At 42.7% G+C, this 288,358-nt stretch overlaps 4 protein-coding genes and 1 long non-coding RNA gene across 5 annotated transcripts; 3 read left to right on the top strand and 2 right to left on the bottom strand.

Moving 5' to 3' along the window:
- The first annotated feature begins 84,508 nt into the window (after positions 1-84,508).
- Positions 84,509-113,446, top strand: lamb4 (laminin, beta 4). The gene is made up of 35 exons (XM_056739712.1): positions 84,509-84,600; positions 87,737-87,784; positions 88,543-88,700; positions 91,577-91,712; positions 91,876-91,949; positions 92,040-92,228; positions 92,321-92,384; positions 93,202-93,416; positions 98,471-98,591; positions 98,944-99,132; positions 99,302-99,457; positions 100,512-100,624; positions 100,709-100,788; positions 100,877-101,009; positions 101,274-101,540; positions 103,469-103,654; positions 103,742-103,851; positions 103,954-104,074; positions 104,224-104,401; positions 104,513-104,656; positions 104,834-105,065; positions 105,274-105,431; positions 106,102-106,326; positions 106,436-106,653; positions 106,752-106,848; positions 107,272-107,626; positions 108,928-109,088; positions 109,241-109,440; positions 109,516-109,701; positions 109,911-110,055; positions 110,519-110,726; positions 110,833-110,968; positions 111,088-111,258; positions 111,327-111,480; positions 111,931-113,446. Exons 2-35 carry the CDS (start codon positions 87,745-87,747, stop codon positions 112,068-112,070), a joined length of 5,460 nt encoding a protein of 1,819 aa, XP_056595690.1. The 5' UTR covers positions 84,509-84,600; positions 87,737-87,744; the 3' UTR covers positions 112,071-113,446.
- LOC130414063 (uncharacterized) lies at positions 89,326-114,805 on the bottom strand. Its single transcript, XR_008905570.1, has 3 exons — positions 114,691-114,805; positions 110,511-110,692; positions 89,326-89,726 (listed from the first exon to the last, which is right to left on the bottom strand). It is a non-coding gene; the product is annotated as an uncharacterized LOC130414063 (long non-coding RNA).
- Positions 114,775-147,090, top strand: lamb1a (laminin, beta 1a). The gene is made up of 33 exons (XM_056739711.1): positions 114,775-114,908; positions 115,507-115,679; positions 116,761-116,899; positions 118,890-118,963; positions 120,342-120,530; positions 120,638-120,701; positions 120,803-121,005; positions 122,077-122,197; positions 124,385-124,573; positions 125,159-125,335; positions 125,436-125,548; positions 125,766-125,845; positions 127,060-127,195; positions 127,274-127,432; positions 128,128-128,255; positions 128,430-128,550; positions 128,643-128,850; positions 135,119-135,262; positions 135,410-135,641; positions 136,427-136,590; positions 136,793-137,017; positions 137,111-137,328; positions 139,078-139,174; positions 143,385-143,754; positions 143,833-144,017; positions 144,101-144,342; positions 144,423-144,629; positions 144,786-144,930; positions 145,024-145,231; positions 145,666-145,807; positions 146,013-146,189; positions 146,287-146,446; positions 146,637-147,090. Exons 1-33 carry the CDS (start codon positions 114,866-114,868, stop codon positions 146,774-146,776), a joined length of 5,373 nt encoding a protein of 1,790 aa, XP_056595689.1. The 5' UTR covers positions 114,775-114,865; the 3' UTR covers positions 146,777-147,090.
- Positions 147,091-154,068: 6,978 nt separating this feature from the next.
- islr2 (immunoglobulin superfamily containing leucine-rich repeat 2) lies at positions 154,069-158,246 on the top strand. Its single transcript, XM_056739262.1, has 2 exons — positions 154,069-154,290; positions 154,855-158,246. Exon 2 carries the CDS (start codon positions 154,864-154,866, stop codon positions 156,988-156,990), a length of 2,127 nt encoding a protein of 708 aa, XP_056595240.1. The 5' UTR covers positions 154,069-154,290; positions 154,855-154,863; the 3' UTR covers positions 156,991-158,246.
- Positions 158,247-158,567: 321 nt separating this feature from the next.
- Positions 158,568-178,345, bottom strand: stra6 (signaling receptor and transporter of retinol STRA6). The gene is made up of 17 exons (XM_056740426.1): positions 177,880-178,345; positions 176,710-176,776; positions 176,211-176,293; positions 175,740-175,873; positions 174,365-174,531; positions 173,791-173,916; positions 169,592-169,662; positions 168,903-168,979; positions 167,606-167,667; positions 167,311-167,473; positions 166,761-166,836; positions 165,548-165,681; positions 165,259-165,376; positions 164,961-165,062; positions 160,930-161,093; positions 160,186-160,323; positions 158,568-159,399 (listed from the first exon to the last, which is right to left on the bottom strand). Exons 1-17 carry the CDS (start codon positions 177,951-177,953, stop codon positions 159,161-159,163), a joined length of 1,995 nt encoding a protein of 664 aa, XP_056596404.1. The 5' UTR covers positions 177,954-178,345; the 3' UTR covers positions 158,568-159,160.
- Positions 178,346-288,358: the final 110,013 nt, after the last annotated feature.

Below are 288,358 nucleotides of genomic sequence, written 5' to 3'. Positions count from 1 at the left end.
GTTCCTAAAGGCACTTTTTCATTTGCACACAGCCTGTTTTACACAAAATGAAGTTTTCATTGCAAAGCCCATGTTTCTCATTCTCCCAGCACTCAGAATGAGCATTTATGAAAACTTAACTCTGATCTGTTCCTAAAGCACTTTTTCATCATTCACAGCCAGTTTTACACAAAATGAAGTTTTCATTGCAAAGCCCATGTTTCTCATCTCCCAGCACTCAGAATGAGCTTTATGAAAATTAACTCTGATCTGTCCTAAAGGCACTTTTTCATTCATGCACACAGCCTGTTTTACACAAATGAAGTTTTCATGCAAAGCCCATGTTTCTCACTCCCAGCACTCAGAATCTATTAAGAAAACTAACTCTGATCTGTTCCTAAAGGCACTTTTTCATTCTGACACAGCCTGTTTTACACAAAATGAAGTTTTCATTGCAAAGCCCATGTTTCTCACTCTCCCAGCACTCAATGAGCATTAAGAAAACTAACTCTGATCTGTTCCTAAACACTTCATCATTATGCACCAGCCTGTTTTACACAAAATGAAGTTTTCATTGCAAAGCCCATGTTCTCACTCTCCCAGCACTCAAATGAGCTTTATGAAAATAACTCTGATCTGTTCCTAAAGGCACTTTTTCATTGCACACAGCCTGTTTTACACAAAATGAAGTTTTCAGTGCAAAGCCCATGTTTCTCATCTCCTCCCAGCACTCAGAATGAGCTATTAAAAAATTAACTCTGATCTGTTCCTAAAGGCACTTTTTCATTCTGCACACAGCCAGTTTTACACAAAATGAAGTTTTCAGCAAAGCCCATGTTTCTCACTCTCCCAGCACTCAGAATGAGCATTAAGAAAACTAACTCTGATCTGTTCCTAAAGGCACTTTTTCATTATGCACACAGCCTGTTTTACACAAAATGAAGTTTTCATTGCAAAGCCCATGTTTCTCACTCTCCCAGCACTCAGAATGAGCTATTAAGAAAACTAACTCTGATCTGTTCCTAAAGGCACTTTTTCATTATGCACACAGCCTGTTTACACAAATGAAGTTTTCATTGCAAAGCCCATGTTTCTCACTCTCCCAGCACTCAGTGAGCATTATGAAAATAACTCTGATCTGTTCCTAAAGGCACTTTTTCATCATGCACACAGCCTGTTTTACACAAAATGAAGTTTTCAGTGCAAAGCCCATGTTTCTCACTCTCCCAGCACTCAGAATGAGCTATTAAGAAAACTAACTCTGATCTGTTCCTAAAGGCACTTTTTCATTATGCACACAGCCTGTTTTACACAAAATGAAGTTTTCATTGCAAAGCCCATGTTTCTCACTCTCCCAGCACTCAGAATGAGCTATTAAGAAAACTAACTCTGATCTGTTCCTAAAGGCACTTTTTCATCATGCACACAGCCTGTTTTACACAAAATGAAGTTTTCATTGCAAAGCCCATGTTTCTCACTCTCCCAGCACTCAGAATGAGCATTAAGAAAACTAACTCTGATCTGTTCCTAAAGGCACTTTTTCATTCATGCACACAGCCTGTTTACACAAAATGAAGTTTTCATGCAAAGCCCATGTTTCTCACTCTCCCAGCACTCAGTGAGCTATTAAGAAAACTAACTCTGATCTGTTCCTAAAGGCACTTTTTCATTCTGCACACAGCCTGTTTTACACAAAATGAAGTTTTCATTGCAAAGCCCATGTTTCTCACTCTCTCCCAGCACTCAGAATGAGCTTTAAGAAAACTAACTCTGATCTGTTCCTAAAGGCACTTTTTCATCATGCACACAGCCTGTTTTACACAAAATGAAGTTTTCATGCAAAGCCCATGTTTCTCACTCTCCCAGCACTCAGAATGAGCTATTAAGAAAACTAACTCTGATCTGTTCCTAAAGGCACTTTTCATTCTGCACACAGCCTGTTTTACACAAAATGAAGTTTCATGCAAAGCCCATGTTTCTCACTCTCCCAGCACTCAGAATGAGCTTTATGAAAATAACTCTGATCTGTTCCTAAAGGCACTTTTTCATCATGCACACAGCCTGTTTTACACAAAATGAAGTTTTCATTGCAAAGCCCATGTTTCTCATCTCCCAGCACTCAGAATGAGCATTAAGAAAACTAACTCTGATCTGTTCCTAAAGGCACTTTTTCATTATGCACACAGCCTGTTTTACACAAAATGAAGTTTTCATTGCAAAGCCCATGTTTCTCACTCTCCCAGCACTCGAATGAGCTATTAAGAAAACTAACTCTGATCTGTTCCTAAAGGCACTTTTTCATCATGCACACAGCCTGTTTTACACAAAATGAAGTTTTCATTGCAAAGCCCATGTTTCTCACTCTCCCAGCACTCAGAATGAGCATTAAGAAAACTAACTCTGATCTGTTCCTAAAGGCACTTTTTCATTCTGCACACAGCCTGTTTTACACAAAATGAAGTTTTCATTGCAAAGCCCATGTTTCTCATCTCCCAGCACTCAAATGAGCTTTATGAAAATTAACTCTGATCTGTTCCTAAAGGCACTTTTTCATTATGCACACAGCCTGTTTTACACAAAATGAAGTTTTCAGTGCAAAGCCCATGTTTCACTCTCCCAGCACTCAGAATGAGCTTTAAGAAAACTAACTCTGATCTGTTCCTAAAGGCACTTTTTCATTCTGCACACAGCCAGTTTTACACAAAATGAAGTTTTCATTGCAAAGCCCATGTTTCTCACTCTCCCAGCACTCAGAATGAGCTTAAGAAAACTAACTCTGATCTGTTCCTAAAGGCACTTTTTCATTCTGCACACAGCCTGTTTTACACAAAATGAAGTTTTCATTGCAAAGCCCATGTTTCTCACTCTCCCAGCACTCAGAATGAGCATTAAGAAAACTAACTCTGATCTGTTCCTAAAGGCACTTTTTCATTCTGCACACAGCCTGTTTTACACAAAATGAAGTTTTCATTGCAAAGCCCATGTTTCTCACTCTCCCAGCACTCAGAATGAGCTATTTAAGAAAACTAACTCTGATCTGTTCCTAAAGGCACTTTTTCATTCTGCACACAGCCTGTTTTACACAAAATGAAGTTTTCATGCAAAGCCCATGTTTCTCATCTCCCAGCACTCAGAATGAGCATTAAGAAAACTAACTCTGATCTGTTCCTAAAGGCACTTTTTCATCTGCACACAGCCTGTTTTACACAAAATGAAGTTTTCATTGCAAAGCCCATGTTTCTCACTTCCCCAGCACTCAGAATGAGCATTAAGAAAATAACTCTGATCTGTTCCTAAAGGCACTTTTTCATTCTGCACACAGCCTGTTTTACACAAAATGAAGTTTTCATTGCAAAGCCCATGTTTCTCACTCTCCCAGCACTCAGAATGAGCATTAAGAAAACTAACTCTGATCTGTTCCTAAAGGCACTTTTTCATTATGCACACGCACCTGTTTTACACAAAATGAAGTTTTCATTGCAAAGCCCATGTTTCTCATCTCCCAGCACTCAGAATGAGCATTAAGAAAACTAACTCTGATCCGTTCCTAAAGGCACTTTTTCATTCTGCACACAGCCTGTTTTACACAAAATGAAGTTTTCAGCAAAGCCCATGTTTCTCATCTCCCAGCACTCAGAATGAGCATTAAGAAAACTAACTCTGATCTGTTCCTAAAGGCACTTTTTCATTCTGCACACAGCCTGTTTTACACAAAATGAAGTTTTCAGTTGCAAAGCCCATGTTTCTCATCTCCCAGCACTCAGAATGAGCTTTAAGAAAATAACTCTGATCTGTTCCTAAAGGCACTTTTTCATCTGCACACAGCCTGTTTTACACAAAATGAAGTTTTCATTGCAAAGCCCATGTTTCTCACTTCTCCCAGCACTCAGAATGAGCATTAAGAAAATAACTCTGATCTGTTCCTAAAGGCACTTTTTCATTATGCACACAGCCTGTTTACACAAAATGAAGTTTTCATTGCAAAGCCCATGTTTCTCATCTCCCAGCACTCAGAATGAGCTTTAAGAAAATAACTCTGATCTGTTCCTAAAGGCACTTTTTCATTCTGCACACAGCCTGTTTTACACAAAATGAAGTTTTCATTGCAAAGCCCATGTTTCTCATTCCCAGCACTCAGAATGAGCTTTATGAAAACTAACTCTGATCTGTTCCTAAAGGCACTTTTTCATTATGCACACCCTGTTTTACACAAAATGAAGTTTTCATTGCAAAGCCCATGTTTCTCACTCTCCCAGCACTCAGAATGAGCTTTAAGAAAATAACTCTGATCTGTTCCTAAAGGCACTTTTTCATCATGCACAGCCTGTTTTACACAAAATGAAGTTTTCATGCAAAGCCCATGTTTCTCATCTCTCCCAGCACTCAGAATGAGCATTAAGAAAACTAACTCTGATCTGTTCCTAAAGGCACTTTTTCATTGCACACAGCCTGTTTTACACAAAATGAAGTTTTCATGCAAAGCCCATGTTTCTCATCTCCCAGCACTCAGAATGAGCTTTATGAAAATTAACTCTGATCTGTTCCTAAAGGCACTTTTTCATTATGCACACGCAGCCTGTTTTACACAAAATGAAGTTTTCATTGCAAAGCCCATGTTTCTCATTCCCAGCACTCAGAATGAGCTTTATGAAAATAACTCTGATCTGTTCCTAAAGGCACTTTTTCATTCAGCACACAGCCTGTTTTACACAAAATGAAGTTTTCATTGCAAAGCCCATGTTTCTCATCTCCCAGCACTCAGAATGAGCTATTAAGAAAATTAACTCTGATCTGTTCCTAAAGGCACTTTTTCATTCTGCACACAGCCTGTTTTACACAAAATGAAGTTTTCAGCAAAGCCCATGTTTCTCACTCCCAGCACTCAGAATGAGCATTAAGAAAACTAACTCTGATCTGTTCCTAAAGGCACTTTTTCATTCTGCACACAGCCTGTTTTACACAAAATGAAGTTTTCATTGCAAAGCCCATGTTTCTCATCTCCCAGCACTCAGAATGAGCATTATGAAAATAACTCTGATCTGTTCCTAAAGGCACTTTTTCATTATGCACCAGCCTGTTTTACACAAAATGAAGTTTTCATGCAAAGCCCATGTTTCTCATCTCCCAGCACTCAGAATGAGCATTATGAAAACTAACTCTGATCTGTTCCTAAAGGCACTTTTCATCATTCACACAGCCTTTTTACACAAAATGAAGTTTTCATTGCAAAGCCCATGTTTCTCATTCTCCCAGCACTCAGAATGAGCTTTAAGAAAACTAACTCTGATCTGTTCCTAAAGGCACTTTTTCATTCATGCACACAGCCTGTTTTACACAAAATGAAGTTTTCATTGCAAAGCCCATGTTTCTCACTCTCCCAGCACTCAGAGCATTAAGAAAACTAACTCTGATCTGTTCCTAAAGGCACTTTTTCATTCTGCACACAGCCAGTTTTACACAAAATGAAGTTTTCATTGCAAAGCCCATGTTTCTCATCTCCCAGCACTCAGAATGAGCTATTAAGAAAACTAACTCTGATCTGTTCCTAAAGGCACTTTTTCATATGCACACAGCCTTTTTACACAAAATGAAGTTTTCATTGCAAAGCCCATGTTTCTCACTCTCCCAGCACTCAAATGAGCTTTGAAAATAACTCTGATCTGTTCCTAAAGGCACTTTTTCATTCTGCACACAGCCTGTTTTACACAAAATGAAGTTTTCATTGCAAAGCCCATGTTTCTCATCTCCCAGCACTCAGAATGAGCTATTAAGAAAATAACTCTGATCTGTTCCTAAAGGCACTTTTTCATTCTGCACACAGCCTGTTTTACACAAAATGAAGTTTTCATTGCAAAGCCCATGTTTCTCATCTCTCCCAGCACTCAGAATGAGCATTATGAAAACTAACTCTGATCTGTTCCTAAAGGCACTTTTTCATTATGCACACAGCCTGTTTTACACAAAATGAAGTTTTCATTGCAAAGCCCATGTTTCTCACTCCCAGCACTCAGAATGAGCTATTAAAAATAACTCTGATCTGTTCCTAAAGGCACTTTTTCATTATGCACAGCCTGTTTTACACAAAATGAAGTTTTCATGCAAAGCCCATGTTTCTCACTCTCCCAGCACTCAGAATGAGCTTTATGAAAATTAACTCTGATCTGTTCCTAAAGGCACTTTTTCATCATGCACACAGCCTGTTTTACACAAAATGAAGTTTTCATTGCAAAGCCCATGTTTCTCATCTCCCAGCACTCAGAATGAGCTATTAAGAAAAACTCTGATCTGTTCCTAAAGGCACTTTTTCATTCTGCACACAGCCTGTTTTACACAAAATGAAGTTTTCATTGCAAAGCCCATGTTTCTCACTCTCCCAGCACTCAGAATGAGCTATTAAGAAAACTAACTCTGATCTGTTCCTAAAGGCACTTTTTCATTATGCACACAGCCTTTTTACACAAAATGAAGTTTTCATTGCAAAGCCCATGTTTCTCACTCCCCAGCACTCAGAATGAGCTTTATGAAAACTAACTCTGATCTGTTCCTAAAGGCACTTTTTCATTATGCACACAGCCTTTTACACAAAATGAAGTTTTCATTGCAAAGCCCATGTTTCTCACTCCCAGCACTCAGAATGAGCATTAGAAAAAACTCTGATCTGTTCCTAAAGGCACTTTTTCATTCTGCACACAGCCTGTTTTACACAAAATGAAGTTTTCATTGCAAAGCCCATGTTTCTCATCTCCCAGCACTCAGAATGAGCTTTAAGAAAACTAACTCTGATCTGTTCCTAAAGGCACTTTTTCATCATGCACACAGCCTGTTTTACACAAAATGAAGTTTTCAGCAAAGCCCATGTTTCTCATTCTCCCAGCACTCAGAATGAGCATTAAGAAAACTAACTCTGATCTGTTCCTAAAGGCACTTTTTCATTCTGCACACAGCCTGTTTTACACAAAATGAAGTTTTCATTGCAAAGCCCATGTTTCTCACTCCCAGCACTCAGAATGAGCATTAAGAAAACTAACTCTGATCTGTTCCTAAAGGCACTTTTTCATCATGCACACAGCCTGTTTTACACAAAATGAAGTTTTCATGCAAAGCCCATGTTTCTCATCTCCCAGCACTCAGAATGAGCTTTATGAAAATAACTCTGATCTTCCTAAAGGCACTTTTTCATTATGCACGCAGCCTGTTTTACACAAAATGAAGTTTTCAGCAAAGCCCATGTTTCTCACTCTCCCAGCACTCAGAATGAGCTTTAAGAAAATAACTCTGATCTGTTCCTAAAGGCACTTTTTCATCATGCACACAGCCTGTTTTACACAAAATGAAGTTTTCATTGCAAAGCCCATGTTTCTCATCTCCCAGCACTCAGAGCATTAAGAAAACTACTCTGATCGTTCCTAAAGGCACTTTTTCATTCTGCACACAGCCTTTTACACATAACTCTGATCGTTCCTAAAGGCACTTTTTCATCATGCACACAGCCTGTTTTACACAAAATGAAGTTTTCATTGCAAAGCCCATGTTTCTCATTCTCCCAGCACTCAGAATGAGCTTTATGAAAATAACTCTGATCTGTTCCTAAAGGCACTTTTTCATTATGCACGCAGCCTGTTTTACACAAAATGAAGTTTTCATGCAAAGCCCATGTTTCTCACTCTCCAGCACTCAGAATGAGCTTTAAGAAAATAACTCTGATCTGTTCCTAAAGGCACTTTTTCATTCTGCACACAGCCATTTTACACAAAAAAGTTTTCATTGCAAAGCCCATGTTTCTCATCTCCCAGCACTCAGAATGATTAAGAAAACTAACTCTGATCTGTTCCTAAAGGCACTTTTTCATTCTGCACACAGCCTGTTTTACACAAAATGAAGTTTTCATTGCAAAGCCCATGTTTCTCATCTCCCAGCACTCAGAATGAGCTATTAAGAAAACTAACTCTGATCCGTTCCTAAACGCACTTTTTCATCATGCACGCAAGCCTGTTTTACACAAAATGAAGTTTTCAGTGCAAAGCCCATGTTTCTCACTCTCCAGCACCTCAGAATGAGCCTTTATGAAAACTACTCTGATCTGTTCCTAAAGGCACTTTTTCATCATGCACACAGCCTGTTTTACACAAATGAAGTTTGTGCAGTTGCAAAGCCCATGTTCTCACTCTCCCAGCACTCAGTGAGCGATTAAGAAAACTAACTCTGATCTGTTCCTAAAGGCACTTTTTCATTCTGCACACAGCCTGTTTTACACAAAAATGAAGTTTTTCATTGCAAAGCACATGTTTCTCACTCTCCCAGCACTCAGCATGAGCTATTAAGAAACAACTCTGATCCTTCCTAATGCACTTCTTCATTATGCACAAGCCTGTTTTACACAAAATGAAGTTTCAGTGCAAAGCCCATGTTTCTCACTCTCCCTGCACTCAGAATGAGCATTTATGAAAACTAGCTCTGATCTGTTCCTAAAGGCACTTTTTCATTATGCACACAGCCTGTTTACACAACATGAATTTTTCATTGCAAAGCCCATGTTTCTCACGCTCCCAGCACTCACAGTGAGCTATTAAGAAAACTAACTCTGATCTGTTCCTAAAGGGCACTTTTCATTCTGCACACAGCCTGTTTTACACAAAATGAAGTTTTCATTGCAAAGCCCATGTTTCTCACTCCTCCCAGCACTCTGAATGAGCTGTTATGAAAACTACCTCTGATCTGTTCCTATAGGCACTTTTTCATCATGAACACAGCCTGTTTTACACAAAATGCAGTTTTATTGCAAAACCCATGTTTCTCATTCTCCCCGCTCAAAATGAGCGTTTAAGAAACTAACTCTGATCTCGTTCCTAAAGCACTTTTTCATTCTGCACAGCAGCCTGTTTTACACAAAATGAAGTTTTCATGCAAAGCCCATGTTTCTCATTCTCCCAGCACTCAGAATGAGCGATTATGAAAACTAACTCTGATCTGCTCCTAAAGGCACTTTTTCATCATGCACACAGCCTGTTTTACACAAAATGAAGTTTTCAGTTCAAAGCCCATGTTTCTCACTCTCCCAGCACTCAGTATCCTATTAAGAAAACTACCTCTGATCTGCTTCCTAAACGGCACTTTTTTCATTATGCACACAAGCCTGTTTTACACAAAATGAAGTTTTCAGTGCAAAGCCCATGGTTCTCACTTCTCACAGCACTAGCATGAGCGCTTATGAAAACTAACTCTGATCTGCTCCTAAAGGCACTTTTCATTCTGCACACAGCCTGTTTACACAAATGAAGTTTCATTGCAAAGCCATGTTTCTCACTCTCCCAGCACTCAGCATGAGCTATTAAGAAAACTAACTCTGATCTGTTCCTAAATGCACTTCTTCATTATGCACGCAGCCTGTTTTACACAAAATGAAGTTTTCAGTTGCAAAGCCCATGTTTCTCATTCTCCCAGCACTCAGAATGAGCATTTATGAAAACTAGCTCTGATCGTTCTAAAGGCACTTTTCATTCTGCACACAGCCAGTTTTACACAAAATGAAGTTTTCATTGCAAAGCCCATGTTTCTCACTCTCCCAGCACTCACAGTGAGCTATTAAGAAAACTAACTCTGATCTGTTCCTAAAGCACTTTTTCATTCTGCACTCAGCCTGTTTTTACACAAAATGAGTTTTCATTGCAAAGCCCATGTTTCTCACTCTCCCAGCACTCTGAATGAGCTTTTATGAAAACTACTCTGATCTGTTCCTATAGGCACTTTTTCATTATGCACACAGCCTGTTTTACACAACATGAATTTTTCATTGCAAGCCCATGTTTCTCACTCTCCCAGCACTCACAGTGAGCTATTAAGAAAACTAACTCTGATCTGTTCCTAAAGGCACTTTTTCATCTGCACACAGCCGGTTTTACACAAAATGAAGTTTTCATTGCAAAGCCATGTTTCTCACTCTCCCAGCACTCTGAATGAGCTATTAAGAAAACTAACTCTGATCTGTTCCTATAGGCACTTTTTCATCATGACACAGCCTGTTTTACCACAAAATGCAGTTTTATTGCAAAGCCCATGTTTCTCATTCTCCCAGCAGCTCAGAATGAGCGATTAAGAAAACTAACTCTGATCCGTTCCTAAAGGCACTTTTTCATTCTGCACACAGCCAGTTTTACACAAAATGAAGTTTTCATTGCAAAGCCCATGTTTCTCATTCTCCCAGCACTCTGAATGAGCGATTAAGAAAACTAACTGATCCGTTCCTAAACGGCACTTTTTCATCATGCACACAGCCTGTTTTACACAAAATGAAGTTTTCATTGCAAAGCCATGTTTCTCATTCTCCCAGCACTCAAAAGTCTTTTATGAAAACTAACTCTGATCTGTTCCTAAACGCACTTTTTCATTATGCACAGCAGCCTGTTTTACACAAAATGAAGTTTTCAGTGCAAAGCCCATGTTTCTCACTCTCACAGCACTCAGCATGAGCCTTTATGAAAATTAACTCTGATCTGCTCCTAAAGGCACTTTTTCTTCATGCACACAGCCTTTTTTACACAAAATGAAGTTTTCAGTGCAAAGCCCATGTTTCTCACTCTCCCAGCACTCAGATGAGCTATTAAGAAAACTAACTCTGATCCGTTCCTAAAGCACTTTTTCATTCTGCACACAGCCTGTTTTACACAAAATGAAGTTTTCATTGCAAAGCCAATGTTTCTCATTCTCCCAGCACTCAGGAATGAGCGATTAAGAAAACTAACTCTGATCCGTTCCTAAAGGCACTTTTTCATTCTGCACACAGCCTGTTTTACACAAAATGAAGTTTTCATTGCAAAGCCCATGTTTCTCATTCTCCCAGCACTCAGAATGAGCTATTTATTGAAAATTAACTCTGATCCGTTCCTAAACGCACTTTTCATTATGCACGCAAGCCTGTTTTACACAAAATTAAGTTTTCAGTGCAAAGCCCATGTTTCTCATTCTCCCAGCACTCAGAATGAGCGATTAAGAAAACTAACTCTGATCCGTTCCTAAAGGCACTTTTTCATTCTGCACACAGCCTGTTTTACACAAAATGAAGTTTCATTGCAAAGCCCATGTTTCTCATTCTCCCAGCACTCAGAATGAGCATTTATGAAAATTAACTCTGATCTGTTCCTAAAGGCACTTTTTCATTATGCACGCAGCCTGTTTTACACAAAATTAAGTTTTCAGTGCAAAGCCCATGTTTCTCACTCTCCCAGCACTCAGAATGAGCGATTAAGAAAACTAACTCTGATCGTTCCTAAAGGCACTTTTTCATTCTGCACACAGCCTGTTTTACACAAAATGAAGTTTTCATTGCAAAGCCCATGTTTCTCATTCTCCCAGCACTCAGAATGAGCATTTATGAAAATTAACTCTGATCTGTTCCTAAAGGCACTTTTTCATTATGCAACGCAGCCTGTTTTACACAAAATGAAGTTTTCAGCGCAAAGCCCATGTTTCTCACTCTCCCAGCACTCAGAATGAGCTTTAATGAAAATTAACTCTGATCTGTTCTAAAGGCACTTTTTCATTATGCACGCTGCTGTTTTACACAAAATGAAGTTTTCCATTGCAAAGCCCATGTTTCTCATTCTCCCCAGCACTCAGAATGAGCTTTTAAGGAAACTTAACTTTGATCTGTTCTAAAGGCACTTTTTCATTATGCACACAGCCATTTTTCCCCAAATGAAGTTTTCATTGCAAAGCCCTTGTTTCTCACTCTCCCAGCACTCAGCATGAGCCTTTATGAAAATTAACTCTGATCTGTTCCTAAAGGCACTTTTTCATCATGACACCAGCCTGTATTACACAAAGTTAAGTTTTCAATGCAAAGCCCATGTTTCTCACTCTCCCAGCACTCAGAATGAGCGATTAAGAAAACTAACTCTGATCCGTTCCTAAGCACTTTTTATTATGCACGCAAGCCTGTTTTACACAAAATGAAGTTTTCAGTGCAAAGCCCTTGTTTCTCACTCTCCCAGCAACTCAGAATGAGCTATTATGAAAATTAACTCTGATCGGTTCCTAAAGGCACTTTTTCATTATGCACGAAGCCTGTTTTACACAAAATGAAGTTTTCAGTGCAAAGCCCATGTTTCTCATTATCCCAGCACTCAGAATGAGCTTTTATGAAAATTAACTCTGATCTGTTCCTAAAGGCACTTTTTCATTATGCACGCAGCCTGTTTTACACAAAAGGAAGTTTTCAGTGAAAAGCCATGTTTCTCATACTCCCAGCATTCAGAAATGAGCTATTAAGAAAATTAACTCTGATCTGTTCCTAAAGGCACTTTTTCATTCTGCACACAGCCAGTTTTAGACAAAATGAAGTTTTCAGCGCAAAGCCCATGTTTCTCACTCTCCCAGCACTCAGAATGAGCATTTATGAAAACTAGCTCTAATCTGTTCCTAAAGGCACTTTTTCATTCTGCACACAGCCTGTTTTACACAAAATGAAGTTTTCATTGCAAAGCCCATGTTTCTAATTCTCCCAGCACTCAGAATGAGCATTTATGAAAATTACTCTGATCTGTTCCTAAAGGCACTTTTTCATTATGCACGCAGCCTTTTTTACACAAAATGAAGTTTTCAGCGCAAAGCCCATTTTTCTCAATCTCCCAGCACTCAAAATGAGCGATTAAGAAAACTAACTCTGATCCGTTCCTAAACGCACTTTTTCATTCTGCACGCAAGCCTGTTTTACACAAAATTAAGTTTCAGTGCAAAGCCCATGTTTCTCATTCTCCCCAGCACTCAGAATGAGCATTTATGAAAACTAGCTCTAATCTGTTCCTAAACTCACTTTTCATCATTCACACAGCCAGTTTTACACAAAATGAAGTTTTCATTGCAAAGCCCATGTTTCTCATTCTCCCAGCACTCAGAATGAGCCTTTATAAAAATTAACTCTGATCTGCTCCTAAAGGCACTTTTTCATCATGCACACAGCCTATTTTTACACAAAATGAAGTTTTCAGTTCAAAGCCCATGTTTCTCACTCTCCCAGCACTCAGCATGAGCTATTAAGAAAACTAACTCTGATCCGTTCCTAAACGCACTTCTTCATTATGCACGCAAGCCTGTTTTACACAAAATGAAGTTTCATTGCAAAGCCCATGTTTCTCATTCTCCCAGCACTCAAAATGAGCTTTTATGAAAATTAACTCTGATCTGTTCCTAAAGGCACTTTTTCATTATGCACGCAGCCTGTTTTACACAAAATGAAGTTTTCAGTGCAAAGCCCATGTTTCTCATACTCCCAGCATTCAGAATGAGCTATTAAGAAAATTAACTCTGATCTGTTCCTAAAGGCACTTTTTCATTCTGCACACAGCCAGTTTTAGACAAAATGAAGTTTTCAGCGCAAAGCCCATGTTTCTCACTCTCCCAGCACTCAGATGAGCATTTATGAATACTAGCTCTGATCCGTTCTAAAGGCACTTTTTCATTATGCACACAGCCTGTTTTACACAAAATGAATTTTTCATTGCAAAGCCCATGTTTCTCACTCTCCCAGCACTCACAGTGAGCTATTAAGAAAACTAACTCTGATCCGTTCCTAAACGCACTTTTTCATTATGCACGCAAGCCTGTTTTACACAAAATGAAGTTTTCAGTGCAAAGCCCATGTTTCTCACTCTCCCAGCACTCAGCATGAGCCTTTATGAAAACTTAACTCTGATCTGCTCCTAAAGGCACTTTTTCATCATGCACACAGCCTATTTTACACAAAATGAAGTTTTCAGTTCAAAGCCCATGTTTCTCACTCTCCCAGCACTCAGTATCTATTAAGAAAACTACCTCTGATCTGTTCCTAAAGGCACTTTTTCATTCTGCACACAGCCTGTTTTACACAAAATGAAGTTTTCATTGCAAAGCACATGTTTCTCACTCTCCCAGCACTCAGCATGAGCTATTAAGAAAACTAACTCTGATCCGTTTCTAAATGCACTTCTTCATTATGCACGCAAGCCTGTTTTACACAAAATGAAGTTTTCAGTGCAAAGCCCATGTTTCTCACTCTCCCAGCACTCAGAATGAGCATTTATGAAAACTAGCTCTGATCTGTTCCTAAAGGCACTTTTTCATTATGCACACAGCCTGTTTTACACAACATGAATTTTTCATTGCAAAGCCATGTTTCTCACTCTCCCAGCACTCACAGTGAGCTATTAAGAAAACTAACTCTGATCTGTTCCTAAAGGCACTTTTTCATTCTGCACACAGCCTGTTTTACACAAAATGAAGTTTTCATTGCAAAGCCCATGTTTCTCACTCTCCCAGCACTCTGAATGAGCTATTAAGAAAACTAACTCTGATCTGTTCCTATAGGCACTTTTTCATCATGACACAGCCTGTTTTACACAAAATGCAGTTTTTATTGCAAAGCCCATGTTTCTCATTCTCCCAGCGCTCAGAATGAGCGATTAAGAAAACTAACTCTGATCCGTTCCTAAAGGCACTTTTTCATTCTGCACACAGCCAGTTTTACACAAAATGCAGTTTTTATTGCAAAGCCCATGTTTCTCATTCTCCCAGCGCTCAGAATGAGCGATTAAGAAAACTAACTCTGATCCGTTCCTAAAGGCACTTTTTCATTCTGCACACAGCCAGTTTTAGACAAAATGAAGTTTTCAGCGCAAAGCCCATGTTTCTCTCTCTCCCAGCACTCAGAATGAGCATTTATGAAAACTAGCTCTAATCTGTTCCTAAAGGCACTTTTTCATTCTGCACACAGCCTGTTTTACACAAAATGAAATTTTCATTGCAAAGCCCATGTTTCTCATTCTCCCAGCACTCAGAATGAGCATTTATGAAAATTAACTCTGATCTGTTCCTAAAGGCACTTTTTCATTATGCACGCCTGTTTTACACAAAATGAAGTTTTCATTGCAAAGCCCATGTTTCTCATTCTCCCAGCACTCAGAATGAGCTTTTATGAAAATTAACTCTGATCTGTTCCTAAAGGCACTTTTTCATTATGCACACAGCCATTTTTCCCCAAATGAAGTTTTCATTGCAAAGCCCATGTTTCTTACTCTACCAGCACTCAGCATGAGCGATTAAGAAAACTAACTCTGATCCGTTCCTAAACACACTTTTTCATTCTGCACGCAAGCCTGTTTTACACAAAATTAAGTTTTCAGTGCAAAGCCCATGTTTCTCATTCTCCCAGCACTCAGAATGAGCGATTAAGAAAACTAACTCTGATCCGTTCCTAAACGCACTTTTTCATTATGCACGCAAGCCTGTTTTACACTAAATGAAGTTTTCAGTGCAAAGCCCATGTTTCTCACTCTCCCAGCACTCAGCATGAGCCTTTATGAAAATTAACTCTGATCTGCTCCTAAAGGCACTTTTTCATCATGCACACAGCCTATTTTACACAAAATGAAGTTTTCAGTTCAAAGCCCATGTTTCTCACTCTCCCAGCACTCAGTATCTATTAAGAAAACTACCTCTGATCTGTTCCTAAAGGCACTTTTTCATTCTGCACACAGCCAGTTTTACACAAAATGAAGATTTCATTGCAAAGCCCATGTTTCTCATTCTCCCAGCACTCGGAATGAGCGATTAAGAAAACTAACTCTGATCCGTTCCTAAAGGCACTTTTTCATTCTGCACACAGCCTGTTTTACACAAAATAAAGTTTTCAGTGCAAAGCCCATGTTTCTCACTCTCCCAGCACTCAGAATGAGCATTTATGAAAACTAGCTCTGATCTGTTCCTAAAGGCACTTTTTCATTATGCACACAGCCTGTTTTACACAACATGAATTTTTCATTGCAAAGCCCATGTTTCTCACTCTCCCAGCACTCACAGTGAGCTATTAAGAAAACTAACTCTGATCTGTTCCTAAAGGCACTTTTTCATTCTACACAGCCTGTTTTACACAAAATGAAGTTTTCATTGCAAAGCCCATGTTTCTCACTCTCCCAGCACTCTGAATGAGCTATTAAGAAAACTAACTCTGATCTGTTCCTATAGGCACTTTTTCATCATGACACAGCCTGTTTTACACAAAGTTAAGTTTTCAATGCAAAGCCCATGTTTCTCACTCTCCCAGCACTCAGAATGAGCGATTAAGAAAACTAACTCTGATCCGTTCCTAAACTCACTTTTTCATCATTCACACAGCCAGTTTTACACAAAATGAAGTTTTCATTGCAAAGCCCATGTTTCTCACTCTCCCAGCACTCTGAATGAGCATTTATGAAAACTAGCTCTAATCTGTTCCTAAACTCACTTTTTCATCATTCACACAGCCAGTTTTACACAAAATGAAGTTTTCATTGCAAAGCCCATGTTTCTCATTCTCCCAGCACTCAGAATGAGCTATTAAGAAAACTGACTCTGATCCGTTCCTAAAGGCACTTTTTCATTCTGCTCACAGCCAGTTTTACACGGAATGAATTTTTCAGCGCAAAGCCCATGTTTCTCACTTTCCCAGCACTCAGCATGAGCCTTTATGAAAATTAACTCTGATCTGCTCCTAAAGGCACTTTTTCATCATGCACACAGCCTATTTTACACAAAATGAAGTTTTCAGTTCAAAGCCCATGTTTCTCACTCTCCCAGCACTCAGTATCTATTAAGAAAACTACCTCTGATCTGGTCCTAAAGGCACTTTTTCATTTTGCACACAGCCTGTTTTACACAAAATGAAGTTTTCATTGCAAAGCACATGTTTCTCACTCTCCCAGCACTCAGCACGAGCTATTAAGAAAACTAACTCTGATCCGTTCCTAAACACACATCTTCATTATGCACGCAAGCCTGTTTTACACAAAATGAAGTTTTCATTGCAAAGCCCATGTTTCTCATTCTCCCAGCACTCAAAATGAGCTTTTATGAAAATTAACTCTGATCTGTTCCTAAAGGCACTTTTTCATTATGCACGCAGCCTGTTTTACACAAAATGAAGTTTTCAGTGCAAAGCCCATGTTTCTCATACTCCCAGCATTCAGAATGAGCTATTAAGAAAATTAACTCTGATCTGTTCCTAATGGCACTTTTTCATTCTGCACACAGCCAGTTTTAGACAAAATGAAGTTTTCAGCGCAAAGCCCATGTTTCTCACTCTCCCAGTACTCAGAATGAGCATTTATGAATACTAGCTCTGATCCGTTCCTAAAGGCACTTTTTCATTATGCACACAGCCTGTTTTACACAAAATGAATTTTTCATTGCAAAGCCCATGTTTCTCACTCTCCCAGCACTCACAGTGAGCTATTAAGAAAACTAACTCTGATCTGTTCCTAAAGGCACTTTTTCATTATGCACGCAGCCTGTCTTACACAAAATGAAGTTTTCAGTGCAAAGCCATGTTTCTCATACTCCCAGCATTCAGAATGAGCTATTAAGAAAATTAACTCTGATCTGTTCCTAAAGGCACTTTTTCATTCTGCACACAGCCAGTTTTACACAAAATGCAGTTTTTATTGCAAAGCCCATGTTTCTCATTCTCCCAGCGCTCAGAATGAGCGATTAAGAAAACTAACTCTGATCCGTTCCTAAAGGCACTTTTTCATTCTGCACACAGCCTGTTTTACACAAAGTTAAGTTTTCAATGAAAAGCCCATGTTTCTCACTCTCCCAGCACTCAGAATGAGCGATTAAGAAAACTAACTCTGATCCGTTCCTAAACGCACTTTTTCATTATGCACGCAAGCCTGTTTAACACAAAATGAAGTTTTCAGTGCAAAGCCCTTGTTTCTCACTCTCCCAGCACTCAGAATGAGCATTTATGAAAACTAGCTCTAATCTGTTCCTAAACTCACTTTTTCATCATTCACACAGCCAGTTTTACACAAAATGAAGTTTTCATTGCAAAGCCCATGTTTCTCATTCTCCCAGCACTCAGAATGAGCTATTAAGAAAACTGACTCTGATCCGTTCCTAAAGGCACTTTTTCATTCTGCACACAGCCAGTTTTACACGGAATGAATTTTTCAGCGCAAAGCCCATGTTTCTCACTTTCCCAGCACTCAGCATGAGCCTTTATGAAAATTAACTCTGATCTGCTCCTAAAGGCACTTTTTCATCATGCACACAGCCTATTTTACACAAAATGAAGTTTTCAGTTCAAAGCCCATGTTTCTCACTCTCCCAGCACTCAGTATCTATTAAGAAAACTACCTCTGATCTGGTCCTAAAGGCACTTTTTCATTCTGCACACAGCCTGTTTTACACAAAATGAAGTTTTCATTGCAAAGCCCATGTTTCTCACTCTCCCAGCACTCTGAATGAGCTATTAAGAAAACTAACTCTGATCTGTTCCTAAAGGCACTTTTTCATCATGCACACAGCCTGTTTTACACAAAGTTAAGTTTTCAATGCAAAGCCCATGTTTCTCACTCTCCCAGCACTCAGAATGAGTGATTAAGAAAACTAACTCTGATCCGTTCCTAAAGGCACTTTTTCATTATGCACGCAGCCTGTTTTACACAAAATGAAGTTTTCATTGCAAAGCCCATGTTTCTCACTCTCCCAGCACTCAGAATGAGCGATTAAGAAAACTTACTCTGATCCGTTCCTAAACGCACTTTTTCATTATGCACGCAAGCCTGTTTTACACAAAATGAAGTTTTCAGTGCAAAGCCCATGTTTCTCACTCTCCCAGCACTCAGAATGAGCTATTAAGAAAACTAACTCTGATCCGTTCCTAAACGCACTTCTTCATTATGCACGCAAGCCTGTTTTACACAAAATGAAGTTTTCAGTGCAAAGCCCATGTTTCTCACTCTCCCAGCACTCAGAATGAGCATTTATGAAAACTAGCTCTGATCTGTTCCTAAAGGCACTTTTTCATCATGACACAGCCTGTTTTACACAAAGTTAAGTTTTCAATGCAAAGCCCATGTTTCTCACTGTCCCAGCACTCAGAATGAGCGATTAAGAAAACTAACTCTGATCCGTTCCTAAACGCACTTTTTCATTATGCACGCAAGCCTGTTTTACACAAAATGAAGTTTTCAGTGCAAAGCCCTTGTTTCTCACTCTCCCAGTACTCAGAATGAGCATTTATGAAAACTAGCTCTAATCTGTTCCTAAACTCACTTTTTCATCATTCACACAGCCAGTTTTACACAAAATGAAGTTTTCATTGCAAAGCCCTTGTTTCTCACTCTCCCAGCACTCAGAATGAGCATTTATGAAAACTAGCTCTAATCTGTTCCTAAACGCACTTTTTCATTATGCACGCAAGCCTGTTTTACACAAAATGAAGTTTTCAGTGCAAAGCCCATGTTTCTCACTCTCCCAGCACTCTGAATGAGCTATTGAGAAAACTAACTCTGATCTGTTCCTAAAGGCACTTTTTCATCATGACACAGCCTGTTTTACACAAAGTTAAGTTTTCAATGCAAAGCCCATGTTTCTCATACTCCCAGCATTCAGAATGAGCTATTAAGAAAATTAACTCTGATCTGTTCCTAAAGGCACTTTTTTATTCTGCACACAGCCAGTTTTAGACAAAATGAAGTTTTCAGCGCAAAGCCCATGTTTCTCACTCTCCCAGCACTCAGAATGAGCATTTATGAATACTAGCTCTGATCCGTTCCTAAAGGCACTTTTTCATTATGCACACAGCCTGTTTTACACAAAATGAATTTTTCATTGCAAAGCCCATGTTTCTCACTCTCCCAGCACTCACAGTGAGCTATTAAGAAAACTAACTCTGATCCGTTCCTAAACGCACTTTTTCATTATGCACGCAAGCCTGTTTTACACAAAATGAAGTTTTCAGTGCAAAGCCCATGTTTCTCACTCTCCCAGCACTCAGCATGAGCCTTTATGAAAATGAACTCTGATCTGCTCCTAAAGGCACTTTTTCACCATGCACACAGCCTATTTTACACAAAATGAAGTTTTCAGTTCAAAGCCCATGTTTCTCACTCTCCCAGCACTCAGTATCTATTAAGAAAACTACCTCTGATCTGTTCCTAAAGGCACTTTTTCATTATGCACACATCCTGTTTTACACAACATGAATTTCTCATTGCAAAGCCCATGTTTCTCACTCTCCCAGCACTCACAGTGAGCTATTAAGAAAACTAACTCTGATCTGTTCCTAAAGGCACTTTTTCATTCTGCACACAGCCTGTTTTACACAAAATGAAGTTTTCATTGCAAAGCCCATGTTTCTCACTCTCCCAGCACTCTGAATGAGCTATTAAGAAAACTAACTCTGATCTGTTCCTATAGGCACTTTTTCATCATGACACAGCCTGTTTTACACAAAGTTAAGCTTTCAATGCAAAGCCCATGTTTCTCACTCTCCCAGCACTCAGAATGAGCGATTAAGAAAACTAACTCTGATCCGTTCCTAAACGCACTTTTTCATTATGCACGCAAGCCTGTTTTACACACAATGAAGTTTTTAGTGCAAAGCCCTTGTTTCTCACTCTCCCAGCACTCAGAATGAGCTTTTATGAAAATTAACTCTGATCGGTTCCTAAAGGCACTTTTTCATTATGCACGCAGCCTGTTTTAAACAAAATGAAGTTTTCAGTGCAAAGCCCATGTTTCTCATTCTCCCAGCACTCAGAATGAGCTTTTATGAAAATTAACTCTGATCTGTTCCTAAAGGCACTTTTTCATTCTGCACACAGCCAGTTTTACACAAAATGCAGTTTTTATTGCAAAGCCCATGTTTCTCATTCTCCCAGCGCTCAGAATGAGCGATTAAGAAAACTAACTCTGATCCGTTCCTAAAGGCACTTTTTCATTCTGCACACAGCCTGTTTTACACAAAGTTAAGTTTTCAATGCAAAGCCCATGTTTCTCACTCTCCCAGCACTCAGAATGAGCGATTAAGAAAACTAACTCTGATCCGTTCCTAAACGCACTTTTTCATTATGCACACAGCCAGTTTTACACGGAATGAATTTTTCAGCGCAAAGCCCATGTTTCTCACTTTCCCAGCACTCAGCATGAGCCTTTATGAAAATTAACTCTGATCTGCTCCTAAAGGCACTTTTTCATCATGCACACAGCCTATTTTACACAAAATGAAGTTTTCAGTTCAAAGCCCATGTTTCTCACTCTCCCAGCACTCAGTATCTATTAAGAAAACTACCTCTGATCTGGTCCTAAAGGCACTTTTTCATTCTGCACACAGCCTGTTTTACACAAAATGAAGTTTTCATTGCAAAGCACATGTTTCTCACTCTCCCAGCACTCAGCATGAGCTATTAAGAAAACTAACTCTTATCCGTTCCTAAACACACTTCTTCATTATGCACACAAGCCTGTTTTACACAAAATGAAGTTTTCATTGCAAAGCCCATGTTTCTCATTCTCCCAGCACTCAAAATGAGCTTTTATGAAAATTAACTCTGATCTGTTCCTAAAGGCACTTTTTCATTATGCACGCAGCCTGTTTTACACAAAATGAAGTTTTCAGTGCAAAGCCCATGTTTCTCATACTCCCAGCATTCAGAATGAGCTATTAAGAAAATTAACTCTGATCTGTTCCTAATGGCACTTTTTCATTCTGCACACAGCCAGTTTTAGACAAAATGAAGTTTTCAGCGCAAAGCCCATGTTTCTCACTCTCCCAGCACTCAGAATGAGCATTTATGAATACTAGCTCTGATCCGTTCCTAAAGGCACTTTTTCATTATGCACACAGCCTGTTTTACACAAAATGAATTTTTCATTGCAAAGCCCATGTTTCTCACTCTCCCTGCACTCACAGTGAGCTATTAAGAAAACTAACTCTGATCTGTTCCTAAAGGCACTTTTTCATTCTGCACACAGCCTGTTTTACACAAAATGAAGTTTTCATTGCAAAGCCCATGTTTCTCACTCTCCCAGCACTCTGAATGAGCTATTAAGAAAACTAACTCTGATCTGTTCCTAAAGGCACTTTTTCATCATGCACACAGCCTGTTTTAGACAAAATGAAGTTTTCATTGCAAAGCCCATGTTTCTCACTCTCCCAGCACTCAGAATGAGCGATTAAGAAAACTTACTCTGATCCGTTCCTAAACGCACTTTTTCATTATGCACGCAAGCCTGTTTTACACAAAATGAAGTTTTCAGTGCAAAGCCCATGTTTCTCACTCTCCCAGCACTCAGAATGAGCTATTAAGAAAACTAACTCTGATCCGTTCCTAAACGCACTTCTTCATTATGCACGCAAGCCTGTTTTACACAAAATGAAGTTTTCAGTGCAAAGCCCATGTTTCTCACTCTCCCAGCACTCAGAATGAGCATTTATGAAAACTAGCTCTGATCTGTTCCTAAAGGCACTTTTTCATTATGCACACAGCCTGTTTTACACAAAATGAATTTTTCATTGCAAAGCCCATGTTTCTCACTCTCCCAGCACTCACAGTGAGCTATTAAGAAAAATAACTCTGATCTGTTCCTAAAGGCACTTTTTCATCATGACACAGCCTGTTTTACACAAAGTTAAGTTTTCAATGCAAAGCCCATGTTTCTCACTCTCCCAGCACTCAGAATGAGCATTTATGAAAACTAGCTCTAATCTGTTCCTAAAGGCACTTTTTCATTATGCACGCAAGCCTGTTTTACACAAAATGAAGTTTTCAGTGCAAAGCCCATGTTTCTCACTCTCCCAGCACTCTGAATGAGCTATTGAGAAAACTAACTCTGATCTGTTCCTAAAGGCACTTTTTCATCATGACACAGCCTGTTTTACACAAAGTTAAGTTTTCAATGCAAAGCCCATGTTTCTCATACTCCCAGCATTCAGAATGAGCTATTAAGAAAATTAACTCTGATCTGTTCCTAAAGGCACTTTTTCATTCTGCACACAGCCAGTTTTAGACAAAATGAAGTTTTCAGCGCAAAGCCCATGTTTCTCACTCTCCCAGCACTCAGAATGAGCATTTATGAATACTAGCTCTGATCCGTTCCTAAAGGCACTTTTTCATTATGCACACAGCCTGTTTTACACAAAATGAATTTTTCATTGCAAAGCCCATGTTTCTCACTCTCCCAGCACTCACAGTGAGCTATTAAGAAAACTAACTCTGATCCGTTCCTAAACGCACTTTTTCATTATGCACGCAAGCCTGTTTTACACAAAATGAAGTTTTCAGTGCAAAGCCCATGTTTCTCACTCTCCCAGCACTCAGCATGAGCCTTTATGAAAATTAACTCTGATCTGCTCCTAAAGGCACTTTTTCATCATGCACACAGCCTATTTTACACAAAATGAAGTTTTCAGTTCAAAGCCCATGTTTTTCACTCTCCCAGCACTCAGTATCTATTAAGAAAACTACCTCTGATCTGTTCCTAAAGGCACTTTTTCATTCTGCACACAGCCTGTTTTACACAAAATGAAGTTTTCATTGCAAAGCACATGTTTCTCACTCTCCCAGCACTCAGCATGAGCTATTAAGAAAACTAACTCTGATCCGTTCCTAAATGCACTTCTTCATTATGCACGCAAGCCTGTTTTACACAAAATGAAGTTTTCAGTGCAAAGCCCATGTTTCTCACTCTCCCAGCACTCAGAATGAGCATTTATGAAAACTAGCTCTGATCTGTTCCTAAAGGCACTTTTTCATTATGCACACAGCCTGTTTTACACAACATGAATTTTTCATTGCTAAGCCCATGTTTCTCACTCTCCCAGCACTCACAGTGAGCTATTAAGAAAACTAACTCTGATCTGTTCCTAAAGGCACTTTTTCATTCTGCACACAGCCTGTTTTACACAAAATGAAGGTTTCATTGCAAAGCCCATGTTTCTCACTCTCCCAGCACTCTGAATGAGCTATTAAGAAAACTAACTCTGATCTGTTCCTAAAGGCACTTTTTCATCATGCACACAGCCTGTTTTACACAAAGTTAAGTTTTCAATGCAAAGCCCATGTTTCTCACTCTCCCAGCACTCAGAATGAGCGATTAAGAAAACTAACTCTGATCCGTTCCTAAACGCACTTTTTCATTATGCACGCAAGCCTGTTTTACACAAAATGAAGTTTTTAGTGCAAAGCCCTTGTTTCTCACTCTCCCAGCACTCAGAATGAGCATTTATGAAAACTAGCTCTAATCTGGTCCGTGTACGTTTTATTCATTTGATATCCTATATTAAATAAATTAATGGAAACTGAAAGATGACTCGTTTTTTCATTTTTCGTTTGGTTCAACAAACGAAAAATTAGATTTCGCCCCGATTTTTCATTTTTCGTTTGTCGTTTAAAAAACGGATTTCGGCCTCAATATGGGATTCGTACATGTGGGCGGTGCTGTAACGCCCCTTTCACCCAATTGGTCAAATCGCTCACCATCCTGTACGGCCTTATTTCTGCCAGGCAGAATAAGAGTCACCTCTAGTCCTTCATTTTTAAGTTATTGCAAGTATGTCGGCGCGAACCACTGCTTATTGTTAACAGTGCGTGATATTTAAGCAGACATATCTGTTGCAATGTACGACATTTAAGAGATGCAGTATGCTGAAAAGCAGGGGTCTCCAACCCTGCTCCTGGTGAGCTACTCTCCTTAAGATTTCAGCTCTAACCCCAATCAAACACACATGGGTTGCTTGATAATTACAGAAAGGTGTGCTGAAGCAGGGTTGGAGCTGCAATTTGCAGGACGGAAGTTCACCAGGTCCAGGGTTGAAGATCCCTCTGTATACAGTAATTTATGATGATTTATGATGATATAGTATCTTTCCAACAAAAGTCACCCATTACAATAAACACTTAAAAGACACAGACAGTCAAGAATAAGAAATGTGACCTCTTCAAAGTACTACAGAAGGTCTCTGCTGACACGCAGACATAGAAAACATACATGTGTAATAGCATAAGTAAAAACGTTAACAAAGATCCTTTTTCACGGGGCATTGCGGGTGTTTGACAGAGTTGCATCAGTCCAGCTACTCACTGCCTGCTGCATGCATTTCGTCAATTCAGCAATTTATGTTCCTCAATTATAAAAAAAAATAGCAGAATAACTCTGATCCCCATCATCTGGACACTATTCCCATCACTTGTCTACCCCTTGTTTACTGTCTTATTCCTTTGGTCTTGTTATTTGTCCGCTGTTGAATGTGTTTATGGTGTTGTGCTTTTTCCTGTGTCTCTGTGGATTAAATTATACCAGTTTGGAGTATCTGCTTGTCTTGAGTGTTTGCTTCACAAACCGTGACATCTGTATGTAAGTGTCTCTGTCGACACCTAGGGTACTTTACAGACTCGACTTTCACCTGAAAATTTAGATGTGCTGGTTTTTCTCAACAAAAACTAATCTGCTTTATAAATGGGTTTTTCATTCGGTCTGCATGAGTTTATTCAGAAATTGTTACAAAATCTAAACGATAAAACTAATATTGTATTGATGGGAGAGTCTACCCGCTACGCAAAGTCTTTTTCAGCACATCCCAAAGATTCTCAATAGGGTCAAGGTGTGGGCTCTGTGGTGGCCAATGAGTGAAAATGATGTATATGTTTCCTTAACCACTCTTTCACAATTTGAGCCTGATGAATCCTGCCATTGTCATGTTGAAATCTGCCCGTGCCATCAGGAAGGAAAGAACCCATTGATGGCATAACTTGATCATTCAGTCAACTGACCTCATTCTCTGGGCACATAACGTTGTTGAACCTAGACCTCAAATCCAATGGGAGGCTCCTACCTATTTGCTTAGTTGAATTCATGCTGTTGTTGACTGTTTTTGAACGGGCAGTGTATATAACTCTGCTTTATAATTGGGTTTCTCATTCGGTCTGCATGAGCTGGTTCAGAAATTGTTACAAAACCAAAATGATAGAACTATGTATTTACATTAACATTTAGTCATTTAGTAGACGCTTTTATCCAAAGAGTATTACAGAGAGGTCAGGGAGCAATAAGCGACATGTCAAACAGGAGCAATCACACAATAGGTACTGATACAAATAAGCCAAAGATAATTTAGATAATATCTACAGTACACATGGATGTCCAGTTCACAGCATATCTTCAATACTGTAAGACAACAGAAGCCCTAGTTTAGGCACAACACGGTTAGCATATCTATAAATCTGGTCACCTACAGATAGTCATTCCACCACCAAACACACACACAAACACACACACACACACACACACACACACACACACAGACACACACACACACACACTTCTCCCTCAAACATTTGCAAAACATAGTGATATGTAGATTCTCACAATTAGATAAAGCTGTTATTTTAAACTGGAAACAAAGAGTCAATGCCTAAACTAAAAACTAAAACAAAAGACAAATGCTAAAACTATTGTTAATCATACATACAGTGAGGGAAATAATTATTTGATCCCCTGCTGATTTAAGTTTGCCTGCTTACAAAGAAATGAAGGGTCCATCATTTTCATGGTAGGTTTATTTAAACTGATAGAGACAGAATATCAACAACAAAAAATCAGGGGGAAATGTTATATAAAGGTTATAAATTGATTTTCATTTCAGTCAGTGAAATAAGAATTTGATCCCCAAGCAAAACATAACTTTGTACTTGGTGGAGAAACCCTTGTTGGCCAGCACAGAGGTCAGACATTTCTGATAGTTGGTCACCAGGTTTGAACATGTGTCAGGATATATTTGAGTCCACTCCTCTGTCAATCTAGATAAGATAAGATTCAACCGATTCGTCAGGTATGGTGACCCATACCCGAAATGTGACCTGTGCTTTTAACCCATCCAGTGATTAGTGAGCACACACACAGCAAGTGGTGAACACACGTACACCCGAAGCAGTGGGCAGCTATCACTGCAGCGCCCGGGGAGCATGTAGGGTTAGGTGCCTTGTTCAAGGGCACCACAATCGTTACCCGCCGGTCGTGAGGATCGAACCGGCAACCTTCTGGTAACGAGTCCAACTCTCTAACCATTAGGCCACTATTTATATCTTTAAGGTTTCTTGGCTGTCGCTCAGTAAATTGTAGTTTTAACCTCCTTCACAGATTTTCTATAGGACTAGGGTCTAGAGACTGGCTAGGACATTTAATGTGCGTCTCCTTAAGCCACTCTTTGGTTGACCATAGTGGTGGAGAGGTTGAAATGGGAGATACAGATTCTGTTGGCAGGCCTCTCTTATAAACATAAGATGATTTAGGAGTACTGTCTTAAAGTGACAGGACTAATCTGTGGGCCATGTAGGCACATAACCAATCTTTGGGGCCAGAATTCTTGCTTGTTGGTAGGGGATCAAATATTTATTTCACTGACTGAAATGCAAATCAATTTATAACCTTTATTTCCACTGATTTTTTGGTTGATTTTCAGGTTCTATCAGTTAAAATAAACCTAAACATTATAGGTCCTGCATTTATTTGTAAGCAGGCAAACTTACAAAATCAGTGTTGGGATCAAATAATTATTTCCCTCACTGTACATACATACATGCATACTGTACATATAATTTACTCGGATCACAATAATTATTGGGGAGAAGAATATTGATTGAATTTTTTATTTTTGGAATATAACTGATGGGGCAATTACGGTTAGTAGTAGTCATAATGGCATAATGGTTAGAGAGTTGGACTTACATTTAGCAGACGCTTTTATCCAAAGCGACTTACAGTGCACTTATTACAGGGACAATCCCCCTGGAGCAACATGGAGTAAAGTGTCTTGCTCAAGGACACACTGGTGGCTGCTGGGATCGAACCAGCAACCTTTTGATTACCAGTTCAGTGGTTTAACCAACTAGACCACCATCTCCTTGTGACTTGTGACCAGAAGGTTGCCGGTTCGATCCTCAGGCCCGGCGGGTAACGATTGCGGTGCCCTTGAACAAGGCACCTAACCCTACATGCTCCCCGGGCGCTGCAGTGATATCTGCCCACTGCTCCGGGTGTACGTGTGTTCATCACTTGCTGTGTGTGTGCTCACTAATCACAGGATGGGTAAAAAGCAGAGGTCACATTTCGGGTATGGGTCACCATACCTGACGAATCGGTCACTTTCACTTTCATGGCGTGAACTATTTCTCCTTAAACATGAATCGATGAATGTTCCCAATCATCATTACAGAATGCTGTTTTAAGTTCAGCAATGTTCATAAACTTGTACTATAAAATTGTCGCTGTTGAAAGAAAATTATTTGTGATAAATTGTCTTAAATTTCTAAAACATTTCAGGTCACATTTAGTTTGGTTACATGTGATGTTGTGAGAATAAAATAATTTTTTGCAGAATTAAATTTTGTGTTTTACAAACTAACATACACATCTGCATGCAGGCTCCCAACTGTGCAGATTCATGATGTTCCTTATGTGTGATGTTTGTTCTCAGAAATACAGCTACAACATATTCATACTTTATCTGTATGGAGAGTGGATAAATTAGATTGAAAGAGGCTGACACCCCCTCTTGTGGACAGCATTAAGAATTATGGTCATCATGGAATTTTTGGAGTTTGATCTAAATGATCTGTATCAAAGTTCGTGATATAGAGCCTATTCATCCACTTTTTTATAACAATAAACATTAAAATAAGTGAAAATTGGCCCAACTTGCATCAGGAATAGACTTTGAACTTGAGCTAGCGCATAAAGAGAGAGCGCATTTAGGCCACGCCCACACCGGGGAAACAATCCAACCCACTTTCTATTGCGGGAAAATGCATCCTTGTCATTTCTGATTTATAACAAAAAACATAACAATGCCTAAACTGCTGTGAGACAAGGTGCACAGAAAACAAGAGAAAGTCCAGTGAGCACGTCCCTCTTAACCTAGCGGATCTAAGATATGCGAGGCTGTCTGGTGGTTCAAGTAAACATATTTTAAAGTGCAAACACTTGTCAGTATCGCACTCGTACAGACTCTTAATCTGCTGGGTAGAATTAAGTCCGTACAGAATGGTGAGCGATTTGACCAATCGGGTGAAAGGGGCGTTACAGCACCGCCCACATGTACGAATCCCATATTGAGTCCGAAATCCGTTTTTTAAACGACAAACGAAAAATGAAAAATCGGGGCGAAATCTAATTTTTCGTTTGTTGAACTAAACGAAAAATGAAAAAACGAGTCATCTTTCAGTTTCCATTAATTTATTTAATATAGGATATCAAATGAATAAAACGTACACGGACCTAATCTGTTCCTAAACTCACTTTTTCATCATTCACACAGCCAGTTTTACACAAAATGAAGTTTTCATTGCAAAGCCCATGTTTCTCACTCTCCCAGCACTCAGAATGAGCTTTTATGAAAATTAACTCTGATCGGTTCCTAAAGGCACTTTTTCATTATGCACGCAGCCTGTTTTAAACAAAATGAAGTTTTCAGTGCAAAGCCCATGTTTCTCATTCTCCCAGCACTCAGAATGAGCTTTTATGAAAATTAACTCTGATCTGTTCCTAAAGGCACTTTTTCATTATGCACGCAGCCTGTTTTACACAAAATGAAGTTTTCAGTGCAAAGCCCATGTTTCTCATACTCCCAGCATTCAGAATGAGCTATTAAGAAAATTAACTCTGATCTGTTCCTAAAGGCACTTTTTCATTCTGCACACAGCCAGTTTTACACAAAATGCAGTTTTTATTGCAAAGCCCATGTTTCTCATTCTCCCAGCGCTCAGAATGAGCGATTAAGAAAACTGACTCTGATCCGTTCCTAAAGGCACTTTTTCATTCTGCACACAGCCTGTTTTACACAAAGTTAAGTTTTCAATGCAAAGCCCATGTTTCTCACTCTCCCAGCACTCAGAATGAGCGATTAAGAAAACTAACTCTGATCCGTTCCTAAACGCACTTTTTCATTATGCCACAAGCCTGTTTAACACAAAATGAAGTTTTCAGTGCAAAGCCCTTGTTTCTCACTCTCCCAGCACTCAGAATGAGCATTTATGAAAACTAGCTCTAATCTGTTCCTAAACTCACTTTTTCATCATTCACACAGCCAGTTTTACACAAAATGAAGTTTTCATTGCAAAGCCCATGTTTCTCATTCTCCCAGCACTCAGAATGAGCTATTAAGAAAACTGACTCTGATCCGTTCCTAAAGGCACTTTTTCATTCTGCACACAGCCAGTTTTACACGGAATGAATTTTTCAGCGCAAAGCCCATGTTTCTCACTTTCCCAGCACTCAGCATGAGCCTTTATGAAAATTAACTCTGATCTGCTCCTAAAGGCACTTTTTCATCATGCACACAGCCTATTTTACACAAAATGAAGTTTTCAGTTCAAAGCCCATGTTTCTCACTCTCCCAGCACTCAGTATCTATTAAGAAAACTACCTCTGATCTGGTCCTAAAGGCACTTTTTCATTCTGCACACAGCCTGTTTTACACAAAATGAAGTTTTCATTGCAAAGCACATGTTTCTCACTCTCCCAGCACTCAGCATGAGCTATTAAGAAAACTAACTCTGATCCGTTCCTAAACACACTTCTTCATTATGCACGCAAGCCTGTTTTACACAAAATGAAGTTTTCATTGCAAAGCCCATGTTTCTCATTCTCCCAGCACTCAAAATGAGCTTTTATGAAAATTAACTCTGATCTGTCCCTAAAGGCACTTTTTCATTATGCACGCAGCCTGTTTTACACAAAATGAAGTTTTCAGTGCAAAGCCCATGTTTCTCATACTCCCAGCATTCAGAATGAGCTATTAAGAAAATTAACTCTGATCTGTTCCTAATGGCAACTTTTTCATTCTGCACACAGCCAGTTTTAGACAAAATGAAGTTTTCAGCGCAAAGCCCATGTTTCTCACTCTCCCAGCACTCAGAATGAGCATTTATGAATACTAGCTCTGATCCGTTCCTAAAGGCACTTTTTCATTATGCACACAGCCTGTTTTACACAAAATGAATTTTTCATTGCAAAGCCCATGTTTCTCACTCTCCCTGCACTCACAGTGAGCTATTAAGAAAACTAACTCTGATCTGTTCCTAAAGGCACTTTTTCATTCTGCACACAACCTGTTTTACACAAAATGAAGTTTTCATTGCAAAGCCCATGTTTCTCACTCTCCCAGCACTCTGAATGAGCTATTAAGAAAACTAACTCTGATCTGTTCCTAAAGGCACTTTTTCATCATGCACACAGCCTGTTTTACACAAAGTTAAGTTTTCAATGCAAAGCCCATGTTTCTCACTCTCCCAGCACTCAGAATGAGCGATTAAGAAAACTAACTCTGATCCGTTCCTAAAGGCACTTTTTCATTATGCACGCAGCCTGTTTTACACAAAATGAAGTTTTCATTGCAAAGCCCATGTTTCTCACTCTCCCAGCACTCAGAATGAGCGATTAAGAAAACTTACTCTGATCCGTTCCTAAACGCACTTTTTCATTATGCACGCAAGCCTGTTTTACACAAAATGAAGTTTTCAGTGCAAAGCCCATGTTTCTCACTCTCCCAGCACTCAGAATGAGCTATTAAGAAAACTAACTCTGATCCGTTCCTAAACGCACTTCTTCATTATGCACGCAAGCCTGTTTTACACTAAATGAATTTTTCATTGCAAAGCCCATGTTTCTCACTCTCCCAGCACTCACAGTGAGCTATTAAGAAAAATAACTCTGATCTGTTCCTAAAGGCACTTTTTCATCATGACACAGCCTGTTTTACACAAAGTTAAGTTTTCAATGCAAAGCCCATGTTTCTCACTGTCCCAGCACTCAGAATGAGCGATTAAGAAAACTAACTCTGATCCGTTCCTAAACGCACTTTTTCATTATGCACGCAAGCCTGTTTTACACAAAATGAAGTTTTCAGTGCAAAGCCCTTGTTTCTCACTCTCCCAGCACTCAGAATGAGCATTTATGAAAACTAGCTCTAATCTGTTCCTAAACTCACTTTTTCATCATTCACACAGCCAGTTTTACACAAAATGAAGTTTTCATTGCAAAGCCCATGTTTCTCACTCTCCCAGCACTCAGTATCTATTAAGAAAACCACCTCTGATCTGTTCCTAAAGGCACTTTTTCATTCTGCACACAGCCTGTTTTACACAAAATGAAGTTTTCATTGCAAAGCCCATGTTTCTCATTCTCCCAGCACTCAGAATGAGCTATTAAGAAAACTGACTCTGATCCGTTCCTAAAGGCACTTTTTCATTCTGCACACAGCCAGTTTTACACGGAATGAATTTTTCAGCGCAAAGCCCATGTTTCTCACTTTCCCAGCGCTCAGCATGAGCCTTTATGAAAATTAACTCTGATCTGCTCCTAAAGGCACTTTTTCATCATGCACACAGCCTATTTTACACAAAATGAAGTTTTCAGTTCAAAGCCCATGTTTCTCACTCTCCCAGCACTCAGTATCTATTAAGAAAACTACCTCTGATCTGTTCCTAAAGGCACTTTTTCATTCTGCACACAGCCTGTTTTACACAAAATGAAGTTTTCATTGCAAAGCACATGTTTCTCACTCTCCCAGCACTCAGCATGAGCTATTAAGAAAACTAACTCTGATCCGTTCCTAAACGCACTTCTTCATTATGCACGCAAGCCTGTTTTACACAAAATGAAGTTTTCAGTGCAAAGCCCATGTTTCTCACTCTCCCAGCACTCAGAATGAGCATTTATGAATACTAGCTCTGATCCGTTCCTAAAGGCACTTTTTCATTATGCACACAGCCTGTTTTACACAAAATGAAGTTTTCATTGCAAAGCCCATGTTTCTCACTCTCCCAGCACTCAGAATGAGCGATTAAGAAAACTTACTCTGATCCGTTCCTAAACGCATTTTTTCATTATGCACGCAAGCCTGTTTTACACAAAATGAAGTTTTCAGTGCAAAGCCCATGTTTCTCACTCTCCCAGCACTCAGAATGAGCTATTAAGAAAACTAACTCTGATCCGTTCCTAAACGCACTTCTTCATTATGCACGCAAGCCTGTTTTACACAAAATGAAGTTTTCAGTGCAAAGCTCATGTTTCTCACTCTCCCAGCACTCAGAATGAGCATTTATGAAAACTAGCTCTGATCTGTTCCTAAAGGCACTTTTTCATTATGCACACAGCCTGTTTTACACAAAATGAATTTTTCATTGAAAAGCCCATGTTTCTCACTCTCCCAGCACTCACAGTGAGCTATTAAGAAAACTAACTCTGATCTGTTCCTAAAGGCACTTTTTCATTCTGCACACAGCCTGTTTTACACAAAATGAAGTTTTCATTGCAAAGCCCATGTTTCTCACTCTCCCAGCACTCTGAATGAGCTATTAAGAAAACTAACTCTGATCTGTTCCTATAGGCACTTTTTCATCATGACACAGCCTGTTTTACACAAAGTTAATTTTTCAATGCAAAGCCCATGTTTCTCACTCTCCCAGCACTCAGAATGAGCGATTAAGAAAACTAACTCTGATCCGTTCCTAAACGCACTTTTTCATTATGCACGCAAGCCTGTTTTACACAAAATGAAGTTTTTAGTGCAAAGCCCTTGTTCCCTTTCTGTCGGTCTCTCGACGTTGTGTCGAGAACGACAGATGGGGTTCGCCCTTGAGAACCAATCAACTCTGACTACTATAGAAAAGGCCAATGAAATTTGGCGAATGCAATTTGCATGCGGGACTCCGCCCCCGGAAATCCGGTATAAAAGGAGGCCGGCGTGCAGCATTCACTTACCTTTTGTTCTTCAGAGCCATCGCTCATGATTACATCTCAGGATTCTCAAATCCTCTTCAAACTTCACTACCGGATCTTCGACGTGTTGCAGCGGATCGTCCCTTCCTGCAGCGACCTTCCCCTGGGCGTCTCGGTGGTTCCAGTGGTGTCAGAGCTATTTCCAAAAAGTCCTTTTCAGGACTCGGCACTCTACAGCGCGGCATGTCCCGCTGTTCTCTTGGGTGCGGTACCCTCATCGAGGAGGGGGATGGACACGATCGCTGTGTTAGGTGTCTGGGCGTCCAGCACGCTGAAGCAGCGTTCGTTGACACATCTTGCCCGCACTGCGGGCAGATTGTCATGCAGAAGTTGCGGTCACGGTTGGCTGTCTTCCTCCGGGAACCAGCCAACATTTCGTCTGCTACCAGGGTTGTGGCATCTGTGGCTACGGCCCCGATGTCCTCTCGTGTTAGCAGCGTTAGTGATTCGGGGGCTACTGTGAGCGTCAACCCGCCAGCCAAGCGCTCACGGGCCGTTCACACCCCAGCACGCTCTTCTGACCGTTCCCCAACCGGCGGTGGCATACCGTCCGGATCCTCATCCACGCACTCGGAAACGGGGCGTGGCGAAGATGAGATGTCTATCGCAGCATCGGAGGGAGATCTGCTGGCATCCGACAATGACGAATCCGAGCTTCCCCCTACGGGGGGCCAAGCTCTGGAGGAAGCAGACGTTGAGATGTCGGCCATGCTAACCCGGGCTGCCGCGAGCATTGGGTTGCAGTGTACGGCACTGCCTCTACCCCAACGCTCGCGGTTGGACACATGGTTTCTGGGGTCGGATCGTGGTGTCAAGCCACGCCCACCCCCGGTTCCATTCTTCCCGGAGGTGCATGAGGAGCTGTGTCGGACATGGAGCGCCCCACTCACGGCTCGCTCCTCTCAGTCCAGCTCCGCCTCCCTCACCTCCCTCGATGGTGGGGCGGCCAAGGGCTACGTCGACGTCCCCCAGGTGGAACGGGCGATTGCGGTGCACCTGTGCCCGCAGATGGCCGCCACCTGGAGGACCCGGCCTCGCCTTCCGTCCAAAGCCTGTAAGACTTCGGCATCCCTGGTGGCGAAGGCTTACAGTGCTGCGGGCCAGGCCGCCTCCTCTCTCCACGCCATGGCCATCCTGCAGGTCCACCAGGCTAAGGCGTTGAGAGAGCTCCACGAGGGCAGGGCCGACCCAGGTGTTATGCAGGAACTCCGTGCCGCCACTGACCTCGCTCTACGGGCGACTAAGGTGACGGCGCGGGCCCTGGGTCGGACGATGTCCACTCTGGTGGTCCAGGAGAGACACCTCTGGCTCAACCTTGCGAGAATGAGTGACGCCGAGAAAGTCCGCTTTCTCGACGCACCCATCTCGCAGGGTGGGCTGTTTGGTGACACCGTCGAGAGCTTCGCACAGCAGTTCTCGGCGGTGAAGGAGCAGACGGAGGCTATAAGCCATATCTTACCGCGTCGCGACTCGGCCGCCCCCAGGCCTCCGAGTTCCCGCGCACCACCTGCTCCCCGACAGCCCCGGACCCCTTCGAGCTCTGCACCGGCTCAAGTGCACCCCCGTGCTGCACCCCGGAAAAAGAGCCCGAAGGGAAGACCTCCTCCTCGTCAACACCCTTTTAGGAAGAAGCGGCCCTGACGAGAAGACACCAGAGGAAGCAACATCTGGCCCGACCCTCACAGTACCATCTCTGACCGGTCGGTATGGGACGATCCCTTTTCAGGGCCTGGCGCCCACTTACTCACAAAGAGAGTTGCTTTCCCCGGGCGTTCATTCCAGCCGATCGCACACTCCACCGGACTGTGCTCGGCGAACCGACCTCACACCCTGGCGAGGTGTGAGGCCGTACACATGCGACAACTGTCACCACTCTCAAACCGACAGTGCGTGCCGTTGTCCCGCCAGGCAGGCAAAAAGGCGGAGTCAACCATCCCTCCGGGGAAACCTCCGCGACATGCGGTTGGCTCTGCCTGCCAACGAACCACCCTCGGTCGGAATGATGAAGCAGGCCGTCCCCTTGGTCCCCCTGTCACAGTCCATGGGAGCTTGGCAAAAGTTGCCCACACTGTCTCGGTGGCTAATGCGGACGGTCCGTCTCGGCTACTCGATCCAGTTCGCCAGGGCCCCTCCCAAGTTCCGGGGCATCATCTCCCCCTCTCTCAGAGGCAGAGACGCCTCCGTGCTTCGGGCAGAGGTCTCCACCCTCCTGGCGAAATAGGCGATCGAGTCCGTCCCACAAGCCGAGATGTACAGCGGGTTTTACAGCCCGTACTTCATCGTTCCAAAGAAAGACGGAGGGTTGCGTCCCATTCTGGACTTACGTACCCTGAACAGGCACCTTCACAAGCTGCCTTTCAGGATGCTAACCCAGAGGCGCATCCTGAAATCTATCAGGTGTCAGGATTGGTTTGTGGCAATCGACCTGAAGGACGCTTACTTTCATGTCTCGATTCTTCCTCGACACCGACCGTTCCTACGGTTCGCTTTCGAGGGTCGGGCATATCAGTACAGAGTCCTCCCCTTCGGTCTGTCCCTGTCTCCACGAGTCTTTACGAAGATCGTGGAGGCCGCCCTTTCTCCTCTCCGGGAGAAGGGCGTGCGAATACTCAACTATCTCGACGACTGGCTTATCTTGGCGCACTCGCGAGATCTGTTGTGTACGCAGAGGGACATGGTGCTCCGGCACCTAGATCGATTGGGCTTTCAGGTCAACCGAGAAAAGTGCAAACTCTCCCCAGTGCAGAGCATCCTCTTTCTCGGTATGGAACTCAACTCTGTCACCATGACGGCGCAGCTGTCCGCAGCACGCGCCCAGTCAATGTTGAACTGCCTGGAACACTTCAGGCAGTCGGCGGTCCCCCTGAAACAATTTCAGAGGCTCCTGGGACACATGGCGTCTTCCGCGGGGGTAATACCCCTCGGATTGATGCACATGCGACCGCTTCAGCATTGGCTACAGAGTCGAGTTCCGAGGACGGCGTGGCACACCGGCAACAGGCGTATGGTGGTAACTCCTGTCTGCCGACGCACTCTAAACCCATGGTCTTCCATGACCTTTCTCCGAGCGGGAGTTCCCCTCGGGCAGATTACGAGGCACGTTGTGGTGACAACAGATGCCTCGCTGCAGGGTTGGGGTGCAGTGTGCAACGGGCACGCAATAGCGGGGCGCTGGATGGGCCCCCGGCTGCGCTGGCATATCAATTGCCTAGAGTTGTGGGCGGTGCTGCTTGCACTGAGAAGGCTCCGGCCTCTGGTGCAGGGCCAGCACGTACTGGTCCGCCTGGACAGTACGGCAGCCGTAGTGTATATCAATCGCCAGGGTGGCGTACGCTCTCGGCAGCTAACACAACTTGCCCGACGCCTCCTCCTCTGGAGTCAGCAGGTGATCCGCTCCCTGCGGGCCACACACATCCCAGGCGTACTAAACGAGACAGCCGACGCGCTCTCTCGCCAGTACACGCCCTGCGGAGAGTGGCGACTCCACCCCCGCGCAGTTCAGCTCATTTGGGTACAGTTCGGCCAGGCACAGATAGACCTCTTTGCCTCCCGGGACAACACCCATTGTCCGCTTTGGTACGCCCTGACCGAGGCTCCCCTCGGCACGGATGCCCTTGCGCACAGCTGGCCGCGGGACAAGCGGAAGTACGCCTTTCCCCCAGTCAGCCTCCTTGCACACACACTGTGCAAGGTCAGGGAAGAGGAGCAACAAGTGTTAATGGTTGCGCCGTACTGGCCCAACCGCACTTGGTTCTCGGAGCTGATGCTCTTGACAACAGCTCCCCCCTGGCCCATTCCCCTGACAGAGGACCTGCTCTCTCAGGGGATGGGCACGTTATGGCATCCCAGATCAGACCTCTGGAACCTCCATGTCTGGTCTCTGGACGGGACGAGGAGATCCTGAGCAGGTTACACCCCGCTGTGGCTGAAACCATTGCACAGGCCAGAGCGCCATCCACTAGGCGGTTATACGCTTACAAATGGCGCCTCTTCTCATCCTGGTGTCTCTCCCAAGGAGCAGACCCACAGAGATGCTCGATCGGTATCGTGTTGTCCTTCCTACAAGAGAAATTGGAGACTAACATCTCCCCTTCCACGCTGAAAGTGTATGTAGCCGCAATTGCCTCTCATCACGACTCAGTAGATGGAAGGTCTCTAGGACAACACGACCTGATCACCAGGTTCCTAAGGGGCGCGAGAAGGCGGAACCCGCCTCGTCTCCGCTCCGTACCCTCTTGGGACCTTAACGTGGTCCTGGGGGGCCTATCCAGGCCTCCCTTCGAGCCCCTTGAAGCTTCCGATCTTCCTCACCTGACGAGTAAGATGGCCCTTCTGTTGGCGCTCGCCTCCTTCAAGAGGGTAGGGGACCTCCAAGCATTCTCTGTGTCCCCGGATTGCCTTGAATTCGGGCCTGGTAACTCTCACGTTGTCCTGAGACCCAGGCTCGGATACGTGCCCAAAGTTCCCACTACTCCCTTTCGGGACCAAGTGGTGAACTTGCAGGCGCTCCCCATCGGGGAGGAAGACCCAACCCGGTCCGTGTTGTGTCCAGTACGCGCACTGCGCCTCTACTTAGACCGCACACAGAGCTTCCGCAGCTCTGACCAGCTCTTTGTTTGTTTTGGAGGACAGCAGAAGGGGAAGGCTGTCTCCAAGCAGAGATTAGCGCACTGGATCGTAGATGCCGTTACGACGGCATACCGATCACAGAATCTCCCATGCCCACTGTCGGTTACGGCTCACTCCACACGGGGTCTGGCCTCCTCATGGGCATTGGCCAGAGGCGCGTCTCTAGCAGACATTTGTAGAGCTGCGGGTTGGGCTACGCCCACCACCTTCGCAAGGTTTTACAATCTTCGCGTAAACCCGGTGTCAGCCCACGTCCTACGTGGCGACATGTAGGACTGGCATCCGGGAGGGCGTATGCCTGCGAAAGCACCATCCCACCCTCTAGCAGGTTGGGTCAGTGTGCTATATATACCTTTTCTTCTTACCCTATCACATGGCTAAGGAAATCGGTACTTCACCAGCCTCCCTTCTTACCCAGACTCTGGTTAAGAACAGGCATTCCATCCATCACTAAGCAAAGCACCCCCTGCGGATTGGTTGGGCAGAGCAACCTTTCCCTTAGGCCGGGATACCATATGACCTATCACAGATAGTTCTAACCGGCCTGGTGCTGTCAGACGCATCAACACCCCCACCGTGGGTTGTTCCGTCTGCTATACTCTCATGACTATGGTTCCCACACATGGTAACCCATGAACTTCCCCAGGTGGACCTCCACCTCGCGGTTAACTACCCAGTCCGCACATTCCATGCGTTCTCCTCCAAGGACGAGACCATACTTTTATCCACCATATTCCTCCCCACGGGTAGGAGGTGGCCTCTGTAGCGCTTCTCTGATTAAGAGTCGCGCTTACCCGGTGTAAACTGATCCGGACGGCCTCTCGCCTATAGAGAGCTAAGGCCCCGTCCGTGAAAGTTACCGGTCAGGGCTGTACCCATCTTTCTCCAAGAAAGCTCTGGAACCCCCCGACCACCACACTGGAAGGTTACAGTCTCACGAAAGCTTCGAGATGACACGCCCAGGCTTGTTACCGTCGCTTCGCTAGAGATTGTGACGCGATACAGCGTTGTGGCGTTTTCCATAGGCAACCCCATCTGTCGTTCTCGACACAACGTCGAGAGACCGACAGAAAGGGAACGTCTTGGTTACGTATGTAACCTCAGTTCCATGATGGAGGGAACGAGACGTTGTGTCCCTTATGCCACGAACACGTATCGGATTCTGCTGCAGTTTGAGAGGTCTCAGGCTCTTCAGAACAAAAGGTAAGTGAATGCTGCACGCCGGCCTCCTTTTATACCGGATTTCCGGGGGCGGAGTCCCGCATGCAAATTGCATTCGCCAAATTTCATTGGCCTTTTCTATAGTAGTCAGAGTTGATTGGTTCTCAAGGGCGAACCCCATCTGTCGTTCTCGACACAACGTCTCGTTCCCTCCATCAGGGAACTGAAGTTACATACGTAACCAAGACGTTTCTCACTCTCCCAGCACTCAGAATGAGCATTTATGAAAACTAGCTCTAATCTGTTCCTAAACTCACTTTTTCATCATTCACACAGCCAGTTTTACACAAAATGAAGTTTTCATTGCAAAGCCCATGTTTCTCATTCTCCCAGCACTCAGAATGAGCTATTAAGAAAACTAACTCTGATCCGTTCCTAAAGGCACTTTTTCATTATGCACGCAGCCTGTTTTACACAAAATGAAGTTTTCAGTGCAAAGCCCATGTTTCTCATTCTCCCAGCACTCAGAATGAGCTTTTATGAAAATTAACTCTGATCGGTTCCTAAAGGCACTTTTTCATTATGCACGCAGCCTGTTTTACACAAAATGAAGTTTTCAGTGCAAAGCCCATGTTTCTCATTCTCCCAGCACTCAGAATGAGCTTTTATGAAAATTAACTCTGATCTGTTCCTATAGGCACTTTTTCATTATGCACGCAGCCTGTTTTACACAAAATGAAGTTTTCAGTGCAAAGCCCATGTTTCTCATACTCCCAGCATTCAGAATGAGCTATTAAGAAAATTAACTCTGATCTGTTCCTAAAGGCACTTTTTCATTCTGCACACAGCCAGTTTTACACAAAATGCAGTTTTTATTGCAAAGCCCATGTTTCTCATTCTCCCAGCGCTCAGAATGAGCGCTTAAGAAAACTAACTCTGATCCGTTCCTAAAGGCACTTTTTCATTCTGCACACAGCCAGTTTTAGACAAAATTAAGTTTTCAGCGCAAAGCCCATGTTTCTCACTCTCCCAGCACTCAGAATGAGCATTTATGAAAACTAGCTCTAATCTGTTCCTAAAGGCACTTTTTCATTCTGCACACAGCCTGTTTTACACAAAATGAAGTTTTCATTGCAAAGCCCATGTTTCTCATTCTCCCAGCACTCAGAATGAGCATTTATGAAAATTAACTCTGATCTGTTCCTAAAGGCACTTTTTCATTATGCACGCCTGTTTTACACAAAATGAAGTTTTCATTGCAAAGCCCATGTTTCTCACTCTCCCAGCACTCTGAATGAGCTATTAAGAAAACTAACTCTGATCTGTTCCTATAGGCACTTTTTCATCATGACACAGCCTGTTTTACACAAAGTTAAGTTTTCAATGCAAAGCCCATGTTTCTCACTCTCCCAGCACTCAGAATGAGCGATTAAGAAAACTAACTCTGATCCGTTCCTAAACGCACTTTTTCATTATGCACGCAAGCCTGTTTTACACAAAATGAAGTTTTCAGTGCAAAGCCCTTGTTTCTCACTCTCCCAGCACTCAGAATGAGCATTTATGAAAACTAGCTCTAATCTGTTCCTAAACTCACTTTTTCATCATTCACACAGCCAGTTTTACACAAAATGAAGTTTTCATTGCAAAGCCCATGTTTCTCATTCTCCCAGCACTCAGAATGAGCTATTAAGAAAACTAACTCTGATCCGTTCCTAAAGGCACTTTTTCATTATGCACGCAGCCTGTTTTACACAAAATGAAGTTTTCAGCGCAAAGCCCATGTTTCTCACTCTCCCAGCACTCAGAATGAGCTTTTATGAAAATTAACTCTGATCGGTTCCTAAAGGCACTTTTTCATTATGCACGCAGCCTGTTTTACACAAAATGAAGTTTTCAGTGCAAAGCCCATGTTTCTCATTCTCCCAGCACTCAGAATGAGCTTTTATGAAAATTAACTCTGATCGGTTCCTAAAGGCACTTTTTCATTATGCACGCAGCCTGTTTTACACAAAATGAAGTTTTCAGTGCAAAGCCCATGTTTCTCATTCTCCCAGCATTCAGAATGAGCTATTAAGAAAATTAACTCTGATCTGTTCCTAAAGGCACTTTTTCATTCTGCACACAGCCAGTTTTACACAAAATGCAGTTTTTATTGCAAAGCCCATGTTTCTCATTCTCCCAGCACTCACAGTGAGCTATTAAGAAAACTAACTCTGATCTGTTCCTAAAGGCACTTTTTCATTCTGCACACAGCCAGTTTTAGACAAAATTAAGTTTTCAGCGCAAAGCCCATGTTTCTCACTCTCCCAGCACTCAGAATGAGCATTTATGAAAACTAGCTCTAATCTGTTGCTAAAGGCACTTTTTCATTCTGCACACAGCCTGTTTTACACAAAATGAAGTTTTCATTGCAAAGCCCATGTTTCTCATTCTCCCAGCACTCAGAATGAGCTATTAAGAAAACTAACTCTGATCCGTTCCTAAAGGCACTTTTTCATTATGCACGCAGCCTGTTTTACACAAAATGAAGTTTTCAGCGCAAAGCCCATGTTTCTCACTCTCCCAGCACTCAGAATGAGCTTTTATGAAAATTAACTCTGATCGGTTCCTAAAGGCACTTTTTCATTATGCACGCAGCCTGTTTTACACAAAATGAAGTTTTCAGTGCAAAGCCCATGTTTCTCATTCTCCCAGCACTCAGAATGAGCTTTTATGAAAATTAACTCTGATCTGTTGCTATAGGCACTTTTTCATTATGCACGCAGCCTGTTTTACACAAAATGAAGTTTTCAGTGCAAAGCCCATGTTTCTCATACTCCCAGCATTCAGAATGAGCTATTAAGAAAATTAACTCTGATCTGTTCCTAAAGGCACTTTTTCATTCTGCACACAGCCAGTTTTACACAAAATGCAGTTTTTATTGCAAAGCCCATGTTTCTCACTCTCCCAGCACTCTGAATGAGCTATTAAGAAAACTAACTCTGATCTGTTCCTAAAGGCACTTTTTCATTATGCACGCCTGTTTTACACAAAATGAAGTTTTCATTGCAAAGCCCATGTTTCTCACTCTCCCAGCACTCTGAATGAGCTATTAAGAAAACTAACTCTGATCTGTTCCTATAGGCACTTTTTCATCATGACACAGCCTGTTTTACACAAAATGAAGTTTTCAGCGCAAAGCCCATGTTTCTCACTCTCCCAGCACTCAGAATGAGCTTTTATGAAAATTAACTCTGATCTGTTCCTATAGGCACTTTTTCATTATGCACGCAGCCTGTTTTACACAAAATGAAGTTTTCAGTGCAAAGCCCATGTTTCTCATACTCCCAGCATTCAGAATGAGCTATTAAGAAAATTAACTCTGATCTGTTCCTAAAGGCACTTTTTCATTCTGCACACAGCCAGTTTTACACAAAATGCAGTTTTTATTGCAAAGCCCATGTTTCTCATTCTCCCAGCACTCAGAATGAGCGATTAAGAAAACTAACTCTGATCCGTTCCTAAAGGCACTTTTTCATTCTGCACACAGCCAGTTTTAGACAAAATTAAGTTTTCAGCGCAAAGCCCATGTTTCTCACTCTCCCAGCACTCAGAATGAGCATTTATGAAAACTAGCTCTAATCTGTTCCTAAAGGCACTTTTTCATTCTGCACACAGCCTGTTTTACACAAAATGAAGTTTTCATTGCAAAGCCCATGTTTCTCATTCTCCCAGCACTCAGAATGAGCATTTATGAAAATTAAATCTGATCTGTTCCTAAAGGCACTTTTTCATTATGCACGCCTGTTTTACACAAAATGAAGTTTTCATTGCAAAGCCCATGTTTCTCATTCTCCCAGCACTCAGAATGAGCTTTTATGAAAATTAACTCTGATCTGTTCCTATAGGCACTTTTTCATTATGCACGCAGCCTGTTTTACACAAAATGAAGTTTTCAGTGCAAAGCCCATGTTTCTCATACTCCCAGCATTCAGAATGAGCTATTAAGAAAATTAACTCTGATCTGTTCCTAAAGGCACTTTTTCATTCTGCACACAGCCAGTTTTACACAAAATGCAGTTTTTATTGCAAAGCCCATGTTTCTCATTCTCCCAGCGCTCAGAATGAGCGATTAAGAAAACTAACTCTGATCCGTTCCTAAAGGCACTTTTTCATTCTGCACACAGCCAGTTTTAGACAAAATTAAGTTTTCAGCGCAAAGCCCATGTTTCTCACTCTCCCAGCACTCAGAATGAGCATTTATGAAAACTAGCTCTAATCTGTTCCTAAAGGCACTTTTTCATTCTGCACACAGCCTGTTTTACACAAAATGAAGTTTTCATTGCAAAGCCCTTGTTTCTCACTCTCCCAGCACTCAGAATGAGCATTTATGAAAACTAGCTCTAATCTGTTCCTAAACTCACTTTTTCATCATTCACACAGCCAGTTTTACACAAAATGAAGTTTTCATTGCAAAGCCCATGTTTCTCATTCTCCCAGCACTCAGAATGAGCTATTAAGAAAACTAACTCTGATCCGTTCCTAAAGGCACTTTTTCATTATGCACGCAGCCTGTTTTACACAAAATGAAGTTTTCAGCGCAAAGCCCATGTTTCTCACTCTCCCAGCACTCAGAATGAGCTTTTATGAAAATTAACTCTGATCGGTTCCTAAAGGCACTTTTTCATTATGCACGCAGCCTGTTTTACACAAAATGAAGTTTTCAGTGCAAAGCCCATGTTTCTCATTCTCCCAGCACTCAGAATGAGCTTTTATGAAAATTAACTCTGATCGGTTCCTAAAGGCACTTTTTCATTATGCACGCAGCCTGTTTTACACAAAATGAAGTTTTCAGTGCAAAGCCCATGTTTCTCATTCTCCCAGCATTCAGAATGAGCTATTAAGAAAATTAACTCTGATCTGTTCCTAAAGGCACTTTTTCATTCTGCACACAGCCAGTTTTACACAAAATGCAGTTTTTATTGCAAAGCCCATGTTTCTCATTCTCCCAGCACTCACAGTGAGCTATTAAGAAAACTAACTCTGATCTGTTCCTAAAGGCACTTTTTCATTCTGCACACAGCCAGTTTTAGACAAAATTAAGTTTTCAGCGCAAAGCCCATGTTTCTCACTCTCCCAGCACTCAGAATGAGCATTTATGAAAACTAGCTCTAATCTGTTGCTAAAGGCACTTTTTCATTCTGCACACAGCCTGTTTTACACAAAATGAAGTTTTCATTGCAAAGCCCATGTTTCTCATTCTCCCAGCACTCAGAATGAGCTATTAAGAAAACTAACTCTGATCCGTTCCTAAAGGCACTTTTTCATTATGCACGCAGCCTGTTTTACACAAAATGAAGTTTTCAGCGCAAAGCCCATGTTTCTCACTCTCCCAGCACTCAGAATGAGCTTTTATGAAAATTAACTCTGATCGGTTCCTAAAGGCACTTTTTCATTATGCACGCAGCCTGTTTTACACAAAATGAAGTTTTCAGTGCAAAGCCCATGTTTCTCATTCTCCCAGCACTCAGAATGAGCTTTTATGAAAATTAACTCTGATCTGTTCCTATAGGCACTTTTTCATTATGCACGCAGCCTGTTTTACACAAAATGAAGTTTTCAGTGCAAAGCCCATGTTTCTCATACTCCCAGCATTCAGAATGAGCTATTAAGAAAATTAACTCTGATCTGTTCCTAAAGGCACTTTTTCATTCTGCACACAGCCAGTTTTACACAAAATGCAGTTTTTATTGCAAAGCCCATGTTTCTCACTCTCCCAGCACTCTGAATGAGCTATTAAGAAAACTAACTCTGATCTGTTCCTAAAGGCACTTTTTCATTATGCACGCCTGTTTTACACAAAATGAAGTTTTCATTGCAAAGCCCATGTTTCTCACTCTCCCAGCACTCTGAATGAGCTATTAAGAAAACTAACTCTGATCTGTTCCTATAGGCACTTTTTCATCATGACACAGCCTGTTTTACACAAAATGAAGTTTTCAGCGCAAAGCCCATGTTTCTCACTCTCCCAGCACTCAGAATGAGCTTTTATGAAAATTAACTCTGATCGGTTCCTAAAGGCACTTTTTCATTATGCACGCAGCCTGTTTTACACAAAATGAAGTTTTCAGTGCAAAGCCCATGTTTCTCATTCTCCCAGCACTCAGAATGAGCTTTTATGAAAATTAACTCTGATCTGTTCCTATAGGCACTTTTTCATTATGCACGCAGCCTGTTTTACACAAAATGAAGTTTTCAGTGCAAAGCCCATGTTTCTCATACTCCCAGCATTCAGAATGAGCTATTAAGAAAATTAACTCTGATCTGTTCCTAAAGGCACTTTTTCATTCTGCACACAGCCAGTTTTACACAAAATGCAGTTTTTATTGCAAAGCCCATGTTTCTCATTCTCCCAGCGCTCAGAATGAGCGATTAAGAAAACTAACTCTGATCCGTTCCTAAAGGCACTTTTTCATTCTGCACACAGCCAGTTTTAGACAAAATTAAGTTTTCAGCGCAAAGCCCATGTTTCTCACTCTCCCAGCACTCAGAATGAGCATTTATGAAAACTAGCTCTAATCTGTTCCTAAAGGCACTTTTTCATTCTGCACACAGCCTGTTTTACACAAAATGAAGTTTTCATTGCAAAGCCCATGTTTCTCATTCTCCCAGCACTCAGAATGAGCATTTATGAAAATTAAATCTGATCTGTTCCTAAAGGCACTTTTTCATTATGCACGCCTGTTTTACACAAAATGAAGTTTTCATTGCAAAGCCCATGTTTCTCATTCTCCCAGCACTCAGAATGAGCTTTTATGAAAATTAACTCTGATCTGTTCCTATAGGCACTTTTTCATTATGCACGCAGCCTGTTTTACACAAAATGAAGTTTTCAGTGCAAAGCCCATGTTTCTCATACTCCCAGCATTCAGAATGAGCTATTAAGAAAATTAACTCTGATCTGTTCCTAAAGGCACTTTTTCATTCTGCACACAGCCAGTTTTACACAAAATGCAGTTTTTATTGCAAAGCCCATGTTTCTCATTCTCCCAGCGCTCAGAATGAGCGATTAAGAAAACTAACTCTGATCCGTTCCTAAAGGCACTTTTTCATTCTGCACACAGCCAGTTTTAGACAAAATTAAGTTTTCAGCGCAAAGCCCATGTTTCTCACTCTCCCAGCACTCAGAATGAGCATTTATGAAAACTAGCTCTAATCTGTTCCTAAAGGCACTTTTTCATTCTGCACACAGCCTGTTTTACACAAAATGAAGTTTTCATTGCAAAGCCCTTGTTTCTCACTCTCCCAGCACTCAGAATGAGCATTTATGAAAACTAGCTCTAATCTGTTCCTAAACTCACTTTTTCATCATTCACACAGCCAGTTTTACACAAAATGAAGTTTTCATTGCAAAGCCCATGTTTCTCATTCTCCCAGCACTCAGAATGAGCTATTAAGAAAACTAACTCTGATCCGTTCCTAAAGGCACTTTTTCATTATGCACGCAGCCTGTTTTACACAAAATGAAGTTTTCAGCGCAAAGCCCATGTTTCTCACTCTCCCAGCACTCAGAATGAGCTTTTATGAAAATTAACTCTGATCGGTTCCTAAAGGCACTTTTTCATTATGCACGCAGCCTGTTTTACACAAAATGAAGTTTTCAGTGCAAAGCCCATGTTTCTCATTCTCCCAGCACTCAGAATGAGCTTTTATGAAAATTAACTCTGATCGGTTCCTAAAGGCACTTTTTCATTATGCACGCAGCCTGTTTTACACAAAATGAAGTTTTCAGTGCAAAGCCCATGTTTCTCATTCTCCCAGCATTCAGAATGAGCTATTAAGAAAATTAACTCTGATCTGTTCCTAAAGGCACTTTTTCATTCTGCACACAGCCAGTTTTACACAAAATGCAGTTTTTATTGCAAAGCCCATGTTTCTCATTCTCCCAGCACTCACAGTGAGCTATTAAGAAAACTAACTCTGATCTGTTCCTAAAGGCACTTTTTCATTCTGCACACAGCCAGTTTTAGACAAAATTAAGTTTTCAGCGCAAAGCCCATGTTTCTCACTCTCCCAGCACTCAGAATGAGCATTTATGAAAACTAGCTCTAATCTGTTGCTAAAGGCACTTTTTCATTCTGCACACAGCCTGTTTTACACAAAATGAAGTTTTCATTGCAAAGCCCATGTTTCTCATTCTCCCAGCACTCAGAATGAGCTATTAAGAAAACTAACTCTGATCCGTTCCTAAAGGCACTTTTTCATTATGCACGCAGCCTGTTTTACACAAAATGAAGTTTTCAGCGCAAAGCCCATGTTTCTCACTCTCCCAGCACTCAGAATGAGCTTTTATGAAAATTAACTCTGATCGGTTCCTAAAGGCACTTTTTCATTATGCACGCAGCCTGTTTTACACAAAATGAAGTTTTCAGTGCAAAGCCCATGTTTCTCATTCTCCCAGCACTCAGAATGAGCTTTTATGAAAATTAACTCTGATCTGTTCCTATAGGCACTTTTTCATTATGCACGCAGCCTGTTTTACACAAAATGAAGTTTTCAGTGCAAAGCCCATGTTTCTCATACTCCCAGCATTCAGAATGAGCTATTAAGAAAATTAACTCTGATCTGTTCCTAAAGGCACTTTTTCATTCTGCACACAGCCAGTTTTACACAAAATGCAGTTTTTATTGCAAAGCCCATGTTTCTCACTCTCCCAGCACTCTGAATGAGCTATTAAGAAAACTAACTCTGATCTGTTCCTAAAGGCACTTTTTCATTATGCACGCCTGTTTTACACAAAATGAAGTTTTCATTGCAAAGCCCATGTTTCTCACTCTCCCAGCACTCTGAATGAGCTATTAAGAAAACTAACTCTGATCTGTTCCTATAGGCACTTTTTCATCATGACACAGCCTGTTTTACACAAAATGAAGTTTTCAGCGCAAAGCCCATGTTTCTCACTCTCCCAGCACTCAGAATGAGCTTTTATGAAAATTAACTCTGATCGGTTCCTAAAGGCACTTTTTCATTATGCACGCAGCCTGTTTTACACAAAATGAAGTTTTCAGTGCAAAGCCCATGTTTCTCATTCTCCCAGCACTCAGAATGAGCTTTTATGAAAATTAACTCTGATCTGTTCCTATAGGCACTTTTTCATTATGCACGCAGCCTGTTTTACACAAAATGAAGTTTTCAGTGCAAAGCCCATGTTTCTCATACTCCCAGCATTCAGAATGAGCTATTAAGAAAATTAACTCTGATCTGTTCCTAAAGGCACTTTTTCATTCTGCACACAGCCAGTTTTACACAAAATGCAGTTTTTATTGCAAAGCCCATGTTTCTCATTCTCCCAGCGCTCAGAATGAGCGATTAAGAAAACTAACTCTGATCCGTTCCTAAAGGCACTTTTTCATTCTGCACACAGCCAGTTTTAGACAAAATTAAGTTTTCAGCGCAAAGCCCATGTTTCTCACTCTCCCAGCACTCAGAATGAGCATTTATGAAAACTAGCTCTAATCTGTTCCTAAAGGCACTTTTTCATTCTGCACACAGCCTGTTTTACACAAAATGAAGTTTTCATTGCAAAGCCCATGTTTCTCATTCTCCCAGCACTCAGAATGAGCATTTATGAAAATTAAATCTGATCTGTTCCTAAAGGCACTTTTTCATTATGCACGCCTGTTTTACACAAAATGAAGTTTTCATTGCAAAGCCCATGTTTCTCATTCTCCCAGCACTCAGAATGAGCTTTTATGAAAATTAACTCTGATCTGTTCCTATAGGCACTTTTTCATTATGCACGCAGCCTGTTTTACACAAAATGAAGTTTTCAGTGCAAAGCCCATGTTTCTCATACTCCCAGCATTCAGAATGAGCTATTAAGAAAATTAACTCTGATCTGTTCCTAAAGGCACTTTTTCATTCTGCACACAGCCAGTTTTACACAAAATGCAGTTTTTATTGCAAAGCCCATGTTTCTCATTCTCCCAGCGCTCAGAATGAGCGATTAAGAAAACTAACTCTGATCCGTTCCTAAAGGCACTTTTTCATTCTGCACACAGCCAGTTTTAGACAAAATTAAGTTTTCAGCGCAAAGCCCATGTTTCTCACTCTCCCAGCACTCAGAATGAGCATTTATGAAAACTAGCTCTAATCTGTTCCTAAAGGCACTTTTTCATTCTGCACACAGCCTGTTTTACACAAAATGAAGTTTTCATTGCAAAGCCCATGTTTCTCATTCTCCCAGCACTCAGAATGAGCATTTATGAAAATTAACTCTGATCTGTTCCTAAAGGCACTTTTTCATTATGCACGCCTGTTTTACACAAAATGAAGTTTTCATTGCAAAGCCCATGTTTCTCATTCTCCCAGCACTCAGAATGAGCTTTTATGAAAATTAACTCTGATCTGTTCCTATAGGCACTTTTTCATTATGCACGCAGCCTGTTTTACACAAAATGAAGTTTTCAGTGCAAAGCCCATGTTTCTCATACTCCCAGCATTCAGAATGAGCTATTAAGAAAATTAACTCTGATCTGTTCCTAAAGGCACTTTTTCATTCTGCACACAGCCAGTTTTACACAAAATGCAGTTTTTATTGCAAAGCCCATGTTTCTCATTCTCCCAGCGCTCAGAATGAGCGATTAAGAAAACTAACTCTGATCCGTTCCTAAAGGCACTTTTTCATTCTGCACACAGCCAGTTTTAGACAAAATTAAGTTTTCAGCGCAAAGCCCATGTTTCTCACTCTCCCAGCACTCAGAATGAGCATTTATGAAAACTAGCTCTAATCTGTTCCTAAAGGCACTTTTTCATTCTGCACACAGCCTGTTTTACACAAAATGAAGTTTTCATTGCAAAGCCCATGTTTCTCATTCTCCCAGCACTCAGAATGAGCATTTATGAAAATTAACTCTGATCTGTTCCTAAAGGCACTTTTTCATTATGCACGCCTGTTTTACACAAAATGAAGTTTTCATTGCAAAAACCGTGTTTCTCATTCTCCCAGCACTCAGAATGAGCTTTTATGAAATTTAACTCTGATCTGTTCCTAAAGGCACTTTTTCATTATGCACACAGCCATTTTTCCCCAAATGAAGTTATCATTGCAAAGCCCATGTTTCTCACTCTACCAGCACTCAGCATGAGCGATTAAGAAAACTAACTCTGATCCGTTCCTAAACACACTTTTTCATTCTGCACGCAAGCCTGTTTTACACAAAATTAAGTTTTCAGTGCAAAGCCCATGTTTCTCATTCTCCCAGCACTCAGAATGAGCGATTAAGAAAACTAACTCTGATCCGTTCCTAAACGCACTTTTTCATTATGCACGCAAGCCTGTTTTACACAAAATGAAGTTTTCAGTGCAAAGCCCATGTTTCTCACTCTCCCAGCACTCAGAATGAGCATTTATGAAAACTAGCTCTAATCTGTTCCTAAACTCACTTTTTCATCATTCACACAGCCAGTTGTACACAAAATGAAGTTTTCATTGCAAAGCCCATGTTTCTCATTCTCCCAGCACTCAGAATGAGCCATTAAGAAAACTAACTCTGATCCGTTCCTAAAGGCACTTTTTCATTCTGCACACAGCCAGTTTTACACAAAATGAAGATTTCATTGCAAAGCCCATGGTTCTCATTCTCCCAGCTCTCAGAATGAGCGATTAAGAAAACTAACTCTGATCCGTTCCTAAAGGCAGTTTTTCATTCTGCACACAGCCTGTTTTACACAAAATGAAGTTTTCATTGCAAAGCCCATGTTTCTCATTCTCCCAGCACTCAGAATGAGCATTTATGAAAATTAACTCTGATCTGTTCCTAAAGGCACTTTTTCATTATGCACGCAGCCTGTCTTACACAAAATGAAGTTTTCAGTGAAAAGCCCATGTTTCTCATACTCCCAGCATTCAGAATGAGCTATTAAGAAAATTAACTCTGATCTGTTCCTAAAGGCACTTTTTCATTCTGCACACAGCCAGTTTTACACAAAATGCAGTTTTTATTGAAAAGCCCATGTTTCTTATTCTCCCAGCGCTCAGAATGAGCGATTAAGAAAACTAACTCTGATCTGTTCCTAAAGGCACTTTTTCATTCTGCACACAGCCAGTTTTACACAAAATGAAGTTTTCAGCTCAAAGCCCATGTTTCTCACTCTCCCAGCACTCAGAATGAGCGATTAAGAAAACTAACTCTGATCCGTTCCTAAACGCACTTTTTCATTATGCACGCAAGCCTGTTTTACACAAAATGAAGTTTTCAGTGCAAAGCCCATGTTTCTCACTCTCCCAGCACTCAGAATGAGCTATTAAGAACAGCGTACGCTCCGTTCCCGTTCAGCACTATTTGATAAGCACGGCCAGGTGCGAGCTCCGCGTGGTGATGGTCCCGCTTTTGCCGAGGCAGAGCGGAATCTTCGCTCGTGGGGCTCGCAGATGGACGTCAGGGAGGCTTAAGAGACATGCTCCGGCTTCTCTTTACCCTCCGTAGCTTCCACCTCTCTCTCTGCTGAGTCGGGAGCACGCACTGCGGTTTCTCCCGCTCAGAGTCCGGTTCGGCAATGTTCTGCATCTGAGGATGTAGACATAACTGGTATCGAAGCAGGAGAGTTAGATTGTGTTCCCCCTCTTGCTGCTTCGGTTCACGCCGATCTGGTGGAAGTCATGACAGCTGCGGTAGCCCAACTAACAATAGACTGGCCGCAAGATAAACCTAACGCTCGTCCTGAGAATAAGATGGACGAGCGATGTCTCAAGCATAGCATACAACCCTCACGACGCAAACTCCCTTTCTTTTCTGACCTACATCAGGAAGTGTATAAGTCGTGGCAGCATCCATATACCGCACGAGTATTCACGCCACAGACTTGCATTTATTCTAATGTTCAGGGCTATAAAGAAAGAGGTTACGGGGCGATGCCGAGAATAGAACAGACGCTTGCGAGCTATCTGTCTCCATCCACGGCTTCGTCCCTAAAAGCCCCTACCTTGCCATCAAAGCCATGCAGGGTGACATCGACTTTGATTGGCAAGGCATATGCGGCAGCAGGGCAGTCCGGGCTTACACTCTGTGGCACTACTTCAGGCGTATCAAGCAGATGCGCTACGTGAATTGGTCGACACGGGACTGGTGGCGGCGGATGTTTTACAACCCGTCCGTCATGCTTTGGATGTTTCTCTCCGTGCTACTCGTGAGACTGCTCGTTCTTTGGGCCGTTCCATGGGCGCTATGGTAGCCACTGAGAGGCATTTATGGTTGAACCTCTCAGACATGAAACCATCTGACAAAGCATTTCTTCTGGATGCCCCATTGTCCCCTACGGGCCTTTTCGGCAACGCTGTAGACACCGTTGTTGAAAGGTTCGAGGAGGCTAAGAAACAGGCTGCGGCATTTAAACTTTATCTCCCCCGCCGCGGACAAACTCCCCAGGCGGCGGGGCGAGAACAGCCACAGGCGTCCACTAGCTATCGTGAGCGTCAGAAGCAGAGTGTTGCTTCCCGAGCCCCACCCCAGAAGGATGGGGGTTCAGGAAGAAAATATAACCCGCAGCCTTACAAACCTAGGACTGACCTGAGGGCAGTCATTCAGGCGAGAAAAGGGGAAAATAAGAAATAGTCCTGACAGACTTCCCCCCGAGGAGCGTGCGCTCGCACCTCATTATACGGTGCCCGTTCCTTTGCGGTGTCTCCGGAGGGTTCAGCCGGCTCTGCAAATCGAGGTTTGCCGAGCCGTTGCGGTTCCCGTAATAATATCACCAGAGGCTGGACCCGAGAGGCTAGTTCCCTTAGTCGACCATTTAGCAGCTTGGAAAAGTCTACCAAATGTGTCAAAATGGGTCCTGCGCACGGTAGAGCAGGGTTACCGGATTCAATTTCAAGTCCGTCCGCCCCGCTTCAACGGAGTTTTGTACACCGAGGTGTGCCCCGAGCAGACTCTGGTGATGGAACAAGAAGTAAAAACTCTCTTGTGCAAGGAGGCAATCGAGTTTGTACACCCTCACGAGAGAAACTCAGGCTTTTACAGCCGGTATTTTACTGTTCCAAAAAAAGACGGGGGATTACGTCCGATTTTAGATCTGCGACATCTAAATCGGGCAGTGCAACGTCTCAAATTCAAGATGTTGACGTTGAGACAGATCGTAGGACAAATCAGATCCGAGGACTGGTTTGTCACGATCGATCTGAAGGACGCGTATTTTCACGTCTCCATTTTTCCTCCCCACAGAAAGTTCCTAAGATTTACGTTGGAGGGAAAGACTTATCAATATCGTGTTCTCCCGTTCGGCCTGGCTCTGTCTCCACGCACGTTCACGAAGTGTGTGGATGCAGCCCTAGCTCCGCTACGCATGAAGAGCATTCGCGTGTTAAATTACATAGACGATTGGCTGATTCTAGCAAAGTCGGAACATCTGGCGGTTCAACATCGAGATGTTGTTCTCGCACATATGAAAGAACTAGGGTTGAGACTGAATACCAAGAAAAGTGTGCTTTCTCCAGTACAGAGAACCACTTTTTTAGGAGTGATATGGGATTCCATCACAATGCAGGCGCGGCTCGCACCTGCTCGTATTGTTGCAATCCTGTCAGCCGTTTGCAGAATAAAGCTAGGCCAATCACTGACTGTAAAGCTTTTTCAGAGATTGTTGGGACTCATGGCAGCTGCGTCCAACATTATTCCCGTCGGCCTGCTGTATATGAGACCTCTACAGTGGTGGCTCAAAACCAAGGGGTTTTCCCCGAGGGGCAACCCGTTGCGCATTATCAAGGTGACACGCAGATGCCTGCACACACTGAGAATGTGGAAAGAACCTTGGTTTGTTTCCCAAGGACCAGTGTTGGGAAGCACTTGTCGGCGCGTTGCACTGACAACCGATGCTACACTCACAGGTTGGGGAGCTGTTATGGAAGGCCAATGGGGCCAAAACCGATGGGAGAGCCAGTTTCGATCTTGGCACATAAATTGCCTAGAGATGATGGCAGTGTCTCTGGCGTTGACACACTTTCTCCCACAACCCTCTAGGGCTGGATGCCATGACACAGGTGTGGCCGAGGCTTCACCTGTACGCTTTTCCCCCGATCGCTCTACTCCCGGGAGTTCTGGAAAGGGTGCGCAGGGACGGAGTTCGCCTACTGTTGGTAGCCCCATTCTGGCCGGCCCGAGTATGGTTCTCAGACATCATAGACCTGTTGGAGAACTCTCCATGGGAGATTCCTTTGAGGAGGGACCTCCTCTCTCAAGCGGAGGGTCAAATACATCACCCACGCCCGGAGTTATGGAAACTATGGGTTTGGCCTCTGAGAGGGCTAGCCTCTTAAACACTGGTCTCTCAGCCGAGGCTGTGGAGACCATACTTAATTCCAGAGCTCCTTCTACAAGGAAGCTTTATGCCTTAAAGTGGAGAGTCTTCACTACTTGGTGTTCAGCTCACCGCATGGACCCTGTAAACTGCCCGGTTTCAACAGTGCTTGAGTTCCTGCAAGATCGTTTTGCTGCAGACTTATCCCCATCTACCTTAAAGGTGTATATGGCAGCCATTTCTGCCTTTCATGTTCGGCTAGGGGGCATACCTGTTGGTAGAGACCCCTTGGTTCTACAGTTTCTTCGTGGTGCTCGCAGGTTGAGGCCTGTGAGCCACACTAGGGTACCTACCTGGGACTTGGCTACAGTTCTCGAGGGACTGTCAGCTCCTCCCTTTGAACCGATTGATTCGGTTGCTCTAAAGTTTCTCACTCTTAAGACTGTCTTCCTGTTGGCTATTACTTCTCTCAAAAGAGTGGGAGATCTTCAGGCCTTGTCGGTTTCACCTACGTGCCTTGAATTTGCTCCTGGTTTGGTTAAGGCGTTCCTTTTCCCCTGGGCAGGATACGTGCCTAAGGTTATGGATAATGTACCGAGACCCATTACCTTGCAAGCATTCTGTCCTCCACCTTTCAGGAGCCAGGACCAGGAAAGGTTAAATTTGTCGTGTCCAGTGCGAGCACTGGACTCGTATGTACACAGAACTGCGGCTTGGAGGAAAGCGCAGCAGCTCTTCGTATGTTTTGGTTCACCGAAGAAAGGTCTGTCGGCAACCAAGCAAACCATCAGCAGATGGATAGTTGAGACTATCTCTCTGGCCTATGAGGCCTCTGGCAGACCATCGCCTTTGGATGTCAGAGCTCATTCTACTAGGGGTATGGCGGCCTCCGTAGCCTTAAGGTCGGGGGCGTCTATGCGGGACGTGTGTGATGCGGCAGGCTGGTCCTCTCCGCTCACATTCGTGAGATTTTATAGTTTGGACATGAATCTCACCCCGGGAGCCCAGGTGCTTGTGTCTTCCACGTGACATTTTTGTACACACATACAGGCATTTGGGCGTATGGCGGTTTGGGTATTTCGTTCCCCAAAGCGTTGCCATGGCGACGCAGTGCGAGTTCCCTCGAAAGGGAAAGTTTCGGGTTACGTCTGTAACCCTTGTTCCCTGAGAAGGGAACGAGACACTGCGTCACCTTGCCATACTCCCTACATCCCTGTAAGCCTTTTGCTTCGAAGTTTTTCGAGCTGAAGTTCACTATTTCGGATGTCGTTTTATACCTCCTGGTCCATACGTCATCTATGACGTAGCGTTCCACTACTGGACGATGTTGACACACGTGCTTAGAGCTGGTCACGCTGAGGCGTTCCCCAAAGCGTTGCCATGGCGACGCAGTGTCTCGTTCCCTTCTCAGGGAACAAGGGTTACAGACGTAACCCGAGACGTTTTTCATTATGCACGCAGCCTGTTTTACACAAAATGAAGTTTTCATTGCAAAGCCCATGTTTCTCATTCTCCCAGCACTCAGAATGAGCTTTTATGAAAATTAACTCTGATCTGTTCCTAAAGGCACTTTTTCATTATGCACGCAGCCTGTTTTACACAAAATGAAGTTTTCAGTGCAAAGCCCATGTTTCTCATACTCCCAGCATTCAGAATGAGCTATTAAGAAAATTAACTCTGATCTGTTCCTAAAGGCACTTTTTCATTCTGCACACAGCCAGTTTTACACAAAATGCAGTTTTTATTGCAAAGCCCATGTTTCTCATTCTCCCAGCGCTCAAAATTAGCGATTAAGAAAACTAACACTGATCCGTTCCTAAAGGCACTTTTTCATTCTGCACACAGCCAGTTTTAGACAAAATGAAGTTTTCAGTGCAAAGCCCATGTTTCTCACTCTCCCAGCACTCAGAATGAGCGATTAAGAAAACTAACTCTGATCCGTTCCTAAAGGCACTTTTTCATCATGCACACAGCCTGTTTTACACAAAGTTAAGTTTTCAATGCAAAGCCCATGTTTCTCACTCTCCCAGCACTCAGAATGAGCGATTAAGAAAACTAACTCTGATCCGTTCCTAAACGCACTTTTTCATTATGCACGCAAGCCTGTTTTACACAAAATGAAGTTTTCAGTGCAAAGCCCTTGTTTCTCACTCTCCCAGCACTCAGAATGAGCATTTATGAAAATTAGCTCTAATCTGTTCCTAAACTCATTTTATCATCATTCACACAGCCAGTTTTACACAAAATGAAGTTTTCATTGCAAAGCCCATGTTTCTCACTCTCCCAGCACTCAGCATGAGCCTTTATGAAAATTAACTCTGATCTGCTCCTAAAGGCACTTTTTCATCATGCACACAGCCTATTTTACACAAAATGAAGTTTTCAGTTCAAAGCCCATGTTTCTCACTCTCCCAGCACTCAGTATCTATTAAGATAACTACCTCTGATCTGTTCCTAAAGGCACTTTTTCATTCTGCACTCAGCCAGTTTTACACAAAATGAAGTTTTCATTGCAAAGCACATGTTTCTCACTCTCCCAGCACTCAGCATGAGCTATTAAGAAAACTAACTCTGATCCGTTCCTAAACGCACTTCTTCATTCTGCACACAGCCTGTTTTACACAAAATGAAGTTTTCATTGCAAAGCACATGTTTCTCACTCTCCCAGCACTCAGCATGAGCTATTAAGAAAACTAACTCTGATCCGTTCCTAAACGCACTTCTTCATTATGCACGCAAGCCTGTTTTACACAAAATGAATTTGTCAGTGCAAAGCCCATGTTTCTCACTCTCCCAGCACTCAGAATGAGCATTTATGAAAACTAGCTCTGATCTGTTCCTAAAGGCACTTTTTCATTATGCACACAGCCTGTTTTACACAAAATGAATTTTTCATTGCAAAGCCCATGTTTCTCACTCTCCCAGCACTCACAGTGAGCTATTAAGAAAACTAACTCTGATCTGTTCCTAAAGGCACTTTTTCATTCTGCACACAGCCTGTTTTACACAAAATGAAGTTTTCATTGCAAAGCCCATGTTTCTCACTCTCCCAGCACTCTGAATGAGCTATTAAGAAAACTAACTCTGATCTGTTCCTAAAGGCACTTTTTCATCATGACACAGCCTGTTTTACACAAAGTTAAGTTTTCAATGCAAAGCCCATGTTTCTCACTCTCCCAGCACTCAGTATCTATTAAGAAAACTACCTCTGATCTGTTCCTAAAGGCACTTTTTCATTCTGCACACAGCCAGTTTTACACAAAATGAAGATTTCATTGCAAAGCCCATGTTTCTCATTCTCCCAGCACTCAGCATGAGCTATTAAGAAAACTAACTCTGATCCGTTCCTAAACGCACTTCTTCATTATGCACGCAAGCCTGTTTTACACAAAATGAATTTGTCAGTGCAAAGCCCATGTTTCTCACTCTCCCAGCACTCAGAATGAGCATTTATGAAAACTAGCTCTGATCTGTTCCTAAAGGCACTTTTTCATTATGCACACAGCCTGTTTTACACAAAATGAATTTTTCATTGCAAAGCCCATGTTTCTCACTCTCCCAGCACTCACAGTGAGCTATTAAGAAAACTAACTCTGATCTGTTCCTAAAGGCACTTTTTCATTCTGCACACAGCCTGTTTTACACAAAATGAAGTTTTCATTGCAAAGCCCATGTTTCTCACTCTCCCAGCACTCTGAATGAGCTATTAAGAAAACTAACTCTGATCTGTTCCTAAAGGCACTTTTTCATCATGACACAGCCTGTTTTACACAAAGTTAAGTTTTCAATGCAAAGCCCATGTTTCTCACTCTCCCAGCACTCAGAACGAGCGATTAAGAAAACTAACTCTGATCCGTTCCTAAACGCACTTTTTCATTATGCACGCAAGCCTGTTTTACACAAAATGAAGTTTTCAGTTCAATGCCCATGTTTCTCACTCTCCCAGCACTCAGTATCTATTAAGAAAACTACCTCTGATCTGTTCCTAAAGGCACTTTTTCATTCTGCACACAGCCAGTTTTACACAAAATGAAGATTTCATTGCAAAGCCCATGTTTCTCATTCTCCCAGCACTCAGAATGAGCGATTAAGAAAACTTACTCTGATCCGTTCCTAAAGGCACTTTTTCATTCTGCACACAGCCTGTTTTACACAAAATGAAGTTTTCATTGCAAAGCCCATGTTTCTCATTCTCCCAGCACTCAGAATGAGCCTTTATGAAAATTAACTCTGATCTGTTCCTAAAGGCACTTTTTCATCATGCACACAGCCTGTTTTACACAAAGTTAAGTTTTCAATGCAAAGCCCATGTTTCTCACTCTCCCAGCACTCAGAATGAGCGATTAAGAAAACTAACTCTGATCCGTTCCTAAACGCACTTTTTCATTCTGCACGCAAGCCTGTTTTACACAAAATTAAGTTCCCTTTCGAGGGAACTCGCACTGCGTCGCCATGGCAACGCTTTGGGGAACGCCTCAGCGTGACCAGCTCTGAGCACGTGTGTCAACATCGTCCAGTAGTGGAACGCTACGTCATAGATGACGTATGGACCAGGAGGTATAAAACGACATCCGAAATAGTGAACCTCAGCTCTTTTCTTCTCAGCAACGGCTCTGTGTGTAGTGTGTGTTTGTCTAGTTAAAAGAAGCGTGAGTGTGTTCTGTAAAAGAAGTATGTTTGGTTAGCCAGTTTGCAAACATGTCAGAGAAAAGTTTCAGACATTGTGTTCCTCCTTGTTCGCGTTTTATCACGAGCAATGATACGCATGATCTCTGTGTAGTCTGTCTGGGAGCGGAGCATGCACAGTCAGCGCTCGAGGGAGCTGACTGTGAAGCCTGTGGACTTTTACCACAGCGTACCCGTTCCCGTTCAGCACTATTTGATAAGCACGGCCAGGTGTGAGCTCCGCGTGGTGATGGTCCCGCTTTTGCCGAGGCAGAGCGAAATCTTCGCTCGTGGGGCTCGCAGATGGACGTCAGGGAGGCTGAAGAGACATGCTCCGGCTTCTCTTTACCCTCCGTAGCTTCCACCTCTCTCTCTGCTGAGTCGGGAGCACGCACTGCGGTTTCTCCCGCTCAGAGAGGGAGTCCGGTTCGGCAATGTTCTGCATCTGAGGATGTAGACATAACTGATATCGAAGCAGGAGAGTTAGATTGTGTTCCCCCTCTTGCTGCTTCGGTTCACGCCGATCTGGTGGAAGTCATGACAGCTGCGGTAGCCCAACTAACAATAGACTGGCCGCAAGATAAACCTAACACTCGTCCTGAGAATAAGATGGACGAGCGATGTCTCAAGCATAGCACACAACCCTCACGATGCAAACTCCCTTTCTTTTCTGACCTACATCAGGAGGTGTGTAAGTCCTGGCAGCATCCATATACCGCACGAGTATTCACGCCACAGACTTGCATTTATTCTAATGTTCAGGGCTATAAAGAAAGAGGTTACGGGGCGATGCCGAGAATAGAAAAGACGCTTGCGAGCTATCTGTCTCCATCCACGGCTTCGTCCCTAAAAGCCCCTACCTTGCCATCAAAGCCATGCAGGGTGACATCGACTTTGATTGGCAAGGCATATGCGGCAGCAGGGCAGTCCCGGGCTTGCTTACACTCCGTGGCACTACTTCAGGCGTATCAAGCAGATGCGCTACGTGAATTGGTCGACACGGGACTGGTGGCGGCGGATGTTTTACAACCCGTCCGTCATGCTTTGGATGTTTCTCTCCGTGCTACTCGTGAGACTGCTCGTTCTTTGGGCCGTTCCATGGGCGCTATGGTAGCCACTGAGAGGCATTTATGGTTGAACCTCTCAGACATGAAACCATCTGACAAAGCATTTCTTCTGGATGCCCCATTGTCCCCTACGGGCCTTTTCGGCAACGCTGTAGACACCGTTGTTGAAAGGTTCGAGGAGGCTAAGAAACAGGCTGCGGCATTTAAACTTTATCTCCCCCGCCGCGGACAAACTCCCCAGGCGGCGGGGTGAGAACAGCCACAGGCGTCCACTAGCTATCGTGAGCGTCAGAAGCAGAGTGTTGCTTCCCGAGCCCCACCCCAGAAGGATGGGGGTTCAGGAAGAAAATATAACCCGCAGCCTTACAAACCTAGGACTGACCTGAGGGCAGTCATTCAGGCGAGAAAAGGGGAAAATAAGAAAAAGTCCTGACAGAATTCCCCCCGAGGAGCGTGCGCTCGCACCTCATTATACGGTGCCCGTTCCTCTTCGGTGTCTCCAGAGGGTTCAGCCGGCTCTGCAAATCGAGGTTTGCCAAGCCGTTGCGGTTCCCGTAATAATATCACCAGAGGCTGGCCCCGAGAGGCTAGTTCCCTTAGTCGACCATTTAGCAGCTTGGAAAAGTCTACCAAATGTGTCAAAATGGGTCCTGCGCACGGTAGAGCAGGGTTACCGGATTCAATTTCAAGTCCGTCCGCCCCGCTTCAACGGAGTTTTGTACACCAAGGTGTGCCCCGAGCAGACTCTGGTGATGGAACAAGAAGTAAAAACTCTCTTGTCCAAGGAGGCAATCGAGTTTGTACACCCTCACAAGAGAAACTCAGGCTTTTACAGCCGGTATTTTATTGTTCCAAAAAAAGACGGGGGATTACGTCCGACAAGATCTGCGACATCTAAATCGGGCAGTGCAACGTCTCAAATTCAAGATGTTGACGTTGAGACAGATCGTAGGACAAATCAGATCCGAGGACTGGTTTGTCACGATCGATCTGAAGGACGCGTATTTTCACGTCTCCATTTTTCCTCCCCACAGAAAGTTCCTAAGATTTACGTTGGAGGGAAAGACTTATCAATATCGTGTTCTCCCGTTCGGCCTGGCTCTGTCTCCACGCACGTTCACGAAGTGTGTGGATGCAGCCCTAGCTCCGCTACGCATGAAGAGCATTCGCGTGTTAAATTACATAGACGATTGGCTGATTCTAGCAAAGTCGGAACATCTGGCGGTTCAACATCGAGATGTTGTTCTCGCACATATGAAAGAACTAGGGTTGAGACTGAATACCAAGAAAAGTGTGCTTTCTCCAGTACAGAGAACCACTTTTTTAGGAGTGATATGGGATTCCATCACAATGCAGGCGCGGCTCGCACCTGCTCGTATTGTTGTAATCCTGTCAGCCGTTTGCAGAATAAAGCTAGGCCAATCACTGACTGTAAAGCTTTTTCAGAGGTTGTTGGGACTCATGGCAGCTGCGTCCAACATTATTCCCGTCGGCCTGCTGTATATGAGACCTCTAAAGTGGTGGCTCAAAACCAAGGGGTTTTCCCCGAGGGGCAACCCGTTGCGCATTATCAAGGTGACACGCAGATGCCTGCACACACTGAGAATGTGGAAAGAACCTTGGTTTGTTTCCCAAGGACCAGTGTTGGGAAGCACTTGTCGGCGCGTTGCACTGACAACCGATGCTTCACTCACAGGTTGGGGAGCTGTTATGGAAGGCCAATGGGGCCAAAACCGATGGGAGAGCCAGTTTCGATCTTGGCACATAAATTGCCTAGAGATGATGGCAGTGTCTCTGGCGTTGACACACTTTCTCCCACAACTCAGAGGCCAACATGTGCTTGTCAGGACAGACAACACAGCTGTGGTCTCATACATAAATCACCAGGGGGGTCTGCGGTCACGGCAACTATACAAGTTGGCACGTCAGATCCTCCTGTGGTCTCAGGGGAAGCTGCTCTCCCTGAGGGCAGTATATATCCCCGGTCACCTGAACCGAGGAGCAGACTTCCTGTCGAGACAGGGGCTGAAGCCCGGGGAATGGAGACTCCACCCAGAGGTGGTGGAGCAGATCTGGATGAGGTTCGGCCAGGCAGAGTTAGACCTCTTTGCAACTCAGGAAAACACGCACTGTCGGCTCTGGTTTTCCCTGACACATCCAGCCCCTCTAGGGCTGGATGCCATGACACAGGTGTGGCCGAGGCTTCACCTGTACGCTTTTCCCCCGATCGCTCTACTCCCGGGAGTTCTGGAAAGGGTGCGCAGGGACGGAGTTCGCCTACTGTTGGTAGCCCCATTCTGGCCGGCCCGAGTATGGTTCTCAGACATCATAGACCTGTTGGAGAACTCTCCATGGGAGATTCCTTTGAGGAGGGACCTCCTCTCTCAAGCGGAGGGTCAAATACATCACCCACGCCCGGAATTATGGAAACTATGGGTTTGGCCTCTGAGAGGGCTAGCCTCTTAAACACTGGTCTCTCAGCCGAGGCTGTGGAGACCATACCTAATTCCAGAGCTCCTTCTACAAGGAAGCTTTATGCCTTAAAGTGGAGAGTCTTCACTACTTGGTGTTCAGCTCACCGCATGGACCCTGTAAACTGCCCGGTTTCAACAGTGCTTGAGTTCCTGCAAGATCGTTTTGCTGCAGACTTATCCCCATCTACCTTAAAGGTTTATATGGCAGCCATTTCTGCCTTTCATTTTCGGCTAGGGGGCATACCTGTTGGTAGAGACCCCTTGGTTCTACAGTTTCTTCGTGGTGCTCGCAGGTTGAGGCCTGTGAGCCACACTAGGGTACCTACCTGGGACTTGGCTACAGTTCTCGAGGGACTGTCAGCTCCTCCCTTTGAACCGATTGATTCGGTCGCTCTAAAGTTTCTCACTCTTAAGACTGTCTTCCTGTTGGCTATTACTTCTCTCAAGAGAGTGGGAGATCTTCAGGCCTTGTCGGTTTCCCCTGCGTGCCTTGAATTTGCTCCTGGTTTGGTTAAGGCGTTCCTTTTCCCCTGGGCAGGATACGTGCCTAAGGTTATGGATAATGTACCGAGACCCATTACCTTGCAAGCATTCTGTCCTCCACCTTTCAGGAGCCAGGACCAGGAAAGGTTAAATTTGTCGTGTCCAGTGCGAGCACTGGACTCGTATGTACACAGAACTGCGGCTTGGAGGAAAGCGCAGCAGCTCTTCGTATGTTTTGGTTCACCGAAGAAAGGTCTGTCGGCAACCAAGCAAACCATCAGCAGATGGATAGTTGAGACTATCTCTCTGGCCTATGAGGCCTCTGGCAGACCATCGCCTTTGGATGTCAGAGCTCATTCTACTAGGGGTATGGCGGCCTCCGTAGCCTTAAGGTCGGGGCGTCTATGCGGGACGTGTGTGATGCGGAAGGCTGGTCCTCTCCGCTCACATTCGTGAGATTTTATAGTTTGGACATGAATCTCACCCCGGGAGCCCAGGTGCTTGTGTCTTCCACTTGACATTTTTGTACACACATACAGGCATTTGGGCGTATGGCGGTTTGGGTATTTCGTTCCCCAAAGCGTTGCCATGGCGACGCAGTGCGAGTTCCCTCGAAAGGGAGCGTCTCGGGTTACGTCTGTAACCCTTGTTCCCTGAGAAGGGAACGAGACACTGCGTCACCTTGCCATACTCCCTACATCCCTGTAAGCCTTTTGCATCGAAGTTTTTCGAGCTGAAGTTCACTATTTCGGATGTCGTTTTATACCTCCTGGTCCATACGTCATCTATGACGTAGCGTTCCACTACTGGACGATGTTGACACACATGCTCAGAGCTGGTCACGCTGAGGCGTTCCCCAAAGCGTTGTCATGGCGACGCAGTGTCTCGTTCCCTTCTCAGGGAACAAGGGTTACAGACGTAACCCGAGACGTTTTCAGCCCATGAAAACTGTGCCCATGTTTCTGACTCTGCCAGCACTCAGAATGAGCGTTTATGAAAACTAACTGTAAACCTTTGATGAACTCACTTTTTCATTGCATCCTCAGCCAGTTTTACACAGAGTAAAGTTTTCAATCAAAAGTTCATTTTTCTGACTCTCCCAGCACTCAGAATGAGCATTTAAGAAAACTGAATCTGATCCTTTGCTAAACTCACCTTTTCATTATGTCCTCAGACAGTTTTACACAAAATGCAGTTTTCAGTCAAAATTCCATTTTTCTGACTTTCCCAGCACTCAGAATGAGCATTTAAGAAAACTGAATCTGATCCTTTGCTAAACTCACCTTTTCATTATGTCCTCAGGCAGTTTTACACAGAATGCAGTTTTCAGTGCAAAGCCCATGTTTCTGACTCTCCAAGCACTCACAATGAACGTTCAAGAAAACTGTCTGTGATCCTTTATTTAACGTCCTTTTTCATAATGCACTCAGCCAGTTTTACATAAATTGCAGTTTTCAGTGCAAAGCCCATGTTTCTCAGTCTCCCAGCACCCAGACTGATCGTTTAAGAAAACTGAAAAAAATAACTCTGATCCGTTCCTAAAGGCACTTTTTCATCATGCACACAGCCAGTTTTACACTAAACGAAGTTTTCAGCGCAAAGCCCATGTTTCTCATACTCCCAGCACTCAGAATGAGAGTTTATGAAAACTGAATCTGATCCTTTGCTAAACTCACTTTATCATTATGTCCCCAGTCGGTTTTACACAGAATGCAGTTTTCAGTGCAAAGCCCATGTTTCTCACTCTCCCAGCACTCAGAATGAGCTATTAAGAAAACTAACTCTGATCTGTTCCTAAAGGCACTTTTTCATCATGCACACAGCCTGTTTTACACAAAGTGAAGTTTTCAATACAAAGCCCATGTTTCTCACTCTCCCAGCACTCAGAATGAGCGTTTATGAAAACTGACTCTGATCCTTCGCTAAACTTACTTTTTCATTATGTCCCCAGTAAGTTTTACACAGTATGAAGTTTTCAGTGCAAAGCCCATGTTTCTCACTCTCCCAGCACTCAGTATGAGCGTTTATGAAAACTAACTGTGAACCTTTGCTAAACTTACTTTTTCATTATGTCCCCAGTCAGTTTTACACAGAATGCAGTTTTCAGTCAAAAGCCCATTTTCTGACTCTCCCAGCACTCAGAATGAGCGTTTATGAAAACTATCTCTGATCCTTTGCTAAACTCAATTTTTCATTATGTCCTCAGCCAGTTTTACACAGAATGCAGTTTTCAGTGCAAAGCCCATGTTTCTCACTCTCTCAGCACTCAGAATGAGCATTTAAGAAAACTGAATCTGATCCTTTGATAAACTCACTTTTTCATTATATCCTCAGCCAGTTTTACACGGAGTAAAGTTTTCAGCCCATGAAAACTGTGCCCATGTTTCTGACTCTGCCAGCACTCAGAATGAATGTTTATGAAAAGTGAATCTGATCCTTTGCTAAACTCACTTTTTCATTATATCCTCAGCCAGTTTTACACAGAGTAAAGTTTTCAGCCCATGAAAACTGTGCCCATGTTTCTGACTCTGCCAGCACTCAGAATGAATGTTTATGAAAAGTGAATCTGATCCTTTGCTAAACTCCTATGTCCTAAGACAGTTTTACACAAAATGCAGTTCCCTATCGATACTTCACTCATACTGCGTAGCAGGACGCTATGGGGAAAACTCCTTTTCTCCGATGACTGAAGCTTTATAATAACGCAGCGAAAATGCTGCACGGCCATTGGTGCGTGTAAAGTAAAACTTTACGCCAATGGCAGCGAAGCTGCATGGGCCTATGGCGATGGCGCCCGCCAAAAGGGGCGGGGCTTATGGCTATATAAGCAGACACATCGCCGTAGGAACCTGAGATTTCTTCTCCTTCAGCGACGACTTCTCTTCGCTACCCGGACTGACAGCTTCGCCGTCGAGAAAGCCTTGCAGCGGACTGGACCTCTCTGCTCAGCGATTCCGCTGATTCCTGCAGCGTCGTATCCTTTTCCGCGCCGCTATCCGGCAAAGAGCTAAAAGACTCATTTTCCGAGCAAATTTCCTGCGGCGTTGTTTCAAATGCCGCGCCGTCCCTGTCACTCGTGCGGGGTCCGCCTCCACGCCGCTGATGGGCACGGCGAGTGCGTCTCGTGCTTGGGGGTTTCCCACGCTCAGGACGCACTCGGAGAGACAGAATGCCCTCATTGTGAGAGCATGAGTCTCTCCTCTCTGCGCTCGCGGATAGCTTTCTTTTCAGAGAGCGATTCCGCTCCTCCTTCCCTCCCGCTTCACCCTGCCGGGACGGAGCGGCGGGGAAGAGGAACTAAGCGCTCGGGAAAAGGCGAGCTCACGTCCCCTCGGCGTGCCTCGCCTTCTCCACAGAGAGAAACTTCTCCGGTTCGTTTCTCTCGGGCGGGACTGCGCCCGCCGGCATCCGCCGGTGACGTAGTCTCGTTTGGTGGAAGCGAACTCGAGGAAGACGACAGCATGTCGTTAGCGGCTTCAGACGGGGAGGAGCTATCGGGCTCAGTTTTTGACCCCGCCCCCTCTCCGTCTGTAGAGCACAGCAGACACGCGCCTAGCGCGGATACCGAGCTTTTTCGGGTTCTCGCTAAGGCCGTGGAAGAGCTGGGCTTAAAGTGGTCCTCTCCGGAGGAACTCACTCGCAGCCGTCTGGATGAATGGTTTCTGCCGGGGCGTTGCGCGGCCCCTCGGCAGCGAAATTCACCATTCTTCCCGGAAGTTCACGACGAACTCACCAGGTCATGGCGCGCCCCCTATTCGGCCCGTCTACGACCTTCTTCCTCCGCCCTCTCCTCCATTGATGGCGCAGAGGAAAAAGGCTATGAGAAGCTGCCTCCCCTCGAAGAGTCTGTGGCCGCACATCTGTGTCCGCCCTCAGCTATCGGGTGGAAGGCAAAAGCGTCTCACCCCTCAAAGCCATGTAAGACCACATCGGCCCTTGCTGGACGCGCATTCTCGTCCGCCGGCCAAGTGGCTTCCGCTCTGCACTCCATGGCAGTACTGCAGGTGTACCAGGCCAAACTTCTCCAAGGGATGGACGAGTCCGGCACTGACAGTGCGCCCTTCAAGGAGCTGAGGAGTGCGACGGATCTGGCTCTACGCGCCACCAAGGCCACAGCCCAGGCAACAGGCAGATCGATGGCCAGTCTCGTGGTTCTCGAACGCCATCTGTGGCTGACGCTCACGGAGATCAAGGAGGCAGACAAGGTCCCCTTCCTCGACGCTCCCATCTCAGCCAACGGTCTCTTTGGACCGGCAGTCGAGGGTTTTGCGGAACGCTTCACGGCAGCGCAGAAGTCCTCGCAGGCCATGAAGCACTTCCTGCCCAAGAGACCCGGATCCAGACCAGTGTCTGCCCACCCCAAGCCACAGCCGACTCAGCAGCCGGCCAGGATCACGCCCCCCGCTGCTCAGAAGGCATCAGGTGCCGAGACGCGTCAACGCTCTCGCTCAGGGAGATGCTTCCCTCAGCGCCAGGGACCCCGGCCCAAGATCACGCTGGACCCGGCGCCTCAGGCATCCTCCTGAGACCGAAGAACTGGTTCCCCCAGATCAAACCGAGTCAGGCTTCTACAGCCGTTACTTCCTCGTACCCAAGAAGGATGGCGGTCTCCGCCCCATCCTCGATCTCAGACATCTGAACCGTGCCCTTATGAAACGGATTTTCGGATTGAATTTGGGCCTGATGACTCTAGGGTAGTCCTCAAACCAAGACACGGTTATGTACCTAAGGTGCTTTCTACTCCGTTTAGAGCACAGGTGGTGACATTATCTGCGCTCCCCCCCTCTGAGCAGGACCCGGAGCTTTATCTGCTCTGCCCACTCAGAGCGTTAAAAATTTACATTGAGCGTTCCGCCGCCTTCAGGAAGTCGGAACAGCTTTTTGTCTGCTTCGGTGACCGCACCAAAGGGTCCCCGGTCACCAAGCAGAGACTATCTAAATGGCTAGTTGAGGCTATCGCGCTGGCATATTCTTCCTTGGGCCTTCAATGCCCCACGGGAGTAAGGGCCCATTCTACTAGAGGCGTTGCCTCTTCATGGGCATGGTCTAGCAGAGTCTCCATAGCAGATATTTGTGCGGCGGCTTGCTGGGCCTCGCCTTCCACATTTACCAGATTTTACAGTCTGGACATTCCGGCCTTACAGGCCCGGGTCCTTTCTGCTTAAGACTAGACTGCTGGACCGTGGTTGCTCTCAACCACACTGGCATCTGGCACATTCTTAGGACGATTAACTGGATTAAGCCACCTATTAGCCTGGCTTTTCCGTCTTCTACAGGGCTTCCCTGCATTATACAAATACTCGAGCTACTGCTCCGGTATTATATGAAGTTTTTCGTTCTACTTGTGGCACGGCGGGATTATACTGGTTCCCCATAGCGTCCTGCTACGCAGTACGAGTGAAGTATCGATAGGGAACGTACTCGGTTACTAACGTAACCTCGGTTCCCTGAGATACGGGAACGAGTACTGCGTTCCTGGCCGTGCTCACAAGCTGCATATGGTCGTCGCTTCAGTCGAAATAACCTGAGGTTCCTACGGCGATGTGTCTGCTTATATAGCCATAAGCCCCGCCCCTTTTGGCGGGCGCCATCGCCATAGGCCCGTGCAGCTTCGCTGCCATTGGCGTAAAGTTTTAGTTTACACGCACCAATGGCCGTGCAGCATTTTCGCTGCGTTATTATAAAGCTTCAGTCATCGGAGAAAAGGAGTTTTCCCCATAGCGTCCTGCTACGCAGTACTCGTTCCCGTATCTCAGGGAACCGAGGTTACGTTAGTAACCGAGTACGTTTTCAGTCTAAATTCAATTTTTCTGACTTTCCCAGAACTCAGAATGAGCATTTAAGAAAACTGAATCTGATCCTTTGCTAAATTCACTTTTTCATTATGTCCTCATACAGTTTTACACAGAATGCAGTTTTCAGTGCAAAGCCCATGTTTCTCACTCTCCCAGCACTCAGAATGAGCGTTTATGAAAACTAACTGTGATCCTTTGATGAACTCACTTTTTCATTAAATCCTCAGCCAGTTTTACACAGAGTAAAGTTTTCAATCAAAAGTTCATTTTTCTGACTCTCCCAGCACTCAGAATGAGCATTTAAGAAAACTGAATCTGATCCTCTGCTAAACTCACCTTTTCATTATGTCCTCAGACAGTTTTACACAAAATGCAGTTTTCAGTCAAAATTCCATTTTTCTGACTTTCCCAGCACTCAGAATGAGCATTTAAGAAAACAAAATTTGAACCTTTACTAAACGCACTTTGTCATTATGCACACAGCCAGTTTTACACAAAATGCAGTTTTCAATGTAAAGCCCATGTTTCTCACTCTCCCAGCACTCAGAATGAGCGTTTATGAAAACTAACTGTGATCCCTTGATGAACTCACTTTTTCATTACATCCTCAGCCAGTTTTACACAGAGTAAAGTTTTCAATCAAAAGTTCATTTTTCTGACTCTCCCAGCACTCAGAATGAGCATTTAAGAAAACTGAATCTGATCCTTTGCTAAACTCACCTTTTCATTATGTCCTCAGACAGTTTTACACAAAATGCAGTTTTCAGTCAAAATTCCATTTTTCTGACTTTCCCAGCACTCAAAATGAGCATTTAAGAAAACTGAATCTGATCCTTTGCTAAACTCACCTTTTCATTATGTCCTCAGGCAGTTTTACACAGAATGCAGTTTTCAGTGCAAAGCCCATGTTTCTCACTCTCCCAGCACTCAGAATGTGCTATTAAGAAAACTAACTCTGATCTGTTCCTAAAGGCACTTTTTCATCATGCACACAGCCTGTTTTACACAAAGTGAAGTTTTCAATGCAAAGCCCATGTTTCTCACTCTCCCAGCACTCAGAATGAGCGTTTATGAAAACTGAATCTGATCCTTTGCTAAACTCACCTTTTCATTATGTCCTCAGGCAGTTTTACACAGAATGCAGTTTTCAGTGCAAAGCCCATGTTTCTCACTCTCCCAGCACTCAGAATGAGCGTTTATGAAACCTGAATCTGATCCTTTGCTAAACTCACTTTTTCATTATGTCCCCAGTCGGTTTTACACAGAATGCAGTTTTCAGTCAAAAGCCCATTTTTCTGACTCTCAGAGCACTCAGAATGATCAGTTATGAAAACTGAATCTGATCCTTTGCTAAACTCACTTTTTCATTATGTCCCCAGTCGGTTTTACACAGAATGCAGTTTTCAGTCAAAAGCCCATTTTTCTGACTCTGCTAGCACTCAGAATGAGCGTTTAAAATAAATTCCTGATCCTTTGCTAAACGCACTTTTTCATTATGTCCCCAGACAGTTTTACACAGTATAAAGATTTCAGTGCAAAGCCCATATTTCTCACTTTCCCAGCACCCAGAATGAGCATTTAATTAAACTAACTCTGATCCGTTCCTAAATGCACTTTTTCATAATGCAAACAGCAAGTTTTACACAGAATGCAGTTTTCAGTGAAAAGCCCATTTCCTAATCTCCCAGCACTCAGAATGAGCATTTAAGAAAACTGACAATGATCCTTTGCTAAATGCACTTTTTCATTATGTCCTCAGCCAGTATTATACAGAATGCAGTTTTCAGTGAAAAGCCTTTATTTCTGACTCTCCCAGCACTCGAAATGAGAGTTTAGGAAAACTGACTCTGATCCTTCGCTAAACTTACTTTTTCATTATGTCCCCAGACAGTTTTACACAGTATGAAGTTTTCAGTGCAAAGCCCATGTTTCTCACTCTCCCAGCACTCAGAATGAGCGTTTATGAAAACTAACTGTGAACCTTTGCTAAACTTACTTTTTCATTATGTCCCCAGTCAGTTTTACACAGAATGCAGTTTTCAGTCAAAAGCCCATTTTTCTGACTCTCCCTGCACTCAGAATGAGCATTTAAGAAAACTGACTCTGATCCTTTGCTAAACAAACTTTTTCATAATGCACACAGCCAGTTTTACGCAAAATGCTGTTTTCAGTGCAACTCCCATGTTTGTCACTCTCCGAGCACCCAGACTGATCGTTTAAGAAAATTGTCTGTGATCCTTTATTTAACGTCCTTTTTCATTATGCACACAGCCAGTTTTACACAAATTGCAGTTTTCAGTGCAACGCCCATGTTTCTCACTCTCCCAGCACTCAGAATGAGCGTTTATGAAAAGTGACTCTGATCCTTTGGTAAACGCACTTTTTCATTATGTCCCCAGACAGTTTTACACAGTATGCAGTTTTCAGTGCAAAGCCCATGTTTCTCACTCTCCCAGCACTCAGAATGAGCGTTTATGAAACCTGAATCTGATCCTTTGCTAAACACACTTTTTCATTATGTCCCCAGTCGGTTTTACACAGAATGCAGTTTTCAGTCAAAAGCCCATTTTTCTGACTCTCAGAGCACTCAGAATGATCAGTTATGAAAACTGAATCTGATCCTTTGCTAAACTCACTTTTTCATTATGTCCCCAGTCGGTTTTACACAGAATGCAGTTTTCAGTCAAAAGCCCATTTTTCTGACTCTGCTAGCACTCAGAATGAGCGTTTAAAATAAATTCCTGATCCTTTGCTAAACGCACTTTTTCATTATGTCCCCAGACAGTTTTACACAGTATAAAGATTTCAGTGCAAAGCCCATATTTCTCACTTTCCCAGCACCCAGAATGAGCATTTAATTAAACTAACTCTGATCCGTTCCTAAATGCACTTTTTCATAATGCAAACAGCAAGTTTTACACAGAATGCAGTTTTCAGTGAAAAGCCCATTTCCTAATCTCCCAGCACTCAGAATGAGCATTTAAGAAAACTGACAATGATCCTTTGCTAAATGCACTTTTTCATTATGTCCTCAGCCAGTATTATACAGAATGCAGTTTTCAGTGAAAAGCCTTTATTTCTGACTCTCCCAGCACTCGAAATGAGAGTTTAGGAAAACTGACTCTGATCCTTCGCTAAACTTACTTTTTCATTATGTCCCCAGACAGTTTTACACAGTATGAAGTTTTCAGTGCAAAGCCCATGTTTCTCACTCTCCCAGCACTCAGAATGAGCGTTTATGAAAACTAACTGTGAACCTTTGCTAAACTTACTTTTTCATTATGTCCCCAGTCAGTTTTACACAGAATGCAGTTTTCAGTCAAAAGCCCATTTTTCTGACTCTCCCTGCACTCAGAATGAGCATTTAAGAAAACTGACTCTGATCCTTTGCTAAACAAACTTTTTCATAATGCACACAGCCAGTTTTACGCAAAATGCTGTTTTCAGTGCAACTCCCATGTTTGTCACTCTCCGAGCACCCAGACTGATCGTTTAAGAAAATTGTCTGTGATCCTTTATTTAACGTCCTTTTTCATTATGCACACAGCCAGTTTTACACAAATTGCAGTTTTCAGTGCAACGCCCATGTTTCTCACTCTCCCAGCACTCAGAATGAGCGTTTATGAAAAGTGACTGTGAACCTTTGCTAAACTTACTTTTTCATTATGTCCCCAGACAGTTTTACACAGTATGCAGTTTTCAGTGCAAAGCCCATAAGTTTGACTCTCCCAGCACTCAGAATGAGCGTTTATGTAAACTGTCTGTGATCCTTTGGTAAACACACTTTTTCATTATGTCCCCAGCCAGTTTTACACAGAATGCAGTTGAAGTACGGTTTGTGTATTCGGAAGGAAGGAGACAGGATCGGCGTGGCTGGTAAGAATCTCTTTTATTTCCTAACACAAAGCAAAAGGAAATAATATTTAAGTATGGCCCTCTGGCACATAAGGTTTCTTTCTCCGTTTCTTTTCCCAGCGTCCGTTCAGTATTTGCTTCCGTGTCCTCAGCCCAACTCTCTCTCACGAACCTCCCCTCGTGTTGGCTTTTATCCTCTTCCCGCCAATCACTGTATTTACAGACAGGTGTTTACAATCGGCCTTTGACCTACTTATTTCCCGTCGATTTCCTGTCTCTCTCTCTCTCCAGACTCTGCCAGACCACGCCCCCCTTGCCACATACCCCTACCGCCCGACTCAGGCCGGGGCCCCATCCAGCCTGCAGCTTCCCCCACCTCCTGGAGAGGAAGGCGGCTACTACCATATGACCATAATACCATACGACCACCTTGAACTGAAAGGCTTGTAACCCCAGATACCAACGGGCGATCCGCGCGTTGGTATCCTTCATGCGGTGGAGCCATTGGAGGGGTGCATGGTCCGAACAGAGGGTGAACTCCCGCCCCAGGAGGTAATAGCGGAGGGTGAGAATGGCCCACCGGATCGCCAGAAATTCCTTCTCAATGGTGCTGTACCATTGCGTCCGTGTGTAAAAGAAAGGGGATAGAGAAATTAGGAGCGTGCAATAGCTGGCCACCACACAGAGCAGCCTTAACTATGGTGAAAGCCTGCTGGCACGGCTCCGACCATTGGACAGGATCTGGAGCCTCCCTTTTAGTGAGGTCCGTCAGGGGTCTGGTGAGGGTCGCATAGTCCGGCACAAACCTTCTGTAATAACCTGCCAACCCCAGGAATTGCCTCACCTCCTTTTTGGTCTTGGGTCTCGGGGAGGTTGCAATTGCTGCTGTCTTGTCAATTTGGGGACGCACCAGCCCGTGACCCAAGTGGAAGCCCAGAGACCTGACCTCCACTCGCCCAATTGCACACTTCTTCGGGTAAGCTGTGTGTCCCGCTCCTCTCAGCGAACTCAAGACCGCATGTAGGTGCGGCATATGCCGCATGTGGACGTAGGATACGGTCCATGAGACGAGTCGCTGGGGCTCCGAATAAGCCGAATGGAAGTGTGACAAATTGGTGAAATCAAAACGGCATAGTGAAAGCTGTTTTTTTCCTTGGATAAAAGGAGATAAGGGGATCTGCCAGTATCCTTTTGTCAGATCCAACGTCAAATAAAAGCGAGCCGCACCTAGTCGATCATGCAGTTCGTCAATCCACGGCATTTGATATGCGTCGAATTTCGACACAGCATTCACCTTGCGATAGTCCACAAAGAACCGGACTGAGCCGTCGGTTTTGGGAACCAATACTATCGGGCTGGCCCAGTCACTGTTGGACTCCTCTATTACTCCCATATCCAGCATAGCACCTAATTCTTCCTGAACCACTTTTTTCTTGTGTTCAGGTAAACGATACGGCCGGCCACTTACAACCACTCCCGGTGTGGTCTCAATATGGTGCTCAATGAGTGTAGTACGCCTAGGCAGAGGCGAGAACACATTGGCAAAACGAGCCTGCAACCTGGCAACGTCAGTGATCTGGGATGGCGAGAGGTGATCCCCAGGGGCCAGAGTGTTCGGTTGAGTTCTTCTTCCCACTTCCTGCCCGAGATCATCCTCCTTCCCACCACCGTCGACAGCATCACTCTGTCCGCCTCACTCCATATTTTTAAGGAGGTTGAGGTGGTATAATTGATGTGCCCCGTTTCTGTTTGGTCTTACCACCTCATAATTGAGGTCCCCGACTCGTAATGACCGAGTAATTTTGAGCTGGATGTTGGGGAAATACGAGGACTTTCTTTCCCGGTTTTAATTGACGTAATCTGGCGCCCCTATTATATTGCCGGCTTTGTCTGTCCTGGGCCTGTAACAAATTCTCCATAGATAGCCGCCCCAAGGTGTGTAGTCTTGTTTTTAGGTCCATTACATACTGAACTTCGTTCTTGCTAGCGCTAGGTCCGTCCTCCAAAGTTAGGACATCTAACACCCCACGAGGCTGACGTCCATAGAGTAACTCGAAGGGGGAAACCCTGTTGAGATTTGGGGAACCTCGCGTACGGGAAATAACAAGGGCTCCAGCCATTTATCCCAATTTTTCGCTTCCTCGTGAACGAACTTTCGGATCATGGTTTTTAAAGTACGGTTAAAACGTTCAACCAGTCCATCCGTTTGTGGGTGGTAGACGCTGGTCCGAATCGTTTTCACCCCCAACAACCTGTATAGTTCGCGGATTGTCTGTGAACATCGTGCCTTGATCTGTGAGAATCTCTTTTGGGATTCCCTGGCGGGAGATCAACAAGAACAATGCGTCCGCCATGCTTTAAGCTAAAATATTGCGGAGCACCACTGCCTCGGGGTATCGGGTTGCATAGTCCAAAATGACTAATGCAAAGAGGTACCCTCGTGTGGAACGCTCTAACGGCCCAACCAGGTCCATATCAATTCATTCGAAGGGGACCTGGATTACAGGAAGTGGGCACAATGGTGCTTTTGGGGTGGCCGGTGGGTTTACCAGCATTAGCGACAAGCTGCACATCATCTGCGCACATTCTCGTGGATGCCCGGCAAAAAAAACGAGCCGTTAAGTGATTCAGTGTTGCGGTATGCCCTAAGTGTCTTGCCATCGGATTAGCATGAGCCGCCTGAAAAATCATTCTCCAGCGGCTCTTTGGAATGATCAATTGTTCTGTATCCTTCTTTGACTGAGTGTCTTGGGTCACTCGATACAACCTGTCCTTTATCATGGCAAAATATGGATAGGTGAGCAGGGGAAAATCATCGCACGGTGATCCATCTCTCAATCCCGCTCCGTTCCCCTGAATCCTTTGTCGAGGGTCCCGGCTCCGCCTCTCCAGATTGCGACACAGCCCCTCTCGGCTCATGTTTATCCCTAGAGACATCCGCACATAAATACCCTAATAACACACTAAAGTCCGGCCAATTCATCCCCAAAATTTGCGAATGTCGGAGGTGTGAGTTAACAGCTACCTCAACTGTATGCTTTTTTCCCCTAAATTTGTTCGGCAGGGCGATTAAGGGATAGCTCACCACCTCCCCGTGTACAAACCTTACCTTAACCTCGCGGCCTATATCCAATGATGTAGCTTGAATCACGCCTGGGTGGATTGAGGTTTGGTTGAAGCCTCAATACTCACAGGTATTTGGTACAACCCCGCCTGATCGAGGGCGGTCCGCGGGGCGTCGGGAATCCGGATCACCGCACCAACCTCCATAACAGGACACGACCTGCTGAAGTGGTCCAGGTCTCCGCAACGCCAGCAGACCGGCCCAGGCCTACCCGCTCCCCCGGTGGGCGGAAGAGTCAGAAACATGGCCTTTGCACTGAAAACTGCATTCTGTGTAAAACTGGCTGGGGACATAATGAAAAAGTGCGTTTAGTAAAGGATCAGAGTCAGTTTTCTTAAAAGCTCATTCTGAGTGCTGGTAGAGTAAGAAACATAAGGTTTGCACTGAAAACAGCATTTTGTGTAAAACTGGCTGGGTGTATAATGAAAAAAAGTGCGTTTAGCAAAGGATCAGAGTCAGGTTTCATAAACGCTCATTCTGAGTGCTAAGCGAGTGAGAAACATGGCCTTTTCACTGAAAACTGCATTTTGTGTAAAACTGAGTGGGTGCACAATGAAAAAGTGCGGTTAGCCAAGGATCTAAGTCAGTTTTCTTAAACGCACATCCTGAGTCCTGGGAGAGTCAAAAACATGGCCTTGGCACTGAAAACGTCTAGGTTACATCTGTAACCTCAGTTCCCTGATGGAGGGAATGGGGCACAGATGGGGTTCACCCTTGAGAACCAATCAACTCTGACTACTTTAGAAAAGGCCAATGAAATTTGGCGAATGAAATTTGCATGCCGGTCTCCGCCCCCGGATATCCATTCATTTACCTATAGTTCTGAAAAGTCTGAGAGCCTCTCACGACTGCAGCAGAGGACGATACGTGTTGTGGCATAAGGGACACAAGGTTGAGAGACCAACAGAAAGGGAACATCTAGGTTACGTCTGTAACCTCAGTCCCCTGATGGAGGGAACGAGACGTTGTTCCCTTTCTGTTGGTCTCTCAACGTTGTGTCGAGACGACAGATGGGGTTCCAATGGAAAACGCCACAACGCTGTATCGTGTCACAATCTCTACCGAAGCGACGGTAACAGGCCTGGGCGTGTCAGCACGAGGCTTTCGCGAAACTGTAACCTTCCAGTGTGGTGGTCAGGGGGTCTCAGTGCTTTCTTGGAGAAAGATGAGTACAGCCCTGACCGGTAACCTTTCACGGACGGAGGTCTTAGCTCTCTACTGGCGAGAGGCCGTCCGGATAGGGTTTACACCAGGTGAGCGCGATTTCCTTAATCAGGGATACAATGGAAATAGATATGGTCTCGCCCTTGGGGGAGATCGCATGGAAAGTGCGGACTGAGTAGTTAACCGCGAGATGGAGGTCCACCTAGGGGAATTCATGGGTTACCAGGCGTAACCAGGTTCACTTGGTCCCGGAAGGGAGTCGTGGGAACTTTGGGCACGTATCCAGGCCTGGGTCTAAAGATAACATGTGAGTTGCCAGGGCCGAATTCGAGGCAATCCGGGGACACAGAGAATGCTTGAAGGTTCCATACCCTCTTGAAGGAAGCGAGCGCTATCAGGAGAGCCGTCTTACTCGAAAGGGGGGCCCAGAGAGGCCCACCAGGACCACGTTAGGGTCCCAAGAGGGTATGGAGCGGAGACGAGGCGGATTCCGCCCTCTCGCGCCCCTTAGGAACCTGGTGCCCAGGTCGTGCTGCCCTAGAAACTTTCCATCAACTGAGTCATGATGAGTGGCGATATCGACTACATAAAAATTCAGTGTGGAGGGGAGATGATAGTCTCTAGTCTCTTAAGAAGGACAACATGATCCCGATCGAGCACCTCAGTGGGTCTTCTCGGTGAGAGAGACACCAGGATAAGAAGCGCGGCCATTTAGAGACTTATAACCGCCTAGTAGATGGGGCCCAAGCCTGGGTGATGGTCTTCGCCACAGAGGGGACGTAGCCTACTCAGGATCTTCTAGTCCCGTCTAGAGACCAGACATGGAGGTTTCAGAGGTCTGGTCCGGGATGCCAGAACGTGCCCTTCCCCTGAGAGAGTAGCTCCTCTGTCAAGGGAATAGGCCAGGGGGAGTCGCTGTCCAGAGCATCAGAGCATCAGAGCCAAGTGCGGTTGGGCCAGTGTGGTGCAACCAATTACACTTGGTGCTCCTCTTCTCTGACCTTGCACAGTGTCTGTGCAAGGAGGCTCATTGGGGGGGAAGGCTGTGTCCCAGGAGCCTCTGAAAACTGTTTCAGGCGGACCGCTGACTGGCAGTTCAACACCGACTAGGCACACCGACTAGGCACACACTAGACAGTCGCGAGTTGAGTTCCATGCAGAGAAAGAGGATGCTCTGCACTGGGGAGAATTTGCTCTTTTCTCGGTTGACCTGTACTCCCAATCGATCTAGGAGCCTTTGCGTACACAACAGATCTCGCGAGTGTGCCAGTCCAGTACCCGCACTCCTTTTTCCCCGAGGGGAGAAAGGGCGCCTTCCACGATCTTCGTGAAGACCCGTGGGGACAGGGACAGACCGAAAGGGAGGACTCTGTACTGATATGCCCTGTACTGAACGGCAGCTTGTGAAGGTGCTTGTTCAGAGTCACAGATCTAGAATGGGGCGCAACCCGCCGTGGGAACGATAAGTACGGGCTGTTAAACCCGCTGAACATCTTGGCTTGAGGGACGAACTCGATGCCTGTTTCTCCAGAAGGGTGGTTACCTCTACCCGAAGTACGGAGCGGCCCTGCCTCTCACAGGGGGAGAGAGGTTAAGCCGAAACTTGGGAGGGTTTGTGGCGAACTGGATCGAGTAGCCAAGACGGACCGTCCTCATTAGCCACCGAGACAGTGTGGGCAGCTTTCAAGCTCCCAGGGACTGCATGGGGGGTCCTAGGGGCAGGTCTGCTTCACCATTCCCACGGGTGGTGGTACGTCAGCTGGCGTAGCCAACCACATCTCGGGGGGGGCCCTGGAGGGCAGGTTGGCTCCACCTACTTACCTGCCTGGCGTAACAGCCTCACGCACTGTCGGTTTGAGAGTGGTGGCTACTGTCGTGTGTGTTTGTGGAGATGGTGGTCTAGTGGGTTAAACCACTGAACTGTCACTTGTACACTGCCACCCAATACTTGTGCACTTTTTCATTATGTCCCCAGCCAGGTTTACACAGAATGCAGTTTTCAGTGAAAAGCCCATTTTTCTGACTCTCCCAGCACTCAGAATGAGCGTTTAAGAAAACTGACTCTGATCCTTTTCTAAACGCACTTTTTCAATGTGCACCCATCCAGTTTTGCACAATGCAGTTTTCAGTTCAAATCCCATGTTTTTGACTCTCCCAGCACTCGGAATGAGCGTTTAAGAAAAATGACTCTGATCCTTTGCTTTACCCACTTTTTCATTATGCCACCAGCCAGTTTTACACAAAATGCAGTTTTCAGTGAAAAGGCCATGTTTCTGACTCTCCCTGCACTCAGAATGAGCTTTTATGAAACCTGACTCTGATCCGGTCACAAAATGTCTGTGACTGAAAGACAGAACCCAAATGCAGGCAGATGAAGGTAACAGGGAGACTTTATTAAATAAACCAAAACAAAACAAAACCCACGATGGGGCAAAACAGAGACTAGTACTCACAAACAGAAAACTTTCCACGAGGGGAACAAAACAAAACAAGAATGCTAATAAACAATAACTCCAAATCACGAAATCCACAGACAGAACTCACAGGGAGGAAACACACTCAGGGTAATCCAAAAACCATCAGGAAGAGTAACGCAGGGCAAGACAAGAAACAACAATGAACCGAAGAGCTGTGAGGAAAACAGAGGTACTAAATAGGGACATGATAATGAGGGGAGCACAGGGACGGAGACGGGCAGAGGTAACAAGACTAAACACTAATGGGAAAACTGGCGGGAAGAAGATGGAACAGGTGAGGATGATAAAACACTAATGGGACACTAACGGAGAAACAAAGGGGCGGAGCTAAACAAAAAACAGGAGGACACGCGGCAAACTATCAAAACATACCGCCACGAGTCTCCACATAAAACAAAACATACACACAAAACATTGTACTCTCACGGTCCCGTCCACAAAGCACGAAATCTCGGAATAGGAAGAACGGAACCCTGACAGAACCCCCGCTCCAAGGGCCGAACACCCAGCAGCCCAAGGGGGAAAAAAATCAGCAGGACAAGCTAGACAAGAACGAAGACAAACACCACACAGACAGAACAGAACATACTAGGGGCAGGGCTGACAAAACTATGAAAGGGTTGGGGTTAGACAATAAGATAAACATCAACGGGAAGGGAGGGGGGAATGGGCAGACCAAACTTGGGAACGCTAGGCATGGGTGGACATGATGAGGGAAATTAGGAGGACCGGACGAGACCGGTGGGGACTTACAAAACCCGGTCGATGCCGGTGGGGACTTAGGAGAGCTGTGGTGAGGGGAGTGTCCTAACAAATAAGGCAAAGTTCAATGTACCGGCTGGATCGGACTAGGGACCTGCTGGAATGCCAGCTGCGTCACCGGCTGAGTCACCGACAGGGAGGCCGGCTGATTCTCTGACGAAAGGGCCGGCAGAGTCCTCAGCAGGAAGGCCGGAGGAACTAGGCTTGTCTCCAGCTGGAATGCCGGCTGCTGGGCCGGCCTGGTTGCCGGCTGCTGGGAGGGGCTGGAGGCCAGCTGGGACACCGGCTGCACCGGACTGAATGCCGGCTGCTGCTGCACCGGGCTGGGTGCCAGGTTGATTGCCGTCTGGATCTCCGGAAACGGGAACACCGGATGCTGGGCAGTACTGGACTGCGCTCCCCTCCTCGGCTTCTTCTTCGACCGACCCACTGAGCGTGGGGTCGGCTGTGGATAAGAGATGGGGAGGCTGAACAGTTCTGATCTGGAGGAGTCGGACAGGGAGTCCCACGACTGACTCCGTGGGCGTCTCTTACGGATGCTGATGGGTTGGATGGACTGGCAGAACTAGAGCAAGGTGGCGCTGAGGTTCCCAAGGTGATCACGCCCAGGGAACACCACTTCGGGATCGCCGCCAGCGGAGATGGGTGGGTTGGACTGAATCCTTGAACCTTGTTCGGCTCGAGGCATACTGCCACACGATATCGATGTCCAGTGGTTTCAGCCTTCTCATCTCCCCCGTCGACAGAGGATCCCTGAGGCCGCGTTTAAATAGAACCACCAGCTCCTCTCCAAAAAGCCCCTCCTCTGCAGCACTGAGGAATTCCTCCAGGTAGTCCTCAATGTGGGAATTCCCCTGTCGAATGCCACAGAGGCGGTGAGCCTGGCGGGACCGACCAGCTTGCATGCTGCCTGTTAGGTTCATCTATGGTCGGTTCATTCGGTCACAAAAAGGCTGTGAGTGAAAGGCAGAACCCAAATGCAGGCAGGTGAAGGTAACAGGGAGACTTTATTAAATAAACCAAAACCCACGATGGGTCAAACGAGAGACTAGTACTCACACAGAAAACTTTCCACGAGGGGAACAAAACAAAACAAGACAGCTAACAAATAATAAGTCCAAAACACGAAATCCACAGACAGAAGGAGGAAACACACTCAGGGTAATCCAAAAACCGTCAGGAAGAGTAACGTAGGCCAAGGCAAGAAACAACAATGAACCGACGAGGTGTGAGGGAAACAGAGGTACTAAATAGGGACATGATAACGAGGAGAGATTGCACAGTGACGGAGACGGACAGGTGACAAGACTAAACACTAATGAGAAAACTGGCGGGAAGAAGATGGAACAGGTGTGGGAGATAAAACACTAATGGGACACTTACTGAGAAACAAGGGGGCGGAGCTAAATGAAAAACAAGAGGACACGCGGCGAACTATCAAAATATACCGCCACGTGTCGCCACATAAAACAAAACATACACACAAGACATGGTACTGTCATGGTCCCGTCCACAAGGCACGCAATCTCGAAGTAGGAAGGACGGAACCCTGACACTTATCGGTTTTGGTTCGAATTAAGTTATTTTGTTCATTGTGACCTAATATATTGATATGATGCTATTTGATAAACCATCGTTACAGTAACAATATTGTCTTGACAGTACCAATATTCTTTTTTATATATATAAAAAATAATATTGGTACTGTTAATGCTTGTGTTTAAAAAATATAAGAAATAATAATGATATTCAAAATATTATATAATTTAACTTATTTCAATCGATTGACTAACTACAAGCTGTTGCTGCTGCTGTAACAACAAACAACATAGCGGTCTTTAATAGATTGAATGTTGACAAATACATCTCTGCTTCTTCTGAGATTAATGACATTGGACAGATGTCCTTGAACAATCTAATCTTAGCCGACATTTTTGTTCATCAATTGATTACATTTCTGTTAAGTACCTCTGTTAACTCTAAGGGCCAGGTTTACTAACAGTTTGCGGCAGCATAAAAAACGACTATCGGTATTTACTTAATACACGCAAGTGAAAATTGGACTGAAAAGGCTTGGACATTACCTTTTGCATATGTGACTTACCTTTTTGCATATGCATTTGTAAAAGTTTCTTCTTCAGATGCAAACTTCAAAATCAAAACTTTCTTTTTTATTGTGCTCTTGTGCTATTTTTCCCTGAATTGCTTTTGTTTGTTGTGATATAAAAAATAGACAAGTAGTATGTATTTGTTAAGGAATGTCACAAGCTTACACCTTGCAGAGTTTCCATGGTGAAGACTTGATTGAGAAGTTTTGATTCATGCTTTTGCATTTGGTCTATAAATGTCTACAGATGCCAAAAACAGCCTCAAGGAGATGTAATATGTGTTGGCTTGGTTGGTATGCAGTTGCTAATCATAAAATCTGTCTTTGAAAAGTCAAAAAGTGCATTTCTGTGATTTGTAGCCCAGCTGCTGAATGTTTATCAGTCTGATCTGAACTCCAGAGCCACTCAAATATGCAAAATGTATTCAGTATGACAATTAGGATAAAGGCTACACAATTTTGAGCAATGAAACATTTTTGAAAGCTTCACTTTTAAATGTTTGCAGTGTGTAGTTTTGTGGAGGATCCATTGACAGAAATCCAATATAATATACATAACTATGTCTTCAGAGGTGTATAAAGACCTTACATAATGAAGCGTTGGGTTTTTATTACCTTAGAATGAGCTATGTCTGTGTACATACACCACGGGTTCCCTTACATGGAATTCACTACGTTGTTTCTACAGTAGCCCTAAACGGACAACTGTTTGGCAACTGTTCCACAGAGCGTGTTTCATAAATGCGTTATCTCCTTCGGCAAAGAAGCAAAATGGTGATGAAATCTTATTCTTGTTTCAGGTACAATAGTGCTTCGAAAGGGAGGGCTGGAGTGAGCTGCTAGATGCCGCAAAATTTCATACACTGTAACTTTAAATGATGCATTGCTGGCATCTGTGACGAAAAACGCTCACAAATAAATGTCAGCATAAACCGATTTTGTCATCCATTGTTTAACAGTCAGACCCACATGTGTGGAGTTACGAAGACCAAATGAATACTTCCATGTTTATATTTTTAAGTTACAGATTAATACTTATTATTGTTGTATGTTTGGCCAAGTCAGATCAATTGAAAGTGTGCATTTCAGAAGACCGTATGGTTATTATGACTGGGTTCTCTCAGAGTAGGGAGAACGTTTGAAAGAAAACTGCTCACGCTGTAACTTTCACCTACCCTTAGGATGATCATTACACCTTTAACCCTCATGAAAACACAAAATCCATCACTTCGTTTGTCAGGAATGATTTGTTAAAGGGATAGCTCACCTGAAAGGGGAAATTCTTCCTTCATTTTACTCATGTCATTTCAAACCTGTAAGACTTATCCGCATTTGATTCAAGACAAAAAATATATTTTGAAGAATATTGGTAACCGAACAGCGCTGGCACCTATTCACTTCTATTGTATGGACACAAAACCAATGCAAGTGAATGGGTACCGAATACCAACTTTCTTCATAATATCTTCTGTTGTATTCTACGGAAGAAATAAAGTCATACAGGTTTAAAATGTTAACAGGGTGAGTAAATGATGACAGAATTTTCATTTTTGGTTGAACCATTTCTTTAATAGACACGCCCCTCTAAACCATAAGTAGCATTCAATCCAATTCCTCATTACTTCAAATATGCCTATTAGTCCAACACATATATCTTTCATGAACTGCTGAATAAAAATCTGATGTTCTGTATGAATCAAGCGCTCATTCCATATCCCAGTGTGCTGTATTCTGTATATGACAAGTGTAAATCAACTTTCAGTGTAACATAATCCTTATTTTCCCACACAGCCCTGGGGCTTTTCTCTCTTGTTTTTGACGCACACACACAAACACCGAACATAAAGCTCAGGTGTGTCCTTACAAGCTTCAACTTTCATAGTTATTACTGCTCGATACATGGCTGGCAGCTACAGGTAAGAACACACAAGCCCGGGTCTACAACTCTGAGATTACCGGCAAAGTACCCCGCGTCACTTTTTTCGGAAACTTCCCATCTGATGCTGCAAAGAGTCGTAAGTCACAAATTGTTTGCATAACTATCTGTGCTGCACTGTTGATAATAATACAGTAACATGCATATGATAACTCAGAGCTATTCATTCATCTCTGGAGGATATTGTGTCATTTGCCACTTGAAGCTTTTTATTCTGGTTTGTCTATTTGCCTTTGCAAATGTATTTATGAAAAGTAATGTGTTATAGCTGATGTGATAAACTCTAGTTCAAACCTGCTTGTATTTTAGCAGAATCTTGTTCAGTTTGATGTAGAGGTACACTAAGCTTATTTTCTCACAAGGTATTTAAAAGGTTCGCTTGTTTTAAAATTTCTTTTTACTTACACCACATTCTGGAATATCTTGAATCTTATTGGATTAGTTCATTGTGGTAAATGATCTGTGATGTATGTGCATGAGGTTCTTTAAACTCAGGGGGCTTTTCTGTATCTTTTTGTGTACTATGGATATGTAATACTAATGGGCTCTGCAGAAAAATATTACATTACAGGCTCATCTTATATGTGTGGGGGGGGTAGTTAATGTCAAGCAGTAAACTACACTTCTTTACATGCTATAGATACGAAAACTATTTTACATTTATTTAGAAAAATCATAATATACATTATGTTTTATTACGGCATATTGAGAGATTAAATGGCATATCCATAATTATGAAAAAAAATTGCCACACTACAGGACATCTAAAGTAAACTACATGAAAATTACAAATGTATGAAAAACTTAAAATACAATGTACATACAGTATACAGTACAGCTATATACATTTTAAATACATTTATTGATAAATGACATTGACTTAATGAATGAATTCGACCGTATAGGTCTTCTGTTACTGACTAACGTGTTAAATGTTGAGATACAAGTACTACATAAAGCAACACACTCCTGTGATTAAAGATGTCTGGACCTTTTCACCCTTGTCATTTCGAATCAAATCATTGATGCAAATAATTTCTGATAAAAAAGTCAAGATGTTCTCAGTCTGCAGTATTCCAAGACCAAAATATTATGATTCACTGTTTTTATTCAACTGAAAGATATGTTGTCAGAACCTTTACATAATGTTCTCTAAAAGTTCTGTCAACGTTATCGAAACGTTCTTGGAATAACAAAAACTGTAATCAAAATATATAGACATTTTCGTCAAGTAATAAAAACAAGACAAAAAATTATTGTCCAACCCGGCATGTACATCGGCTGCGTGCATGTGCTGTTTATGTCATTGTTTGATTTAATTGTGAGGTAAATTATGTCAAAACACTCCTTGCGTCCATACGCTGTAGCCTTCCATGAAAACCTATGTCTATAAACGGTCGAAAAAATGCAACCAAAATCAATGTGAAAGTTGTGTGCTCAAAGCAAAATAATCTTCTTGGAAAGGTTTTGCTCATTTATCTACTATTAGTAATGACGGAATGCAAACTGACACGCGCAACAGCTCCCCATCAGCTATGATGGAGAGATGGGTGATTTATTTTTAAAAGCGGATTCGAGTCACGTTATAGTTCATCCACGCATCCCTATTAAAGACATGCTTTTTTTCAGGTGTTACTGCAAATACTATACATCTGCAAATACCAATACCATGAATACAATACAAAGCGCAAGCCCTAAATCGTATTGTGTGGCCCTAAATCGTGTGTGATTCATTTTAAAACTCTCCTCCTATAAAGTTTGCGTTTGAAGAGGAAACTCCTACAAATGGATTTGCATAAAGGTCAGTCGCTAAAACATATGTGTCCTCGCCCTTTCAGCGCTAATTTTTACTGCGTGTCTTTAGTTAATAGTTTAACAAAAAAAGGCATTTGCGCTGCTGCAAGCTGTTAGTAAATCTGGCCCTTAATATATGGTATAACTAGTTAACTAAAATGTTATCTGGTCATTAAAAAATCTGACAAAGACGAGTTATTACGGTAATCTCTGTTTGTACTGTTGTACAGCAGGTGGCGCTGTTACACACACACCTTTAGAAAAGGACAGATTCTCTGAACCTATAATTTATAGGCTGTATTTTATATGTTTTTCGGGTAAATATTTGATCCCTTTTTTAATCATTGTGCTGAGTCTAATCTGGGTGGTGTATATGCAAAAATATGCTAATTATCTCAGCTGTTTAATCAAAGTGATACATTTTGAAGAAACCTACCCCAAATTTAAGAGGTGATAAAAAAAACAAATGAAGATAGAAGAATATGGTTTATTTAGTTTAAAAGCAGAGACTCTGCTCTTTCATTTGATATATTCATTGCAGAATATATATTGTGAGCCATCAAAGTTTATCGGCAATCTTTAAAAAAAACGCTGGCGCTGGCTGGCATCTTAAAAAAAAGTCTGACGGGGAAAGAGTTACAAAATATGTCATAACAGAATTAATAATAATAATGCAAATCAACTTAAGCAATAATTTGTGTCATATGATTTATTCTTGTTTTAAACTTGTGTATCAAAGAAAGTAATGACATATTTCAATGCATAAAAAAATGATGAAAGGATTGTTAAAATGGCTGTGTTCTCACAATGCCAGGGTATTCGCTCTATTTTACTTGTTACTCTATTTTTACCATATTTATTTTTGCATCCAGACTTGTCAAACCGTAGTCACTAAGCTCTTTGAGCGAATATGTCGCCCAAATTTTTTTACTTTAAAAGAGGAGATTGACCAGTTCTTGAACAGCCTTATATGTGTCTTTGCATTTACCTCGTATGTAATTTACATTTATGCATTTGGCAGACGCTTTTATCCAAAACGACTTAGATTGCAGTAACCTATACATTTATACTTGGGTATAATTGTAATCCCCTGGGTTCGAACCCGATAAATGACATTGACATTAATGAATTCGACTGTGTAGGTCGAATTTACACACACAAATAGTTCACTCTTGGTGTGAACACAGTATGGAGAAAATAAAATGAAAATAAAAGCGAATTCTTTTGGTCGGAATCATTTCAGAATGATTTTTATTTCCAGCTAAATAGCAAATGTGTTTTTATAAATGTGTCTTTATAGTTCTTATAACCAACCCTGGGTCTGATTCTCAATCTGTTATAATGTATGTCTCGCATTGATGTTATCATGTTTCATTCATTCTTACGACTTTCTTTTACCCATTCACCCATTGATCCTATAGGTCCTGCTATGCTGACTGGATTGGAGGCAACAGTGTTCCTGATTCTTTGTGAGTCTGGTTGCGTTTGCTTTGACATTGCTGTAAACTGACAGTGAAATTGCCTTATGAGTCTAGAGTCTAATCACTAGAAACATGTGATCACTTGCCATACTTGGATCAAATTTTTCCCACTTGTTGACACTTGAATCATCCGACATTCGTCTGATGCACATCTTTTGCATATTTTACAGCATAGAGCATACTACTGTGGTTTTCTGAACCCAGCCAGTTATAACAAAAACAATGTCACTCAAAGTTGATTTGCTCTTCTGTAAATTGCTACCATAGACTGGTTTTCATTAAACAAGGCTTGGTTATTGACTCGGCCAATATTCCGGGGTCTCAGATCAAACAACCCTTTAGGCTTTGTGTCACAGGACGGCACCAAGTCTTTTGTGCAAGCAGACAGATTGGGCCCCAACTTATTTTTTCATCTAATGGTTAAATGACTAGCCCTGTATTTATACGCTTAGCAAATACATCCTTTCTCATACATTAGGTGTTCAAAACCTTTATATGACTCTTTGTTCTGTGGAACATAAAAATAGGACATTTTGAGAAATGGTTTTGTGTTCATACAATGCAGGTCAATGAAATCCAGCATTGTTTAGTTACCAAAATTCTTCAAAATATCAGATTTTGTGTTCTGCAGAAGAATAGCTCATACAGGTTTGGAATGACTTGAGGGTGAAAACATAAGAGAATTTCAATTTTGTGTGAACTATCACTCCCCTTGGGTGAACTTACTGGATGTTTGTGGTTTGTAGTGATTGCAGCTCCCATTCACCTCCAGGATGAATGTGAGGGGAATTCGTGTTATCCTCACCTCGGTGACCTCATGGTGGGCCGTGCCGCCCAACTCACTGCGTCCTCTACCTGTGGCCTCTACAGACCACAAAACTATTGCATCCTGGGATACCTGGAGGTCAGTTGTCAAAACAACAGTGCCGTAGGGGTTTAAATGACATTGAGGAGCATACGTTACGAAAATGAATGCTTTGAGTGTTACTATGTGGAATGTAAAGTGTACAATGATCGCAATTATCCCAAAACAATTACAACGATTACAACGAATGCAAAAAACATCCAAACATCCGATTCAAAATACCCACAATTCAGTTTTATCCCAAAATTGCCCCCTTCAGCACACCCACCGTGCCTTTTCAACCTTTTCTGTTTGAATTCATAGGCAAACCATTTGGGTAATACATACTGCAGACAAGTTCAGATGTGCCTTTTTTTTGGCTGTCGCAAAGGTCATTAACTCTTCTCGGTCACAAGACAAATTTATGCCTCCCTCATACACCGTTCCCCCCCTGCCCTGTCTTAACAGATGATAGCCGTGCTGTGACTTATGGCACTCATGTTGTATATTTATACAAATTTTTGTTAGGAATAAGCACCGGAGTCAGATGCGGAATGCAGAAATCTTTATTGCAACAATCCAGGGTGCGATAATCACATAGTCAAGACAAACCAGAGTGATGGTAATTCACAACAGTCATACACAGCAGTAACCCATGAGAATCGTAGCTAGAGGCTCGAGCGCTCGGCCGAAAAAACTGGGGGAAAATAGTATCAGAAATGTCCTCTCACAATGTGACAGATGAACAAAGAGTAACCACAGTTCGTACGATGATGAACCCACTGGGCTAAAGATTGTTCTGCCTCTCAAATGTCCGCGATGGAAAGATTCCGAAGACAAAACGCGAGTAATCCACGAGTGCAAAGCGCCGCTGGGCAAATGGGTGTCCTGCCACTCTAATGTCCATGATGGCGAGATTCCGAAGACAAACGTGACTAATCCACAACGTCGAATGAAGATGGCAGATAGTTCGTGGAGCATGGGTGCAAGAGGCTAAGCAGACCGCAATGTAGCCAAAACCGGAAGCAAAGATCCAGCGAGACACCCCACGGGAAACAAGCTGAGGAGGCGAGGTCGTCCAGGCAGCTGTGGAGACATGGGAACACCGTGAAGGATACTAACAGCACTGGAGCCTGGACAGGGTAAAGGTGCACACTCAAGGGGTAGCCCCAAAAGACAGACTAGGCAAGAAGCCTTCCAAGGCAAAGGTTTTAAATCCTAGACGAAAGTATAGAATCCAAGACAAGAGTTACATTCCAAGACAAGAGGTCACGAACCTAGACAATCTAACAATCTGACAATGTGTGGTGGGGTCGAAGGTGTTTAAGGAATGGGTGAATCAACCGGAGAGTGAAAGCAGCTGTGCAGTATGAAGAAAATGAGAATCAGGTGTGCAAGGGAAAAGAGGAAAACAAGGGGGCAGGGCAACCGCAGACTCCGAGTGCATGTTGAGTTAACAGCTCTCCCATGTGCTCGACATAAACAAATCAAACGAACGCACAAAACAAGAGGGGTTCAGAACGAGTGCTGACAAATTTTCCCCACTGCAATGTTGATTTAATAGCCAGGGGATATTGCCGCTTTGTCTTGGTTGGTTTACTAGGTGTTTAGATGAGATTATTTGTGTAATAGACAAGACTTGTTCATACATGCCTACAACTGAAATAGACAAATGAATCTACAATTATTGTCCTCATGCTTTACGACCTTTTGCTTTTAATTTTGGAAACAGTTGGAGCCTATAATAATGATATTATGTAAGGGATAATATACAGTACAGCTCACAAAATCCTTCAGGGGATTAATATGTATCTTCCGCTTTCTAAAAAGAAAAAGGCCCTATTAACATAGAAAGCAATTAGAACATCAATATTACACTGTTACTTTAAATATATAAAAATATAATATCGGTAATATGTGTGTGTAAGGATATATTGTGGCACAATACATTATGCTACTAAAAAAATACTGTTGAAAGTATTGTTGAAGTATTTTTGAAGTATGACAATATTTTTGATGTCTATTTGGGTCAATATGTTTTCATTTGTGCTTCTATCCATTCAAAAAGTTCTCTCTCAGGGTTTAGCTTTCCTAACGGGTTGGTTCACCCAAAAATTTAATTCCGTCATCTATGATCCACCCTCTTGTCATTCAAACCTTTATGACTTCCGCGAACACACAGAAAAATATATTTTGAAGAAAGTTGGTAATCGAACAGCACTGGCCCCCATTCACTTCTATTGTATAGACACAATACGGATACAAGTGAATGGGGTCCAGTTGACTTTTTTGACTATTTTGACTTCAAAATATCTTCTTTTGTGTTCTGCGGGAGAAAGGAAGTCACACAGGTTTGAAATGACAAAAGGGTGAGTAAATGATGACAGATTTTGTTTTCTGTGAACTATCACTATAATTCCATGCTTAATTGTTAATTGTGAGTTACAATTCATTTTTACTTTCAGTAACACATTAAATATTTTTTTTTTGTAACACACAGACGATTTAAATTAGCCCTGAATGTTATCCAAACAATAACAAGTTTTATACAACCACTTTACTGTTTGAAAATTGGTCTTGTTTCAGAAATGAAACTGTTATTTGAAGTTTCATGTTTTAAACTTAATAAAACAAAAATACACATATTGTGATACTGTCATTCTGTGAACCACATATTACATACATTGTAAAAAAATTCAAAGAATTTTCACGTATTTTTGAAATGCTGTAAAAAAAGCAAAATACAGAAACATACTGCAAATTTACAAGTCAGGTTTAAAGAGTTATTTTACTTTTCTGCGCCCCTCCAGCTGCTGGAGTATTAAAGTGTACTGTATGAATCGTACACTTGTAATCCATAATGTTGATTTTTATGGACTTGTTAAATCTATATGTTTCTCTTCATAATTAGACAATAACTTTTTCTCAAATTTCAGAATGAGCAGAAATGCTTCATCTGTGACTCTAGAAGCCCCTTCAACCCCTACCAGAATCCTAACAGTCATCGCATTGAGAACGTCATCACCACCTTTGAACCCGAGCGCAAGCTGAGGTGGTGGCAAGCTGAGAATAGTATGAAGGGGATTCATCTTACATTTGTTATTGATTTGGTGATTTATTTGCCATAGAGATCATAAAGGCTTATTTAGATTGTGTCTAGGCACGTGAGCATATTTTGTACAATGTAAATTAATTTAAAATGTAATTCTAAACTGGCTTGATATATAAATCTTAGATGTGCATGAAGTCAGCATTCAGCTGGACCTGGAAGCAATGTTCCAATTTAGTCATATGATACTGACGTTCAAGGTAAATTTGGCACTTTTATTTGTTATTTCTTCTATACCTGAAAAATCGATCTTTTGGTATCTTTATGAAACATATGTCCTTGGCAAACAGAGTTTCCGCCCTGCTGCCATGTTGGTTGAGAGGTCGAAGGACTTCGGTCAAACGTGGAAGGTCTTCCGGTACTTCGCAGAAGACTGTGCCAGCTCGTTCCCCGGCATCCCTGAAGGGCCAGCGGATAACGTTGATGATGTCATATGTGATAGTCGCTATTCCGGGACAGAACCTTCCACCGATGGGGAGGTAATTTCACAAAGCCGTCCTTAAATAATGGGTTCTTCTGAAATATGAATATTTTGAACTCTTAATTCTTCTCAAAAATGCATTACATCCAGGTGGTGTTAAAAGCTTTGGATCCCAGCTTTGAAATCCATGATCCATATAAACCCTCTATACAAGGTTTGTGGTTTGTTAAAACCTTTCCCTTTGAGTGTTTCAAAAACACACAGAGTAATAAAGATGTCAAAGCAGCTTTAAAGAATAAATGCTGCCTAAAGGCATGTTCAGCAAGTGAAGGCCGTGAAGTCTAGTGATGTGCTTCTAAACTTTGCTCACATAAAAAAATATACACGGTTAAACGCAACATGCCATAACATATAAGTTCCTGTTGCAGTTCTTCTCAACTGGTTGGTGACAGTCCTACATTTTAAATCAAACAAAAACGTCTTGAAAATGTACTGTAGCTTTTAAAATGAGATTGAAATGTATTTAAATGATGGACATTAATTAATTTACCCAATAATTAACAAAATAATTTCTCTTGAATATTTTGTTTAAAGTGAACCCGTATTTAAAGTGATAGTTACCAAAAAATATAGATTCTGTCATCATTAACTCAACCTCAGGTATTTCCAAAGCGGTATTTATGTCATTGTTTTGTTGAACAGAAAGAAAGATATTTGGAGTATCAATTTTCTGTTCTGGGACATTCTTCCAAATATCTTTCTCTGAGTTCATCTGAACAATGACATTTATACAGGTTTGGAAAAACCTGAGGGTGAGTAAATGATGACAGAATCTTCATGTTTGAGTGAACTGTCTCGTTAATTCTGTCTATGTTGTATTTTTTATCTTGTGTAGTTTAAGGTTTTAAGAATCGATGAACGTCAAACAACTTGTCCATGTCTATTATTATCAAGATGTACCTTTACCAAGACAATGTACTACATTATTTCAACCAACACAAGTGTCATCAGTTACGTCTTTTTGTCCTCAGAGGTGATCACCATGACAAACCTGCGCTTAAACTTCACACGTCTCCTAACTCTTGGCGACACATTGCTCTCACGGCAGAGAAGGAACCCAGAAGACAAGTATTATTACGCCCTCTATGAGATGGTGGTTCGGGGGACCTGCTTCTGCAATGGTCATGCCAGTAAGTGTGTCCCTCTGGACAGCGTACATGGAGACACTTTCAGTAAGCCTGGCATGGTGAGTGTCCTGAGATCTATGATAATGAGTTTTGTTAATATTTGAACCTTCCAAATTTGGATACTTTGTGAAAAGCTTCCTATTCTGATTTTCTTCTTAGAAAAAGACTCCAGTGTCTTTCAGACTTTGGGATTGTGTTGAGATATACAGCCGCAAAAATATCGTTCTGACATTTTTATGCAAATTATTGGTCATCGAACAGATGAAAAGAGGAACACTGAAACCCTGTTTTTAACTTCTTATGTGCATTAAAGCGGCAGTCCGTAGGATTGGCCTCTTTGTGGCCATCTCAGTTTGTAATTGCTACTGCAAGTGATGTGCGGAGGTATTTCTTTACGCGAGTTGTGATTCGGCACTGCTCAACTGCCCGGATGAGTTTGATATCCGGTATAGAAGGAAGACTGCGTGCAGCATTCACTTACCGTTTGTTCTTCAGAGCCTTCGCGCATGACTACCATCAAGAAAAAATTCAACGAATTCTTCTCCTACATTGCCGGATCTACGACCTAGAGCAGCAGATCGTCCCAACCTGCAGCGACCTTCCCCTGGGCGTCTCGGCGGTTCCAGAGGTGTTAGAGATATTTTCCAAAAGGTCTTTTTCAGGACTGTGCATTCTCCAGCGTGGCATGTCCCGCTGTTCTCTGTACCCTTATCGAGGAGGTGGATGGACACGATAGTTGTGTACACAAAGGGACCTTGTGCTCCGGCATCTAGATCGATTGGGACTACAGGTCAACCGAGAGAAGAGCAAGCTCTCCCCAGTGCAGGACATTCTCTTTCTCGGTATGGAACTCAACTCTGTCACCATGACGGCGCGACTGTCCGCAGCATGCACCCAGTCGGTGTTGAACTGCCTGGAACACTTCAGGAAGCCAGTGGTCCCCCTGAAAGAATTTCAGAGGCTCCTGGGACACATGACGTCCTCGGCGGGGGTAATACACATGAGACCGCTTCAACACTGGCTACAGAGTCGAGTTCCGAGGAGAGCGTGGCAGACCGGCAGCAGGTGCATGGTGATGACTCCCCTCTGCCGATGCACCCTAATCCCTTGGTCTTCCATGACCTTTCTCCGGACTGGGGTCCCCCTTGGGCAGGTCACGAGGCACGTCGTGGTGACGATGGATACCTCCCTGCAGGGAGTGTAGTGTGCAATGGGCACGCAGTAGCGTGGTGCTAGACGGGCCCCCGCCTGCACTGGCATATCAATTGCCTAGAGTTGTGGGCTGTGCTGCTTGCACTGAAGAGACTACGGCCTCTCGTGCAGGACCGGCACGTGCTGGTCCGCCTGGACAGCATGACAGCCGTGGCGTACATCAATCGCCAGGGTGGCGTACACTCACGCCAGCTAACACGACTTGCCTGACGCCTCCTCCTGTGGAGTCAACAGGTGATCCGCTCCCTGCGGGCCACACACATCCCAGGCGAACTGAACCAGACAGCCGATGCGCATTCTCGTCAGTATACTCAACTCAACTCTCAACTCAACTTTATTTATATAGCGCTTTTTACAATTTTCATTGTTACAAAGCAGCTGTACATGAGACACATTTAATACAAGTATGAATTCTAAAGCAGCCCCCCCGGCCAGGCAGATAGTGCAAAACAATATGCAAACGGTGGTGAGGAACCCAAAACTCCCATCGAGAAAAAAAACCTCAGGGGAACCCAGGCCCAACCAGGGGATTCCAGTTCCCCTCTGGCAAAAGCTGCTGCCTCTGCACAAGCTCATCAGTGCTTGCACAACAAGGCTTAATAAAAATATAAAAATTAAAGATTATCATTAACAATCTAATAGCATTTGAAATGTTGTAGAAAAAAACAAAGTTGTCGCGTCCTTTATCCAGCTCTATCCTCTTAGCACTTGTCAGGTCACCGCTTCCCATTCTCAGCTCTGCCATCAGGTCTGGGCATGAACTGCATCCTGCGGTAACCTTGGAACAAAGAGACAAGACTGGCTGAGAGTAGAGTACTGTTCTGCACTCTTTGATGCAACAAGTACATCATTTGTTGTTGGATGTGTTCCTGGTTCCGGTTGATCTAAATAATGCAGCCTAAATCCTCTGAGGATTAATATTATGGAGGTGTAGTGTATGCAAGATTAAAAAGATGAGTCTTTAGTCTAGATTTAAACTGACAGAGTGTGTCTGCCTCCCGGACCGTGCAGGGAAGAATATTCCAAAGTTTAGGCGCTAGATAAGAAAAGGATCTACCACCTGCACTTGATTTTGAAATTCTAGGTATTACCAACTGACAGGACCCCTTAGAGCGTAATGTACGTGGTGGTCTGTAATACAATAGAAGTTCATTCAAATACTGCGGCGCTAGACCATGTAGGGCTTTATAGGTAATAAGCAAGATCTTAAAGTTAATGCGATGCTTTATAGGTAACCAGTGCAAGGTTGACAGAACCGGGGTTATATGCTCATACTTTTTTGTACGTGTAAGAACTCGAGCTGCCGCGTTTTGAACCAGTTGCAGTTTTTGTAATAGGCCCGCAGGGCAACCACCTAGAAGTGCATTACAGTAATCTAGTCTTGATGTCATGAATGCATGAATTAATTTCTCTGCATCTGACAGTGACAGCATATGACGTAATTTAGATATATTCTTAAGATGGAAAAATGCAATTTTACAGGTGTTTGCGACATGGCTTTCAAATGAGAGAGTACTGTCAAATACAACGCCAAGATTCTTAGCTGATGACGAGGATTTTATGGAGCAACCGTCAATCGTTAAGCAGTATTCTTGGTTGTTACGCATAGCAGTTTTCGGTCCAGTAAGTAACACTTCTGTTTTGTCCGAGTTTAGTAGTAAAAAATTGTTACTCATCCACATTTTTAAGTCAACTATGCAATCCGTATACGCCTCGCGGAGAGTGGCAACTCCACCCCCGCGCAGTCCAGCTCATTGGGGTGCTGTTCGGGCAGGCACAGGTAGACCTGTTCACCTCCCATGACACCACCCCTTGCCCGCTTTGGTACTCCCTGTCCGAGGCCCCCTCGGCACGTATGCCCTGGCGCACAGCTGGCCGCGGGACAAGCGGAAGTACGCCTTCACAGACACTGTGCAAGGTCAGGAAGAGGAGCATCAGGTGTTACTGGTTGCGCCACACTGGCCCAACCGCACTTGATTCTCGGAGCTGATGCTCCTGATAACGACTCCCCCCTGGCCCATTCCCCTGACAGAGGACCTGTTCTCTCAGGAAAAGGGCACGTTCTGGCATCCCAGACCAGACCTCAGAAACCTCCATGTCTGGTCTCTAGACGGGACGAGAAGATCCTGAGTAGGCTACTCCCCCTCTGTTGCGGAGACCATCACCCAGGCTAGGGCCCCATCCACTAGGTGGTTATACGTCTCTAGATGGCCCATCTTCTCATCTTGGTGTCTCTCTCACCAAGAAGACCCACTGTGGTGCACGATCGGGATCGTGTTGTCCTTCTTAAGCGACTGAAGACTAACTTTTCCCATACACACTGAATGTGTATGTTGTCGCTATCGTCACTCATCACGACTCAGTTGATGGAAAGTTTCTAGGGCAGCACGACCTGGTCACCAGGTTCCTAAGGGGCGCGAGAGGGTGGAATCCAAAGTTCCAACAACTCCCTTACGGGACCAAGTGGTGAGCATGCAGGCGCTTCTCATCGGGAAGGAAGACCCAACCCCATCTGTGTTGTGTCCAGTACGCGCACCGCGCCTCTACTTGGACCACACGCAGAGCCTCAGGAGCTCTGAGCTCTTTGTCTGTTTTGGAGGACAGCAGAAGGGGAAGGCTGTCCCCAAGCAGAGACTGGTGCACTGGATCAAGGATGCCGTCACGGCGGCATACCGATCACAGGATCTCCCATGCCCATTGGCAGTGCTGGCTCACTCCACACGGGGTATAGCCACCTCCTGGGCACTGGCTAGAGGCGCCTCTATGACAGACATATGGCAGAAATTGTAGAGCTGGGGGTTGGACTACGCCCAACACCTTCGCATGGTTTCACAACCTTCAGTCAGCTCACGTCCTGCGTGGCGACATGTAGGACTTGCATCCGGCGGGGCGTATGCATGCGAAAGCACCTCCCCACCCTCCAGCAGGTTGGGTCAGTGTGCTATCTACCTCTCTTCTTACCCAAACACATGGCTAAGAACAGGTACCCCATCCACCTTCCTTCTTACCCAACCACTGGTTAAGAACAGGCATTCCATCCATCACTAAGCAAGCATCCCCTGGGGGTCGGCTGGGCAGAGCATCTGTACGTCTGTTGGCTGTTCCGTCTGATGTATCCTCATGAGATGGTTCCCACTCCTGGTAACCCGTGAATTCCCCCAGGTGGACCTCCACCTCGCGGTTAACTACTCAGTCCGCACGTTTCATGCGATCTCCTCAAAGGGCGAGACCACACCTATATCCACTGCATTCCTCCCCCCGAGTAGGAAGTGGCCTCTGCAGCTCATCCCTAGTTAAGGAAGGCGCGCTCACCCGGTGTAAACCCGATCCGGATTGCCCCCTCGCCAGTAGAGAGCTAAGGCCTCCGTCCGTGAAAGGTTATCCATCTTTCTCCAAGATAGCACTGGGACCATCACACTGGAAGGTTACAGTTTTGCGAAAGCCTCGTGCTGCACACCCAGGCCTGCTACCGTTGCTACACAACGTCTAGAGACCGACAGAAGAGGAACGTCTTGGTTACATTTGTAACCTAATTTCCCTGATGGAGGGAACGAGACGTGTTTCCCTTATGCCACAACAGGTATCGTCCTCTGCTGTAGTCGTGAGAGGCTCTCAGGCTCTTCAGAACAAAAGGTAAGTGAATGCTGCACGCAGTCTTCCTTTTATACCGGATATCCGGGCTCGGAGACCGGCATGCAAATTTCATTCGCCAAATTTCATTGGCCTTTTCTATAGTAGTCAGAGTTGATTGGTTCTCAAGGGCGAACCCCATCTGTCGGCTCGACACAACGTCTCATTCCCTCCATCAGGGAACTGAGGTTACAGCCGTAACCAAAAAGTTGTCATCCTTTTTTCTCTCTGATCTCTTCATTTCTACCTCCCTCTGTGTCTTTGCTCCAAGGTGCATGGTAGATGTATTTGCAAACACAAAACCGCTGGGTACAACTGTGAGCATTGTCAAGACTTTTACCATGATGCCCCCTGGAGCCCAGGTGGAGAAACATACTCTGGTGTTTGCAGAAGTAAGTAAAGTGTTTGCGGAAGTAAACAAACTTTGTCTGTATGGGCATGCGGTTTAAAGGCAATGCAGTACGTCACGTTGCGTATCCGCACTTTTACATGCATGACGTCGAATTGCATGACATCACCGCGCTACAGTCTGGAGCGGGGAGTACTTGGAAGTAAGACCGATCACAGCAATTTGCTGACTCTGTAATGCCTGATCACCTTTTGCCTTTACAACATAATGGAAAAAGATATAATGGAAATATGTTCAAGTATATGAAATAATAAAACACTGTAAACTGTAATTTATCTTCATTAAAAAAGTGTATATCGACAAACTTTATGCGAGTAACTGTTTTTTGTTTTAAGGGTGTAACTGTAACGGTCACTCAGAGAGGTGTCACTTTGAGCTGGCACGCTACCTGGCCACCGGGGAGGGTAGTGGTGGCGTGTGTGAAAACTGCAGGAACAACCGTGTTGGACCTCAGTGTGAGCTGTGTGGCCCTTATTACTACCAGGACCCTCAGCGCTTTGTGGAGGACCCTGATGCATGTATACGTAAGTTTATTTGGAATCCATTGGGTTGTTTTTAGATAGGGGTTTTCAACAGTGCATGTGTGTCCTCCAGGGGTTCCTTGACATTACTGCAAGGGGTTCAATTAATTTTTGCGGATTTTTTTAAATAAAATACAATATCTAGTTCCAAAGTTTTGTATTCCACTTGCAGCTTGTGAATGTAATCCAGATGGTTCAGTGGACGGGGGGCTCTGTGATCCAGTTACTGGCCAGTGTGTGTGTAAACAGAATGTGGAAGGGGTGCGCTGTGACCGGTGCAAGTTTGGCTTCTACGGATTCAGCCGGGATGACCCAAGTGGCTGTCAGTGTATGTATTCATCAAGCAGGACATAAATACTATTAAAGAACTACTATCTAAAGTTGACAACAGTTAGCAGTTATTAAAAAATTAAACAGTTTCCCTTTCATTCATTTCTCTTTATCCATGACATTAGGTATGTTAAGCAAAAATAAATTCTGTCATCATTTACTGACCCTCATGTCATCTCAAACCTCCTTGGCTAACTTTCTTGGTGATTAACGGTTGGATCCACAAGAGGTCACTCAAAGACCTTTAACATTGACTGTGGACTACATACCACATAATCCATAGCTGGTCTCATTCACTGGTTTATCAGTTTCCCATGTGCCCCATTAGACTTAATTTGTCTGTCTATTTATAGTCTGGTGTTGTTAGGTCATATGACTATACACAATGCGTGTATCCTAATAACGTGATCTTCTGCAATACCTTAGCATACAAACACACACTCCCAGCGCTGTAATAACATAAAAGATGTAAAAACACAGATAATGGGCCTCATTCATGAAACATTCGTAAACATATGAGTAAATTCAGAGTCATTTGCTCGTAAAACGGACCTTCCCGAAAACTGTCCTCCGCATTAACAAATAATTGTACATGTCAGATTTGATAAAAATGTGTATGTTACAGAATTTCTATCAATCGTAAACAGGGCGCGCATGTACACTTATTCACAATAAACCTAATCCCTGCCTATGAATTACTGCAAGCAAATTACATATCTATGGATCCTGTGAAACTTGTGAAATATCATTATGATACACCAAAACACAGTGTCATCGGTGTGTCCAAAAGAAATACAGAACGTTTGAATGTTTTACGCATTATTTACAAGTGATAGTACACAAGTGAGAATTTCTTTCATCCCAAATAACATTTTGAAAGTACGAACATTTTTTATGAATCTGAAAATTTACATCAGAACGACTTTATGAACGATTTACACAAATAATTATTCTGCAGTCAATACTGAAAACACCACACACACTTGCTACACATTATGACTAACACTCCCAAGTGTTATACTTTTCTCTAACCTTTACTAATTCATATCCAGTGTGTGGGTGTAATTTCATGGGGACCATTCACACAGGCAACCCTTGTGATCAGACCACAGGAATGTGTATTTGTGAGCACTTTGCTCTGGGCCCACAGTGTGATGAGTGTCTGGTGAGTTGAATCCAATCCACAAACACTTATTATCAATTCAGTTTGTCAATATCAATGTTACACTATGAATTATATGTTTTTCAGCCAGGTTACTGGGGCCTAGGGAATACAGTTTATGGCTGTACACCTTGTGACTGTGACATTGGTGCCACCCGAAGAAATGCGTATATTACCACTTTTCCATTCCACAGTAAAACTTGTATTTCAGATAAACTTCGTTGATACACACACACAGTTTTGTTTTCTACACAGATGTTCCTCAGAAGATGGCCAGTGTGAATGCAGGCCTAACATGGTGGGTCTCAGATGTAGCGACCCCGCTGCTGGATATTTCTTGGCTCCTCTTGATTTCTATATCTATGAGGCTGAGAACGCAGTGCCTCTGGTGAGTGACTAAGATCAACTGTCTGCTAATAATTGTATACTAATTTAGATCCTTATTCATTAATATGAAGAGATGTTAAGCTTACAAATAGTTTTACAGATTGGGTCAAACCTGTTGTGATTTTGTATAACATTTACCAAAATAATGTAATGTAGGATCTTTCTGACTCCTTAAAGGAATAATTCACGACCCAAAAAAGGGGTTCATCATTCAGTTACATTCATGTCGATTGAAACCAGCCTGACACTTTCTGCCATCATTTAGGTGTCTCTACCATTGGTGATACCTGAAACACCAATCAAACTTCCTCTTTGCCCGGTTGCCCCAAAACCCCCTCCAACACCTAAACCAGAGGTGCCCTACCCCACAATACCCCCGGCAGTCCCTCCTGCCACATCAAATTATCCTGCCACCCTACCTACCTGTGAGCACTACTTCAGACAGAGGGGTTATGACTTCAAGATCACCAACGGGAGGATTGTAGTGATCAAGCGTGAGAAACGACATGCCAAAAGGCGAAGACAAGACCAGGTGAATGAAGGCTAACAAAGGCAAATGAATAATACATGTTTGTCACTGTGGTTTAGTCCAACAAAAAGGTACAAACCCAACCGTTTAATTAAATTAACCCAGATAATGTTTATATTTGATCCAACAATGGGAAATAACAACCCATCATTTTGGGTTGAAACCAATCATAGGTTAATTTAGCTACAACACAGCAGCGGGGTTTGTCCCTTTTAGACCCAATTCTAGATTGAAAGTAACCCATGATTTTTAGAATGTTGGTTACACTATTGCCTTTTTATAAATGCTTGTTTTTCTTTATGTTTGGGTTCAGGTGAATTCGTCTTGGTTACGTATGTAACCTCAGTTCCCTGATGGAGGGAACAAGACGTTGTGTCGAGAACGACAGATGGGGTTCGCCCTTGAGAACCAATCAACTCTGAGTACTATAGAATAGGCCAATGAAATTTGGCGAATGAAATTTGAATGCCGGTCTCCGCCCCTGGATGTGCGGTATAAAACGAAGCTGACGTGCAGCATTCATTTACCTCTTTTTCTGAAGAGCCTGAGAGCCTCTCACGACTGCAGCAGAATACAATACTTGTTTGTGGCATAAGGGACACATACGTAACCAAGACGTTCCCTTTCTGTCGGTCTCTCGACGTTGTGTCGAGAACGACAGATGGGGTTACCTATGGAAAACGCCACAACGCTTTATCGCGTCCCAATCTCTAGCGAAGCGACGGTAACAGGCCTGGCCGTATCAGCTCGATGCTTTCGAGAAACTGTAACCTTCCAGTCTGGTGGTCGGGGGGTTCCAGAGCTTTCTTGGAGAAAGTTGGGTACAGCCCTGACCGGTAACCTTTCACGGACGGTGGCCTTAGCTCTCTACTGGCGAGAGGCCGGTGCGTGCCTGAGGATCCGGACGGTATGCCACGGCTGGTTTGGGAACGTTCAGAAGAGCCAATCGGGGTGCAATCAGCCCGTGAGCACTTGGCTGGTGGGTTAACATTCGCAGAGGTCCCCACATCATTAACGCTGCTAATACAGGCGGACTTCGGGGCCATAGCCACCGATGTCACGGCCCGAGTAGCAGACGAAATGGTGGCTGGTTCCCGTAGGAAGACAGCCACCGGTGACCGCAACTTCTGAATGACAATCTGCCCGCAGTGCGGGCAAGATGTGTCAACGAACACTGCTTCAGCGTGCTGGACGCCCAGACACCTAATGCAGTGATCGTGTCCATCCCCCTCCTCGATGAGGGTGCCGCACCCAAGAGAACAGTGGGACATGCCGCCCTGGAGAATGTTCAGTCCTGAAAAATACCTTTTTTAGAAAAAATCTCTAACACCTCCGGAACCGGCGAGACGCCCAGGGGAAGGTCGCTGCAGGTAGGGACGATCCGCTGCTCTACGTCGTAGAACCGGCAATGTAGAAGAAGAAGAATTCATTGAATTTGTTTTGTTCGTAGTCATGAGCGAAGGCTCTGAAGAACAAAAGGTAAATTAATGCTGCACACCGGCTTCGTTTTATACCGGGCATCCAGGGAGACGGAGACCGGCATGCAAATTTAATTCGCCAAATTTCATTGCCCTTTTCTATAGTAGTCAGAGTTGACTGGTTCTCAAGGGCGAACCCCATCTGTCGTTCGCGACACAACTACGAGAGACCGACAGAAAGGGAACTTATGGTCATGTGATCTCTGCAGCTTGTTCCTCACTATATCCAGTCAAAAAAAAATGTTGGATTGTTTTTAACCTAGCATAGGGTTAAAAGGGACCAGTTTTGGGTTGAAACAACCCAGTATAGGTTAATTTAAAAATATATATAATGTGCACGAGGCATTTCTAATTGGTTAGCATACTAGAAAAGACCTTTGGGTTTCAACCAACCATTTGAGAACCACCGTGCTAACATAACGCTACATTATTGTCATACTTGGTCCTATGCAGAGAACCATCAACTTTGAACCAGGCTCATCTTTTCAAATAATCCCAAGACAGCGCACCCCAGACACGCCTGTCACTTGGACTGGACTTGGTTTAGTGCGAGTTCAGGATGGAGTGGGACTCAGATTTACCATAACAGATATACCATCAACTCTTGACTACAATTTAGTTGTCCGCTATGAACCAGAGGTTTGTAAGATTTTTATTACAATATTTGGATGAATGTTTGGGTCTGCTTTCCATTGATGGTTTCTTCATGCTGTTATATCATTGCAGTCCACTGATGACTGGACAGCAACTGTGCATATTGTATCTTTTGGATCAGGAGATGGAAGTTGTACAAATGACCCATCGGATAAAGTCGTTACTCTTCCAGGGTCTGTAAGGTGAGGTTACACTTCTGTATGGCTCTTTTGCAAGGTAACAAATGATTGACTTATTATTGGGTGTATTTATGTATTTATGGATCTATGTTTGTTCTTGTATAGGGCAGCCACTCTGGATAATCAATTGTGTCTCCGCTCGGGTGATCAATACCACATAGAGGTTATATTTAGAAAACAGCCTAATCCCAACCACCTGTCGAGCTCATACATCCTAATAGACTCGGTAAAATTTTCCCAGTCAAACTTGAGAACATCTAAACTGTGCCAGATCAACAAAACAATGAATCCCACAAAAACAACATTTGTTTAGCATGTACTAGGTCATTCACCTCTATTCATCGTCCCTATATCCTATATATGTTGTGATTATAGCTGGGACTCATTCCTAAATTGGATTACCTTCCGAATTTCTGCTCGAAGTCACACCTAGCTGAGTTTCAACAGTACCGTTGTATTGAGTTGGGAGCGCAGGTGGGAGAGCACACACTTCCCGAAGTATGTGAGAGGCTTATTGGAAGTTTATCCACCTTTATTCACAATGGTGCAGTCAGTAAGTATCCTCTGAAAGTAAACCGCTTATATGTTGTCACAATACTATTATAAACACTCTCAATGTTGACACCATGATGCATTCTTGTCTAATATTTATGTTTGCTACCAGCTTGCAACTGTCATCAAGTTGGAGCGTATGACTCATCCTGCAGTAAATTTGGCGGACAGTGCAAATGCAAACCAAATGTTATAGGCCGTTGCTGTGATTCATGTGCTCCTCTGACGTATGGGGTCGGACTCAATGGTTGCACACGTAGGCCATATTCTATTTTCATCTATAATGTACACATCTATGTTCTATTTTCATATATTATCTACATGGCTATGTTATAAATTTAAGTTATCAGAAAGTTACTACTGGCAAGTCAAGCACTGGAAAGTATCCAAAATCCGGATGCACACATTTGTGATGTTTTTTTCTGGTCTCTAGTATGCGACTGTGATCCGTCTGGCTCTACCGCTGAGTTGTGTGACCAGAGAACCGGTCAGTGTCCGTGTCGAGATGAGGTGACTGGCCGTCGATGTGATAAATGTTACCCTGGTTACTATGGGTTCCCCCTGTGCAGACCTTGCCAGTGCAACAAGCTTGCGGACATATGCGACCCCGTCACTGGAGTCTGTCTCAACTGCAGAGATCACTCTACTGGATCCCACTGTGAAAGGCATGGCTGGATATTGAGATGATGAATTGTTTGCTCACTTATTATATTATTTAGTTACCAAAATGAGACCTGGGCTCTTTTGACTTGGATCAGTGACCAACCATCTATTTGTAACTGCAGCTACATTTATTCATTATTTTTTATGGTTTACCAAAATGGATCCTAATTGGATCTGTATTTAGTGTCATTATCTTATTTCCTTTCCCAGGTGTAAAGATGGTTTTGTTGGTGACCCTCTCTCTGAGGAACCTTGTGAGCCATGCCTTTGCCCAGAGCTGAAAGGAAATGGACCTTTCTTTGCTGTTTCCTGTAACAAAGATCCCCACTCTGGAGTCCCATACTGTGAATGCCTACCAGGACATACAGGTTATTGTCTCTTTTTAAAGGGATAGTTCACCCAAAAATGAATATTCTGTCATAATTTACTCACACACAAGTTGTTCCAAACCTGTATACATTTCTTTGTTCTGCTAAACACAGAGAAAGTTATTTGAAAGAATGTTGCGAACCAAACAAATATCATCTCACATTTACTGCCATGGTAGGGAAAATAAATGCTATGCGCGTCAATGGGGGATGAGAACTGTTTGGTTACTGACATTTTTTTGAATATCTTCCTTTGTGTTTAGCGGAACAAAGACATTGATACAGGTTTTGAACAACTTGTGGGTGAGTAAATGATGACAGAATTTTCTTTTTTGGGTGAACTATCCCTTTAAGTCACTATAGACCGTTTCATCGGACGTGCGCACATGGACTGCAGTTAACTTCCGGTCTGTGTTTGGCACAGTTTGACAAGTTGAGCCAGGTAACGGTTCTTCTCGGTTTCTTTTGCTTCTTATCAGAAATAACCTACAGGCACTCTTGTTTGTAAATGTGTACCGGAAGTTAAGTGCAATCCACAAACACGCACGTGAACAGTAACGTTTGTTTACGTTGTCACTTTGAAACCATCTATACACAGAATTTTCAAGACAGAAAAAAAAAATACAACATTGTTTAAACAATCAATTCACTTTATCAATTCTTTTCATAGGCCCACGCTGTGACACATGCGCTACCGGTTACTTCGGTGACCTGAGATTGCCAGGTGCCCGATGCAATCAGTGTTGTTGTAACAATAACATCGACCAAGGTGACCGCGATGCATGCGATGCTTTAAATGGCGAGTGTTTGCGCTGCTTACACAACACCGAGGGGCCAGGCTGTCAGAATTGCAAACATGGATACTATGGCAATGCACTCGCTCAAGACTGCAAAGGTTCAAAATGTCATGTGTCAAACAGAAATGCAAAAGTTTTAAATGAGTTGAATTGTATAACGTGTTTTTTATTCCTGATTAATTAAATTATTCTCATGGTACACTTTAGAGTGTTCTTGTGACCCGAGGGGCACAGAGGTATCAAAGTGTGCCGCTGGCAGCCCCTGTTTCTGTGACCAGGAGACCGGCCAGTGTCCGTGCCGGCCAGGTGTCGAGGGAGGCCTCTGTAATGAGTGCGTCCATGGTTACTGGAACCTAGGTGGAATGTCTGGGTGCCAACCATGTAACTGTGACCCAGAAAACGCCCTCAGCAATGTCTGCGACAAGGTTTATGCTCTTCATTTTTACAATTAAGTCACTGATACCGACAGTGATTATATGTTTCAGCTTCTCATATCACATCTGCGTTATTCCACGTCTTTCAGATCACAGGGCAGTGCCTCTGTCCGCCAAAGTATGGAGGCAGACAATGTGATGAGTGTGGACCAAACCACTTTGGAGACCCGGACATCCAGTGCATGTGTAAGTATCATATGTACGGTTGTCTTCACTTCTGTCACTAAATCGTTTAATTAAAACGTTCTAAAACGTGTAACGAGCAAGGCGGGACGAGAGCTATGAGGGAATGAAGCGGGGCGGGTGACGCGAGTGATAATGAGTGTCAGCTGTGCGTTGCACCGGTCTCGTACCTCTCGCAGCAGAGATCGGAAGCATAAAAGGATGAGCGACAGGAGGGTATGACGATAGAGGACCAGGCCGTGATTTTATGTTATGTTGTATGTTTGTTTGGCCGGCAGTCGATTTTACTTCCGTTTTGTGTTTTGTTTGTTTTATTAAAAGTTATTAAATGTTCGCCGGTCACTCCTTCTTCCCATTCCTTGGAATCTTATTACATGGAGCTCTAGCATTGCTGACTAAAACAAAATATTTGGCCTCTTCCTTCAGCTTGTGACTGTAATATGGAGGGCACGATTTATCCAGCCTGTGAACCTAACACGGGCGAGTGCTTGTGTAAACCGGGAGTGACAGGTCTTTTCTGTGACGAATGTGGCCCTGGTCACAACACCAACTTTCCCACCTGTGAACCGTGCCATAACTGCAACCAGCTCTGGAAGAAGATTGTCTCAGATGTAAAACTAGATACTGAGAGGATGGAAACTTTACTGCCTTGTCCAGAGAACTCTAGGCCTATACCTGATCTTGAATGGTTACAAGCGCTGATGGAGAAGCTGCAAAGTCAGCTTAATGTGACGGATGTGGATGAAGTAGAAAAACTGGAGAAGCTTTTGGCTCAAATTAGGTATTCAAATAATACATTTAACTAATACAGCAAGTGAAATATCCATTATATAATTCACATATACTAGATATTAATAAACATATTTAAATTAATTAAAATGTATATATATTTGTGTGTATGTAACCTTGGGTATTTATCATATCGTTAACAAGTGGTCATGTGGTTAAAAGAGTGGTTCACCCATGAATGAAATCCTATAGGGGTGGGAATCTTTTGGTACCTCACGATTCGATTCATATCAATTCTTGGGGTTACGATTCGATTAAAAATCGATTCACGTTTTTTTGATTTTTAATAACGAAAGCTCCCTCATTAAAATTCGATGTGATATATGTTTAGATTTTATCCCATTTTCCAGGAATGATGACGTTCGAGTCTTTACCATAGAGTTGATAAAATACGAAGTATTTCCTAAAACCTCCCCTGCTAAAAATGGGACGGGGTATTTCTTTTACCCCCCCATCACTGTTGCTGAGCTGAAGCTGTGTGGTCTCTTGACTGTCTGGCTGCCAGACTGCTCTTCGCAAAAACATGCCGGCTTTTTTTCCCGATAATATCCACTTATATTAACTAGAAAATATATTTTTTTAAATCTGTGAATCGATAAGAATCACTAGAGAACTGAATTGCGATGCATATATGAATCGATTTTTTTACCCACCCCTAAAATCCTTTTTTTTAGTACAGATTTTTTGTACAAATTACTTTTTTTAGTACAGAACACAAAGGAAGATATTTTGAAGAATGTCGGTAACCAAACATCATTGTTCTCCATTGACTTGCATAGTATGGACACAAAACCATAAAGACATTTCCTAAAATATACACAAAGGAAAGTGTCACATACAGATTTTATACATCATGAGGGTAAATAAATGATGACAGATTGTTTAGTTTTGTTAATTTAAATGATTATATCCTGCACGCATTTATGTTTCACTTGTAAAGTCTATTAAAGGTATAGTTCACCCAAAAAAAAGAATCTGACATAATTTACTCACCCCCTGTCATTTCAAATCTGTGTGTCTTTCTGCAGACCATAAAAGAAGATATTTTGAAGAAAGCTGTTAACCGAACAGCCCTGGCACCCTATTGTATGGACACAAAACCAATGCAAGTGAATGGGTTCCGTTTAACAACATCCTTCAAAATATCTCCTTTTGTATTCCTGAGAAGATTGAAAGGCGTACAGGTTTGAAATGACAAGAGGGGGAGAAATGATGACAGAATATTAATTTTTGGCTAAACTGTAGCAGTAAAGTTTTGGAGAATAACATGCATTGTATTTTCTCCATCTTAAGGAATGAGACGGAGACCATAGACCCAAACCTAATAATTATAGATCCAAGCACACTGCTCAACACTGACATCGACAACATTCGCCTTGAGTTCAATAGGCTCTTGAAGAATCTACGAGAGAAGATCAAAGATATTCCAGTGACGGACGTAAAAGCTCTAAATGGTTTGTGTGCAAGAGAAAGTAAAACTTCACATTACTGTACCAACCCAAATTACACCGCTATATAATTTCTTCTATGGATGACAAGGTGGTACATTAATCAAATGTGAGTTTGTAGATACTGTAGAACATATTATGTTATGTTATGTTAACAGACAATTTGAACCAGATCAGGAAGCTCTATGACGAGTTCACTGAGAATGACAAGAAAGTGGAAGCAGCTAAGAAGGCCCCAGAAGCCTCCAAGAAAACGAGAGAGAACGTCACATTGGAGCTCAGAAAATGTCGTATAGGAGAAATAAATAGACTGGAGAAGAATGTGAACACTCTGAGTGTATCCAAACTGAAAGAGGAGGTGGTTAAAGACAGAAACTTAAAAACAATGATTAATACTAAAAAAGTGCAATAACATGAAATCTTTCTGCGGTAGATATGTGGAGCTCCAAGTGATGTGAAGTGTGAACAGGCAAAATGTGGTGGAACTTCATGCGGGAAGTGCGGAGGTCCTGGCTGTGTGGGGAGTTTACCTATCAGCCTCGATGCCTCCAGACTGTCAGAGTTGACTATGAAGAACATTACAGTCCTCCACAGTAAACACAAGCAAGACGCTGCTAAGGCATGTCAAGAACATGTTTGTAAAGTTCAAAAAATGCTTTAAAAACTTTGAGACTTCACTTGAGTGTGTAAACCACCAAATATTGACATCTGACCTATCAGTATGTGAAAACCTTTAGTATAAAACTGGAATCTTTCATCTTAAGGTTGACTATGACATTTGCATGGAATTACCATATTTTTTAAATAATTTTTTATATATATTTTCAGCTCATAAACAAGACAAAATTGACCGATGACATCAAAGATCAGGCAGAGGACATGATGCATCAAATGAATCAGTCTAAAGACAGATTTGAGAAGGAAAAGACTAACACCAAGAAACTTCTAGAGAAGATTAAGAACTACCTGACAGGTAATAAATGTCACTGTATTTTTTTTTAAGAACAGTTAACCGGTTTTACAAGTCATTTAAACTTTTTTTTATTACGTCAAAACATCAAATAAGTAATAAATGTGCACTGTAATATTTTTAAGAAAAGTTAACCGGTTTTACAAGTCATTTAAACTTTTTTTATTACGTCAACACATCAAAATAAGTTAAGCAATTTCAACTTATTGTTCAAGTTATATCAGCTCAATTTCATGTTAAATTAACTGGCAGCAACTGAAAAAAGATTAAACGACTTGTAAAGCCAAGCTACTTAAAAATTTAAGGCAGCAAATACTTTTTGTAGCCTAACTGATCATTTGGTGAAGTATATCTTGGTCAAGAGATTTCTTAAGTCTCGTTTGTTTTAATTAAAATGTGCATAAAGGGTTTGTGTAAAAAAAATTAAAAGACAGAATGGAGGACTGATTGCACTGTACCTTAACAGATGAGCTGGTGAAGCCGGAGGACATTGAGAAACTGGCAAATGCTGTGTTGTCAATTCAGCTGCCCAAGTCCCCTGATGACATCAAGAAGATGATCGAGGACATCAAAAACATCCTGGCAAACGTCACAGGCTTCAATGAAGATCTTGAACACTTGGAGAAAGAAGCCAAAATAGCTGAAGACATGAAAGAGAGGGCCAAAGAAATTTTGTGAGACTGTAGTAATCTGTTTTTCAGTAGCAGACAATATTTTTATTAAATTAAGCTTGTGATCACCAGCTTTACGAAACTTTTTATCTGTTGTTGTACAAAACAGAGACAGAACCAAGCCAATTGACGTGAGCGATATTGAGAAAGTGTTGAATGATACAGCAGAGATTCACGAAAAGATTGTCAAGGATCTAGCCAAGGCGGAAGACAACTATGACATCATCAATGAAAAACTTAATGAGGTAATAAGTTCTTTTTGCTCAAAACCGTGTGCATAATGAGGCTAAATCGCTTTCTTTTGCATGTCAAAGTTTTCTCTATTAATGGATTATAATGGCGTTTTGTCATTGATTTTAACCAGACTACTCCTAAACTGGAAAGAATTGAGGATAATTTAAATCCAACCCGAACAAAAGAATTACTAGAAGAAATGGAGGCCTTGAAGGACAAAACAGAAATGAGCAGAGTTCAGATGAAAGAGGCCAAGGATGCAGACGATGTTGCCCTCAACAGCGCTGAAGAAGCAAATAAGGTTAGCCTCATAAGAACCGGTAAATATAAGTAATGTAAATGTACATATTCAGTTTACTGTTCTGGCAGGATCTTGAGGAGCTGAAGGAGCAGTTTGAGAAATTAAAATCAAACAACAAGAACCAGAGGTTTAATGATGAAGCCAATGAACGTCTGAAGAACATAACAATGGAGACAGAAAAGCTGGCTAAAGAAGTTGAAGATAAAATGAAGCAAATTGAAGGTACAATATCAGAAATTCACATCGGCAACACAGTTCAACCAAAAATTAAAATTATTTCATCATTTACTCTGGCTCATGTTATTGCAAACATGTATGACTTCCTTTCTTCCGCAGAACACAAAAGAAGATATTCTGAAGAATGTTGGTAACCGAACAATAGCGGTACACATTCACTTGCATTGTGTCACCGCCATCGTTCAATAATTATCATTCTTCCAAATGTCTTCTTTTGCGTTCTGCAGAAGAAAGTCATGGAGGTTTGAAATGACAAGACAGTGTATAAATGATGACAGGTTTTTTTTTTTGCCGCTTACAGTTCAACACCGGAAGAATTTAAGAAACAATATGTTGCATGTTAGTATTATTGCACTTATAGGATATCGGTAAGCATTGAACTGTAGTGATGTGTTTATCAAATATAAAAAATATTTTTTGTCATTTTCATGTCAGAATTAGAGAAGAGGATTCTAGATACAGCCCAAAGAAAAGAAGAGAAGATGAAAGATTTTGAGGACCTCCAGAAGGAGGCAAACGATTTGAAAAACTTTGTTGTTGACAAAGTGGAAAAATACGGGCTGTGCTCCACATAGAGGCTTCCCATTTTAGGAAGATTTACCATTGGACAGTGCTGAAGGCAATGCTGTGCAAAGGATAAGGGGATCAGTTCCTTTACGGGTTGGCTTGCTGACTTTTAGATTATAAATTTGTGCAACAAACGGGTGCTTATGAACTACAATAAATGTTTCTGTTTTATTGACTACAGATGTTTAATATTTCATATTTAATATACACTCACCTAAAGGATTATTAGGAACACCTGTTCAATTTCTTATTAATGCAATTATGGTGGTGGTGTTATGGTGTGGGGGGTGTTTTCTTGGCACACTTAAGGCCCCTTATTGCCAATTGGGCATCGTTTAAATGCCACGGCCTACCTGAGCATTGTTTCTGACCATGTCCATCCCTTTATGACCACCATGTACCCATCCTCTGATGGCTACTTCCAGCAGGATAATGCACCATGTCACAAAGCTCGAATCATTTCAAATTGGTTTCTTGAACATGACAATGAGTTCACTGTACTAAAATGGCCCCCACAGTCACCAGATCTCAACCCAATAGAGCATCTTTGGGATAAGGTGGAACGGGAGCTTCATGCATCTGACAAATCTCCATCAACTGCAAGATGCGATCCTATCAATATGGGCCAACATTTCTAAAGAATGCTTTCAGCAACTTGTTGAATCAATGCCACGTAGAATTAAGGCAGTTCTGAAGGCGAAAGGGGGTCAAACACAGTATTAGTATGGTGTTCCTAATAATCCTTTAGGTGAGTGTACACATGTATATAACATATTTAATGGTGCTATCTGATATATTTCATTATCCGTTTTTTATTTTGTTTAGTAACATCACAAACTAGAGGCAAGTTCTATATTGAAATTTATGATCTTGAATGTCCACAAGGAGGCTCAAGAGATAAACCAAAAAAGCCCAACCCACAAAGCATACATGTTTTGTCTATGTTTTAGAAAGGTTCAGCTCCTTTATAAAGCATTCAACTAGACTGAAAAATTGAATCTCCAAGGGCAAAGATGTTACATAAGTTTTTCCAAATTGTGTGTGCTCTATTTTCCTTAATTTAGCATGCAAGAATAAGAACCGCAGATGTTTAACATTTTGCTTGTTTTTGTTTGCTGCCTAATGAATAAGTTATGAAAACATAAGGTTTCAGAGTGAAGTTTTACATCTGGCTCAGTGAGTCAAGTTTACATAAGATTGCCTGCTGCCTTTGGAATGTGTGCATTTGTCTCTCGCAGGATGGCGTCTCTTTTGTGATGCGGTGTTAACAGCCTCTCCATTTACTTTTGACTTGCAAACCCAAAGGTATTTTACAGTGTTCTGTTGATCGTTATTTCATTGATCTCCCTGAGTGGATCTCTCACCCCCTTCAGCTGCTTCAGTGTTGGGACACTTTTCGCCAGAGATGATTATAAAGTAACCAAAATCTAAGACAAAGGGAAACATCTAAAGCAGATAAAGCTCTATAATGTGTAGAATACAACAATAAAACATATTTTTAGCCTTTTAGCATGTCTTCTGTTGTTTTGAGAGGATTCATTTTACAGGGTAGCCGACTGATCAGTTGACTGATTGTGTATTAGTTATGGTAAACAGATGATTTATGTCACCTCAGTCTGTCCCGGCTGACTTTACATACAAAACTATAGACCAAGGAATGTAAAGATGCTTTAAAGGATACTAACCTTTATTTAAAAAAACCATAAAAGCTCACCACTGAAAAATATGTAATAGTTTTAAAAAGCAAATCTAAATCATTCAATTGTTTTAATGTATACCAAAACTCATTTGATGTACTTTCGTCTGAGCTCACAGGTTTGCTCTGCTTGCCAATTTGGATTATCACACTCATTTAGCTCAGTCGGGCCAAATACAACGTTCAGTTCCACACGAACCTCCTGGCATTTGACTCACCCTCAACAGTCTCATTACTGAGGAATTCCACAGTAATTGAAGGCTGTTTAACTGATCATAGGCAAGTTCATTTCAGGTTCTAATTTTTGGAAGTAAGAATAACTGTTCACAAAACTGTTGTTGTAATTGTTTTGCGTGGTAAACTACACTCGAATATGTAAAAAAAAATGTTTAAACATCAGAAACATAAAAACTAAGAGCAAAAATGTGAATGCATGAAAATGTATTTCATTTAAGTCCCATCTTTTTATCTAATACATAATTTGACTACTGCCATAGAACTTCATCCTTATGGAAATTAACCATGGTTTTGCTAATGTAAGGATAGTTTAACTATGGCATTTGTAGTAAAAACATTTAGGCCTACATTTAGAATGGTCTGAAAGCACCACAACCATACCATGACATTTTGGCTAAATAATGGTAGTACAAATGGGAACCAATCCTGATTTATATGTAGCCTAATTTACTGTCTTAACTGTAAAAATTAACATTTTGCTATCTGAAGAATACATGGCAAAAAACGCCTACATTGTTTAAATTAAAGTTAAGTTTAAATGTTGGTCTTTTCACATTTTTTTTGTCATTTGCGTTGAGGGGGTGGGGAAGAGTACCTACCCTCCCTTTAATTCCATTAAATTGAATGATGTCTCCACTGTATTCTAAACGTTGCAGTTTTCTTGCCATTTGTGAACATATGTAATTTAAAATTACCTCAAGAAGAGCACCTTGATGAAAAGGGGCGAGTCGACCGTTTGTTGTGCGCATGCGCGGAAAATGTACCACTGACAAGAAAAAGTTACGCGGATCTCGAGCAGCTTCATTTACAGAGGTTAACTCCGCTATTGCTGACATTAGATTCACATCTGCAGTTTCGAGGAATACTGCAATGAATCTGGAAAATATGCTGGTACATCTCACATCTATTTTATGTAAGTTATTATTTTATTCTGTTGAGGCAGTTTGCTGTGGTAGAGATTTCATGTGATGCAGTAAGCTGTTATTTCGTTTTGAATGACAACTAAAGTATACTTTCAATCTGACTAAGAAAACGTTAAAGAGCACGAAAAAGGGCACGGGTTGCCAAACTTTTGGTAAGCTAAACCCAATGAGAAATTTGAATTATTAATTATGCCCAATGTTTGTTAACTTCTCAGCATATAATGCATATAATTTGGTCGTTTGATGTTTGCTAGTAAAGTAATGGTTTCTTTCTAGGGTCAGGGTTAATTTTATTTTATTTTACAATTTACATCCAAATACATTTTCATGACATTGATGTTGATTTCTTATTTAACTTATATCAAAACATCTTATACTATTTTGTTTACTTCATTCTGTCACATTGCAAATACCTAACTTTACTCACAAACCGAGTCATTTGTATTTCATTTATGCACTCAGACTAATACAACCATGTATTTAACATTTCAAATTAAGGTAGATTTTGAGCTGATCAAAAACTTTAAAGGCCTTTGAATGCAAAGGCTATAATAATATAATGAATTTGGATATTCTTATTCCACACAGGTCTATGGTCATGGGCTCTTGCCGATGTACCTGGGTTTGGAGATGTTTGCACGGAAGGAAGCTGTTATCCAGCAACAGGAGATCTTCTCATCGGAAGAGCTCACCAACTATCCGCCAGCTCAACGTGTGGTCTTCTGAGGCCTGAACCGTTCTGTATCGTCAGTCATTTGCAGGTAATCTAAAATCATAGACATTCCTTTATTTTGCTTAAAACATTGGTTAATTACTTTCTTTCGTAATAAATGTTTTGCAGCGGGATAACTCAATTTTTGGGGGTTAACTCCTCCCCTTCAACTGTCAGACTGCTAACAGTTCCATTTCAAAATGCAACAGCTGTTTTTATACATCAAATTGCAGAAAATGACAATAGCCACGCCCACTATTTTTCTCATTAGAAATTCCATTTCAATCGGGATTGCGTAACAATATGGAAGTAGAAAAACTATCGCAACTTCCGGTTCACGGGGACTTTAACATAAATTACATGTCAATATTGTTTGTTCTAGTAATTATATTATAATCGCACTATTGACGTTTTATGTGTTAAAGTGTTGTTTCCGTTTTATGGGATTTTTCCCAACACCCCCTGGCCTTTTATCTCAAACTTGCTGAAAGAGCTTTAATGCAGCCCTTTTATTGCATGTGGGTGTTTTGAGAAGAAGAAAACTATGTTTATCCATGTTTGCCTACGCCCTTTGGATGTCTAGACTACATCCTTGTAGACAAAACCCTTTTAAATGTTGTACATAGTATGACTGGAAATGTTATAGGGGCCCTCTGAATCTCCAAAGATCTGCCTGGATGTTTGGATATGGCTATTTGATGATCACTCACACCAGACCATAAAGGAGTGATAGCTGCTTTTTAGTTTTGACGTAGTTCGCCAAAGAAAAGTATTTTACATTCTTGTATCAGTTTCGTTGATCAAGTCTCATCCCTTTTAACAATCGAACGATGACATCAAGATAACATTTTTTTATGTTTGAAGCTGCACACTACCCCTCTAATCTCCTTGCCCTGCTAAATGACTACATTGTTAATGTTAAATAACCAAATTGCTAAATCGCTAAAATGCCGAAACATTTAATTTCTCATCTGGACAGCACATGAGACTTAACGCAGAGTCTTTGAAACAGCTGCTTCATTTCAATCAGAGCACCATCTCAGCCTCAGCCATTCATTTTATGTGGCGAAATGTGTAATCGCAAGAATGCAATTGACCTTTTCTGCTTTTCCCACCCTCCTCCACCTCAGGAACAGAAGAAGTGCTTTGTGTGCGATTCCAGGAAGTCCTACAATGAGAGCGCACGCCCAATCACTGGCCACAGAATTGAGAATGTCGTGACCACGTTCGCCCCTAACCGCCTCAAGACCTGGTGGCAGTCGGAAAATGGTGAGTTTAGTTTTTGTTTCAAACAAGACAACACTTTTCTTATATTCCCTCCTTTTCTATTGTTCAGTCACAGATATAAAAAACTAAAGCCACCTTAAAGTTCTCATGGGAAAATAGGAAGGCCCTGAAAGGTCTTATTAGAGGGAACTCTTTCGCCCTAGTTTGTCTGTAAATTCCTCTATAATCAGACCAGTGGTTGGGCTTACAACTTCAAAGCAGTTGCCTAATCACTGACCAGTCAAAATAATGACCCGTCTTTAATGTGTGGAATGGTCATGTTTTTTCTCTTCAGAAAGGGTTTTCTACACGCCTTCAGGCTACCTGTTGAATAGTCTATTATGTTGTGGAAAACAAAAACAGCTTTTATTTCGTTTGACCTGATCTAAAGCAATTCGATGTGATCTAAAGCCACAACATTTTGTGGTGAAACATCCTTTATTAATAGTTGGTTGATGGATTTCCAGTGTCTACCCAAAAAGGTGGCTGTATCCTGTCATCAACTCCGTTATCAGTGAGAGTTAACTATGGTTGGGTTATAGACCCATGACATTTTGACCAAGTCTTTCAGAATCGTACACAAAATAACTGAAATTAAACTTGACTTAATACATTTTGTACATGTGTTGTGTCATTTTTTACCAAGCCTCCTTAAATTCTTCTCAAAGCTGAGCTTCAGTTGACACTCCAAGATCAGCTATACAACACAAATACAAACATTGTTAATAATAAAGGGAGGACATTAAGTTTCCAAGGCTTGAAATCACCTTTGGCCATAAATGTATGTATTTAATATTCAAAAAGAAAAAATGACAGAAAGTGAGATGAGAAAAATCTACATGAATTAAGAGGAAGAAATTAAATTTTTAGGTAGAAGTTAACATTTTTCCACCCCACTGGCAGATATTTTTTCTTGCTTTTAGTATAAACTTGATTTCTTTCTGAAAACTTCTTGCTTCTCAAATAAATATAACTAAGAATTTTTGAGGATTTGTGCTGGAAAATAGGAAAATATATATATATGTGTGTATATATATATACACAGTATATATAGCTGTGTCGAATCTTTTAGCAACCAGTCCAGCTGTAACATGACATATGTTCCTCAATAAAACAAGCAGAACGAGCAAAGGGAAATGAAGAGAATATTGCGTCAGGGGAGTGTGAATGTACAGGGACAGGAAATGAGGGCCATGAATGCAACCAGAGGATCCTGTGAATGTAAAGTTGAGAGAGAGAAAGTTTTGTGAGGGAGGACATAGAAACAGTAAGTCATCAGCCAACTGGACCAGCAAGCCAGGGAATGACGACAGCTTTCTGCTTAAAAGATATGGTCTGTTTATTGTCAGTTTAAGTTCATGGATCCAGAAAGAATATTTTTACTAAATAGCAGATGTTGATTCTAACTGTATAGCATATACGATCCACAGTACAACTAGAGCATGTGATGTACACGCTGCAGATGTTCATGTGAAAATGATTTCTTTACAGTTTAACACAATTCTCATAGATCAGAAAAAACATGAATCGATCGGAATTGTTTCATTTAATTGAATTGAGTAGATCTTAAATGTTTTTCAAGTCTGCTACTAAAAGTCAACATTTTAATGTGAATTCTAAAATCAAATTCTTTAAAAACAGAATTATCTGAGCTATTCTAGCCATATGTTTATAGTCCTGTCTTACTCAGTTGCTTTTTATTTCCTCCCACTTTTCTGTTTTAAAAATATATTCAGATTTTCGATGTTTTACTTTTTCTTTGTCTCATACCTTTACCTTATATTTTTAATTAAGATTAAACACTTACAGTATCATATCTTTATCTAACATATCTTTGAAAGAGATCGAAGGACTTATTTAGAAGAACATAGGATAGTTTGTCAATTAAAATAATGTCTAGATGTTAATGATAAAGAATATGGTATGAACAGAATCTCAGCATTGGCATACAGAAACGCATGCTTCATGTGTTTAATCCATGTCTTTCTGTCAGGTGTGGAGAATGTCACAGTCCAGCTGAACCTTGAGGCCGAGTTCCACTTCACCCACCTCATCATGACCTTTAAGGTAAGTGTTGACTGGACACTGGTCCACTGGTCATTTGGTCGTGTTGTGGTTATGGGGAAGGTGTCGGCACAGCCTCAGACTGAGGTGAGATTTGAGGCCGTTAAGAGAGAATGTGTGTGACGGGGGAGTGGATTTGCTGGGGGAAGGGGAAGTGTTGTTTATTGTGTTGAAGCCGTGGGAGGTCTGGGATAAACCCAGCTGTGCAGCCGACTGAGATGGCTGAAATGCTTTGGATAAAAATTTGATTTCAGACGGATCTCAATGTAGCAGTGCGGTTACAAGAAATTACAAAGCATGTAATAAATGTACATCATCAAGAAAACTGTATGACCCTTGTGATTACATTCATGACATTTTGTATTATGGTTTAGTTTAAAACTATATTGCAATTTCACTCTAAAAAGAATGTAACCCTGGGTTATTTTTAATCTTGGGTTAACGTAATCCTGGATTACCTTTTTCCATGTTTTACACGGATGGTATTATGATATAGGGTTAGGAATAAATCTTAATTTTGTATTAAAAGTGATCTAGACCTGGGTTTAAAAAATGTTAAAGGTGTCATGAACTGGCCATTTTTTGCCATTGTTTTATAGGCTACTGTTGTATGAGGTCTACTTATGACATTTGCGTGATTTTTCCATAAAAAAACATAAAAAACACCTTCACTGCTATGATTGGATTGCAGTTTGTGTAGTAAAACTTAGTTGGAGGCTTCTTTGAATTTGGTTAGACACGTAACTTTAGGTTACACATTATCAGGACATATCAAGCGATCTCTAAAAATGCAATAGTGACGCAAAGTACAAATATGTTTTAATCGCATAAGATTGCTGAGCCATTCCTGTCGGATTCATTATTGATGGAACAGTCTACCAGCAAATCCAGCTTCGACCTGGGCCTTATTCACAAAGGAATCAGCGGTGAATCTTTAACGGCATGTTTATTGCTTGCAGTTTTTATTATCTGGTTCCGTGCAAGTTTGTTTCTTCAGTAGGGGGTGGGTGATATTCTTCTGTGGAGGCGGTGTTCAACCTATCTATAATAGGTGGATTCCAGGACCTCGAGTTCGCTGGGCCTGGTGTCAATAAAAGTTGAATTAACACGTTTTCAGTTCTGACACTTACAGGATGTTCCCTTGAATAGGATTCCCTCTTATAAAGCAAAAGCACGGGTTAAATGTATGACTTACTTCATGAAACCTTTAACCCAGGGTTAGGTGTGAAAGCCTTAAAGGTTTTGAAGTATATCTTTTGTTCATTTCTTTTAAGGTATGTTTTATTTGTGTTTTATTTACGTTGGAACATTGCTTTAAACTTCTATATGTAGAAAATTCAATTTCTTTATGCTCACAACATCTTGTCTGCTTATTGCTTAGACCTTCCGGCCGGCTGCCATGGTGATCGAGCGTTCATCAGATTTTGGGAAGACGTGGCAGGTGTACCGATACTATGCCTATGACTGTGAGGCCAGCTTCCCTCGCGTCTCTCCAGGCCCAATGAAAAAAGTTGATGACGTTATCTGCGATTCGCGCTACTCTGACATTGAACCTTCGACTGAGGGCGAGGTGAGCATCTGAGAAATAAACCCTGTGTATTTTTCAATGTAATGTAATTTGGTATATTTAATAAATACTGGAATTTTCATTGACACCTATTTCTTCTTGTTCTGCAGGTCATCTTTAGGGTTTTGGATCCAGTTTTCAGAATTGATGATCCGTACAGTCCCAGAATCCAAAGTATGCATAAAGATAAACAAACTACAAGGCTAAAGTACATATTTTCAAAATCAAGTGACACAGATGGCCTAATAATCCAATTTATTTGTGTTATATTATAGACATGTTAAAGATTACCAATCTGAGGGTGAAGTTTACTAAACTCCACACTCTTGGGGACAACCTTCTGGACTCACGTATTGAGATCAAGGAGAAATACTACTACTCCATTTACGACATGGTGGTCAGGGGTAACTGTTTTTGCTATGGACACGCGTCTGAATGTGCCCCTGTCGATGGAGCTGGAGAGGTCATGGATGGCATGGTGAGCCTTCTTTCACCTGTAGCATCCCTTGCATTCTTGGTGATATTTCTGTGCAATGTGTCTTATATTAGACTTCGACAAAACATTTGATACTATATGTTTTCATTTATAGAGACTATAAATGTTTTATGGGTACTAGCATTTTGATTTACGTCACAATTAAATGATTTTTATGTGGACTTCTTTTGTGGCTTTTGTCTCACACACATTTGTCTTGGAAATAAGTAGTTTGAACTCACTTAGCAGTATACTGCTAACTCAGTCTGGATCTGTTTCACATTAGTATTAAAGAATGCGGATTGCTCCATGGTTTCCTTTTGAGAAGTTTATAGTGTAAATATTCATGCGGTAGAGAAAATGCACACAAAAATACTTGATTCTTGTGTGTTTTGGTCGCGCATCATGTTCACATGGCCTTTCATTGTGTTTCTTTTATCGTTGGTTTGTGCTTTTCGTTTTTGGACGATAGAAACTGTTTAGTCTGTGTTCACTTCTGTTTATAATGCGTCATGACGAGATCACGAGTTATGATGAGAAATCTAGATCTCAAGCTAATGTTTATGCATACAATCTTATTCAAAGGAACTGAATGGCCCAGGATCATCTCTAGGTGCAGTTCATGTGAATGCTCAGGCAGTGTCTATGTATTTTCCAGGACTGAAGAATGTTTAATGTAGACCAGATGTGTTCAGTATAAACACTTCCTGTTGCCATCTGTTTTGGAGGCCGGATGTGTAGATGGTTCTGAGCAACTGTATCATTTGTCTGTGTTTCTACTCTATGAGGCGGCTAGTTTTCGCTTAATCTTTCAATGGTCAGGTTTATGAATCATGAGTTTATTTTTTGTTTAGTTTTGAGGGACTTAAAATTTATCCAGTTCGTAAATGTTGGTGTATTCAACCATCCTGTTTCAAATATTTTTCATTGAAGCATTTGGCAGTACATGGTGTGTTTCCATGACATCAAACCCATGACCTTGATGCCTTGGAGCCTACTACCATAAACATGAGTTGATTGTTTTGTATCATTTTAAAATCTTGGTTATCATTATATTGTCTTCTTTTTTTGTAGGTACACGGTCATTGTATGTGTAATCATAACACAATGGGTCTGAATTGTGAGGACTGTCAGGACTTTTATCATGACCTGCCCTGGAGGCCAGCAGAGGGACGCAATACCAACGCCTGTAAAAGTACGACTGACATTACAAAATGCTGCATTACTGCAACACAAATCTGTTGCACGTGTTGTATTTAGCATCTTTGAAACAGAACAAGCTCTGGTCACCATTTTCTTTGGAAAGATTTCACTTATGACCTGCTTTATGGAGGTTAATATCTTTTACTCTGTCCTACATGAGAAACGTGGACAAATATGCTGGCTAGCTGCCGGATATGCTAGTTACACATATTCAACACAAAATTTGCCCCCATTCAATTTCCATAGTTATTTTAATTCTAATATGGAAAGTCAATGGGAGCAGCGAACCTAAACTGCTCTAAGTAGAGGTATGGTCGTCAGGTACAAAAGATGCAATATGATGACATCATAAATGTAATATTTTTAGAACCGCAGTACATTTTTGTGCATCAGGGCCTGCATTCACAAAACATTTTATCTTACCACTAAGAGCTCACCTAAACAGCTGTAAAAGTTTTAAGCTTTCCTCTTAAAACATATTCTCAACTTTTACTAAGGAGCAGAAAGAAATCTTAAGCTAATAGAAATGGAGGGGGTTGACCTCGTTGCTATGGATAATGTCACGCAAGCTTACTGACTATGACCACTGTGATTGGTTGATAGAGGATGGGTCTCTGTCATTTATTCATAGGTATATTATATAATGAGGTATCACGCTGACATATTTAAATTAAGATCTTAAAATAAAAGTGTACTCATATTCAAATTCAATATTAAAAATATAATTGTTGCTGTATTCAAATTAAGATGATAAAATATACAGTTAGGAAATTAGTAAATATTAGTAAGTTACTAATTAAAGAAGTAATGAGTTTCTTTCTCCAAAACAGATAACAATATTTGTGGTGCATTCCAGTTAGTATCAATCAAACCGTTTGTTTTTAATTGTTTTATTAAGTAACAATAACTTTAAAAATACTTCTAACAAATACAATAAAACACCATAAACATAACTCAATAAACATGATTTTGGAAAAAAATGAGTAATCTTTTGCAAATAAACTATATTATGTATAAAGTACATGTTCAGCTAATTATAAGTATTTTGCCTGTCCCATAAACAGTTAGCACATAGCCTTCATGGTTAAGCTCGTTGTCATGAAATCTTTCTAAAATGTTTTTAGGCAGACTGCCAGTGTTAAAGCCATTTAAGGATTGTTGTGAGTTGTCTTAGTGAGCTAGGAGTCCTCTTCACTACTTCCAAAGACTCAAAAGTTTAGGAGCTAATTTTATTCTAAAACGCTTTGTGAAATACTCTTAGCACAAAAATGCAGGTGTTCTTAATCGGCAAGTTAGGAGCTACGTTAGCCTTAAGGTCTTTGCACATACAGTCCGAAATTTTCAAATATGGTTTTTCGTATTTGGCTCTCATTTTTACGGACTCTCTGAATTGTTATAAAAGGCCACTCTTAATGCATGAAGGATGCTAAAAACGCAGAAAATCGAACCCGGTCCAAATTTTCTTATGACTGACGAAAATATCGGAGGCAGTTTGTAAATGTGATTGACACATCGTGAGGTCGTGTTAATTTTTAAAGTGCAAAAAGTTTGGACGCAAATTTCAGACTCAATGTGCAATGGGCTTTAAGCCGCGGTCAGACTTGACTTTGAGCATGTGAATCGTTCGGACGAAGGTACGAAAATGAGAAGGGCACGATTCCTCCACTTTTTACTTATCTGTACCGAGAGGTCACGATGTGACATTTTGATCTTGTATTGGTCACAATATTTTTTATATTGCTTCGTAGCAAAGTTCAAGTTTGGTTAATTCTGACCTGCGAATTTGCATCACGCGAGTGCGTCAGGCCAATTAACCAAACTTGAACTTTGCTACGAAGCAATATGCAAAATATTGTTGGACGGGCTTGCGTTTCCATTCTGTCCAATTCACATTCGTATGATTGGAATCAATGGAAGTCATGGTTTCTGAACATGGGCCCTTATATGAGTGCAACCCTGTTTCATTTTTTTAAACAAGTTGATGTTGCTCAACTCTTTGCTGTTAGGGACTGCTTCTAAAAAACAACGTCGTCATAATTTTTTTTACCAGAGGTAAAGAAATAAAGTTTTGAATCATAATTTTTGATTTTACTGTAATGTTTTATCATTTCTAAAGACAGCAACTTTTTGTTCTACAGTTGTAAGTGCATCTTAACCTTTTTCCTCACTTCATTTACAGAGTGCAACTGTAACCTTCACTCGGACTCCTGTCATTTTGACATGGCCGTGTACCAGGCATCAGGCAACACGAGCGGCGGCGTGTGCGACGACTGTCAACACAACACCATGGGCCACAAATGCCAGCAGTGCAAGCCCTTCTTCTACCAGCACCCGGAAAGGGACGTCCGCGACCCCAACATCTGCGAACGTACGTGCCACTGCTCATTTCTCCTGCCTTTCAGTTCCTCTGGGATCTTTTCTTCCTGTTTCCTTCAGACGGACACTTCTCCTCTACCTGGCTGATCTAGTTTGTGATGTGAGGCTCCAGCTGTTCCTTTGTTCATCTCGCGGAGATTTGTGTGTTTGTGTATATGTGTGAAGGGGTCAAAACACCTGGGCTGTGAAGTGTTTCCTCACCACAAGGCTAAGATCCGGCCTCTCTGCAAACAAACATGTCAACGGTTTCACACACGCCTTTGTTGTGGTGACTGAGGTTTTTTATCCCAAGCCCTTTGACCGCAAACGTAGAAAAGCAGTTTCGGAATTCGAATGCACACTGTGTCAGTTTGAATGATAATTACTTTTTTCAAAGCTGCAATCTAAGATTGAAATTGGAAGACTTAAATATTACTGACAGAAAATTGTTTACCAATAAAAACATATGCAGATATTCTACCTCCTAATCTTCTTCCATTAAAATCCTGTAGGAGATTTGCATGATGTTATGCATACGTTTTCAGTTAACACTTCCTTCCATTGTCTTTAAATATACTGCTTGGATTTTTCTTTCCAGCCTGTAACTGTGATCCCGTTGGCTCTCTCTACGGAGGAATCTGCGACGGGATGACAGACGTGTCTTTCGGGCTGATCTCGGGTCAATGCCGCTGTAAGCCCAATGTGGAAGGAGAGCGCTGTGACCAGTGCAAACAGGGCCATTATGGACTCAGTGAAGATCCCTTGGGATGCCAGCGTAAGATTTAAAAAAAAAATGTTTGTGTGAACACTGTCGCAGGAGTAAAACAGGTTGAGATTATGATCAACAAATACAATTTTTGTTCTTGTTCACCCAGCATGCACTTGCAACGCTTTAGGAACAGTACCGGGCGGCAGTCCATGCGATACAGACTTAGGAAACTGCTACTGTAAGCGATTGGTCACTGGACAGAACTGCGATCAGTGCCTGGTGTGTGATATACTTCAATCCTGTTTTACTGTAAAATTTTTAAAATAACAGTCTAATACATAACAATATGTTTTTTTTAAGTTACTGAATATCTGCTGCCAAATAAATCTTACACCAGTTATAACTGATGTTTTTGCTTCTTTGGAGAGCTGTGATGAACACATTGGTGTTTTAAAAAGAGCGTTTTAACAAGTTGATCTCTTTCTTTATCACACAGCCTCAGCATTGGGGTCTCAGTAATGACATGGATGGGTGCCGGCCATGTGACTGTGATCACGGAGGTGCTCTCAACAACAAGTGAGTTCAATCATTCACTCCGTATGAAGTTCAGGTTTGTGCCCGACTTACTCATTCACTTCATTCTTGATGCTCACTGAGATAAACATCACTCCTGCTATGGCTCTTAAGGTTAAAACTTTAAACAAACCAAATTAAGAGATACTGAAACCTACTAAACAAGATAATGTTGCCGTGTTACTGAAACTTTGTATGTTTAAATTACATACGAAGTAGCCACTGAGCTAGCTTTCCTATAGCTCAGTGGTAAGAGCATTGCATTAACAACGTAAGGTTGTGGGGTGGATCCCAGGGGACTGAACATACTTATGTATAAATCTATAGGATAATGCCATTTAAGTCGCTTTGGATAAAAGCGTCTGCCAAATGCACAAATGTAAATTGGCCGTTTTTCAGAAAAAAAAAACTATTTTAAACGAATTCCCAATGTGTTGACAAGTACGTTTTAATACATTTTGTAAAATATTTGCAAAACCCAAACATAAAAGTGTGACTAATAATAATGATTTATGACAAAACATTTAAATAATGAAATATGGAGAAACACTGTACAAGGTTTCAGAAGGACAGCAGCGATCAACTATGGTTACTGCGCCCATAAAGGACCAATTCACATTTTGCGTTTTTAAATTTAGACTCGTGGCAGATGCGTTTAAATAGGGTGCGGCAGTGCACATATTTTTCTAGGCAATTCAGCGCCCGCTCGAGATGGAAAAGTTTAACTTTTTTCGGGTGTAAATGTGTTTTCTGCATGTTTTTAGATGCAAAATGTTAATCGGACCAAAACGACCATATAGTCTAACACTATGAAGGCAATGACCCAAGTCATTTTTTGAGAACAAAACCAATACAACTTTTTTATGAAGAAACGCTATAATTTTTTTAGTGAAATGCTAAAATCTGCATTGTTCTGGTAATTCTACAGTTTTTATTTTTGTAAGTTGTATTGGACGGTTGAGAAACAGCTGGCAGGCATCCTGAAATAACTAAGAGAAGGATGTTTTTAGTCTCAAATTAAGCCTTGGCTAGTCTATAAGAAGTTTCATTCATATGATTTTACAGAGACAGACTTTAACCTCAGTCCAGCAAACTGTTGGAATTCATTTCACACAGGGTTTGAAGTTTAACAATGTGTGTCATTTTCAATCATTTTGAGCTACGTTTCTCCATTTTTTGGACTAACCATCTAAATCTCTTGATGCTTCATTTTACAGTTGTTCTCCTCAAACTGGACAATGTCAGTGTCGTGAGCACATGTTCGGCAGACGCTGCGACCAGGTGGAGACTGGTTTTTACTTCATTGCGTTGGACCACTACACTTATGAAGCAGAAGATGCCAATTTTGGACCTGTAAGTATGATTGTCTTTGTAAATGCTTACTTAGATTGAATCTGGTTGAAGCAAAGACTTCTTTACTTCTCTCTGTAGGGTGTAACCATTGTCCCGAGACCTCACCCTCAGGACAGATCTCCTTCTTGGACCGGTATTGGTTTTGTGAACGTTCCCGAAGGTGCCTATCTTGAATTCAGCATTGACAACATCCCCTACTCCATGGAGTATGACATCGTCATTCGCTATGAACCTCAGGTAAATTCCACTATTCACATTATATTTAATGCACACAAAAATGTTGTCATTGCTAACCTTTTCTTCCAATCCAGTATTATTTTTTTCTAAAGATGCTGCGATGCCAATTTTCTTTCACCGGTAGCCGACTGATAGCCGATTATTCAGAGTGTCACTGCCGATGCAGATACCAATTCAGCTTCTGAAGATGAAATTAATATTTCTTTTATACCCTCTTTTGATTGAAAGTATATATTCACCCTGATTATTAGCTTCTTTTAAACTATCGGGGGATAGTGTGAAATGTACCGATACCGATTATTGGCCGATATATGGGTGCATCTTCATTTTTTTCCTTTGTAAAACAACAACAAAAAAAATTGAGATTGTGCTTAGTACTTCATTCTCATGAATCCAACCTACATGTCAGTCAGAGCTATTGTATGACTTTGGAAATGTGTAATATAGAAAAATTTGCGCCTGCTTTTTGAATCCTCAAGGACTCAGTTCCTTTTCATTGGGAAACAGAAACCACACAATCTTCATTATTTCTGAACGCTATTTATTTATTTACCTTTTATAGCATGTAAAAGGCCTTACTAATGTAATTTACTACACTAAAGTCAGCTGGACAGACATGTTTCATCAGGCTTGTACTAAAACACCATTACATCATCACATTACATCACATTCTTGTCGTCTTATGATACTTGCAGTTGCCAGAACAGTGGGAGGAAGTCTTGATGACTGTCATTAGGCCTCGCGTCATCACCGCCGACAGCCGCTGTGCAAACACAATGCCTGATGATGACAACCAGATAGTATCTCTTCATCCTGGATCCAGGTATGGGTTTTGTTTTACCTTTTACAGCACATTTTATATTCATACATGTAGGCTAGCACATAAGGCATTCCCAGAATGCACTGCAGCAGTGAAAATGTAATCTGAGATGACATAACGAATATGAATGAATGCTTTCATTCATTTTAACTTAATTCTTTTGGTTTTGCCCATCAGGTATATGGTGCTTTCCCGGCCTGTGTGTTTCGAGGAGAGTTTGAACTACACCTTGCGCTTGAGTCTCTCTCTCTACTCGGCTCTCAGCGACATCCAATCCCCATATACCCTCATCGATTCTGTGAGTTACATCTAATGTCATATCAAATGAACACCTTCTATTGTATTTCAATCCTAAAGCCATGATAAATCCATTTGGATCCCTCCCCTTAGATCGTGCTTATGCCCCACTGCAAAAACCTGGACCTTTTCTCTGGCTCTGGATCAGAGGGAGGGGATTTGATGACCAACAGCGCCTGGGAAACTTTCCAGCGGTACCGCTGTCTGGAGAGCAGCCAAGCCGTGGTGAAAACCCCCATGACTGATATCTGCAGAAATTACATCTTCAGCGTCTCGGCCCTTCTGCACCAGGGAGTTAAAGGTATGCACATGGATATTAATTACTTTACTCTTTTATTTATGATTCATATTTTTATTGAACAGAAAACGTCTTGGTTACGTATGTTACCTCAGTTCCCTGATGGAGGGAACGAGACGTTGTGTAGAGAACGACAGATGGGGTTCGCCCTTGAGAACCTATAAACTCCTACTATATAAAAGGCCAATGAAATTTGGCGAATGAAATTTGCAGCATTCATTTACCTCTTGTTCTGAAGAGCCTGAGAGCCCCTCAAGACTGCAGCAGAATACGATACGTGTTTGTGGCATAAGGGACACAACGTCTCGTTCCCTCCATCAGGGAACTGAGGTTACATACGTACATACAACAAAAAAAATGAATGAATGGTTCTGTATACTGTGTTAGGTTATATGAGACCAGTCTTCCTTTTTTTTTATTCCACTTATGCTTTTGTTGTACTTATACTGTCCCAATTGCTTCCATTGCCTACCCCACATGTAAGTCGCTTTGGATAAAAGCGTCTGCTAAATGACTAAATGTAAATGACTAAATGTAACCATCGAGAACGATGGATGAGTTGCCTATGGAAAACGCCACACACTGTATCGCGTCACAATCCCTAGCGAAGCGATGGTAACAGGCCTGGGCGTGTCAGCTCGATGCTTTCGCGAAACTGTAACCTTCCAGTCTGGTGGTCAGGGGGTTCCAGAGCTTTCAAGTTCATTTATATAGCGTTTTTCACGATGTCTATTGTTTCAAAGCAGCTTTACTTCAACTCTTGGAGAAAGATGGGTACAGCCCTGACCGGTAACCTTTCACGGACGGAGGCCTAAGGGGAAAGGCTGCTCTGCCAAGCCAGCCCCCAGGGTGTGCTTGCTTAGTGATGGATGGAATGCCAGTTCTTAACCAGTATTTGGGTAAGAAGGGAGTTTGGTGAGATACCTGTTCCTAGCCATATGTTTGGGTAAGAAGAGAGGTAGATAGCACACTGACCCAACCTACTGGAGGGTGGAAAGATGCTTTCGCAGGCATACGCCCCCCGGATGCCAGTCCTACATGTCGCCACGCAGGACGTGGGTTGACACCGGGTTTACGTGACGGTTGTTAACCCTTGCGAAGGTGTTTGGGCCTAGCCCAACCCACAGCTAAACAGATGTCTGCTAGAGAGGCGCTTCTGGCCAGTGCCCAGGTGGTGGCTATACCCCGTGCGGAGTGAGCCCTCACTGCCAATGGGCATGAGAGACTCTGAGATCGGAATGCCGTCATGACGGCATGCACGACCCAGTGCACCAGCCTCTGCTTGGAGACAGCCTTCCCCTTCTGCTGTCCTCCAACACAGACAAGGAGCTGGTCAGAGCTTCTGAGCTCTGCGTGCGGTCCAGGTAGAGGCGCAATGCACGTACTAGATAACACGGATCGGGTTGGGTCTTCCTCCCCGATGGGGAGCGCCTGCAAGTTCACCACTTTGCCCCGGAAGGGAGTAGTGGGAAATTTTTGGGCACGCATCCGGGCCTAGGTCTCAAGATAACGTGAGAGTTTCTAGGGACGAATTCAAGGCAATCCGGGGACACGGAGGAGCACCATCAGGAGGGCCATCTTACTAGTTAGGTGAGGAAGATCGGAACCTCCAAGGGGCCCCCCAGGACCACTTTAGGGTCCCAAGAGGGTATGGAGCGGAGATGAGGCGGATTCCATACACATTGAGTGTGGAGGGGAGATGTTAGTCTCCAGTCTCGTAAGAAGGTCAACACAATCCTGATCGAGCACCTCAGTGGGTCTTTCTCATTGAGAGAGAAACCAGGACGAGAAGAGGCGCCGTCTAGAGGCGTGTAACCGCCTAGTAGATGGGGCCCTAGCCTGGGTGATGGTCTCAGTCATACAGGGGAGTAACCAACTCAGGATCTTCTCGTCGCGTCTAGAGACCAGACATGGGTGTTCCAGAGGTCTGATCTAGGATGCCAGAACTTGTCCTTCCCCTGAGAGAGCAGGTCCTCTGGGTCAGGGGGAGTCGCTGTCCAGAGCATCAGCTCTGAAGCCAAGTGCGGTTAGACCAGTGCGGTTTAACCAATAACTCTTGGTGCTCCTCTTCCCTGGCCTTGCACAGTGTTCGTGCAAAGAGGCTCCTGGGGGGGAAGGTGTGCTTCCGCCCGTCCCGCGGTCAGCTGTGCGCAAGGATATCCGTGCCGAGGGGGCCTCGGACAGGGAATACCAAAGCGGGCAAATGGTGATGTTGCGGGAGGTGAACAGGTTTACCTGGCCCTACCCGAACAGCATCCAAATGAGCTGGACTGCGCGGGGGTGGAGTCACCACTCTCCACGAGGCGTAAACTGACGAGAGATCGCGTCGGCTGTCTAGTTCAGTTTGCCCGGGGTGTGTGTGGCCCGCAGGGAACGGGTCACCTGTTGACTCTACCGGAGGAGGCTTCGAGCAAGTTTTGTTAGCTGCTGTGAGTGAACGCCACCCTGACGATCTGATGTACGCTACAGCTGTATTGCTGTCCTCGGACCAGCATGTGCTTGTCCTGCACGAGAGGCCGCAGCCTGCTCAATGCAAGTAGCTCAGCCAGATGTGGGGGCACAGGAACCGGAGCCGATGTCGAAGGGGTCCTGGGCTGCCGGGAACCAGACATCACGCGAGATCTCGGAGGCCTCTGGGCGGCCGAGCCGCAGCGCGGTAAAATGTGGCTTATCGCCACTGTCTGCTTCTTCACCGTCCAAAACTGCTGAGCGCAGTCCTCGGCGGTGTTACCAACAACCTACCCTGCGAGACGGGTGTGTCATTCATCTGCGCAAGGTTCAGCCGGGGTGTCTCTGCTGGACCACTACCCAGGTCGGCCTTACCCTCGTGGAGCACTCTCAACGCCTTGGCCTGGCGGACCTGCAGGATGGCCATGGCGTAGAGAGAGGAGGCAGCCTGGCCCACGGCAGCTCAAGGCTTCGACACCAGTGATGCCGAAGTCCTACAAGCCTTGGACGGTAGGCCTGGCTGATTCCCCAAGGTGGCAGACGTCTGCTGGCACAGATCCACCAGGGCCGCACGTTCCACCCGGGGGATCTCGACGTAGCCTTTGGCTGCCCCACCATCGAGGGAAGTGAGGGAGCCGGAGCTGGTTTGACTGCAGCGGGCCGTGAGTGGAGCGCTTCAAGTTTTACACAGCTCCTCATGCACCTCAGGGAAAAAAATACCACGTATCCACGGGTTAGCATGGCTGACATCACTTCTGCATCCTCCTGAGCTCGACCCCCTGGGGGGGAGCTCGGATTCGTCAGAGTCGGATGCCAGTCTCCCTCCGATGCTGCTTGCAACATCTCATCTACGTCACGCATCATTTCCGAGTGCGTGCCTGAGGATCCGTACGGTATGCCACCGCCAGTTGGGGTACGTTCAGAAGAGCTAATCAGGGGCGTCGGCCAGTGAGCACTTGGCTGGCGGGTTTACGTTTGCAGAGGTCCCCAAATCACTAAAGCTGCTAATACAGTCGGAAATCGGGGCCGTAGCCACCGATGTCACGGCCCGGGTAGTAGACGAAATGGTGGCTGGTTCCCGTAGGAAGACAGCCACCCGTGACCGCAACTTCTGAATGACACAGATGTGTTAACGAACGCTGCTTCACGAATGCTGGACGCCCAGACACCTAACGCAGCGATCGTGTCCATCCCCCTCCTCGATGAGGGTGCCATACCAAAGAGAACAGCAGGACATGCCGCACTGGAGAATGCTCAGTCCTGAAAAGGACCTTTTTTAGAAAAAATCTCTAACACCTCCGGAACCGCCGAGACGCCCAGGGGAAGGTCGCTGCAGGTAGGGACGAACCGCTGCTCTACGTCTTAGATCTGGCAATGTAGAAGAAGAATTCGTTGAATTATTTTTGTTCGTAGTCATGAGCGAAGGCTCTGAAGAACAAAAGGTAAATGAATGCTGCACGCCGGCTTCCTTTTATACCGGACATCCGGGGGTGAAGACCGGCATGCAAATTTCATTCGCCAAATTTCATTGGCCTTTTCTATAGTAGTCAGAGTTGATTGCTTCTCAAGGGCGAACCCCATATGTCGTTCTCGACACAACGTCGAGAGACCGACAGAAAGGGAACATTAACTAAGTATTTTTTTTTTCTTTTCAACCCCCCCCACATCCCAAATCTCAATGACATTTGTCAGCCCAAATATTGCTATAGTTGCTGATTGCTATATCAAATCAAAACAAAATAAATCAATATATAGGATTATAAACACAATATTTATAAATGTAACAAAGTAAACATATCATTCACTCATAATAAGCCACGTCTCACCACTAGAACATTATTCTAAATCCCCAATAAATGTCAGAAATTTGTCCCACCTCCTCCAATAATTTTTTGAAGTGATCTAGAAGACATTCTTTCATATGCTGCCACCTTCCCCACCTCTATAACCTAGTTCTGGAAAGATGGTGAGCCAGCTATCCACCAGCCCCTCATAATGATTTGTCTCCCTATCATGATGCATATCTGCATATATTGTTTATAGATTTACATTACATTTAGGCATTTGGCAGACGCTTTTATCCAAAGCGACTTACATTGCTTTGTCCTATACATTTTACATAGGCATTTGCAATCCCCTGGGATCGAACCCACGTTGTTAACGCAATGCTCTTACCACTGAGCTACAGGAAAGCTGTTTATAATTAGGGATTGGAACAAATTCCTACCCCCTACATTAAACTTTGATACATCATTCCTCCGTTAAAACTTGTGATACACAAGAATGATACATTAAAATAATATGGCTTGTTGAGGAAAGGTGTGATATGACTTGCTAGCCCCCTAGCAATTTTGATTTGCTAATGTTAAAATTAATGCTCATCCTTTAATAATTCATGCTAATCCATACATATGGTAGCCTTGTTTTTAATGTTATGTTTATTAATCAAGAATTATTTAGTGCATCTTCTGAATGGTGCTTCATATTTTACCTCCTTTCACACATCATCCGTTCACATTGCCCTGTTTGATCAAGTCACACTCACACATATTCCCCCTGTCATCACTGCGTGACACCGGCTACATTCTCTAACCACATAAGCATCTCGTTCACCTTTTTTGAAAGACGTGCCATCTTTATTCTGTCATCTTTTATTTGGCCTTCAATCTTCCATCTGTCAGTAGAGGGGCCTTCCTGACTCATGTCAGAGCTTGTAACACGGCCCGGGGTATAATTACCTTATATGTTTCCTGTCTGACAGTCTCCTAACACAACACAAAGACAAGCAAAAGAAGTGGCTGGGGGCATAAAGGACGCAAGCTTTGCTATATGTTACAGTACTGTAAAAACATTTAGTTTTGAATGACAAAAGCAAACCTTATATTACAAAGATTCACTACTGCATGTAGATTCCAAAGTACTAAAGTTTAAACTACAAGGCTAAGTAGTTGAAGTTACCAGCTAAAATATAACAAAAAAATAATTTAGAGGGCAATTTTATCAATAACAATCATCAATTCAGATCTACATTTGTGGTATATAAATAGAACAATGATTGTTAAATTAATTAGCCCTAAAATTTTAATAATTAAACCAAGAGGAATGCAAGCTTAAGGTCATTGAAAGGCATAATAAAATAATTATCTATTGCATTTTATTTATAAAGTTTGGTTTTAGAAAATAAAGATGTGATTCTTTTGGCCTGCACCAACAACTTCTCAGAAGTTCACTTGGGTTTTTTGCGGTCTTCCAGGTTGAGATGTTTGTTTAGTCATTAGGCGAAGACAGGTCATAGGGGGTTTAACGCTTGAGTGGCTTTGAGTTGAAGTTGTGTAAGTTAGTTTGATGTGATTTACGAGGTCTTGGTTCGTGTTTGCGTTAAAGTTTACACAAGCTCTAACTTGCTGAACAGGAAGTAGAACAGATATGATATAGGGATGTACAAAGACACAGATCACAGGTTTCGACAAGATGTTGTCAAGGAAATGCTTGAAAACGAAACCAGTCCTGTTCTACAACCAGGAGTAGAAATTAAAGCATCAATTAAAAGCCAGATTTAGGTAATTGAAAAAATGTGTAATGCTGCATAGCTAGACTTTGAAGTTGTCCTATTTAAATACGCCATTGAAAACTAAAAAATACTGTATGTAACAAACACGGGATGGACTAATGTAGACATGTTATTGTGGTAACTAATTCTGATGATCGATATTTAAAAGAAAAAAAAATCTGTTTGTTGTATAAAATAACATTCTGTATGTATGTACAATTAAGATGTGTGTGTTTGAGCATTAATTTATATATATTTTTTTCTGTATCTCAGCGTGCCAGTGTGACCCTCAAGGGTCTCTTAGCACTGTCTGTGACCCGAGTGGAGGGAAGTGCCAATGTCGAACCAATGTAGTCGGCCACAACTGCGACAAGTGCGCCCCGGCCACCTTCCTATTTGGACCACAGGGCTGCCGGCGTGAGTTAAATTATCTTCATTTTCTTTTACTTTGTTTTCTAGCCTACAGTCGATATTTTGTTGCTCATTTAATGCACTTTATAGTATAAAGAGAATATATATTAAAACAATATACCAGTGTGATAAAATGTGTTTGATGTTCATCAGCCTGTGATTGTAGTCCTGAGGGATCCGTTCATGATTTCTGTCGTGAGGCCACTGGTCAGTGTGAGTGTTTTCCTGGAGCGTATGGGCGGCAGTGTGATCGCTGTCTGCCCGGACACTGGGGCTTCCCCAACTGTCGGCCCTGTACCTGCAACGGTCACGGTGAGCAGTGTGACCCCAACACTGGACAGTGTCTGTCCTGCAGAGAACACACCACCGGACACACCTGTGAGAGGTCAGTGACCTGCATCAATGTATATGAACATGATTTTCAGATTTAAATATACGTAATACTGCACCATTAAGTGCAGTAATAACTAATAAAGTTAAATATTTACTAATACATTCCTTTACATTCGTAGATGCAATAGCTTACATGAACAAAACATGAAGACTTTTTTTCAGCATTTATTAATCTTCGTTAATGTTAGTCATTGCCAATAACGATCATGTTAGTTCGTGGTGCATTAACTCATGTTAATAGTTACATCTCAGTAAATGCTGAAATTAACATGAAGTAAAATTTATAAATGCTATAGAAGTATTGATCCGTGTTGGTTCATGTTAGCTAATGCATTAACCAGTCACATCAAAAAATAATTGTGATATTAAATTGTGATATATAATACTTCACACATACAGATAATGTCCTCAATAATTCAGGACCCGTATGAGACGCAATAGTTTCAAGCGTTCTGCTTCTAAATGACTGATTAATAAAAGGAATTACAATGTTTACCATGATAATATTGTTGTTGGTTTTTCCACGATAGCAGTATTATTATTACCATAGCTTATTAACGCAATATTTTCAATTATGTAGTGAAACTCTGATATTTTGACAGCCCTAGCAAAATAATTATTTAATGAATTTATTGCTGACTATCATGATACTTTCAATATTTAAAGATTAGATTGTAGCAGTATTTCTATAGTATTATAATTGTTTCCTTTTGAAAATACTGATTGTTATAACTATCACTATAACGAGAAACCTTTAAAAAAATAAAAAATGTACAGATGTTTGAATGGATACTATGGTGACCCTGTCCTGGGCTCTGGAGACCACTGCCGTCCCTGCATGTGTCCTGACGGACCCAACAGCGGGCAACAGTTCTCCAGCGCGTGCTACAAGAATCTGGAATCAGACCAGGTGTTCTGCGTCTGTAACCAGGGATATAAAGGTAACCAGCAGGCATCTCACTTGATTTATTTGAGCTTATGTCAACTGTAAAATACCATCATGACTCGCAAAAACTTGTTACACTAACATAGAATACAGTAATGTTTTCCCCAGCCATATGTTATTTGTACTGTACATAGAGAGGGCTGTCATTTTGTGACACGTATCAGATGTTGATGTTCAACGTTTGGTGTTGCCGGCAGGTACTAGGTGTGAAGAGTGCGCCACCGGGTATTATGGAAACCCGCACGAGGTGGGAGGAGAGTGCCGGCCATGTCAGTGCAACAACAACATTGACATGATGGACCCCTTGTCCTGCGATGCCCGCACGGGTACCTGTCTCAAATGCCTGTACCACACGGAGGGCGAGGGATGCGACCGTTGCAAGCTTGGTTACTACGGCAACGCGCTAAATCAGAATTGTAGAAGTAAGTGTTTGGTCGCTACTACAGTCCCCCAATATATATGTATTATAACCATGAATTTGCCCTTGATGTCATAAATGTTTTCTTTTTGCTCAGAGTGCGTGTGTAACATTATGGGCACGGCTGCGGAGACATGCCCCTCTCAGGGTAACTGCAATTGTGATTTAAGCAGCGGTCAATGCCAGTGTTTGCGCAATGTGGTGGGTCAGCACTGCGATCAGTGCGCTCCTGACACCTGGAATATGGCCAGCAGGGAAGGCTGTGAGGTCTGCGACTGCGACCCCAATCATTCCTCAGGCACTTCCTGTAATGAGGTCAGACCCGACTCACACCTGGGGCCCGTTTCAATAAGGAAGTTCAACCAACACCGAGTTAAAATCTGAACTCTGAGTTGATTTACTCAGAGAATCGCTACTCTGAGTTTTCAGTTTCAGAACAGCTGATTTGAGTTAGTTCAATCCACTCTGAGTAAGTTCACTCTAGGTTACGCGCGTTCAGCATGGCGATGAAAAGCCATTATCAATTGAGTGAAGATAGCACGATTCACCATGGCAACGGCACGTGACAAAAAGCGCTCTGTTCATTTCTCGCCAATCGAATTGAAGGTACTGTTACAAGCGTAAGGTGAATATTAAGAAAAAAAGAGCAACACAGCCGCAGCAGCAAAAGAAAGAGAGTTGGTATGGGAGAAAAGTGCTTCACTTGTTAATGCGCCAGTTTATATGTCAATCACTTTTATATTTATTTTGTTGAAACTGTGAAAATGTAAATTATATTTAACTCTCTCGCTCTCATGTAGGTGCTATCCTTTTGCAATAAAAAGATCTTGGCAGCAGCTGAATATGAAATATACGACGGCGTCGTAAAAAAAAAAACATTTCGAGAATAAAGTCGAAATGTTACGAGAATAAAGTCGAAATATAAAGTCAAAATGTTACGAGAATAAAGTCGAAATGTTACGAGAATAAAGTCGAAATGTTACGAGAATAAAGTCGTAATATTTTGAGAAAAATAACAGAATTTCTAGAAACAATGGATGTGGAGGATTTGGTTAAATCCTACTTGAGATTATGATTTAGCAATAAGGAAATTCTTTGTATTTTGGCGCATCATCACGGAGTTATAATTAGTAAAAGGACACTGCAGCCGTTATGTAGGAAACTGAATTTATTCAGAAGAAAAAATCTGACATGAACTACGAATTAACTCACTGATTCAGATGACGTGCTCAAACATAACTTCAACTCTTAAACTACAACCTTCACGAAAATAAAATACGTATTACGACGAGTTTATTCTCGTAACATTCGACTTTAATCTCGTAACATTTCGACTTTAATCTCGTAATCTTGAATTTATTTTATTTTTAACGTGCCACTAAAACGCCGTCGTAGAAATACAATAACATCATTTATTCAGGAAACTTTAAAGAAATAAAATGGTCTTGCTAGTAAGATGCCTGATTGGGAAATGTTAAATATACTTCTTAAACTGGCCTTAAAAGTTAAGATAAAACGTCCAAACGGGGCCTCACAATTCTCTCCCGACATAAATATAATTCTCTGCGAATTAATGCAGCTTCCTCTTCTATGGGTTCCTAAATAAACGGACATGCCATTTTAAGTTCTGTGTGACTAAATTGAGCGCGATTAGGAACACGAATCAATAAACAAATGACGTATGTAATTTCAACACCGCTCGCTTTCACTTCGAAAAGGGGGAGGAGATTGTAACAAACCCTAGGTTTGCGGAATAAAACCTGCTCCCGACCAGGTTAGGTTCACGGAGTAGGTTACTCTGGTTACTCACTCGGAGTATAAAATACCTCGATTTCTGAAATGGGCTTGACTTACTCCGTGGTCGCGGGTTTGACATACCTCGCGTTCTGAAACCAAAAACCCTGAGTATTCCGTTTTCTGGGGTTGACTTACTCTGAGTTTGCACTTACCCTGCTTTCTGAAACGGGCCCCTGTTTATGTCAGTTGTGTGTGAGCGAATGTTTGGTAAAAATGTGTAAATTGCATATGTAGATGATTCATTTTTGTTTTTCCTGTGCGCTGTAGATTACTGGCCAGTGCACTTGTAAACCGGGGTTTGGTGGCAAAAGCTGCAGGGAGTGTAGAGAACTCTTCTGGGGGAACCCTGAGGTCAAATGCCATGGTGAGTAAAAAAAGAATAAAAATATTACCAATGAATAATAATAACTGTAAATACAATAACATTATATTTTGTATTTCTTTTATTTTACCTTAAAGAAAAATAATATGCATTAAATGTTATCCATATGTGCCTCATTTAGTTACATTCCTTCCATTTGTCTGATATTAGCCTCATCGACCACATTGCTATCGGTATCGATGAGGGATGTAACAATATTAAAATCTCACGGTACAATAATACCTTGGCATAAAAGTCCCGGGCCACGGCACTACATTTATTACGGTATTTTTTAAAAATTAACACTTGGAAATGTGCCATACAGTAAGTGTTAATTAAATGATTCTTGAACATTACAATGATGTCCAAATTGACTATGTAATATCTTGTCCTCTTCTATTTATCCTCTAATCATAACTGTTGCTTAGAAGTATGAGGTATAGGATGAGATGATATGAGATGAGATGATCAAATGACCTAAAAATCCCTTTTTTTATCAAATAATATCTCTTGCTGGTCCTTGACAAAGGTAACATCTATTTATTTTACATTCTCTTTGTTAGGCCTGGAAGACCTATCGTTTCATGTGACCACGATAATAGACAATTTTGCTATTACTATGAAAAAAATGATACTATGAAATTGATATGTATTGTTACATCCCTGGTATCTACCTAAAAAGTATATATAAATATATTTTCATGGTATTTATATATATATTTATATACATACACGGCGCCCACTTAACCCGAACCTCAAACCTTAAAACCTGCAGGCAGCCCAATTTCATGGGAATGTGTAGAGGGAAAAGCCCTTGGCCCGGCCTTGATTTGGCCCAGATGTGCGTGACCATGACGAGATCATGGGGGATCAGTCCAAGCCTTGTAATTTACTCTCTCCTGCCACAATGTACCTTTGTTTTCGTGGGTTTTCCCCTCTTCATGGGGCCGCTAGTGTCCGACGCAGGATCTCTCCACAGAAGAGTCTTTGTCGCCTCTCTCAGACTGTCGTTGCTGGTGTCCAGAGCACCATTAACATTTTATATAATTTTGCCTGTGTTTTGGGTGGGGCAACATCCTATAGGATTACTTGCAAGGATAATTAATCAAAATGAAAATCTTTTATACAGATGCTCTCGTGTCAATACAAACCCATATGACCTCTCTTATCACTCCAACGAAAACATACTGTAACCTGGGAAATGTAAAATTTATTTTTTTGAATTTTCGTTTTTGGATGAGCTATTACATATCTAACTTCAGAGGTTTGCCCTTTAGCAGAGCAGGTTTTGGCTTTGAGCTAAAAAAGCTGTGCGCTGACACAAATCTCTTCCCCCCCACCCCTCGGTTTGTTTGGAGAGCCCTGCTGGAGCAGGAAACCCCCTGTGTTCCCTCTAGATCCAGTTACCCCTCTGTAACCCTTCTATTGACTCGCCCTCAATGTCCTCTTCCTTCTTCTAACACAGGAATGAGCATTTGTTCAGCTAGAATTGTGTAAATGTGTGTTTTTTGGTCTCCTGTTAAATGATAACTTGACTGATAAAGTCTGAAGAAAGCCTCTTAAAGGAGTAGTTCACTTTAAAATGTGACCCCATTCACTTTCCCATTTGTATTCCTACTATGGGGACAAATTTGTGAACTGTTCCATTAAAGGGAAAATTTCAGTAACCAAAAAGAACTCACCCCATACTTATTTATTTTCCTACTATGGCAGTAAATGGGGGTGGAGATCTGAAAAATCTTCCTTTATTAAATTTATAAAGGTTTGGAACCGGAGAGTCAGTAAATGACAGAATTTTTATTTTGGGTGGAATTTCCTCCCTTTAAGTAAACTCAAGAAATTTGAAAGTACTTTTTATAAATTCTATGCAGCAACGCTTTTTACAGTTCTGCAGTTTTGTTCTTTTATAAAAAGGCTTCCACAGTCAAATGTAATGATAATCTATTTTTGGTCACACTTCAGTATGGGGGCAATTCTCGCAATTAACAAGCCATTAACTACGACTTTTTCGCCAATAAACACTTAACATTTTGCTCATCTTAATAGTTAGTAATGTAGTTGTTATGTTTAGGTATTGGGGAGGATTAGGGATGTAGAATAAGGTCATGCAGAATATGTGCTTTATAAGTGCTAATGAACAGCCAATATGCCAATAATAGGCATGCTAATAACAACTATTTAATAGTGAGAATTGCCCCCTATACTGAAGTGTTACCATTTTTTTATTGTCGAGTATTTCTCTAAAGTAGCTCTTATTATAATTATATAACATTTACATTTTTTATAAAATTATGCTTTAACTTAACTATTTTTAAACTCAACTATTCCATATTCAACACATTTATGTTGAATATATATTTAATATATTTATTATTAATTGTCCATGTGGTCATGGTTGATAGAGATTATAAATTCTTTGAAGAATTATTTTTTAGTGATTAAAAGGATAGTTTACACAAAAATGAAAATTCTGTCATCATTTACTTACCCTTTTGTCACTTCAAACATGTAAGACTTTCTTTCTTCCGCAGAAAACAAAAGAAGATATATGAACATGAACAGCGATGACACTCATTCACTTGCATTGGTTTTGTGTCCATACAATAGAAGTGAATGGGTGCCTCTGCTGTTCCGTTATAAACACTTTTTAGAATATCTTTTGCCTTCTGCTGAAGAAAAAATCTAATACAGTTTTAAAATGACAATGTAAATGATCACAGAATTTTGAGTTGAATTTAAATTCAAACTCGATTATATATTAGTAATAACTTAGTATTTTAAACATACACGAGACTGTATAATTGTGCTTTTACTTTCTTATTTTCCCAAAATGCACAAATCAAGTTCAAGTAAATTTTTAGAGACATATAAAATGGTCTCGCCCGCCGAGCAGCAGTCCTCATGTTTTGTTTCTGTTTAAATGTATCTGGCAAATCTATCAGTGGGTAGAAGAAGGAATGCTTTCAAAGGCACAGCTTGTTTAAACTGTCATGAATGTTAAACATCAATAAAATGCAGTGTGTAATTTTAGCAGTAACTCTTGAGGTGTGGAATATTCCATCCCCCTTTCTCCACTCGTGTTTGTGAGGGTGTTAAAGATTTACATCCCCACACCTCACCTTTTGTGTAAGTCTGTGTAAACAAGACTGAGTACACAAATGCATTGCATCTGTTTGTTTACATTCGGTCTTGCTCAGGTCATTTAAATTCTCAGCAATTAAACAACAAAATGCATATTTCAGACAGTAAAAGCCCATCTCAGACTTATTGGGGGACTGTTGTAAGCGTATAAATTGCTTCAAAATACCGCCCGTCACTGACACAATACCACTTAGCCTGTTACATTGTCCGGGGGTCACATTCACTACATTGTGTCGACAAGAAACACCCCCAGTGCTGCCTGAGGCCTTCTGGATAATAGCAGGGATTAACCTCCGAGATAATTCCCGATCTCTACTGGCTTTTGTGAATGTAAGCCCTCAGGTGAAGGAATTTGTTTCCTGAGGAATGTGTGTGTGAGTAAACACTAGACTAGAATGTGTTTTAAGTTCATGTGTAATGAATGTGTTTGGTTATGTTCTCACACGCATTGATGTAAATTTGCAGTGCCACACGCATTATTGAAGGTTACTTCCTGATGTGCTGTTTGCTAAGTGTCCTGTCAGTCATTTAGTTGACTATTGGTGCCTTTTGTTCAACAAACACGCTGACTCGCATTGATGTAAAATCGACACGACACCAGTAATGCGGCTCTGAAGTGGTCAAACATTCCATCCAAGTCTACTCGTCTCCCCCCATTCTTTACTCACCCTTTCAGTCCTTACCTTATAAGGTCATGTGAACTCAGAGAATGCAGGTGTTGTCAGGATGTGCCACAGTCATCATTCTGCTGTCTTGAAATTTGTTATACGAGTCCTCGCTAATTTAAGGTATTCTTAAAGGGACAGTACACCCAAAAATAATCTACCATCATGTATTCAAACTCATTTCTGTCAAAACCTATATATGCCTCTTTCTTCAATGGAACACAAAAGAAAATATTTTAGGAAATGTCTTGGAAATGTCCATACAATGGTAGTCAATGTTGTTTGGTTCAAAATATCTTCTTTTTTGTTCTGCAGAAGAAAGAAAGTCATACAGGTTTGGAATGACAGGAGCGTGAATGAACGATGAAAGAATTTATTAATGTCGTCATTGTGTTTTATATTTTCAGCATGCGACTGTGACCCAAGAGGTATCGCAGAGCAGCAGTGCAACAAGATCATGGGTCACTGTGTGTGCGTGGAGGGCGTGTCCGGGCCCCGATGTGACACGTGTGCCCGCGGTTACTCTGGCGAGTTTCCACACTGCGCCCGCTGCCACCAGTGCTTTGCCGAATGGGACATAATCATCGGCGACCTCACTAACCAAACACACAGACTGGTCCAGAAGGTCAACACCATCAAAGCCACTGGCATTACGGGACCCTACCAATCCACCATCAATAAGGTTGAAAGCAGCGCCAACTCGATTCGCGACATATTGGCTCAGAATCCAGCCACTGAACCACTCACAGAAATCCAGGGGCTTCTCGAACAAGCTGCGTGAGTTGCCGCCATGCGTAAATCCTTTGTTTTCTTGTGCGTGTATTTATTCTTTTTGTATTCACGTTCCTTCTCAAGAGCCTTGATGGCGGAAATGAACAAAAACCTGAATCTGACGGAGGAGAGCCTGTCCGAGATCTCTGCTGACAACAACAGCACATACACCAAGCTGAACTCTCTCAAAGAAGAAGCTGAGAAACTGAAACAGACTGTGAAGGACCTACAAGAACAGGTTGAGTTTGTGAAGAACTCGGACATTCGGGGTGAGCAACATCACAACGCCACTCTAACTGTAGAAATCTCTTCTAAATATCATTTTGACAATGAATCCAATCTGTATCTACAGGTGCCGGAGAAACCGTAACTCGCTACTACCAGCAGTCTCAAGAAGCAGAGACTCATGCGAATGCCTCCGTCAGTGACCCATACAACCTGGTCAATCAGTCCGCTGCCTTACGGAGTGAGACAGAAGATCTGATGAATCAAACAAAAGAGGAGTTCAATCAAAGGCAGGAGGAGTTTTCCAAACAACTGGATGATCTGGCTGGACAGCTGGAGACTCTTGATTTGTCTGAGCTCAGCGAGAAGGTACAGCACTCGCCACCTTAACTTCAACTTCTTCAGCTATGAATAAATCGAAAATCGAAATGCTTTATTTCCGGATACAGATGTGCGGAAGTCCAGCTGGCTCGGAGAACTGTGTCGACTCTCTGTGCGGAGGCCTGAGCTGTGTGGATGCCGAGGGAAACAGGAATTGTGGAGGAGAGGGTTGTGACGGTATCACCACGCTCGCACACAACGCCTGGCAGAAAGTCAAAGACTTTGACCTGGAGATTTTCAGCGCTATGGAGGAAGTGGACAAGCTCTCCAAAATGGTGAGGATTCTGGGGCTGTTGATGTAATGCATTTTTTAGCGATAAGCCTCCATTCACACGTTCTCGTTATGATATAAGCATTGTAGACGTTCAAAAATTGCACGCGCGAGAAAATCTTTGCTCTGTCTTTAAAGAGTCCTTATTTTGTGTGTTCAGGTGTCAGAAGCCAAGGTCAAAGCAGACGAGGCCAAGCTGAATGCCCAGGAAGTTTTGACGAAGACCAACGAAACCAAGCGGCGTGTGGATGGCAGCAACGAGGAGCTGCGTCAGCTCATCAAACAGATCCGAGACTTCCTCACTCGTAAGATCTGCTCGGGACATTTGAACTATTTTTGTTGTATGAACGATCCCTTTCAAAACCATTACACGTGAAATTCTGCTTATGCACCTGCAGAGGACGGAGCTGATCTGGAGAGCATTGAGGCAGTGGCCACTGAAGTTCTGGAGATGCAGGTGCCCACAACACCAGCCCAGCTGTACAACCTGACGGAGGAGATCAGGGAGCGAGTGAGCAGCTTGTCAGACGTGGAGGACATCCTGAACCTGAGTGCGGCTGACATCATGCGAGCAGAGGCCCTGTTAGAACAAGCCTTCAAGGCCAGGTACCAAACACATATCGCATGATACATCACTGTTATGTTTGAACTTTTCCTAAATACATGTAGAAATATGACTGTTGTATTGCTTAAAGGTCTAGTTTTCTTTGCAGTACTTGAGGTCTGAAAAAATACAGAGCATCTTTTCTGTTATTTTGACCTTTTCTACAAATAAAATTCAAATAGAAACCATTATTTTAATCAGAAATAAGAGAGAAATATTGTTAGTAGTTTACAGAAAAAAACAAATAATAATTTGACCTAAACACAAACCTAGAACTAATTCAATTCAGAAAAAAGGAAAATGGTCTTCAAAATGGTCTCTGCATTTTTCCTCTTAATTTCACGCAGCTGTGTGATATAGGATGCACAGCTATATAAATTAGATTTTAGCGCCACTTAGTGGTCAGTTTGCTGAACAATCTCTGTAAATCTGACAGGAAAGATGCCACAGACGTCAAAGAAACTGCTGGAGTGGTAAAGGAGGCTTTGCAGTCAGCCAAACAAGCACAAACTTCTGTATCCGAGGCCTTAAAACATGCCACCGCCAATATCAGAGGAACACAATCATTGCTGGTATCGGTGAGCATGCATGTCAGACTTCATTTAGTTATGAACAAATTAGTGTTTCTGAATGAATTTTATAAGTGAATGAAGCATGTATGAAATGTAACTCAATGTATGTAGTCTAAATGGACTTAATTTTTTCATTATTACATTTTAGATAGACTGACACGGTTCTTATGTTTCTATTTCTATATTTTTATTTGGCTCTTTTGGAGAAAAGGTTGAATCAGAGACATCCGATTCGGAGCTCAAGTTGAGTAACGCCACCCGAAGACTCCTACAGTTGGAAAGCGATGTAGCTCTGATGAGAGAAAAGGCTCTCAACACCTCCATTAGCGTCAACAGCACAGAGAAAAACACAGAGAGCATCAACCAACTCAACGAGCAGCTCAGAAAGGTGATGGTGTCATCCTCTAAATCTTTTTTTTCACATTAGACTTTTTTGTGTTGGGAACCTCCTGTAAACCTTGTGTTGTGGTTGAATGTATGTTCAGGAACTGGATTCAGAGCTGAAAGATAAATTCAGTACTGTAGAGAAGCTCATCACACAGAAAGCAGACGGAGTGGCAGAAGCCAGAAAAAAATCAAAGATGCTTCAACAGGAGGCTAAAGATCTGCTAGTACAAGCCAACCACAAACTTAAGCTTCTTAAAGGTACATAAACATAAAATGAGAGTTTTACCAATTTCACATTGAAACATCATTGTTGAACAGTCATTTGTTTAATACATTTATGTATCTATGTATGTTAAACATGTTTTGCTTTCTATCTGTCATAACTGTTTTCGATATAGTTTATTTGTTCACGGTGTTGTAATGAACTACATTTCTGTGTTTTTGATAGACCTTGAGAAGAGCTATGATGAGAATCAGAAGGTGTTGGAGGAAAAAGCCAACGAGCTGGTGGAACTAGAGAAAGCTGTGAGGGATCTACTCCAGGAGATCAGTCACAAAGTTACCGTCTACAGCACCTGCCTGTTTTAACATTAAAACAAAACGTCTTTATTAGGGAAATAAATATTTTTACCTATGCCAGCGTTCTGAAAAGGTTTTATGAGCTTTACAATGTTGAACGCATTTATGAGACCACAAGAGAATGTTATTTGGATTTCCAAAAGAGTTTCCAATTTCCAATTTCACCAAAGAGTGAATGTATGATATGCTCAAATGAACTATAGGACTGCAATTAAAACAACCTCAATGTTTTTAAATAAATAGACAATCAAATATTATTTAAATTTTTACAGATATATGGACCAATTTCTAATATTCATGGAAACTGAATAAACTCACGTCAGCAATAATGAAGTGTCTATTGTTTTCAGTCTCTTGGGGCGAAACTTTAAAATATGGTACTAAAGATGCTGTTTTAATGTGTGCAACAGACTCTGCTACGATTTTTTAAATAATAACAAAAGAATGGACACACACACATATAAGAGACTTGTTTTGGCTGAAAAGGTGTTTATTGAAAGTTTTTGTTACACTGTTGATGTTGTACTCAACCGTAAAGCTATCTATGGATCTTCAATGAAAACAGCCAGTAAAACCTCTAACCATAACATGGTAATAGAGGAACCATATTTACATAAAAACAGCAGACCATATGGCCTCCACCATGCTGAGCAAGCCAAAGGCGACAGTGGCAAGTAAAAACTCCCTAAGATATGTAGGAAGAAAACTTGGGAGGAACCAGACTCAGTGGGGGGGAAGTGGCCTCTGGCCGGCACATTTCGGCAATACTGAATTTGTAAATATGGTTATACTTACGATACAGTATACACATGTTGGATATATATACTGTAAATTAACTAAGAAATACAAATCGATACATTTAAACCCAATAAAAAAGTTACAATTTAGCAGTAGCAGTTTCTAGCTTGCAACCGCGCAGAGTATCGAGCAGAATGAGCATGAGCACGTGTTGTTGTCAAGGGCAAACTCATTGAGACGTCATAACTGCAAGTGTTTGTCATAACCAGGTCAGAACGTCCAGTTTTAAAGTCACATTCTATTGCACTGATTTTTATCTTTAGCTTTATAGAAGTGCACTATGATCAAATAAACAGGTAGGATGAAATTCCGCCAGGTCCAGATGATCAACATATGCCCATCCCCACCTAGAGATTACGCCAGCAACAGCTGCAGACTGACTGACCATCCCAGCTCCATCTAAGGCAATTCCACCACCACCCAAGAGAAATACGACCATTGGACCATCCCAGCTCAGACCACTACATCCCCAACCAAGAGCAAAGACGGACTACTTGTCACATTAATGCTGAAGTTACACTTGGTATTTAATGCTAAAATTACATCACATGTCAGCAGTTTGAAGTTAAATCTGCATTCGGTGGCCCTGATTGGAGGTTGTTGGGTGGGTGTTTGTGGGGAGTGGGGGGGCTCGTTGGTTGTGGGGATTCCGCTGCTAGGGCTGTGTGGGTCCGGTTTGGCCTTGTTTTGTGGTTGTTGTCGGACAACAGAGGAATAAAGCTACAACATGCCATTCATTTTTTCCCCTGGTTGTTCCTCTGTTTTTCTGGTGTCGATCGTGGAGTGGGACCGGGTTGAACCTGCACAGTTTTCGTTGAGTGTGACTTTCTGGGTTGCAGATGGTGGGCTCTCCCTCTTCCTCGTGGATATTTGCACGGTGGCTTTTGGTTGGGGTCACTGAGTGCAGCTATGACACGTCAGAGGGGATCTGACCCTCCCGGCTGAGCCTGGTTTCTCCCGAGGTTTTTTTCTTCATTAATCAATCATTGGAGTTTGGGTTCCTCGCCACAGCAGGGCAGTGTTGGCTTGCTCGCCGGGAGACTTTGTTTATTTATTTATTAATTAGATATTATTTATTAGAATGATCTTGCTTGTTCTATAAACACCATGCACTGTGCTGTGTTTTACCTTTTCTGTTTTTCCTGTTTGCCCCTGTAAAGCTGCTTTGGAACAATGCACATTGTGAAAAGCGCTATATAAATAAACTTGAATTGAAACTTGAACAGTTCTGAGAGAAGATGAAAATATGTTTTTCTTTTCTTTCTTTCATATTTGTGAATGTACAGTTACTGTATGCCAACAGGCTGTGTTGCTATAGTTAAAGTTGTAGCGAAACATCGTTATAGCCATCCTTAAAATATATGAATAAATATTCCAAGCTGTCATAAAGGTCAGTAGGCTGTTCCTGAAAATAAGAGAAAAATACGAAACATCGTCCCTACCTGCAGCGACCTTCCCCTGGGCATCCCGGCGGTTCCGTAGGTGTTAGAGATTTTTTCTAAAAAGTCCTTTTCAGGACTGAGCATTCTCCAGCGCAGCATGTCCCGCTATTCTCTTGGGATCGGCACCCTCATCGAGGAGGGGGACGGACACGATCACTGCGTTAGGTGTTTGGGCGTCCAGCACGCTGAAGCAGCGTTCATGGACACATCTTGCCCGACTGCGGGCAGATTTTCATTCAGAAGTTGCGGTCACGGGTGGCTGTCTTCCTACGGGAACCAGCCACCATTTAATCTGCTACCCGGGCCATGACATCGGAGGCTACGGCCCCGAAGTCCGCCTGTATTAGCAGCGTTAGTGATGTGGGGACCTCTGCGAACTTAAACCCGCCAGTCAAGTGCTCACTGGCCGATCGCACCCCGATTCACTCTTCTAAACGTTTCCCAACCGGCGGTGGAACGCTCCTGGGACACATGGCGTCCTCGGCGGGGGTAATACCCCTGATGCACATGAGACCGCTTCAACACTGGCTACAGAGTCGAGTTCCGACGACAGTGTGGCACACCAGCAGCAGGCGCATGGTGATGACGCCCTTCTGCCAACGCACCCTAGTCCCTTGGTCCTCCATGACTATTCTCCGAGCGGGGGACCCCCTTGGGCAGGTTATGACGCACGTCGTGGTGATGACGGACGCCTCCCTGCAGGGGTACTGTGCAGTGTGTAACGGGCACGCAGTAGCGGGCGTTGGACGAACCCCCGCCTGCGCTGGCATATCAATTGCCAAGACAGCGCTCTACGGGCAACCAAGGTGGCGGCATGGGCCCTGGGTCGGGCGATGTCCACGATAGTGGTCCAGGAGAGACATCCCCAGCTGTACCTTGCGCAGAAGAGTGACACAGACAAAGTCCAACAACATCGGGCCCGACCTTCACAGCCATGGCTCTGATCGGTCGGTACAGGACGGCTCCTGCCTCGTCACCAAAGCCGGAACCTTTTCAGGGCCTGGCGCCCACTTACTCACAGAGTTTTTCCGTTTTCCCCGGGTGTACTTGCAGCCGATCGCACACTCCACTGGAGTGTGCCCACTGTGCCCGGCAACCCGACCTCACGCCCTGGCGAGGCGTAGGGTCGTACACACACGACAGCTGCCACCACTCTCAAACCGAGAGTTGTCCCGCCAGGCAGGCAAAAAGGTGGATCCAACCTTCCCTCCGGTGACCCCCGCGACATATGGTTAGGTCTGCCAGCCCACGAACCACCCCCCGTGGGAATGATGAAGCAGACCGTCCCCTTGGTCCCCCTGTTACAGTCCCTGGGAGCTCGAGAGCTGCCCACACTGTCTCGGGGGCCAATGAGGGTGGTCCGTCTTGGTTACTGGATCCAGTTCACCAGAGACTCTCCCAAGTTTCGGGGCATCCTCTCTCCCTCTGTCAAAGTCAGGGACGCCTCCGTACTTAGGGTACAGGTCACACCCTTCTGGCGAAACAGGTATCGAGTTCGATCCTCAAAACCAAGATGTTCAGTGGGTTACAGCCCGCACTTCATCCTTTCCAAGGCGGCGGGTCGAGCCCCATAGGTATGGATACCCTGAACAAAGCACCTTCACAAGCTGCCGTTCAGGATGCTCACGCAGAGGCGCATCCAGACATCTATCAGGTGTCAGGATTGGTTTTGTTGCAATCGACCTGTTCTCGCTTTCGGTCTGTCCCTGTCCCCACAGTCTTCCCGAAGATCGTGGAAGCCGCCCTATCTCCCTGAGGGGGAAAAGGTGTGCGGGTACTGAACTATCTCGACGACTGGCTTATCTTGGCACACTCGCGAGATCTGTTGTGTACACAAAGGGACCTGGTGCTCCGGCACCTAGATCGGTTGGGATTACAGGTCAACCCAGAGAAGAGCAAGCTCTCCCCAGTGCAGAGCATCCTCTTTCTCGGTATGGAACTAAACTCTGTCACCATGAAGGCGCGACTGTCCGCAGCACACGCCCAGTCCGTGTTGAACTGCCTGGAACACTTCAGGCTCCTGGGACACATGGCATCCTCAGCGGGGGTAATACCCCTCGGTTTGATGCACATCAAAGACCGCTTCAACACTGACTACAAAGTCGAGTTCCGAGGACAGTGTGGCACACCGGCAGCAGGCGCATTGTGATGATGCCCTTCTGCCGACGCACCCTAGCCCCTTGGTCCTCCATGACTTTTCTCCGATCGGGGGACCCCCTTGGGCAGGTTACGAGGCACGTCGTGGTGATGACGGATGCCTCCCTGCAGGGGTACGGTGCAGTGTGTAACTGGCACGCAGTAGCGGGCATTGGACGAACCCCCTGCCTGCGCTGGCATATCAATTGCCAGTTGTGGGCTTTGCTACTTGCACTGAGAAGACTGCGGCCTCTCGTGCGGGACAAGCACGTGCTGGTCCAAGGACAGCACTACAGCTGTGGCGTACATTAATCGTCAGGGTGGCATACGCTCACGGTGGCTAACACGACTTGCTCGACGCCTCCTCCTGTGGAGTCAACAGGTGATCCGCTCCCTGTGGGCCACAGACATCTGGCCAAACTGAACCAGACAGCCAAAGCGCTTTCTCGTAAGTATACGCCTCGCAGAAAGTGGCGACTCCACCCCCGCAGTCCAGCTCATTTGGATGCTGTTCGGACATGCCTGGGTAAACCTGTTCGCCTCCCGCGACACCACCATTACCCGCTTTGGTACTCCTTGTACGAGGGCCCTCTCGGCACGGATGCCATTGCGCACAGCTGACCGCGGTATGGGCGGAAACACACCTTCCACTCCCATGGAGCCTCCTTGCACAGACACTGTGCAAGGTCAGGGAAGAGGAGCACCAAGTGTTATTGGCTATCTCCCATGCCCATTGTCAGTGAGGGCTTACTCCACACGGGGTGTAGCCACCTCCTGGGCACTGGCCAGAAGCGCCTCTCTAGCAGACATCTGTAGAGCTGCAGGTTGGGCTACGGCCAAACACCTTCGCAAGGGTTAACAAGCATCCTGTAAACCCGGTGTCAGCCCACGTCAACTAGTTCTTTAAAGCGAATCTATCAATAATGAAAGCATATTTGGATATGTTTATACGGTTGGCTGCGCAATGTGGCTATAACCAATGAAATTACTAATGGATTACTGTTTATATAATATTATAAAGTGAAAACAGAGGATAAACTCTCACGCACAGAGTCCAGAAGAAACACAGAAATACATGCAATCACATGCAAACGGCGACACATGCTGGTCAAAACTGTGAATACAATGAAAACACAAGTCGAGCATGTAATGAAAATTACATGAAAGCATTTACAATGAAAATTGTAAAAAGCACTATATAAATAAAGTTGAGTTGAGTTAATGCCACTGTTAGATTATTAAATTCCCCAAACTGATGGATATAGACAAGGCCCCTTAAGGGCTAATGTGTTTTGATATATCCTTTTGAACGTCATATACTTTGTTACATAAGGACTGATATCTACTCTATGGTAATTATATGTAATCTTGATATCTGATTGCTCAAGACAAGACACAGACAATTTCTTTAAAAACGGTATGCTTATAGGAAAAAAACGAATGAGTTAGATACCACACTTCTGTGTCTGTGTCTCTCATTCGCCTGAGCTCTGAGGATATTCTCTCACAGTAGCATCCAGTTTGTAAGATAAGGCCAAGAGTCAAGAGGAACACAGATAAAACCAATATAATTCAACAATTGGGGGCTCGTCTGTACCGGGGGACAACCGGGGGATATTTCCAAGCAATCGAAAACCAAACATTATTAAATAATAAACAAATAACATTATTAAACTGACCAAAGAAGACAGAATAAAACCAGAAAACTATGTATGATCAATCTTGTTAAATCCAGAAACTACAAACATCTGGCTTGTTGTATGTTTTGTTCATTGAGATGACAAAGTGATCTTTGGCTGAAGTATTGTCATTATTTTATCTGATTCAAAATACCGTTTGTAAAGATTTTTTTTCTGTAAAAACAATTTTTAAAGATCTTTACCTGACACTCACCACGCATTCATAGCGTAGCAAGTCATAGCATTAACAAAATAAGAAAGTTAGTGGTGAAGCTGACAGATGTTTTCTTTCTCTTTTTTTATTCGCATGTTTTGAAAAGTACCGAAAGGTGGCCTACTGAAAATGGTATCATCTCAAATTTCAGGGAGAGATTAAAAGACAGATTTAGAATGTATACAAGTACATACAAAAGGGTTTATGGATAGAATATAGAAACAGTTTCTGTTCCGTGAAAGTGTGTTGATTGTCACGTCTTGTCATGTTTTAGATTTATAAGTGGTCACTAGATGGCAGCATATTAAACAATACGAGTGTCCCAGCCAGTAAACCGCAACATTAATAAAGTCAATGTTGCGGACAGACGTAAACAAGTTCGACTCAAGTAGGCCTAATTTGTATTTAGTGGTTTGCACTGGGAAGACCTGGGAACTTTAACAACAAAATCAAAATGTTTTTAATACTGTTATTATTTTTCTCTCGCTTGTTTTTCTGTTTTGCGCATACAAGGTCTCATTCATAGCACCACACGTTTTCTACAAAACACGTACGTCCACCTTCTTATTTTCCACATTTAACTATATACATTTTTTGTTCATTGGAATAACAGTACGTTACTGAACATTTGTGAGCACATATGGGCTAATCGTAAACCTTTCTGAGCTTTATCGTTAGTCGAGCAGAAAAGACATCAGGGAAAGTTACGCAAAGAAAATGTATGCCATGCTATGCAATATAGGTTGTATTGTATGTAAGGGGATACATTTTAATTTTAATTTATATTTTTAGACGTTTGTGTAGTTCGTATATTTAAAAGCGCATCTTAATGTGTCTGTATTTAATATTAACATAATATAGACAAACAAGGTCGTATGATTTAAACGATTCACTGTATCTAAATTATGAATAACCTTCATCTGGACGAAGCATCCCTGTGGCTTTCATGCGGAATTGAAGGGAGAGGCTGCGCGTTCACAAACCCTCCTCTCGCACTGTGGAGGCGGGAGCGCGCATTGAATTCTGTTCAAACTCGATCGCGAGGAGAAACCAGCCTCTGGACTCCTTAGCATCACACGGACACTAAAATGTATCGTCTGCCGTCTGTCAATAAAAACAGTTGCGGCTTCCAACGGGATATAAACGGCTACATTATGTTTTTGGATAACTTGACGTCCGAGCACTAAATAGAATTATTAAAATTTCGTCAAGTGTCGCGTCGACTAAAATCTGTGCGAGTGTTATCACTTACAGGTAAGAAGATATCGTGCAGTTAAAAGTCCTGTAAAGTTGTCAAGTGTGAGAATGTGTGTTTTTTAAGATAAATTGTGAGATTATGTTTATCTTGGAATTTTCAGTCGATGCTTTCGTGTTTCTGGTAAGGAAATATCCACTGTTAATACGATGTAAATGCTGATTAGTTTTAGACATTTGCAAAACAATGACGTTTTATGAAGCGGCGCGCTATTTCAGCACTCTGGACAGCGCACGAGATCCAAGAGTCGTTACGCGTTCTCAAATCTGTGCGCGGCAGTCCGGTTACGCAGCGGGACGGTGATCAAGATGCCCAATGTCTTTTTGTTTCACCTCAGTTACTCGAGTTTTTCAAGTCCATAGAAAATATGTCCAACAAATAATAATAATTCACATTTTTTTGTGTTTCTTAAATGTGTTCTCGTGAAAGTACAAAAATGTTGAAGAGCAGATGCGTGTGCACGTCTGAATTTGCTTATTGTTTGTGTTGTAAAACTTTTTCTCTGAGTTAAAGAAATGCACAAAACAGTGTTTTTATTATTCTTTACCTTTATTCATTGACAGGTGCTGAAAATGGCAACCAAATACCTGATGCTTCTTGCCTTGGGGAGCGCAGTGTTCGTCAGCGTGCACGGTTGCCCTGGGCAGTGTGCGTGCACTGATAAATATAACCATCATTTCGCAGAATGCGCCTACAAAGAACTTCTGGAAGTACCTGTGGGATTGCCATTCAACGTTAGCACCCTGAGCCTTTCGGCAAACAAGATAAAAGTGCTGACACCCAAAAACTTTATAAACTTGACCCAGGTGAACTCTCTTTGGCTGGCACACAATGAAATCGTCACTGTGGAGAGAGGCACCTTGGCACCCATGATTCAGCTGAAGAATTTGGACATAAGCCACAACAAAATCGTCCATTTTCCATGGGAGGACTTGATAAATCTCACCGCTCTCCAGCTGTTTAAGATGAACAACAATGAGATGATCAGTATACCGAAGAATGCGTTCGCCAACCTGAGAGATCTGCGCTCCATCCGCATTAACAACAACAAGTTTACCACCATTGTGCCGGGAACGTTTAATGCTCTGGCCTCCCTGTCTCACCTCCAAATCATGCATAACCCCTTCATCTGCTCATGCAACCTTGAATGGCTGAGGGACTGGATCAACATATCGTCAATCTCCATCCCTGAGCATGAAAACATTCTTTGTGATTCTCCTGCCGACCTCAAAGGCACCCGGGTCACCAGCATACCCAAACTGGATTGCAAAGCCCCATCTGTGTCCATCACGTATCAGCCAAATATCGAAAACACAGAAATCTTTGAGGGGTATATGGTCGTCCTGAACTGTGAAACAAAAGGAAGCCCCAAACCCGATATCACCTGGGAGATATATTCAGGAAACCAACTCATCACATTCCCTTTGCCCCACATAGTTGAAAGAAGCGAGGTGCCTATCAACGGGCCGCCCACAAACACGAGGTTCATCCTGTTTCAAAACGGTACATTGATCGTCCCCCGCATGAGTAAGAAGGAAGATGGAAATTACTCCTGCTCGGCCGCCAACGACGTGGGCAAAGACTCACACTCGGTTCGGCTGACCGTCACCGGCACGAAAAAGCACACCACCAACTCCATTCTAGACACAAAAGGGCCCGGCAATTTACCCGACAAGTTCGGTTCCAAGAGCTCCAAAAACAGCGTGATCAGCATGTGGCCCAAATCTGAGGAGAAGACAAAAAGCATTCCAACCGGGACGTCCCTCATCACGATGGAAAAGGAACAAGTGGACGAAGGAACGGGCACTCTGCCATTCGAAGGCAAATGTGGTATAAACGATGGTACGCAGTACATCTCCAACCACGCTTTCAACCTCAGCCTGGATGAACTTAAACAATACAATTTTGATTTTGGGGTTATTGCACTTGAGGTTTCCGAAACGGAGGCCAAAGTTCAACTCAACCCTTTTCAGATGGCCAACGCAAAATCGGTTCACCTCAACCAACAACAAGACCTGCAAACTGTGAATAAGGAGCCTTTTAGTCTCATCCAAACCTCCCCGAAAAAATCTCCTCTTGACATGCTGTACCTCTGTGTCAGTTCCGGGAACGGACATTCAGTCGTGCAGTGGTCCAAGATCGAGGAGGGAATCAACGCCTATCGCTTTCGGGGACTAAACCCAGGCACGAATTACACCCTATGCCTCACCTACGGAGGGCAGGACTGTCAGGTCCAAGTGGTGTTCACAACCAGGAAAAAAATCCCGTCTCTGCTGATCATAGTGGTGGTTAGCATTTTTTTATTGGCGTTAGCAACCGTACCCCTGCTGGGTGCCACGTGCTGTCACCTGTTGTACAAATATCAAGGCAAAACCTACAAGCTGATCATGAAAACCCAGAACCCGGATCAGATGGAGAAGCAGATGGCCACAGATTTCGACCCTAGGGCTTCTTTTGTGGGCTCTGAGAAAAACTTTAACCTGAGTGAGCTGGGAGAAGGGGAAGGAGATGCGGAGGAAGGAGACGGGGAATGTGAGGAGGTCGAGGGCAGCGTGGTGACCGAGTCCATTGCCGAGTCCCAATCCAAAACACAGGAGGAATTTGAGGTGGGATCCGAATACAGCGACAAGTTACCTCTCGGAGCCGAGGCTGTTAACATAAATGCAGAAATAAACGGGAATTATAAACAGCCCCGTTAAGTTTCAAACATTTATTCGGAAGCACATTCTAATACTGATTATCGTCTCACGAAAATAAGCGCGCGCGCGCCAAATAAGGTGCTTATTGTTACCTCACTAATTTAGCAGTGTATACGATGAGTGTTCGTGCTTACAAATAATAAAAGAGGGTTCGAGATCGATGGAATAGACATAATGGACTCACATGCTTCAAGAAAACCTCAGAAACCACTGTAAGTCTTCTCATAACTGCATAATCTTAGGCTACATAGGTTTCAAAGTAGCAGGCATTTAAACGGTTGAGAATGCGTCACGAGCATCAAAATGTATGATACTGAGGGAACACAACACATCTCACAGCATGTCCGTGTCTGGAACATAATCCAAGTCACCTTCATACATTTGTTGTAATGTGGGATCCCGAAATGTGTTATTTTTAACTCGCTTTGCGAACCGGTGCTTTTAAAATCTATCGCCTTTACCGATTGACTGAACGTGTCCTTCCTTTGAGACTGACTACTTGTTCGTACGTGGCATGTAACACAGAAGTATTTTGAAGTGTGTTTTGTTAGGGTATAGTATAGACTTTAGTTATTCAGTGTCGATTTGTGATGTAAGCAAAGTAATCTGAAAAAGATGATCTCTCTTTTTTATAAACATAATATGGTCCGTTTTTACCATCGGTCCATGAGTGTCCAGAAAATTGACGCATAGTGACTTGTTCTGTGTCTGACTGTCCAATGATGTTTTAAAATACTTTAACCTTGAAAACATTTTGATATGATTTTATGTACGTGACCTTAATAAAATATTGAACAAAGAAATGTGTTCGGATATTGTTCGGATATTGTCTGGTTTGCAAAGACAGAAAAGAGTTTTAATGAAATTTAGGGGACATGCTCTCCAAGATGAACCGCATTGAATGCAAATATTATTCTAAGCTATAGCCTGTTGTGAGTTTGTAAAACATTGAAAATATAAAAATGAATACTTTTATAAATAGTAAATATCGCCATTGGGCGTTGGCACACCCAAACACCTTTTGAACTGAACGCGGGTAAACACGTTTTTCCTGTCATGCGTTTTATTTTATATCAGTTTTTACAAAATATTTATTTAGTCTAATTCATGATTATTTAGTTAAAATTTGTTTTTATAGAACGAAATATGATATATTCAAGATTAAACACTTTACCTGCTATACGCAAATAACTCTTTAAATCCTCTAAGCGCACGATTTGTACACATTTTTATTGTAAATGTATTTCGGTTTTCTTTAAGGCTAGTTTGAGGAATTAACGATTTTATTTGCTATAGAAAACTGTTGATGAGAACAAAGAACTGACATGCAAATAAATGCGGCATTTGTCCAATAACACATTATTCAGTGGTTTCATTTTGACTTCATGTTTCATTTATAAAATTAAACAAAAATGTTTTAGTGTAAAAAAGCTGCAAAGGAAATATTTTGTTATTCTTTCTTTATACGTGGTAAAGAACATAAATTACTTTCATTAAATTTATGTTACGTCTTACTTGACGCATAAGCCGAATCTTTCTATATTCAAAACAGGGAGCATTTATATTGGCGTTTAGATGTATTTAATATTCATTAGGTAGCAGAACAATATATCTCAGAGAGAAAAGAAAAAAATCAAAATTAAGTGTCAAATGTAACTGAAACAGATTGTATACATTTTTTTTATAGAGATGAACAACTATAATGACAAAATTACAGTAATTATTACCATATATTTATAAGAACAAACACAGATCACATCACAATGGACCTTTTTGGTTAGATCCGTTAGTTTTCTATATGAGAAGAACATTTTACATCACTGATAATCACAAAAGTGCAAAAATGATGCATTTGAAGACCAAAAATTTTCAAATTTGCCCCTGTACATTCATAAACAGTCCCATTTACCTCAAATCGAGCAGTTAGCTGAGATTCCAGTGCTAAATTTCCTGATATGCTAAATGTACCGAACCTCGCTCACACACAGGATAAAAGACACAACACACATCCATCAATCATGCAAGAGACCTGTTTCCTACAACTGCCAAAGTTCTTCCTGAGCCACCGAGCTGTATCTGCACTTCTCTGATACACCAAAGCAAACAATACTATCATGAATATCTGGCCAGCAATCTTCACGTATTAAGAGGCTGGGGTGGGGATCAGTCCTCAGTTGGTGGCAGTGTTTTCAGTACCCTTGTCAGGCTCCTTGATGCTGCCGTCTTTTTTGCTGGTTCGGCTGAGGGCTCCGTTGATGAAGCTCTCAGAACTTTGGCGTTGGAAGTGTTTCCTGGAGCCCACCAATGATGGGTTGTTGACCAGCGTGTAGAGGAGCTGCCAGTGCGCTCGTGCCCGCTTGCTGTTGGATAACTTATTCTGTTTCTTCTCTTGCTGGACAAGTTGGATTCCTAAAAAATAGTAAATGGTTATGCATGCAAATCAGATCAAATGTTGTATATCTGTAGGTGTTTGTTGGATAATACATCAAGGTTTCTTAAATGCTGAATGAACACCATCTGCTGCTTATATCATCTCACAAGATCTATCAAAGAATTGCTTAATCCTCCCTAACAGCTCTGACTTGAAAGGACAGACAAATATGAAGCTTTAATTTGATCTCCTTTCAGATATAAGAAGGACGGATGAGATATGTGTTACGGATTGATTAGCCTCGCCCGGTACAGGCTGTGAATTTTTGAAGGTGTTCACACTATTAACCCAGGCGTGTACCACGCGACGATTCTGATTGACACTAGCGGGTCGAGGAGAGTTATTGCACATCAGGGCCCAATTTATCCTGACAAATTTAATCATTGCGGGTATGCTCGCCTGCTGCGTGTGAGGCGACGTGATGAGTCAATTATCTTAAAAACAGGGCCAACCAACTGTCTGCGCATAAAAAATCAAACATAGATGGATATAAATTCTGCCATCATTGATTCACCCTCATGCTGTTCAAAACCTGTAAATGAGTTTTAATTCAGTAGAGCACAAAAGAAGATATTTCGATAAATGTCTCTGTGGTTAAGTGTCCATACAATGGAAGTCAATGGGCTTTATTGTTGTTTATTTACCACCGTTCTTTAAAATATCTTCTATTGTGTTCTGCTGAAGAAGGAATGAAAATTATTCATTTTGATTGAGCTTTCCCTTTAAACTGATCTCTGAACTGCTCAAGAAACACAACCGCCGACCTTCTTCAGCATCTCGGATCCTCTGTGAGGAGAGGTTGTCATGTCCTGTTGTTTGCAGTAGCAGACCGCAGAAGGCCTTCATCACGGGATGAGACTGGCTGACCTCAATCTTCAGGTAATGAGCGTAGCAGCGGTATCCTGCCGATAGCACCACAGGAGTGTGAGACGAACAAAGAAAAGACAATTGACATCCATATAAGATTCAGGCTGAGTGATACAAGTCTTCATTTTATCTGTAGTAGAAATCTATGATCCATCAGATATTCAGATACTTATTTTAGATTTTAAAGGGATAGTCATCATTTACTCACCCTCTTGTCATTTCCAACCTGTACACATTTTTTTCTTCCGCAGAGCACATAAGAAGATATTTTGAATAATGTTGTCAGCCGAACAGTGGTGACAGCCATTTACTTCTATTGTATGGACATAAAAACAATGCAAGTGAATGACTGCCATCGCTGTTCGGTCAACAACATTTTTCAAATTATCTTATTTTGTATTCTGCGGAAGAAAGAAAGTCATACAGGTTTGAAATGACAAGAGGTTAAACACTTTATTTTGTGTAAAATCTTTTACCATAATACTGAAGAAGTTCACCTTCAAAAAGTTGATGTTCTCAATTCAAGAAAGAAAGTCATGCAGGTTTGACAAGAGGGCGTGTAAATAATGACAGAATTTTCATTTTGAAGGTGAACTATTCCTTTAAACCAACATATAGTGTTAATTATGTGTTTATTTTACCTGGATCAAACGCCTCAACATTGCGGTTCAGAAGACTGATATCCAAGCGTCCAAGGTGGACTATGTTGTAAAGGGCGGTGATAACCATTCTCCAGATGCCCACTACCACACCCACCATGACATTAACCAGAAAGAAAATATAGCTGAGCAGAAACAGACTCCCTCTGTGAAGACAGATCAAAAGCATATGCATTCTCGTATAACCACATCAATGCGCTTATCACTAAAAAATGCTCATTCTTTCATCTTCTACCAACTGTTATGTTATTTCAAACCTGTATGACTTTTTGTCTTCTGCAGAACAGAAAAGAAGATATTTTGAAGAATGTTGGTAACCACACAAAACTGGCACCAGTTGACTTATGATGTTTTATTAACAAAGTTCGGGAGGAGCACGTGCAAATAATTACGTAGCTGCACGGATCCAGCGATCACGCAGCTGCACGGCATTAGAAATTACACAGCTGCCCGGATTTAGCAATCACACCACCTATCCTACCAAACCAGAGCGAGCTCTATAAATAGTGAAACCGCCTTACCTCCTTCACTCATAGATTTCGCAGCATACAGCAGCATGTCTAAGATCGACAATTCTGAAATGGAAAACGACGACTTTCTTGCCCACCAGGGTCCCCCAGAAAACCCGACCGCTCACCAAAGCACCAGCACAGGACAAGAAGCCGTTACGGGTAAGACAACAGAGATACCAAGAGGCCGCCAGCCCTCCCGCACCGTCCGTCGCACCCCACAATGACAAAGCAACACAGCGTCATCTACTCCGCCATCCAGGAATTCGGCAGCTACGTCCGCTTCTTCCTACACCTCGGCCCAGCGCTCGATTCTAGAGATGAGGAAATGGACCGTCGCATCCCTAAGGCTGGCTTTAGCCCCTTTTTTCCCACACACCACATCCAGCTCCCTTACCGCCTTCACCTTCCACTCCGCAACACCAATGGCCATCCCCCCGAATGCTCCAGCCTGGGAACCTCCTCCCGTAGCCAGCAACATTATGGAACAGATATTAGCAGAGGTTCAGGCAGCTAGCCCCAGAAACAGACAAACAACCCACCCTAGTACCTCCCTATTCGGAACTAATATTCCCCTAGACACCCACTGAAGCCCCTCCTCGACGTCTCTCTCAGCCACATCATCCTCTCAGTCTCCCCCAGGACCCTACAATCTTATCTCACAGCTTGGAAATGCTTCAAATCGTTCCACGCTAGATTCATCCTAACATTCCCAGACTTCTCAATGCTAGCCATCACCTCATTCATCTCCCACCTAAACACCTCAAAAAACCTCCAAGCCAGTTCCATTAAAGAGTACCTAAGCGGATTACAATTTTTTCACAAACTCCTATTCGGATCACCTTCACCCCAAATAACCAGCTCACAGACCTCCATGCTAATCAAAGGCATCCAAAGAGCCAACCCCTCCCACCCTGACCCCAGAAAACCCATAACACTAGAAATACTAACTAAGTGCATAAACATTCTCCGCCAAGGCTACCACTCCACGCACACCGCCCGCACACTGGACGCCATGTTCATATTAGCTTTTTTCGGTTTTCTCAGATGTTCAGAACTAACCATAAACTAACTAATCCAAATTCAACCCAGACATCCATCCCACCAATTCAGATCTCTCCGTACTGGATGACGACACAATATCTTACTTCATTAAACAGAGTAAGACAGACCAAACAAAGAGAGGCCATCTAATATACATTTTTAATCTACCATCAGCTCTCCAACCATACCAAACCCTCCAAGCCTACCTCCAGCTCAGAAGCACACAAACCCTAATCCCCTCAGACCCTCTCTTCATAGACGATTCCAACCGCCCAACTTTTTTTTTCCGGTTCCAGAAACACCTCAAGTTAGTCCTGATCCAATCAGGCATCCCAGCCGATAACTTTTCCAGCCACTCATTCAGAATTGGAGCAGCCACAACAGCGGCCCAAAAAGGACTCTCCCAGCACCAAATCCAAAAACTCGGCCGATGGTCTTCAGAAGCCTTCCAAAGCTACATCCGTTCCGATCTTCCCACATTAAAGAAGCACACCGAACCCTCATCAACCAAAACCGTTAATCTCAGTCCGCCGCCAATTCCTCACACACATCACCAGCTCACAGCCACAGCGCCAACCCACCAGAAGCCTTTTCCTATTTTTCCCCACTGCCGCAGCAGTGCCTCCCCAGCAGGGGTCTCTATCTATATCTCACACTGCAGCAGCAGTGCTACCCCAGCAGGGGTCCTTACCTACATTTCACACTGCAGCCGCAGTGACGCCCCAGCAGGGGCTTTTATCTTTATTTCACACTGCAGCAGCAGTGCCACCCCAGCAGGGGTCTTTACCTGTATTTCGCACCGCAGCAGCAGTGCCACCCCAGCAGGGGTCTTTATCTATATTTCACACTGCAGCAGCAGTGCTTCCCCAGCAGGGGCCTTCACCTGTATTTCCCGCTGCAGCAGCAGCGACGCCCCAGCAGGGGCTTTTATCTATATTTCACACTGCAGCAGCAGTGCCACCCCAGGAGGGGTCTTTACCTGTATTTCCCACTGCAGCAGCAGCGCTACCCCAGCAGGGGTCTTTATCTATATTTCACACTGCAGCAGCAGTGCTCCCCAGCAGGGGTTTTCCACCTGTATTTCCAACTGCAGCAGCAGTGCCACCCCAGCAGGGGTCTTTATCTTTATTTAACACTGCAATAGCAGTGCTTCCCCAGCAGGGGCCTTCACCTGTATTTCCCACTGCACCAGCAGTGACGCCCCAGCAGGGGCTTTTATTTCACACCGCAGCAGCAGCTGCCACCCCAGCAGGGGCTTCTATCTACATTTCACACTGCAGCAGCAGTACCACCCCAGCAGGGGTCTTTATCTATATTTCACACTGCAGCAGCAGTGCTTCCCCAGCAGGGGCCTTCACCTGTATTTCCCACTGCACCAGCAGTGACGCCCCAGCATGGGCTTTTATTTCACACTGCAGCAGCAGCTGCCGCCCCAGCAGGGGCCTCTACCTATATTTCACACTGCAGCAGCAGTACCACCCCAGCAGGGGTCTTTATCTGTATTTCACACTGCAGCAGCAGTGCTTCCCCAGCAGGGGCCTTCACCTGTATTTCCCACTGCACCAGCAGTGCTTCCCCAGCAGGGGTCTCTTATCTATATTTCACACCGCAATAGCAGCGCCACCCCAGGAGGGGCCTTTATCCGTCATTCACACTACTGCAGCAGCACTACCCCAGCCGGGCCCCTTTTATCTATATCTAAATCCGCCGCAGCAATGCCGCCCCAGCAGAAGCTTTCTACTGCCTCAGACGTAGGGTCGTCCCAGTAGGGGTTCCCATACACGTTGCCCAAAACCGCAGCACCTCCCGTACAGGGGCATCCATCCTCATTTCCCATGACCACACCAGTATCCGTACCGCACAGAAGCCCACAGAAATCAACCCCGCAGAGGCCCCAGCCAGGACCCTACTCAAAACGAAGGCCAGCAACTCACCGCTGTAAACCTTAATTTTTGAGGGGCCAATAACGCCCAGCTTTGGGTGCTGTCCTGCACTAGTCGCATATTTTTTGGGGGTAAGCGCTCGGGGCACGGGCAAACACAGAGACCAGAGCCCTCGCCCCGAACAAGGGGGAGCGCTCCGGGGTCGGGAGAGAATGCCGACCCCGGAGCTCTCTCCCCGGACAGCATGCCAAATATGCATTCTAAATTCTCAGCGTAACTACGCTGCCCCCCTTCGTAATTATTTGCTAAGGTGAACTCGTGAACCATTGTATGAACAAAACCACTGACACATTTCTCAAAATTTCTTCCTTTGTGTAACACAGAAAAAAAAGAGTCATATACCAGATTTGAATGAGATAAGAGTGAATAAATGATGACCGAATTTTCATTTTTGCGTGAACAGTCTATTTAACACATCAAAGAAAGTAAACTCATTACAGGAACAAAGCCTGCAAGACAATGACCAGTAACATAATTATATCACATTGTTAAGTTTACAGTATGTATGATTCCCAACCTATTGTTCAGATCTCGGGTTCCCGCATCCTTCCTGATGAACAGAAACCTGGAAGTCAGATGCTGAATTAGGGCAGCCAGGAACAGCGTCAACCAGAAGGGCCTTCAGCGAGGAGACAATGAAAGTGTGAAGCCATCAGAAGAGGCACTTATCTAATTGCTTGGATTTATGGATTTTTATGGAAAATGACCGATCCGAAAGGTTGAGTGCTGCACTCAAAGATATCCGTGGCTTACGGGGTTGTGACCCTTAAGTCACATGTCATGTGGTCATCATCATCGTCCAAAGTGAAACTCACCACATTTTCCCAATAATACGGAACAGTAATAGGTTCTTTCCGTACAGGATGGGAATGATGACCAGGAAAACGGCAAACAGAAGGCAGATGAAGAATACCAGACTTTGAATCACCATACCTGCGCATGCAAGAAAGATGTAATGAGACATGTGGGGAACAAAATGTCAATAAATCAGCCACATGATCACAGAAAGAAGAAATTCATTCAAGACATTTCTAAGACAATAAATATATTTGAAATAATTGAAACACCAAGAAAATGACCTTAGGCTGCAATCTGTAGTCTCACCTAGACAGATAAAAGCAGCCTGATAGCTGGTGAAGCCCATCCAGCAGACCAGGGCGGGTCGAGACGGCCTTACGTTCCTCTGACAGTTAAAAACATTAAAGATGTCTCCTCTGTACAGTCCCTTTAAATTAGACCTGCAGTAAAATCACAGATACACCATTCAGTGGTTAACAGTCATGTTGTTTTGCGGAAACGTGTAATCATGGCTTCTCTTTATTAAGAAGGAATGGGGTTGAAATTGCATGTCATTGAGTCAAGTGCTCATAATGAGATTTTAAGACTAAATTTAAAAAGTCATTATTTGAAATCTGCTGTTCCTGACTATAATTACCTGACGCTCATTTGACTAGGACATTTTTTTTGGCTCCTTCACCTTCGGCTAACTCTTATCCCTAATAGCAGTAGTCATTTATGATCAAGAGAATATTGTTAGTAATGCTTTACATATGTGAGCAACTACGGCCAACAAAAAGCTGGAAATATGTTAGTGAGTCTTTCCAATTTTAAGCTCTTAATACAATATTTATCAGTGGGGTCTAAAATTGAAAATCATTCTGTGTTGCCAAATAAATTATTTATATCATAAAAATAACAATTTTAATGAATAAATAATATGAAGTTTAGAATGTATAATTTAAAAGGAAAACGTATGTCCCCTATAGTTTATATAAAATGTAATAATGCTATAGGCCATTAAAAAAAGTTCATATTTTGATATCATATCTTTCTTTTGGATAGCTGTTTATACACAAATTTCTGCAAACAAAACAAGCTATTTAAAAATACATGTTTGTGTATGCAAAGGTTTTGATGACATTTCACTGATGTCCTTCTGGAACCTCCACATTTTGTGATTTTTATGTTTTGCAATAAATTATTATTATTAGTCACCCTTTATGTTTGTCAAAGTGTTTAGCAAATATCGAACCAATCAAAAGTATTAAAAAGTGCTTGTTAACTTTGACAACACTGTATTTAATCATTTTAAAAGTACAGTTTTTTTTTACATTTCCTGAAAAACAGTGAATTTGAACATGCAAGGTTTCAAAAGGACAACGACGATATAATTATATACATTGTGAAGAAAAGAGAGAAAAAATAAACATGTAATAATTTGAAATAAAAAAGACACCTTCAGGTAACTGAATGAAACGACGCATTGTGATAGATATGAGATATGTTAAAGAAGTATCTGTATAGTTGTGAGCATCACCTGTGCAGGACCATGGATCTCATGAGCATCAAGAGGTTAACCAGGCAGGACAAGGTGACCGCTGACACGTAACACGCTGAAAAACAAACACCACAGTCACATGAGCTGAAGTGGTTAGTCACACACATGAACACATTCATATGAACTTGACACACAACCTCAGCACTTTTTCCCATTGACTGATTGAAAAACAAGTCCTGCTACAGTTCAGCATTTTGCTTTGCTGACCTCTACATTATTCAGCCATGTGTGTGGTGATTTACATGGGTATTAAAAGCCCAGTGAAAGTGGATGCACACAGAAAGTTTCCTTAAGTGATTACATGGCATGCCGTAAACTGTGTGCAGACCTCAGACTTTCTGAGTCTAGATTAATGAAAGTATTTATCCACAAACTATCGTTATATGTCTGACATCAGCGCATTTGACATCATGAGCAAAACAGAAACTTGTGACGCCAAAGTGACTTTAATAGATCTGATGATTTTAGCTTTTCTTATATTGTATTTATATTGTTGAGTCCATGCAAGTTGTATTCGTATACAACTCACCTTCCACACACCACATATAGTACACTACAATCCTGACCACCTCCTGACGGTCGTCTGATAAAATGATGTTAAAACCGGCCAACAAAAACGCGATTTTATCATCCACTCCTCTACGGACGATGTGAAGAGTGGGCACAACTCCTGAGATCAGCAAGAGCGCCATCTGAGACATAGATGGAAATATGAGAGAATGAAACTGCTTGGGAATGTTAAGGTACTACCTTTTTCCATTTAAATAAACTAAAGACACATTTATTCATAACTTTCAATAAAATAAGTTTCTTCAAGTGTTTACCTGATAGAGAGCAATAAACGCCACAACCACAGATATTGCCAGTTTCAAAGGGAACCTAAAAACTGTAAACAACAACAAATTATGAATTTGTTAGTTTGTTCATTCATTCACTCATTTGTGTGTTCGTTCACTCATTCATTCATAGATTCGTTTTTTTATTCATTCATTCACTTGTTAGTGTGTTCACTCCTAGCGGTAACCTTCCAGTCTCTCTCATGAGACCTACACGGAAGTGACTTAAACTACAATTCATCGACTGGCCGCAAGTGACTGGTTTTAAAACAGAGCACAATCTTATTGAGCCGCATGTTAAAATTCCCAACTTCACAGCATAAATGAAAATATTTACAGCCTGGTGCAAAAAAAGATTATGGTCTATATAGCTAATTTTGCCCTTCATGATGACAACTGTAAGGGGGTAAATTTCAAGCAAGTAAGTGAATGGATGAAACAAAACAAAAATTAAAAAGAGTTTTCAGTCTCTTATTCTAGTAATTCATTTGAAACTCATCCGTCAAAATTATATTAAAAAAATTCCACATAAGCATCCTCAGCAACCAGGCACCTCAACTCAACCCATGTCCAGCCTCTTTAACCATTTTAGATTAACGGGGAGTGACGCGCTGCTAAGACTTTAGGCTTCACAGAAGCTCCTCAGAAACCTAGGGTGACGTCTCAGACACTGCATCCATGTTTTATACAATCTATGGTTCACTTGTTTGCTCATTCATTCAGTCATTTGATCATTTGTCATTCATTCCTTCACTCACTCACTTATTTGTTAGTTTATTATTTCGTTTGTTCATTCAATCGCTCATTCATTCATTAATTCATGATTGTTTGTTCATCTATTCTCTCATTCATTCATTCATTTGTTCGTTCAATCATTGACTCGTTCATTCTTTCAGTCATTCACTTACTCGCTTGTTCGTTTGTTCATTCAATCATTTGTTTGCTCACTGGCTCGTTTGTTCATTCACTCATTCATCCATTCACATACTCATTTGTTTATTCTTCCATTCGTTCACTTATTCATTTCTTCATCCATCCAATCACTCATTCATTCATTCATTCATTCACTCATACATTCATCCATTCACTTACTCTTCTGTTAATTCTTTCATCCATTCACTCATTCATTCCCTTATTCAGAAATTCATTCGTACAATAAAATACTCATTAGTTAATTAATTAATTCATTCACTTACTCAGTTGTTTGTTTGTTTGTTTGTTCACTTGTTGGCTTGTTCACTCATTAATTAATTCAATGTAACAAACATTTAAATGCCATAGTTACCATCCTCTGGTGTGTAGATGTAAGATTTAACAGCTTCTCTGAGTCTTTCAAACAGTTTCGGCTTTGATGTGCTCGAACTGAAAGGCAAGAGAAAACAACCAAAACGTTTCTTTCATATATAAAAAATCATTAAAACTTGAAATCTAAGGCATATCTTGAGTTAAGAGTCCAATATAGCTTCCCACACATGATCTCTTGGATGTAAATGACATTTTAGTGTAGAACACAATGGAGACAACATTACCATGTTGCTCATGAGACTATTTCCTAAGACATTCTGATATTTGCTTTGCTTTTGCACGAAAAAGATAAATATCTACCTCATGGCACGGATGATTGCCATTTACTATCTAAAGCTCTTTGCATACTTTTTCCATGAGGAGTAAGTGTGGGCAAGTGTATATCAATGGATTGAGGAAGGAAGTTAGAGTCCATCTACACAACTACAGCCAGGTTATTGTATAGTACACTACTGCTTCACATACTGTAATGGGAAAAACCTCATCTTAACTTTCCTGTGGAACTACACATCCATCATTCGGTTTCAGAAACTGTTACCTTTACAAGATGTTTATCTATCTGTGGTGTATTAGGCTGAATGAACAGAAAATCTCAGATGACCCTGAGCTTTTGCTCAGGGTCAAAGCTTTTGGTTAGTAAATAACATCATCCACACCCGGAGGACTCACCTGACTTTGGTGGGCTTTTTCTTCTTGAGAATTTTCTTGACATAATCTCTATAATAACTGCTGCTCAGGTCCTGCAAATAACATATAGTCATCAAATGCAGTACAGTAATACAGCCTAATAGTATGACAATTCAACAAAAAAATGGTTACAATAAATTTGATCTATTTGAGTTGGAGCTACATGAATGATTTGTGTGGTGTTAAACTAGCACAGGAAACATAAGTAAGAAAATAAAAAAATCAGTTTGTCAAATACAATAAAGTTAAACATCCATCCATCCATCCATTTTCTACCGCTTATCCGGGGCCGGTTCGCGGGGGCAGCGGTCTAAGCAGGGATGCCCAGACTTCCCTCTCCCTAGTCACTTCCTCCAGCTCTTCCTGGGGGACACCGAGGCGTTCCCAGGCCAGCCGGGAGACATAGTCCCTCCAGCGTGTCCTAGGTCTTCCCCGGGGTCTCTTCCCGGTGGGACATGCCCGGAACACCTTCCCGGGAAGACGTCCAGGGGGCATACGAAAAAGATGCTCGACCCACCTCAGCTGACCCCTCTCGATGTGGAGGAGCAGCGGCTCTTCACTGAGTCCCTCCCGAGTGACTGAGCTTCTCACCCTATCTCTAAGGGATCGTCCAGTCACCCTGCGGAGAAAGCTAATTTCAGCCACCTGTATCCGGGATCTTGTCCTTTCGTTCATGACCCACAGCTCATGACCATAGGTGAGAGTAGGAACGTAGAGTGACCGGTCAATCGAGAGCTTCGCCTCAGCTCCTTCTTCACCACGACAGACCGGTACAGCGACCGCATTACTGCAGAAGCTGCAACGATCCGTCTGTCAATCTCCCGTTCCATCCTTCCCTCACTCGTGAACAAGACCCCCAGATACTTGAAGTCCTCCACTTGAGGCAGGGACTCTCCACCTACCTGAAGTGGGCAAGCCACCCTTTTCCGACTGAGAACCATGGCCTCAGATTTGGAGGTGCTGATTCTCATCCCAGCAGCTTCACACTCGGCTGCAAACCGTCCAAGTGTATGCTGAAGGTCCTGGTGTGATGGGGCCAGCACAACGACATCATCCGCAAAGAGCAGAGATGAAATCGTGTGGTCCCCAAACCCGACCCCCCTGCCGGAAATGCAAATCAAGCTCCTGCTCCGGTCGTACAGGGACTGGATAGCCCTTAGCAAAGGGTCCCGAATGCCATACTCCCAGAGCACCCTCCAAAAGATGCCGCGAGGGAGACAGTCAAATGCCTTCTCCAAATCCACAAAACACATGTGGATTGATTGGGCAAACTCCCATGCACCCTCCAGCAACCTGGAGAGGCTATAGAGCTGGTCCAGTGTTCCATGACCGGGACGAAAACCACACTGTTCCTCCTGAATCCGAGGTTCTACCATCGGCCGGATTCTCCACTCCAGTACCCTGGCATAGACTTTCCCGGGGAGGCTGAGAAGTGTGATCCCCGATAGTTAGAGCACACCCTCTGGTCCCCCTTCTTAAAAAGAGGGACCACCACCCCGGTCTGCCAGTCCAAAGGCACTGTCCCCGACCGCCACGCGGTGCTGCAGAGGCGTGTCATACAAGACAGCCCCACAACATCCAGAAACTTGAGGTACTCAGAGCGGATCTCATCGGAGCCCTGTTTCTTGACTACTTTGGCGACCTCAGCCCGGGTGATGGTCGAATCTGCCTCCGAGCCCTCAGCCTTTGCTTCCTCAATGTAAGACGTGACAGCAGGATTGTGGAGATCCTCAAAGTATTTCTTCCACCGCCCGATGATATCCCCGGTCGAGGTCAACAGCTGCCCCCCTCCACTGTTAACAGTGTTGGTAGGGCACTGCTTCCCCCTCCTGAGGCGCCGGACGGTTTGCCAGAATCTCTTCGAGGCCGACCGATAGTCATTCTCCATGGCCTCCCCGAAGTCCTCCCAGGCCCGAGTTTTTGCATCCCCAACCACCCGGGCTGCCATTGTCAACGCGGCCACTCGGAGCTGGGCCATAAGGTCTCCGGTGCCTGTCGAGGCGGCAATCCCCGAACCCGGTGGTGGACACCGGAAGTAAGGGTACCCGTCAGCTGCCTCGGGAGTCCCACAAGCAAGCAAGGCCCAATAGGACTCCTTTTTCAGCTTGACGGCATCCCTTACTTCCGGTGTCCACCACCGGGTTCGGGGATTGCTGCCTCAACAGGCACCGGAGACCTTACGGCCACAGCTCCGAGTGCCTGCGTTGACAATGGAGGTGGAGAACATGGCCCACTCGTACTCAATATCTCCAGACTCCCTCGGGATCTGGTCGAAGCTCTGCCGGAGGTGGAAGTTGAAGATCTCTCTGACAGGGGACTCGGCCAAACGTTCCCAACAGACCCTCACAGTACGTTTGGGTCTGCCGAGTCTGTCCAGCTTCCTTCCCCGCCATCAGATCCAACTCACCACCAGGTGGTGATCAGTTGACAGCTCCGCCCTTCTCTTCACCCGAGTGTCCAAGACATACGGAGGTCAGATGAAACAACCACAAAGGCGATCATCGACCTCCGGCCAAGGGTGTCCTGGTGCCATGTGCACTGATGGACACCCTTATGCTTGAACATGGTGTTCGTTATGGACAAGCTGTAACTAGCACAGAAGTCCAATAACAGAACACCACTCGGGTTCAGATCAGGGGGGCCGTTCCCCCCAATCACGCCCCTCCAGGTGTCACTGTCATTGCCCAAGTGGGCGTTGAAGTCCCCCAGCAGAACTACAGAGTCCGCAGTCGGAGCGCTTTCCAGCACCCCTCCCAGAGTCTCCAAGAAGGCTGGGTACTCTACACTGCCGTTTTGCCCATAGACGCACACGACAGTGAGAGCCCGATCCCTGACCCGAAGGCGCAGGGAAGCGACCCTCTCGTTCACCAGGGTAAACTCCAACACATGGCGGCTGAGCTGGGGGCTATAAGCAAACTTACAACAGCCTGCCGCCTCTCACCATGGGCAACTCCAGAGTGCTGAAGAGTCCATCCTCTCTCAAGGAGTGTGGTTTCAGAGCCCAAGCTGTGCGTAGAGGTGATCCCAACTACCTCTAGTCGGAATCACTGAACCTCACGCACAATCTCAGGCTCCTTCCCCGCCAGAGAGATGACGTTCCATGTCCCTAGAGCTAGGTTCCGCGTCCAGGGATCGGGTTGTCGAGGCCCCTGCCTTCGACTGCCGCCCGATCCACTATGCACCCGGCCCCTTACGGTCCCTCCTGCAGGTGGTGGGTCCACAGGAGGGTGGTCCCACGTCGCTACTACCGGCTGCGCCATACCGGGCGACGTCACGGTCCTCCAATTTTTTGTCATCATAGGGGTCATAGCCCCTCCTTGAACTGCCACCTTACCGTGGTGGAGGGGTTTGAGTACCCGAAAGACCCTAGGAGCTATGTTGTCAGGGGCTATATGCCCCTGGTAGGGTCTCCCAAGGCAAACAGGTCCTAGGCGACGGGTCAGACTAAGAGTGGTTCAAAAACCCCTTCAAAGTTAAGCATACCTCAGTAAATTAACTGGTCGTAAAGCATGCAAAATATGTATAATTTGAATCGATTTGAACTGATTTATTTGAATAAAGTAAATTAAACTGACTGTAAAACAAACTTTAATAGAGTTTTATACCCTTCTGTATATATTTATAAAGGGTACATTACAAACGCAACAATGCTGTACAGTCTCACATCTGTCACCATGTCAGTGTGCCAAAACATTGCTTGAAATCTAGACAAGCGTTATTATTCATCTTATTAATTCTCATAGTTAAGACATGTTGTGATGCAGATGGTTCCTCTAATTTCACCCAAACATATTTGTCATGGCGATTAAAGCTGGATAACAATCACATTGTGTTTTTGCTGTTGTGTAATGTGCTCAGCGAGTCAAATACAACCCCACTGAGCTGCTTACAGCGATTAAACAACAGGAATGCAGATGCCATGTTCACAAAACCTCCTCTGACCTTTCCATGATTCAAAAGCAGTTTCCCCAAAATTATAAACATGTCGTATTTCTCATTATTTACTCACCCATAAGTCATTCATAACGTGTCTTTATTCAGTGAAACACAAAAGGAAAATGAAGTTCTTATTTTTCAAACTTTGTGGATTTGGTCAACATTCATTTCAATGGCATGGGAAAAAACACAATATAAGAAAACCAAAAGACCCAAACTTTCTTGGAAATATTTTCTCCTCTCACCTCAGAGACATTGGTTGTCTCAGTATTCTGAAATCCTTTGAAGAGAAGCAACGGATACTGGAAACTGAGGAAGGCCAGGCAGGCGATCTGAGGTAGACTGCTGAACAGCGTGTAATACTTATAGATCTGGTGATACAGAGAAAGAGCAGCATGATCAATGTCAAATAACATCAGATATTTGTAATCATCTGTCCGTCTATACCCTCAAAAAAAAAATCAATCATAGACTTTCACCAGGAATTTATATTACAAACAAACAAGGCTTTTTGATTCGGCCTACAAAATAACAGCTGTCATCAAGAATTAATCCAGCCAGTCCGTCAATCTCTATCGGCTTGTTCCCTTCTTATTGTGCAAAATCCATGCAGTAGGCAACACAACACAATTTTTTTATTTCAAAGGATATAAATAAAACCTTCATCGCTTTCTCTACTTCTGACAAAGCTAAATTGATTAAGAAAAGTGATTCGCCATGGGGAGCTTTCGAAGAAGGTTTGACTATTCATCTAGCAGATAAACAGAATTTGTAAATGAAATATCAATTGTTGTTAAGAATCCATCTTGAAACTCATACCTGTGGCGTTTTGGGACAGTCCACCTTCTGCCAGACCAGAACCCCAAAGTGGGTCCATGATAACAGGCTGCCCAAAACATAACCAACTTTGTTATGTAGCGTCCCGCATGCCAGCAGAGGATAATACAAAGCGGGGTAGTACAACAGAGCCAGAATCAACCAGAATTCTGGAATAATAAACAAAAAAATAATACATTTTAATAAAGAACAAAATACACTATCTAATTTCAATCAAATTATTAATTTAATACTAAATATGTTTTTTTTAATTAGGAAGCCAATTGTTTGTAATTTTTGAAAATTTTAAATATTTTATAGGACATTAAAGAAAGTTCATTCAAAAATGTAAATTTTCTTGCTGTTTCTAACCTTCCTTCCTTCCTTCTGGACCACATGACAGAATAGTTAATTTTGGGGTAAATTATTCTTAGTAACCTGTTATCACGTTTCTCTAAGGTTCTTCTTACATTCAGGTCACTTAACTTTTGTATTCAAGCGCATGCTTAATAGTTTAAAAGAATTATCCACACCGCTTGATATTCTGACGCAAAAATATGTTATATTAATGTAAAGTATTGTGTAAAATATGTATGATTCAGTGCATTCTATTTATTTTATAATCCCCTGCTTTTCATTATTTATTTTTTCTCCATATTTTTCTACTACCTGTACAATGTACTGTTCATACTGTAAAGCTGCTTTGCAAAATGCAAAACTATGATAAATGCTATCGAAATACATTTTAATTAAACTGTGAAATCCTGTACCTTCCACGTTAATAAACCTACATGATCAATTCCATTCAGTAAAAACCAAATACTTACATTATGATAATACAGCTTTATCTGCTTTAATAAGGCTCTACTTGATGATAATCCAATAACAAAACACAACTAAGAAGGACTAGCGGTTCGGAAGAAAAAAAGACCAGAAAGAGGTGTTATTTTTCATCCTCTTGTGTGAACTGAGTCCATGTTGGGCAGGTGCCATCCTGTGAATAGGGAGACTGTTCATTTGATAGCGCCGATGTTGAACTAGTAAATTTCCCAAACAATATGGTGGCCTGAAATCTTAGTAAAGGTTTCATCATTGAGTTACAGTGTGTGGAACACAATCCTTATTTTATCTCCACACAAACAAGAAGCAGCAGAATTTGTCTCCATGTGATATCCCTGCATGTGAAACGGCACTGAGACCTTATTACAGTAACAATTCCCTTGGGAAAAGATGGGGTTAACTGACATTTTAGTGATGGGTCATAATGCACTCCTTTGGATTTGAACCAGCAACCTTCAGGTCACCAGCGCAGAGCCTGACAGTAAAGCCAGGTAATAGATTTCACCATTCCATCAAGCAAGAAGACTACTTCTCGTACCTTTGTACACAACATCTTTGGTATACGGTAGCGGATGGTGACTGAGGACCATCCCGACCAGCTTGCAGAAGAGAACACCATACACAGCAACAGCAAGGCCCTTGTGTTGTGTGTGGTCTAAAAAGTTTACTGGACTATGGACAAAATACACAGAAATTATTAAATACGTTTTCACAAACAAAACAAAAAAATGCTAAATTGTGTAAGGCACTTTTTTTTCCAAATGTATTTTTCATACAATGTTAATCCAAGTTTCTGCAAAGTTGTGGAAAACAGTGATCATTTTACCACTATTTGAGTGGTACTTTTCCACTCGCTCTTTGATCTCTTTGACCTTTAAGACTGTAATATGCTTAAAGTACCTCTACACAGTATCAAGTATCAACATCTTTGATTTTAAAAGAGCAAGAAAGACAGCATGTTTTGTACGATGTGTTGCATCATGTGTAAACAGAGATAAATCAGACTCACCTGAGTAAACCCGTGACCCCACTCTGATTATCACCCAGCTTCTGCCGTCTCGACAGGACAGCAAGGACCAGCATGACCACCAACTTTAGACACAAGAAAAAGATGATTTGACCTCTTCATATCCTTCCCATCATCCTTTAAACCACAGACCCAAATCAAACTAGATTGTACGGGTTACACTCAGAGGACAGAGGCTGAGATCATTGACCTGTAGTGACCCCAAACACGTTTAGGAAGCTTGATGGTAGGTGCTGTTTTGAGACCATATGGGTCCATCACAGTCAATTAGTACTTCTGTCTATTAGTACTTCAAATGACTACTTCAAATGAAGGACTTGATCCTCTGGCGTGGATGCTAATATATTTACCAGTTTAGCTCTGGGTGGTTGCTAGGAGGTTGATAGAAGTTTGTTAAGACTTTCTAAATATTTGCAACATACAAATACATAAAAGTCTGAAATAATTACAAAGCATAGTAAGTTTATTTCTCAGAACTCACAGATATGGCAGCAATGCATATGTGAAATAGGCCTTCGTCTGCTGTGGGGTCACACGGTGGGACAATTCTGAAAATTGCACAAACACACAGTATTTATTATAAGCTGGTGAGATCCAGGCCGATTACTCAGCCTTTACACACATTCCCATTCATCGGACCCTTACTAACAAGAGCACTTCAACCACTGAACCACCTCAAACCCAGATTATTCATTTAAACGGATTGCTGTCCATAATGCGACTGACATAAAATATCAGCTCAATGACCCCGCTCGTGTCTCCAAGCAAACTGGAATGCCGGGATAGACTTTCAGCTATAGTTCCCAGTTGAATAAATATTCTAGCTAGTTTTGTGAGTTACAGAGGAGGTATTGGACAACGCTGATGTTTGACGTTTCACTGTTTGATGTCTTGTAACCCAAAATCCAGCCGAAAAGTCTCTTGCATATGTGAAAAGTATCATAGACGAGATCAAAGACATGATCTCCGCATGAATTACAGTGATGGATGGGAATATCACTTTCTGCAAATATATGATCTGTTTTGTTTGTACACCTGTAGACCTGGAACCATATAATCTTCAGGGATAGCATTAGTTTAGATAATGAGCAGCAATAAAGATAAAATCGGATTACTTTGTTATCTAGGTGAAATCAAAATGAAGTTAAATAACTTCTAAACACATGCATTACAGGGTAGTTGGACATTTTTTGAAACTTTAAACAATTTAGGAACTATAACGAATTATTTGGAAATGAAACATGGAATAATTTTCTTAAAAAATAAATGTAAAAAAATGTATTTTTAAAATTGTAAATAAAAATTGTAAAGATGATGAAGTTACATCATTTTAACTTAAATATACACTTAAAAAGTGCTAAATGCACACTTTTAATGCACTTTTTCTTTTATTTTGATAAAATTCTATTTGTTTCAAATATAACATTAAGTACTTCGGTAAGTATTGTTTACTTTTTATCTGTTTATTTAAATGTATAAATTCCTAAATGCTGTAAATTATAATTACCTGCAAATAAATCATACAATAATCATATCAGAATTTCAAAGCAACTTTATTACGATAAATAGTATAAAATGAATGGCAACAAAGTTTTTAAAATTAAGACCTCCCCAAAAAAATCAATTTAGAACAGAAAGTTAGTGTACTTACTCGACTGGGGGGTTAGTTGGCACAGCATTTTTGGACTCATCAGAGTAGTCATAGAAGTCGTTTTCAGCACTCATAGTGCCAGCCTATAGATTGAACAGATCGAAAGTTTCAATGGGCTCCAATAATCAAAAAAAGTCTTCCACTCCTGTGGGACGTAAACGAATGCTCTGGCTTCTCCAAACACAGTTATGTGAGCTAAAGTTTCCTCCAAAGTTTGTCGGTGCTGGTTTGTACTCTTCAGTGCCTTAAAGTGCCTTAAATCCCCCGTTTAGGTGCCCTATTACTGTGGCCGAGAGCTGTGAGATCCAACGTGACAGGTCCCTTTCTTCAGCATGCCAACCAAAAACGTCTTTATTTCAACTTGGATCTCCTTTTCAGCAGAGGAATTACCACCAGAGAGAGAACGCAATAGAGAGAGAGAGAGGGGTGTGAAAGAAAACCAGAGAGAAGTGTTCCAGATATGGGCGGCCGATCAGTCCTGCCACCTGTAGTTTTTAGGGATTATGTGGACCTCCAAAGGCTGGATTTATAAAACTGTGTGGTGGCTGGAAACATGTGGGCCGGAGTTAATGGAGGTGGAATCAGAGCTGCCTGCTAGTATATTGCACAGTGATAACAAGGAAATTCAGATGAGTTCACTTCCATTGCGCTTATCAGGATGTGGAGATTCCCAATGATGATTCAACGTGGGGGAGAGAAGGAAGTAATTTCCCTGAACTACACACTCACATACATGTGATAAAGCAACAGGTTACACTACACTTGAATCATAGAGACCAAAGAGTATTTTATTATAAAGGGCTGAGCAATATACTGTGGCATCTCAATATCTTTTGAAGTTTTGACGATACTTGATATACAGTATCTCAAATATGTTTTTCTTTTTGCTGTAAAGTGTAGATTAATAAAGTGATTTTCTTACATCCATTAAAATAGCTATATATATATATATACACTGTAAAAATGTTGACCTAATGTAGTTTTACTTCAGAAAAAATGTTGCTCTCTATAAGAGAGTACGTCTGTATTAATTTAATCTACTTTTGATTAAATTCATGCCCGTTTCTTGTTCCTCACCTGTGTTGCTTCCTGACCCCATTTTGATAATGACCAGATATGTTTTACGCCACTCTTGAGATGTAAAGTTGGAGTGACATTGCCTATTGATCCCAGCTTTGGCAAGTTGATCTTAATTTTCAACAATATTCAATTTGACAATATCCATTAGGGGTGTCCCAATATCCGGTATTATCAATAACCATGAAATTTATAAATCATTATAAAACTGTGTTTAGTCTACAGCACTGAAAATATTATAAATATGGCAGCACCCCTTTAAAGAGCAACGATATAACAAACTCTCATAATCCCACTTGAAATTTTAATTTATGGTGTGATTTGCTGTTCAAAAAAGGAGGAAACATATAACAAACAGGAGAATTGAATGATAATATGTCCATAAAAATAAATATTGTGATTTATTGCTATGCAAATCCTTTAAGTAACATAACCATGAGGTGAAAAATGTGATATCATGACAAGGGTTGGGTACTGTTTGAATTTGATAAATTCTGATTATCTTATCGATTTTGATTCTTATTGATTCCCAGATTAGATTCCATAGTTGAAGTAGAATATAGATATCAACCTTATCGTGCTTATTGACTGGTTTTCAAATATACTGTATATATATTTATGAGCACCGTTTTGGAATTGATTTTCAGTTCCAAATCCTAATCATGACTGCCCTATGCCATATCTTCTCAATATCTTATTTTCGATATATACCCCAGCCATAATTATGACAAATAAATAATAAATAAAGGGACTTTAGATAAAACTTAAGATAACTGTTAAACTGACATTCTAACCCTATAGTCTAGCATGTTTCCAATAATGTATACATTCTAAAGTCTAGTGCTTCTCCTTAAACCCTCTGAACAGTCATTTTTAAAATTTGGTAAAATAATGTTAGAAAGGAATCTATTTAAATCGAGAGAGGAACCAGAGCTGCAACTTGCAGAAGGTCCTAACTATCACATAGAGAAGTGCTTTAAAGCCAATTAGCAACCACCCTGGCAACCACAACAACACACTCCGACTTTTGCATAGTGAATAACACTCAAATTTCCTTTAGAAAATATGCAAATCTTTGTATAAGATCACTACTTTGCATCTTAGCAACTGGTTTTACACAAATCTCTTTTGTTGGAAAAAAACAAGCATGCCTCGGATAAGATAGCATTGAAAGTATCTGGAATTGAGACAGGGCAAGAAGATCATATTTAATTCAGGCATTAGACTATAATAAAAAAGTTATTTGTTAAAAAAACATTTGTTTTTTACGCAATACAAACTGACTACGCCCCATGTGTGACCCCACCCCATTACTGGTGTGTGTGAACCTGAAGGTTTTTGCAACTTTTCTCGCAACATAGGGCTGCAACGTTGCTCTCATTACGCAAGGAATACAGACAGTCAAACAAATTAAACTAAAAATCCTTTCCTAACGATGCTGAGGACATTCTCAAATCTCGCTCATCCTTCAGTGAAAGGAAAAGCATAGCGAATAAAAGTCTATGAACAAAGAATGCTTTTGAAGAGCTTTGATTACATCACAGAAATGGGCCTAAAAGTTTATTTAAATCAGGTTCAGCAAGGGTGGATTGGTACTCTCTAGAATTTCAAAGAATAGGGTGTATCTTTTCCAAAAAAAGACAATGCTTTAACTCTGTATTAGTCTTTATACATAAAAGGAGTACATTCTCATACGATATACTTGTATTAATAGTCTAGGTAAGATTTACACCAGTGTACATGTTGGATGAAACAAATGACCCCAATAGAATCACACTATAAGCCTTGTCTATGTAGACATGGAACTCCATTGTGGGAGGTTTTGAAGCCGTGTGCTCACATGATCTATTCTGGCTGAAATGGGATCTTGTCAGTGTCCACTGAAGCGTATAACAGAGATGAATACGATTAAAGAGGCAACACCACACAGCTAAGATGGATGCTGCACGTAATGACTTCATATCAAACACCATCAGTCAAGGACCCTGGGGAAAACCTCGTCTCCATGGAGCTTACATGACTGGACCACTGACAGCAGCGCATTTAAAGAAGGATAATGATGGTTAGGTGGCAACTTTCCAACTACTGCAGTCAAGAATTTACTGTATTACTGGGAAAATATGCAATTGAAAATACCCTAAGTACGTGAAAATAAGATAAAATATACATCATTGATCTGAATGGATGGATGGATGGATGACAAACCTTAATATAACCATAACCCCAATATTTTAAACAAAATAAATATATTAATTTTGTATTTTGGGTAGGACCTTCTAATGAAAAGTGTTTCTTCTCATGTTGTATCAAAGCGAGCTGCAGGAACATTTGCTAGATTATAAAAAATTATAAAAAATGACTTTACCAGAAAATGTTACCTTTGTCGAAATTGATGACGTCACTTCCTGTCAAATTTACAGTTTACTAAGATGCCATAATTCTGGAATATTATCATCTTTTTCATTTTTATTTATATGTATATTTAATTTCAATAGTTTTTTATTTGGATGTCTTGTTATAAGTTTTTATGTTATGTTTTTTTGTAGTGTCAAAAAAAACTGCAGATGCCATATCATGGTATCCACTGGTACAATTAAATGAATTTAGTACATTTGTATCGTCAAAAAGGTAAAAATCATAAGGTAGATTGCTTAGAAATAATGTTTCTAGAATTATTAGAAAGAATAAACACCCTTCCTCACGATCCCTCTTGTCTACCTGCCATCGTTCACTGTGCTGCGTAGACCGATCCGAGAATGACAACAAAATACCGCGAGAGCGAATTGCTCCGTTCTTTGCTATGACATCGTTCTCGCGACACTTGACGTCATACGCTGTTCAGTCCATGGTTCGGTCCCTTGAAGCCGAATGCATCTTCTAGATAAATGTTTATGATTCAAGATTCAATATTTCTCCAAGATAAATATCGCCTAAATGTCTTAAATTTATTTTGGGGCATTAAGTGTTGGAGAAGATTTTCTGACAGGCTTGAAGATCTGATGGTAATTAATTACCTCGAGGGATTGATTGTTAGCGAAACGTGAGTTCTGGAGCTCCGTTTGTATAATGGAAACGCTTATTTGAATGTTACTTGGAATGGAATGCAAATGATTTTGAAAGCAACTTACCCTGTGGCAGATTGGAAACGTGGGCACAACACACCGTTTACTGACACACCTGACCTTTGCAGACACTAATGGAGGATCATCTGCTCACCTCCATCATCACCACCACATTAAATGTGCATCTCTGATCCTCTCTACGAAAGAATCATTAATGAGGTAATCAATAGTTTAATTATGCAAATGAAATATTGACACCTATGAAATATGTTATCGGTAACCGTCTCCTTCGTCTGACTTTTCTATTTGTTTATTTACTGACGTGAGAGTAGCCTGCTTTTTATTTCACAATATTGTGTTCCTTGTTACTTGCCAGAAAGAGAAATAAATCTTGATTTTAGTATTTAGCTATGTTTGTTAAACATTATTTGTAAAGTTTATTTCAGTATTGCTGTCCTTTCTTATTACTTTTCTTTATTACTTAGTTTTTATGTGAATTTATGTTATTGTGTTATGTTGCCAGAAAAGATAAAAAAGTTTGAAACATTTAATCATATTTTTAAAACCTTAGATAGATTTGTCACAGTATTGCTGTATTTTGCTGTGATGTTCTTTTTATTTATTGTTGGCCAGAAACACATTTTAAAACATTTGCAGTATTTCAAAAGATTATTTCTGAATGACTTCTTACCTTCATATCAGGTGGTCCTTGATTTTTCCCACCTCGGGTCCCTTTGCTCTGCAGAAATGCCTCGATATTGTGTAAGATCCTTCAGGAAAAGGTGCAAATAATGTTTACATGCATTACAGACTTGGTTTACCTATTTACAGCTTTTCTATAACAATGTGTTCAATGTACTTAGAAAGGTTAAGGTGAACACTCCTTGCACTCTCTGCAGACTTTGACCTCCTTTTGCAGTGACCACAATATCTTGGTAATGAACTTGGGAATAAAAAAGACACAAGGAAAGTGCTGTTGTGAGATAGGGCACCTCTTGGCAGAAGTTCAAAGCAATGGCCTTTGATCACTGATACGAAACATCGTTGCGAGAAATTGATACATGCTTTGCTCTGTGAATGAACTCGCATGAAAGCATAGTCAGAATTGGAATGCAAACTGCATAAACTTGGGATGTTTGCTTTACTTTATTGCTATATGCATGCATTGCACTAATATTGAAACGTGCACAGTCCAAAACATGATGGTTTATAGTGCCTTTAAATGTCCAGGAGACCAATAACCTTGCAACATAGGTTTAGTCTTTAAAGCAAGAGGAATGGCATAATGTCTGTAGCTATAGCAACAGAACAAAACTCATATAGGCTCCGGCAGCACAGATCACTTGTATTAAACTGTAAATATTTGTAAGGTTTTCTAATTGAATAATCCCATTCATACGGATATATACAAATTTATTGTCCAATAAACAGCTATTTAAATTGAGAGGGTCCCTCCCTTGATACGACCTGTAATATTTAATGCAGTCTTTATTTCAAAATGTCGCTACAAACCCATAACTCAAGGTTATATGTTGCGTTGTATGTTTTTTATAGGGTTCTGTATAAATGACCGAAACGATTGCCATATACCCACGAACCAGTGTTCCTCGTATGAGGATCTATACCACTACAGTGTCATCACGGCCCTGCTTTGGGTCCATACGGATTGCACTGAGGATGTCTGAGCACATCGGTTGAAAGGCGAGGAAAAGCACCTTGAACAGTTCATATATGGGGACCTTGGCATTCCTGTGGCATCCATAGTTGTGGAGCCATCAAAACAAGAGTCTAATGTGACTGTCGTCGAGAATTAACCGCAACATCCTGAACCTGGAGATGAAAAGTCTAATGTCCAACCACAAATACAAAACCAGATTAGGATTTTATCATAATAATTTGAACGAAAGCAAAAGTAAGAGCAAAAATTCTACATTTATTTCCAAAACCATTTTTAAATGTCCAATGTATGAAATTTAGTCGTGAGGTTGCTAATTGCAACCATATGCTCACATAGTGGTTGAAAGTTTACATACACTTTGCAAAATCCTAAAAACTTTTAAAATTTAATTTATTCAAATAAGTGTAATTTTAAAGATTTGTTTTTATTTTATTACTTCCCTGAACAAATTATTTCACATATATTCCACAAAACAGAATAAAACCTGAATATATTAAAAATCACCCCGTTCAAAAGTTTACATATTGCTTATTCTTATAATACTGTTTGATGTACCTGGACTATCAATCATAGTTAGTGTTGTCTGACTGTTGTCTAAGAGTTTGAGTGTATGAGACATTTAACTTGTACACTGATCTTCAGAGAAATCCTCCAGGTCCTGCGCATGTTCTTTGATGTTCAGTATCTTCTACATGTCCGACCTTTGTCAATTCAATTCAATTCAAGTTTATTTATATAGCGCTTTTCACAATGTGTATTGTTTCAAAGCAGCTTTACAGGGGCAAACAGGAAAAACAGATAAGTTAGAACACAGCACAGTGCATGGTGTTTATACAACGAGTAAGATCATTCTAATAAATAATATCTAATTTCTAAATAAAAAAATAAATGAATGAATGCAGTCTCCCGGTGAGCAGGCCAACACTGCCCTGCTGTCGAGAGGAACCCAAACTCCAATGATTGATTAATGGAGAAAAAAACCTCGGGAGAAACCAGGCTCAACCGGGAGGGCCAGATCCCCTCTGACGTGTCATAGCTGCACTCAAACTGCTGACATGTGATTTAAGTTTAGCATTTAATACCAAATATTGTAACTTCAGCATTAATTAGACAAATAGTCCATCTTTGCTCTTGGTTGGGGATGTAGTGGTCTGAGCTGGGATGGTCTGATGGTCATATTTCTCTTGGCTGGTGGTGGAATTGCCTTAGATGGAGCTGGGATGGTCAGTCAGTCTGCAGCTGTATCTGGTGTAATCTCAAATTGGGGATGGGCATCCCGAGGCAGAGGCGGAAAGAGAATAAAGAGAATAATTAGCGTAGCTGCTGTTCATTAACTATGCATTATGTGAAGGCTTGGCTGAAAAGATGTGTCTTTAATCTAGATTTAAATTGGGAGAGTGTGTCTGACCCTCGAATAGTATCAGGAAGGCTATTCCAGAGTTTAGGCGCTACATATGAGAAAGCTCGTCCCCCTTTGGTGGATTTTGTTATTCTAGGTGTTATCAAAAGTCCTAAGTTTTGAGATCTTAGAGAGCGTGATGGGTTGTAACGTGATAAAAGCTCGGTTAAGTAAGTAGGTGCTAAACCGTTCAGGGCTTTGTAAGTAATTAAAACAATTTTAAAATCAATACGATACTTAATGGGTAGCCAGTGAAGCGATGATAAAACTGGGGTTATGTGATCGTATTTTCTTGACCTAGTAAGAACTCTGGCAGCTGCATTCTGAACTAACTGTAGTTTGTTTATCGATGATACAGGACAACCACTAAGTAGAGCATTACAATAGTCAAGCCGTGAGGTCACAAATGCATGAATAAGCTTTTCTGCGTCTGCAACACATAAACTATTTCGTAATTTGGCAACATTTCTAAGGTGGAAAAAGGCTGTTTTTGTGATATTTGAGATGTGATTTTTAAATGACAGGTTGTCGTCTAATATAAGGCCTAGGTCTTTAACTGTATTTGTTGGAGTAACAGTGCAGCTTTCAATTTGCAGGCTGTAGTCGGAGATATTCTGTTTACTTGATTTTGGTGCTATAAGTAATATTTCAGTTTTGCTAGAGTTTAAAAGGAGGAAATTACTAGTCATCCAATGTTTTATGTCCTCGATGCACTCTGCCAGTTTGGATAGCTTAAAGGAATCATCTGGTCTTGATGAGATATAAAGCTGTATCATCTGCATAACAGTGGAAGCTAATTCCATGTTTTCTAATAATGTTGCCGAGGGGCAGCATGTATATGGAGAAAAGCAAGGGTCCTAAAACCGATCCCTGAGGTAATCCCTAATTTACTTGCGTAAGATTTGATGATTTCCCATTTAAATGGACGTATTGATATCGGTCTGTTAAGTAAGATCTGAACCATTGCAGTGCCTGTCCCTGAATACCGATATAACTGTGTAAACGATCTAGTAGTATTTTATGGTCTACAGTATCGAAAGCAGCACTAAGGTCAAGCAGGACTAAGAGTGATATGTTACCTTTATCTGAAGCAATAAGGAGGTCATTTGTAATTCTGACGAGCGCAGTTTCAGTGCTGTGATGCGGTCTAAAGCCAGACTGAAACTTTTCGTTCATGTCATTATTTTGTAGGAAGATACACAGTTGAGTTGACACTACTTTTTCTAGTATTTTAGACAAGTACGGTAGATTTGAAATTGGTCTATAGCTTACAAGTTCATTGGGGTCTAAGTTTGGTTTTTTGATGAGAGGCTTGATTACAGCCATCTTAAAGGGCCCTGGGACATGTCCTAGATTAATTGACGAGTTGATTATGTTACAAATGGGCTCAATTACAGCAGGTAGTAACTCTTTTAATAAAGTAGTCGGAATGGGGTCTAGTAAGCATGTCGTCGGTTTGGATGTTGCAATTATTTTAATTAAATCTTCCTGATTTATAGGAGAAAAACACTCTAGCTTTTCTTTTTGGGTGACGGTTGAAACTAATTCTTCCGACACACTTGGAGGTTTGGTTTTAGCTATGTTGTCTCGTATTATTTCGATTTTCTCAGTAAAAAACTTCATGAATTCATTGCTACCAAGGTGCGGCGGAATACCCAGGTCAGGTGGAGTCTGTTTGTTTGTTAGTTTAGCAATTGTACTAAATAAAAACCTTGGACAACATCTCAAAGACGCTGTCTGACAACATCTCAAAGACGCTACGCACCATTTGACTAGTAAGTACAAATTTTAACTACAGTCTGTGTTCTTCTCACCCAACTGTTAAGAATGTTTCTGCTTTCAAATGCATAGAGACTGTGTCTGTCCCCCGAATAATACAACCAAATAATAATTTATTTAAAAGTCAGAGAAAAAATCTTATCATGATTAAACCAAAAGACAATATATTTAATGAGCAAAACCAACGCCTAAAGTTTGGGCTACTTAATATTAGATCACTAAATCCAAAAGCAGTTATTGTAAATTAAATGATCACAGACAACAGTTTTGATATACTTTGCCTCACTGAAACCTGGCTTAAGCCAAATGATTATTTTGGTCTAAATGAGTCTACTCCTCCAAGCTACGGTTATATTCATGAGCCACGTCCAGTTGGTCGAGGTGGTGGTGTCGCAACAATCTTTAGAGACTTTCTTACCGTTACTCGGAGAACAATGCATACATTTAAATCATTTGAAATGCTTGCGTTGAACATAACAGTTCCAAACAAAAGTAAAAAATCATTGGTCTCTCTTACATTGGTTACTGTGTATAGACCCCCTGGGCCTTAAACTAATTTTCTGATAGAGTTCGGAGACTTCTTATCGGATCTATTGGTTAACGTCGATAAAGTACTGATTGTTGGAGATTTTAATATCCACGTAGACAGTGCTAACGATCCATTAGCTGTGGCGTTTAAAGAACTACTAGACTCTTGTGGTGTAACACAATACATCAATAGACCTACTCATCGCCTTAATCACACCCTAGACTTGATTATATCTCACGGAGCCGATCTAACCAATATCGATATTATACCTCAAAGCGACGATGTTTCCGATCACCATCTTATAACATGTACACTGCGCACTGCAGAAATCAGTTGTATATCTCGTTATCGACAAGGTAGAACAATCACCTCAACTAAAGATAGTTTCGTAAAGAACTTGCCAGATCTGACTTCTCTAATAACCTTTCCAACGAATATAAAATTGCTCGATGACATGACCAGCAACATGGGCACTATTTTCTCTAATACATTAGAAGCGGTCGCACCTATGAAGTCAAAAAGGATAAATGAAAAGAACATAGCACCATGGTATAATAACACCACTCGCGCCCTAAAAAGAGAAACGCGTAAACTGGAGCGAAAATGGAAACAAACCCAATTAGAGGTCTTTAAAATTGCATGGAAAGAGAGTACAAGCTGTTACAAAAAGGCACTAAAAGCAGCAAAAGCCGAGCACTTCCGTAACCTCATAGAAAATAACAAAAACAATCCAAGGTTTTTATTTAGTACAATTGCTTAACAAACAAACAGACTCCACCTGACCTGGGTATTCCGCCGCACCTTGGTAGCAATGAATTCATGAAGTTTTTTACTGAGAAAATCGAAATAATACGAGACAACATAGCTAAAACCAAACCTCCAAGTGTGTCGGAAGAATTAGTTTCAACCGTCACCCAAAAAGAAAAGCTAGAGTGTTTTTCTCCTATAAATCAGGAAGATTTAATTAAAATTATTGCAACATCCAAACCGACGACATGCTTATTAGACCCCATTCCGACTACTTTATTAGAAGAGTTACTACCTGCTGTAATTGAGCCCATTTGTAACATAATCAACTCGTCTATTAATCTAGGACATGTCCCAGGACCCTTTAAGCTGGCTGTAATGAAGCCTCTTATCAAAAAACCAAATCTAGACCCAAATGAACTTGGAAGCTATAGACCGATTTCAAATCTCCCGTACTTGTCTAAAATAAGAGTGTCAACTCAACTGTGTACCTTCCTACAAAATAATGACATGCACGAAAAGTTTCAGTCTGGCTTTAGACCGCATCACAGCACTGAAACTGCGCTCGTTAGAATTACAAATGACCTTCTTATTGCTTCAGATAAAGGTAACATCTCACTATTAGTCCTGCTTGACCTTAGTGCTGCTTTCGATACTGTAGACCATAAAATACTACTAGATCGTTTACACCATTATATCGGTATTCAGGGACAGGCACTGCAATGGTTCAGATCTTACTTAACATCGAGGACATAAAACATTGGATGACTAGTAATTTCCTCCTTTTAAACTCTAGCAAAACAGAAATATTACTTATAGCACCAAAATTAAGTAAACCGAATATCTCCGATTACAGCCTGCAAATTGAAAGCTGCACTGTTACTCCAACAAATACAGTTAAAGACCTAGGCGTTATATTAGACGGCAACCTGTCATTTAAAAATCACATCTCAAATATCACAAAAACAGCCTTCTTCCACCTTAGAAATGTTGCCAAATTACGAAATAGTTTATGTGTTGCAGATGCAGAAAAGCTTATTCATGCATTTGTGACCTCACGGCTTGACTATTGTAATGCTCTACTTAGTGGTTGTCCTGTATCATCGATAAACAAACTACAGTTAGTTCAGAATGCAGCTGCCAGAGTTCTTACTAGGTCAAGAAAATACGATCACATAACCCCAGTTCCCTTTCTGTCGGTCTCTCGACGTTGTGTCGAGAACGACAGATGGGGGTTCGCCCTTGAGAACCAATCAACTCTGACTACTATAGAAAAGGCCAATGAAATTTGGCGAATGCAATTTGCATGCGGGACTCCGCCCCCGGAAATCCGGTATAAAAGGAGGCCGGCGTGCAGCATTCACTTACCTTTTGTTCTTCAGAGCCATCGCTCATGATTACATCTCAGGATTCTCAAATCCTCTTCAAACTTCACTACCGGATCTTCGACGTGTTGCAGCGGATCGTCCCTTCCTGCAGCGACCTTCCCCTGGGCGTCTCGGTGGTTCCAGTGGTGTCAGAGCTATTTCCAAAAAGTCCTTTTCAGGACTCGGCACTCTACAGCGCGGCATGTCCCGCTGTTCTCTTGGGTGCGGTACCCTCATCGAGGAGGGGGATGGACACGATCGCTGTGTTAGGTGTCTGGGTGTCCAGCACGCTGAAGCAGCGTTCGTTGACACATCTTGCCCGCACTGCGGGCAGATTGTCATGCAGAAGTTGCGGTCACGGTTGGCTGTCTTCCTCCGGGAACCAGCCAACATTTCGTCTGCTACCAGGGTTGTGGCATCTGTGGCTACGGCCCCGATGTCCTCTCGTGTTAGCAGCCTTAGTGATTCGGGGGCTACTGTGAGCGTCAACCCGCCAGCCAAGCGCTCACGGGCCGTTCACACCCCAGCACGCTCTTCTGACCGTTCCCCAACCGGCGGTGGCATACCATCCGGATCCTCATCCACGCACTCGGAAACGGGGCGTGGCGAAGATGAGATGTCTATCGCAGCATCGGAGGCAGATCTGCTGGCATCCGACAATGACGAATCCGAGCTTCCCCCTACGGGGGGCCAAGCTCTGGAGGAAGCAGACGTTGAGATGTCGGCCATGCTAACCCGGGCTGCCGCGAGCATTGGGTTGCAGTGTACGGCACTGCCTCTACCCCAACGCTCGCGGTTGGACACATGGTTTCTGGGGTCGGATCGTGGTGTCAAGCCACGCCCACCCCCGGTTCCATTCTTCCCGGAGGTGCATGAGGAGCTGTGTCGGACATGGAGCGCCCCACTCACGGCTCGCTCCTCTCAGTCCAGCTCCGCCTCCCTCACCTCCCTCGATGGTGGGGCGGCCAAGGGCTACGTCGACGTCCCCCAGGTGGAATGGGCGATTGCGGTGCACCTGTGCCCGCAGACAGCCGCCACCTGGAGGACCCGGCCTCGCCTTCCGTCCAAAGCCTGTAAGACTTCGGCATCCCTGGTGGCGAAGGCTTACAGTGCTGCGGGCCAGGCCGCCTCCTCTCTCCACGCCATGGCCATCCTGCAGGTCCACCAGGCTAAGGCGTTGAGAGAGCTCCACGAGGGCAGGGCCGACCCAGGTGTTATGCAGGAACTCCGTGCCGCCACTGACCTCGCTCTACGGGCGACTAAGGTGACGGCGCGGGCCCTGGGTCGGACGATGTCCACTCTGGTGGTCCAGGAGAGACACCTCTGGCTCAACCTTGCGAGAATGAGTGACGCCGAGAAAGTCCGCTTTCTCGACGCACCCATCTCGCAGGGTGGGCTGTTTGGTGACACCGTCGAGAGCTTCGCACAGCAGTTCTCGGCGGTGAAGGAGCAGACGGAGGCTATAAGCCATATCTTACCGCGTCGCGACTCGGCCGCCCCCAGGCCTCCGAGTTCCCGCGCACCACCTGCTCCCCGACAGCCCCGGACCCCTTCGAGCTCTGCACCGGCTCAAGTGCACCCCCGTGCTGCACCCCGGAAAAAGAGCCCGAAGGGAAGACCTCCTCCTCGTCAACAGCCTTCTAGGAAGAAGCGGCCCTGACGAGAAGACACCGGAGGAAGCAACATCTGGCCCGACCCTCACAGTACCATCTCTGACCGGTCGGTATGGGACGATCCCTGCCTCGTCTCCACAGCCAGGCCCTTTTCAGGGCCTGGCGCCCACTTACTCACAAAGAGAGTTGCTTTCCCCGGGCGTTCATTCCAGCCGATCGCACACTCCACCTGACTGTGCTCGGCGAACCGACCTCACACCCTGGCGAGGTGTGAGGCCGTACACATGCGACAACTGTCACCACTCTCAAACCGACAGTGCGTGCCGTTGTCCCGCCAGGCAGGCAAAAGGGCGGAGTCAACCATCCCTCCGGGGAAACCTCCGCGACATGCGGTTGGCTCTGCCTGCCAACGAACCACCCTCGGTCGGAATGATGAAGCAGGCCGTCCCCTTGGTCCCCCTGTCACAGTCCATGGGAGCTTGGCAAAAGTTGCCCACACTGTCTCGGTGGCTAATGCGGACGGTCCGTCTCGGCTACTCGATCCAGTTTGCCAGGGCCCCTCCCAAGTTCCGGGGCATCATCTCCCCCTCTCTCAGAGGCAGAGACGCCTCCGTGCTTCGGGCAGAGGTCTCCACCCTCCTGGCGAAACAGGCGATCGAGTCCGTCCCACAAGCCGAGATGTACAGCGGGTTTTACAGCCCGTACTTCATCGTTCCAAAGAAAGACGGAGGGTTGCGTCCCATTCTGGACTTACGTACCCTGAACAGGCACCTTCACAAGCTGCCTTTCAGGATGCTAACCCAGAGGCGCATCCTGACATCTATCAGGTGTCAGGATTGGTTTGTGGCAATCGACCTGAAGGACGCTTACTTTCATGTCTCGATTCTTCCTCGACACCGACCGTTCCTACGGTTCGCTTTCGAGGGTCGGGCATATCAGTACAGAGTCCTCCCCTTCAGTCTGTCCCTGTCTCCACGAGTCTTTACGAAGATCGTGGAGGCCGCCCTTTCTCCTCTCCGGGAGAAGGGCGTGCGAATACTCAACTATCTCGACGACTGGCTTATCTTGGCGCACTCGCGAGATCTGTTGTGTACGCAGAGGGACATGGTGCTCCGGCACCTAGATCGATTGGGCTTTCAGGTCAACCGAGAAAAGAGCAAACTCTCCCCAGTGCAGAGCATCCTCTTTCTCGGTATGGAACTCAACTCTGTCACCATGACGGCGCAGCTGTCCGCAGCACGCGCCCAGTCAATGTTGAACTGCCTGGAACACTTCAGGCAGTCGGCGGTCCCCCTGAAACAATTTCAGAGGCTCCTGGGACACATGGCGTCTTCGGCGGGGGTAATACCCCTCGGATTGATGCACATGCGACCGCTTCAGCATTGGCTACAGAGTCGAGTTCCGAGGACGGCGTGGCACACCGGCAACAGGCGTACGGTGGTAACTCCTGTCTGCCGACGCACTCTAAACCCATGGTCTTCCATGACCTTTCTCCGAGCGGGAGTTCCCCTCGGGCAGATTACGAGGCACGTTGTGGTGACAACAGATGCCTCGCTGCAGGGTTGGGGTGCAGTGTGCAACGGGCACGCAGTAGCGGGGCGCTGGACGGGCCCCCGGCTGCGCTGGCATATCAATTGCCTAGAGTTGTGGGCGGTGCTGCTTGCACTGAGAAGGCTCCGGCCTCTGGTGCAGGGCCAGCACGTACTGGTCCGCCTGGACAGTACGGCAGCCGTAGCGTATATCAATCGCCAGGGTGGCGTATGCTCTCGGCAGCTAACACAACTTGCCTGACGCCTCCTCCTCTGGAGTCAGCAGGTGATCCGCTCCCTGCGGGCCACACACATCCCAGGCGTACTAAACGAGACAGCCGACGCGCTCTCTCGCCAGTACACGCCCTGCGGAGAGTGGCGACTCCACCCCCGCGCAGTTCAGCTCATTTGGGTACAGTTCGGCCAGGCACAGATAGACCTCTTTGCCTCCCGGGACAACACCCATTGTCCGCTTTGGTACGCCCTGACCGAGGCTCCCCTCGGCACGGATGCCCTTGCGCACAGCTGGCCGCGGGACAAGCGGAAGTACGCCTTCCCCCCAGTGAGCCTCCTTGCACACACACTGTGCAAGGTCAGGGAAGAGGAGCAACAAGTGTTAATGGTTGCGCCGTACTGGCCCAACCGCACTTGGTTCTCGGAGCTGATGCTCTTGACAACAGCTCCCCCCTGGCCCATTCCCCTGACAGAGGACCTGCTCTCTCAGGGGATGGGCACGTTATGGCATCCCAGACCAGACCTCTGGAACCTCCATGTCTGGTCTCTGGACGGGACGAGGAGATCCTGAGCAGGTTACACCCCGCTGTGGCTGAAACCATTGCACAGGCCAGAGCGCCATCCACTAGGCGGTTATACGCTTACAAATGGCGCCTCTTCTCATCCTGGTGTCTCTCCCAAGGAGCAGACCCACAGAGATGCTCGATCGGTATCGTGTTGTCCTTCCTACAAGAGAAATTGGAGACTAACATCTCCCCTTCCACGCTGAAAGTGTATGTAGCCGCAATTGCCTCTCATCACGACTCAGTAGATGGAAGGTCTCTAGGACAACACGACCTGATCACCAGGTTCCTAAGGGGCGCGAGAAGGCGGAACCCGCCTCGTCTCCGCTCCGTACCCTCTTGGGACCTTAACGTGGTCCTGGGGGGCCTATCCAGGCCTCCCTTCGAGCCCCTTGAAGCTTCCGATCTTCCTCACCTGACGAGTAAGACGGCCCTTCTGTTGGCGCTCGCCTCCTTCAAGAGGGTAGGGGACCTCCAAGCATTCTCTGTGTCCCCGGATTGCCTTGAATTCGGGCCTGGTAACTCTCACGTTGTTCTGAGACCCAGGCTCGGATACGTGCCCAAAGTTCCCACTACTCCCTTTCGGGACCAAGTGGTGAACTTGCAGGCGCTCCCCATCGGGGAGGAAGACCCAACCCGGTCCGTGTTGTGTCCAGTACGCGCACTGCGCCTCTACTTAGACCGCACACAGAGCTGTTTAAAAATGTAAATCAGGGGCTACAGTGCTCCTAGTAAATTTAAATTTAAAGTAAGTCTGGAGCCCTGTTATATTATTTTTGCGCATTTTGTCTCTTTTATGATATCATTTATTATTTTTTACAGTTTTTCATAATATTTTATTTTTAGGATTTTTAAGGACCAAGAAAATCCATATCCAGACATTACGGACAATGTTTACCCAATTTATCCAGATCAAGAAGCTAAATCACGCACTTCTTGTGAAAGTCTTCATTCCAAATTGATGGAAACATTCTTATCCCCCTTCTAATTGGCCAGCCTATATTTTCCATAGAGGACACACCATTACAATATTTGCACACACATGTTTCCACAGCATTTTATCTCTTAGTTGACATTGAATGATTGTGCAGTACAAAAGAAGCAATTAGGGATTTCCAAAGCAGATTCACCCTCATTGCCCCAACATTACAGTCTGACAACCCGAAACGTCCCAGGTCACGTGCCTAATTTGTGAGGTCGTCTCACTGTTGCTCATTCTATTTCTCTGCAGCAGTTGTAATCAATGAAGTCTGTGACACTCAATTAGGCCTTGACCGGATTGCTGTGTGTTTCTGTTGATGCACTCATTCCTGTGCTCAATTGAAGCGACAGGCCTTATTATTTCTTTCGAAAAGTGAAACGCACAGAGCTTGAAGGAGCTACTGCTTGTATCGGGATAATCCCCCATTATCCCCACTCACACATGTTTGTGAGTTTGTATATGATGTGCAATTATAAAAAAAATACATATTTTAAAAGTTTTTTATGGTTCTAAAATCTGATTGGATGTACAAATATATGCCAGGTACGTCATGTACATCAGAACAGAACAAACACAGACAGAGTGATTTGTGTAGGATCACACTAAAGGGATTTATTTATAATATAATCAAATCATTTTTATAACTGCGTACACTTCTGTTGTGCTAATTATTGTGGTGTGCTATCTAATAATATCTATTTTCTTGTAGCATCAATATATTTGGTAAATTTTGAGGTTAAATCGTTAATTAGGAAAAAAACATGTACAACTGTACAAATTTTCAAATAAAAAAAAGACTCTTTGTAGCACTGGGAAGGTGGGATGAAGCAATGATTGGTGACTATGTCTGAAACTTATAAGTACTACTATTCAACTTAGTTTTAGTCATAAAAGACAAAAAATCAAAATCAATCTTTTGGACAACTAATGTTTAGTAGCTGTTATTGTTTGCAAGTGTTATGCCAGTACCCTGTAATTTCTGCGTATGAGTAATAATACCGAAATGTGTGTTTTTTTGTTGTTGTTGTACAAACAGTACAAACAAATAATAAAATGAAATTTCGTATTCAGCATGTTAGACTTCATAAAAAATGTAAAATTAAAGTGAAACACAAGTTTTTTTTTTTATACATTATGTACTAAAATTATATAATTTATAGTATGTACCGGTCAAGATGACATTCATGTCGCAGCAAGATGAGCCATGTGCTATCAGTTTGTTATCAGGGAATAAAAAAAACTGGAATGTTGTGACTGACCAATCAGAATCAAGCAATTTAGAGAGCTGTGTAATAACCATGGTTACGGCTTTTAATGGTTTAATTGTAGCTGACAACATCTCTTAAAGGGATGAGCTGGGTCTAGAGACTAAAACGCTCTTTGACATGTACAAATCACTATATTGGCTATTAAAAAAATGTCAGTTTGCGTTAACACAGACACTCTCATGCGATCACTCCTCGGCTGTCATGTGCCCACTGTTACTGTATGACAGCTTATTTTACTAACAGACAAGATGCTGCTGTGTGTGTTTGACGTAATCCTCGGATAGGAAATCAGGCTTTCATATTCAGCTTGTCGATAATGTATTTCATCATTTTATAGATGTTTATTGATTGTAATTTTTTCTGGAAATTTTGGTTAAAGAGTTACAAAGAAAAGACTTCGTAATACTCATTTACCTTTTATAATTTGTAAAATGTGACCCTGGACCACAACACCAGTCTTCAGTAGCACAGGAACATTTTAAGTAAAAGCCAAAAATACATTTGTATAGGTCAAAATTATTGATTTTTATTTTATTACAAAAATAATTACGATATTAGGTAAGGATCATGTTCCATTTGGATAGTTTGTTTCCTACTGTACATATATCGAAACTTTATTTTTGTGAGTAAATGGCCCGCTACAGTGCCTCTGATTAAAAACTTCAAATGCGATTTTCTCAATACTTACCCATAAGACCTGTTTTGTCATCCAGGGTCACATATACGTTTATCACACACATCTGCTAACCACCATGCCACGTTTTTTACAACATTTCCGTGTATTCCAATATGTTTTCTCATACAGATAACATTTTGTATAGCACCACCAGGTAGCCTGCAGGAAACTCCTATTTTTGATGCACTTGAATGGTCAAAGTACCTTAACAAGGAGAACGTGAGGAACATTGAAACTGACATTGTCTTTAATTACTCTTTGCTCTTGGCTCGGGCCTCCTGAATGAGCACAGCTCCAGTCTGAGCTGTGACACATCATGCTGTGTGTGGTGCCAGGATTTACTGGCAGGAAACAGACCATGATGACACCATGAAAGGAACAAGCCGAATTTAATTAAAAACAGCGGAGCGCTACATGGCTACCTTATCACTTCACATGAGTCTCATGAAAAGGGGCGCTGTTTCTTTAGGCTGTGATTTTGTGTAATACAAATACAATTGTATGTTGGTGTTCGTTAGGCTTGACAATTTAAATACTATCAACAGCAGTACAGTATAACAAAAAAAATTACTCCCTTAAATTTATAGATACAGCTGAATTGTATCATTTAAATTCAATAAGGAAGTAATGCAAAAACATACAAAATGTAAGAGTAAGTTGAAATTGTCATGGTTCCACTACCATGTCATGTTTTATTCCTGTCTCAAGTGGAGCCATGGCATTGCCTGATGGTTTTATGTGGGAAAGACCTAGTTCTTTCTCGTGTCTTGTCATTGTTCCCTACATCTCGTTCCTCGTCAGCCTCTCCTTAGTGCTAATCCCCAGCACCTGTTGCTCGTTACCATCCTCTGTTTGTTTCCCCTATAAAGAGTCCTCATGTTTCTTTGTCTCGTTGCTCGTGCATTGTATGCAGTACCTGTTCATGTTCCTGTTTCCAGTCGTCTTACCTTGTTCCTGTTTCCCGTGTCTAAGTGAGTTTAGTCTAGTGTTTGTTACCAGTGTTTGTCTTATAGTTTAGTCAGTCAGTGTTCTTGTTTAAGTTATATATATTCCTGTCCTGTTTTCCCCCTCGTGGGTTTTTGTTTTGCCTGTCTTGTTTTGTTGTGTTTATTTATTAATAAACATCCCTGTCACATCTACCGTCCGTGTCTGCCTGCAATTGGGTTCTCACGCCATGTCTCACATTGAGAATCATGACAGAATGCACGAGCCAAAATCGAACCCAGTAGGCAGCATGGACGGTACGACGTCGTCCTTGCGGTCTCGCCAAGCCCACTTGCTGCTTGGATTCCGCCAGGGGAGTTACGGTGACCGGGAGTTCGCCAGGGCATTCTCGGCGGTGGCAGAGGTGACCGAGTTTGGTGAGGCGGAGTTGAAGACGATCTTCAACTGCTGCCTCACCCGGCGCCTCACACCGTCGGAGAAGAGGCTGCTGGCTCCCTTAGGGTTTGCGGACATGGTCAGGTACGTGACCAACCGGAGCGATCCCGGGGGTGAGGTTCCACATGGGACTTTCACCCCACGGTCGAGCGCTGCGGAGGGTCTCGTCCTGGCCGCCGCTGCCCTGGGGGACTCAGTACCCTCTGGCTCGAGCTCCATGGCCGCCGGTTCTTCTGGTGGAGTCCGAGTTGGGTGGGTGGCTAGAGACTTGGGGGCGACGTCGCGGGAAACCTCCTTCCCGGTACCTGTGGTCCCGAGTCCTGTGGTCCCGAGTCCTGTGGTCCCGAGTCCGGTGGTATCAAACCCCAAATATTTTTTGGGGGGGCGCTGTGGGAAGGTGACGGTCCGTCCGGCACCGAGCCCGGCCCAGCAGCCGCCAGAGGTCGCTGCCCAGCCGCCAGAGGTCGCTGCCCAGCCGCCAGAGGTCGCTGCCCAGCCGCCAGAGGTCGCTGCCCAGCCGCCAGAGGTCGCTGCCCAGCCGCCAGAGGTCGCTGCCCAGCCGCCAGAGGTCGCTGCCCAGCCGCCAGAGGTCGCTGCCCAGCCGCCAGAGGTCGCTGCCCAGCCGCCAGAGATCGCTGCCCAGCCGCCGGCACCAAGCCCGGTCCAGCCGCCGGCACCAAGCCCGGTCCAGCCGCCGGCACCAAGCCCGGTCCAGCCGCCGGCACCAAGCCCGGTCCAGCCGCCGGCACCAAGCCCGGTCCAGCCGTCAAGTCCGGCTGCCCAGCCGCCGTCAAGTCCGGCTGCCCAGCCGCCGTCAAGTCCGGCTGCCCAGTCGCCGTCAAGTCCGGCTGCCCAGCCGCCGTCAAGTCCGGCTGCCCAGCCATGGTCCAGCCCAGCAGTCCTGCAGGGGACAAGAGCAGTTCCCCCCAGGACTTCCCATGTCAAGTCCCCTGGGGCTCCGCGCTCTGGCGCGTCCCCAAGGGCTGGAACTTCCCCACCCAGCCCTGCCCCTTCTGGACTTCCCATGTTTCCTCGTTTGCCCCCGCCCCCCCCTCCCTTGTTTGTTGTTTTTGTTGTCTCACCCCAACCCATTTGTTATTATATCTTGTATGCCCCTTGTCATGTTCTCCTTGTCTGTCTGGTTTTTGTCTGTTTCCCAGTCGGTCTTGTCCTGTTAGTTACCCCTTGGTGAACGCCTGGAGGCGTTCATTTAAGGGGGGGCTTATGTCATGGTTCCACTACCATGTCATGTTTTATTCCTGTCTCAAGTGGAGCCATGGCATTGCCTGATGGTTTTATGTGGGAAAGACCTAGTTCTTTCTCGTGTCTTGTCATTGTTCCCTACATCTCGTTCCTCGTCAGCCTCTCCTTAGTGCTAATCCCCAGCACCTGTTGCTCGTTACCATCCTCTGTTTGTTTCCCCTATAAAGAGTCCTCATGTTTCTTTGTCTCGTTGCTCGTGCATTGTATGCAGTACCTGTTCATGTTCCTGTTTCCAGTCGTCTTACCTTGTTCCTGTTTCCCGTGTCTAAGTGAGTTTAGTCTAGTGTTTGTTACCAGTGTTTGTCTTATAGTTTAGTCAGTCAGTGTTCTTGTTTAAGTTATATATATTCCTGTCCTGTTTTCCCCCTCGTGGGTTTTTGTTTTGCCTGTTTTGTTGTGTTTATTTATTAATAAACATCCCTGTCACATCTACCGTCCGTGTCTGCCTGCAATTGGGTTCTCACGCCATGTCTCACATTGAGAATCATGACAGAAATGACTTGTAAAGCCAATTTGAGTGTACTTAAAAAGTTAAGGCAGTTATAGTGTTTTATTTGTAGTGTCATCATTACTAATGCAGATTCTTGTATTACAGATTAACTGTGAGGGGTTCGTTCAAATGTATTTTTATTTGTCTAAATTGAAAACACATGATTCATACTTCAAATCACATGAATCGTTTAGAAATGCTATACAGTTTTGTTTTCATAAATGATTATACAAATTTTAGGTGATCATAAAATTGGTTAGAAAACCTTATATTCGCCTGAAAGTAAGAACCTTGACAAGATTCAATATATTTCCTAAAATTTATGGTGGAATTTTTGACTTGCAGCTCCCTAGCAACCGCTTTGAACACCTTAGCAACAAGAAAGCAATGCACTGAAAACACTCAGATAGTAATAGTACTGATGCCATACTGAGACAACTCTCAGCTTACTTGTACTGTCACACTCAGAATGACTTAGTAACACCCTGGCAACCATCTGTAACACCCTTACAAGTTAAACCAGTGTTTGAATTTTATATAGTACAAATTAAAATGGACTTACAGTTTTTACTGTTTGTTGGTAGTACTTTTAAGGATTGTAATTATTTCTTTATTTATCATGGTGCTGTGGTTTTGTCACCCATGGTCATTGTGGCCAATTTTTTAAAAATCTAGCAATGGTGGACCAAAATCATGTAAAAATAATTGAGTTTTGAAAGGTAATGTAACACGCATTACGAAAAAAGCAAAAATGATGAAGTTCGACTTTGTGGTTGTTTCATCTGACCTACGGTCGTATGTCTTGGACACTCGGGTGAAGAGAGGGGCGGAGGTGTCAACCGATCACCACCTGGTGGTGAGTTGGATCCGATGGCGGGGGAGGAAGCTGGACAGACTCGGCAGACCCAAACCCATGTTCTCCACCTTCATTGTCAACGCAGCCACTCGGAGCTGGTGCCGTAAGGTCTCCGGTGCCTGTCGAGGCGGCAATCCCCGAACCCGGTGGTGGACACCGGAAGTAAGGGATGCCGTCAAGCTGAAGAAGGAGTCCTATTGGGCCTGGCTGGCTTGTGGGACTCCCGAGGCAGCTGACAGGTACCGACAGGCCAAGCGGACTGCAGCCCGGGTGGTTGGGGAGGCAAAAACTCGGGCCTGGGAGGAGTTCGATGAGGCCATGGAGAAAGACTATCGGTCTGCCTCGAAGTGATTCTGGCAAACCGTCCGGCACCTCAGGAGGGGGAAGCAGTGCCCTACCAACGCTGTTTGCAGTGGAGGGGGGCACCTGTTGACCTCGACCGGGGATATCATCGGGCGGTGGAAGGAATACTTTGATCTCCTCAATCCCGCTGTCACGTCTTCCATTGAGGAAGCACAGGCCGAGGGCTCGGAGGCGGACTCGCCCATCACCCGGGCTGAAGTCACCGAGGTAGTCAAGAAACTCCTCGGTGGCAGGGCACCGGGGGTGGATGAGATCCGCCCTGAGTACCTCAGGTCTCTGCATGTTGTGGGGCTGTCTTGGCTGACACGCCTCTGCAGCATCGCGTGGCGGTCGGGGACAGTACCCTTGGACTGGCAGACCGGATTGGTGGTCCCTCTTTTTAAGAAGGGGGAGCGGAGGGTGTGCTCCAACTATCGGGGTCACACTTCTCAGCCTCCCCGGGAAAGTCTATACCAGGGTACTGGAGAGGAGAATCCGGCCGATGGTAGAACCTCGGATTCAGGAGGAACAGTGTGGTTTCCGTCCCGGTCGTGGAACACTGGACCAACTCTATACCCTCTCCATGGTGCTGGAGGGTTCATGGGAGTTTGCCCAACCAGTCCACATGTGTTTTGTGGATTTGGAGAAGGCATTCGACTGTGTCCCTCGCGGCATCTTGTGGAGTGTGCTCCGGGAGTATGGGATTTGGGAGCCTTTGCTAAGGGCTATCCGGTCCCTGTACGACCGGAGCAGGAGCTTGGTTCGCATTGCAGGCAGTAAGTCAGACTTGTTCCCGGTGCATGTTGGACTCCGGCAGGGTTGCCCTTTTGTCGCCGGTTCTGTTCATAATTTTTATGGACAGAATTTCTAGGCGCAGCCAGGGGCTGGAGGGCGTCAGGTTTGGGGACCACACGATTTCATCTCTGCTCTTTGCGGATAATGTCATCGTGCTGGCCACATCAGACCAGGACCTTCAGCATGCACTGGGACGGTTTGCAGCCGAGTGTGAAGCGGCTGGGATGAGAATCAGCACCTCCAAATCTGAGGCCATGGTTCTCAGTCGGAAAAGGGTGGCTTGCTCACTTCAGGTAGGTGGAGAGTTCCTGCCTCAAGTGGAGGATTTCAAGTATCTGGGGGTCTTGTTCACGAATGAGGGAAGCATGGAATGTGAGATTGACAGACGGATCGGTGCAGCTTCTGCAGTAATGCGGTCGCTGTACCGGTCTGTTGTGGTGAAGAAGGAGCTGAGCCGCAAGGCGAAGCTCTCGATTTACCGGTCAATCTACGTTCCTACTCTCAGCTATGGTCATGAGCTGTGTGTCATGACCGAAAGGACAAGATCCCGGATACAGGCGGCCGAAATTAGCTTTCTCCGCAGGGTGGCCGGGCGATCCCTTAGAGATAGGGTGAGACGCTCGGTCACTCGGGAGGGGCCAGCTGAGGTGGCTCGGGCATCTTTTCCGGATGCCCCCTGGACACCTTCCCGGGAAGGTGTTCCGGGCATGTCCCACCGGGAGAAGACCCCGGGGAAGACCTAGGACACGCTGGAGGGACTATGTCTCCCGGCTGTCCTGGGAACGCCTCGATGTCCCCCCGGAAGAGCTGGAGGAAGTGTCTAGGGAGAGGGAAGTCTGAGCATCCCTGCTTAGACTGCTGCCCATGCGACCCGGCCCCGGATAAGCGGAAGAAAATGGATGGATGGATGGATGGATGGATGGATGTCACGTAACTGGAGATGGTAACCGTACTAACCAGTGTACTGATCTTGTTACACAGCATTATATATGTTGCTATGGTCATTCTTAAATGCCTAAACAAAGTTTTCAAAGTATTTCTTTAATTGCCTCTTACTAACACCACTGTTTCACAAACAGCAGGCATCCACAAAAGCACAGCATTTATTGTCTTTCATAATTGTCTGCTTGCGCAAGTATTATTTTATATAAAGATGATTATATTCAGTGACTTCTCTTACTTTTCTTACTGATATTTAGTGGAAGTTTATTAGGAAGTGACGGTAGTATGGTTGGATGGAAATGGTGCTTATTCGCAAATATTTTATGCGATATTCCATTTTTGCGCATAAGCTAAATTTGAAACTGGACGGAAACCAGGCTACTTAGCCGTGGATTTAGAGTTCCCAGCATTTTTTTCATGTGACAGCATTGGGAGAGTGTTTATTGTTCATTTGTCTTTCAGATTTGGAAGAGATTCTGTTTGTGTTTTTGTGGTTACCATTGTTCACAAGAGTGGTGCTTAGGCTTACACTTTGAGAGAGCTCATGATCTATGTTGGGAGTATTTGTACGTTGTAAACATGTTAACTGTGTTTGCATGATCTGTAGCAGGATCTGTATCACAGTTTTCTGTTATTAAATAAATAAATTTGTTCAGTGTGCTGTGTTACTTGCTCAAAAGGCTATAAGATAATCAATCTGTGTATGTGTAATGTAAATACAGTTCCCCTTCAGTTGGTCTCTCGAAGTTGTGTTGAGAGAAAGACTGGGGTTTGATCTTGTGAACCTATAATCTCTGAGATAAATTTAAAACGCCAATGGGCATGGCGAATGGCACAAGCACGCCAGTCTTCGCACCGTACATACGGGTATAAAAGGAAGATGGCGGCGGTCATTCAATCATCCTTTGTTCTTCCGAACCTGTGTGGCACATGTTGCAGCTATCATCTCATCGAGACCTTCTACTGCTGGAAACTTACGCGCTCCAACGGCGAATTCCCCTTCAGAGAGCGCACTTTTTCCCTGCCGAAGGCGGACTTCCCCTATGGAGAGCGGACTTCCCCTATGGAGAGCGGACTTCCCCTGGGAGTCTCGGCAGTGAGCTGCAGTAATTCTAAAATAGCAAAATTTCTTCGGGCATGTCTTGCAGCTGTGTTTATGGGTATGACAGACTCATCGTCGGGCACAACACCTGTACAGCATGTAGTTCTTGGGTTCTTGGGCGCTTGAGAGTCCACCAGCCCATTACGCTAGCTAGAGAGGAAGATCCGTCACAGTTATGGGATCCAGTTTTGCCAGGCGCCTACCAAGTTTCGGGCATTGTCCTCGAGGGGAGAATGCTCCCGTGCTCAGGCCGAGGTTGAGAGTGTATGTAGCTGCTATTGTCGCTCGCCACGATCTTTTGGAGGCTTAAGTCTCTTGGTCGACATAACCTGGAGACCAGGTTCCTCAATGCCGCGATCTCGGCCAAGCTCCGTATCCTCTTAGGACCTTAATATGGTCCTACAGGGCCTTGGTACTGCTCCTTTCGAGCCCCTCTCTTTCTCGTCTAAAGATGAAGACCCGCCCTTGATGCCGCTCACCTCTACAAGAGGGTAAGGGACCTCCCGCATTCTTTGTGTCCCTTGGGTGCCTAGAATTTGGGCGGTAACTCTCTCGTTATCCTGAGACACTGGCCCGGTAACGTGCCCATGGTTCCCACCACTCCCTTCCCGGACCAGGTGGTGAACCTGCAGGCTCTCCCCTCTAGGGAGAAAGACCCAACCTCCAACGTGCTGTGTCCAGTGCGCGAACTGCACCTCTACTTGGACTGCACACAGAGCCTTAGAAGCTCTGTGCAGCTCTTTGTCTGTTTTGGAAGACAGCACCAGGGAAGGGTTTGCTCCAAACAGAGGCTGGCGCATTGGATTTTGGATGCCATTTCCTTGGAGTATCAATCCGAAGATCGCCCGAGCCCACTGGCAGTGAGAGCCCACTCCACCCGTAGTATGGCCTCCTCGTAGGCACTGGCCCAAGGCGCCTCTCTGGCAGACATATGCTATGCTGCGGGTTGGGCTACGCCCAACATCTTCGCAAGGTTTTTCAACCTCCGAGTGGAACCAGTGTCCGCCCATGTCTTACACCCTACCGTATAGGACAGGCACCTGGCTTGGGCGTACGCTTGCGAAAGCGCCCTCTCCCCTCTTCATGTGAGCCCAGTTCGCTATATAGCCTCCCTACTTCCCCCTAAAGGTGAAGTATAGGCATTCAATCCATCACCAAGCATTGGCATTCTGGTAACAGACGGGGCGGAGAGGTCTAATACTGGTCCAGTCCAGTCGCCCCTACTCAGGTGGACCCCAAACTAGGTCTATTGCCCCATACATAGTGACTCCCCTGCAGGGTAGTCCCGTATGTTGATTCCCTCACTCCTGATTTCCCTGTTGGTGAATCTGTAACCTCCCCTCTGGTGGCACTACCACCTGGGCTCTGTCTCCCCTACTCGGTCTGACATATTCTCGCATGTGTTCTCCCCACTGGTGAGACCATGTCAGTGTCTCCACATGTACCTCCCCTAGTGGTAGGATGTGGTCTCCGTAACACACTCTCCAAGAGGAGACTATTAGAGGCGAATGCCTCTGTCCGTGATGACTGTCAGTACAGGTTTCTCAGTATGACCACTACTATTCCACTGGAAGTCTTGCTGTAGCGCTCATTTGTGACTCGTCAAGCTAGTCAATGTCGCTCCACTTGAGGTCGTGATACGGCTCAGCGCTGTGGCGTGTAAAGATGGGTCCCCAGTCTGTCTCTCAACACAATGTCGAGAGACCGACAGAAGGGGAACATCTCGGTTATGTCTGTAACCTCAGTTCCCTGATGGAGGGAACGAGACATTGTGTCTTCCTGCCACAAGCACTTCGCCAGTCCGCTGCAGCGACCAGGAGATAACTCTCAGGTTCCTCAGCCCAAAGGGTGATTGAATGACCGCCGCCATCTTCCTTTTACACCCATATATACGGGGCGGAGACTGGTGTGCGTGTGCAATTCGCCAAGCCCATTGGCATTTTAAATATATCTCCGAGATGATAGGTTCACAAGATCAAACCCCAGTCTCTCTCGCAACACAACGTCTCTTTCCCTCCATCAGGGAATGGAGGTTACAGACATTACCGAGACGTTATACATTATATACATTTTGAAATGAAAATAAAACCAAAACACAAATTGTACAAATTGAACCAGTCATTAAAATGTTATTAAGTGTTAATACATGTGTCATGTCATGATTATTAAGGTGTCAACTCAGTCTTATGAACACCCCTTCAAGTAAAGTGTTACCAAAGTATTTCTTGATTTATTTAAGTTTAGCATGTGACGTGCTTTAATAATTTTAAAAAGTTTACTTGTTTTATTCATGGAATATTGCATTAAAAATAAGCCTTAAAAGTACTTTAAAATATTTTGAGTGGTATTGTTACCATAATTTTTGGATGTAAATATGTAATTTTTTACAGTGTAGCTGTACATTGTACATTATGTACAGTTTGTGCAATATGATAAATGATATGGATTTTTTTCTGGACTGTTCCCTACAACTGTAGCCCTCATGTTCTTTGTCTATGTTTTCCTTTGTATCACATCTGACCTTTATAAATTAAAATTGGTCAAACAGTATTGATGTTTAGATTCATGTTTGGGTGTATATCATTCAAAAAATGCTACTGTAGTTATTCCTATTTTTTGCAGTAAAATAATGACATGTCACATCTATTGTTTTTCAAGAAATAAGGCACACGGTAGGATGAAAACCTTAGTCACCTGTTTCCTTGGAGAGCATTCAGCATCTCACATGGGAAACAGAGCATTCGTTGTAGTATTTTGAGTATGTTAACTAAAGAGGATGCTACGGCCTTGCAGAGACAGACTGTATTATCATACGGAAAACACACGTCTGCCTTTTTAGACAGCTTCACAAGTTACAAATTATGTCATAAACATAATTATCTAATAAACTTTTTCACATTTTTTTCTTTAAGTTTAGGGACTAAGCAAATGGAGAACACATAACGCTGCAATGCTATCGGAGCCAAATGTGACCAGTTATGAATTACATGCTTTTATTAGCTTGGGTTATTTTTTGCTTATGGCGATACATGGCGCATGATTAGTTTTTGTACATTGTGCCCTTCATTGAAACCATTTACTGTAATGATTCAATTTAGTTTAGCTAGAACCAATACACTATCTCACCGTATTTTTTGTCTTATTTGATTAGAAGGAAGGGCGAAATGAAGATTCTCTTTTTGGCAATTGAATTTAAAGTGCAGGCAATACAGATGGGACGTATGACTGCACTATTATTGATTTTGCACAATATTGTGAACTCTGTTTTGTCCATCTGGGATTGTTAGAATTAAATCTTGGCGTCAATTTAGTCTAAGTTTATTGTCAGTGTTTGTGAAAGACCCAGTCTCAGAGTGATATAATGCTCACGGTTTGTATTATCTCTGTGTCATTTTAACATCATGCCATAAAGATTTAATTCTCTGTAGTTCAGAAGCTAGTGGTGTCTTTTCCTTTGAAGGGGTCTTATCGTCTCGGGTCGATTGCAGGAAGAATTGATTGCAACAGTAGAAGATAATTCTAACGGCCTGAGATTCCCATGGACTTAAACCGGATGATACCGGAAGTGGCTTATTCACTGCAAACGAGAAAGTATAGATAAACTATACGAACATTGGGGTATAGTTGTGATGGTGAACTAAACCCACCCTCATGACCATATGGTGGTCTGGACAGCTGCTTTTTAGACCTGAAACCAATGCTTTGAAGGTTAGACAGGATATTTGTGAACGTCATCCTGATATGAATGACTCCCTGTTTCATCTGAGCTCCCCGTGGGGACAGAGGAAGCTTCAGCTCTGTCACCTCATGCTGAGATCAATGACTGCCCTCCATTACATCTCATTCTGTGAAAACAAATACACACATGTTATGTCTCTGTATGATTTGTTGCACATTGTAAATGAGCCCAGGGTAAATTAACATACTTTGTGACGTTTTGTTTTTACAAACAGAAGAATAATACACGTTTGTGTCACATGTGCTTGCAGATCATACAATGTGGCATTAACATGGTAAAAGCATGATATTAGATTTGGTGAGATATGAAACTATGGTAACCTTATTAACATATACACAGTATAATGTATGTACGCTTAAAAAATGAACTGTCCCTGTTGTTAGTTTTACTAAACCCATCCTTGTTCACAGTACATAAAGAATGCAAGTAACTACATTAATGTAAATTAAATTATTTATTATGTAACTTATTTAATAACTGTTAATTATATTAAAACAATTGTACTGTCGGCTTTACTCAACAAGTGTTTGACTGATCTACTTAACATTGTTGAGTAAAATGCAAAACCCTATAATATTGGACCTATTGTTGAGTTTAATTGATATAAACAAGTTTGACTGGTTGAGTGGGATTTTCATTTCCCAGCATGCTTTGCTTAAGACTGCACACTCAAAATTTAGTGTTATTTTAAGTGTTTTTCAGTAAAGATAAAGACTTGTTAGCGCTTAATGTTCATTTATCTTTGAGGTTTTTAAAAGTTTGTTGTGTTTTTTGAGTTTTAGGGATACTGGGGAGTGCAATGAATGAGGAGACAAAAGAGGAAGAAGTGTCGAGTCGGCTTTACTCTCCACTTTAATATATCTCACATTGAACAGCGAGTGAGGTCAAAAACGGCCACACACATCTAAACCCGGAACTCAACAAAACTAACTCATCCCGCCCTTAAAGGTACAGTACCTTGGTGTATGTCTCTTTCAGTATTAATTGTGGTCCCCACAGATTACCATTGTTTAGAAGAGTGGTACATATGCGTAGGAAATGAGAAATTAAAGCCTGCCAATGATGTCTATTGCAACTATTTAATGAAAGTAAACTCTGCTAATGGCAGTACTGAGATGCCTCTTATCTGATTTGCTTATTGTGTTTTGACTTAGGCCTACATGCAGTAAGTCTGTATATAATTTATGTATGACAACAAAAAGCACCATTGAGAAGGATAAATATGGAGTTTAATTAACTTAAAATTGCTAGGAAAATCGTCTTGGTTACATATGTAACCTCAGTTCCCTGATGGAGGGAACGAGACGTTGTGTCGAGAACGACAGATGGGGTTCGCTCTTGAGAACCAATCAACTCTGACTACTATAGAAAAAGCCAATGAAATTTGGCGAATTAAATTTGCATGCCGGTCTCCGCCCCGGATGTCCGGTATAAAACGAAGCCGGCGTGCAGCATTCATTTAGCTCTTGTTCTGAAGAGCCTGAGAGCCTCTCACGACTGCAGCAGAATACGACACGTGTTGGTGGCATAAGGGACACAACGTCTCGTTCCCTCCATCAGGGAACTGAGGTTACATACGTAACCAAGACGTTCCCTTTCTGTTGGTCTCTCGACGTTGTGTCAAGAACGACAGATGGGGTTACCAATGGAAAACCACACAACGCTGTTTCGCGTCACAATCTCTAGCGAAGCGACGGTAACAGGCCTGGGCGTGTCAGCTTGAAGCTTTCGCGAAACTGTAACCTTCGGGTGTGGCCAGTGCCCAGGAGGCTATACCCCGTGTGGAGTAGGCCTTCAGTGGGCATGGGAGATTCTGAGATCGCAATGCCGTCGTAACGGCATCCACGACCCAGTGCGCCAGCCTCTGCTTAGATACAGCCTTCCCCTTCTGCTATCCTCCAATACAGACAAGGAGCTGGTCAGAGCTACTGAACCTCTGTGTGCGGTCAAGGACACAACACGGATGGGCTTGGGTCTTCCTCCCCTATGGGGAGCGCCTGCAAGTTCACGACTTAGTCCCGAAAGGGAGTAGTGGGAACTTTGTTCACGTATCCGGGCCTGGGTCTCAGGATAACGTGAGAGTTACCAGGGAGAGTTACCATGAAGATCGGTACCTGTGAAGGGCTCTTGGACCCACGTTAGGGTCCAACAGTGTATAGAGCGGAGATTAGGCGGATTCCGCCCTCTTGCGCTCCTTAGGAACCTGGTGACCAGGTCGTGTTGCCCTAGAAACCATCAATCCATCAATTGAGTCGTGATGAGTGGCGATAGCGACTACATACACTTTCAGTGTGGAGGGGAGATGTTAATCTCCAGTCTCGTAAGAAGGACAACACAATCCTGATCGAGCACCTCAGTGGGTCTTTCTCACTGAGAGAAACACCAGGGCGAGAAGAGGCACCGTCTAGAGGCGTGTAACCGCCTAGTAGATGGGGCCCTAGTCTGGGTGATGGTCTCTGCCGTAGAGGGGGAGTAGCCATCTCAGGATCTTCTCGTCCCGTCTAGAGACCAGACATGGGTGTTCCAGAGGTCTGATCTGGAATGCCAGAACGTGTCCTTCCCTTTTGAGAGTAGATCCTCTGTCAGGGGAATGGTTCAGGGGGAGATGCTGTCCATCGTCCGTGCCGCCGCCTTGGTCGCCCATAGAGCGCTGTCAGCGGCGACACGGAGATCCTGCATTATACCCGGGTTGGCCTTACCCTCGTGGAGCTCTCTCAATGCCCTGGCCTGGTGGACCTACAGGATGGCCATGGCGTAGAGAGGAGGAAGCCTGGCCCACGGCATCGCAAGCTTTCGGCACCATCGCAAGCTTTCGCCACCAGTGATGCCGAAGTCTTGCGCGCTTTGGACGGTAGGCGTGGCCGATTCCCCCCAGGTGGGAGCCATCCATGGCACAGGTGCACCGCAGGCGAACGTTCCACCCAGGGGATCTCGACGTAGTCCTTGGCTGCCCCACCATCGAGGGAAGTAAGGGAGCCGGAGCTGGTTTCACTGGAACGGTCCGTGAGTGGAGCGTTCCAAGTTTTACACAGCTCCTCATGCACCTCCGGGAAAAACATGGCACCCGGGGTGAGCGCGGTTTGCGAATCCGGGATGTTCAGAAGAGTGAATCGGGGTGCGATCGGCCCGTGAGCACTTAGCTGGCGGGTTTACGTCGCAGAGTTCCCCATATCACTAACGCTGCTAACGTGGGTGGTCATCGGGGCCGTAGCCACAGATGTCACAGCCCGGGTAGCAGACGAAATGGTGGCTGATTCCCGTAAGAAGACAGCCACCCGTGACCGCAATTTCTGAATGACAATCTGCCCGCAGTGCGGTCAAGAAGTGTCAACGAACGGTGCTTGAGCGTGCTGGACGCCCAGACACCTAATGCAGCGATCATGTCCATCCCCCTCGCTGGAGAATGCTCAGTCCTGAAAAGGACCTTTTTAGAAAAAATCTCTAACACCTCTGGAACCGCCGAGACGCCCAGGGGAAGGTCTTTGCAGGTAGACACAACGTCGAGAGACCGACAGAAAGGGAACTGAATTGTTTGGATTTACTAAAAAAAGTTTTCTCCACTTTACCTAAATTTCTTTTGTTTGCGTGGATCCACTTAACACTTCTTTTTTATGTAAATCCAACAAATTATCTTTTTTAAGTGTATTTATATTAAGAAGGCATATTCGTTCAGGAAATATGTAGTGTAAAAAATATAAAATAGTATTCAATTTAAACTCCAAATTCTGGTTGATAGAGATACAGCATGCACGGGTCGCTTATAGACTGATAATGTGTGAATTGAGTAATTTCGGACTATTTTTGTCAGGCATAAGGATAACTGCATGTTGTTATTTCTTCCCTTTCTCTCGCTGCGTTCATGCTGAGATATGCCTGGCAGCAAACCCTGCCTGTGGCTCTACTCAGACACATAAACACAGTACATCAGTTATAGCTTGTTTTGGAAGCCACATCAAATATCCTTAGAACTTCTTTGGAAATTAGTCAAAGCTGATCCTGTTTTTTATTTTGCAAATAAGTAAACACCCACAAAAATTATTCTCCGCGATTATTAGTAAAGATGCACCGTTTAATGGGCGAATGATCAGTATCGGCCGATAATTGGCCGATGATTGAGGCCGATATATCCTGTCCATACAAAGAGGACAGAAAAATTATATGAATTTGTGCTCTGTATATAGAAATACGATAAGAAGCATCACCAGTGTGATGATCAACATAAATAGTCATTATATAAATTAATAACATTTAGAAATGCATTAATTAATCTTCAGAATTTAGATCAGCAGATATCACTATAACAAAATTGGCTATCGTGATCTCTTTTGAATATTTTTATTTAGCATTCATATTTCAGAAACTGAATCAGAATAAGATTTATTCGCACATGCACACAAGGAATATTGGTTTGGTAACAGGAGCTCTATTGTCTTAAGCACACAGTACATATGTAACACAGGGAATAGAAAAGAAAAGGCTATAAGATAAATTTGAGACTAAAAACATAACAAATATAAATAATATATACAAAGGTGCAGTTTAGTTATTTGCATGTGTGCCTAGTACTGTATATAACAATTGTGCACTGTACATTTTTCCAAAAAAAATTCACATAATATATAAGAGTATATATTGCACTTTAGATATAATGCATTTATATTTTACAGAAACAATCAAAAAACTTCCGTAATATGAGTGTTCCCTCAAATTTATTTTTAATATTATTTAACATTTTCTGTCTGCATCTTTGTTTTTATATTTATTTAGCAGAGAATCATTTAGAGAATAAATAACTATTGGGCAGAACACACAATGTTAGAGAGATTGTTTGGCTGAAAATAAAAAATCTGTAATCTACCACTCTATAATTTACTGTTTCAAACCTTCTCCGTATTGATTTTGTTAATAAGTTTTTAATAGCCTGTATTTTTATTATAATAATATAATTATAATATAAAATAATTTCCTGTGGCTCAGTGCTTAGAGCGTGGCGCAAACAACGCCAAGGTCATGGGTTTGATTGCACATGGTCAGAAACAAATGTATAGTACAATGCAATGTAAATTACTTTGTATAAAAGAGTCTAACAAATGCGTTTTCATTTTTTTTCTTTGACATCGTTTTGAAGGCCAGACTCGAACCTGAAATGCACAATGACTCACAAAATGTGTAACGCACACCGTACAACAGCTCTTACAATTACTATAAATTATTGCTAAGGATGTTGTTTTTTTACTCCAATCTGGCTTGTATGTTCTCTCTCGCTATCATTTTTTACACAAAATTTTTACTCCACGTCAACTCTCATGGTGATGGTTATTCACATCGAGTTCAAGATCATGATTATAACCTCTCCTTTAAATACGGTGATATCATTGTTTCGGTGGTGAGTCATCTCTTTTACCGAACATGAGATGCTTTGTAAAGCCCGCTGTTCACAGGACATATGTCCACTTATAGTTGTGTGTAGAATTGTATTAACCGTGATACAGCTGTTGTCCAGTAAACACCATTTAATGTAGAAATGTAGTAAACACCATTTAATACACAAAAGACGTCATAATTTGATTGATTTATTGACTTCATTTGATTGAGTTTTGTGTGACAAGCACAATGTGCTTTTAAAGACAAGTCTGTATGACGCTACATTACGTTCTTAATTCCCTTTTTTTATTAATTGAGGTGTGTCTGTTGATACAATCTCATGTTGAATGTTTGGTGGGAGTGTGATTTCTAATTGTGGGATTAAAGGTAAATCCACTCCACGGCACATCCCCCATCTCTCCGCACACGGCCACGGTCCCCTCAGGATACGTCACATGACCCAGCCCCTTCATTAGTAACATAACAGATTGTCATTTGCATGGGTAGGTCCTTGCAAGAGTTTGTGGTGTGTGCCCGTGTGTGTGTGACTGTGTTTAAGGGTTGGGGATAATGACCCTTTACTGCAGGTCCACGAACAAGCCTTGGAGACATAGTCACTACTAAAACATTCATATTGTTGCTAATTACTAGCGGAGGTGTTGATTGCCTTTCAGCATGACGAGTGACTGGAGATAATGAAGATGAGATCAATTGTGTTATAATTTATAACTTCATCGAGGACATTTTACATTTAATGTTTCTCTTGCGAAGGACATTTCGTTTTTACAATTAATAATGCAGATTGGATCGGTTTAGAGATTAGATTTTTTTCATATTAAAAAAACAATAATTTGTAATAGAAACTTGTTTGATATTTCATTCAGAGACGGATGGAGATGGTGTTTAAACCACCAAACCTGTAAATCACAAGCGTGGCATTTCCCCAGAGACGAGATTTGCCGCTGTAATCCCTGAGAGTGATATTTCACGAACAAAGAGGCTCCGTCCCTTTAAATTATCCATTATCTGTCTATTTGCTTGACTTAAAAATCACATCATGTTTTCGCTCTGTTGCTTTTGCTCAATTAATCCTAAAAATAGACAATGTCCAATCATTTCAGGTCCAATCATTATACAGTGCCCAATACACACACACATTATGTTTTTATTGCCTTAGAATGAACTTTTACACACACTGCCCCGTACATAGAATTCATCATGTTGATTCTACAGTAGCCCTATGGACAAACTGCATTTCGTCAATACGTTATCTCCTTTAGCAAAGAAGTGGAAACATGACAACATTTTAGTCCTGTGAGAGCCACCGTAGTACTTCAAAAAGGAGGGTTGAGCCATAGAGTGAGCCGTTGGTGTAAATTCTTAATCTTGCCATAAAGTGCAATTAAATTTCATACACTTGACCTTTAAGTATAATCAAATGCAATATTGAACATAGCCAATTAATAGATTTATTATTATCTATTTTTGAGATTTACAGATTTGACTGCAATAAAATCTTTGTTTAAAGCTTTATACGCAAATCCAAAGCCCTCCCTACACATCTTCTCGGTGGCATTTTGTGTTATTTGAAGTTCCTCAAATTATTCACAGCGAGATTTATAAACGATTGCCATTATTTTTTCAAAGTCAGAGCACAGAGAGAAGCCTGATAAAGAGGAGGCTTTTAAATCCTGCTGGGCGGTTTCTCTCTGGAGACGTGAGGCGGGGAGCTCTGACTGCTTCAGACTTACAGATCTGGCCCTTCGTCATGGCCCTTCGGCTGTTTGTGCAAGTTTTCAAAGACACTGCGTTGTCAAGAGTGTTTAATTTGATAGCGCTTTGTTCTGCTTCATCAACAAGCAAATGTTTCATCTTTTCTTTCGTCTTTTTACGGTTAACTTTGATAGGGTTACATGGTTGTATTTGTTTTTGTGATGCATCTCTTATGAGCTCTTATACAAATGCCCGTTAGAGCTGTATTACTGCTATTACTATTATAAAGTAGTGATAATAGATGTAGGATCTGTCAAAAGTGTGTTCATCATTTTAAATGGAAAGTTCTTCCAAAGATTAAGCATCAGCGTAAGTTCCGGGAGGCCTTGTAGTCAAGCTTGGTTATCAGCTGTCATCAGCTGATCACAACCCTAACCCAGCCCATCAGCCGATCTGATACGTTCTCTCAATTGGGCGCCCTATTTAAATATCGGTTCAGGCAAGCCTGCCTCACTGCTTCTAATGCTTGCTGCTCTAAACCCATCACCTCCCCAGCTCCTCCTTTAATTTTACTTGATCGACCGTACTCTGCTCTCCTTTTTTTTTTTGCACACTCAATTTTGACTTGGGTTTTTCTTGACTGAAAGTTCCTGACGGAACTAAAAATTTTGTCATCATTTATTCACCATCATGTAATTTAAAACTACTTAAAAAATCTGGAATGCATGAGGCTATATTTTGAGAAATGTGTCAGTGGTTCCTTTTCTGTCGGTCTCTCGGCGTTGTGTCGAGAACGACAGATGGGACACAACGTCTCGTTCCCTCCATCAGGGAACTGAGGTTACATACGTAACCAAGACATTTTGTTTTAGTGTGGGTCACGTTGTTTGGCTATTTACGTTCTTCAAAATATCTTGTTTTGTGTTCTCCAGAGGAAAGAAAGTCATACATGTTTAAAATGACATGATGATAGAACTGGGGCTTACTGCTCCTTTTAGTTTGTTGTTTTGAAGACAGTTGTGCCTTCTTTACAAAGATGATCTGTAGTCTGTTGATATGCTACAGTGATGGTAATACCACAATATAACATTCAACAGTGTAATCTATGATTACCACGTTGATTACATAAAATAGTAAAAACTATAAAGAATTATACTAAATCATTACCATTGTATCATCGAAGAACATGGTTTCACATAAAAATTAACTAGAAATTAATAAACAATCATATATAAAGACTTTAGAAATACTGTATATATTATACATGAAAGTATATGTTTTCAAATAATATAAAAAATATGTTTGGTAACCCTTTCCTTGAAGCATGTATGTATAATGCATTATAAACAGTTATCAAAGGGTAAAATGCATTATAATTCTTCATAAAGTGTGTTGTTGTGTATTATATGTAGTTGTAAAGGAAGAATTATAACCAATTTAAAATGTGTAGAGTAACAATGAATTGCTAAGTGATACAATATATTAACTGTAATAACAATTATTTATAAGACATTGCAATGCATTATACTACTTTTATAATGAATTTTAAGTTCATGCTTCAATAAAGTGTTACCGTTTTCTGCATTCTGTATAAAAGGGAGACTTTCCCCAAAAATGAAACTTCTGTCTTCATTTACTCACCTTCCGAGTTGTTCCAAATCTGTACAAATGTATTTGTTCTGATGAACACAGAGAAAGATATTTGCAAAAAGCTTGTAACCAGACAGATTTTGTCCCCCATTGAATACCATAGTAGGAAAATGGTAGTCAAAAGTGCCCCAGAACTGTGTGCTGTCCTACATTCTTCAAAAATGTCTTCTTTTGTCTCAAACAGACCAAAATAATGATAAAGTAATTTTTCCTACTATTGGAGTCAATTGGGGGAAAAACCTGTTTGGTTATAAGCATTCTTCTATATATCTTTCTCTGCGTTCAACAAAACAAACAAATATATAAAGTAAAAAAGTAATTTTTCCTACTATGATAGTAAATGGTGAAATGGTGTGGGGATGATGGGAGTGGAGCAAAATCTGGTTATACGTATTCTTCCAAATATCTTTCTGTGTTCATCAGAAATGTATACAGATTTGGAACAACTCGAAGGAGAGTGAATGATGAGAGAATTTTCATTTTTGTCCCTTTAAAAATCGCAAATGTCAAAATGCTTAAAAATCTTACAATTATGTAATGCTTTTAATTGTAGGGTTAAAAAAAGATTTAGACATTGATTTAATGAGATTCACCAATCCACTGAAAGAAAGGACTCCAAACTGTGTCTGAATTTCAGATTTAATGATTCTTCCAGCCACACAAATCAGATTACAACCACACAACAATTACTGTTAAACAAATTAGATGTGTTATATTAAGCTGGGATTAATAAAAGTGTTTGGAATAATTAAACAGTAAATGAAGCTTGTATGGCAGCTCTCAATCTATTAAGAACTGATATAACAGCGTTGATGTAATGACCTGAATCATCACTCTCACACATGTACATTGTGTAGTCAGCTGGTCTAACTGCATTTCTCATACAAAATTAATGGCAGCAGGATATTGTTCAGAAGTGTTTTTTTCATTTTCGTTTTTGGTCATCTTTATCCATCATATTCTAATTTATATGAATCGTCTTGATTGATTTGCATTCTTTTTTATTATTTTACACACAGGTTCTGTCGGTACTTGTTGTGCATTTGTAACATACCTAATAGCTCTTTCCTTAACTGTCTATTCTTATATATCTTACTGTATATCCTCAAAAACCAACAACTCATCTTTCTTTCTTCTCATCTCCACATGTATCTTTGTTTCTGTTCGGGCTGTCAATCCATGCTTATATCATTTTTGTCTGGACCTCTGAATTATTGACTAGTCTCTCTGGAGATGTGAGTGTGGATAGCTTGAGTCAATGCTGGGTTATATTGAGCAACTGAGAGGAGAATGAAAACCTGTGCTCCATATCAATCAATTCACTGAAAATGGCCAGGGATGCATGTTTCCAGTCAAATTTCTCAATGCTTCTAAAGATCTTTTGTTTTAACCTGCACGTGTTAATTGTATATTGACATTTTTAGAGAAATGTGTTTCAAGACAACGAGTTGTCTCAAAGGCTATATCTGGATTTTAGTAAAAATTACACAAATTACCTTTTCTGTTTTTGAATTAATCACTTTTGCACTCACAAATTCTGCAGCTTTCCTTGCTATCATTTTCTAGCTTTGATAATAAAATCAACTCTCAATTGATGTGTCAAGTATTAAATAATATTAAATCTGTAAAATAAATATTGCAAAAAGAGTCTGTTGTGCATTAGTACTTATTCTCAACCTAAGGGGATTAATATCCAAACATCATCATTAATTCTTGAATAATTTACTATGACTGTACTATAACATTAACTGTTTAATTAATGAGATTTCATATACACTAGAGGAAGTACAGAAGCAAGGATGCAAAGCAGACTGTGCATTAATTGTTTAATAATTTATTAGTCCGGAGTCAAATATATATCTTAACCAGAGCTTCAGATTTACAATTTGACAGACTGCTTACTTTCAAACACGGCAACATTACACAGTGCATGAAATGTAATTTTTATGATCTCATGTTATGTATACTCTTTTGCAGTGTGAAGGTGTCTATGTAAAGCTTAGAATTTCCACTTTCATGTTCATCTACTCTCCACAACGTCACTACAGCGGTAAAACAATAGAGAGCAAACCTGTTTCTTCTAAGCAATGGCCTGCCAGTGAACATTTTTTCAGCACAAGGAAAACATGTAACTACTTAAATCGGAGCAAGAACGAGATCTGTCTAACCGCTCGTGTACCACAAATTGCACAAATTTACAAAAAATGCTTTTAAAAGATTTGTAATCTCAATTAAAATTTTCACAGCTAAATAAAGGTCTGTAAAAATATGATTCAAATAATTTTATTTGAAAATAATTTCTAAAACCATTCCATTCATTAAATCATGGATTTTCTTAAACTATAGCCATTTTTCAGAAACAACATGACAAAGAGATGTGCAATTGTTATGCCATTTGCAATTTACAACATCTGTCTACCAATCAGAATAAAAGAAGTAATGCTATACACATACAGAATTCACAACCCCTATTTATTTAGCTTTCCCCCAAACAAACGTTCTCAACTGTCTCATGACTACTGAGCATAATAGCTTAAGCCAAATATCCCGCCGATAATGTTTCTCATGACGAAAGCATTTAGGTTTAGCAACTCTCAAAGGATCTCTTGTTCATTCAAACGAAATCAGGCTGCACCAGCGAAGCTTACCCATGGCGGCTTGTCTTAGCGATTTCTGCGCCCAGCCTACGTTTTAAGAAGCTTATTTTTTAAGACGAACATCGGGCTGGTTTGAAAAACATTGTTATTCTTACAGACTTTAGTTTAATGACTGGAAAACCGACTCTGTCATGCAAACGTGATAGGACCTTGTCCAAAATATATGTTGGTTCGTTGTTGAATCTGATGGCCTTTGATTTCAGTTGAAAAGAAATAGCTGTCGCCTCTGAGCTTTTAACAATGAGAGGTTCAAGGTTGCTGTGTGATGCAGGGTGCATATTGACTTTCACAGGAGTTGCATACAACTCACACTGTGAAAAGCCATTTATACTACAGCTGCGTCTATTGTTAAATTACCTGTTGCTTAGGAACCACTATGACGGGAGAGATTGCTTGTCGCTTAGCCAAGATCTCCTTGTTATTCGTTATACAAAGAAATCAACGTTTAACATAATTAGTGAATGTAAAGAACAGTATGCTTAAAGCGATAGTTCACCCAAAAATGTAAATTCATTTATTTAACCATACTGTATGTCCGTCAAAACTTTATATGACTTAAAACACAATTGAAGATATTATGAGAAATGTTCATTCCCTCCCTCAAGATAGCCATGTGCCCCCATCCAGGGTGGAGACATTGTGCTTCATCCTGCACGGTTCCTCTGGCTTTTCTCTCCCTGTGCGACGGCTGTGTCCCGCTGATTTTTCTCAAAATGCTTTACCCCGGCCTTACCTGTTATTCTTGTCCTCTTTACACTTCCTGACTGATGCCACACATATAAGCAATCTTTGTTTTATGTAATTATGTGGATTGCTGTGATGGTAGTTCTTCAAAATATTCAGCAAATGCATCATTCATAAAGAAGGAAATTGATATTGAAAGAAAAATAGAAAAAGGAACAACATCTTTGTTTTTCTGGTTTGTCTTTCTGTATTGACATCTTATTTATTTGTGAACACAGTTAAATGTTTTAACTTGGAAAGGACTAACAACAGAATCATTTTAAAAAATCGTGTTTATTTTTTCCGTCCTGCGCTGTAGTAACATAATGGTGATATTTTTGTCGCTTGCATCAAATTCAAGACTCAGCTCCTGGTCTACAAGACCACAACTGGTTTGGCACCCCCTTAACTTCATTCACTTATGCAGATTTATGTTCCTGCCAGATCCCTACGCTCTTGCAAACGAACAACGTCTTGTAGTGCCATCCCAAAAAGGGATAAAAAATCATTCACTCCCCTCACCAACAATCCCTGCTGGAACTGAGGCTGGAATCGTCAACATTTGGGTAGCAAGTCCCCATTAGGCGACGACTGCCCCGTAAATATTGCTCCCCCTTATACAGTTACTAGTAAAACCATCACTATATTATTCTAACAGCATAGTACTTTTTTAAGCAAAACTACATAGAAAATCGTTCATGAAGGTTATTTCAGAGAACTGGAATGTATTTTCTTTAAACTTTTTTGGGTATAGTTCACCCAAAAATGGAATTTCTGTCACAAAGATATTTGTAAGAATGTCAGTAACCAAACAGATCTCAAACAGATCTCATTGACTCCCATAGTATTTTTCCCTAAATGGGGCGTGAGGTCTGTTTGTTTACTGATATTCTCCCAAATATCTTCCTTTGTGTTCAGCATAACAAAGACATTTATACAGGTTTGGAACAATCTGACAGCGAGTAGATGATGACAGAATTTTCATTTTTTGGTAAGACCTAATTGGCTGGGAAGCATCACTCACCCCACCCGTTTGTTTATGTTTTGTTATGCAACCCACTATGTAGTAATAGAGATTACATATAATGTCCATAAAGTAAACAAACTTCAATGTAAACATATAAAATGCTTTTGTGTTATTCCACATCAGTTAGAAGAATATCTAACGCTATCAATTGATGATCGTTTAGATTTAATTGTTGTTTCTTTGTTGCAAGATGCCAGTTGTGAGTTTGTCATGATGAACCTGACCTCCACCTCTCCTACCACCTAAACAAATATGTGTAATGCAGACGCGATTTCTTTAAGACTGCAAGGGAAGCTCAGCTTCCCCTATAATTGTCAAAAATTTAATGGTCAAATATATGTACTATTATGTTAACATTTTATTGACATTTTATTGAAAAATGCGTTAAACACGTTCATCTCGAACGAAAACAATTTCGTTCAGAATCAGCTACTTAGGTCGGCTGACTCGATTTCCTTCTCATTCATTCCCGTAGCGTACAGTGCATTACTCTGTTGAAGCCCAGCGTCCATTGACTTCAATGGGGCTGCTTTAAACAGTTTTTTTCTGTGCTTAGAAACAAGACGGTCATTGGATAATGCTGCGATTATGTCCCGCCCACGGACGCTCAGCGTCTCTGGGATGAATGGAGGAGTGGGCTGGCCCGGACTCTGAGCGTCTGCGTGATGATTGGAGGGTCTGTCATCTCTTTTTAATCCACTTTTATGTCCTAAAACGCTCGTTTTTTGGGGTCGACAGCTTATAAAAACGTATTTCTTGTTTTTTTTTAGCATGTTTGCTATACACATTGTCACATATCAGCTTTTAGACATTTTTTTTTTTTTATAAATCATAAATGACAAGGAGGCGGCAGCTTCTCGCAATGCAAAGAGACGGTTGGTGTGGGCGTGGGCGTGGTCTTCAGATTATGACGCGTATCACTCTGTGTCTCCATTTCCAACTCAGTCCCATCGCGGATTTTGCATGTGTAGTCGAAAGAAAAACTGCTGCAATCTTCATCGTATATTTCACACAATTTCACACCACATTCATTGTTTCAGTTTAACATAATTCCCACATTTCCTCCCGTTAAGTTAAATATATATATATATATATATATTAGATCGTTTGTTCATTAATTAAAGTCACTGGAAAAGACGCCTAGTTGGTACGATAGGGTTACAGAGCATTTTCTTGAAAAGGAACGTAGGGCAGATTTTACATATAAATAAATGGACAATTTTTATGATTTAGGCCGAAAATGAGCTTCCCCTCTTTAAAAGATCAGCAGCCGCGACTGTGATGGTGCTTTTAGTGTCTGGTGGGAGTCAATGTTCATGCCACAATGGGCAATACCTGCATGCTGACATAAACACACAAATTCCTAAAAGACTTGATTGTGTGCGTGTTTGCTTGTGTGTGAGAGTGTTGCTGGCTTGTAAGTGCTATTTGCAATGGCAAATGATTCTTGATGAACTACACAGGACCATGTGAACAGTTTGTGTATTTTTTTAGGACTTGCAGCGTCTTTGAGACTGTCTGATCCTTTATTTACATTATGCATGCAATTTTTTCATGACAAAGCTGAGCAGTTTTAAAAAATTGGGATGATTTCAAATAACAAAAAACATCACAATGTATGCTGAAATTGTCGCCTCAGAATAAAAAGGTATTATCTGACATTTTGGTCCAAATTGAGTTATTCAAATATTCTGTGACTTACATTACGTGATGTTCTTTCTTTACGTTGTATACATTTTGGAACTTTTGAAAACAAAAGGTGTCTACATAGTCAAATGGAAGGCAAAAACATTGAGACTCAGTATCTCAAAACTGCTTAGAATGCAGATAGAACCTTTTATTTTCAAGGGTGTTGTTTGTATTTCATCTGGTTTCAATTTATAAATACACATTTGGCTTGGAAATTCATAACTTTAAATGTTTTTGCTTTACACAACACTATATAACCCATATTATTAAGCAACAGAAGAAACTTTGAGCATGTGATGGCTCATCATGGGTCAAAGAGTTCAAGACTGATTTTCCTATTCATTTAAACACAGTTTGACCTGAATTTGTGGAAATGTTACTTATGTTAAGCAGGATGTCAGAAATTTGGCTGCTCCATTTTGCAATAGCTTTATATCATCAGGATTTACTGATGGAAAATAAAGAGTTTAATCATTAGCCAAGACACAATCGTAAAGCATAGTAATTGATATTGCTTCATTCCCATTATTTTCAGCTTTTAACAAAATGACATGCCATTACATTCAAAAATGCCATTTGAGTGTCCAGTTAAATGCAGTGTGTGTAAAATAACAATGTAAATCTATGTCAGTGTTGATATCCATTCATGTAGATGGAGGCTTTTCCCAAAGAGAGAAAGAGACACTGTGCTAATGTTTCTCCACCTTTTGATCTGATGCACAAATAATGACATGCCTATGAATAATAAATCCAGATTGTTCCCTGTGACCTTGTGGGAAAATGCGGCAGGCTGTAGACGGAGGGTGGGTAGAAGTGAGAGAATTTCCCTGTCCAAATTTACATGCGTATGTTGTTGGGGGCGGGGCTTTATTTCCATCACCAATTAAAACACTGGACCACTGACTTGATAGAAAAGACTTGCGATCAATATTGTATTGAATCAATTCTCTTATTACCCCAGCTGGGCGATCCATTACCTTTTATCATTGGGGTTGAAACGTGTCTGAGTGCAAAGATGGCCACTGTCAGACGGGGGGCAAACTTCACAGGATGAGCTGCACTTCAAATAGAATGGAAGGGGGCTTTTTCAAGGCACTTTGCCATAAATTTTTCATCTGCATCTGGCTTTGAGGCACATGGGGGAGGAGGGAAGGCAAGTCAGGGGGGCAAATCGAAAGCTTTTGCTCAAACCTGGACCCTTGGAGGCAAATCAAAGGGGGTTTGGAGCTGACTAAAACAATAACACAATGATAATTTACAGAAGAACGACAAAGACTGGTTTATACTTGTGTTGTTTGGATGATCTAAGGCTCTCCACTCTCTTTTATGGAGGAAGCTGTTCGCTTATAGGTCCCATTCCCCGCGATCCCATCTTTCAACCTTGAGTTAGTGTGAAATGTTGCTATTAGAGCATAAACAATACTTGCAAAATGATAAAGCTCAAAGTTCAGTTCCAAACGAGATATTGTCTTTAACAGAATTTGCTTTTCAAGTACTACAGAGAACGGCTGGAATCAGACTACAGCCCTCTACTTCCCGGGTACACTGAGTTTGTGTGTGTGTGCATACCACTAAAACACTTCTATGAAACTACCCTTGAAGTCCTGCTTGCAAATGTCTCCTGGTCAATCTGCTTGTTTTATAATCCAACTGTTATAAGTGTTCCATTCCGTCCTTTGATGCAATAGACATCCTGCAATGTGATTTGAGTGTTTCGGGCGTTTGACATGCGTTAACGCAAATATTCGCAAAATCAGCAGCTTGCTCTAGTAGCGACACGCTCATGATGTAGCAAGCGGAGGCAGAAATCCGAAACAACAATGGAGGACAAAATCATTGTCGCTGTATGTGCATACCCGGAAATGTACGATACATCTTCTTACTTTTATCGAAACAGGAATAAAAAGGATCTTTCTTGGAAGAAAGTGAGTGAGGAGGGTGGGACAATCTGATAAGTCTAAACAAAATCCATGTCAGCCAATTCTCAACGAGACTGGAGCTGCCTGGCAGAAGCCCATCCCATGACTCGAATTTGGCTCTGTTGTGAAGTGAATTTCACGCGCGAGTGAAGCAAGTAAACTCAAAATGTTCAAGCGTCAACTATGTGCGAATAGCGTGATTTATTGCGTCTGGTGTGAACGCTCAGTAAGCAGGGAACCAATCACGACAGACCTGGTCAACTTTACCTTTCGGAAGGAGGGACATTTTATAGACCAGAAGTAATCCAGTTGTTTTGTTAGAAGAGGGACGGCAGTGAACATTAGACTTGAAATATAAAGCGATTTTTTTATTAGAAGCATGAACATCCATTGTTAGACAACCAAAAAACATGATCAAAAACAGCAAAGAATGGCTCCTTTATAAAATAACGATAATTTTTTATGTTGTCATTTAGTCATGTCATTGTGCAATTTTTGTTTTATCTGAACACAAAATAACTGAATTGTATTCACTTGAAGGAGGTCCAAGTTGCTCTTAAAGTGACATTTCACCCAAAAATAAAGATTCATCATTTACTCATCATTGAGTTTTTTCAAACCTGTATAAATTTCTTGGTTCTGATTAATATATTTAATATATCAAAAATAAAAATATTAAGATGAATGCACAGTTCTTGGCCACCATTGACTACCATAGTAGAGAAAATGACAATGGTTGTCAAAACTGTCCCTGAACTGTTTGCTTTTCTTAAATTCTTCAAAATATCTTCTTCTTTTGTGAACAATGCCATTTATAAAGCAGTTTTTCCTACTATTGTAGTTTATTGTAGAACTGTTTCTCTGTTTACAAGCATTCTTCAACATCTTTAGTGAAAGAACAAACCATGCAATGAAAGTGTATGGGGACTGGAGATTTCAAACGACAATAACTGCAACAAGAGAACTGTTAAATGCTTCAAAGGTTTTGTCTGTGGCTCAATTAAATGAGCATTGCATCAGCAATTCAATGGTCGAGGTTCAAAACCATAAAATTTTGATTAAATGCACTGTAAATCAGTTTGGATGAAAGCATCTGCCAGATGTGTAAATGTAAGGTAATGCACAGTGTCCAACTCACATTAATTATTTTCTGAAGGCATTTGTACCGTAAAGGATCAGACCAAAATGTGGCATTTAGAGAATATCAAGTGATGAAGAAACTTCTCACAATGATTCGTTGAAAAATGAAGAGAATGTGAAGGAGATATGTGGAGGAGAAAAATTTCACCCCTATACTATTTACCCACAATGCAATGCGTCCCATGAACATTCGCTCACTCACTATTTCTCTTGATACAAAGTGAGAAGACATGATGATTGGAATCAGGTGAAGGACAGTGATATACTAATTGTGACCCTGGACAAGAAAACTTATTATTGGACAATTTTTCCGAAATTGAGACATCATCTGAAAGCTGAATAAAAAAGGTTTCTATTGATTCTATTTTTTAGGATAGGACAATATCTGGCAGAGATACAACTATTTAGAACTCTGAAATCCGAGGGAGCAAAAAAATATTGAGAAAATGTTCACTCTTGTCAATGTTTTGTCTCTTTTTGAGCACATGGTGTGGGTAAGAGCCTGCCATGTGCTTTCCTTTAATTGTGCTGTGTCCCCGTCCCTCGTTACCCAGTTATTCCCCTCGTTATTGTTTCATTACTTTCACCTGCTCTAGTTGTTGTCTGCTCTCCTGCCGCTTATTTGTCTTATGCCTCTCATTTGGTTTACTCGTTGCTTCTCTCCCTCCTGTTTCTAGTTTGGGTTCTGTTCTACAGTCCTCTGTCAGATTGTTGTACGTTACATGCATATGTTATTCTCTAGTTTGTCTAAGCCCTGACTGCTCTCAATCGTCTTGTCTTGTAGTCTAGTCTTGGTCTTGATTTTGTTTTGTTTGTTTTATATTTTTGCCATAACCCATTCTTAGTAACCCTGGTTAACTCTAGTTTATATTTTTGGTTTCTCAATCTCTCGTCTCTCAGAGTACCCGTTGACGTCCCAGACCTCCTCTACACGATCTACCACCTGGCACTACCTCTACAGCGGAGGATGATACCTCAGCAGGGTTCACAGTTCTCCCTCTTCCCGTGAGAGTTCCAGACAGACTGAACTAAAAACTATGATAGAAGTTACTCAGCTGTATGAGTCAAAGGTATGTAGACTTCATCCAGTCTCTATCTTCGCGATGAATCCCAGAATTCTCAGCTGGGAGGACAGAATACCAGAAAAGGGCTGACCTTTTTACATGTAATCAAGATTCAAGCTTTTTCTAATAATCAGTTGTTCATATCATTCGCAAGCAGATGTCTGGTAAAATGCTAGAATTCACATTTTTTTACATAATAATGTAAAATTAATTTTATCGTCGTCCTGGTCAAATGCTACAAACAAACTAGATTTATTTCTGAGCTGGAGTCAATAGTCATAAGAAATTTATGACCGGAGACAATTCAGTATCACATATGTTTTCTCTAGCTTTGCAAAGCTTGGCAGATTTAGCCAGTTAAAGTTTTGTGAAGGTTTCTCAATTGTCTTCTGCGGTTTCCTAACCTGGGTCACATCCCCAAAAAGTTCAATTTTACTTTTGTACCCACATTCAACTATTTTAAGTGTGTAAAATGGCATATCTTTCCTGTATCATACAGATCTAAATGAGAAATATGAGTGGTCTCAAGATCTGTCCTCCCCCGTCTGAGGGCCCGCAGTGGGAGATCCGCTGCACATTTAATGAGAGATTTCCCGGTACTGTCGAATCCCCGGCTGCTGCTTTCTATCTGACGCTAATGTGCTCTGACTGCTGCGGGCTTGTTAAAACAAACCCGAATGACCGGGAAGAAGCACAGGAGGAATAAGAAATTAAATACTTTTTAAAAAACAGCACTTGATGTTGAGCTGCAACTATTGATGACCAACTTTTGTTGGTAATTCTGGGTCTTGTGTGATAAGATGCTTCTGAAACCAACTTCTCCTCATCCTTCGCGGTCTTCTCTCCAGGAAAGTTTCTGCGAGTCTCATCTCTGCACTGATCATTTCTCCGGTGGGTCAAGCTTCTCCCCGCCGGTAGTTGTGCCGCCGGTGGTACCTGGATGGGGACTTATTGACACTATTCCCTTCTCCTTTGTTCACCAATAAACTGTGTTTAACCTGCAATTGAGTTTGCCTGGCTTGAAAAATCATGACACGGTGTTGCAGGCCATCCACACACAAAATAAAGTCTTTATATATCTATGGTAGGAAATACTTTAGAAAGTTTCTTCATGAAACAGGATTTTTACTTAATATCCTAATGATTTTTGGCATAAATGAAAAATCAATAATCGCATGCAGTGCAACGCTCCCTTTTTTCCTACATTGAGATGATAATGTATTTTAGAATGTCACACGAGCACCGCATGAGAAAGCAGTTCGACTAAGCTTTTGTGGTCCAGGGTCACACTTAGTCACAGTATGGTTAAAGATATGTTTGTTTATACACTAAATGTAACTAACAGTAAGAAATCCAAATCCATCTGGAATCCAAATTACTCCATAGCTTCTGTGCAGAATTTAATGGTATCTGCAGCATGAAGATGATTAACTAGAAATACTCAAGAACTCTTGAATCACCTGCAGTGACCCCAATAAATGCTGCCCTTGTGCTTTTTTTCAGATCTTTCTTTTGTAATACAAAATACTGTATGTAGGATACAGTATTATTCTGTATCACATCTGTTATAATCATCATAGTGTAGATGCACAGTGTCCTATTTAATACAATACTACTCCACCTATATCTCTCTCCCTTTCTCTCTCTGAGGTGTGTCCTGCATTAAATTCAGCAGATCAGGGAAGAATCACTCCTTACATTTCTGTCATTGCAGTGGTTCTATGTCTAATCCCACTGTCTGCACACAGTTCACATCTCGACATCTGTCATCTCAGTAGGGCTTTTGTCTGCGTGTGTATGTATATAATGTCTGGTTGATAAATTAACAGTATTTCTTCATATATTTGTTTCCATTTGAATTGTCTGCCCTCCAGTGAATACCAATGTGTTTTTTTGTAAAGTTGAAAAGGTTTTGGAGAGGATATTTGAGATTAGTGGGCATTAGGAAGCTTTCTGCGTGTTTTGTAACAGGTGGAGTATTGTTTTTGTGGCCATGGCAAGCAGGAATGGCCAAAGGGATACTTACAGAACTTTCTAGACTGGCGAGCTGCCAACTTGTTTGTTTCTTGAGGATTATGTTTAGTGGAAAATCCTACAAGAGGATTGAGACGGCTAATTGTGTAATGGCAAAATGAAAATACACTGAAATATTTGTATTTTATTTTATTCTAGACATTGTTATTAACATCTGTAACCTTGGATTTCAAGCATTCACATTTAAGAGAAGCGTATATCTTTCTTAATTGTTTATTTTTATATTTTTATCAAATATTTATTATTTTTAAAAGGCCGAAATCCAAGATAATTGACTTTTAAATGTTTATTTACCAGAAATTGATTCGCCAGCGTGTGTGCAGAAACACCCTGTAATTATACAAATCCATATATTCTTCTTTTTGTAATCTCCTTTAAACCACAACAGTGACACAAAACAGGCTGTTGGGGAACCCCTAACAATCTGATGTCACATTGTTTACGCCTGCCCAAGACAACTCGCAGACTCCGCCTTATGAGCGGGTAGCTCCAACTTTCACCAGGGACACGCCTTTCAGCCATTTTCAGGCAAGAGCAGATGTAGCTTCTTGCCAGCCACAAAAATGTCTATGAAACAACTTGATAAAAGCATCAAGTTTGTAGGGATGTGTACGGGCGTAACCCTCCTCAGTGCTCTTTTGGCACAACAGTTATCTGTCTGTCTGATCTACCTATCTAAGTCAAGAATGAAGTAATGTTTCCTGTTTTGTAAGCTCCACATTAGATGTGTATTTCATATGAAGAAATACATAAAATAGATTTCAGAACCAGTATTGCAACTATACTCGACTGGATCTGTTAAATATTAATGGACAAGCTTTTTTCACCACGAGAGAACGAGATAGCCGCGAAAAGGAAAGGCTGTCCGCGTGAAATTACTTTCCCTGCTCAGGGAGTCTGGGTTTTGAAAGGCCTTATGTGTTGATGATAATTGCAGAGTGTGGCCCTGATTATTCCAGCCATGTGCTTTCTGTAAACTGACAGAATAATTACACACCGGCCTTTAATGGCTCTCCCGAAGAGAAAGAGTGAACGATTGCCGTGGATGTGCATGGAATTCTGATGGTGTCCAGTGAAGAATCAAAAACATCTCTTATGCTATGGGTTTTGGCTATCTTCTTTCTTATTGGTTGGGTGTCCAGTCTCCCTGGACCAAGAAAGAAAGTTATTGGAGTCAGTCGTTGTCAGGCTTGTATAAGTTAGAAGATGTTTTGCAGAGGAGCTTGGGAACAAGTTTCTTTGCATATCTGGATGTCATTTATATCTTTGGCTGGTAAATAAAAGGAAGAGATGAATTGTCTTGTCAAAGGTGGAAATGAGACAAAAAACAATCACAGGCCTGGACTTTGTGCTTTGCATTTGTTCCTTATCAGGTCATAAAGAATAATGTTTTTTTCAGCTTGCATCTAATGATTTAGGCTTTTGATTTGATTAACCACGAATCCTTCTCCTACATTAACATCCTTATTTGGTCCTGGTGCAACAATTTTCTCTACCAATCAGATTTTAGATGTATCTTTAGGGTGACGATCTGGCTTAATGCTGGGGTTCGGGGTTAAATAACAGCAGCTAAAATTATTTAATGAGTATACTGCTTGAAGAAGAAAAAAGACGTAGTTGATCAACATCCTATTACTTTACAATTGGATGCAAGACGTCAAAGGAAAGTTCATACAAGGAACTCTACAAGAACCAAGAGTTCACTCTGAGTTCAGACATGTCTAGCATGTCTTAGTAAGTTAGACACACTGCAAAACAGGCATTGAAATCATCTGCTAACAAGGAAACCACTACTCTATTAACCTTCGGTTTTATTCTTTTTGATAGCCCAAAATCCTGAAAACCGCTAAATACCATCAACACCTAATTGTTTACGCCCGTCATGACTATTCACGTTTCTTTTTGGATATTTCAGTGCAGCTCAGTGGCCTAAATAAAATTTGTTTTACACATTTTAAAACACAGTGAGATTTGTGGACATTTATCCAACAGTACCTAATAGATGCCCAATTTTGGCCCAAATTTGAAGTGATTTTTCACCCCATAATAAAAATTCTGCCATCATTTACTCATCCCCTTGTCACATCAAACCTGTGTGACTTTCTTTCTTCTGCAGAACACAAAATATTGTGAAGAAAGTTCTTAACCGGCACCCATTCACTTGCATTGGTTTTGTGTCCATATTATAGAAGTGAATGGGTGCCAGTGCTGGTATGCTTTTTCACAATACCTTCTTTTGTGTTCTGCGAAAGAAAGACATACAAGTTTGAAATAAGAAGATAGTGAGTAAATGTAATCACAAACATACTTTTATACCACAGTCATGGTTTTATACCAAAGTGGGTGGTTCTTGGCCAAATTTAAAAGCAATATTCAGCAGACTTATTATTAAAGTCTTACAATGACATGTAGGTATACCATTACCCCGGCCATTCATCCACAACACGGCACTGTAAAGGGAAACAGCAGGTCACCAAATCATTCGAGTGATTAGAGCACAACTCATCACACCGGCCGTGAGCCTCGGTTAGGGTGCGGGATAACTGGAGCTCGGGTGATATTGAGCGACAGGAGGCGCCTCAGGCACAATTCATCAAAGAGAGTCTGTGTGGAGTTCATAGAGCACCATGCATAACCATATCTTCTCTGTCAAACCACCAACAAACACTAGGTGTTAGCATGAGGTTGGGTTTTAATGGTATTTGAAAATCATTTTCTGTTTAAGAGGGATTTCTGTTCTGAATAATGGGTGTTTGGTGAGACAAATAATTGAAGGTATAGCCTACTGTGGCATTTTCAGATTTGTTCAGATATATGCAAATTATTGCTTGATTTGAGAGAAACAGATGTGTGTTTCATTGATATGGTGGACTGTTTTGAGGTAGAGTGTTTGGAAGAGGAATGGATAGTCAGTTTTACAATGACCGAGAATAGTCAGACAGACAGAAAAGATGGATACACCGACAGCAGTTGAGTCCTGTGAGGATTTATATCTCTGGTTTGTCTAGCTCCGGCCCTTTAGCTGTCAGTGTCTGTCCAAAAGCCACAGAGACAGAGAGGATGTGTGCACACACGATTGAGCAGCACATTTCTCCTTCATCACAGACTGCAGACTCAAAGTCATGAACTATTTATCTTTCACTCAGCGGCCAGAGCACCGTCCCACTGCAATGACATTTTGCTTCATAATGGTTAGCATCACGCTCTATAATAACACAAAAGTTTTTTATATTTATTTTTTAGTAGGGGTGTGACAACATATAAAAGAATCGAATATCGCAATGCAAAAACATTAAGATATCTATAGTTAAGCTATGTGAGAATATTTTCACATGGAATATTTTTTTCTAATTTTTTTTTTTAAATTCACTTTTATTTTCTGTGACAGATTTGTTTTTATTGTTTTACGTAAAGATGTTTGAATTCTTTGAAAGGATAGTTCACCCCCAAAGAAAATCTGTCATTATTTACACACCTTTGAGTTTTTCCAAATCTGAATACATTTCTTTGTTCTGATGAACATCGAGAAAGATATTTTTAAGAATATTTGTAATCAAACAGTTCTTAGACCCCATTGACAACCATAGTAGGAAAAAATACTTTACAAACTTTTATTGTTCTGTTAGAATTTAAAAAAGATATTTTGTGGAATGTAGGAACAGCACTGGGGAAATTTTGACTAACATTGTCATTTTTCCTGCTATGGTAGTAAATGGGGTCCAAGAACAAGCATTCGTCCAAATATCTTTCTCTGTGTTGCATTTTTGGATGAGCTATCCTTTGAAACAAAAGAACAAATATACTGAGATTGTTGATGCTTGGTGAAAAATCTGTCATCTGAGTGTTACATTTTATTTCTTTCCAAATACAGTGATGCAATCGCAACCTTATACCGTAAACGTGTATCGTATCGAATCGTGTGCTGAGTGGATTGTTAAACGCCTATCTATTAGTTGTATATTAGTGTATATAATAGTATATAATTTGACATTTTCGTATTTTAATAAACAAATTATCCATGTTTATGACATTTTATAAAGTCTGTTTTAAATGTGGATAAATTTTATTGTATAAATTGCAAATTGTATATCATTATACTCATTGAACACCCAAGCCATTACAGACTGTATTTTCATGCTTTTCCATCATTGATAATTATTCAAATGCATTTGTGTTTTTTGGCCTGTTTTCCATGAGGAATGAATGTTGATCATCATGCATGCGTCATGTTAAGACGGCCGCTCTGATGAATACTCTGCACTGTGCCGCCCTCACCAGTGATGCTTTATGATGCCCATAAACATTGATCCTCTCAGTGTTGTTTTAATGGAAGATGCTCAAGAGAGCCCTGAACTGTAATCACACATAGTCAATGGCCGTGTGTGTCACCTTCCACACACACACACACACATAGTTGCAAGAGATAAGGGACCGCACTTAAACACAAGCGGTCTCTATTATTCAGTGAGTCATATTGTAAAGCAAATAAAAGCGGTCATGACTGTATTTATGTACTGTTCTCCTAGTCAGAGAGAATTTGGTTTAGAAAGGGTTTGTCTCCCTTTATACATCATTGGAGTTGATTCCTTGCCACTGTTTGCCATAGTTGGGCTTGCTTACTGTCTGATCGCTGATATCAGGTTTAGGAATATATACTTAAATATAGCTTTTTACAATATAGTTTGCCGGAAATGTTTAGTAACTAGACTACTTATAATGTAATGTTTTGGTGTAATTTGTGATATTGCAAATTCTCTTTTGACTAATGTATCTATTTGCGCTTTCCACTGCATGGAAAAGGTTTAGTACGACTCGGCTTGGTACAGCTTATTTCACTTGGGCTCAGTTTGGTTTTCCACAGCAGTTAAGTAGCGCTTCAAAGTGGGTTGGGATTATAAACTTATCGTCATGTTGCACCACCTCTACTGCCGTAGCCATTGTTAACGTGACATAAACACACGCACAACACAAAAGTAATGGAGCATATCGATGGTGAATGACAGCAAAACAAAATACTGCTAAAATACCAGAAAGTTTGGGAAATCTTACAGCAAAGGGCAGACAATGATCAATTGGTTTGTTCGCCGGCGCACGAGGGTAAGCTAATGCAGCGTTTAGCATTTAGTTTAGGGTCTCAATTTGTACATTATTGTCATGAAGCATATAAGAAACGCCAATAATACGTCTTAAAAGCAAATTGATGTGTTACAAATCCAATGACGCTGGTAATGATTCTCTCTGCCCAATCAGTGATCTGTATATAAACACGTCACATTTTGGTATTGGTATAGTACATTTGGAACCTCAACCCAGGTGGCACTAGGTACTGTACCCAGTGGAAACCCTCCCACAGAAGTCAGCTGTACTAAAGTTTCAAACAATTGTTATTATTAAGGTTATTTTTATTTATACTATGTGTATTTAAAAGAGTAGTCCATAGTCCATAGCCATTTTTTTATTCCTACTATGGAACAACAGAGGGGCTTATTTAGAAGTGAACTACTCCTTTATTTTATTTAAAAAAATGTTTGTGTGTTTTTACTTGAACAGCTGCTTTGATACAAGTCAAAATGTGAGCGCTATAAAAATAAACTTGATTTGACTTTATAATGAAGGAAGATCTTTATAATAAAAGGTTACATATTACCCGATATAAACACTGAGATGCCAAAAAAAAATATATTGCTTTCGTTTTTTCTTGTTACAATACAATTAACATTTTACAGTTTACCAAATTGTTTATTCAAAATAAAGTCATTTATAGGTAAAAGATATACAGTTTGTTTTTCTGTATGTGTGTGTGTGTCTTTGTGTATATACACATGTATGACAAATTCATCTAACAGCAATGTGAAAGACTGACAACATGACAAGACACAAGAAAACTGTGATAAAAATCCAGGTTATCACTTGAAAAAATATACGTACAGTACAAATATGACTGTTGTAATGCTCAAAAGTGAATATAAACTTGTTTTCTTTTGACAAAAACCCAGAACTTCGTTTTGTTATTTCTCCGGTTTTCATTTTCTGCAAATAAATGCAAATAGAAATGATATTTTTTAACTAAAACTCTGGGAGAAATATCGTAAGTACACTGTAAACGTTTTTGCTGTAGTTATGCAGCTAGTTGCCAGTAACTTACTGTAGATTTATATTTATATAATTTATTGGCAACCATTTATTAAGATATAAATGAATATTAAACATTAACAAGTCTTTATCTTTACAGAAAAAAATGATATGAATTTCATGAATTACAGCCTCATGCAAAGCATTCTGGGAACCAGAAATCTACATTTACATGTTTACATTTAGTCATTTATCAGATTAAATTTAAAAATAGATTTTAAATTCCCATAATGCTTTGTATGAGGTTGTTATTGTATCATTTTTTTTATTATTTTTTTATTTTGGTTCCAAGAATGCTTTGCACAAGGCTGTTATTTGATAATGTTTTTGTTTTTTTCTTATTTTGGTTCCCAGGATGCTTTGGATGAGGCTGTTATTTTATAGTTTTTTTTCTAAAAAGAAAAAGACTTGTTTTTATGTTTAATGATCATTTATCTTTGAACAAACTGTTGACAGTAAAGTACATAAATGTAAATCTACAGTAGGTTACTGGCAAACTGCTGGCAGTAGAACTCTAAATTCTACAGACATTTTTACAGTGTAGTTCAAAGAATGAAACAAAAATTATAATTTTACCTTTACCACACACTTATAAATAGAAAATTCAGAAAAACTGATAATAACTGTGATATCTTAATCTCTTAATTTTGGGTCTATAAACAGTATATATGGGTACTTTCTTAACTGGGATCCGACTCACAGCACTTACACATTGTTGCCCTTTTTGTTGATTTGATTGATTCTGTTGTTCGCCTCCCCTGAACATCTAAAAATAATCCCAAATGTGTTTGTTTTTTTGCGGTCTTATTCCAACCCTTTATATTTTCATCCCTAGAGTCCCAGGGCCGAGTCTTCTGGGATGCGTCTCTATGTCACCATGGTGCATAAACTCAGCCTGCTTCCCAGACAGCCCTGCTTCTTCTTTACTGGATGAGGTGCGATTCACTAAAAAGTCACATCACAACTCTAATCCACAGAAGTAGCTAGATAAATGCTGTTTATTAAATAAAAAGATTTTACACGCTTGTATGCTACGTTACAATTTATAGGATTAACACAACACTTATAGTACTTTACCTACTAAGTGCATTTTAGTTGTCTGAGACTCAACGTTCCAAATTCAACAACCCCAGTGGTTTATTTTGTCAAACTGCAATTGTTGGAATAAAGTGAATAATAATTTCCAGACCCTTTTATATATGAAAAAGTATTTTGTGCTCATTTAAATTAGTATTTAATTGGAATACCCGATATCCAACTTCCCGTGTCGGGCTTCCATCTGCGATAGAAGATCTAACTTAATCATGCCCTCTCACAATTTCCTATTAACCCAATCTCTCTATTGATCTCAACCTTGCCTGGAGGTATTAGTAGCAGATGAGTTTAAAATGCCAGCAGGTGCAGCCACATGTATCTCAAAGATGGGCAGCTGTCCTCAATTGGTGTGAAGAATGAGCCAGCGGACATTTCTTTCTGTGATCCATCTTGCCTTGCAAAATGTCCACTAAAACCCACCTGTCTCTTTTTTTAACTGTATTGCAGTCGTTGGAAAAACATCTTAAAGACCCAGTTGATTTTTGATAGCTGTGCTAGCATAGTGGCCGATTTTCCAGTGAGCTTGTGCTGTGTTACACATACAGGAAGTGCTAATGCACTTAAAATCCATAATGTTATTGAACAGCGACAGTCCTCGCATGTTTAAATAAGCACTTTAAAAGCACCATCTCAGATAGATGTGAATGGGGACCGTGTCAAAGCAAAAGACTTGTGGGTATGTTTTATGTGCGTGATATATAGGTAGGTAGATAAATTGGTTGCGCACCTGTCTTTTCATTTTACTCCAGTATTTAGAGCTGTACGACATTTATAGTACTTTTTTTATAGTAACAATCTAAAAAAATTATAGATAAAGTAATGTTGGAAATAAACCTAATAAGGCTGTGTACTATTGCCAAGCGATTTGGCATCAGGAGTTTGTTCAAGCCTTTAACCTTAAGGATTCTTTCATCATTTATTTACTCCCATGTCACTTCAAACCTGTGACCTTCTGTCTTTTGTAGAACACAAAAGAAAATATGTTGAAAAACGTTGATAAAAAAACAACATTGAACCCTATTGATTTCCATTATATGCACAGGAGAAAGAGTCATATAAAGGTTTTGTACAACATCAGGATGAATAAATAATAACAAATTCCACATGTGACTTTTGCTCACATTTTTGTGATGATTTGCCATCTGGATAAGTCAACAATAGTTGCCAAAAGTCTGCACCGGTCTGATCATACCTGTCAAGTTTTGGATTTGAAAATAAGGGAAATTTTTCGGCGCCCACCACCCCAACCAAACTCCAGTATCCCTTACATTTTAAAACAGGTGTTATAGCCCAAATGAAAACAGAAAAGGGTATATATGAAGAGCATTTATTTAAAGGCTTATTTGCATATTTTCTGTTAATTTAACATTGCTTGTCTTTACAGTTTATTTTCATTCCACATTCTTTTTATTTCATATTGCTTTTCCTTTACAGTTTTTCTTTTTATTTCACATAACTTTTCTTTACTCTTTTAGTGAGTTATTGTACACATTTGTTGCAGACTTTGCATTCTTTAAGACTGTTTTGGAAGGAGTGTATTTGTGGGCTGGGCCAGAGTGGTTCATTTTACATGAGAGTAGAGCACAAACAGTTCTGTTGTCTAATGTCATCCTATTCTCTGTAACAATCTTTCGTACCATGCTAAATACAAAACTTACAAAACGCGTGACTGTCCCCCACCCTGCTCCTCTTCAGAAAATTTAATTCGCTGTCCCATTGGTGGCGGTATTTACTCGAGGGTTTTGTTTTTTTGGCAGGAGTGCCTTCCGTCACTGTTGTTACGTCCATTATCCGTCTCCGTTTTGTTTTTTTCCCGCGTTGTCACTCATCATCTGACCTCACACACTAACCTCGCGACAACTGCCACCTACAGTACTGTAGGCTACTGCAGATGACAGTTATCGCGAGGCTAGTGACAGAGCTCAGATTGGAAATGTTTTTTTATTTTTACTCCGGTGTTATTATTTTTTAATAACGCAGGTTAAAATACGGGAGATTTACGGGAAAATACTAATACGGGAGGACGGCGGGAAAGAAGGGTAAAATACGGGACTTTCCCGGCCAAAACGGGATACTTGACAGGTATGGGTCTGATAGATATGGGTAGTCGAAGTTGACCAGTGTTAGGTAAGTTACTCTGAAAAAGTAATTAATTACTAGTTACTAATTACAATTTCAATAATGTAATTAGATAACTGTACAAATGACTCTGACACAGGTGGGCTCAGATCCTCCCCGCGGGTCTTTTCACACAAACACTGTGCTGCTAATAATAGTGGATTGGCCATGGCAAGCAAAATGGAAGTGCAAATCCATGTTTTATTTACCTTTCACCTTTCTGAAATGGTTTCATCAAAAGAGATTGTATCAGCAATCATGGGAGGGCTGGTGGTCTGTCCTCCCTCATGTATTTATTCTATAATATGTGCAGAGATGCTTGTTACCTTCAAGGCAGTTTTATAAAAGCTGTGTCCCTGTCAGTCACAGAATTTTTTTTTGTCTTTTTTACATTTAGTCTTTTTTTGATGCAATGTGCTACTCAGTATGTGATTCCAAGACTGTGGGTCTGTTTGTGAGCTAAGTCTGGTTTCCTGACCCACCTGACTATGCTTTTAGGGCATAGAAGTGAAGTCTTCAGTGCCAGGGTGCTTTTTCACCGATCATCTTCTCCCATCACACATGCGCACACACAGCTCTCTGTCATCTCTAAGTGTGCACGTGTCATCTCCTTCATTCACTCGCAGCTAAAACGTACCCCGCCGAGACCCATGGCTGCGTTCGTCATATCGATCACACAAACTGTTTGTTTTCCTGCCAATCACGCAAAATTTAGGTGTTTTTTTCTCTGGATATGCCTGTATACACCTTCATTTTATATGCCGTCTGAATGGATAAGAGTAGAGGCGGTTGCTTAACATGTTATTGCAAACATTGTGTTTGTATGCATGCGTGTACTGTACATTTGAATGTGTGCATTTGTGACTCTGTGTGCATGTGGAACTGGTAGCTCAGTCTTCCTGCCCCTATGCCATCTGTGCCCAGTCAGTGTTGTGGCATTTCTCCATGTGCTACACACTATAGATAGTCATATAGCACAACGATCATCCCTATTATTTAAAGTGACCCGACACAGCTTACTGAATTGAAGCATCTGGTTTTATTGTTCCTTGAGATTTCCATTACCACTTTTGTTAAAATGTATTAGTCTCGGCATCTCTAATTGTTTAATTAAGGGGTCATATGGCGCGAATTCCTGTTTTTATGTGTCTTTGTTGTGTTTTAAGTTCCCCATGCATGTAATGAGTAACTTACTCTTACTCAGGTGAGGAAGATCGGAACCTCCGAAGGGCTCTTGGACCCACGTTAGGGTCCAAGAGGGTATGGAGCAGAGATGAGGCGGATTCCACCCTCTCGCGCCCCTTAGGAACCTGGTGACCAGGTCGTGTTGCCCTAGAAACTTTCCATCAAACGAGTCATGATGAGTGGCGATAGCGACTACATACAGTTTCAGTGTGGAGGGGAGATGTTAGTATCCACTCTCGTAAGAAGAACAACACAATCCTGATCAAGCACCTCAGTGGGTCTTTCTCACTGAGAGAGACACCAGGACGAGAAGACGGTGCGTCTAGAGGCGTGTAACCGCCTAGTAGATGGGGCCCTAGCCTGGGTTATGGTCTCTGCTGTAGAGGGGGAGTACCATCTCAGGATCTTCTCGTCCCGTCTAGAGACCAGACATGGGTGTTCCAGAGGTCTGATCTGGGACGCCAGAACGTGTCCTTCCCCTGAGAGAGCAGGTCCTCTCTCAGGGGAATGGTTCAGGGGGAGTCGCTGTCCAGAGCATCAACTCTGAAGCCAAGTGTGGTTAAACCAGTGCGGTGTAACCAATAACACTTGGTGCTCCTCTTCCCTGACCTTGCACAATGTCTGTGCAAGGAGGCTCCTGGGGGAGAAGGTGTGCTTCCGCCCGTCAGCTGAGCGCCAGGGCATCCGTGCCGAGGGGGGCCTCGGTCAGGGAGTACCAAAGCAGACCTGCCCAACCTACCCTTACTAGGTCAAGAAAATATGATCACATAATCCCAGTTTTATCATCGCTTCACTGGCTACCCATTAAGTATCGTATTGATTTTAAAATTCTTATAATTACTTACAAAGCCCTGAACGGTTTAGCACCTACTTACTTAACCGAAATTTTATCATGTTACAACCCATCACGCTCTCTAAGATCTCAAAACTTAGGACTTTTAACAACACCTAGAATAACAAAATCCACCAAAGGGGGACAAGCTTTCTCATACGTAGCACCTAAACGCTGGAATAGCCTTCCTGATACTATTCGAGGGTCAGACACACTCTCCCAATTTAAATCTAGATTAAAGACACATCTTTTCAGCCAAGCTTTCACTTAATGCATAGTTAATGAACAGCAGCTACGCTAATTATTCTCTTTATTCTCTTTCCGCCTCTGCCTCGGAGTGCCCATCCCGAGGTAGGAAGAAGTTCCACCATGTCCAGACGACCGACAGATGCCCATCCCCAATTTGAGATTACGCCAGCTACAGCTGCAGACTGACTGACCATCCCTGCTCCATCTAAGGCAATTCCACCACCAGCCAAGAGAAATATGACCATCGGACCATCCCAGCTCAGAGCACTACATTCCCAACCAAGAGAAAAGACGGACTATTTGTCTTATTAATGATGAAGTTACAATATTTGGTATTAAATGCTAAACTTAAATCACATGTCACTAGTTTGAGTGCAGATATGACACGTCAGAGGGGATCTGGCCCTCCCGGTTGAGCCTGGTTTCTCCCGAGGTTTTTTCTCCATTAATCAATCATTGGAGTTTGGGTTCCTCACCACAGCAGGGCAGTGTTGGCCTGCTCACCGGGAGACTGCATTCATTTATTTATTTATTTATTTAGAAATAAGATATTATTTATTAGAATGATCTTACTCGTTGTATACATACCATGCACTGTGCTTTGTTTTAACTTTTCTGTTTTTCCTGTTTGCCCCTGTAAAGCTGCTTTGAAACAATACACATTGTGAAAAGCGCTATATAAATAAACTTGAATTGAATTGAACAATGGATGGTGTCGCGGGAGGCAAAGAGGTCTATCTGCCACCCAGGCGATGTACGCTACGGCTGTCATGCTGTCCCGGAGGACCAACACGTGCTGGCCCTGCACTAGAGGCCGGAGCCTTCTCAGCACAAGCCGCACAGCCCACAACTCTGGGCAATTGCATGCCAGCGCAGACGAGGGCCCGTCCAGTGCCCCGCTACTGAAGGTCATGGAAGACCAAGGGGTTAGGGTGCTTCGGCAGCAGGTGTGCCACGCTGTGTCCTCGGAACTCGACTCTGTAGCCATTGTTGAAGCGGTCTCATGTGCATCAAACTCGAGGGGTATTACCCCCACGGAGGATGCCATGTGTCCCAGGAGCCTCCAGTTCAACACTGACTGGGCGCGTGCTGCGGACAGTTTAGCCGTCATGGTGACAGAGTTTAGTTCCATACCGAGAAAGAGGATGCTCTGCACTGGGGAGAGTTTGCTCTTTTCTCGTTTGACCTGAAATCCCAATCAATCTAGATTCCGGAACATCAGGTCCCTCTGTGTATACAACAGATCTCGCGAGTGTGCTAAGATAAGCCAGTCGTCGAGATAGTTTAGTACCCGCAGGGACAGGCCGAAAGGGAGGACTCTGTACTGATATGTCCGCCCCTCGAACACGAACCGTAGGAACGGCCGGTGTCGAGGGGAATCGAGACATGAAAGTAAGCGTACCATCTGTCGCGGGGGGTTGCAGGAGGGAAGGTTGGCTCCGCCTTTTTTACCTGCCTGGCGGGACAACGGCACGCACTGTCGGTTTGAGAGTGGTGACTGCTGTCGTATGTGTACGACCTCACACCTCGCCAGGGTGTGAGGTCGGTTCGCCGAGCACAGTCCAGTGGAGTGTGCGATCGGCTGCAAGTACACCCGGGGAGAAACGGAAAAACTCTGCGAGTAAGTGGGCGCCAGGCCCTGAAAAGGGCCCGGCTTTGGTAACGAAGCAGGAGTCGTCCCGTACCGACCGATCAGAGCCGTGGCTGTGAAGGTTCGGGCCCGATGTTGTTCTCCCTGGGATCTTCCCGTCAGTGTCCCTTCTCAAGAGAAGGTTGCTGACAGGGTGGAGGTTTCCCCCTCGACCTCTGCTACCAGGGTGCCGCCTGTGGGGGGACAGGAACCGGAGCCGATGTCGAAAGGGTCCTGGATTGCAGGGAAGCAGACGTCTCTAGGCCTCTAGGCGGCCGAGTCGCTGCTTGAAAAAAAATGTGGCTAAATGCCACTGTCTGCTTCACCGTCAAAAACTGCTGAGCGCAGTCCTCGACGGTGTTACCAACAACCCACCCTGCGAGATGGGTGCATCAAGAAAGCCGACTTCCTTGGTGTCACTCTTCTGCACAAGGTATAGCCGGGGGTATCTCTCCTGGACCACTACCGTGGACATCGTCCGACCCAGGGTCCGTGCCGCTGCCTTGGTCGCGCGTAGAGCGCTGTCAGCGGGGGCACGGAGATCCTGCATTATACCCGTGTCGGCCTTACCCTCGGGGAGCTCTCTCAACGCCTTGGCCTGGCGGACCTGCAGGATGGCCATGGCGCAGAGTGAGCAGGCATCCTGGCCCGCGGCATCGCAATGCTTTCGACATCAGTGATGCCGAAGTCTTACGTGCTTTAGGCGGTAGGCGTGGCCGATTCCCCCCAGGTGGTTGCCGTCCGCGGCACAGGTGCGGACGTTCCACCCGGGGGGAATCGGCCACACCTACTGCCTAAAGCGCGTAAGACTTCGGCTATCTGTTCGTAGTCATGAGCGAAGGCCCTGAAGAACAAAAGGTAAATGAAGGCTGTACGGCGGATTCATTTTATACCGGACATCCGGGGGCGGAGACCGGCATGCAAATTTCATTCGCCAAATTTCATTGGCCTTTTCTATAGTAGTCAGAGTTGATTGGTTCTCAAGGGCGAACCCCATCTGTCGTTCTCGACACAACGTCGAGAGACCGACAGAAAGGGAACTACGTGTTTCAGAGAGGCGGGGCAAGGTGGAGATACAAACATGCACGGTATGCACTCCTGCACTCCTACACCCCATCAAGATCCCTGCGTTCAGCAAACCAGCGGCGGCTTGTATTGCCTTCCCATAAGGGCAGTAAATCGCTCTCCCGCTCTTTCTCATTCACAACTCCTTCCTGGTGGAACATTCTTCCTATCTCTGTCCGTTCAACCACATCTCTCACAACATTTAAAAAACTACTTAAAACCCATCACTTCTGTGAATACTTGACAAACAAATGAAAAAAAAAAAAATACACTAACCCTTTCTCTCAACAGGTAGTGGTCTAGCTTTTGTTGAAACCAGTAACTCTGAAATCAGTATTGGCACCTAATGTATTATGCCTCCTGTATGAACTATCGCTTATTGCTCCTCAACTCAACTCAACTCAACTTTATTTATATAGCGCTTTTTACAATTTTCATTGTTACAAAGCAGCTGTACATGAGACACATTTAATACAAGTATGAATTCTAAAGCAGCCCCCCCGGCCAGGCAGATAGTGCAAAACAATATGCAAACGGTGGTTCCTAAACTCTTTGTAAGTCGCTTTGGATAAAAGCGCCTGCTTAATGTCTAAATGTAAATGTAAATGTGGAAAACAGCGTTTTTTAACCTTAATTCGTGTATACACATTGCATTACATCTAAAACGAAAGATAATATTCATTTTAGCTGTGTCATATGACCCCTTTAAAGTCTTAACCTACAGTATGTATAAAAATATTCTAAAATGATATAAAAGTTCTAGCTAGAGACAACAACAATGTACCGTGCAGTTTTAATACTGTTGCCAACTTTTTGAAAGATTTGGGATTTCTTTTCCACATTTTTTTATCTACAATGCCTTACAATAATGGTTCAGTGCTGTATTACTATACTTGTGGGCATTTCCATGCAAATGTCAACCTCAATATGAAAAATCTATCGCTTTTGACTATACTGATAGGTCAGATATCAATACTTGGTGGCATAAATACCTATGCAAAGTCTCTCTTAGTTTTTAAAGCTTAGCTTCCAAAGTCATTTAAGCGAATTGTCACTCCCATATTCCTAACAGTCCATATTCCTCATTGATGGGAACATGAAAATTCAAATATATTGGAGTGGTTTCCCAGAGTGAGATTAGTTTAAACCAGGACTAGGCCTTAGTTAAATTAGGATAGTTAAGTCGTTTTTAAAAACATACTTGACCAAAAAAAACATAACTGTGTGCATCTGAAGACAAAACAATCGCACTGAAAAGGTCAGTGCAGGAGTTTTTCAATTAAGACATCTTTAACATTTAATGTCCTCATGAACCAGATGTTGGTATTGTTGCTATTGCTGCGCCTGCATGAGAGGCTACAACTTTCCGTTCCAACAGGTGGCAGTAGTTGATATTTGATAACCAAAACGAGAAACCGGATGACAAAGGATCAGCTGGAATAAAAAACATAAATAAAGGATTGTTTGCTTCCAGATTCACACAAATCTCACTCACCACAGACGTAATTATGATGTCTTTGGTTTCTTCCACATTTTAAAGGAACTTACTCCAATAATACCAAGTCAAAGTACAAACTACCGGGTATTTTATCTCAGTAGGGGAATGTAATGATTACACTATGTTTTTTGGAAACAAGTAGGCAAGCTAAAGTTTTTTTTTTTAACATTGCAACACCATCTCAATCCATACACCTTTATTTGAGCTATAAATCAAAAAGTCAATGATGTCCCAGAATCAGTGTTGGGTAAGTTACTCTGTAAAAGTAATTAATTACTAGTTACTCATTACATATTCAATAGTGTAATTAGATTACTGTCCAAATTACTCTGTCCAAAAAGTGTTTAGTTACTCATTGCTAATTACTTTCTATATCCTACATCGACCTTGATTAGTTAAGTGATTAAATAATAGACATGAAACGGCTTATTTAATTCATTCAAATAAATAATATTATTAACTGACCAAAGTATTACAAATGTGAGGACAAATTTTAAAGTAAGACTTTGAATTTTTATGTCAATTACACTATTGCACACGCATATATTTCACAAAGTATTTAGTTTAAGTACATCAAAAGTAACTGTAATTAAATTACAGAAAACATATGAGTAATCCCTTACTTTACTTTTTCAAGGGAAAAGTAATTAAAATACAGTAACTAATTACTTAGTAACTAGTTACACCCAACACTGCCCAGAATTGAAAATTACTAAAATTCTTCCAAATATATTTATTTGTGTTCATCAGAACAAAGTCATTTATACAGGCTTGAACAACCTGAGGGTAAGTAAATGTGTTACTGATTACATATTTTTCAATTTTGGATGAACTATCCCATTAAGATGAATAGTTGTTACAATGCTTTTTTGAATCAAAGATTCAAAGATTTAAAGATTCATTATATTTCAGGTTTTGACTAGAAATTTCACATCCATAAGGCTGCAGTTGTCCAGCTAGTTTTTTTTTAAATATCTTAAAGAAAACAACTGTAAGTCTTCAACCTCAAAGGCTGTATCAGTCATGTTAAAGAGAATTCTGACTACAGTAAAGTATTAAAATTCCCAAAATCTGCATTTATTTCCATAATTAGATTGTCAGTGACTGCGTAACTAGTGTGTGTAACGATGCTGTTGACTAAATCAATGCAGACGTGAGGAGTCTCTGTCACCATTGACCTTTCTGCATACTGGGAGACCAAAGTGCCAATGGCATTTTAGGACTAAAGATCTCAGGAGAGAAGCGCTCATCTGTGAATGCCAAAATTTCTCACCTGTTGTTTGGAAGTGAAGAATATTTATTGTACGGCTTAGGTCAGTTATTAAATTAATTTATCCTGGTTTGCAAATTAAAGTTGATCAGAACTGTAGACTTGCAAGAAAATACAACCTTGTGTATAATGTTTAACTGCATTGTAGTACATAAAGTCAACATTAGCCATAGCTATTAGATTTGTTTTCTAATACAGAATACTGTATTACAGAAAAAATAGGAGACCAACTGTCCCCAGTCTGTTTCCACACATCCTCTGTTCATCTCAGAGGCGTTCAGTCAGACAGCAGGTTTACTGAGTGCCCTCAGGGTACGGCCATCTGCTATCAGTGCCAACCCCACCCGCTGAGGACTGGGCAGGTGCCATGCATACTCACACTTCAGCCCATGCACAACAACACTGCCCTCGATGGGCAACAATGAGACTCGATGAGTCTCCTGAAGAGTGGTCGATGTGGGTCGGGTCTGTGCCACTGTTTATTAAAGGGATAGTTGATACTATAAAACAAATGTTGTTTAAAATACTTAATATCATGTGTACAGGCTACACTGTTTTTATCAAAGTTGCACGACTTTATTCTTTGGAACACAAAAGTAGAATTTGTAAGAACACACTTAGTGCAGTTATCCACATAATGGAAGTAAATGGGTACTGGGAATGGGAAGCTTCAAAATTGCCCAAAAATGCCATAAAAGTCTTAATGACGTACTTAACGAAGCATGTTGTAGCAGACCTGAATTGTTTTTTTATTTTTCCTAGCTGTCAAGCTTCAAAATGGTTAAAAAGTTATACAAACTTGTATGTGTGCTATTGAGGTCATAAGTTGTTTTTATGTAAATGTAAATGTATGTGAGGAACAAAATACAATTAAGTTTTTTCTTCTTTATCTCATCAATCTTATTTGATCAGACTCCACTTTTGTATGTGCCATGCAATCAGCCATCTCACACATGTTTGTTCTCAAATACTTTGACCAATCATTACTAGCATCAAGACTGGTTTGATGCCAGGTTGTTTTTCTCTGCCTGAAAATCAAGCAAATTATTAAACACCTCAAATAATTTAGCGATGAGTGTTGGTTATTAGTGATCTTCTATTGGTAACCAATTTTGACTATAAAATGACAGTATCATGTGTTCCCCTTCTGTCGGTCTCTCGACGTTGTGTCGAACTGACAGATGGGTTTCGCCCTTGAGAACATATCAACTTCGACTAGCTTAGAAAAGGCCAATGAAATTGCCGAATGAAATTTGCATGCCGGACTCCGCCCCCGGATATCCTGGTATAAAAGGGAGACGGCCTGCTGCATTCATTCACCTTTTGTTCTTCGGAGTCTTCACACATGATCGACTTCGAGACTTCAAACTCTACACAGTATTATTGCTGGATTCTTACGACGTAATGCAGCGGATTGTCCCTACCTGCGGCGACTTCCCCTGGGCGTCTCAGCAGTTCCAGAAGTGTTTGAGTCTTTTCTCTAAAAGAGCAAACGTCCCGTTGTTCTCATGGGTGCGGTACACTGATCGAGGAGGGGGAGCAGACACGATGGCTGCCTAAAGTGTTGGGTTTCCAGCACGCTGGGGCAGCCGTTGTGGAGAAGTTCTGCCTGCACTGCGGGCGGTTTATGATTCAGACGTTGCGTCACGGGCGGTTGTGTTCCTGCTGTCCGCTTTGGCGGGCAGCGAGGGTGATATGAGGGTTACTTTGAGCTTTAACCGTTCGCATCTCGTCTCGTCTGACCGTTCCCCAAAAGACAGTCCCACTGTCTTGTTCCTCAACCACGTATCGGAAACGGTGCATGATGATGATGAGATGTCCCTTGCAGCATCGATGGGTGACTTACTTGCATCTGACTCTGACGATTCCTTGCAGCTCCCTCCTCTGGGGGACCAAGCTCAGGCAGAAGTGGATGTCGGAATGTGAGCCATGCTTTCCCGGGCCGCCGCGAACATTAGGTTGCAGTGCAATGCACCGCCTCTGCCAGTGCTCACGGCCGGATACATGGTTCCTCGTGGTTGAGCCCCCTTTTAACGGTGCGTGCACGTCAAACTAGTTCCATCACCCTTTCTTTCCTCGATGGTGGGGCAGCTAGAGGATACGTCGATGTCCCCCAGGTGTCCCCCAGGCTCGACCTAGACTCCCGTCCAAAGCGTAAAGGTTTTCGGCATCTCTGGTGTCGAGAGCTTACACTGCTGAGGGCCAAGCTGCGTTGAGAGAGCTACACAAGGGTTAGACCGACCGCAAACGATCCGTCTCGGCTACTCGATCCAATTCGCCAGACCTCCGCCCAAGTTTCGAGGCATCCTCTCAACCTCGATCAGAGGCAGGGATGCTCCCATACTACAAGCCGAGGTTGCCACCCTGCTGGCAAAGGCAATCGAGCCCGTCCCTCTAGCTGAGAAGTTCGTCCCCAAAAAAGACGGGGGGTTTGCGCCCCATTCTAGATATGTATACCCTGAACAAGCACCTGCACAAGCTGCCGTTCAGGATGCTCACGCAGAGGCGCATCCTGCCATCTATCAGATGTCAGGATTGGTTCATGACAATCGACCTGAAGGAGGATTACTTCATCCATTTCATTGTTTTGATTCTCCCTCGTCATCGCCCATTCCTACAGTTCGCTTTCGTGGATCAGAATATCAGAATCAGTTCACTTTCGGTCTGTCCCTGTCCCCGTGAGTCTTTACAAAGATTGTGGAAGCCGCCCTCACTCCCCTCAGCAAGAGAGGTGTGTGGGTACTAAACAATCTCAATGACTGGCATATCTTGGCACAATTTCGAGATCGGATATGTACACACAGGGACCTAGTGCTCCGGCACCTAGAACGATTGGGACTACAGGTCAACCAAGAAAAGACCAAGCTCTCCTCTGTGCAGAGCATCCTCTTTCTTGGTATGAAACTCAACTCTGTCACCATGACAGCGCGTCTGACTACAGAGCGCTCTACGTCAGTGTTGAACTGTCTGAAACCTTTTAGGCAGTCAGCGGTCCCCCTGAAACAATTGCAGAGGCTCCTGGGCAGATGGCATCCATGGTGGGGGTGATTACCCTCAGGTTGATGCACATTAGACCGGTCCAACACTGGCTAAGAGCCGAGTTCCCTGGAGAGCGTGGCACACAGGCAGCAGGCTTAGGGTCATTACGCCTCTCTGCCAACGCACCCTAACCCCTTGGTCTTCATTGACTTTGGGGCCCCCCTGCCTGCGCTGGTGTGTCAATTGCCTAGAGCTGTTTGCTCTACAATCTCCGGTGCAGGACAAGCACATGCTGGTCTGGTCGGTCAGCACAGCTGGAGTACCGTACAAACCATCAGGGTGGCATTCGCTCACAGCAGCTAACATGACTCACCCGACACCTCCTCCTGTGGAGTCACAAGGTGATCCGGTCACTGAGAGCCACATACATTCCAGGCGACCTCAACAGGACAGCTGGCGCGCTCTCTCGCCAGTCGACGCCTCGTGGAGAGTGGCGACTCCACCCCCACACAGTCCAGCTCATTTGGGTGCGGCTCGGTCAAGCTCAGGTAGACCTGTTCGCCTCCCTAAACACAAACCATTATCCGCAATGGTACTCTCTGTCCAAGGCCCCCCTCATAACGGATGCTGTAGTGCACAGCTGGCTGCAGGACATGCGGAAGTACTGGTCTAACCGGACTTGGTTCTCGGAGCTAATGCTTCTGACGACTACTCCCCTTCTGGCCGATTACCCTGACGAAGCACCTGCTTTCTCAGGGGAAGGGGAAGTTATGGCATCCCAAGAGGCCCCCCTTCGAGCCCCTCGGAGACACCGTTCTTCCTAACTTAACGATGAAGCCCATTCTCCTGATGGCGCTCGCTTCCATCAGGAGGGTAAGGTACCCACAAGAATTTTCTGTGTCCTCGGATTGCCTAGAATTCGAGTCCGGCAATTCTCACGGGCTACATGCCCAAAGTTCCCACCAGTCCCTTTCGGGACCAGGTGGTGAACTTGCAGCCGCTCCCCAGGAGGGGAAGACCCAACCCCATCTGTTTTGTGTCCAGTACATGCACTGCGCCTCTACTTGGACCACACTCAGAGCTTCAGGAGCTCAGATCAGCTCTTTGTCTGTTTTGGAGGTCAGCAAAAGGACGCCGTCACAACAGTATACCGATCTCAAGATCGCCCGTGCCCACTTTAAGTGAGAGCTCACTCCACTCAGGGTATAGCCTCCAGATATCCCCAGATCTGCGGGTTGGGCTACGACCAACTCCTTCGCGAGGTTTTACAATCTCTGCGTAGAACCGGTATCAGCCCACGTCTTGCATGGCAACATGTAGGACCGGCAGCTGGTAGGGCGTATGCCTGCAAAAGCACATTCCCCCCTTCCATAGGCGGGTCTGTGTGCTATTTAGCCTACCTTTTTCCCCCAACGAGTTGAAGAACAGGCATCCCATCCATCACTAAGCAAGCACCCCCTACGGGGGGGCTGGGCAGAGCAGCCCTGTCCCTTAGGCCGGGTACCTTCTGAGTTATCCACATATGGCTCTAACTGGACCCAGTGCTACCTGACGTTGTAACTCCCCCAGTCGGGCAGTTCCATCTGATGTATCCTCATGATTGGTGCCCCCCTTTATAACCCATGACCTTCCCTAGGTGTACCTCCACCTCCCGGTTAACTACTTCAGTCTGCATATTCTTCCCATGAACTCTCCCCTGATTGTGAGACCATGCCGGTGTCCCCACTAGAACTCCTCCCGTTAGTAGGAAGTGGTCTCTGTAGTGCGTTCCCCATTCGAGGAAGTGCACTTACCCAGTGGCCTTATGGCACCGCGAGGACTGAAGGTAGAGGCTTCCCAATTTTCAATAAGCTCTGGGACCCCCTACCTACCTATCCACTGGAAGATTACAATTTCACGAAAGCGCTCACGTCTGACACCCCCTGGACAGTCACCGCCGCTACGCCCTCGCTTCGCTAGAGATTGTGATACGGCACAGGGATGTGGCGTTTTCAATAGAAACACCATCTGTCTGTTCGACACAACATCGAGAGACCGACAGAAAGGGAACGTCTTGGTTACAGATGTAACGTCTTGGTTACGTATGTAACCTCAGTTCCCTGATGGAGGGAACGAGACGTTGTGTCGAGAACGACAGATGGTGTTCGCCCTTGAGAACCAATAAAGTCTGACTACTATAGAAAAGGCCAATGAAATTTGTCGAATGAAATTTAAATGCCGGTCTCCGCACCCGGATGTCCGGTATAAAAGGAAGCAGGCGTGCAGCATTCATTTACCTTTTGTTCTGAAGAGCCTGAGAGCCTCTCACGACTGCAGCAGAATACGATACGTGTTTGTGGCATAAGGGACACAACGCCTCGTTCCCTCCATCAGGGAACTGAGGTTACATACGTAACCAAGACGTTCCCTTTCTGTCGGTCTCTTGACGTTGTGTTGAGAAGGACAGATGGGGTTACCTATGGAAAATGCAACAACGTTGTATCGCGTCACAATCTCTAGTGAAGCGACGGTAACAGGCCTGGGCATGTCAGCTCGAAGCTTTCGCAAAACTGTAACCTTCCAGTGTGGTGGTCGGGGGCTTCCAGAGCTTTCTAGGAGAAAGATGGGTACAGCCCTGAACTGTAACCTTTCACGGATGGGGCCTTAGCTCTCTACTGGCGAGAGGCCGTCCGGCTCGGGTTTACACCGGGTAAGCGCAGCTCTTAATCAGCGATGCGCTGCAGAGGCCACCAGGAGAACGCAAGGAACGTGCAGACTGAGTACTTAACCGCGAGGTGAAGGTCAACCTGGGGAAGCCCCTTTGTAACCAAGAGTGGGAACCATTCACATGGGGATATATCAGACGGAACAGCCCACGGGGGGGTGTTACAGCGTCCGTTAGCACTAGGTCCGGTTAGAGCTATCTGTGATAGTTCGTATGGAGTTCTGGCCTAAGGGGGAAGGACGCTCTGCCCAGCCAACCCCCAGGGGATGCATGCATAGTGATGGATGGAATGCCTGTTCTTAACCACTGTTTGGATAAGAAGGAAGGTTGGTGAGATACCAGTTTCTTAGCCATGTGTTTGGGTAAGAAAAAAGGTAGATAGCTGTAGTGTTTTTTGGGGAAAACTATGAATTTGATCACAGTCAAATACGGATAATTAATGATGATTAAATATACCTATTTTATACACTTTTATCAGATTCAGCAGACCTAATAAATGTGGACAAACTAAATGCACTTGTCCAGTGATCAGCAGATCGTATATCAAATCTAAGAAATATTACTTTCCTGGCCTTGGTAACATAACACTCTTCACATTTCACAACTATCATCTGCATGAACCATCGAGGACAGTCTCCTTAGTTAAAAGGGGTTACAGCTTAAACGCACCTATTTAGGAAATGTTTGATATTTGCATTGGTTTCCTTTGAGTGTGCTTGGACAAGGTTTTGTGCCCGTGGAAAAGTGTTCTCAGAGTCCTGATGGTTTCAAAGCAAACGGGTGACTCCGTCTACTTCTTTCATAGAGCCGGGATTTGCTGACGAAGTTAGCCGAAGTAATTTTGCCGAAAAGAAAAACTGTCTCCGAAGAGAGAGAGGTCTCAGGAGGTGTTCTTGAACTGGAACACATGGAAGAGCCTTGATTGCTCCGTTCACGGATGTTTTAAGCCTGGGGGTTTCACGTCCCTCCAAAGTGGGCGATACAATGCGATGAGATGATTTTAGGCGGGACATCAAGTTTCTTTGTTTCGCTTATAAGCTCATTTGCATTTAGGATCACTTAGAAGTTTGGCACTGTACAACTCTTAGAATGACATAAAATGAGTATGGTATAAAACACATTACTGTGCTATACATCATCTTTCAAGGAATGAAGAGAGAAACATTTAGATATAAAACATGCCAGTATTATAAGTACATTGACCTGAAATTTGTACAAGAATGAAACTATAAACAGGATACAACTAAACACACATGCTTTTGAGGTTATAGGTGAGGCTGAATAACATGGGGACAAAGATACAATGTGGAGATATAGGTTTATACCCATTGAAACCATTCATTTGTAGTTTAGAAGAAAAAGACAGACAATATCAAGAGGAAATGAAAACATAGGCCATATTCCTTTTAGGCCAAATGGTCCATCGTTGGAGACGCACCCCATCCTACCTGTTGGGACTTCTTCTTTGTAATTATCCTGACAAAATGATAAATGCTTAAGAGAGGGCAGTTGGATCAGACTTGCTGGCGCCGGTTAGACCCCTACTGAGAGGTCATGGTGTTTTACGATGCCCCAAATGGTAACCTTTGATCAGCCAGATCCTACATAGCACACTGACACAACCTCTTGGAGGGTGGGAAGGTGCTTTCGCAGGCATTCGCCCCCCCGGAAGCCAGTCCTAAATGTCGCCACGCAGGACGTGGGCTGACACCGGGTTTACCCGAAGGTTGTTAACCCGTGCGAAGGTGTTTGGGTGAGGTGTGTTTCTGCCCGGTCCGCGGTCAGCTGTGCGCAAGGGCAATGTGGGCCTCGGACAGGGAGTACCAAAGCGGGCAATGGGTGGTGTCGTGAGAGGCAAACAGGTCTACCTGTGCCTGTATGAACAGCATCCAAATGAGCTGTACTGCGCGTGGGTGGAGTCACCACTCTCTGCAAGGCGTATACTGACGAGAGAGCGCGTCGGCTGTCTGGTTCAGTTCGCCTGGGATGTGTGTGGCCCGGGGTTGCGCATCAACTGCTGACTCCACAGGAGGAGGCGTCGGGCAAGTCGTGTTAGATGCCCTGAGTGTACGCCACCCTGGTGATTGATGTACGCTACAGGTGTCGTGCTGTCCAGGAGGACCAACACGTGCTGGCCCTGCACTAGAGTCCGTAGCCTTCTCAGCGCAAGCAGCACAGCCTACAACTCTAGGTATGCCAGCGCAAACGGGTCCCGTCCAGCGCCTCGCTACTGCGTGCCCGTTGCACACTGCACCCCACCCCTGCAGTAAGCCATCCGTCGTCACCACGTCGTGCCTCGTAACCTGCCCAAGGGGAACCCCCGCTCGGAGAAAAGTCATGGAAGACCAAGGGGTTAGAGTGCGTCGGCAGAAGAACGTCATCACCATGCGCCTGCTGCCGGTGTGCTACGCTGTCCTCGGAACTCGTCTCTGTAGCCAGGGTTGAAGCGGTCTCATGTGCATCAACCCGAGGGGTACTACCCCCGTTGAGGACGGCATGTGTCCAAGGAACCTATGACTTGTTTCAGGGGGACCGTTGGCTGCCAGAAGTGTTCCAGGCAGTTCAACACAGACTGGGCGCGTGCTGCGGAACAAAACCAATCCTGACACCTGATAGATATCTGGATGCGCCTCTGCGTGAGCATCCTGAACGGCAGCTTGTGAAGGTGCTTTGTTCAGGGTACGCAGACCTGTGGGGCGAGACCCACCGTCTTTCTTGGGAACGATGAAGTGCGGACTGAACATCTTGGTTTTGAGGGACGAACTCGATGCCTGTTTCGACAGAAGGGTGGTGACCTCTACCCAAAGTATGGAGGCCTCCCTGCCTCTGACAGAGGGAGAGATGATGCCCCGAAACTTGGGAGAGTCTCTGGCGAACTGGATCGAGTAACCAAGATGGACCGCCCTCTTAGCCACAGAGACAGTGTGGGCAGCGCTCGAGCTCCCAGGGACTGTGACAGGGGACCCCGCAAGTACACCCGGGGAGAACACCAGGTGCCAGGCCATGAAAAGGGTTCCGGCTTTGGTGACGAGGCAGGAGCCGTCCCGTACCGACCGATCAGAGCTGTGGCTGTGAAGGTCTGGCCCGATGTTGTTCTACCTGGGGTCTTACCATCAGTGTCCCTTCTCGCGAGAAGATTGCTGACGGGGTGGAGGTTTCCCCCTCAACCTCAGCTTCCGGGGTGCCGCCTGTGGGGGCACAGTAACGGGAGCCGATGTCGAAAGGGTCCTGGGCTGCCGGGAAGCAGACGTCACACGTGATCTCGGAGGCCTCTAGGCGGCCGAGTCGCAACGCGGAAAAATGTGGCTTATTGCCACGGTCTGCTTCTTCACCGTCAAAAACTGCTGAGCGCAGTCCTCTAAGGTGTTACCAACAACCCACCCTGCGAGATGGGTGCATCAAGTAAGCAGACTTTCTCTGTGTCACTCTTCTGCACAAGGTACAGCCGGGGGTGTCTCTCCTGGACCACTACCTTGGACATCGCCCAACCCATAGCCCGTGCCGCCACCTTGGTCGCCCGTAGAGCGCTGTCAGTGGCGGCACGGAGATCCTGCATTATACCCGGGTGTCCTTCCCATCTAGGTGCTCTCTCAACGCCTTGGCCTGGCGGACCTGCAGGATGGCCATGGCGTAGAGAGAGGAGACAGCCTGGCCCACGGCAGCGCAAGCTTTTGACACCAGTGATGCCGAAGTCTTACACGCTTTGGACGGTAGGTGTGGCCAATTCCCCCTGGTGGTAGCCGTCTACGGGGGGATCTCGACGTAGCCTTTGGCTGCCCCACCATCGAGGGAAGTAAGGGAGCCGGAGCTGGTTTGAATGGAGCGGGCCGTGAGTGGAGCTCTCCAAGTTTTACACAGCTCCTCATGCACCTCCGGGAAAAAAATGGCACCCGGGTGGAACCTCCGGAACCACGTTAGCACGGGTGACATCACTTCTGCTTCCTCTTGAGCTCGACCGCTGGGGGTGGAGCTTGGATTCGTCAGAGTCGGATGCCAATATCCCTCCAATGCTGCGAGCGACATCTCATCTACGTCACGCATCGTTTCCGAGTGCGTGCCTGAGGATCAGGACGGTATGCCACCGCCGGTTGGGGAACGTTCAGAAGAGCGAATCGGAGTGCGATCGGCCCGTGAGTACTTGGCTGGCGGGTTTATGTTCGCAGAGGTCCCCACATCACTAACGCTGCTAATACAGGTGGACTTCGGGGCCGTAGCCACCGATGTCACGGCCCGGGTAGCAGACGAAATGGTGGCTGGTTCCCGTAGGAAGACAGCCACCCATGACCGCAACTTCTGAATGACAATCTGCCCGCAGTGCGGGCAAAATGTGTCAACGAACGCTGCTTCAGCGTGCTGGACGCCCAGACACCTAATGCAGTGATCGTGTCCATCCCCCTCCTCGAAAAGGGCGCACCCAAGAGAACAGCGGGACATGCCACGCTGGAGAATGCTCAGTTCTGAATTTAAGGTTATCGTTAATAATTGTAACAAAGTTCGCTATAAAGGAAGAAAGGTCAACGTAAGAATTCTCTTTATTCGTAATCACTTCCGGGGTGCATCTGCCACCGTAACAAAAACAGCTTTAACAACTTTTCCAGTCATAGATTCTCTTTCATAATCCTGGGTATGAACTGCGTCCTGCGGTTTACTGGAACAATGAGACAAGACTGGCTGAGAGTAGAGTACTGTTCTGCACTCTTTGATGCAAAGTACATCAGTTGTTGTTGGAAGTGTTCCTGATTCTGGTTGATCTAAATAATGCAGCCTAAACCCTCTGAGGATTTATATTATAGAAGTGTAGTGTATGAGTTGGCACATCCATGGCCCTGTCCTCAGGGCTTATCCTCTAACAAAGTGCAACATATGCCAGTGCAGGTACCTGCTGCTAACAAAGAAAACAATGATTATCTGTTTAATTACAGATTGTTAAATCTTACAGGATGAAACTACATAGGTTGTTTATGATTGTAGTAAAACACTTCTGTCGTTATTAAAGACAACGTTTGATTTGTGCGGAACACATATTTTTTGCATGCATAAGTGACGATATTACTTCTCAAGCTGTCAGTACAGAGGTGAATCATCATTAGCAGCCCCCACCACTCACACCTCTGTCTGACGTACCCTTTTTGTAATAAGTGCACTGTAAGTTGCTTTGGATAAAAGCGTCTGCCAAATGACTAAATGTAAATGTAAATGTAAATGTTTTCAATTTATAGTCATTTTTTTCAGTTAGTCCACTCACATATTGCATGTGCTGAATGACTGCAATGTAAAATACAATTATTTTTGCTATTTAGTTCAAACAATTAACCTTTTTAATGTACAAGGTTATTGTAATACAAAATACCTATTTTATTAACATAATGTATAATATTCAGGCATATGTTTCTCTAGTCATGCCTAATGTATGTGGAGTAGGATCACTAGCTGGTTTATATATGCTCCAGTTTTCAGGATAACACAATTTCTTAACTGGTTATTGGATTACAAAATATCCCTGTAAACTAGAAAATCCATCTCATTTGAACACTACCACACATACACAGACACCGTTTATATTCTGAAGAGGGTTCTAAAGCTCTTTTATTGCCCGTTAATAATTGCCATAAAGCATTATTATCTTAATGCAGCCATTTTATTGGCTGGAGGGGACAGGGAATGGTTTACAGGCTCTCTCTGGAGCACTCTCAGCTCCAATATCCATCACTATCTGTCCATCATTCCCTCCCTCCTCTCATCCCTCTGAGTGACGAGTTCTAACCAGCTGGAAGTGGTTACAGTTTTATGGTCTGAATTCCCAAAAATGAGGCAGTGCATGATGGTGTCTATTCTGATCAGTCTGTGCTATAACGAAAATTGTATCTGTATCAGGGAAGTTATATTCATCCTTTAGTATTTATTTGATTTTCAGAATATTGTTGTGAGTAAAATATAAAATAATTAGTTTTGATGGAATTGCTTAGTGGCTCTATCAAAGGGACAGTTCACCCAAAAAAGACAATTCTTTCATCATTCATCCCCCCTCGTGTCATTCTAAACATGTGTGTCTTTCTGCAGAACACAAACACAAAAGAAGATATTTTGAAGATACAACATAGTCCCTATTGCCTTTCATTGTATGAACACAAAACCTTAGAGACGTTTCTCAAAATATCCTCCTTTGTGTTTTACAGAGGAGAGAGTCAAATACAGGTTTTGAACAACATGAGGGAAAAAAAATACTGACCAAATTTTTATTTGTTAACTTTCTTTAAAATTATTAAATGCAGTATTACACTTTAACATATGAATTGTACCGCTGGCATAAATTATGCCATTGTCTAGCTTATACTTATTGCTTTTTTTCAAGTGGATGGTCTAAAATTGTCACCTGTCAGATGATTAAATGGACGAAAAATCAAATGGACAATGTTTTGGACTCTTGAAGACACAAAAGTTTAAAAACAAGTTTTTGAAAACTATGATATAATGCATTTGCTCTTAGTAACATGTTCATACTTTGTCTATCATACGGAAGGTTTGGGAACTTTGGCCACTTTCTTTGGTGAAGGCCTTCCCAAGAGGCCATAAGATAGAGAAGTAAAGCAATCAATCATGTTTCGTTTTGTGCCTTTAATTGTTTATTGCCACATTTATTGCTAATTTATTACAAAATCCAGAAAGCGGCTCAATTACCGTCTTGTCACACTGATCACATGAATCACATAATTGACATATTTTCCCTTTAAAGCAGAGTTTTGCTTCACTGGATAATAAAGTCACTCGTTCAACCATCAAATATGGAATGTTTAGCCACTTACAATGTGCCTTGCACACACCTGTTGCACACCTGATTGCATCGCTGCCGCCGGCTAGTTTGTATCCTCTGACACTTGGTCCACCTCACATTTGTTCCTGGTCTAAATATTAGTGTATTTTACTATAGTTACCTATCATTGTCGTTTCCGAATTATTTATAACTTTATTTTCTAAATCTATATTAATTGAAGCGTAACGCCGCTAGCATATTAGCGTGTTAGCTTGCCTTCTGTTTACAGTGTGGAATATCATCTCCCCCTATTTGTCTTGTGTGCTAACTGTTTCTCTTTTTAAGCGTATATACTAAGACTCATCAAGCAACCTTGGTAAGTTAGGATTGCACTTCATACCCGGTGAGTTATGGCTTCTATTCCTATTGTTGTTACTTGCACCTCATGTCATATGTTTAGTTTAGCCTTCTCTGTCAGCGGCGAGGGTTTTACATGTGATAAATGCAGGGAAGAAGTTAGGCTGACGGAGAAGATCTTAGAATTAGAGTCTCGCATCCAATCTTTATTTGAGGATAGTAAGAGTGTAAGAACCGTAGAAAACACTTCGGATGCGAGCAATGTTAGCGCACACAGCTCGGTTCCGGTTGAAAATCCCCTGCAGCTGGGAAACTTTGTGACGGTGAGACGGCATAGTCGCAGGACAAAACATCACTCAACCGTTCCGATTAAAGTCTCGAACAGGTTTGCCCCGCTCAGTGACGCACCGACTGAGAAACCTGCTGAAAGTGCCCTAGTGATCGGTGATTCTATTGTCCGGAACGTTAACATAGAGACACCAGCCACCATAGTCAAATGTTTACCGGGAGCCAGAGCGCCTGACATCAAGTCAAATTTAAATGTGCTGGCTAAGGCTAATCGTAAATACAGTAAGATTGTTATTCATGTCGGCACAAATGACGTTAGACTCCGTCAATCGGAGATCACTAAAGATAATATTAAAGAGGTGTGTGAGCTCGCAAAAACGATGTCAGACACTGTAATATTCTCTGGCCCCCTTACTGCTTACCGTGGTGATGAGATTTATAGCAGATTATCATCATTAAATGGCTGGCTGTCTGAGTGGTGCCTGCAGAATAATATAGATTTTATAAATAACTGGAAGAGTTTTGAGGGCAGACCTGACCTGTTGAAACGAGATGGTCTCCATCGCTCCTGGGATGGGGTTTCCCTCCTCTCTAGAAATTTGGCACACAGTCTTAATAATGCTAAAGTCTGACTGCCTAGGGCCCAGGTCAGGAAGGAGACAGAATGGCTTAACCAACTGTCTGCTTGCCGTCTCGCGTTACAGAATACACAAAATATACAACATGTAATAATCCCTTCTTACAAACAACATAAAATAGAGACTGTGTCTGTCCCCCGGATTAGCAAACATAAGATATTGCGTAAACCTCTTGAAAGTAATTTAATAAACGTTAAACAAATCAAACATGAACAAAATACAGATAATCAGCTGTTACGACTCGGATTGCTTAATATTAGATCTCTCTCAAATAAAGCACTTTTTGTTAACGATTTGATAACCGATCATAAAATAGACATGCTTTGTTTGACAGAAACATGGCTAAAGCCAGATGATTTTATTACTCTAAATGAATCCGTTCCCCATGATTATTACTATAAACACGAGCCTCGTCTAAAAGGTAGAGGGGGAGGTGTCGCTGCACTTTACAAGAATTCTTTTATTACCTCTCAGAAGTCTAATTTTAAATACAATTCTTTTGAAGTCATGGTACTTCACGTATCGACACCTAATACTAAGGACAAAACATTTTTAAAATTTATTCTAGCTATTGTATATAGGCCTCCAGGGCACCACACAGATTTTATTAAAGATTTTGGTGGGTTCTTATCAGAACTAGTACTGGCCGCAGATAGAGTCCTTGTCGTCGGTGACTTTAATATCCATGTAGACAATGATACAGATGCCTTGGGACTGGCTTTCAAAGACACTCTTAACTCCATCGGCGTTAGTCAACATGTGTCAGGACCCACTCACCTTCGTAATCATACTTTAGATTTAATACTTTCTTATGGTATAAATGTGGACGATGTTAAAATCGTTCAGCAGAGTGAAGATATTTCGGATCATCATCTGATATTATGTTTGCTTCACTGGCCTACGGCTGCAAATCAAACTCCTTGTTACAAATATGGTAGAACGATCACTTCAACTACCAAAGATGCGTTTCTCGATAATCTGCCTGAATTGTCTAAAATATCTAGCATGAGTAATAACGTTGACGATTTTGACACTACTATTGAAAATTTTAACTCTACTTTCTCGGAAATATTAGACACAGTTGCTCCTCTGCGTTTAAAGAAAATTAAAAATAGCAGCCCAACACCGTGGTATAATGAACACACTCAGACTCTAAAAAAGGCATCCCGTAAAATGGAGCGCAACTTTAAGAAAACGAATTTAGAGGTATTTCGTATAGCATGGAAGGATAGTACTCGAAATTACAGGAATGCAATAAAAACGTCTAGATCCGCCTACTTTTCAACACTAATAGAGGAAAACCATCACAACCCTAGGTTCTTATTTAACACCGTGGCTAAATTAACAAAAAATAAGTTGTCATCGACGTCAGATTCTGATTATCAGCATAACAGTGATGAATTTATGAACTACTTCACGAGTAAAATCCAAGATATAAGAGAAAAAATTATAACAATGCAACCTGTAGTGAAATCCGCTGAACAAACTAACTACAGCACCCCTAAGGAGAAATTGCAATTATTTTCTACAGTAGATCACGATGAACTGTCTAAAATCATTAGATCATCTAAATCATCAACATGCATGCTAGACCCTATACCTACAAAACTACTGAAAGAAATGCTCCCAGAAATTATAGATCCTCTTCTTAGTATTATTAACTCATCTCTGACATTAGGACATGTGCCTAAAGCATTTAAGGTGGCTGTTAAAAGGCCTCTTTTAAAAAAACCCAAACTCGACCCTAAAGAACTAGGGAATTACAGGCCTATATCGAATTTACCTTTTATATCTAAAGTTCTGGAAAAAGTAGTTTCAACTCAATTATGCTCCTTCCTCCAAAGGAATGACATTAATGATGAATTCCAGTCTGGATTTCGAGCATGTCACAGTACAGAGACTGCTTTGATCAGAGTTACAAATGATCTGCTTTTAGCGTCTGACCGTGGCTGTATTTCGTTATTGGTGCTGCTAGACCTCAGTGCTGCATTTGACACCATTGACCACAGCATACTTCTACATAGACTCGAAAATTACGTTGGCATTAACGGAATAGCATTGAAATGGTTTAAGTCTTATTTATCCGACCGTTTTCAATTTGTAGCAATAAACAATGAGGTGTCCCGCAAATCACAAGTCCAGTACGGTGTACCACAGGGCTCAGTCTTGGGACCCCTGCTCTTCGCATTATACATGCTACCTCTAGGAGATATAATAAAGCGACACGGAATTAGCTTTCACTGTTATGCTGATGATACTCAACTTTATATTTCCTCGATGCCTCATGAAACCCAGCAGTTTCATCGAATAAAGGATTGCATAGTTGACTTAAAAATGTGGATGAGTAACAATTTTTTACTACTAAACTCGGACAAAACAGAAGTGTTACTTACTGGACCGAAAACTGCTATGCGTAACAACCAAGAATACTGCTTAACGATTGACGGATGCTCCATAAAATCCTCGTCATCAGCTAAGAATCTTGGCGTTGTATTCGACAGTACTCTCTCATTTGAAAGCCATGTCGCAAACACCTGTAAAATTGCATTTTTCCATCTTAAGAATATATCTAAATTACGTCATATACTGTCACTTTCAGATGCAGAGAAATTAATTCATGCATTCATGACATCAAGACTAGATTACTGTAATGCACTTCTAGGTGGTTGCCCTGCGGGCCTATTACAAAAACTGCAACTGGTTCAAAACGCGGCAGCTCGAGTTCTTACACGTACAAAAAAGTATGAGCATATAACCCCGGTTCTGTCAACCTTGCACTGGTTACCTATAAAGCATCGCATTAACTTTAAGATCTTGCTTATTACCTATAAAGCCCTACATGGTCTAGCGCCGCAGTATTTGAATGAACTTCTATTGTATTACAGACCTCCACGTACATTACGCTCTAAGGGGTCCTGTCAGTTGGTAATACCTAGAATTTCAAAATCAAGTGCAGGTGGTAGATCGTTTTCTTATCTAGCGCCTAAACTTTGGAATATTCTTCCCTGCACGGTCCGGGAGGCAGACACACTCTGTCAGTTTAAATCTAGACTAAAGACTCATCTTTTTAATCTTGCATACACTACACCTCCATAATATTAATCCTCAGAGGATTTAGGCTGCATTATCTAGATCAACCGGAACCAGGAACACATCCAACAACAAATGATGCACTTGTTGCATCAAAGAGTGCAGAACAGTACTCTACTCTCAGCCAGTCTTGTCTCTTTGTTCCAAGGTTACCGCAGGATGCAGTTCATGCCCAGACCTGATGGCAGAGCTGAGAATGGAAAGCGGTGACCTGACAAGTGCTAAGAGGATAGAGCTGGATAAAGGACGCGACAACTTTGTTTTTCCTACAACATTTCAAATGCTATTAGATTGTTAATGATAATCTTTAATCCTTAATTTTTATATTTTTACTAAGCCTTGTTGTGCAAGCACTGTTGAGCTTGTGCAGAGGCAGCAGCTTTTGCCAGAGGGGAACTGGAATCCCCTGGTTGGGCCTGGGTTCCCCTGAGGTTTTTTTTCTCGATGGGAGTTTTGGGTTCCTCACCACCGTTTGCATATTGTTTTGCACTATCTGCCTGGCCGGGGGGGCTGCTTTAGAATTCATACTTGTATTAAATGTGTCTCATGTACAGCTGCTTTGTAACAATGAAAATTGTAAAAAGCGCTATATAAATAAAGTTGAGTTGAGTTGAGTTGAGTTATCACCTTGAAGCATCCTGCCAAAGACGAGAACACTAACACGGTCATCTTTGATTGAATTGGTCACCGCTCAGCTCAGTAAACAGTAACTCCCGGCTTCTTTCATTTGATTCGCTACCTATCTTTATTTTACATTGAGGGCCGCTTTTTTTTTAAATGGATGCAGCACCAAATTGCTTTTAAGCAATTATTTCACAGATTTTATGGCCCTGCTGGAGAAACTGGATGTGTGGCTTGTAAATCTCATGGCGAATTGGTAGCTCTGAAGTACACAAACATTGAAACTGCACTTGGAATGCCTCACAGCGTCCAACATAATTTTTTTCCTTCTGTCACAGTCAATAGGAGCAGAGATGCAAATCTGTGACATCGTAAAAGACAAAAATAAATTGCAATCTGGAGAGTGCTTTCTGTGAGACTGATTTGTACAACCTAATCGCTAGACAACGAGACTAGTTGTTAACACATAACGCGTGTCCGAAATAGCCTACTTCCATACATTAACACCACAGCACTCTTGCCTGGCATCAGCCTAGCAACCCAACCAGAACATCATGACATCACAATGTAGCAACCATCTGTCAATCTCCCACAACACCACCACTAACATCCACTTAAAACAAATTAGCAACCAGATGACGCTGCCCTGGCAACACCCTCAAATGAAGCAGAAGACTTTACGTGGGCAAGAGCCACACACATTATCTTGAGAAAAAAAAATTCTAGTTATCTTTATTGTTATCATCAATGAGGATGTGTTTACCAAATTCCCTCGTAATTATCACTTCCATTCAAGGGGACGCCCTTCGAACCACAAGCGCTTGCTTTCTTTTTTTAAGCATTTGCTCAAAAATAACAAGCAGCTACTAGTGCGGTGGGTATATCCGGATCTGAGAAAACTGTGGGGGAGTCAGGTGGCTTCGGGTGCTGGGGTGTTAATTGCATGTGACTACCGGGTCTCCTATCACACACATGATATGATGAACAAAGAACTGTGGAGAGGATAAAAGAGGAGAGACTTTGCTGCTGGCCACGAGTAAGGGGAGGAGGGACGAGGCCTCCAGTAACTAAAGGGCCCGAGATCACTGTGCCTGACTTTAGTGTTTCATCATTAGTGGAGTTGGGGCAGGAAGATGATAGAGAATGGACACACGGGAGTTTTGGAATGTAAAGACCTCTGAGGGGATTCTGGCGGAGGCGAGAAGAAATGGAATTTAATATTGGAATGCAATGTAGTGGAAACTGTCCAGCTTGAAAAAGCACAGACAATACAAAAAAAATGTTTTATTTGTCATTTTTTTATGCATTTTTTATGTTTTACGGCTAAGCAATGTATACTGTATATTACATAGGTACATACAAATATACTGTATATATATAAATATAAAGCTTTTAAACCAGTTGTTCATTTAAAAGAAAGTTGGCTTGTGTTATGCCATACATTTATTTTATTATTTGTATATATATTTATTTAATGTAGTAACTATATTTTCTAGCTATTTTATGTAAAAAAAATCCTCCCTAATGTTTATTTATGAACATCTTTCATGAATTCTAAATCCGAGCCTTTAAAGGTGACCAAAACCGTGCTCTTAGAAACATTGAATCCATACTTATGATCCTACCCACAGAAAACCGTGAATTATGGGGGAAGGGAGATCCATTATTCAGAGGTGGGGGTGCAAAAAGCAAACAGATTTTTTTAAAGATATTTTTTTCACTTGGTTGCTGAAATAAAGTGGGCTCTTGCGCTGTAATAACATTTTTCCCTCCACAGTAGAACAGAGCGCCGTGCTTGAGTCACTATGTAATTATCTCTTTGGCGACTGCTAGCCGTGATTGCTAGCGTGATTGCTAGCCCGAAACCATGCAAGGGCAGGTGTGTGCGTCTACAACATTATTTCAAGCTCCGCAAACCTCTCGCAAATCAAGACCAGCATTTCATTAACATCAAATTGTCACTGATGGATTCGTAGCTTGATGAGAAATCCGGTTGCGGTGCCTTGCGTTCTCCGTAGAGACCTACTATCCTCTCAGACAACAATTGCTTTCTAAAAAGTATTTGCAGTTTGTCGTGCCACTTGTTGTAATACATACTTAATGTTTCTCAATAGATGTGATTTATTAAAATATATATTTTCGAATTGAAATTCCCACGACAAAACAATGTACGGATAAAGCTGTGCCATATGGAGGACCAGGAGAGTCATGTGTACAGTAATAAAGCATTTAATTGTTTAATAACTAATTCTTCAATAAAAATAGACATTAATCCATTTATTTTGAATTTCATTTTTTAATTCAAATATAAATAGGCGAATTGACAAAGTAATTTATTATTTACTGTTTTAATGGGCAATAAAAAGCGTGATTGTAAAAATAATTATTAAATGAAATATTAATCCTTCAATAAATACTTCAATTTAAAAAGGGACTTTTAAAAATCAACATAAAACACGAAATAAATACACCATTTTAAAGCGCATTAATGAATTCCTTTATAAATAGTGGAATTTCAAAATCTATTTCAAAATGCGATTTAAAAAGAGGAATAAATAATTGGATTTACAAATTAAACTAGAAATAAAAGTTTTAATCCGTCATTTAGCTTTTCCTTTTAGCCTCATTATTTACCATTTCCGTGACACTCTGGGGCCTTGCATGCTAAAACGTGGTAAAACAATGCAAATTAGCTACGGAGAGAGACATGTTACAAGCTCTCTGATTGGCTAGTTCATTTTACGTCATGTTCAGAGGTGTGTCAGATGAGCAATGGAGAAGAGAGTATAGTCTGTTGTTCACTACTCGTGTAACCAGCGCGTTATCAGCGCCTGCTTATTCTCTAACACAAATCATAGAAAATGAAACTTATTGTTAAAACAGGTTAGAACATTCATACTGCCGTGAAAGCAGCAGTGCTGTGGTCATTTTGGGCCGAGTCTGTTTATGATGCGATGCTTATGTAACGGGTTAAGACATAATACCTTAAATGCAGGCATTTACTATATATTCACTAAAATCCTCCTTTCAATTAATTTGATTGTATTCAGTTTTTTTTGTGAAATTTGCAAGATCTTTTGTTTAAACGATTTTGGGGACTTTTATTTTGACACTCTGTGGTGATTTGACGTTATTTTGGCGCTCCTCTTCAGTTCATAATTTGAGAGTTTGGGAGAGGAGGTGAAAAAGGTTTGTCTCGTGCCTGATTTGAATTCTGATTATTTCCAGACCACATGGCAAATAAACCTCATTGAGATCTCCAGACCTGTTGGTTGTCCAGTCTTCTTTTTAAAACACAACGCAGAGTTATCAGTCGTGACAGCGGTCAGGAAGGACCGGTTACATTGGTGCCGTGACCCGGATGAAGGTCAGCCGATCTGGGATCTTCATCTAAAGGACCTACGTCAGTAGGGTCGCCGAGGAATGCTGCACTGAGGTTTTCCATCAGTAAAAGACTGTGAATATTGTTTTAATGCAAATGGACATTTAAGTTTCTAAGGTGCATTTTCTCTACATGATCACTCATTAGTGAGATTTTCAAGGGGCCTTCAGTGGTTATTCACTTAAATAAACCTTAATATAATTTATGTTGTAATATCAGGGATACTTGCATGTGTAATTGAACATGGCATTTAGTCAAAAGGGAGATGAAATTGATACATACGAGACATTAACTGGATTAGGTCTTGGAAGGGGAAAGTTTCTTAGTGAAACTTTATGTACACCTAATCTGAAAGCAGGTAATGTGAACCGAACACCTTTGTTATGTTCTACACGAGCAATTGACCATGATCTGAGCCCTGCAGCTAACACTTTGCCATTAGCTATCCCAGACATAAATGATCCAAATTGGAAGGGTTTAATAGCACAGATTGCCCAACAAGTAGGACAAACCATGTTAACGTCTCAAAAAGAAGATGGGAACACAAGTGCACAGACACTAGGGTTGGTTAGCAGTCAAGCACTTTCAGACAAACCCTCGCTTAATCTAACTGGAGTAAAGCTGGTCATGCAGTCTGAAGCAAAAGAACCCCCAGTGTACCGTGGTGATGGGTCTGACAAACTCACCGTGCATGAATGGGAGGAGATGATGGACACATATCTGCGAAAGAGAGGGATACCAGTATCAGAGCAGTATCAAGAGATTTTATGCAGATTAATGGGCAAAGCTAAAGATGTAGTCAGAGTTACACTTCGTTGTAATTCAGCTTTAAAGCCAGTTGAGGACCCAAAAGTGATCATTGAAATCCTAAAACAACATTTTAGTGATGCTAACTATTCATGTATGCCCTTGGCTGATTTTTACAGCACTGTGCCATTAGTAGGAGAGAATCCTATTGAGTACTGGTTGAGATTGAACAAAGCAGCCGATCTTACAGAGGAGGCTTTGAAAAGACTCGGACGACGAATGGACGATCCGTGCCAAGAAGCGGCTATGATGTTTGTGAAACACTGCCCTGACTCAACGCTAGCAGCCGTATTCAGATTCAAAGCTCCAGAAAAATGGAGACATGCACAAGAGATCCAAGAACAGCTCGACAGATACCAAGTAGAATTAAAAGAGCAGGTGTCAGTCAGGCCAAAGCGTTTTGCTGCAACAAGACATGTCACAGCTCACGTTCAGACATCCAATGATGATGACGTCATTGAGCATGGCCCCATAGCAGAACCAGATAGCTGGGGTAGAGCTAAGCATGTGCACCCCGTAAGTGACAACAACTGCATGAAAACTTTGGTCTGCCTCCTAGACCGTGCACTGTCACAAAATACTCAGGGTATAGTCAAGCAAATGCCACCACGCCAGCCGCAGAGTAATCTTTGTAGAGTCTGCAAATCCTATGAACATTCCACTGTAACTCACTGTCGACGAGAACATTTATGCTTTGCATGCTTTCAACCTGGTCATAATAAGAGAGACTGTGCAAATGAGGCATTCACGCCAGGACCTGCAGCAACTCACGGCCAGTCAAATTTAAACGCGATGGCTCACGCTTGGAAGGGGGACGCGTGAGCATCAACGAACAACCCCTAGAAAGTGCTGACCCCCATCAACTTTACGAAAGGGCATGTGCACAAGCTCCGGAAGGGGTCAGCGTGATAGCACAGAATTTCCAGACCATCGAAACGTTTGATGAACTGTTTTATGCACCAGTCAGTGTAAACAATAAGTTTGTAATGCAGGGGATGCTTGATACAGGCTCCATGGCTTGCACTTTCAGTGATGAAGCAGAAAGAAAGATGTTAAGTGAGAACGTCCTGGTCGCACCCACACCACTTAAACAGGAAGTCATTTTAATCGGATGTGGAGGAAAAACCACAAAGCCAAAATGCATGTACGAAGTGGAGTTAAAGGTTTATGGAGAAAGTTGTTTAGTTCCTGTCCTTGTCGTACCTGGCCAGCGAGATGATCTGATTATCGGTACAAATGTGATCAAATTCCTTGCACATCGCATGAAGGGTAGCAGTGATTACTGGAGGCTTATTTCTAATCACTCAGCAGAGCCAGCAGCAGGCTGTGAGCAGTTTTTAGATGTAATGGCCAACACATGCCGTTGGAAGGGACCAGAGTTACCAGACAAAGTGGGAACAGTTAAGCTACACCAGTGTGTTACTCTTCAGCCCAAGCAAGAGCATTTAGTTTGGGGAAAGTTACCACAAAATGCCCCAATGTCCCCAGGGAGTACAGTTGTGGTGGAGTCAACAACTTCAAGGTCCGTGTTACGAGACATTATGGTCGGCCGTGTTGTCACACCCTTATGGGGAGATCGTTGGGTCCCAGTCAAAGTCACAAACCTCTCTGACAAGTCAATCACTCTAAAGAAAAATCGTATAATAGCAGATGTGTCCCCATGCATTGCTGTTGAAGATTTTGAGCTTTTCCAAGGGCTGAATCGACTCGAGGAGTCTGAAAAAGAGGGTCAACGTTTGTCAAACACATCATCCGATCTCGGACAGAGGATGGAAGCTGTGGGTCTAACGGATCTTGACATCAGATCTTGTTCTGTGGGTGCTGCGATGAAAGAGAAGCTTGTGCAGTTACTTGAGACGTACAATGATGTTTTCTCTAAGCATGCATTGGACTGCGGAGAAGTAAAGGGATTTGTTCATCGTATTCGGCTCATGGATGAACGTCCATTCCGTCTCCCTTACCACATTACCAAAAGTTACGACAGGCTTTATCCCAGATGGAAGAACAAGGGATAATCAGGAAGTCTGTGAGTGAGTATGCTTCCCCTTTAGTATTGGTGTGGAAAAAGGACGGCACTCTGAGGATATGCACAGACTTCAGATGGCTGAACGCAAGAACCATAAAAGACGCCCATCCACTTCCACACCAATCTGATTGTCTAGCTGCTCTTGGTGGCAATGTCCTCTTTAGTACCATGGACCTGACTTCAGGGTTCTATAACATCCCTATGGCCGAAGAGGACAAGAAATACACTGCATTCACGACTCATGTAGGGTTGCATGAGTACAACCGCATGCCTCAAGGGTTATGCAATAGCCCCGCCTCTTTCATGCGCATGATGATGAGCATCTTCGGAGACTTGAATTTTAGCAGCTTATTGTGCTATCTGGACGACTTGCTCATTTTTGCTCCTAATGAACAGGAAGCGATCGAAAGACTGGAAGTTGTTTTCAGCCGCCTGAGGGAGTACAATCTCAAGTTGAGCCCCAAGAAATGCCATCTACTTTGGGCTTCCGTTAAGTTTCTGGGCCACATTATAGACCGTAATGGAGTCTCTGTGGATCCTTCAGAAGTTGAAGTCATTTCAAGATTGTCCAAGTTTGATTTCATGGAATACGATGGATGCACTCCATCCGTTCGGAGAATAAAATCAGTACTTGGTATGATTTTCTACTACCAACATTTCATCCCAGGCTGTTCATCTATAGCAAAACCGCTCTTTGCCTTAACAGCTGGGCAGAGGAAGAAGAGAGGGGCTAAGGGAGATGCCAAAGTGGGAATTTACCGAAAGCTCAAGCCTGCAGATTGGACACTGGACTGTGATAATGCCGTAAGTACTCTCAAGAAGAGCTTGTTGCACAGCGTGGTATTAGCACACCCCGATTTCACTCGTCCATTGATATTGGCCGTTGACGCTTCCCTTAACGGGTTGGGAGCTGTACTATCCCAGGTCCCTGCAGGAGAAGACCGGGCCCGCCCAATTGCTTTTGCGAGCAAGACATTAAGCAGCTCACAGAGGAACTATCAAGTTCACAAGCTTGAATTTCTGGCACTCAAGTGGAGCGTGTGCGAAAAGTTCAGCCACTGGTTGAAAGGACATACATTTACCATATGGACTGACAACAATCCGCTCACTTATGTCATGACCAAGGCCAAACTCGATGCTTGTGAGGTGCGTTGGGTATCCAAACTCGCAGCTTACACCTTTGAGCTGAGGCACATATCAGGGAGGAAAAATCTAGTGGCTGACGCCTTGAGCAGAGATCCCTTCGTTAAGAATGTAAGCAATAGGCTGATGACTGAACGCTACCGTGATTTGCTGGCTGAAGCTGAAGGAGTCAACGGGGATGGAGTTCGGAATGCCTTTCGTCATGGTGCTCAGAACCCACCAGTCTCTCTTCAGTCTTATACTGCCACGCTTTCAGACAGAGCTACAGTCGAAGCTTGTTTAAGCTTGCATGATCAATGGGAAGAAACATCCCAGATGAGAGCTGTTCAACTAGTCCAGTCCTTTCGAGATTCTGTACCAGCTGGCTTTGATGTTCTCCCTGTAATCACTGCAAGTGAAATTCAGGAAAGACAAGAGGCTGATCCAAGCATTTCGAAAGAACCCCCGCAGGTCATCAGGGGCAAGCAAGGACCGTTCATCTGACCCGTCAACGTTTTTTCTGGCCAGGAATGGGACGGGATGTGTGCGAGTACATCAGACAATGTCAAAGATGCATTTTAGCTAAGACCCCAGAACCATCTGCCCGGGCTCCGCTCCAAAGCGTCAAGACATCTATGCCAATGGAGTTAGTCTGTCTAGATTTCTGGACCGCCGAAGATGCAAAGAAACGCTCTGTAGATGTGCTAGTCATAACTGACCATTTCACAAAGCTGGCCCATGCGTTTCCTTGTACAAATCAGACAGCAAAACAAGTTGCTAAGAAGTTGTGGGATCATGTGTTCTGTATTTATGGCTTTCCAAGTCGTATTCACACTGATCAAGGAGCCAATTTTGAAAGCGCTCTCTTAGCCGAATTGTTAAGACTGTCAGGTGTTGCAAAGTCTCACACCACTGCTTACCACCCTATGGGTAACGGAGGCACTGAGAGGTTTAACCGAACCTTAGGAAACATGCTCCGCACTTTGCCCCTGAAAGAGAAACACAAGTGGCCAGAACAAATACAGACCCTGACATTCATGTACAATGCAACAGTTCATGAGACGACTGGTTATGCCCCATTTCAGCTCATGTTTGGCCGTGTGCCAAGACTCCCAGTTGACATCATGTTCAGACAGGTGTTGCAGGTGTTGCAGACAGGTGTTGCATGATCCTATGGTTGTTGATCACAGTACTTACCTCAAGTCATTGATGTCCTATCTTCACGAAGCAGCAGAGATTGCACAGAAGCATTCTGAAAAGGAGCAAAGCAGACAGGCCAAAGGTTACAACAAAAGGGTCAAGGGAACTTGTCTCAATATCGGTGATCGTGTGTTGTTGGCGAACAAAGGAGAAAGAGGGAAAAGGAAACTAGCTGACAAGTGGGATCCTGTTGTGTATACTGTCCAGGACAGGAACCAGCAAACACATGTCTACAAGTTAGTTGATGACAAAGGAAATTTGAAGGTGGTGCACAGAAATCTCATGTTAGACATTAGTTTTCTACCCGTCAATTCGTGCGGTGAGGAGGTTGCTTTGACTTCTGTGGATGATTCGGAGAGCGAGTCCCTTGACACCGAGAGTGAGCTCTGTGCACAGGATTTCTCAATCGAAGAGATCAATGGTAGGACCAGTGAGTGGGTTAATGAGACGACTGATGATGTGGTAGTCCAAGAGACACTGAATGAGGAAGCCGACAACGAAACAGATAAGCTCAACCTGGATGGAGTTTCTGGTCATCAGTTGCAAGTTGAAGATTGTAATAACCAGATATCGATGTCACAGTGTGAATCAGATTATGACCCGACCGCTCTTACTGTTGATCTAGATCATGGTGCAGAGATTCAACCACAGGTTCTGGCTGTTGACCAGGTCGATAACAGTATTCACACTCCCATTACTCCTGATACACAGGCCCCAGTTTCAGATGACACTCAGGGTGTTAGAACACGAGCAGGCAGAGTTGTTAAGAAAGTGAACAGATTAATTGAGTCAATGGTTCACAAAACCCTTTTTACTCAAGGAGCGGGGAGTCATTTAAAGAAAAGATCTGGGTCATTTCTTTCTCTATTTTAAAGAGTATTTTGTTTGAATATTTTCAGAGCCTATAGTTTGGTCATTTACAGTTTTCGGACGAGAATTTTATTTGTGGACTCAAATATTAAATGTAATGGTCAGGTTATTTTATGGTGTACAAGGCATCATTTTATTCTATGGGAATTTAAGGACTGATCACCCTTGAGTTTTCTAACATGTTAGCAGGTAACTTACAAGTTGAATCTATGAATAGGTCATTGGGAACCTGTACCAGTTAAGTGGTTGTTTGGAGTCAAGTGTGGATTTTAGTGAAATCTAGAAGGGGTGAATGTAACGGGTTAAGACATAATACCTTTAATGCAGGCATTTACTGTATATTCACTAAAATCCTCCTTTCAATTAATTTGATTGTATTCAGTTTTTTTTGTGAAATTTGCAAGATCTTTTGTTTAAACGATTTTGGGGACTTTTATTTTGACACTGTGGTGATTTGACGTTATTTTGGCGCTCCTCTTCAGTTCATAATTTGAGAGTTTGGGAGAGGAGGTGAAAAAGGTTTGTCTCGTGCCTGATTTGAATTCTGATTATTTCCAGACCACATGGCAAATAAACCTCATTGAGATCTCCAGAGCTGTTGGTTGTCCAGTCTTCTTTTTAAAACACAACGCAGAGTTATCAGTCGTGACAGCGGTCAGGAAGGACCGGTTACACTTACGCGGAGTAAACGTGACATAAGTTACGGTGCTTATGGCCAAAATGCTTATAGATTCACGCGAAATGTAACAGTTTTACCATTAAAGCATGTAACTGATGTCAGCTGTGTTTTAATCCGCCAATATCTACTTTTTATGAAACCGCAAACACACACCATTGTGTGTATTATATGCATATAGTAGATGCAGTGCCGGTGTTACAAATTTTCTGTTACCCGTGATATTTTGTGGCCGCAGTAGGCGCTGTTGTCACTGTCGACAATTATCTACGCAAAGAGCGTAAATTCGGGCGAGGATGCGCTTTGTGCTCGTGCGCAGCTTTTTAATCTTGTGCAATAACGCGCTTTGTTCTCGTGCACGTTACTGTGAGCGGTCTTTTCGGAAAGTCTCTTAAGAGTGCTGACGTGACGTGGGTGGCTGGACACGCAGATTGAACTGTACAAAGCAGGATCATTTAATTCCTCTACTGATTGCGTTTGGCATTATTGTGATTGCCATGGTAATTGTTTTATAGCAATCATGTAGGTGTGTGTGTGTGTATGTATGTATATAAATATATATAAAAAGTGAATACACAAACACACATATTTATATATATATATATATATATATATGTGTATGAGTGCATATTCACTTTTACCCAAATAATAGAACAGCAATCACAACAATTCTAAACGTTGTCCATTTAAGAAGCATGAACATAAATGAGATTTGTGTTATACATATGTCACAGGTCGGAGTGGGTCAAACCAGACTGCACCCACCCCTAGACCAGGATCACCCTGAGGAGCGAGTCAAAGGAGGAGGCAGGAGACAGGAATAAAAGAATCACAAGCTTTATTTAATATTTTAAAAGTAATTTGAAAACCCTAATCTAAAATCTTCTTCCTTCCTTTTCCCAGGAATCCAGAGCAAACCGTGTCGGGCAACGGTGTCGGACTCACGATAGTGAGTAATGGACGGTGGGTATCCTAGGTGGGTATGTGGATCGGGACTCACTTCCTTCTGGCGCTGACGCCGGGCTCACAGTGGTGAGTAAGAAACAGGTGGGTGTCCCAAGGGAACAGGTGAGTCGGAGCTTACTCCCTTCTGGCGCTGACGCCGGACTCAGTGGCGAATAGTGGACGGGTAACTCACACTACACCGATTGGTTTCAGAGCTGCAACAAACTCATGTCACAAGCGGAGCGGGGCTTTCGCTGGAACAGAGAGAATCAAAGCTTCAGACAGCATTGAACAGGCCTCACGGGGGTGGCAGGAGACAGATTCTTCACGCTATGCAGATGGGCTTCAGCGCCACAACAGTAACAAGGTAGCAGTATTTAACTGTTCAACAGTCTATGCAACATCCAGCTGAGATACCTTCTTCCTTTCTGACCAGGACAAAGGCTTTCGGCGGGGGCATGTGGAGACCACCAGGCGGAGAGGACACTTTAAGCGGAACACTCCATTTCAGCTATTCACTGGAACGATACAGCCGGGTTTAACTGTTCAACAGCATGTAAAACCTTCAGAATTGACAGAGCCGGGTTGCCTCGAAGTAATAAATCGGGCACTTTGTGGTATCAAAAAGCCCTTCCCTGGAGACAGCGGATGAAAGACTGGGAGGAGAGTGCACAGCAGACTACTGTTACTTCTCCACACAATAAACCTCACTCCATAACACAAACCGTGTGAATCGTCACTTCAGGCACAGCATCTCACTCGCACACCGTGCATTCGGGCCAGCACTCACCCCTCCGGTCCTTCTCCCACCAGCTCAAATCTCGTCCTTGCAAGGGTTCGATTTCTCTCCAGAGAAAAGCAGAAGACGGGTACAGATATCGTCACATTCAGCAAAGGGGAGGACAGAAGTTAGAGTCAGATCAACAATCCACTCGGTGTACTAATTCACTCGTGCCACACACTATCCGAACTCTCAATACCACTTCAGTGTTTAGTGCATATAAACGATGCATCAAATACTCAACACTGGCGTCCTTTCCACTGCTGAAGATATTCCTTGAATTTTCCCTGATAATCCTTCACTCTCTCCCAGTCCAGGCGACGAATTCCACTCTCTTTCACTGCCCTTGGGTCCCACAAGCCACACTCTTCTTCCTTCACGATAACTCTTCAGCTGTAATACTCCACACACATTTCCCGATGGGAGAGACCAATCCAGATCAACGGAGAAGGAACAGAACAGGACAGGACAGAACAGCACAGAACCGAACACAACACGGCACAACCCGACCCAACACCCCAGAATTCTCTTCCCCTTGTGTTTTATCCTCTCAAGAATGCTAGCATGGCCTCAATCAAACACTCAGAGTAAAGTCCCCACACCTGTTGCCAATCTGCCGGTTAGTTGCCATGGCGACAGACACACACAGGCTCGGGGACAGTGTTACACTGGGAGTATCCCCACGGGAACACTTCTATGGCGAATAGTTCCGGGGGTTATTTGTCACCCCGTGACATACCCCCCTGCCCAACCGTTCTAGTCCCGAGAACGGTCTCCGGACACCCAGTCTCCGTACCTAGCTGGAGGCTGACCCCGATTCTCTCGTTGGGAACGTCGGGGTGGGGATATGGGTGCTTCAGGTCGTGGTCCGAGGCCTAGGCCCCTCGGAATCACTGCCCATCCTACCAGCGGGGGCGTCCACGTCGTCTCGGCCGGTGGGTTCTCTACCACTGGCTTTGGGAAATTCGGGCAAGGGCGGATCAGGTTGCGATGTAACACCCGTTCAGGGCCCGTTTTACCTTCCGGCCGTAAGGCATACACAGGTTGGTCCGAATGGGGTTGTCGCTGAACGACGTATGGCTGAGCCTCCCATCGGTCGCTCAATTTTCCCTTCCCTTGTCGGCGATTATCTCGTACCAGCACCCTCTCCCCGGGTAGTAGCGGGGCTTCTCGGGCCGTCCGATCGTACAGTCTCTTGCTCTTTAGGGCTGCCTGATTAATCCGGCCAGCGACTTGTTCGTATGCGGACTGGAGGCGTCGATGGTGGTTCGCTACCCAGGCGGACAGACTACTTCCCTCTTCTCCCCCAGTGGTCCCCATGAGCATATCCATCGGGAGCCTCAGATGTCTACCGAACATCAGGTAAGTAGGGGCATAACCGGTGGTGCTGTGTACACTGTTATTGTATACCTGTATCACTGCTGGGAGCCTATCAGCCCAATGGTCCTGCTGCTCTTTTTCCAAGGTTCCCAACAAGCCCAGCAAGGTCTGATTGAGCCGTTCACACCCCCCGTTCCCTTGAGGATGATAAGGGGTCGTATGGGTCTTCTTGCATCCGTACAGCTGGCATAATTCCTGAATCACTCTCGACTCGAAGTTGGCCCCTTGGTCCGAATGGAGGATTTCCGGCCATCCGAATGGCTGAATCACGTATTTCCAAAGAGTGTTAGTAGTTGTCAGGGCAGTTTGGTCCACAGTGGGGATGGCCCAAGCGTACTTAGTGAACAGATCGGTGACAACAAGAATATTCTGGATCTGGTCCACCGGCCGTCCCAGAGTGAGGAAGTCCATTGCTACCAGGTGCAGGGGTGCCCTGGCCTGAATCGGGACCAGCGGTGCCCGTACCTCCCTCCTGGACTTGAACAAGGTGCAACGTGGGCAACTCTGAAGGTAAGTCCTGGTGGTCCCCTCCATCCCGGGCCAGTAGAAATGTCGCCTTAGCAAAGCCAGTGTCCTCTCCTGCCCCTGATGTCCCATCCTAACATGATATGCCTCCAGTAACGCCTGCCACCGTCCTTCGGGGACCACGATCTGACAAACCTCCTCTCCTTGGCCTGGGTCCTGAAGCATCCTACAGAGTACCCCATCCCTCAAATAGAGCCTGTCCTTCTGTCCCAGCAGGCCTCGCACACTCCGGGTCTGAGTTCGACGTTGCGCTCCCTCCGGCCAGATCTCCTGCTCTACCCATGTCCGTACCCGCAGCACATCTCCATCTTCGCCCTGCCACAGTCTCCAGCGTTGTGGGTCCCACCCCCAACACGGAGGGGGGTCCTCGGGTGTCTGCCCTGGTGCATCTACAACTCCCACCATTAATCCCTCGTCGGACCCCAGTCCTGGGGCCGGTGTATGGCCTACCGATCCTTCCCCTGGTAACCTGGATAACACATCAGCATTGGTATGCTCCCTTCCTGGCCGGTACTGGATCTGATAGTCAAAGTTGGCCAGTTGCGCCACCCAACGTTGCTCCACTGCCCCCAGTTTGGCCGTTTGTAGATGCACCAGCGGATTATTGTCCGTGACAACTCGTACCTTGGCTCCCCACAGGTAGTCTTTAAATTTTTCGCCCAGCGCCCACTTCATGGCCAGTAGCTCGAGTTTAAAGGAGCTATAATTTGAGTCATTCTTCTCTGCGGGGTGTAGGCTTCGGCTTGCATAGGCGATTACTTTCTCCTCTCCTAATTGTTTCTGCGCCAAGACAGCTCCCAACCCTAGTTGGCTAGCATCGGTGTATAGGATGAATGGTTGAGTAAAGTCGGCATAGGCCAAGATCGGGGCCTGTAAGAGTTCCTGTTTGAGCTGCTGGAAAGCGGCTTCGCAGGCTGGGTCCCATCGAATGGAGGGGGACTCTCGACCCCGTACTCGACCCGTGCCTCCCAACAGCTGGTTAATGGGTTTTGCGATTTTGGAAAAGTCCTTGATGAATCGCCTATAGTAGCCCACGAAGCCCAGGAATGACCGAACTTGCCGCACCGTCTGGGGGGCCGTCCATTCTTGCACCGCCCTTACTTTCTCGGGGTCAACAGAGATCCCGGCTGCGCTGACCACGTGCCCCAGAAACCTGACTTCTTTACGGAAGAGCTGGCACTTATCGGGCTGTAACTTCAACCCATAGCGCTCCAGAGAGCGGAAGACTTGCTCCAGATGTTCCAGATGGGACTTGAAATCGGGGGAGTAAGTGATGATGTCGTCGAGATAGACGAGGGTGATATCCATCACTTGACTGCCCAGACAACGCTGCATCAACCGCTGGAACGTGGCGGGGGCGTTGCAGAGGCCGAACGGCATCCGGTCCCATTCATAGAGGCCGAAAGGGGTGGTGAATGCCGTCTTCTCCCGGTCACGCTCGTCCATCTGTACCTGCCAATAGCCGCTGGCCAAGTCGAGAGTGGAGTACCAAGCAACTTGAGTGAGGCTCGTAAGAGAATCTTCAACCCGCGGCAATGGGAAAGCATCCCTCTTGGTTACCTGGTTCAACCGGCGGTAATCTACACAAAACCTCCAGGAGCCCGTCTTCTTGCGGACCAACACTATCGGCGCGGCCCAAGGGCTGCTACTCTCACGAATAATCCCTCTATCCAGCATTCCTCGTAACAGGGTGCGGACTCTGTGTACAAGGTCGGGGGTACAGGTCGATACCGCTCTCGGCTTGGTGCAGCGTCCCCAGTTGGAATTTGGTGCTTCACCACATCAGTGCGGCCGTAGTCCTCCTCATGAGTAGAGAACAAGTGCTGCCATCCCCTCAAGAATTCTTGAAGTTGTCCCACCTGCTCTTCTCTCAGCCCGTCGCCCCGTAGAGACTCTCCCCTCAAGTGTGCAGGCAATCTCCCTTCCGTCTCCTCAACCCCTGGACCGGCCTGGGCCAAAGCCACTTCAACCACGGTGGGACTCACCCGCTTAAAGCTGACTTCGTCCTGCTCACAAACCTGCTGCGGCTTTACTGAGGTCACCCGGGCCAAACTCTGGTGACGATACAGGTGCACAAGAAAAGGGTTGGTGTTCCTAACTCTCACTGCGACTCTGCCTCCCTGAACAATTGCCAGTCCTCGAGCCACCTCCACCCTGGGACCCTCTTCGTGGGGCTCCACCATAACCCACTCTTGCGGATGGTAACGCTGACGGGGCAGCCGAACCCAGACTACGGCCTGACTTCGGGCTGGGATGGACAGGGCATAGCGGCAGGCCACTCTTCCCGTGCTCTCCCGATCATGCTGTTGTTCGGCCAAACATATCCGGCGGCAATCGGCCCTGATACGGTACCACTCCCGACCGGCTGGGGTTACAGCTGCTCGCGCCGGTCTACTTCGGAATAGCTCCTCCCAGCAATCCGAGATGACATTCATCCCAATCAGGGCACGATGGGACCCCAGACACGGGTCTCGGACGACTACCACCCCCTTCTGAGGCACTACAACTCCGTGGATCTTCAAATCGGTCACAAGGTATCCTACATATGGTATGTCCAATCCGTTTGCCCCACGTAGCGTCAACCTGGGGGCCTCTGCAGGCAGTCTACCATTGGTGCCGAACAGCTCATGGGCCAAACTTTCGGTAAATAAGGTCACTTGGGAGCCTGTATCCAAGAGACAACGTATTTCCTGACCATTGACTTGGGCCACCACCACTGGGCAATGGCCTATCAAGTGACTCTGAGAGGTGGTAGAAGCAGAAGGGTCTAATAGAGGGGTCCCGACCACTTGACCCACAGTGGCCGGAGACTCTAAAAACCCCCTTGCGATGCCCGTCGGACGGAGCATTGGCGAAAGTAATACCCCCGCTGTCCACAACCAATACAGATGGGCCGCCCCTGTTCATCCCACTGGAATCGGGAGCCCCCTAGCCGGGGAGGACGGCGTTCGGAAGGGCGATGCCCGTCGGAGTGAGCCCGTTCTCGAAAGTGAAAGGATGGCTGTATGCGCTCCTGACGAAGCTCCTCTATGACAGTCTTGGACAACACGGACATTTGTTCCCGAACATCTCGCTTCAGTTCCTCCCGGAGGGCCTGCTTCCAATCGGGCGCCGCAGTGGCCAAGGGGGGGATCAACGACATTGGTAGCTAGACAGCTGGGGGGTTCCACATGCTCCGCCTGGTCACGCTCAAGGGCCAGGGCTTCTCGCCTCAGCTCTTCAAAGGTCGTATCTGGTTCTCTCCTAAGCTGCACCCGCAGACTCTGACGTACGGGACCCTCTCGCAGCCCCAACAAGAATTGATCTCGCAGCAACACCTCTTCGCCCCCCAAACCATGGTCCTGCCTTCCCGTGAGTCTAGAAAACTGCTCCCGCAGTTGCAAGGCGAAGGCCCAAACAGACTGCCGGGGGCCTTGGCGAGAATTTAAAAACTTCGTCCTCAGAACAGCTACCGGGGTGGTGTCTCCATACTGTTCCGTAAGAAAATCAAGATAGCCTGGACCGTCACTCGGTTGGCTTCCGGTGCTGCCTGCACTTCTCTCCTCGCCTCCCCTTCCAGAGAGTTCAACGCGTACTGGACCTTCTGCAGAGCACTCAGACCTTGAAGCCCCGCCAGGTACTCCACCTGGGTCTTCCACAGGGACAAACTTACTTCGGACCCCGGTCCTCCGTACCTTGGGCCCATGGGGCACCCATAAAAATCGGCATAACAGGTTGCCGAGCCCCCGGCTCTTCTCCCTCCGCCATCTCTGCCTCTGATCGCTCAACTCACGGCGAATCCTGCCGACTACGCCAAATTCTGTCACAGGTCGGAGTGGGTCAAACCAGACTGCACCCACCCCTAGACCAGGATCACCCTGAGGAGCGTGTCAAAGGAGGAGGCAGGAATAAAAGAATCACAAGCTTTATTTAATATTTTAAAAGTAATTTGAAAACCCTAATCTAAAATCTTCTTCCTTCCTTCCTTTTCCCAGGAATCCAGAGCAAACCGTGTCGGGCAACGGTGTCGGACTCACGATAGTGAGTAATGGACGGTGGGTATGTGGATCGGGACTCACTTCCTTCTGGCGCTGACGCCGGGCTCACGGTGGTGAGTAAGAAACAGGTGGGTGTCCCAAGGGAACAGGTGAGTCGGAGCTTACTCCCTTCTGGCGCTGACGCCGGACTCAGTGGCGAATAGTGGACGGGTAACTCACACTACACCGATGGGTTTCAGAGCTGCAACAAACTCATGTCACAAGCGGAGCGGGGCTTTCGCTGGAACAGACAGAATCAAAGCTTCAGACAGCATTGAACAGGCCTCACGGGGGTGGCAGGAGACAGATTCTTCACGCTATGCAGATGGGCTTCAGCGCCACAACAGTAACAAGGTAGCAGTATTTAACTGTTCAACAGTCTATGCAACATCCAGCTGAGATACCTTCTTCCTTTCTGACCAGGACAGAGGCTTTCGGCGGGGGCATGTGGAGACCACCAGGCGGAGAGGACACTTTAAGCGGAACACTCCACTTCAGCTATTCACTGGAATGATACAGCCGGGTTTAACTGTTCAACAGCATGTAAAACCTTCAGAATTGACAGAGCCGGGTTGCCTCGAAGTAATAAATCGGGCACTTTGTGGTATCAAAAAGCCCTTCCCTGGAGACAGCGGATGAAAGACTGGGAGGAGAGTGCACAGCAGACTACTATTACTTCTCCACACAATAAACCTCACTCCATAACACAAACCGTGTGAATCGTCACTTCAGGCACAGCATCTCACTCGCACACCGTGCATTCGGGCCAGCACTCACCCCTCCGGTCCTTCTCCCACCAGCTCAAATCTCGTCCTTACAAGGGTTCGATTTCTCTCCAGAGAAAAGCAGAAGACGGGTACAGATATCGTCACATTCAGCAAAGGGGAGGACAGAAGTTAGAGTCAGATCAACAATCCACTCGGTGTACTAATTCACTCGTGCCACACACTATCCGAACTCTCAATACCACTTCAGTGTTTAGTGCATATAAACGATGGATCAAATACTCATCACTGGCGTCCTTTCCACTGCTGAAGATATTCCTTGAATTTTCCCTGATAATCCTTCACTCTCTCCCAGTCCAGGCGACGAATTCATCTCTCTTTCACTGCCCTTGGGTCCCACAAGCCACACTCTTCTTCCTTCACGATAACTCTTCAGCTGTAATACTCCACACACATTTCCCGATGGGAGAGACCAATCCAGATCAACGGAGAAGGAGGAACAGCACGGCACGGCACGGCACGGCACGGCACGGCACGGCACGGCACGGCACGGCACGGCACGGCACGGCACGGCACGGCACGGCACGGCACGGCACAGCACAGCACGGCACAACCCAACACCCCAGCCTTCTCTTCCCCTTGTGTTTTATCCTCTCAAGAATTCTAGCATGGCCTCAATCAAACACTCAGAGTAAAGTCCCCACACCTGTTGCCAATCTGCCGGTTAGTTGCCATGTCGACAGACACACACACAGGCTCGGGGACAGTGTTACACTGGGAGTATCCCCACGGGAACACTTCTCTGGCGAATAGTTCCGGGGGTTATTTGTCACCCCGTGACACATACATACATGCATAATAGGCTATAAAATGTACATAAGAACATAATATTATAAAATGATATGTTTATAATGTATTGAGTAACCTTCTAGTCAGCAGGTCACCATATTCACGATGCACGGTAACAGGCTAAAAAAATCTGTTACCTTCCCCTGTTTTACACAGGTTAGCCTCATTGTTCTCCATGTTCACTCTTTTGACATGTAATGCCTTCTGTGTCTTATCCTGAAGAGCATTTAGCTGTGATGAGAACAGTGACTGTGGTACAGCAGGTCACCATATCTCACGATGCACAGTAAAGGCCTAAAAAAATCTGTTACCTTCCCCTGTTTTACACAGAATAGGCTCATTGTTCTCCATATTCACTCTTTTGACATGTAATGCCTTCTGTGTCTTATCTTGAAAAGGATTTAGCTGTGATGAGAACAGTGACTGTGGTACAGCAGGTCACCATATCTCACGATGCACAGTAAAGGCCTAAAAAAATCTGTTACCTTCCCGTTTTATAATATACGGGTTAACTTTCTGAAATGAGTGACAAAAATATTGACCTTTTTCATGATATTCTATTTTTTTAGCTTTATTATTATTATTATTTTTATTAAATACTAAAGCATTATTTTTTTATTTTTTAATATTCTTCCCATCTCCCCATATTGCACATGTCAATCATGTGGGGGCTCCGTTAGCCAGTTTGCACCAACTGGAAAGCAGATTAACGTGATCGTCACGATATTTGTCACCCATATTGTACATATTTATTATGCATGCATGGCAACAGTTCATTGAAGGACGTTGATAGCATTTATAACAGATTTATAATAACTTAAACACAAATTCAAAAATATTTTGTAACTAAATTATTACAGTATTGTATTTTTAGTAATGTAACATTTGAAGGTATAAAGTATTCATTTTGTGATGATTTAATCACATGTCTCAGTCAAAAACGTTGTGACTTTAGTGGCGCAAAATTTTGGCTAATCATATTCATAGCTAGCAATGCGGTCAGAGAGGTCCAGATAGTTTCTTAATGCTCATAAAAAATAGAAAAAATACATTAAACTGTTTTCAAATGTATATAAAACATACTGTCATACACTAAATCGACAACATCTTTAACAATAAATAATTATCAATTACAATGAAGTTAACGAAAGCAAACACAGAACGTTCCCCTAATATTGGATCCCATTTGGTTATTTTTGGGGAACCAAAAGAGAACGTTCAAAAAACGTTCCATACAGAAATTGGATACCGGTAAAGCTAAAAAATAGAATATAATGAAAAAGGTCAATATTTTTTGTCACTCATTTCAGAAAGTTAACCCGTATATTATAAAACAGGGGAAGGTAACAGATTTTTTTAGGCCTTTAACGTGCATCGTGAAATATGGTGACCTGCTGCACCACAGTCACTGTTCTCATCACAGCTAAATTCGCTTCAGGATAAGACACAGAAGGCATTATATGTCAAAAGAGTGAATATGGAGAACAATGAGGCTATACTGTGTAAAACAGGGGAAGGTAACAGATTTTTTTAGGCCTTTACTGTGCATTGTGAGATATGGTGACCTGCTGTACCACAGTCACTGTTCTCATCACAGCTAAATGCTCTTCAGGATAAGACACAGAAGGCATTACATGTCAAAAGAGTGAATATGGAGACCAATAAGGCTATTCTGTGTAAAACAGGGGAAGGTAACCGATTTTTTTAGGCCTTTACTGTGCATCGTGAGATATGGTGACCTGCTGTACCACAGTCACTGTTCTCATCACAGCTAAATCCTTTTCAGGATAAGACACAGAAGGCATTACATGTCAAAAGAGTGAATATAGAGAACAATAAGGCTAACCTGTGTAAAACAGGGGAAGGTAACAGATTTTTTTAGCCTGTTACCGTGCATCGTGAAATATGGTGACCTGCTGACTAGAAGGTTACTCTATACATTATAAACATATCATTTTATAATATTATGTTCTTATGTACATTTTATAGCCTATTATGCATGTATGTATGTATAACACAAAGCTCATTTATGTTCATGTTTATTAAATGGACAACGTTTAGAATTGTCGTGATTGCTGTTCTATTATTTGGGTAAAAGTGAATATGCACTCATACACACACATATATATATATATAAATATGTGTGTTTGTGTATTCACTTTTTATATATATTTATATACATACATACACACACACACACCTACATGATGGCTATAAAACAATTACCATGGCAATCACAATAATGCCAAACGCAATCAGTAGAGGAATTAAATGATCCTGCTTTGTACAGTTCAATCTGCGTGTCCAGCCACCCACGTCACTTCAGCACTCTTAAGAGACTTTCCGAAAAGACCGCTCACAGTAACGTGCACGAGAACAAAGCGCGTTATTGCACAAGATTAAAAAGCTGCGCACGAGCACAAAGCGCATCCTCGCCCGAATTTACGCTCTTTGCGTAGATAATTGTCGACAGTGACAACAGCGCCTACTGCGGCCACAAAATATCACGGGTAACAGAAAATTTGTAACACCGGCACTGCATCTACTATATGCATATAATACACACCATGGTGTGTGTTTGCGGTTTCATAAAAATAAATGTTCATAAATGTTGGCGGATTAAAAAACAGCTGACATCAGTTACATGCTTAAATGGTAAAACTGTTACATTTCGCGTGAATCTATAAGCATTTTGGCCATAACTTATGCCACGTTAACTCCGCGTAAGCATCGCATCATAAACAGACTCGGCCCAAAATGACCGCAGCACTGCTGCTTTCACGGGCAGTATGAATGTTCTAACCTGTTTTAACAATAAGTTTCATTTTCTATGATTTGTGTTAGAGAATAAGCAGGCGCTGATAACGCGCTGGTTACACGAGTAGGGAACAACAGACTATACACTCTTCTCGATTGCTCATCTGACACACCTCTGGACATGACGTAAAATGAACTAGCCAATCAGAGAGCTTGTAACATGTCTCTCTCTCTCCGTAGCTAATTTGCATTGTTTTACCACGTTTTAGCATGCAAGGCCCCAGAGTGTCACGGAAATGGTAAATAGAGAGGCTAAAAGGAAAAGCTAAATGACTTGGCAAATCGAAAAGTGTATCGGATAAGGAAATGCAGAGGGGAAATGGAAATGCAAATGCTAAAAGAAATAGTTTTTTAAATGACGGATTAAAACTTTTATTTCTAGTTTAATTTGTAAATTATTTATTCCTCTTTTTAAATCGCATTTTGAAATAGATTTTGAAATTCCACTATTTATAAAGGAATTCATTAATGCGCTTTAAAATGGTGTATTTATTTTGTGTTTTATGTTGATTTTTAAAGGTCCCTTTTTAAATTGAAGTATTTATTGATGGATTAATATTTCATTTAATAATCATTTTTACAATCACGCTTTGTATTGCCCATTAAAACAATAAATAATAAATTACTTTGTCAATTCGCCTATTTATATTTGAATTAAAAAATGAAATAAAAAATAAATGGATTAATGTCTATTTTTATTGAAGAATTAGTTATTAAACAATTAAATGCTTTATTACTTTACACATGACTCTCCTGGTCCTCCATAGTGCCATGGTGACCGAACAAGTCTGCCCATGCATCCTGAAATTCTGCCATCACTTTCAAAACGATCCAGACCTCTCGACACATGCAGAAACACAGACATCTGCTGCGTGTGAAACCAGCAGGGTAAGGACTGAATACGAATGCCGGCGGCCAACAGATATCAAGCCTGCATTCGCATCCCCTGGATCTGTAAAGCACCAGTCTGGATTTACACTACAAACTCATCAGTTTTAAAAAGATATACAGTGGAACAGACACTGGAGACCGGGGAATGGGTCTGAAAGTTTCAGATAGTGAGGTGGCAATAAAAATTCAGCATGTAAATGCTGATAAAGTATGCAGCCTTTTTTACAACTACAGGTTTGCATAAAATTCTGAAAAAAAGGAAACCGTTTTTTCTAAAAATACTAGGTGGACAATATGTGATGACATCACTGCCTGCGGGAAATCTCACATATAAATACCAAGCTGGTATATTGATAGTGTAAACACGTGAAGTCAGGTTTCTTTAATATGCTGATTATATTATGAACATCATGTTCATAAATATCAGAACATTATGTTCATGATTAGCATTAATTTCACACTGTCAATGTGTTGAAATGTTGAAGGCTGTCAATAGATACTGCAAAAATAGAAACCTAATCGCAACAAAAGGCCCTGTTGCGTGTCATGTTCGCATATGGTTAGAACAAAAAAGATTTTGACCAGACCTGTTCACATATCACTTTATTGAATTATTCTTAGGATTTAATTTATTTAATTTATGAAAAATTAACAGACATTCTCGGAGTCAGTACTCACATTTGTATTCATATTACTAAAAATAATGACTGTATTGACAGTCAAATAAGGGAAGTTGAAAGTTGGTTTTCCAAACAATATAAATATTTGACAGATCCTTACTAAGTCAATATTAAAAATATCAAAGTTATATTTCACAGAATGCTCATTTTACATTTGTAGGATAAATTTACTTCCAAAGAGTGTCTTGAGCTAGATTTTCACAGGGTCACAGTTGATATAGAGTCAAACCTTTTGTTATGTTTAACTTCTGACTCTTGTTTGTTTACGTTTATCACTTTTAGCGTATAGCACGCCCTCTAACAAAACTACTTGAGCTTCAGATGTAACTACCTAAAAGTATATTCCATCCACAGTTCTCAATTTTGTAAACTCATAGAATACAATTTCAGTGTGCCTCTAAAGCTAATGTAAATCTGTTGAGCATCAAAGCCTTGGATTTTGTACGCATGTACACAAATGTGCCATCCTTACGCACATGTGTGAGTATATATGTGTGTCTACACTGTTAACCCTCTGTGCAGGCATATGTTTAATGCACACCCACTTGCTCGACTAATGATGTGGACCCGGTCAGGGCACGGAGGGGGATGGTCCTTCTCTTTGTTAGACACAGCCCCCACATCCCCCCCATACTCACCATCTCAGGGGATTCCTCTAGAACCCGCTAACTGAATCAAGTACACATGATGCATGCAGCCCGGCCCTGCTTTGATGCTTTTGTAGGTCTCAGCACCACAGACAGCTTCCATAAACGTCAGCAACTGGTTGCCTGCCTTTACAGAACAGAGGCATTCGGGTCATTCAGTGGGAGTGCTGGCAATAACACATTCAATTGCGTCTGTGTGTGTGGTAGAGTGCACTGGAGGCAGCGCGTAGGAGTATGGAAATTAAGTCTAAAGCGATAATATCTGCATAACTCCATGTCATCGTCGCCCACGCTGGTTGTTGTTGGTAACGTCTAAGCATCTGACCAACCAGACTGCGATAAATGATTTTGCACGGGAGACATTTGTTTTCCACAGAGCTGCTGCCGAAGCTCAATTCTGTGTGTTTGGGTAAATCGTTCGGGTGGAGAAGGTTGGATGCATTAGGAATGATCAAACCTTAAGACCGCACGTGTGTGACTGTGCATAGTTTATCGTAGTCCACGTCTCGCCTCGCTCATTACCATCGCAATCTGAGAGATGTGTTCCTGGCCATGGGCGGATATGAGCTCGCCAGACCTTTAAATTGTACAAATAGATTAAATGCTTGAATAAAAGGTTGTGATTAGATTTGTTGGGTTTGATGAAAGAGGAAGTTTCAATTCAAACATCTGAATGCGTTAATGTATGTGTATAAATGTATTCTAAGTAACAGCTAATTTTTTTTTTTTTGTATTTTATTATTACTAATACATTGCAAAAAATGAGTTCTGTTTTCGTTGCCATTTTGAAATTATTCCTCCAACTTTTGTCTTTAAATAATATAAGAAAAATACAATTAGTTTTTCCATTTTGTAAAATAATTAATTTCACTTGCCTTGAATCTTGAAATGTATCTTATTACTGCAAATAAACTACTTTTAACAAAATGCTAATTTTGCACAAAATTGACATTTCATATATGATGAAAAGTGCCTAAGCCCCTCCCACAATATCATTTTAAATGGCTAAATATCTACACCCCAACCACAATACAATTTTGAATGTCAGATGCATTAGCTCGACCCACAATATTATTTCGAATTTCTCCTGCATTAGCCCCTCACACAATATAATTTGAATGTCTGATGCATTAGCCCCACAATATGATTTAAAAGGCTAATTATCTGTACCATTATACAAGGAAAAGGAATATAAGATATAAAAATGTAAATGCCTTGGTGTACCAGATGTCCGTTAAACCTGTAT

The sequence above is a fragment of the Triplophysa dalaica genome, chromosome 24, assembly GCF_015846415.1.
Source record: "Triplophysa dalaica isolate WHDGS20190420 chromosome 24, ASM1584641v1, whole genome shotgun sequence".
Classification (NCBI taxonomy): Eukaryota; Metazoa; Chordata; class Actinopteri; order Cypriniformes; family Nemacheilidae; genus Triplophysa; species Triplophysa dalaica.
The sequence above is the reverse complement of the archived record's forward strand: the minus strand, read 5'-3'. Positions and strand labels throughout refer to the sequence as shown.

Excerpts from the sequence above, each read along its gene's own strand:
- stra6 (XM_056740426.1), bottom strand. The coding sequence starts at position 177,953 with ATGAGTGCTGAAAACGACTTCTATGACTACTCTGATGAGTCCAAAAAT. Across the intron at positions 160,324-160,929 it reads TGTTGAGGCGTTTGATCCAG|GATACCGCTGCTACGCTCAT; the intron begins GTAAAATAAACA and ends TGCTATCGGCAG. Across the intron at positions 159,400-160,185 it reads GATCCGAGATGCTGAAGAAG|GAATCCAACTTGTCCAGCAA; the intron begins GTCGGCGGTTGT and ends ACTATTTTTTAG.
- islr2 (XM_056739262.1), top strand. The coding sequence starts at position 154,864 with ATGGCAACCAAATACCTGATGCTTCTTGCCTTGGGGAGCGCAGTGTTC.
- lamb1a (XM_056739711.1), top strand. The coding sequence starts at position 114,866 with ATGAATCTGGAAAATATGCTGGTACATCTCACATCTATTTTAT. Across the intron at positions 143,755-143,832 it reads GGGCTTCTCGAACAAGCTGC|AGCCTTGATGGCGGAAATGA; the intron begins GTGAGTTGCCGC and ends TTCCTTCTCAAG. Across the intron at positions 144,343-144,422 it reads TGTCTGAGCTCAGCGAGAAG|ATGTGCGGAAGTCCAGCTGG; the intron begins GTACAGCACTCG and ends TTCCGGATACAG.
- lamb4 (XM_056739712.1), top strand. The coding sequence starts at position 87,745 with ATGCTGACTGGATTGGAGGCAACAGTGTTCCTGATTCTTT. Across the intron at positions 100,625-100,708 it reads CACAGTGTGATGAGTGTCTG|CCAGGTTACTGGGGCCTAGG; the intron begins GTGAGTTGAATC and ends TATGTTTTTCAG. Across the intron at positions 104,402-104,512 it reads TATTCACAATGGTGCAGTCA|CTTGCAACTGTCATCAAGTT; the intron begins GTAAGTATCCTC and ends GTTTGCTACCAG.